At 46.7% G+C, this 238,350-nt stretch overlaps 4 protein-coding genes and 1 long non-coding RNA gene across 10 annotated transcripts; 4 read left to right on the top strand and 1 right to left on the bottom strand.

Moving 5' to 3' along the window:
* The first annotated feature begins 30,569 nt into the window (after positions 1 to 30,569).
* Positions 30,570 to 45,147, top strand: EIF3D (eukaryotic translation initiation factor 3 subunit D). 2 transcript variants are annotated; one of them, XM_075008528.1, is made up of 15 exons: positions 30,570 to 30,688; positions 32,001 to 32,134; positions 32,727 to 32,772; positions 34,018 to 34,154; positions 34,257 to 34,342; positions 34,812 to 34,884; positions 35,062 to 35,174; positions 35,397 to 35,529; positions 36,766 to 36,913; positions 37,147 to 37,277; positions 38,572 to 38,657; positions 38,974 to 39,103; positions 39,947 to 40,089; positions 41,563 to 41,843; positions 44,988 to 45,147. In XM_075008528.1, exons 2-15 carry the CDS (start codon positions 32,012 to 32,014, stop codon positions 44,999 to 45,001), a joined length of 1,644 nt encoding a protein of 547 aa, XP_074864629.1. In that variant the 5' UTR covers positions 30,570 to 30,688; positions 32,001 to 32,011; the 3' UTR covers positions 45,002 to 45,147. The 2 variants fall into 2 exon arrangements, with proteins under 2 accessions (XP_074864629.1, XP_074864621.1); XM_075008520.1 differs by having other exon boundaries at positions 35,059 to 35,174.
* A 2,566-nt stretch (positions 45,148 to 47,713) lies between these two features.
* FOXRED2 (FAD dependent oxidoreductase domain containing 2) lies at positions 47,714 to 60,801 on the top strand. 3 transcript variants are annotated; one of them, XM_075008452.1, is made up of 10 exons: positions 47,714 to 48,925; positions 49,508 to 50,065; positions 50,323 to 50,382; positions 51,147 to 51,398; positions 52,284 to 52,553; positions 53,198 to 53,364; positions 54,094 to 54,259; positions 54,795 to 55,036; positions 56,251 to 56,421; positions 57,151 to 60,801. In XM_075008452.1, exons 2-10 carry the CDS (start codon positions 49,530 to 49,532, stop codon positions 57,411 to 57,413), a joined length of 2,127 nt encoding a protein of 708 aa, XP_074864553.1. In that variant the 5' UTR covers positions 47,714 to 48,925; positions 49,508 to 49,529; the 3' UTR covers positions 57,414 to 60,801. The 3 variants fall into 3 exon arrangements, with proteins under 3 accessions (XP_074864553.1, XP_074864570.1, XP_074864562.1); XM_075008469.1 differs by lacking the exon at positions 50,323 to 50,382; XM_075008461.1 differs by lacking the exon at positions 47,714 to 48,925 and having other exon boundaries at positions 49,208 to 50,065.
* A 6,817-nt stretch (positions 60,802 to 67,618) lies between these two features.
* Positions 67,619 to 83,759, top strand: TXN2 (thioredoxin 2). Of its 3 annotated transcripts, none has more exons than XM_075008489.1 (4): positions 67,619 to 67,727; positions 68,581 to 68,849; positions 75,741 to 75,864; positions 83,152 to 83,754. In XM_075008489.1, the coding sequence occupies exons 2-4, from the start codon at positions 68,581 to 68,583 to the stop codon at positions 83,266 to 83,268; spliced, it is 510 nt and encodes a 169-aa protein (XP_074864590.1). In that variant the 5' UTR covers positions 67,619 to 67,727; the 3' UTR covers positions 83,269 to 83,754. The 3 variants fall into 3 exon arrangements, with proteins under 3 accessions (XP_074864590.1, XP_074864581.1, XP_074864598.1); XM_075008480.1 differs by lacking the exon at positions 67,619 to 67,727 and adding an exon at positions 67,779 to 67,835 and having other exon boundaries at positions 83,152 to 83,759; XM_075008497.1 differs by lacking the exon at positions 67,619 to 67,727 and adding an exon at positions 67,862 to 67,961 and having other exon boundaries at positions 83,152 to 83,755.
* On the bottom strand, positions 83,644 to 102,402 carry LOC142020550 (uncharacterized). Its single transcript, XR_012647439.1, has 4 exons — positions 102,006 to 102,402; positions 98,762 to 98,839; positions 88,688 to 88,789; positions 83,644 to 83,776 (listed from the first exon to the last, which is right to left on the bottom strand). It is a non-coding gene; the product is annotated as an uncharacterized LOC142020550 (long non-coding RNA).
* Positions 102,403 to 119,129: 16,727 nt separating this feature from the next.
* MYH9 (myosin heavy chain 9) lies at positions 119,130 to 222,462 on the top strand. Its single transcript, XM_075008439.1, has 41 exons — positions 119,130 to 119,268; positions 141,583 to 141,935; positions 150,008 to 150,164; positions 161,997 to 162,024; positions 162,853 to 162,946; positions 170,833 to 170,925; positions 171,625 to 171,688; positions 172,319 to 172,417; positions 174,018 to 174,161; positions 175,936 to 176,031; positions 178,630 to 178,748; positions 183,562 to 183,714; positions 186,591 to 186,764; positions 193,677 to 193,850; positions 196,458 to 196,572; positions 199,310 to 199,503; positions 199,918 to 200,039; positions 200,517 to 200,586; positions 201,841 to 202,001; positions 202,823 to 202,931; positions 203,369 to 203,500; positions 204,129 to 204,335; positions 204,911 to 205,048; positions 205,968 to 206,091; positions 207,276 to 207,447; positions 208,060 to 208,272; positions 208,726 to 208,870; positions 209,467 to 209,673; positions 210,752 to 210,856; positions 212,810 to 212,962; positions 213,346 to 213,594; positions 214,052 to 214,264; positions 215,156 to 215,368; positions 215,704 to 215,865; positions 216,180 to 216,308; positions 216,610 to 216,698; positions 217,213 to 217,336; positions 218,964 to 219,172; positions 219,631 to 219,739; positions 220,597 to 220,769; positions 220,970 to 222,462. The coding sequence occupies exons 2-41, from the start codon at positions 141,603 to 141,605 to the stop codon at positions 221,085 to 221,087; spliced, it is 5,883 nt and encodes a 1,960-aa protein (XP_074864540.1). The 5' UTR covers positions 119,130 to 119,268; positions 141,583 to 141,602; the 3' UTR covers positions 221,088 to 222,462.
* The last annotated feature ends 15,888 nt before the right edge of the window (positions 222,463 to 238,350 follow it).

Here is a 238,350-nt window from a genome sequence, read left to right as displayed (position 1 = left end):
CTGGCATAGACAGAGTCTGGTATTTTGGTTTAGATCCAAAGCTGCTTTCAAGAATTTCATGCCCACAGAGTTCTTGGGCATTCACAGAACAAACGGCGAAGATGAGTGAGTGCCTAGGTGTGAGAGTGAATGTGTCAGACAGGGAGAGAGAAGGAGGGACTAGGACTGGCGGGGAAGCTTTTCCTAGGATATTGCTCATGTCTGGCTCAAACCAGTTCACAAAACCAACCTCCATTTTCTTTAAGTTGTGGGTTTTTTTCAGACTGTTAAAAAATTTTAAAAACAGAAACTTACAAAAAAAAATCCTGGTACATGAAATAAAGGTTTTCTTTTTTTTATAACTTGGTCCTTGTTTATTTGGCTTTTTGGAGAACTCTCAAAGAAAAGAATCCTTGGCCTGCCAGAGGAGTCCCTTGAGGGAACAGAAAGTAGATTGGAGGGAAGCGGTGGTTTGGTTAGGAGTTCTGGCTGATGTTGCTCCTTCATCTGTTCTTCCCACATATCTGTAACCCAAGAAGAAAGGACAACACAGGGGCCTTAGGGAGTATGGGTTTTGCCAGCCTTATGTTTGAAGTAAATGCATTTAAACTGGAGTTGTTGGTGTGTTTGTGTTCTGAAATAATAGAAATGGGCTTTTCCTGCCCTCTTCTGAAGCACCCTTCTAACAAGCCAGATGTTCGGCAGTGTTGCCAGCTTGCAATGTTTGTTAACTTATCTTAAAGCCCCAGCTCCAGCAGTCCAGTGATTACCTGAAAATCTCCACTTTAATTTCAAAATAAAAGTTTCTAGCCTGCATAGCTATGGAGAAAAGCCTGCAAATGTGAAGCTAGTGCAGACACAAATCCAGAAGGCAATTTTTAAAAAAAATTAAATCTCATGTATGTAAGCTACTCATTGTTTTGAGAAGTTTGACTCATAATCTTTGAATGCTTAAAATTCATTATACTGGAGAGGCAATTGTGTTGAAGCTTCTGCAAGCAGGCTCAAGGAATTAGGACCAAACTACAAGGGGACCCCCCTCAAAAATATACCCTTTGTATTAATAGCTTGGACCTATTACATCCCAGCATCTTTGGATGTCCAATGCATGGCTCCAAAATACGGGGCAGAGAAGGCGATAGATATCTGTAGGCAATTTGGCGGCGGGGGGCCAGGGGGAGGGATCCCGGGGTGGCTGGAATCAGGTGTTCTTGGCAGTCAGTGTCTATACAGAGGACACTCCAAGGATGGGGAAAACTGGCACACCAGAAATTTAACTGAGTTACCATGTCTTTGCCCAAAACGCAAACTCACCCTGGCCCCACTCCCTGATGTGCAGCTAGAACGCAAACCAGATCCTCCAACTTTTGCCTTAAATCCAAAAGAACCCCCAATATCATCAACATCGGCCCACCACCTCCCCACCGCACAGTGTTGATGGAGTTGTCATTTTGTTTTCAGTTTCACTTGGTGCAGGCTGTTGGCTTCCTGGTTCCAGCCAGAAGCAACAGTGCTAAAAACCTACACGGAAAAGTTGTAGTCTATGGAACGCGGGCCTGACTGGAACCAGGAAGTTCTAGAGAACGGAGATAGCCTGACAAGAGGGCTCTGGCCTTGACACAGTTAGGAAGAAGGTGCCCTGAGTGACCGAACCGCCAGTCCTTCTGGAGCTTTGGCTGACACTGGAGGGTAATGAGGTGACACACAGGAAGGAAACCTCTCTGCAATAAGCAAGCAGAGAACAGCTCAATGGAAGCAAAAAGTAGCGGGGAAAGTGCTCCTGATTATACCAGCACCGGGATGAAAACCCAGTAAAGGGCAGGGACCCCTGAGTTGGGCCAGAGAAATGAAACAGTGATGAGAAGTGTGGGGAGATACCGGGCTCCTGTCCCTTCCCACACAAAGGAAAGAGTGAGTAAAGCAAAATCAGCAGAGAGCAGATCCAGCACACCTGTCAGCAAGGAAAAGGGACTGTCATATGCAAAGGAGAAACCATGTTGGGGCAGGCTTGGGAGCCCAGGCAGACTGGAGCACACCCACATCCCTGGGGTTTGCTGTTCAAGGGGTAAGGATGAGGCTGGTTGCTCTGAAGGAGCAGCAGTGAACATCCCTCAGGTACATGAAACATGCTTGTAGGTAGAGGAGGGAGTGTGGGTCCAGAACCCTGCTAATATTAAACTCACGGTGATGGATAAGAACACTGCATTTCTCTGGCCCCTCTACCTGGGGACACTACCACTTCACGAGCACGAAATCCAGCAGGCTCCCAGCCTCCCTATGCTGTAATCTCTGTAGATCCCTGCCTCAGGAGAGAAATTAGGCACATGATGAAAGAGACATGCTCAAGGTCACATAATGAATCAGTGGCAGGCCCTGACACAGAGCTCTCTGGTCTCCAGTACTTACCACAGCATAGAAGAGTCCAGTTGGGAGGAGGGGAACTGAACCCCTGCCTCATAAATACAGGGTGACTGGCACGTGAACAAAGGGGAGCCCTTTGCAGGGGGTTCAGAACCTCACAGGGAGGGTGGAGGTCTGAAATGTGCTTGAGGAGCAGCCAGGGCAAGCAAAGGGAGTGGGAGGCTGTAGACCCCTGGCGAGGGAGAGGTGAGGAACAGCCCTCTGGCATACAGCTCCTGACAGCTGTGAGGGTGAGCTGTGGGGGAAGGGTGTCATGGCAGACAGGGGAAATGGCAGAGCAAGAGGCAATAAGCAAAGCTCAGAGAGGATCTCAGAGCGGTAGGGGATATTAGAATTGCTCCTAGCCTTCACTTTGATGCTAGGCTTGGCCTGCCTCGAGGGTCATGGATTACAGGGCTGGATGGCCATGACGTGCAGAGCTTCAGTGCCTGCACCCTACAACCTAACAGTGCAGGAGCTGGCAGTCTGGAGTCTTCTATCTTGTCCCTGCACTGGGACTGACAGGACGGGTACCATCAGGGTGAGTAATTCCTGGGTACACCTCCGCCCAGCCCTGATCGCCTTGTTGGAATTCCGGTTCCCGCCCTACAGCACAGACACTTGCTGCCCCAGCACTTCTGTTCTATAGCTGCCACATTCTGGACGGAAAGGGGAGAGGTAACAAGCAGCCTTAGAGTCTGGTAAAAAGATCGCAGCAGAGCAGCAAAATCCATTCTCCTGGGACTGGCCAAGCAGCCTCAGGAGCTAACCCAGCACAGAGGAGACAGATTGGGATCTGGCTGCCAGGTCTCCCACACTGCCAGCACAGAGCACAGCCCTCTGGCACTCCTCACCCACCTGGTGCCACAGGCCAGCAGTCCAGTCAGGAAAACCTGGCTGGCTTGCCTGGCAGCATTCACCAGAAGGCCGGCATGGAACCTTCCACTTCAGCTTGGTAAGAATCCCGCCCCCTCCTCTGCAGATGGAGATTGGGGTTTGGACTGATGCGTAAGGCCAGTGGGGTTAATTCTGCTGCGCGACTGGGGCAAAGGCTGGACGGTTCTCTGGGAAGGAAGGGGGTGAAGCAGCAGGTTGGCTCTCCCGGGGCTGACACTGATGGATTACAGTTTGTCCTCTGTATTAATAGCACTGCAGTTCTCGCCTCTGACTCTCACAGCAGCGCCTGCTGCATCTTGTGCTGATCAATACCAGGGCCTTGCATTAAAATTCCACTGCTACCTCCTCCGGTCACTTGTAAACACTCCCTCGGCCCCAGCGCGCTCTTCTCTTCTCCCTTTCGCTAGCTATCCGTCTCCCTCCTCCCCATCCTCTGACACTCCTAGTCTTCCCTCCTCCCCAGGCTTCTTAATTAGTCTCCTTTTCCCATGCCCGGAGACACATGGTCCCCGACCCTGCTGCATATCAGTGACTTACTCCCATAGGCTACAAAGGGCAGGGTTTGTTTTACCCCAGGGAGCACCCCATGCACAAAGCCAGGACGTGACACGGCATGGCTGGGTTAGCAAGAATACAGCACCTCAACCCCTTCCTCTCCCAAGTTGCCGCCTTGGGGTGCTGGGAGACCAGGATATAGAATACAGCAACTCTGAGTCACAGCTTTGTGTGAAGCTGAGACTGGTGGGTTCTGTTGCCATTTCTCTCGTTTGCCCTCTCTGGATTCACTGCAAGGGCAGTGAGATCTGCCCCCCCCCCCCCCCCCGTATTCTTCTCCCTTTAAGTCTTTACGCTTTCCCTTCCGCTCTGGGCATCACTCCATCCACACCTATCAGTTTCCCTAGTCCCACAGTCTAAGTTGTAAGCCTAGCTCCTCCCACTTGTCCAGTCCTTTCATCCCAGCAAGGATCCTTCTGCTCCCTAGCCTCCAGATTGCTGGGGCCTGGCTCGCCCTTGCCTTGCATCTGAAGCAGTCATTTCTGTGTAAGGTGCTACCAAGTCCGAACGGGATTTACCTCACCACAGGTGGAAATGGCAGCCAGCGGCACAGGGCTGTGGAGAAAGAGGCTGCTGGAGTTTGGGGAGCATGGCAGAGTGCTGTTTCTCACCCCCAAGCCCTGAGCAGAGGACATGGCTGGAACTGCAGAGAGATTACCCCTTGGTTCCCATGCCTGGGACAGAGCCAGCAGATGCAGCTGTCTAGAGGAGTCGAGGCTGTCTGCTCCTTAGTCAGCAATGGAAGATGGGTGCTCACTTCCTTCCATGCTCCTTGCTGTCTCCGTAGCATCCTGAGCCACCAACAGCCCTGAGAGTAATAGTCTGAGCTTGGAGTTCCTAACCTGCATCTCCCACAGGGCAGGAGCACTAATTTACAATGCAGTCAGCTCTTAATGGACCCTGGCAACAGGCAAGGGCTCTGAAACGGCCTGACGGTACAGTGAGCTGGTTGCTGGGCGCTAGGACTTCGTCGTTCTTTTCCTTTTTCTCCCTCATCCTCTCAGCTGCTGCCTTCTCCCTGCTCTGCTCCATGCTGGCTTGGTACCCAGCAGGCACTGCTGCCTTCTGCAGGCTGGTATCAAAGCTCAGAGGAAGCCTCCGCTGGCCCTTTGATCTGAGTGTTTCAAGCTGCCAGAACAAGCCAGTGGGACACCTTGTCCCAGCGATAATTACAGACGCCTGGTGTTCCATTTCCATTCCTCCTCTGGGGACCCTTCCATAAGCAGCAGCACTGGGCCTGCCTGGAGAATGAGGGCACAAGGAAAGGATGGAGCTTCACAGCAGGCCAGGAGCCCATTCAGCAGAGAACAGGCTCAGAGATGAGAGCCCTGTTGCTACCGTGGGAATCACACACCCACATAGAATCATAGAACACTAGGACTGGAAGGGACCTCAAGAGGCCATCGAGTCCAGTCCCCTGCCCCAATGGCAGGACCAAGTACTGTCTAGACCATCCCTGACAGACATCTTTCTAACCTGTTCTTAAATATCTCCAGCTATGGAGATGCCACAACCTCCCTAGGCAATTTATTCCACTGTTTGACCACCCTGACGGTTAGAAACTTTTTCCTAATGTCCAACCTAAGCCTCCCTTGCTGCAGTTTAAGCCCATTGCCTCTTGTTCTATCCTCAGAGGCCAAAAAGAACAATTTTTCTCCCTCCTCCTTATAACACCCTTTTAGATACCTGAAAACCGCTATCATGTCCCCCCTCAGTCTTCTCTTTTCCAAACTAAACAAGCTCAGTTCTTTCAGCCTTTCTTCATAGGTCTCATTCTCTAGACCTTTAATCATTCTAGTCTTTCTTTTCTGGACCCTCTCTGGGGGAATGGTATAAGGTATGTCTGAACATAGGCATATTCCTCTGGTGCATTACCATCCTCCCATTCTACTCTCCCCACTACCTGCTTCTCTTCTAGGGTGAGATATTGTCCCCCACCCCTCCTGGTTCCTGCCAGCCTTGGCATGTCCCTCACCAGGATGGAGAGACCCGAGTTGCCCACAACTGAAGAATGGAGCTGGGAGATGCCAATGGAGACAGTGGCCTCACCATCCCCATTGCATTCTTGCCCTATCCCTCGGCGGGTCCTGGAAGTTGCTAACCTCTCCTTAGTGGCTGTGAAGAACAAGACCTGAGATAAACTGGGAGAAGGATGGGGTGAACTCTCCTCGGCTGAAAAAGCAATCTGCTGAGCTAGGGACTTAGCCAGAGTAGTGGGGTGCCTTGCAACACTCCTGGGGCAAGAGAACAGGATTATGCAAAGTGCTACTACACAGGAGCAAGGTATTAAAAGTAGTGTCATACAAAAGAAGAGTCAGGCATGAAAGAGTCCCTGGACCAGCTCTCAGTAGGGACAATCATGGCAAGGATGAATCAGTGAATAGGGCTCTGGATGGGGACCTGAGAGACTGGCCTTCAGTTCCTGGCTCAGCCACAGACTCTGTGGGAAGGCCAATTCACCCTGTGCCTCAGTTCCCTTCTATACAGTGGGGATAATCCTTCCCTACCTCCTAATGCAGATTGGGATCCAGCCCCCAGGTCTCCTAAGCCGTGTCTACACATGCACGCTACTTCGAAGTAGCGGCACTAACTTCAAAATAGCGCCCGTCACGGCTACACACGTCAGGCGCTATTTTGAAGTTAACTTCAACGTTAGGCGGCGAGACGTCGAAGTTGCTATCCTCATCAGGAGATGGGGATAGCACCCTACTTCGACGTTGAACATCGAAGTAGGGACCGTGTAGTCATTGCGCGTCCCGCAACTTCGAAATAGCGGGGTCCGCCATGGTGGCCATCAGCTGAGGGGTTGAGAGACGCCCTCTCTCCAGCCCCTGCGGGGCTCTATGGTCACCGTGTGCAGCAGCCCTTAGCCCAGGGCTTCTGGCTGCTGCTGCGGCAGCTGGGGATCCATGCTGCAGGCACAGGGTCTGCAACCAGTTGTCGGCTCTGTGGATCTTGTGTTGTTTAGTGCAACTGTGTCTGGGAGGGGCCCTTTAAGGGACCGGCTTGCTGTTGAGTCTGCCCTGTGACCCTGTCTGCAGCTGTGCCTGGCACCCTTATTTCGATGTGTGCTACTTTGGCGTGTAGACGTTCCCTCGCAGCGCCTATTTCGATGTGGTGCTGCCCAACGTCAACGTTGAACATCGACATTGCCAGCCCTGGAGGACGTGTAGACGTTATTCATCGAAATAGCCTATTTCGATGTTGCTACATCGAAATAAGCTATTTCGATGTAGGCTTCACGTGTAGACGTAGCCCTACACTGCCAGGGCAGAGCACTGCCTTCTGGCACTCCTCACCCACCTGGTGCCACAGGCCAGCAGCCTGGGCAGGAAAACCTAGCTGGCTTGCTGGCACCATTTGCCAGAAGGCTGGCCTGGAACCTTCCAATTCAGATGGGTGGGAATCCCACCCCCCTCTGCAGATGGAGCTTGGGGTTTGGACTAATGTGTGAGGCCAGCAGGGTTAATTCTGCTGTGCAACTGGGCCAAAGGCTGAACGGTTCTCTGGAAATGAATGGGTTGAAGCAGCTCTCTCTGGGTGTGATGTACTCATGTTGGGTTGTTGGGGGGTATCATTACCAAACTGTGGAGAACATGATTCCTCCGTGGGATGTGGCCCATCCTACAGGGATACATGATTGCGGTGGAGAGATCTTTCTGCATGGGGTCCATGGATCAGTGGTTCCCGCCTAGGACTGTAGAGTGGGATGTTCGTTGTACCCGTATCCCAGGGGTGTTTTTTAAGGTACAAGGGACTGAGTGAGAGAGAGCGGGAAGGGGAAAGGTCCTCAGGTCAAATGTGTGGATTTAGTTCAGGCCTCCAGGGGTACAGACGGGGGCAGGCTCTATATAAGTACCCAAGTACTTACACTGCATTGTTCACATTCAAAGCGCTTTCCAGGCATTACAGAATCTAGCAAGGAACATTTTAAAGGAGCAGAGCTGAAAGCAAATGGATCATGGGTGGGCATGAGCCACAGCTGGATCAAGACTACATATCTGACCTACTCTCTCAAAGCCACCCTACCCAGCACCCCATTCCCACACTTCCCATCACATCCCTAGGTCCCTGGCCCTGTGTGCTACCCTTGCTACCCTAATCAGAGTCACACTTCCCAGACCCTGCCTGTCTGCCCCAGCGGTCCTTCAGGTGGCATTATGAAGCGCTCTGAGGGGTGGGAGAGGGAGGCACTGTGAATTGAGAATGCATGTCCTCACTACGTCCTGTGCCACCAGCAAGATGTCCAGCTGTCAGCAATCAGCTGTGTTTTGCCCTGTTTGGGGCTCCTTGACTCACTTCTGTGTCAGGAATCCTGGCACTTGCAGGGTCCTGATTCTGCAGCCTGTGTTGGAGGGTTAAGGGTGCCAAGGCTGTGGGACCAGCCCTGCCCTGTGTGAAATGACCCATGACTGCTCATGTGCTGCCAGAAGTCCTCAACTTTACCCTTCCTCTTTATTTTTCAATCTGAGCATTGGCCTCTCTCTCTCACCTCTTCCTGGGAGATCATCCATCTTCAGGCCGTGTGCAGTCCCCTCTGGAGAAACATGGCCTAGCAGGGCAGTGGTTAATCTGCTTGGCTCCTTACTAGGAGACCAATGAATAAAGTATTATCTGGCAAGCATGGCAGATCTCCAGGCTGTCGCCCACAGGAGGCTAGAAAATAGGGTTGGCTGGCAGATGGTTCGTAGCACAGGATTGGAGCTGTGAGGTGCTTAACCTGACCCCACGGGAGCACCATAGTCAGGAGGCGCTCCCATGCCCACAGCACTGCCGTCAGAAAGATTTGTGCCGGGGGATGAGAGGAAGGGATTGCTTTCCCTCAGCTTTAGGTGCCATGAGGCATACATGTCCTTTAACTTGATGAACTCTGGGAAACTCCCGAGGACACCCAGGGCACACTTACCTGGAGGAAATAGGAAGGGATGTTGAAATGGGGAAGGGCAGAAGAGCTGGAACTCTGCCACTGGGACACCACCATAGCAAAAGGCACGTCAAACAAATGTGCTCTCATCCCAGGGCTGTGCACCATACCCGTCGGCTAAAGGACTCACATAAAGGCACTAGCCCAGTGCTTGAAGTTATATAGGGCAAGCTCCAGTAAGGGTTGCAAACGGAAGCAACAGCACCAGCAAAGCCTTCCCTGAATATCCAGGCAGCTGAGGATTGAGGGTCATTTTCAATATGAACAAGCACAACTAAGGCAAGTTAGCATGAGCTGCTGTAGAACAGCCCCTGGGTGGTGCCTGAGTTTGCTTCTGCCTACAAAAGGGCTGATGTTAATGTGAACTCTCCTTATCCTCAGGTATCTGTGAATGCTCCACAGAGAGGTCCTGTTACCTTGGAGCACGGTTTGTTCTCCTTTCTGTGTGATCTACACTAACGGCCAGGCATGTGGGAAACCTAGGGACTTTGATATTAAAATATCCCAGGGCATTAGACACCCCTGTGCTGCGTATGTCTGATGTTAGATCACAGAGAGAGGGAACTCATTCTCACAGAGGTGAGCAACAAAGGCCAACCCCACCGCTACTGCGGCAGTAGTTCTTAAATCCTGTTTTGATGCTGCTTCAGGCAGTGCATTTCAGAGCTACTGACTAAACATGGGGCCATGTTGCCCTCTAGTGACTGACTCACATCGCACTGTAAGAGCTCCACCGCTGTTGTCCATGAATGGGGATTCTCTTGTACTGTGAGACAATGAACTTGGGATCTGAAGTAGAATGATGGGTCTGGAATCTCACCCCATGTCTGCAGCATGTGCTTTTGGGGCAAGCTCAAAGTCAAGGGGGCTAACTCTGCCTGTGAAGTTGGACTCATAACAGCTCAAGCTGAGGTGTTTTCGTCATGGGCCAGTGCTCTCGCCAAGCCGGTACTTTAGAGTGGAGTCCAGCTATGTCCTGGCATTAGCAGAGTTCATACTAATGTTTTGCAGAGACCTGTCATCCTGCCAGTAGGACTGACTCTCACACCACTGGAAGGAGCTGGTCATCTTCTTGGGGGCCAAAGGGTGGTGACCCTACACTGAGCCTACTGCTCTTTATTATATCATTTGTTGTGCCCAACAATGCTGGGGCGGGGGGATAGGGGAAAACAGTAGAGTAAGAAGCCTTCAGCCTCTAAGTCCCCAGTCCCAGTGAGGCTGGAGGACTCAATGTAGTGCCCATGTTGTATCACTGGGAGAGCTGTCATGTAAAATAAGGACAGAGAGCAGTGTTCCTTGCAGGCTCAGTGCTTGGGCAGCCACCCAGGAGAGATTCAGGTGCCACCCAGCTGATCAGCAGAGCACCCGCAGCCAACAGCGTGCGTTTCTATTGGTGGTGCCCCTCTGCACAAGCCTTGGTGCACAAAGCAAAATTTATTCCACCCCTGGATGGAAAACATTAGAGGAACACTGGTGGAGCGGTGTCAGCATAGTCTGTTTTGGTGACGTGGAAAGTCCTATAGCTACTGGCACTAACTAGCCCTAGCACTGGCAGTCACAGGACAGAGGCCAAGAATTTAGGTGGCCATGGAGATGAGCTCACCCCTAGGGGTGGATTGTAAAGGACAGTAGCAGAGGAGACAGCGTATAGGAAGTTTGCACTGAGGCTTGTCCTGCCTTTTCAGTTTTGGAAATAAAGCGCAGGATTTCACTCACATGTTGCCACCATTTCATGCTCTTAGTTCTCTTTTAATTCTCCACATGCATTTATTGATCGACTTGAAGAGCAAGGGGTCTTTTCGTTCCTTAGGCGGCAGTGCCATCCAGTGGAATAATCTCAGCATAGCAGGAAGAGGCTCCCCTTTTTCAACCCGTCTCTTATAGGAATGAGAGTAACACCTAGTGCTTACAGCATGCCAACTGTGGATCTCAAAGCACTTTACTAAGGAGGGCAGTTTCATCATCCCTGGTTTACAGGTGGAGAAACTGCGGCATGGAGAAGGGATTTGTCTTACCCAAGGTCACCCACCAGGCCTGTGGCAGTTCTGTGAATAGAATCCAGGCTCCTGATTCCCATCCCAATATTCTAGTACCACCCACCATCAGCAAGGTGCATCGTAGATGACTCTCATAACAGTAAGAGGAGAAGCTACATTAACTGAAATACACGAAAGCATTATTGAAATTATTATAACAAGTAGCACCTAGCGGCACTGAGTTCAGTGCTCCCATCATGCCAGGCACGATAGAAACACTGTAAGAGTCGGTCTCTGCCTCCAATAGTTTATAATCTAAACAGACAAGAAGGAAAGAAAAGGAAGGCAAATTGAGGCACATAGAAGGGAAGCGGCTTGTCCAGTGTCACAAAGGAGGTTGGTGGCAGAGCTGGAAATCAAGCCAGATCTCCTGATTCCCAGGCCAGTGCCTGTCCCCTGACAAGACCATGTTCCTTCACGGGAAGAAGGGAAGCCTGAATTTGCCATCAGATTAGCGAAGAACATTTTCCAGGTCAGCCTGGCTCCTAGCTCTCCCTTCCAGCTTCTCTCTGTGGAGCTGCTCACTGAGGGGATTCTCCCTTCCTTTCAGCAAGAGGTCTCACTGTGGACAGAATTAACGCTGAAGTATGTGTTGTGCTCACTGCTGTACCAGCCACAGTGCAGGCAGCCCATGAGCGTGTGCAGCATTAACCATGGAGGCCAGGTGTTTAGCAAGGGGTGCTCTGGTGAGTAATTTACATGTGCTGCCTTGCCAGCAGTGTGGCACGCACAAAATTGTCACGCTAATACTAGGGTGACCACATGGCAAATATGGAACACCGGCCGGTAGGGTGGTCACACGGGGTGACCCTATGGCAAATACGGGACACCAGCCTCCGGGGATGAGGGGCTGCTTTTCCGTGTCAGGGCTCCTCAGCGATGGGAACGGCTGCCCCACAGTCAGGCACTGGGGATGGGGGTGCTGCAGCCTCCTGCTGAGGGGGAGTGGAGAATGGGAGCTCCATAATCTCCTAGCAGGGGTTGGGAAAACAGGGAATGAAGAGGCTGCCCCATGGCAGAACTCACCAGCAACGGGGGCTGCTGCCTCGGTGGGGTGCCAGCAAATGGGGCAGTCACCCAGCAGAGGAGCTCCCTGGCAGCGAGGGCTGCTGCCTCCAGACACCGGGTGCCAGGGTACAGGATCCCCACAAAATATGGGACAATTTGCCTGTTTTCTGAAAAAAGTTGGGACTCCTAGGAGACAACTTAAATAATGGACTCTCCCGGGGAAAATGGGGCAGATGGTTACCTCATGTAACAGTCAGTGGAGGAATTGTTGGGCGCCAGCTGTGTCCCAAGACACAGAGTCGAGCACTACAGCAGCCAGCCTTCTCTCTGCTAAGGGCTACCACTGCTCCAGCCCTCAGCAGATGTTGAGCTTGTTAGGCCAAAGGAGGTGGCTAAGAGGGAGGGGTGTGTTCAGGAGGCACGCCCGCTTGCCAGTTCTGCTGTTAAGAAGCTAAGCAGGATCACATGTCTTTCCCCCTCCCTACCACTCTCTGACAATGGCTGTGTGCCTCTGTAGTCATAGGCGAGTTCAGGGTACCTCCCTTTCCATTACCCAAACCAATTTCTCCCCTCCATGTTAAAGCCCATCAAACACCTCCTCTGCTCTCTCCTGCATGGTGTTGCCTTGTGCAGGCCTGATCAGCTGTTGTCCCAATTTAACGGCAAAGCTCAGCTCTGGCCTCTAGTATCAGCTACGACCTTGGGAAGTGTGTTTGTCCAGATGGGGGCCATGTCCTGAGCTGCTGCTGTGCGAGCTCCTTGGAGCAAGACTGAAACGGTGCCTCCTCCTTTCCTGCTACCTCAGGGTGAGTGAGGCCTGATGGAGGACATATGTAGTCAGCATTTGCCAGAAGAGACAAAAGCACATGGGCAATTCCTCCAAAGACAGAACGGAACAGATGGTGCTGAAATCTGCTCAAGAGGAGGGAAGGGACCCGGAAGCTCAGAACGCTGTAGGCCCTGAGAACCACACGCATTGAAGCCTCAGTACAGCCCAAGCTGTAAAGCAGCAGGCTACCCCTTCCTTTAACATCTTGGCATGGGGTTCAGGGCCCCATTGGCTGGTGTGGGTCTATGCACGTCTCTCACTCAGGCCAACCACCTTGCTGCACCTCCAGCTGAGGTGAGTAATGGTGGGCAGAGTTAAACAGAGGAACTCTTCCTCCTCAGACAGACTCCTGATACGTCCTCTGGCTTAGTCAATGCTGCAGCCACTGGGTATTCTGAGGAGAATGATGACAGAGGACAGGGAAGGTATTCAGCGAGTGGGAGGGGTAGCGGTGGATGGAACCACTGCTGAAACAACTGGGAATACACAGAAGAAGATAAGCGTTGCTACTAATGTTGCCTGCACCTGTTTGTGTAACTGTCCAAAGGACAGATCTGTGCAGAAAGCAGGTGACAAAAAATGGCCTTGTAGTTTGTGCACTAGCCTGGGACCCAGGCAATGTGGATTCAATTCCTGGCTTTGCCACGCACTGCCTCTGTGACCTGAGGGAAATAATTTCATCTCCTGCTGCCTCAGTTTCCAGTCTTCTGCTTGGAGGTTGTTCTCTTTATGCCCCCCTTTTCCTGTCTCATCAATTTAATGAAGAAGCTCTTTGTGGCAGGGGCTGCGTCACGCCATGTGTTTGTACTGCACCTAGCACAAGGGGATTCTGCTTTTGACTGGAGCCTCTAAGCTCTACCATTAATAGTGCTGAGCTTGATGCTGAAGTATCAAGGAATAAAAGTGTGTTGTCAGTCGAGTGCTTCTGTGATGGCTGGTGTTTCATTCAGAAAAGCATGTGCCTTATATGTATTGCCTGATATTTAGGCACCTAATGCCTACTGAAATCAACTTACCAAAGGTCATGCAGGAACTCTGTGACAAAGCAGGGAATTAAACCTGGGTCTGTGTTCAGAGCTAGGGCCAGATCACTGCGCTGTCCCTCCTCTCTTCTCAGAGCCTGCAGGCACCTGGGCTCGCATCCACAAAGGTACGGGGATGCCTAAATCCCAGTTTTGGCTCCACTGCAATCCACAAAACTGTGGACAGCAGCCCTTCCTATCTCACTAGAAGTAATTAGCTCTGGGGAAGTACCTGAGGCCCCAAATCAATTGAAGATAAGTAAAGCCACATGGCTTACACTAGCACCCCGCTTTTGAAAGGGGGATGGCTAATGACTGACTTCGACAGACGCTAATGAGGTGCTGCCATGCATATGCAGCGCCTCATTAGCATAATGGCAGCCATGCATGTTTGGAAAGTGCTGCTTTCTACATGCACACCACCGGTGTAGACAGGGGCCTTTCGAAAGGACCCCCAGACTTTGAAAGCCCCTTCTTCCCGTTTGGTTGGCTGATAGGAATAAGGAGACTTTGACTTTGGCAGGGTCCTTTTGAAAAGGACCCCCATGTAGACAAGCTGCGGGTGAATAAACCATGGCACTTTCAAAGTGCTGCGGCTGGCAGCATGCTAATGAGGCACTGAATATTCATTTCAGCACCTCATTGGCATTCTTCAATTTGGCCATTAGCATGGCCATTTTGAAGTTTTTTGTAAGTGTAGAACACGGCCCAGCATATTTGAGTTAACTAGAGAGGGAGTCATTCCTGTCTGTACCTAGAAAAATGGTCTGCATTGTCATTGTGAATAGGATGAAAATTGCTGTTGATAAAGTACTCAGGGAAGAACAAGCTGGATTTTGTTCAGGTCATCCTGAGACCAGATTTTAACCTTGAGAAGACTTACTGAGAAAGACGCAGAATTCCAGGAGACTATAGCTTTGAACTTCCTTAATTTTATGAAAGTATTTGATGACCTAGGCACCAATTCCAGAGATCAGTTGTTCACTGGTATGCAGGAGGCACTGGGAAGGAGAAGGAGAGGAGCAAGGGTGGTGTGCACTCAGGGGAGGGGGCGAAGTATTGGGAAGATGTGAGACAGAGCAGAGCAGGGGTGGGAAGAGGCAGGGGTAGGGGTGGGTCTTGGGAGAATGGCTGAAGTGGGGATAGCATCTGGGGCAGAGTAGGGTTTGATCATTCCCTGGGGAAAGTGGAAAATTGGTGCCTGTGTTTGATGGGATCCTCCAGAGGGTTCCTCTGTGAATGCAAAGACACTATGCAGTTTCAGCAAAGACTTTTAATTTGATAAAAGCTGTGTGTGACTGTGCGTACTGCATCAAGACAAGAAGTGGAGACACAATGATTGGGACTATTATTGGCACAAGGCAAAGTTGTGTACTATTCTCCACCTCTCTTCCACAGTGTCACAGACTTTGTGATGAGATAAGTGGGAGCTGCTGAGGACACTGGTATTCGCTGGGCAAGAGAGAAGCTGCTAGACTTAGATTTTGCAGATGATATAGACATAATGAATAACCAACCTGGACTGAACAAAAAGGCTCTTTATGACAGTAAAACAGAAGCTGCTAAAGTATGTAGTATATAGAAAATCAAGATAACAGAGACAGGAGTCAGTGCTGTTAACACTGACATATGTATGATGGAAATGAGTACAAAAGAACTGATGACTTCATCCACCTTGAAAATAAAGTTTTCACTAATGGCCAGCTCTCTAAAGAAGCAAAGGCAAGAATAAAGCAGTGGATTATTATCCCCTCTGTCAAATATCTAAAAAAGTAAAACACATCTACACAGTTAAATGATACTGTACAGTGCTATGTTCCTTACACAGTGGTGTATACACCTCAGAAACATGGCAGATGGTGGAAATACCCAGGAGAAAGCTGGATGAACCACTAGTGGTTGAGAAGACTTATTGGAATTCAGTGGAGAGATTGTGTAACCAATGTGAAAAATGCTATGCCAGATGGGTCAGCTAAGCACAGACTCCATCAGCAGACAGAGACAGCTATGTGGTTTGGCCATGTCATCAGGTTGCCCAAAAGCAGAACTGCAACGGTTGTCTTAGATTAAATTCTACCTGAAAGGAAAAGAAATCATGGGGCGGGGGGGGGGGGGGCAAAAAGGAGGCTCCCATCTTGGAGACAACTTACAATGAGATCAGACATGGTGCTCTGGGCAGATAGCAGTGCAGAAATTACTTGCTTGTGATGGTCCGTGCAGGAGATAGTAAGTAAGTCTGGGATGTGAGGGGCTTGGGTTCAATTCTCTGCCCGCCCACCACAGTGGGAGAAACAATTTGAATGGGGTTTTCCTACCTCTCTGAAGAGTGCTGTAAAGCCAGGCTGGGACAAGGCAATTGTTTAGGGCCCCAAGCAGCTCAAGATGGTCCCAATTCCTCTTTGTTGTGTGGGGTGCCCCAAAATTATTCTTGCAATAGGGCCCCCAACGAGCTGGCACAAACTCTGGCTCTAACAACTGGGCTAAGGGATAATTGATGTACAACTCCCTCAGTTAGTCCTGTTGAAGCTGTTCCTCTGTGGCTAACTAAGGAAAGAGTGAACCAGGGGAACAAGCTGCTACACCATCTCCTACCTGCCAGGTGGGCACCCTACCCATGGAACCACAAAGTTATTGCCACTCTCCATCTTGCACTGGCCTCTCCCACCTCACAGGTGACAGCTCTAACCACGGGGCTACAAGGGGACACCTGCTCCTCCTGCTGTTTATGGGGAGGGAGGCAGGCATCTAACTCATTTCCTCAGGCATCTAAGCTGCCTGGCTGCCATTGGTGGATTGCTAAGCAGAGATAGGGCAACTTATCTTCAAGAGAGGGGCCAGGCCCAGCACACAACCCTGATGTTGGTGTCTCCCGTTGGGTAATTTAGGTGGCTAAAGATGCCTTTTTTCCCAATTCATCATATAGGAGCCTAAGGGGGTGACATGTGGGAGGCACAAAGGGTCACGTGTTCCCCCAAATGCCATGGGGGGAGGGGGGAGGGGCCAGCAGCAAGCTGTCCCAGTTATTGAACAGGTCAGGGCAACTGGCCCTGGCCCTGTGCTTTCGCGAGCCCTGTGGTGCCTGAGGTGGCCTGGGGGACTAGCAGGAGGCAAGGCACTAGCAGCAGGAGTTGAGTCCACTTCTGCACTCGCTGCCATTGGGAACCAGAGCAACACAGCTGGGAGGTGAAGGAGCAAAGCAGGCTGGGGCCTGGCCATCCCCCTCCCGGCTGCTGCCAGTGAGTGTAGGGTCAGGCCTGACCCCTGCCCCAGTACAGGCCCTCACGAGCCTTTTGAGTCACATCACTCAGGGTAGGAGCTTGGGAGAAGGGGTGGATTGGTGTTGGGGCAGGAGTAGGGAGAGGTGGGGCCTGGGAAAGAGTGGGGGATCTCCTGGACCCCTCCTAGGGACAGCTCTCCCCCAGGCGAGGGTACCATGGGAAGGAGATGGGAGGGTGGTCACATGACTAGTGCCATGCCTGTTTCCCTCCCTAGCAGTCGCCACTGGGATTCTGGATGCCTAACTCAGGCTTTTGGGGGGGTCACAATGTTTTCCCTGTGGTTTTTCTAGATGTCTAAAAGTCAGGCACCATGATGCTCAGCCTCTCTCCCCCAAGTCACTTCCTGGGTTCCTGTTTTGGTTGTCTAATTTAACCGTGTGCTGTAAACTTGGGTAATTAGCCTGCTGCGTGCTGAAATAAAACGCAGTGCACAGTACTGACTGAAAGTAATGATCCTCTTTACAGCTAGCAAGGAGTCTGTAGTCAGGGAGTTGTGAATTATTCCTGAACCTGTTCTTTTATGAGGGCTCTGGAAGTCCTCTGGGGAGTTCAGCAGCTAAGAAATAAAGGAGCCTTGATAACTTGTGTCTGAATAATGTACATTGTCTGGACTCTTACCTCTTAGGTTGCAGGTCCCTGTGAGAGATCTGACAGTGGTGCCGAAAAGACGGGCAGGGGGAAGGGAACTGCAGAGCACTAAGCCTGGGGGAGAAAAGTTTTTGTTGGGCTGACCACGCATCTGGTCCATGTCGGGCCTGGACCTTTCTCCCTGCCCCTAGCGAGGTAGCACAGGCCAAGGTGAGGAAGACACTTCAAGCTTAGGATGGCAGAAGGAACTCAGGTCTGTGAGCTACGCAGCAGGTGAAACCTGCCTTTGCTGTGCTTCTGTACATAGAATCATAGAACACGAGGACTGGAAGGGGCCTAGAGAGGCCATTGAGTCCAGCCCCCTGCCCAATGGCAGGACCAAGTACTGTCTAAACCATCCCTGATAGACATCTATCCCTGACAGACATGGCACAGGCTGTACTGTACATCCTGGGGAGGGGTGACCCCTTGTTCTAGCAGCACTGGAAAGGCAGCCAGAAGAGCTAAACCCTGGAAGCAGAAGGCTGGAGAAGCTGGAGGATGATCAGCAGCCTTGCAGGCAGCTCCAGAATGGTGTAGGAAAAGGTGGCCCATGCAGCAGTGGTGATCAGAGTGCAGTGAAAGCATGTAGCACTGAAAGGACATACTGAGTGACCAGTGAGGCGCTGCAACCAGAGGTTGTGCCAGAGACAGAGCCCTGCCGTGGGAGAAGGGTACACTTAACTTGGGTGCAGAGGCCTTGTGGGGGCTCAGCACAGGCTTCAAATGGTATGGGAGGGGGCCCGTGATACAAGTTTGCACTGAGCCCAAAAACTATGCTTGCGCCCTGGGCACAGAAGACACCAGTTGGGGAAGTTGGTGGAGGGGAGCTTTGGCTCATTCAGAGCAGAGTGAACAGGCATTAGATGCAGACCTATTTGGGGGGGATAATAATGGTTGTGGACAGCTGAACAGCCAGAGGATTAGTAGCCTGTGGCATGAGAGCATATTGCAGAGAGGGGCTGGAGTGGGAGCATGGGAGGTAGGTATTTTGTTTTTAAGAGAGCTGGGAGAAAGTAGGACCTGGTTAGCTTTGTACTTATGATTATTGGACTTGGGGGAGGTTGCGGTGAGGTGAGAAGATATTTTTTCTTGTTTTCCGGGCCTTGGAGACGGGCACAGAAGAACGAGAGGTTGGACATGAGTACCATTATATACCTAAGAGTGGAAAATGATCAGCAGGAGGAAAAGAGGGTTGTCTACTTTTTTAAAAAATCAGCTCTTGAGGTCGTTCTTAAAATAAGTAGGAAAGGACTTGCTGGAACACAGCTGTGTAACGTGATGGCCAGGCTTCCAATTTCATCCTATCTGTCAGATCAGCACTCCCTAGGAGGAAACAGAGGACATGGAGAACTAGCAAGCCTCCAGGCTGAAAGAGTCCTCACCCCCAAAATATTTCAGGCTGTCGCCGGTCATGTCAAGGGAAATGAATGATTCTTCCCTAAAAGGGCCCTACAGGGTAAGCATGATTTGCCCGGGTGGATTCTGTTCAAGCCTAATTCCACAATGCGATGAGAAATGGTACAAAGGAAAGAGCCTTCCTTTGAGAGCTGGGATGTAGCTGCTCATGCATTTACACTGTAGTTGTCAGCCATGGAACTTTAAGGGAAAGGACAAGGGAAAAAATAACATGTTGTAATTATATCAGGGGCCCTGTTTTGTAGATGATGAATCCCAGTGGTTTTTCTGCTGTGATTGATCTAGCATTGGCCGCATCCTAGGAGGTGAACTCTGGACAGCTGTAATTTGCTTCCCCACAGAGGTGATCTGGTGACCTTGAAAAGATGTAAGGGAACAGGTGGGTAAGATCAGAGATTGCCTACGACTTCAAGAGACAGGTTACAAAATCAAAGTAACCTTCTGATGGTTTCTAGTTTATTCTGCTTAGCTCAACAAGACTATCGGCCCTGGACCTGGGAGTGTATGCCCTCTTAGTGTACATCCAGTTTGACAGAACAGTTACTTTTGTACAAACATTGGTATTGTTGTGGAGAACCAAGAGCCTTTCAGAGAGAATAAGAGGTTATGGCACAAGGATATTGTTATGGCTAATTCCCCACCCTGGCGATTCGAGTGCAGGTAATGGAAGCCAGCTAACCCCTTCCCTGCAGTTCCCAGAGAAGAGAAAGTTTTCCTGATTTAGTTTTTCCCAAAATCAGTCAGTTGCTGCCATCACCAAGTGTACAAAATCCCCTTTCCAGGAAAGAAATCACTTGGAATATCTTCCCTGAAGGCAAAACCCTCAAATTCCTTTTCACAAGGAGTTGGAAAGAAATACAAAAGCACTGCACAAACCATGCAGGGAGCTGTGAGCTCTCTGGAAATGCAGCCAGGCATGTAGTTTCAAGCCCCTGTAGGACACAAAGATCAGCCAGTACTTGTTAGCAAGGGAAAAAAAAACACTTTTATTATTAAAACAAGACTATGTTTGCAAGCATTGTACATGGCTTAAAAAACAAAACAAAACATAAATTAGAGCAAAACACAGGGATTTTTTTCTGGGTCAGATTCTTCATTACAGAAGAGAACAAAAGGAACAAATAACCAGCTCAGACATAATTTCCATACCCCCAGACAGTGAAAATAATAAACCTTACACAACTACCTAAACTTCTTCCTGCTGAGACTTTCTGATGAGTCCAGAGGATCTGCTCTGGAAGAGTTGATTTCTTCCCTTCTTTTTGCTATATCTGTTTTCTAACAAAGGAGGGCTGCTGCTGTGATTCAGTTTCAGGTCTGAAATTTTCCTTAGCTCCTATTGGCTCTTTGTCACTTTTCCCCAAGCCCCCTCCCACAGAGGCAGGTTAGCTTAATGCTTTCATAGTTCTCCAGGTAACTTTAGACTCTCCTTTGCAGCTCCCATTTATAACAGATATCACTGGTCAGGAGTGTCCAGAGGGCTGGAATAAATACCTTTTATTTTCACTGACTTTGCCAGTACTATTATAGCCCCTACCCCCCAAAAAAAAAGAGCCAGAGAAGTATAAATTGAATCCTACAAAGAAGCAAACAAAACCTGGAGTAATCTAATCTTGCTGAATTCATAAGCATCTTCTAGGAAGAACAATGGGGCCATACTTGAAGCTAAAGGTCAAATGATGTTAGCTTTTCTCACCAGTGCTGTGGTGTGGGTTGCAAGTTACTCTGCATTTTCAATAATCCTGAGAGGTCATTGACCTTGTCCTAATGACAGGGCCTGAATGAGAAGGATGATGATCAGGAGTTCCCAAGTCATTTGTAGAAATGGAATGCCAGGTAAAAAGATTACCAAATGTAGTGATGGAGTCATATCCTCTACAACAACAGATAAGGCTGTAGATTTCTTTGTATTTCAAGATATGTAACCACAATGGTTTGGCAGTAGGAAATACACAGGCTGTAGCAGAGCCAAAGCTATGTTCATTATGTACAAAGGATTCTTTCAGTTCCATGTTCTCTCATTTGGGTTGTATTATTACTGCCGGGAGAATTCTGGGTCACTGTGTGAGCCTGGAATACATGTCCCCAGTAGATTTCTTTGCTCCTTCTCAGAAAAATTACCTTCTGACAGGGAAGAAAAGGCAAGATGCAAGAGTAGTCACTTGTCCCTCTGCAGCAGTGTGATCACATCCTTCTGAGAACCTGGAACAGCCAATGGGAAGTCAAATCACTGTGGGGCAGCTGGGGATGCACTGACTAGTGCTGAGTCAGACCCATCTGGGACCAGGTCACACCCCCTCTTCATCTAGACCTCCCCATACCCAGACCATCTTCCAAGCCTCACCTCTTGCAATCAGAACCTCCCCATACCCTTACCCTGCCAAGTCCTACCCTCTCTGCACCTGGACCCCCACCCCACTGAGCCCTAACCAGCTGCAGCCAGACCCCCTCCACTGACCCCCACTCCCACAGCACCGAGACCTTCCCTGCTAAGTCTTCCACACCCAGACCCTCCCTGCAGAGCCCCAACCACCTTCACCTGGGCCCTCCACAGAGTTCCACTGCACATGTGCCTTGAGCCACTGCCAATGAGCCCCTGTGCATCCAGAGCCCCCTGTATCTCCCAATGAGCTTTCTGAACACAGACTGTCCCCCACAGAACCCTCTCATCCCAGAGCTGGATCCCCCAACACTATGTCCCTCCACACTTGGCTCCTGCTAGGCTGAGCCTGCCCACATATGGTACACCTGGTATGAAGGGACAAACCCCTGGGGTGTTTCTGATGCAGGCCTGGCTGGCCTTTTTACTGTGTGAGGGTTGGGTGCAGTCTCACTGCTGAATCCATGTCCTGGGAAGGAGGAGGGAGCAGAGCTCCAAGATTATGACACACATTCAGGCAGCCAGTGGCCTGTGCGCCCCACTGCCATGCCGGAGTTTCCACATTTATTGACAAGTAGAATGTGGATAATGTTGCAGAATTTAAAATATTGTGCACAGAATTTCTTTTTTATCCAAAATTAAAATTTTGGCTCTGAATTCCCCCAGAAGCAAATTAGGCACCCATTCTGTTCCACATACATCCTCTGAAAACACAGAAGAGCTGCTCTGAAAAATTCAGCAGTGTTGGTAGTGGGAAGAATAAACAGAAAGTTACGGAAAACCCAGATACGCCAGGAAGTTTTGTGGACATTGGAGGAAAGATCATTAAAAATAAACTCACCATGATGAAAAGTGCTCAGCAAATCACAAAGCTCTTTAAAAATGAGGTAAATATCCACTAACTGTGGAATGTAACCAATTGTTTAAATCAGCCTCTGTAGTAATGACTGGAAGATTAACTTTTGTAATAAGACTTCAGAGGCAATCCTGACTATTGCAGATGAATAAGCCTAACTTCCATATCAAGCCAACTGGTTGCACCCATAGTAAAGAACAGAACCATCAGACTCAGAGATAAATACAGTAAGTTGGGAAAGCATCCACCTGCCTTTTGTAAAGAGGAAGCATGCCTCACCCATCTATTGATATTTTTTGAGGATATCTACACACTTGTGGACTAGGGATGGTTCAGTGGTTTGTGCATTAGCGTGCTAAACCTAGGCTTGTGAGCTCAATCCTTGAAGTGGCCATTTAGGGACTGCAGCAAATAGAAGTCAGGGAGAGTGCTTGGTCCTGCTAAGAGGGCAAGGATTGGACTAGCTGACCTCCAAAGATCCCTTCCAGTCCTAGGAGATGTGCATCTCCATTAATATTTATGGAATAGGACTCCAGTTCTATTTTGTTGGTTTTCAGAACTGGGGCCATGATTAAGAGGGATGGCCAGGGGCATTCATATTGTGCCACTAGAGGTGAAATTCTTGGACCGGTGCAAGATGACCAAAGCGAAAGCATTTGCCAAGAATGTTTTCATTAATCAAGATCAAAAGTCAGAGGCAGCTAGCAATAAAATTCTCTGTCACTTCCACACTATAGAGACACACACACCTTTACCCAATTTCTAAGACTCAAGGTGTAACTCTTCATTTAAATACCCACCCTTACTCAGCTCCTAGGGCTTAGGGCATAACTTTCTGCAGGTTTGCAGAACCTTTTACCAGTGACAAAGCCTTACAGAGTAATATTCTTACTCTATTTATTGACAATTACCAAGCAAGCAAAATATGCATGCTAAGCATACAGCTCACCAATCCTGATCAAGGCAGGCAAACTTTCCCTGTCAGCCAGGTAAGGTCAGTCTCACCTGGATTCTAGTTGAGGCACTGCTTGTCAGTCATGCAGAGGATTTTGGCAGCTCTGGTCTTAGGCTGCGTCTTGGAGATGCATTCTTCTTCCAGGTCTTCCTTTCTTTCTTTTCCTGTATTTTTCCCCCTGCTGGTCCCCTTCTTGGACTCCTGTTTATATTGTGAAACTGGAGTCCTGCTTAGCTATACCGTAACCAATTATTTTACTATTCTTTCACTAACCCATCCTAATATACTATGACAGCTTTAATAACTAATCATACCTCACCACCTTAATTGATTTACACCTAGAAAAGGTTATTATATGGGAGACAGAAACAATTAAAAACCAGAGAGAGATCATACGAACAAACAATAGGAAAGTGAGGACTATAATGATAGAATGAGGATTCCACAACCGCTACTTATATATGAGGCACTTCTTGCCTGACAAAATGCTGTGAAACTATGTTTTCTGTAATCATTTTCAGAACTGTTTCTTTATCTGGTGATAGTGGGTGGTGTTAGGACAAGGCCTCCTTCTTAACAGCCTGGTACTACATTATTTTTTAATGCCATTTAGGCTGAATGTGAGGATGTACCTCCTTGCTTTACAGCTAATGGCTGCTGCTCCTGCAGTCTGGCTGTAGACAAAAGTCTTAGGCCTTCCAATATGGCTAAAGTCCTTTCCATATGGCTACAGAAAAAAGGCCATATCCTTACAAATGCACTTTCAGAAAGACTTTGACAAGGCCTCTCACCAAGACTATTAAACAATCTAAGCAGTTATGAGATAAAAGGGAAGGTACTCTCATGGATCAGTAAATGGTTAAAAGACAGGAAACAAAGGGTAGGAATAAATGATCAGTTTTCAGAAGGGACAGAGCTAAACAGCAGGGTCCTCCAAGGATCTGTACTGGGACCAGTGCTGTTCAACTTAACCATAATCTGGAAAAGCAAGTGAAAAATGAAGTGGCAAAATTTGCAGCTATACAATTACTCAGGATAGTTAAGTCCAAAGGTGATTGCGAAGCATTACAAAGGGATTTCACTAAACTGGGCAGCAAAATGGCAGATGAAATTCAGTTAAATGCAAAGTAATACACATTAGAAAAAGAATTTCTACCATACATACAGAATGATGGGGTCTAAATTACCCCTCAAAAAAGAGATCCTGGAGTCATTGTGGATTGTTCTCTGAAAATATCAGCTCAGTGGCAGTCAAAAAAGCTAACAATGTTAGGAACTATTATGAAAGGGATTGGAGATTCTATAATGCTGCTATATAAATCCATGATTCGTCCATACCTGGACGCATCTTAAAAGAGACGTATTAGAACTGAAAAAGGTACAGAGAAAAGTATTAGAAATATGAAACAGTTTCCATATGAGAGATCTAAAGAACAGGAACTGTTTAGCTGAGAGAGGGCAACTAGAGGTGAGAAATGATATAGGTCAATACAATCATGAGTGGGGAAAATTCAGTGAGGAAGTGTTATTAACCCTTCACATAACACAACTAAGGTCTCAAATTAACAGGCATCAGATTTAAAACAAACATAGGAAAGTACTTCACACAGTGCAAACAACGTGTGAAACAGGATGTTGTGAAGGCCAAAAGTACATAAGAATGGCCATAATGGGACAGACCAAAGGTCCACCTAGCTCAGTATCCTGTCTTGTGATAGTGGCCCATGCCTAAGGTGACCACATTGCCCTACGGCAACTATGGGACACTCACCTCTGGAGATGCTCTCCCATGTCAGGGCTTCTTGGCGATGGAGGCTGCTTCCACACAGTGAGAAACTGGGGATGGGGACTCCACAGCTTCCCGATAAGGGGGAGCAGAGGATTGAGGCTCAGCAACCTCTTGGTGGGGTGTATGTGCTGAGAATAGGAGCTTCACAGTCTCCCAGCAGGGGGGCCAGGGAACACGGCAGCCACTCCACAAAGGAGCTTCCCTGCAGGAGAAGCTGCCTCACCAAGGCAGAGGGTGCCAGGGAATGAGGCAGCTACCCCATGGTAGAGCTTGCTGGCTGTGGGATCTGACAGATGGGATGCCAGGGAATGGGGCAGCTTCCCTGTTGAGGAGCTCCCCTGCAGCAGGAGCTGATGCCCAAGGTACAGGGCACCAGGTAACACAGCAACCTCCCCACAGAGAAGCTCCCTGGCAGTAAGGTGTTGCTGCCATCCAGAGGGATCCAGAGGGTGACAGGGAACTGGGTAGCTGCCCTGCAGTGGGGCTCCCTGGCAGTAGAGACTGGATGCTGGGCAAAAAAACTCCACAAAATACAGGACAATTTGCCTATTTTCTTTGAAAGTCAGGACACCTATGGAACAGCTTAAATAAGGGACTGTCCCAGGAAAAACAGGATGGATGGTCACCCTACCAATGCCATGTGTCCCAGAGGGAATGAAGAGAAGTAATCACCAAGTGATTCCCTCCTCTGACACCTATTTCCAGCTTCTGACAAACAGAGGCTAAGGACACCATTCCCACCAATCCTGGCTAATAGCCACTGATGGACCTAACCTCCATGAATTTATCTAGTGCTTTTTTGAATCCTGTTCAAGTCCTGATCTTCACAACATCCTCTGGCAGGGAGTTCTGCAGGTTGACTGTGCAATGGGTAAAAAAAAACCTTCTGTTTTAAACCTGCTACCCATTAATTTCATTTATTGACCCTTAGTTCTTGCATTCTGGGAACAAGTACATAAGTTTTCCTTATTCACTTTCTCCACACCAGTCATGATTTTATTGATCTCCATCAAATCCCCCCTCAGTCTCCTTTTTTCTAAGATGAAAAGTTCCAGTCTTTCTAATCTCGCCTTATGTGGCACTCATTCCAAACACCTAATCATTTTTGTTACTCTTTTTCTGAACTTTTTCCAATTCCAAGTGTCTTCAAAAACAACAAGAAGTCCTGTGGCACCTTATAGACTAACACATATTTTGGAGCATAAGTTTTCGTGGAAGCAGGTGTTTGCCCATGAAGGCTTATGCTCCAAAATATCTGTTAATCTATAAGGTGCCACAGAACTTCTTGTTGTTTTCCAATTCCAAGCTATCTTTTTGAGATGAGGTGGCCACATCTACACACACTATTCAAGATGTGGGTGTACCATGGATTTATACAGAGGAAACAAAATTTTCTCTGTCTTATTCTCTATCCCTTTCTAGCAATTTCTAGCATTCTATATGCTTTTTTGACTGCTGCTGCACATTCTGTGGATGTTTTCAGAAAACTATACAACTCCAAGATCGCTCTTGAGCGGCGATCACTAATCTGTTCCCCATCATTTTGTATGTTATTTGCAATTATGTTTTCCAATATGCATTACTTTGCATTTATCAAAGTTAAAATACATCTTCAATTTTGTTGCCCAGTCACCCAGTTTTGTGAGATCCCTTTGAAGCACATCACAATCAGCTTTGGACTTAAACGATATTGAGCAGTTTAATATCTTCTGCAAATATTGCCATTTCACTCTTAATCCCTTCCTCCAGGCTATTTATGAATATGTTAAATAGAATTAGTCCCAGTATGAACCCATGCAAGACACTACTAGCCACCCTTCTCCATGCTGAACACCTACCATTTATTACTACCCTTTGTTTCCTTTCTTTTAGTCAGTTATCAGTCCATGAGTGGGCCTTTCCTCTTATCCCAGGACAGCTTACTTTACTTAAGAGCATTTGGTGAGGCACCCTGTCAAAACCTTTTCGGAAATCTAAGTAACCTACAGCCACTGGATTTCCCCTTGCCCACATGCCTGTTGATCCCCTCCAAGAATTCTAGTAGCTTAGTAAGGCATGATTTACCTTTACAGAAGCCATGTTGACTTTTTCCCAATAAATTATGTTCATCCAATATGTCTGACAATTTTATTATTTACTATAGTTTAAACTAATTTACCTGGTACTGATGTTAGACTTAGTGGTCTGTAATTGCCAGAATCACCTCTAGAGCTCTTTTCAAAGATTGGCGTAACATTAAGAATCTTGTAGTCATTTGATACAGAAGATAATTTATAAGATATAAACCACAATTAGTAGTTTCACAATTTTACATTTGTGTTCTTTCAGAATCTTGGGTGAATGCCATCTGGTCCTGGTGACTTATTACTGTTTAGTCTATCAATTTATTCCAAAACTTCCTCTAATTATAACTCAATATGGAATAATTCCTCAGATTTGTCACCTAAATATGTCTGTTTTGGGAATCTCCCTAACATCCTCAGCAATGAAGACCAATGCATTCGTTTAGTTTCTCCACAATTAATTTAGCATCCTAGAATGTTCCTTTAGCATCATGATCATCCACGGACCACAGTGGTTGTTTAGCATGCTTCCTGATTCTGATGTAAACATTTTTTCCTTTTCTTTTTTGCATTTTTGGCTAAGCTGTTCTTTACATTCCTTTTTGACCTTTCTATTTTTCTCAATAAAATTTAACTTTGTTTTTTTAAACAATGCCTTTTTAATCTCTCACTGCTTCTTTTGCTTGGCTGTTAAGACATGGGAGTACTCTTTTCGTTCTCTGAGTTTTTAATTTTGAGGTACTAAGTTGTGCCTATCTTAGTGTCTTTGAAATGTTTTCATGCAGCTCACAGGGATTTTACTTTTGTCACTGTATCTTTAAATTTCTAACCTCATTCCTATTTAGCTTGCCTTTCTGAGATTAAATGCCACAGTGTTGGGCTGCTATGGTGCTTTACCCACCACAGGGATGTTGCATTTAATTACATTATGGTCACTAATTCTGAGAAGTCAGCTATAGTCTCTTCTTGGACCAGATCTTGTGCTCCACTAAGGACCAAATGAAGAACTCCCTCTCCCCTTATGGGTTCCAGAACCAGTTGGTCCAAGAAACAGTCATCTAAGATGTCAAGAAACTTTTTTCTCTGCATCCCATCCTGAGGTGATGTACACTGAGCTAATATGGGGATAGCTGAAATCCCCATTCTTGAGTTTCATTTTTATAGCCTCTCATCTTCCTTAGCATTTTGCAAACAATATCAAGGTCAGGTGGTCGGTAATCTAATCCTACTACTATATTCTTATTATTAGAGGATGCAATTACCACCCATAGAGGATTCTATGGTACAGTTTGGTTCATTTACTATTTTTAGCTTGTTTGAGTCTGTGTTTTCTGTCACATAAGGAACAAGTCCCTCACCAGCACAATTTGTGTTCAACTCCAACATGCTTAAAACTGGGCTCAAAATAAGAACCAGATAAGTGAATAGAGGATAGGTCCATCAATGGCTAATAGCAAAGATGGTCCAGATAACCTTGAACATCCAACTGCAAGAAGGTGGGACTGGCAACAGGTGATGGAGTGCTGGAGATTGCCATCTTCTGTTCATTCCTTCTCAAGCACCTTGTAATGGGTACTGACAGAAGACAGGTTGTTGGGCAACAGTGATCACTGGTCTGACTCAGCATGACCACTGTTGAGCCATAAAGGTGAAGCGAGTTGCCCAGTCTCACCCAGCCCAAAAGCTTCTGTGGCAACTCATGTCCCACAAGGCACCAGCAGACCTGCAAGTTAAGGTTTACATTTAGTATGCAAGATCCTCCACCCCGCACCTCTTCCTTTACACACATACACATTTCATAGAATTAGAAGGAATCACAGGAGGTCAGCAAGTCCAGTCTGTTCTTCAGGGCTGTGTCTACACGTGCCCCAAACTTCGAAATGGCCATGCAAATAGCCATTTCGAAGTTTACTAATAAAGCGCTGATATGCATATTCAGCGCTTCATTAGCATGCGGGCGGCAGCGGCGCTTCGAAATTGACGAGCCTTGCCGCCGCGCGGCGCGTCCAGACGCGGCTCCTTTTCGAAAGGACGCCACCTTCTTCGAAGTCCCCTTATTCCCATAAGCTCACGGGAATAAGGGGACTTCGAAGTAGGTGGCGTGCTTTCGAAAAGGAGCCCCGTCTGGACGCGCCGCGCGGCTGCAAGGCTCGTCAATTTCGAAGCGCCGCTGCCGCCCGCATGCTAATGAAGCGCTGAATATGCATGTCAGCGCTTCATTAGTAAACTTCGAAATGGCCATTTGCATGGCCATTTCGAAGTTTGGGGCACGTGTAGACGTAGCCCAGGGCTGCGTCTACACGTGCACGCTACTTCGAAGTAGCGGCAGTAACTTCGAAATAGCGCCCGTCACGTCTACACGTGTTGGGCGCTATTTCGAAGTTGAAATCGACGTTAGGCGGCGAGACGTCGAAGTCGCTAACCCCATGAGCGGATGGGAATAGCGCCCTACTTCGACGTTCAACATCGAAGTAGGGACGTGTAGACGATCCGCGTCCCGCAACATCGAAATAGCGGGGTCCTCCATGGCGGCCATCAGCTGGGAGGTTGAGAGATACTCTCTCTCCAGCCCTTGCGGGGCTCTGTGGTCACCGTGGGCAGCAGCCCTTAGCCCAGGGCTTCTGGCTGCTGCTGCTGCAGCTGCGGGTCCGTGCTGCATATACAGGGTCTGCAACTAGTTGTTGGCTCTGTGTATCTTGCACTGTTTAATGAAAGTGTGTCTGGGAGGGGCCCTTTAAGGGAGCGACTTGCTGTTGAGTCCGCCCCGTGACCCTGTCTGCAGCTGTGCCTGGCTCCCTTATTTCGATGTGTGCTACTTTGGCGTGTAGACGTTCCCTCGCTGTGCCTATTTCGATGTTGGGCTGAGCAACGTCGAAGTTGAACATCGACGTTGCCGGCCCTGAGAGGACGTGTAGACGTTATTCATCGAAATAGCCTATTTCGATGTCACAACATCGAAATAAGCTATTTCGAAGTTGGGTGCACGTGTAGACGTAGCCCTAAGGAGCCCGCAGCCCAGGGCACACAGGGCAGGAAGACAGTGGCAGGGCCTGGCTCTCAGGGACAAGGATGTGGCGGCTCCATATTTATGGTCCCATCACGGGGCCTTACATCAAGCCCTCAACCAACAACCTTGGTTCTCCGTTAACATCAAGGCGGAGTAAGGCCCAGCCTCATCCCCTGGCTTCACTGCGCAGCGGAGCTCAGGCTGAAGGCCCTAAAGCAGGGTACTGCAGCCCCAGGAGACTGAGGCAGACGCGGGGCAAGGCCTGGCTCGATGCGTTGGGTGATGGGGTGGGGACGCGCAGTGCACTCGGGGATACTGGAGGGCTGACTGGCTCGCGCTCATTCCAGCCCCTTTGACTCAGTCTCCAGAGTAGGAGGAGTGTCTTTCCAGCCCGGCTCGCAACGAGCTCCCGGCGCGCTTTGACGACGTAGAATAATGTGCGCTCTGTTTCGCTTGCGACAGCTTGGGCGCGGGCTTCGGCACTTTACGGCAAATCGGTGTCCCCACAGGATGGAATGGCCCTGTCTGGTTTTACGACAGTTCATTCGGGGGCGACGCGGGGTGATGACGAGGCCGGTAGTGTATGCTCACAGCTTAGACTCTCCGGGAGCCGGCACTCCTGATCTGTATCCGCCTCCATCGGGACCCAGCCGGGCCCGTGCAGGTGAGGGGGGCGCGCAGGGGTTCGGCCAGCAGAGGCCTGAGTCGGGGTCGGAGTCTGTCAGGCCCGGGTCCGCCCTGTATACGGCACCCCCGGACCGGACACCGCCACCCGCAGGGACCCAGGCCTCGCTAGGCCTCAGCTGGTGGGGCGGCACGCGCGGCTCCTTCCTGGCTGGGACAGGCCCTGCCGCCCCTCGACCCACGCGGAGTCGGTCCTGCCCCTCGGCTGAGCCGAGTGCCCATGTGTGGTGCGGCGCTGCTGACTCGCTGCTTGTCACTAACCTGCGGGACTTGCTGCTGCGGGATCTACCCACGGCTGAACACATAGGCCCAGGTCCTCAAAGGGCTTCAGGTGTTCAGCGTATGCTGGTTTGTGTAAGAGGTACCGGAATGCCTCTGAGGATCTGGGTCATAGTGACACAGGATTAAATATTTCTCTGAATAAGAATAGCTATTAGCTATAAATAGCCAAGATACTAGCTAAGACAATAAAGATGTAGCAGAGTCCTGAGCATAAAGGCACAACATTTCCAGCTGTAGCCTGAAAGAAGCATCTTTCAGGGAAAGTAATTGTGCTGTTATGCACAGTAAAGACAAATGCAATAAACTCTTTCACATCTGGCATTCTATTATCAGAATTCTCAGATAACTGGCATTTTAAACTTATGTAAATTTTAGTTAAGTTTTCCATAAGTACAGTATAGTGAAAATAAATATAAAATACAGAAAATACAGTATAGATTCACAGTGTATGCTACTACTGTTGTTGGTAAATAAAGTACTCTGCATACATTTGTTTGCTTCTTAATATCTAGTCTTGTTTTTCTTTAGCGTTATGCATTGCTAGATGTACTTCTCTATTATCCAGCACATTTGAATATTCAGCAGTCTCCCACTTCCAGGGCTGCCAGATATGAAAAAGTTTACTGTATTAAACCTTTTTTCTGGGGCTTTTTATATTTGCCATTGTCAAGTAAACTATCTCTGCCTGGATTCCTTTTGTATAATAGTACGGTTCAGTAAACAAGATTCTTACACAGAAAAGTAATTATCACATCATGTAGTGACAGTGCTGTTAGAAGTCTTGAGGCCTTCACTTTTTCCTTGACTCAAGAAGTTCTGGTAAATGACCCTAGCTCTAGGAACTTCTCTGGGTGTATGGTCTCATTAAAAGTGGTAGCCCCTACTCTTGTCTTTTAAATGGGCCTCATTACCCAGTTGGTGTTAGATAAGTTTCCCAAAAACTTTATCTTCAGTCTTGAAGAATTAAAATGTTTTTAACACTTGACCACTCCCTGCCCCATTTTTTAAAGGATTTTAGAAGATGGCTAAATTCATGACACCTGTGATCCAGGACAATCCATCAGGGTGGGGTCCATGTGCTGTTCCAGAGCAGTTCAAAGATATGCCATATCAGCCCTTCAGCAAAGGAGATCGTCTGGGAAAGGTACCTGTGCTAATGCAGCTAAAAGAATCACAGAAATAATCAGTTAACGCCCACACATTGGTTTACGAGGTACTTCTTGTTAGCTCTTCTTGTCATATTTGGTATCTGAGTTCTGTTCTATTCCTAGTAGCGTCCCTACACACCGGCGTTCCCTGTAAGTTGAGTGCTTGAACAACTGCCCCAGGAGAGACTCAGGTGTCACACAGTTAATTAGCAAAGTGCCCAGAGCTGGTAGGATGTGTTTCTATTGGTGGTGAATCTGCACGTGCCTTGGTGCACACCAAAATATTTATTCCATATGTGGATAGAAAAAATTGGAGGAATCAGTGCTTACATACACGCTGGGGCCCTGCTCCTTTGTAGTTTCCTTATCCCCTATTGGAGGTGCTGCAAGAAGTGTTATGAACCTTCTTGACAGTGTGCGTAGCAGGAGGTTTGAAAGAATATAGAATGATGGTAAGGTAAGCTCCAGAACATAAAGTAGTATTTGCTCTCACTGAGTGGCATCTAAATTAGGAGATTGTGGAGAGAGAGTATAAGATGTTGATTGGCACACACTCACCAAGTTTGTTTGTTTGTTTGTTTTAATCAGGTTGCAGACTGGACAGGAGCCACTTACCAGGACAAGAGGTACACAAGTAAGTGCTGTTTTGGTAACTGTTCTTGTCTCTGATACTTTATATGAGGTTTCTTCAGCCATCATTAAGTTTTGTGTAAGCTGTGCAGCTCAGCAGTGATGCATCTCCCTTCTTAGTACTGTGCAGAGCAGGGAGAGGGCCACCCCACCTTGGCCCTCAACCTAGCCACACGCCAACCTCCTGGGACCTTCTTGTCCCAACTCAGTCCCAATTCCGGTGCGGCCTGCTCCAGCATCTGTCCTGCTGCAGCTAGTCCCTTTCCTCACCCACCCATCCCAGATGCTACCACAAGAAGTAGCTGAGGAAGTCCTCTCTTCTTGCATTAGCCCTGGGGACCCTCCACCTCAAATCCACCCCATAGCATGTACAGACAGAGCCCTCACCACTCCTCATCCTAGCTTTCTGCTCCAGCCCTACACTGCCTTCATGGAGCTCACACCTCCAGCCAGAGCCTTTGAACTAATCCCTCTGTCCCAGCCCTAAGCTGCTCATTCCCACACCCACCCCACGGCCTTCACAGCCTTGCATCCTAATCCTCTGCCCCCTGTCTGTTCCGCCTCCCACACTAGGGACCCCTTGACTTCATACCCACCATATGAATTTTATGTGCACCAATATGAAGGTTATGTGTTACATATCACATCCATATTGGTGCACATAACAAAATTCATTCCATTCAGGGTTGGGAAAAATTAGAAGGAACACTAGTTTTTATCACTGTTTCCCTCCCTCATTGCTGTTTCTAGTGGTGCGTGTGAAACCTCTGTCCTACATATCTCCCCAAATGAGGGAAGCTTCTTGAACTCAGAGCGTATCTTACACATGAAGAAAAAAGCAGTCAGGTAGCACTTTAAAGACTTCATAAAATAATTTATTAGATGATGAGCTTTTGTGGGACAGACTCACTTCTTCAGACCCATAGCATTTCCAGAACAGATTCAATATATAAAGCACAGAGGTCCAACAATTATTATCAGGGTTGACAAATCAAAAAAATTATCAAGGCTGGCAACATTCTCCATAATTATACGTTGCTCCTGGTTTTCAGCTTCCTTGTGACATGGCACTTGTCTGGGAGGATGGGATGGCCAGCCCACAATGGGCTGCTCTGAGGGAAAAGCCTGAGCTCTGGTTTCAGGCTGGGGTGAGCCAAGTGACAGGGTGGGAGGGCTAACTCTGAGCTCTTTCCATGAGGCAGGGGTTTGCAGACCGGCAGCAGGGTAATTTGGGTAATTGTGTCCTCAGATAAGTACTCATCGCAGTTCGGTGGGGGGAGCCAGTATGCGTATTTTCATGAGGAGGATGAGAGTAGCTTCCAGCTTGTGGACACAGCACGTACGCAGAAGACAGCATACCAAAGGAATCGTATGAGATTTGCACAGGTATCTTGCATGTTTTCTGAAACCTTTCTGAAGCAGTGAAATTGATGTAAAGATTGTGTTTATAACTAGAACATCCCTTTTTTTTCTCTTTCTCATTTTCAGAGGAACCTTAGGCGTGATAAGGATCGCCGGAACATGCTTCAGTTCAACATGCAAACCTTGCCTAAGAGCGCCAAGCAGAAAGAGAGGTGGGGGACCCAAATCTGAATTCTTTGCTGATTTTTTTAAGTCAATGATACAGTGTCTAGGTATGCCAACTAGCTTCTGCAGTTGAGTCGTAACAAGAACCCAAGACTTCAACACAGGTGTTTTGCTGGGCTTTCTTCTAGTTGGAAGTGATGATTGTGGAACCAAGGGGATTTTCTAAGCCAAACCCAGGAAAGGAAATTAGCATTTTAAAAGTAGTGTGTGTACCTTCTGAAAGCATAGCACAATCTTCAAAGGCTAGATTGTCCCACAGAAATTGCTCTCACTGACTCTTTAAAAATGGCAGAGTGCCTTGTTTCCCTGCCTCAGATAGCTGTGGGGCCCAGTAGTTTAGCAGCTGATTTCATTGACTTAGCACCTGATAGCCCAATGGTTTCAGCATGACTTGGGGGTGCTCGGGACATGCTGTTGGGACTATTTCTCATGAGATGGTCACATTCTTCTCTTTAGAGACCGTCTACGTTTACAGAAGAAATTTCAGAAGCAGTTTGGGGTGAGGCAAAAATGGGACCAAAAATCACAGGTAAAGTAACTGATTTTTCAACCATACTGTTTGATCACTTACATTAGCTGTTCTTATTATACAGATCTCTGTGTAACTTGTTTCCTGCGGGAGCATTCTTCTAACCCGCTCCTGATGTGCTGTTTCTGTGTTTCTTTCTTCCTTTCTCCATCTGCACTCCCTCTGGCCGCACAGCAGAAGCCTCGTGACTCTTCTGTTGAAGTTCGCAGTGACTGGGAGGTGAAGGAGGAGATGGATTTCCCTCGGCTGATGAAGATGCGCTACCTGGAGGTGTCAGAGCCACAGGACATGTGAGTTCAAGACAGCTAGTGTCCTTGTTGGTATTTATTTTGATATAATCAATGTGTGGAAAGAGGTGGGTGCTGACTAGTGATCCAGTTTTATGAAGTTCTTTTTGCAAGAGGTGCACAAAGTCAGTGGAAACACTTGTGACAGTCACTGTTGTCCCCTGGCACTCTGAGATGTGGTTGTTTGAGCTGGTGGTTTTAACTCTTCTCTCCTTATGTCTGCAGAGAGTGCTGTGGTGCTTTGGAATATTACGATAAAGCCTTTGACCGCATTACCACAAGGAATGAGAAGCCCTTGCGGAGCATTAAGCGTATCTTTCACACTGTCACCACTACTGATGACCCAGTCATTCGCAAGGTATGATAGTGCTTGCTGCCCATTGGCTCACAAAATACACTAGTATGTATTTATTGTGTGATATTCTTGGGAGGCTGTAGTTCCCAGTCTGCCCTAAGGCAAGGGGTTCAAGATGGTCCTGCTTCCTGAAGTAAGAATGATATTAACAAAATATCCCAGGGCCTGTCTCTTCAGAGGGCAGAGATTTGTGATCTCCATAGCAAATGGGATGGTAGTGACCAAGGCAAGAACTGCTTAACATGTGAGTTGGTGTCACCTAAAGGAAACTCTGTACTGAAAAGGCAATTAGGCAGACTTACAGGCAAAAAGGAAGAAGAGAAATGTCAGGGTCACAGTTCTGATTCCCAAGAATTCTGGTCTTGAGAGGAAAGGTCTTAATGAAGTCAGGGATTGTGGATGAAGAACATTCTCTTTCTTGCCAATGCAGGAATCCCTTTTGCTCTGTTACAAGTTCAATTTTTTTTCCCCCAACTTGCTGGGGCATTTGCAGGGCTGGGTTTTCTAGGCAGCATTTTTCTGCCAACTTGTTGGATGAGATGTGAGAGGATCAGTACAGGCCAAACCTTTCTCCAGCAATATCGGTAATGCAGCATCATTTTAGTTAGCTGGATGACCACTGTCTGTGCCTGTGGCCAAGTTTCCCGTCATCCCATAAAGATTCTTCAGAGCCATCAGTTCTGAGTCTCAGTGTTCTGTGCTGCTGTGTAGCTGTAATTTGTCCCTAGGTGTCTTCTAATACCCTAGTAAGCAGTGGAAATGTTGGTAATGCCGCTAGACAGTATTGACCTTCCGTGGTCCAGAAAACTCTTTCGTCCAGCACTGGTCAGGTCCCGAGGGTGCCAGATTAGAGAGGTTCAACCTGTAGCATTTAACGCATTTGTTTCCATGTGTCAGTGTTTCCCACACTTAAAGCATTCAGGTAGCCCTTTCAGGACTTCACCTTATCGGCATACCTCATCTTCCAGTGCCATCCCAGTCCTTATCTCCTGATTTTTAATAATTTATTTTCTTCCACGTACCCCTTGAAATCCTTTTGCGTACCACCCGTGGCACATGTACCACCCTTTGAGAAACAGCACCATGTGTCATTGATATGTGTCAGTGTATTGTATCAGCCCAGCCTCCAGAGCTAGAAGAAGGGACTCAGTGTCTGATTTGCTAAGGCTGCAGTTGACTTTTGGGTGGTAGGAGAAGAACGTAAGCTGTCTTCACTCACATTTTTCCTACTCTCTGCAGCTGGCAAAGACCCAGGGCAACGTGTTTGCCACTGACGCCATCCTGGCCACACTGATGAGCTGTACTCGATCTGTGTATTCCTGGGACATCATTGTCCAAAGAGTTGGATCCAAGCTCTTCTTTGACAAGAGGGACAATTCTGATTTTGGTAAGGAGGTTGCCAGAATTAAAGTTGGGCAAGGGGTCAAGTTACAGCTTTTTGCACTTAATGCTGCTTATATCTCAAGATGTATCACAATTATATCTTAATTGTCCACACTGTCTGGAGCAACACCTTCACTACCTGGGTGTGCTTTGAACAGATCTGATGCACAGTAGAGGGGTTGAGTGTCCTTTTAAAAGAGGTGACTGTCCTGATTAGGAACCTGGCTCTTTCCCCAGACTTGCTGACAGTGAGTGAAACTGCCAATGAACCACCACAGGATGAGGGCAACTCCTTTAATTCACCCCGGAACCTGGCCATGGAAGCAACTTACATCAACCACAACTTCTCCCAGCAGTGTCTAAGAATGGTAAGAGACTTAGCAAGGCCTTACACACAGACAGTTCTGTGGAACACTGAGTCTGCAGGTCTGGAGCTTACAATTAACCTCTGTGCTAGAGCTGCCTGTTGTTAGAGCTTTTTTGGCAGGGACATTGGGATTTCTTTATATAGCCATCACTTTGATTCTGAATGTGTGGATCAACTTTTTGGAGGTGGGGAGCAGGAGGCTCAGAGAGAGAATACCCCTCTTCCGCTTCGTCTTGGAGCATTGCATGAAAAGGAAATCCCACCCTTTCACTGAATTGGTTAGGATTATTACAGCATTGAGCCAAATTAAAACACTGTGAAATGCTTGAGCTGATTGGCTGAGGGACGAGTCATTAGTTCCAAGAAGAAGATGGAAGGTGGCTGGCTGGTGCAGAGCAGTAGTTTTTAACCAGTGTCCCATGATGCATTGGTGGACCATGAGAGCTTTTCAGGTGTGCCAAATCTTCGCCAATTTCCCCTCCCTGACAGCTACCACAGCGGGAAATGTCAGCTGGGGCTCCAGCAACAAGGCTGCCAGCTCTCTACCGTGGGAAGGGGTCAAGAAGGGACGGCAGGAGCCTGTTGGAGCTGGGACATGGTTTAAAGGCCACGTCCCAGCGCCAACACACTGGCATGGCGGGGTAATGTTTATGAGCAATTGATTCAGCTGAAAAAAAGTGCGTGTGCCACGGAAGTGTTTGTCTTGTTGAAGTGTGCTGTGTTACTGCAAAGGTTGAAAACCACTGCTGTGGAGGGTAACAAGGATAAATTGAAGAAACTCCAGCGAAGGTCCACAAAAATGATTAATAGTCTGAAAAATGGCCTGCAAGGGAAAAATGGAGTGAGAAAATAGGGTTGCTTAGTGTGGAAAAGACGACTAACAAGGGACATAAATTTTCCAGTATATAGGAGGGTGATAAATTGTACTCTTTAGCCATAGAAGCCAGGACAGGAAATAGTGGCTTTAAATGGCAGCAAGAAAGATTTAGGTTAGACATAAAGAATAACTTCCTATTGAGATAGTTAAGCATGCCAGCAAATTACTTGAGGATATTGTGAAATCTCAATGATTGGAAGTTTTCAAAAAACAGGTTAGACAAACACCTGTCAGGGATGGTCTATAATACTTACTACTACCTCAGAGCTGAGGACCGGATTAGATGACCTGTTGATGGGCAGGTCCAATCCTACATTTCTGTAAGTTTTTGGTTCATATGTCATACGATTAATTTGTGATCAGCTGCCTTAATTATCTCAAGTTGTTTGGCTTCATCTGATCTTGGTTGTATCTGCAGGGGAAGGAAAAATACACGTTTCCCAACCCAAACCCGTTTGTGGAGGATGACATGGATAAGAACGAAGTGGCCTCTGTTGCATACCGGTGTGTTGTTTACTTCAAGCATGTGCCTAGGTTTTGGGGGAGGAGCAGGGGTGGAGTGTGACTTCTATGAAAAGCTTGCTGGTGGTGGTGTGAATGCCACTTTATTTCCCATGGGTATTGCCACAGTCTGTGATGAGATTGATGCTGTGACTTATATTTCAAACCAGTTTATCTGTCAACTTCATACTGGGTTTGAAAGAAGAGGGGTGAAATCTGTACTTTGAGCTAAAGGGGAGAAAGGGAATGGTTTCTGTGAGTGTTTAAATGAACCGAGGCATGAGGGTGAAGAATAAAACAGCAGATTTTTTGCTTGCAGGTACCGAAGGTGGAAGCTAGGAGATGACATAGACTTGATTGTCCGCTGTGAGCATGATGGAGTGATGACAGGAGCAGGGGGAGAAGTGTCATTCATCAACATCAAAACACTGAATGAATGGGATTCCAGGGTGAGGGAGAACCAAATACCAAACCTTCTAGCTCCTCCATTGCTGTCTGATGTACCAGGTACAGCAGGCAGAATGTCAGACAAGCCTCTTGCATTACCCCATGTATCCATTATGTCATTACATTCCATCAGAGAAGAACGACTGTGGAGGACCAGCTGTGCCAACTAACATGACTCCACATCCCCTCCAAGTTCTCAAGAGTCTTCAGAGTTCCTTCATTTCATGTGATAGCCAGTCCTGTGGAACTCTTCCTGTTTTCCCCAGCCAACAACGCTGTGTGCTGGCCAATACGTATCAGTCCCTCCAGAATCAGGGAGTCCTTTAAAACCTCCCATCTCTTCTCTGCATGATATCATAGGGTAGACCACACGATGTGGATGTGCTGGAGCAGGTTCAGCTTATTTAGTTTACAGAAGAGAAGACTGAGGGGTGATTTAATAGCGGCCTTCAAGTTCCTGAAGGGAGAGCGCTAAAGAGAATAGAAATTGTTCTCAGTGATGACAGTAGCAGAACAAGGAGCAATGGTCTGAAGTTACATAATGAAAAGAGTAGGTTGGATATCAGGAAAAATTGCTTCACCAAGAGGATGGTGAAATACTGGAATATGTTACCTAGAGAGGTGGTGGATTCTCCATCCCTAGAGGTTTTTCAGTCCCAGCTTGACAAGGTCCTGGCTGGGATGACTTAGATGGAGTTCATCCTTTCTGAAGCAGGGGGCTGGACAAGATGACCTCCCAGAGTCCCTTCCAGCCCTATGATTCTGTGATCCCTGTGTGTTTTCATCTCAGTTGTAAGGGTAACTACACCCATGGTTTGGTGACTAGGTTTGATTTCTCTTTTCAGCATTGCAATGGAGTAGACTGGCGTCAGAAGCTAGATTCTCAGAGAGGAGCTGTGATTGCCACTGAGTTGAAAAACAACAGTTACAAATTAGCCCGCTGGACATGTTGTGCCCTGCTGGCTGGATCAGAGTACCTTAAACTTGGGTGAGACCTATATAGAATTTGACTTAGAAGTATGTGTGTGAGAACCGTATTTAGGAGTGGTACAGTCACAGAATACCCTTCCGTTTTTATTCTCTTTGGGAAACCAAAATCATCTTTTTAATATATTTTAGAATTGGTGATAGGGAAAGAATGGGGCACAAGACAGCTTGTGGTTGGGGGAAAAGCTGCTTCCCCACCATGTCCTGATGACTTACCTGGAAAAATCCCCTGTACGTGTGACTGTTCGGTCTCCATGGCTCATTCAGCTCTTGATTTCTCTGCCGAACATGGGAGATAATTATTGGGGTTAATGTGGTACATATTTAGATCTTGACTGAGACTGTAGCACATGCTCCAGAGATGCATTGGTGAGGGTCCGTAATACGAACATGGCAGCATGAAAGTGAATGGCCCCAGGTTCCATTCCTGATGTTAGAGTCTCCTCCCAGTCCTCAGAGGTCCTTAGCCAAGTGCCCTTTTCTTTGCTTACTTCACAATGTTGGTGCAGAGCTGGTGCAGTCTTGTTAATTAGAACCTTCTTTGCTGGCCAGCTGACCTGATTGCACAACAGAAGCTGTGTGGGAGCTAGTTTGTACCGTTTATGTTTCACTTTCTTTGACATTTTAAATCAACTTTATTGCTGTAACACACTTTCTTTTGACATTTTTTAAAAATCTTTGGTGCCTGGGATTTTAAAATAAGATACTTGATATATCAAATCTAGCTTCTGTGCAGTGTCTCTGGATTCTGTCCAGGTGTCATACGGCTGCCTCAGACTCATCTGGTGATTGAATCAGAACTCCCTGCTAATGACTCTGTTGTTAAAACTTTCTTTCTTGTTGTGGTGCTGAGGAATCATCTTCTTTATGAACTCTTTTGTCTTGGAAGATGGAAGCATGGTTCTTGTTCTCTTTAGCTTAGTGACCCAATCTGTTTCACTCTGCCTGGTCTACATTACAGAGTTAGGGGATGTAAGCCATTTTACATTGACCTAATTCTGTAAGCATCTGTGCTACAATGTAGCTCCCACTGATGAAAATCACCCATTACATGGACTTAATGAATCTACCTCCACAACAGATGATGTACTTAGGCTGGTGTAGTTAGGGTGACACACATTGTCCATGTAGATACTACATTACTTACATTGCCTGTTGCAGGCTCCTGGTTAGGCCTTCTGGCAACAGAAGGACCATAGTATGGATGTGAAATGTGGCTTTAATTACTGCAGTGGCTGTACATTGCCTTGGCTTAATTCTGTGGTGGAGACAAACCCTCAGTTACTGCCTGAGGCACGGGTGTGGTTTCCCAACAGGCATCCTGTTCATTTTCTTCTTTGAAGTGGGGGGATTGATTCTTGCAGTTCAGCCTCAGAGTTAAAATTAAGGTGATGACTTCATTTTGGTGGTACTCTCCTGTGGAGCCTGGGTTGGATCATTGACTTTCTTGACCTTTTTTGCCTTTCCTTCCCAGGTATGTGTCCCGTTACCATGTAAAGGACTCTGCACGCCACGTGATCTTGGGCACACAGCAGTTCAAGCCCAATGAGTTTGCCAGCCAGATTAACCTGAGCATGGAGAACGCATGGGGCATCCTGCGTTGTGTCATTGATGTCTGCATGAAACTGGATGAGGGCAAATACCTTATCCTCAAAGACCCCAACAAGCAAGTGATCCGTGTTTACAGTCTTCCTGATGGCACCTTCAGCTCTGATGAGGAGGAGGATGAGGAGGAGGAAGAGGAGGAGGAGGAAGGTCTGTAGAATGCTCGGTGATTTAAGTCTTGAGAGAAAGGGGTGGTGTAGCAGCGGGATTAGATCTCAGAATTTCCAAGCCACCTATCAAGGTGAGAGGTGATGTTTGGAGAATACACAATCACTGTAGGTCTTTCGGTCAGTGGTGAAAACAAAGCAAATGGGTTAAGTATTGCCAGAGACAGGAAGGATAATGATATAAATAAAGAAGAACCTAGAAAGAGATAAAAAGATGAGTAGAGAGTTACAGCATGAGTCTCACCATTCTGTGGTGGGGTTGAGAGACACGAGCTCATATCAGAGGGCAACACAATCTGAAGCACTAAATGGAAGCGGGGAGTAGCTTGGAGGAAACAGCTCAGCTCAGCAATGCTGCAACAGGGGAGGTGGTAATGACTGGTTTCAGCATGAATGGCAGGCGCTCAGTGCTACTGAGGATCAACCCACTATCATGACATTTTAGATAAAGAGGAAATCCAAAGTCAGATGTTCAAAATGAAGGGCTTGACCAGGGGTGGGGAGCCTTTCTTGGGCTGGGGCCACTGACCCACAGAAAAATCAGTTGGTGGCCACATGCATGTGAGAAGCAAAAATGAAATCTCACTGGCCTGGTGCCCCCTTGAGAAGCAGGGGAAAACAGACACACACTGCACTGACACAACTTGGGGGCAGGCAGTGTTCCCTCTATTCTGTTTCATCCATGTGCAGAATAAATTGTATGTACATTGAGGCATTTGTGGATGTGCATTACCACTAGAAACACAAAACCTGGCAACGGGTGCCCTGCTAATCAGCTAGACAGCATCTGAGTCCCTCCTGAGGGTTAATCTGTACTCACACGAAGATCAGTGCGCTGCAGTTGATCTTCCGGAGTTGGATTTTGCTGCTTCTGGTTAAGATGTGTAAAACAGACCTCTCTGAGCTCAGCCATCAACCCCTGTACTCCACGCTATCAGATGGAGTAAGGGACATCAACGCCAGACTTCCAAGCCTCTGACTACACTAGGGAAGAAAGTTGATTGTGATACATCGTGTCTAGCTACATAATGGCATAGCTGGAATTGCGTATCTGAAATAAACTTTCTTCCCTTTTGCGGATTTGCCCTGAGTGTCTGCACATGCACACAGCTTACGGGGAACACCATCACCAGGATTCCCCTCACATTCCAGTATTTGGGGTGGAGTGGCCAGGCTCACAGCTTACCCCCAGGACTGGATTAACTCTGCTGAGGATTTGCAGCTATAAGATTTTGCGGGCCCCCATGGGCCAAAAATGAGACGCTGTGTGTGCAGGAGGGGAGAGGTCTGCTGCGAAGTGGAGTAGAAGTGTGGTGTCTGGACAGGAATTAGGGTGCAGGAGCTGGGTGGGGCTAGAGGGCCTGGGTGGAAGGGAGGAGGGTGCAGGAACAGGCTGGGGAGAGTGCAGGAGGGGGCAGAGGATTGGGGTGCTTACCTGGTGCTGCTCCCGTTTGGCAGAAGGGACATAGGTGACTCCACACTGCCCCCATGCTTGCAGGCACCACCTGCTCCTGTTGGTTACAATTCCCAACCAATTGGAGCAACAGGGTGGGCCCTGCAAGCCAGTGCTTCTCCGTGCTGCTGCGCCCCCCAGCTCACATTACATCCACCTGGGAGAACACCGAGGCTCAGAGACTTGATGTGGGGCTGGAGCACTAGTTCACCCCACTGCAGGGCAGGGAAGGCCCAAGCTCTAGGGACTGGATCAAGGCAAGCCTGGAACTGGGTCTGGCCCAGGGGTCTCTGGCCCTGGGCTAGGCTGGTTTAAACAAATGAGTCCATTTCAGATGGATGACCCTGGAAAACAAGTGCTTGGGGTTTTGTGGAGGCACTAGTTAAACAATGTGGGAGCCTTTCTACAAGGAAGGAAGATCTAGATCCTTGCCTGGGGCAAGTGCTGGTTACTTCCCTGATACCTGAAACAGTCTCTGATCCCTGGTGTGTGTCCCTCATGTTGGCTTGAAGCTTATGTTCATGAGGTGTTTAAAAAATGGTAATGCTGTTTCAAGTCATTTGGACTTGGCTCTATCTTACTTTCTGAAGGTTTTCTGGACAGTCAAAATGGCTAGAGACATCAAGTGAATCATGCAGCAACATTAAAATAACCTGTAGCGGGGTGGGCAAGACAGCCTGCAGGCTGGATGCCTCCTGCCAAGCAGCAGCATCCAGCTAATGAACTGGCTCAGGCACAGAGCAGCCAGCCCTGCCACTTTAAGTGGCTTCCTGCTCCCTGTAGCTTTCTGCCTTGGCTGCTAGGAGCCAGGAGGCTTTATGTGCTGTTCCCGCTCCCTTGCAAAATATCTCAGTTCCCATTGGTCAGTTTATGGATTTTGGCCTATAGGAGCTGAGAGATTGTGTTGGGGAGTGGAAGTAGCACACAAAGCCTCCCTCTAGAGCAAAGAACTGCAGGGAGCAGCTTAAGAGTTTTCTGGGGCAGCAGTGGGGCTGCCAGCCCGGAGTCACCCCGGTAAGTCTTCCAGCCAAAGCTTACCTCTGGCACCCCAACCCATTCCTCCTCCCAGTCCTTCACCCCTCACCCCATATAGCCCTAACCACAGGTCACAGCCCAAACCCCTGCAACCACTCCTGCTCCCCACCCCTGTCCTCTGCCCTGGGTCACAACCCTCTGCTACCCTAAGTCACAGCCCAAACCCTGGTATACCAGTTGTCTGCCCTATGTCACAACTCAAACCTCTGCACCCCAGTCTCCTGACCCAGGTCGCAACCATCTCCAGCCCTAGGTCAGAACCCAAACCCCTGCATCCCAACCTCCCATCTGCACCCAGCCTCCATCTCAGACCCCTCATGTTCTCCATTAGTATCATGGAAGAGTGTGGCCCTTGACCACTTTCCGAATTCTTGGAGTGACAGCCCCCCATCAAAAATTATTGCCCACCCGATCTGTAGCAATGTATGTAGTCATGTGATTTTGTTGTGCATGGGGCCCTAATGAACAGTCTTGCACTAGGTGAAAAGAAAAGGCAGGCAAGATTGTGACATCTGGAGGAAAAGATGTTATGTCCTTTTTCCTTTCTATTATTTTTATTTTTGTGGCATTATCTCAAGGGAGAGAATGTCTGCTGCCACACATTGTTCCACTGCAGTCTCTTTTCTTTCTTTCTTTCAGAGGAAGAGAGCTAAATCCTGAGGTCAGGAAGCAGGGGCTTCAGTGACCAAATCCTCATCTCACCTTTGGTTGTTGATGGATGGAATCTTAGCTGAAACTTTGCACCATGCTCATTTACAAGTGTAACAAACAGAATAAAGTGTTTTGTTCTGTTTAACAAGTCTCTTGTTCGGTGTTTTATGGATAAATGTACTATACCAGAAACCCAGCTTGGGGGGGTGGTGTGAAAAGAAATCCTGGGATGAAAGCAGCCTTTGAAGTGACAGGTGAGCTACTGTAATAAAGCATGCTGTTTTTACATTTCCAATTATTTTTGTATATTCTCTGCCACTATTTTGTGCTGATGCTGTTCTGCTTCGTGCAGTTGGGAAGAGATGTGTATTCTCTATTGCGATAAAGGAAATAGGTTAAACAGTTTTTCCTCTTTTGAAACACGAGTGTAGTTGAAATGTGTAACTATTGGTATCCCTTAATGACTAAGGCTGTGTCAACTCTAGACATAGAAGTCAACCACCGATATGCATTTTTAGCTCTGCCAGTTGTGTAGCTAAAATTGACTTAGCAGCAGGCAACTTCAGTGACTGTCTACATCAAGGAAGGTTGCCAGGAGCGTTTCATCAACCTTTACTCCTCGCCTCTCAAGGTGTTCTGAAGTTGCCTTTGACCCTGGAAAGTGCTGCTTTGTGCGTGTGCAAAAGGAAATCCCAGAAGATCAATCCTGAGCAGGTTGACCTTCTGCGGTAGTGTTGCTGTAGGCTAAGAGTGTACTGGGATACACCCCAATGACAGCCTATAGTTTGGCACAGCAAAAAGTTGGGGTTTCTCCCATGAAACCCAATCAAGCTAATGTACATGGCTCAGTTCTGCAGAGGGAACTGGTACTTTCCAAACCTCTGTGTCCTGCTTACTAATAGTTTTGGCAGGCTGAACTGGTTGGATGAGGGTACTATAGGGTTCTCTTTCCCACCAGTTCCTGTGTAGCCTTGGGTGTGTCTACACTAGCCGGCTACTTCGAAGTAGCTGGCACAAGGTCGAAATAGTGCACGTCGTGTCTACACGTGCTGTGAGATATTACGATATTGAAATCAACATTAGGCGGCAAAGCAGCAATTGCTGTTCCTATCCAAAGATGGGAATAGCGCCCTACTTCGACATTCAACGTCGAAGTAGGGCGTGTGTAGACGATCCACATCCTGCGACATCGAAATAGTGGGGTCCTCCATGGCGACCATCAGCTGAGGGGTTGAGAGACGCTCTGTCCAGCCCCTGCGGGGCTCTATGGTCACCGCATGCAGCAGCCCTTAGCTCGGCTTCTGGCTGCTGCTGCTGCTGCGGCTACACCTAGGGGTCCGTGCTATATGCACAGGGTCTGCAACCGGTTGTCAGCTCTGTGGATCTCGTGCTGTGCAAGCTGTGTGTGTCTGGGAGGGGCCCTTTAAGGGAGTGGCTTGGGGCTTTGCTGGCCCCTTATTTCGACAGGGAGCGCTTGTGTGTGTGGATGCTACACATTTCCTTCCAGGACAGCTCCTTTTGATGTTCTCCGTTGCTACTTCAATGTTGAACGTCGATGGCACCAGCCCTGGAGGATGTGTAGACGATACGCATCGAAGAAGCCTATTTCGATATTCTTACATCGAAATAGGCTACTTTGGCGTAGTGTGCTAGTGTAGACGTAGCCCTTATGTCTTATCTGTTGCAGGGAAAATAATGTTAATCTTCAGCTTGTAAGTGTAGAAAAAGGAAATTTAATTCCAGGCTCCTATCTATAGGTTGCTATTGCCCTCCCTGCCAGTGTATTAGGGGAAGGAGGTAGTAAACAATTCCATTTCATTAGCACTTTTGATCCCAAAGTGCTTTTCAATTTAATACATAGCATTAACTTCACCTGTCACAGACAGCTAACTGCTTCTGCTGTTCAATAGTGCCACCTTTTTAAGGCAATGTAACAGTTCTGCTCTGGTCGGCGTGAATTTGCTATGTGAACATACAGAACTTTGCTGTCATTAGTCTCATGCACATGGAATGCTAATCTGCTCTTTTCTCCTTGCATCAGTCTCTTCCAGCAAGAGCTGCTACTTAGCATCCTGCAAACAGATTTCACGCAGGCCTGGAATTCAGCAGCTTTCCAGATGTGTTGGGTTATGACCTCTTCCCATGTTACCCTCTGAGCTCTCTTACTCCTGGAAATAAGAATTTGCCAACTTAGTCTTATTGGTTGGGGGGCAGTGCTATGCAATGGCCTGAACTGTCAGTTGTCCAAAGTAACAAATGCCTTACTCTCCATAACATAGAATTGTTTACAAGTCAGCAAAGTTGGACACAAATAGATTGGTACAACCTGGATCGTTTACATTGAAAGATCTGTGATAAAAGATCAGTTTGGGATAATTTGACAAAGTGCAAAGTAGAAATTAGAAGAAGCCTGTATAATCACTAAAATGCATTTTGATTTGGTAACGTTAAAGGAAGGCAATTTTAGCCCTGTGACTAAGCAACCAAAAAGCCAAACGCACCATTCCTGATGATACTGTGTGCTGTGCCTGTGGTGCTGCAGCAGTAAGATTGAAAGTGAAAGCTGGCATCATAGACAAACTACCATAAACACTTTCATATCCAACAGCCCTGGGACCAGGAGATTGCTGGATATTCAAATATACTGAGTAATAGAGAGGCATACTTAGCAGTGCATAACAAAAGAAAAACAAGATATTAAACAAAAATGTATGCAGATTACTTTATTTACCAACAGTAGTATTGTAAACTTATACTGTATTTATTTGTATTTACTTTCACTATGCTCTACTTATGGAAAAAAAGTTTACTTATGGTTAAAATGCCAGGTGTTTGACAGTTCCAGATAATAGAATGTGGGATATGAGAGTTTACTGTACATTCTTTCTGTGCCACAAGTTTCCCCATTTGCATGCTTGTCTTATCGCACAGGAAGGAGGCTCAGACTTCAGCAACAGCTCCAGCCTCTCTCAGCAATTTCCCCTTTTCTCAAATAAGATGCTACTGTGTTTAACACAAGCTCTGTCCACACCAACAATGGCATGTACAGATATAAAGAGCAGTGTGGACAGCAGATCATGGCTTAGGAAAGTACCTGAGCCCCAGAGCATAGACTCTGGAAGGCTCTGTATACACCTATGCTGTGCCTCCCCAGGATACACTGCTCTTTTTCATAGCCTAGGAGTCATTCTCCTGCCCAGTGCATGGTTGCTGCATAGTCCCCCACCGCAGCCTGCTTTTCTCTGCGCAGATAGCTGCAGGAGTCCGCACACCACTGCATCAGCCTGTCAGAATTCTCATCGCAACGCTGTGCAGCAACGGCGAGAGGTGGTGGCAAGAAGACCTTGGGGCCTGTAGTTATGACTCCCAGATTTGCTGTGGACGTGCAGGGAAGGGCCTCGGGGACCCCTTTTTGCCAGCTTTCTCGACCGGACATCATGTACAGCAATAGCGTCCGGTCCGGGAGCGTTGGCAGCCCTAGGGACAGTGCCCATGTGACAAAGTATCAGTGATCCAGGCCGGAGCTCACATGGGCACCCCCTCCTCTCAAGGCGCCGCGCGCATAACTCCCCGCTCTCCAAGCCAGGGTCGGAATTCCCGTGCTTGCCCCTTTAAGGATGCTGATGGGCGGCTTCATCTCCGGCACGTGACACCAGAGTGGGAGCGCGGCTACCAGAGGCAGCGCGACGCCTGCATCACGTGACGTGAAAGATTTGGGGGGGCGCTCCGAGGCTCGCACCTAGCAGAGGCCATCTTATTCCACTCCCGCGCGAGGAATAGCCGCTCTTGCTCCTGCTCTCGGTGGGGTATAGCTTATCCGCCGCTGGAGGACCGCAGACGCCCTGACTCCATGGTCCGACAGCTGCGTTTACCGGGCAGCCGGACAGGACCTCCCCGAATCCGTTCGCTGCGGCCTGACGTCTCAGGTGCGTCAAGACGTTGTATGCCGCGCGTCACCGAACGAACGCTGGTCACGTCCCTTTTCTTATTGGACGGGAGTGGAGAAGGGCAGTGTGAAGTCGCGTCCATTGGCCACGGGGAAAGGGGCGGGCACTTGTCCCTACTGGGGGACCGTAGCTGAGCAGTGGCACCCCGTTTCCCTATTGGCTGGCTCAGGGATGGGGTGACTCGCGCCATTGGCTGGAGGGGGCGGGGGTCACATCCCTTTTCCCCATTGGCTAGAAAGAGCGGGGTAGTGTGTGCGGCAGTGTGTGCAGGGAATGCGTGACACCTTTTTCCCTTGGGGGGCAGTGTAGTTAGGGGGTGGTGGTCCCAGTAATGTGGGAGCCTGCCAAGATGAACCGGCACCCAAGAGAGGAGAGGGTTTAGCATCACAGACTGGGCCAGGAGGGGGCAGAGGTGGACTAGGTGCATCCATAGCAGTGCTTGAATTGCTACACCAAGATGGAGCCATACCGGATCCATCCCAAAGCTGAGTGCTGGAGTGTTTTACCTGTAGTCTTGCTGGGTTCCTGAAAGCTCTTGTGACTGGGTTTTGTTTTGAACAGAGCTGGCCTTGCTGTTACCACGATGGCCCTACCTATTGCTCAGCGTGCATGGGGCCTGCTCCTAATCTTTGCCTTCTGCGTGGGCTCTTCCTGCACTGACAGCACGTCCACGCTTCCGTACCACAACTATTGCATCATTGGTGCCGGCCCCTCAGGCTTACAGATGGCCTATTTCCTCCAACGTGCACGTCGTGACTATGTGGTCTTTGAGCGTAGTCATGCACCTGGCAGCTTCTTTGCTCTTTATCCACGCCATCGCAAGCTCATCAGCATCAACAAACGACACACTGGCAAGTCCAACAGTGAGTTCAATCTTCGTCATGACTGGAATTCCCTTCTCAGCCATGACAATCGATTGCTCTTCCGACACTACTCTCGTGACTTCTTCCCTGATGCTGACACCATGGTGCGTTACCTTGAAGATTTTGCTTCCATGTTGGAGCTCCGGGTTCAATACAACACTACCATTATTCATGTGAGACTGGAGAAGGACTCACAGACCTGGAATGGTCATTACTTCATTCTCACAGACTATAACAGCCAGAACTACAGATGCAGGTAACTAGCAAAATGGGCCTGGCCATCTGTGCAACTTTTTATGAGCTTGGAATATAGCAACCTGTTGGGTTATAGGTGATATGACATAATTCTTGGGAAAGTGAGCATCATCATCTTGCAGAAATATGCAGTGCTGTCAGGGGTGTGATTTCTATTTTCATGGTAAAGTTGTTTCTGTAAACAACCATTTTGGCATTAAACCATGAAATTTTTAAATCTGAGATGGTTGTATTGTAAGCTCTGTGACATTTTTCCAGATGCTGTTTTGGAGCCCAGAGCTGGACTAGCAACTCACCACTGAGGTGCATTGTCTGGAGGTTGGTTGTGGGACAGAACTGGAGTAATAGGGTGCTACATATTAAGGAGAGGCTGTTGGGGAGTTGTTTGGACAGCTCAGAAGTGGAATAGTGAAATAGACAGTGCTGCTGGTTGGGATTACCTAATATCCCTTTCCACTTCCTAGATGTTGCCATAAAATTAATTAACAGGTGGAACAGCAGGTCTGTGAGATGATTGTTTATTTTATTATCTAGTTTATTTTTAACTGAGGTTTTTTTCTGCCCCATAGAGAACTGACAGGGTGCATACCATTATCATGTATTAAAAGGCAACACATTTAAAATGGGTACAAGGCAATGCCTTTTCATGCACCATATAATTAATCTGTGAAACTCCCAGCATTGGGGGGTTTAAATACAAACCGCTTAGGGAGACTTGGAAAAAAGGTCAGGCATTTATTTATATATATATATATATATATATATATATATATATATATATATATATATATATAAAATTTGCAATGGTCTTACTGGGCTAAAATTATAAGATTTATTGACCATCGTGGTATGAAGAATAAGCTGATCATTAACTGAACTTGGGAAGATGCTTCCACCCAGGCCATGTAGTACTGAGCAATGAACATGCTTTGAACAGCTTGTTCAGTGTGGGAGGCTGCAGAACATTAAACAGTAATAGGTAGCAATAGTATAATTTTGTACCATAGGAGATTGGAAGGCAGATGAAGTCTTATGTTGCAGTTCCTGTGTTCTCTACTGTTGACAATGCTTTCTCTTTGCAGCCTGTTGTTGGTAGCCACCGGGACATGGGTTCCCAATGAGGTAAACTTCCCTGGCTCAGAATATGTTGAAGGCTATGAATCTGTGTCCATCAACCCAGACGACTTTGCTGGCCAGACTATATTGATCTTGGGCCGGGGGAACTCGGCCTTTGAGACAGCAGAGAATATTCTGGGTGTCACCAATTTCATACACATGGTGAGCCGCTCCCGCGTTCGCCTCTCTTGGGCTACCCACTATGTTGGCGATTTAAGGTATGAGGCTGCTCTCTTTCCTGGCTGTAAGGTGAATTGCATATTAACAAAGTGAAATTGCCATCAGCTGATGCGACTGGCCAGAGTTGTGCAGCAGACTCAGTGGCTTGGGGCATTAATAATGAGCTATGGGTCTTTCACTTTTAGGCCAATGATTTAATTCAGCCCAGATCTGTAGTTACTAAAAGTGGCCCTGTATAGTGGCTTTTGTGAAATGAGTTGGTACAGGGAGTCATCATCAGTTCTTAATGGAAACAGTCATAAAAACTATCATCATTCCAGTCCCTAATTGCCACTTTGCTTGCTGTATCAGAAGGGAGGCCCAGAACTGACTGGACCATAGAAGGATAGTCCACTGGTTAAAAGATTACATTTGGTGCTGGTAAGACATGCCAGGTTGACAGTGCTTGAAGCAGGTGTCTTTCTATGTGCCACTCAAGCAGAGACAACACAGACAGTGGCAGTGCAGGCTTCCTCCATACTGCCTCACCTACACATCTCACAGTAATAGAAGGAAAACTACGTTTCTATTCTCTGGTCCCCCATTCCCACAGGATCTGAGTGTTTCATGGTCATCAACGTGTTCATCTTCCCAACAGCCCATGAAATAGGGCAGTACTATTATCCCCATTTTGCAGGTGGGGAAGTGAGGCACAGAAAGACTAAATAACTTGCCCTAGGTCACACAGGACATCTGGGGCAGAGCGAGGAATTGTACCTGGGTCTCCTGCGCTAAATTCCCCCAGCCACAAAAGGCAGTGATTGCGGGATAGCTGTAGTGTGCTTCAGGACAGAATCGTAGGATGTGTAATAAACTTGTCATGTTTCCAGTAGCAGGTTTTGAAACCCAGATCCCTCCTTTTTCTTATTGTCCCTCTTCCTCAGAGCCATTAACAATGGCCTCCTAGATACATACCAGCTGAAGTCTTTGGATGGGCTCCTGGAGGGTGACTTGGAAGATCTGGCTATTGTCAAAGATAAGAAAGGGAAGCTGCACATCACTCTCAAATTCTATCTTCAGAACAGCAACAGCAGTGCCAGTGCAGAATCCATCACTCTCCCACAGGATGAGCTGGACAATTTTGCCACCCGGGCACCCTATGACCGTGTCATCCGCTGCTTGGGTTGGAAATTTGACTTCTCCATATACAACAGGTGAGAATGAACCAGGCCCTGGGAGGAGGCAGGAACAGATAAAGCGGGATTCTATATGTGGGCATATGAGAAAGTATGTACCATTGTCCTCTAACAGATGGGCTGTCACACCTGAGTGAAGGAAGTTGTTTGAACTTACAGACCTGATTCATTGGTTCCATGGAAGCAGGTGTATGTCTCTGGAGTTGAAGTCCCTGAGTCCCTGATGTTACATGGGTATATTCAGCTGGTGATGCATCATTGATATACAGAAAAAGATTTATATAACAATGCTTTTTTTTCTCTTTTTCACCCCCCAATACATTCTCTTCCTTGGTTTGTTTCATAATACAGGTAGAAAAAACTGGTATCAGTAATTCTGGTTTCCTCTTAAATGAGTGGTTACTCTCTCAAGTGGCTCAGGGCCAAACATGTCCCCATCCAAAATCACCTTAAAATGGATATGCTTGATTTCTAATAAAATTCCCTCTGCATGCTCCTAGCTGGAGAAAGGAATGAATGGTTCTGATGGTAGTAGGGAGCAGGAAGCAAGATCTTTCAAAATGACCACATAACACAATGTATTCACATGGGTGACTCGCTCAACCACCCACCCTCAAATTTCCCCTTCTTGGCTGGCTTAATCTGCTCTTTTGCGCACCTAGATCTCTTAGACTGATGCCAGGGAAAGGGACTAAGAAGAAGTATCCTCTGATCAAACCCAGTTATGAATCTAGAGGCACCCGGGGGCTCTTTGTTCTGGGCACTGCTAGCCACTCTGTTGACTTCAGGAAATCTGCTGGGGGCTTTATCCATGGATTCCGATATACAAGTGAGTATGGGATGTACAGAACGGGCACAAGTTGGGAAAGAAGGGCTGAGGTGGGAAGGAACAGTTCACAGGTTAGTAGTGGACTGATGAAGGGCAAATGGTAGCAGATCACTTTCTATGCTTATTGTGAAAATGTGATATGTCCAGTTTGTGGTTGTATCACAAGATACAGGGTGTAGAACAGGCTGTGGAACAGATTTTGGCCCATATCTATTGTATTCAGTTATGTATGTCTGTCTGTCCGTCTGTTTTTTTGTCATTGTGCGTTTTGTCTTTCTATCTCCAGCCTTCTTTCTCTTATTTATATGACACAGCATGCAAGTTCTTGCCATTAGGTTTCTTGTCTTGTGAGTCATTGTGGGTGAGAGGTTGGCTTTGTGGAGCAAAACATTGCCAGGTTTTGGACAGAGGACTTAATATTTTTTGCACATTCTTATACTTGAGAGAGACTGTCACCCTGGTGAAATGATTCATTGAGGGAGCTCCTCTGTTTTACAACACACAGGGTCACCCCAGCTTTCTGAGTGCTGCCTGTTCAGTGTCAGTAACCCTGGGGAGAACTCTTAGTGCTCATTGGCTGAAGCGGAGATCATATGACTTGCTATAGTCTAGTATCTATCTTTTCTCTCCAGATGCTGTTTGTATGTGTCCTTGTTGTGTAACTTATATCTTAAAAGGTTTGAGCTGTACTTTAAAATGAACCTTTTCTTTCTTGACGTGCTGTCTTAGCTCGTGCTGTCCATCGCATGTTGGAACATCGTCATCATGGAATCCCCTGGCCATCATCCATTTACCCTATTACACAGCTGACAAACGCCATCATCAAACGGGTGAATGAGGCATCTGGACTCTACCAGATGTTCAGTGTCCTGGGTGACATCATTCTGCTGAGAGAGTGAGTGAGTGAGTAAATATTCCCTGCACTCTGCTCCATCAATAGGTTCCTTCTCTTTAGGGTCTGAAACAAACCAAAACTTCCTGCTTCAGTCAAAATTGTGTTCCTGGATTCCCCTTTGAATGTCCCTGGTGAAAAGCATTTAATGGGAGATGTTATCTCTGTTTTGGATGGTGAGAAGCATGGCTTACATTCTCCCCAAATATATCCCAGAGCAAGGCTTGGGACTCCAGCAGAATTGCACTGGGGCTCTGCCCCAGATGGGTCCAGCTGAATTTAAACCCCACGGAGAAAGGTCCCTTGGTCTGAAAATAATGGAGACTTGTAATATCTTATTGAGCTTTATAAATCCCTCAACCCTTAGGTCTGGTCCATAGCAGAGGAATAATGACTGAAAGTCATTGCCATCTGATAACTGTTCACTGGCCTCAATCTATGAGGATATATTGGGTGCTGTGTACATGCCTTGCTCCCTTATTGGCTGATGAGCTCTTTCTATGAGGAGAAATCTAACTAATGTGATTGTGGCTCCTAGAAATGCCACAACTTTTGAATACCTGGAGGAATATCCAGTTGGGATTCTGGCAGAGCTGGAATTGCACACAGGGAGAAAGACCCATAATGGGCTCTTTGTAATCATCATGGAGTATGGGAAGAACTTCTCTGGGGCTGACAAGGATGTCTTCTACTACAATCGAGCAGTGGGAGAGGCACAGCATGCCTGGCAGTCTAACTTCCTGCACCCTGTAATTTATTACTACAAACAACTCCCCACAGGTAAGATACTACGATCCCTCCTCACCTTCTACCTTGATTATCCCGTATGTACAAGATGGGATATGTTAGGAATGGGTCAGGATAAGAGGGAATTTTGGTACCACAGTGGAGCCTGGTCTATGACTAGGGCCCTCTAGATCAGACTAATGGTAAGAATACAAAATAAAAAACTGGAAGAGGGAAGAGAAGTTCCTTTGGAACTCATGAGTGCTGCTTTTCAGTCATCCAAAAGACATCGTTGATGTGGTGTTGGATATGGCAACTTCCTGCAATATCTTTGGGAGACTAGAGTGTATTAAGTGCTTTATATGTCATTTTGAGTCAAGGACTGCAAACACTCCATAAGAAGGTGTGATACGGAAGGGTGCCCTCAGTTCCTCCAGTGGAAGATGATTTAAGGAAATCACTCAGATTATAACACCTCCCGAGAAGTACCACTTCCTGGGAAGGCTCAAACATTCTGGTTCAGTGCTTCAGACAAATAAAGTACTTTTGGATAAAGAGTCCAAACTTAAACTGATTCAGAGCCTTCATTCTGGTTCCTTATCTAAAGACCAATATAAACTGGGAACCACAGGAAAAACCCAGTTGTGGGTTTAAGGAACTGACATCTACCAGAGTCCATTATTGGAGTTGATGGGAAGGTGACCTCTGGTACGCTCCGAACCATGCGTGTAGGTGCTTTTATTCTCTGTTTATCTGCTTTCTTTGTAATGCTTTTACTTTAGGAATAAATGTGCTTACTTGGAAGGCACCGTGTAGTGACTTACAACTCGTAGCAATACATTGGTAATAGTCCTCAGGGAGAAATTAAAGTGCAGGTCCTAAGTTTTTAGGCAGACTGGCTTGGTGAGAATATTGCAGTGGAGATCAAGTTCCTTTGCAGCCTTAAAACTCCAGTCAGAACTGAGTGACCTTGCCCTGGGAGTGTGGCAGCTGGGAGCCAGACATCTGTAAGAGGGAACCACAGAGAGGGAAATGTGTGTTTACCCTGAAACTATGACAAGTGTGCTGAGGAAGTGTTTGTAACCTCAAGCTTGGGAGCAAACAAGGGGTTTTTGAGAACATTTCTATTGTCCAAAATAATCTAGTGTCTTATGGAACTGATAGACATAGTTTCTCTTTGTCTGGTGCCATGTGACTCCTGAGTTGTGATTCTGGAAGAAGAGGACAAAAGCACATTAATATGTTTATATGATCTGTTCTGTCAATAGAGCGTGAGATGAGGCTCTGTCCTCCAGATTGGCCTCTCCCCCGCCCAGACGCCATCCATCACATTGTGGAGGATTTCCTGACAGACTGGACTGCCCCAAATGCCCATATCCTCCCACTTCGACGCTTCCTGGAGAACTGCCTGGACACTGATCTGCGTGGCTTCTTTGCAGGTAACCTGAACGCTAGCTGGCGGTGGAAGATGGGAGACGTAGCTGAGTGAGAGAGGACTGTTATCAGGCCAACAGTTCAGTTAACATGAAAGATCCCTCTGGCTACTGAGCAGCTGGCAAATCTTACTACTAGTCCTCCTCTCTTTGGTACACACTCCAGGAAACAGGAAGACATGTTGGGTCATATCAGGAGCTCACCCATTCAAAAATAGCCTATGATCTTAATATCCCAAAGAGGTGGAGGGAAAGCAGGTCCTGTTGGCTGGGAATGTTTGCTTCGTCTTGATTCAAGAACTCACATGCTGCAGCTTCCCCACACCTCCATCTGAAATGAGCTTTGTGCTGACCAGTATCACAGCTAGCCTGTGAAATGAGAGGTGGAAAGTCTGTGACAAGAAGCCTGGAAAACAAGTCTCTCACCTCCTGAGATGGAGAATGGGTTGGGAAACCTATATTTGAATTTCACAGGACCAGAGAGCATCTCTGAGCTACCAAGTAGAAGAACCAGGTTTTGATCTCCAGTGCAGTTCCTCCCTCTCTGAAATTACAAATTCTGGCAGAGACAGAGCTAATTACTCTGGATTAATCAAGCCAGGATGCTTGTTGGAGAAGTGATGTCACTGTCCCTGACCTTTTTGTCATTTTGTTTCTGACTGCTTGTTGGGAGCCTGAATGATTAAGCATGTGTAGAGCATCTTTACGTAATCACTTTTCTCGTTTTATTTGCAGAGTCCTGTTTCCTGTTTGCTCTGACTCGCCAGAAGCTGCCCCCTTTTTGTCAGCAGGGATACATGCAAATGCAAGGGCTGGTGGGTAATGAAAAACTTAGGCGCCATGCAATAGAAGCTGGCCTGCTAGAGGACTATAGGGTTAAGCACTCTACAGATGAACTACTTGGTGGTGAGAGGAATTCATTTGACCAGTTACTGAAGGATCATGTGACACCTGATAGTCCCTTACATCATCTTGTGAACACCAAGGATGAACTTTAACCTTTCTCAGTTCATATTGAAACTCATGGGGACTTTAGTGACAATATTGTAAAACACATCTGCAACAGGATTCCAACCTCCTTCATGTGCCACTGGCTCTGTGCCCATCCCTCCTGTTGTCCTAGTATTGCCAAAGACTTGCTCAGATCTGTTGTGACTGATGTTGTGAAGGCTAACCTATAAAACGGTTCAAAAAAGAACTAGATAAACTGATGGAGGATAGGTCCCTCAATGGCTATTAGCCAAGATAGGTAGTCCTCTCTCTCTCTCTTTGCCAGGAGCTGGACGTGAGTTACAGGAATGGATCACTTGATGAGCATCTGTTCTGTTCATTCACTTTGGGGCAGCTGGCCCTGGCCATGGTCAAGAGATAGAATACTGGGCTAGATGGACCTTTGGTCTGAGGCACTGTGGCTGTTCTTATGGGACCAATGTGCTCTGGAGGTTAAAAGAGAAGCTGAGATTCAATGAGGAAGAGGCTTCCCGTTTTCCCTGCAGAGCCCACAGTGCCTGAAGACAGTGTTGCATTTATCCTATGAACCAATGTCTGGGGCAACATCTGGGGATCACAGGTATGGAAAGAGAAAGAAAGAAGAGATGCAATTATTTTTGGGTCGCATGGCTTGAGGGCAAGTTGCAAAGTCATCATTGAATGCTGTGTCCAGCACACTTTTGTGTATACTTGAAGATTTGTATGTTCACTGAATTCAGAAGCAGTACCTTCAGAAGCAAATTTTTTTCTGCACTTTGGTGAAGGTAGTGAGGTGCCTACCAGTACGTTTAGTGTTAGTGCAGTGCAATATAATGTCACTGCCTGGGTGGGGTCCCTTACGAATGGTGAGCAGCTAACCTAGGAAGCCTATACCTGGTATGAGCTGTCACTAGATGGGTCCTGTTACCCCTTCCGTTACGTCAGTGGGTGGAGTTGGTATTCTGTGCCTGCTACTCCTATTTGGAAGAGAGTCCCTGTATTTTAGCAAAATATCTGTCCTGATTGCACTAAATCCTTCCTAAAAGCTTCCAGTGCATTACACTCTAATTAAATGTGTAGTCCTAGTTTTCTTCCTAGCTGTTCCTGTTTATAGCTTTCAGATGTTGTATGGTGACTTGTCTTAACTGTATTGATATGCACAGATGTCTGTCATTTCCTGGGAGCCACTAATCGGGACACTGGAAATGCAAAATGGAAGGAGTTTAAACTCAATCCTCCTGTATCGCATGATTTCTGTGAGGTAGAGGAGGGGGCAGATAGCAACATGCTCTACCTATATCCATAAGAGTACCTTGCATTTGTGCTTCCCAGCAAGATGGATGGAAGAAAGGGGGTGGACCTCAATAATCCCTCCCCATCAGCTGAGTCATCAGTTGCCTTTCCCAGGGACCTCTTAAACTCTCTTGCTGTCTTTATAAATATCCTGTTCCAATAGCTTTCTGCTCCTGGAGTATTGGGGAGAAGTTGAAATGAGTGAGATACCAGAAGGTGTGTTACTCTTAACTGGGAACACTGGTGAAAATGCTGCTGCTTCTATCAAAGGAGGCTTTTAGTAGCTGCTATCAGTTGATCGGGAGAAATAGGGTTGGCTTCTCAGCTGGTGTAAATTGGTATTGCTCTGGTCTCTTTAATGGAACTACAGCCATTTGCACCAGATGTGAATCTGGCCCAGAGGAAAGTCATTGAAAAAGTCTGTGTTCACTAAGCAACCCTCACAGCTCACAGGAGCTTCCTACTTATGGTCTGTCCAAAGAAGGTGGCATGAGGAGTGCTAATGACGACATTGACTGACCTGTCTGACATAAAGGCTCAATTTTGTTGCCTATGAAATACTAAACCCAAGAACAAATCAAATGTACATACACGTATGCATGGCATTCATACACAAAGCACTCTCTTATTCTCTCTCTTCCACTCTAGTATTCCTATACAAAATCCTAAAACTGTAAAATCCTAATATGTGGGTTTCCCTAAAGTGTCAGTTCTACTCTGAAAAGTGACTGAAAATGGCACCTTCTTCTCTACTAGCATGCTGCTGTTTGTGTGTCAGAATCAGATATGTTAACTTCAGTGTGAGAAGATATTACTTTACCTCTGCTAAGCATGCAGATCCAGCAGCTGAGAGAATGAGCACAATTACATGAGTCAAAATGAATGAATAACATTTAAGTTCCAATTTCATCTTTGATGACACTTGAATCAAGCAATGTCCATTGTCCCTCCTGGGGTTCCAAGCAGCGATGGTAGGTAGGAAAAACATTCTATTTGTAGATAGGTTGGCTCTGGCTGTGACAAAGGAGCAATAAATACAAACTCCCATGGTGTCATTTTTGTGATGACTTTTCATAGTTGAATTGCACTGTAATACTGATGCCCAATTTCATTATATTGAATCTCTGGTTGAAGTAAGTGAATTACTGCCAGTTGTAATTGGTTGTATATGTTTTGTATGGTTATTCTTCCAATGCAATTTAAAAGAAACGTTTACATTGCTCTCATTGTTGGCTTTTTAACACTTTGGGCAGGGGAGACCAGATGTCCCGTTTTTATAAGGCTGGTGCTGATATTCGGGGCTTTGTATTAGGTAAAAAACAAAACAGTAGTCATGTAGCACTTTAAAGACTAACAATTTATTCAGTGATGAGCTTTCATGGGACAGACCCACTTCTTCAGATCTATAGAATTTCCAGTCCAGACCCAAATATATAGCACAGAGGTCTGAGGGAAAAAAAAAAACAATAAAAGCTGACCAATCAAATAGGTGAACTGAAGGAGTGAGGTGAGGGGTGTTCCGGGTCTTGCATGAGATAATTATGATCATCAAAGAAAGGGGAGCAGCCCTTGTAATGTGTAAGGTAATTGCTGTCTTTGTTTGTACCAAGTATTAATGTGTGGAATTTTGAGTATGAACCCCAGTTCACAAATCTCTCTCTGTAATCTGTTTTTAAAGTCTCGTTGTTGTAAGACACATTCTCAGGTGTTTAGCAGAGTGGCCCACTCCACTGAAATGCTCTCTGACCAGCTTATGTGTATTGAGATTCCTGATGTCTGCTCTGTGTCCACTCATTCTTCTTCGAGTGTCCCCGTGGGTGCTCCACATTAGGTGTCGGGCTCGCCCGGCGCCGCAGATCAGATCTTCCAAGCAGTTTCTGCCGGACCGCGCATGCACCAGTGCACGCCACTCCCCCGCGCGCTCCCGGCCACGTGCGCGATCCGGTCCCCGCCAGTTCCTCTTAACCGCCGTCGGCTGCAGACGGAATCCGAACTAGGCTAAGGCCAAGTAGCGTATTCAATGACTTTAACTGTTTTTCTTTAAAGTTTTTCAAGTACTCAGGCTACTGCAAGTTAGCGGGTTGTTATTTTAAAAAAAAAAAAAAAAAAAAAAAACCAAAACAACAAACAAACTACAAGCGGGACAGCTTCAATCCAGTCCCAGTAACAAGCGCCGGAGGCCAGGAGCATCGGGCCGTCAGCCCTCCTGCTGAGGCAGGCCATCGGACGGGGAAAACAGCACAGGGAAGGTGCTAAGTACCCGCTTAACAACTGAAAGACTCACCAACAATGTCCTCTTCAGGATTTAAAAAAATGTGAGTCCTGCCGAGAGGCGATTAAGGAGAGACAGGGAGATGCGGCTTAAAATGCTGCTTTGGATAAGGCCCTCCAGCCAGACGTGCCAGAGCGGCCGCAGCAGGAGGGACCCTCCGGGGCCCATAAAAGGAAAGCTGCCTCCCTCACTCCATCAGCGCAAAAACGGAGGAAAGTCTCCCCAACCCGATCCCTGCCGGCAGCAACAGCGAGCGGGACGGGAGGAGCAAGCAGCCCCCAGCCGCAGCAACAGCTGATCGGCGGCGGCACGGAGAGCCACGTGGAAGCGGCTCAGCCTCCGATAATCAGCCAGCCGCCCGGCACCGCAGGCAGGGCGGCGGCTTAAAACTGCTTTTCATAAGGCCCTCCAGCCAGAGGTGCCGGAGCGGCCGCAGCAGGAGGGACCCTCCAGGGCCCATAAAAGGAAAGCTGCCTCCCTCACCCCATCAGCGCAAAAACAGAGGAAAGTCTCCCCAGCCCGATCCCTGCCGGCAACAATAGCGAGCGGGATGGGAGGAGCGAGCAGCCCCCAGCCGCAGCAACAGCTGATCGGCGGCGGCACGGAGAGCCACGTGGAAGCGGCTCAGCCTCCGATAATCAGCCAGCCGCCCCGCACCGCAGGCAGGGCGGCGGCTAAACAAGCGCCAGTACCGGCGGCACCGCAGGCAGTGGCACCGACCCCCGGGGAACCAGCGGTGCAGAGCGCGCAGGCACGCAGCCTGCAGGCACCGGAGGACACTGCACCTGCGGCACCGCCCTCGAGCGTGCTGAGCTCGGTGCGGACGGGGCCGGGATCCCCTGTATGTCAGGGGGCGGAGTTACCTCCTCAAGGGAGGGGGAAGGCTGCACACAAGAGGAGGCATTGCAGCCCCTCTCCGGACAGGGCTGTGGAGTTGCTTTCTCACAGCCCTCCGCTTATGTTGCAGACTCCAACCAGAAGGCAGGGGTCCCCCCTAGCCTACCCGGAGCCCCCTTCTCCATTTTTTGCAACCAGCCTCACCCTGGCTGGGACCACCTTCACCCTTCCTGGGGTTTGAACCGCTGGACTATTATGCAAAATCGCTCTCTCCAGCCCTCCCCCAGACGCAGAGGGTATGCACCTTCCCAAGAACAGTGCCTATACTGCCATGGTCGCCCCTACCACGCGGGGCATAGACACCATCGGCTATCTACTAGGGAAAGATCCCCACAAACGATCTCGTACCCCCGAGGGCAATTGCAACTGGGGACAGAGACTCAAGCATCTCAGGGGGGACTGGTTATGGAACCCCGAGATTTTCCCTCGCAAACCTCTAGTGAGAGGGTGTACCATCACCAGCAGGAACCGGAAGGGTCCAGAGAGACGTACCCCAGCGGTTCCTCGCTCTCCTCCCTGGATGAGGCTACGGCCCCGGGGGACGTCCATCCTCCGGACGATCTCAAACAGTTCCAAGAGCTGTTTTACGAGGGTGGCCTTCACGCAAGGCATCCAGACAGCTAAGGTGCAAGAGAAACACAATAAGCTCCTCAAAAATCTGAGACCTCCGGCCTCCTCCAAAATAGCAATACCGCTTGATGACGCAATCTTGGAGTCTGCCACTATGATATGGCAGACTCCTGCGACTATTCCGCCTGTCCACAAGAGAGCGGAGAAAAAAAAAAACAAAAAAAACTTCGTGCCGACAAAGGGCACGGAGTTCCTGTTCAGCCACCCACAACCAAATTCCTTGGTGGTGGAGTCGTCGCAATGTGGGGGAACAGACAAACATGCCAAAAAGCTAGAGCTGTTGGGCAGAAAGGTCTACTCCTCCACTCTACTGTTGCCAATGGCAAATTACGCAGCGCATCTAGCGAACCGTAATTTCGATAATCACATTAGGTTAACCTCCCTCATGGACTCGCTTCCAGAGGGCAAGAAACCAGTGCTCAAGGCCATCATGCAAGAAGGCTACGCGGCCTCGAGGACGGGAGTTCAGATCGCCCTGGATGTTGCGCACTCAGCAACAGCGTCCCCAGTACCACAGGGGTTACGAGCAAGGGCGACATCAACAGCACCAGCAGTACAGAACTCCCAGGCGTCGTTCCCAACACAGCCGTGCGTCCTCGGGGCAGGGCCAAAGGCCACAAGTTTGACACACAGATCCAGGGCTGCGCCATCACTACCATCGCAAGGTCATCCGAAGCGGTTATTCCACCATCGCCTCCGACCATTCTATAACCAGTGGCAAAGGATCACCACAGACAAATGGGTGCTGGAGATCATAGCCACGGGGTACGCCATCCCCTTCCAGTCGCTCCCACCGCCATGACCTCCACCCAGGCCCCACCTCCAGGAGGCCTCCCACGTAGCGAGGCTCAAGCAGGAGGTAGACCATCTCATGCTCATAGGAGCAGTGGAAAGAGTGCCGGAGCAACTGCAAGGGAGAGGGTTCTACTCGAGGTATTTCCGCACGGGGAAAAAGACAGGAGGCGGGAGGTCCATCTTAGATTTTCGAGGCCTCAACCGGTACCTGCGCAAGCAACGCTTTCGGATGATCACAATCGCCTCCATCCTTACGGCACTAGACGATGGAGATTGGTTCGCAGCCCTCGACTTATAAGACGCGTATTTTCACATAACTATTCATCCGGCTCACCTATGATTCCTCTGGTTTTTCATGGTAAGCAAAGAACATTTTCAATACAAGGTCCTACCGTTTGGCCTCTCCTCGGCCCCCAGAGTCTTCACCAAGACCTTGGCAGTGGTGTCAGCCTACCTGCACAGACGGGGTATTTATATTCCAGTATCCGGATGACTGCCTACTCAAAGGGGCCTCGAAGGACGAGGTACTACGCATGATATGCGTCACAGCAGGCACGTTCTCTTCGCTCGGCCTGGTTATCAATCTTACAAAATCACAGATAGACCCCACGCAGGACATAGAGTTCGTAGGGGCACGCATAAATTCTATTACAGCAAGGGCGTATCTACCAGAGACTCGCTTTCGGGCCGTCGGCTCCCTCGTGCAAGTCTTCACCTTCAGCCCTACGGTGCTGGTTCTGATGTGCTTACAGCTGCGGAGCCACATGGCAGCAGCGACGTTCGTAGAACAGAACGCCAGGTTACACATGCGCAGCATGCAGCACTGGCTGGCGAGCGTATACAACCCGGCAGCACACACTGTTCACAGGGTGGCGTCGCCCACAACAGAGGTGCGCAAATCCCTGCAATGGTGGGTAAACCCCAAGAACCTGCTAACAGGGGTACCCTTCCACCAACCACACATATTGTTTTTTCTTACTACAGATGCCTCCCTCATAGGGTGGGGAGCACACATGGGCGAAGAGGTGACGCAAGGGCTGTGGTCCTCCACGGAGCAGTCACTGCACACAAATATACTGGAGCTCAGAGCAGTGTTCAACGCCTGCAGACACTTTCGAGACCATATAAAAGGCAAAGTAGTCGGGATCAGTATAGACAATACCTCCACCATGTTTTATATAAATCGGCAAGGAGGAGCTCGGTCCCGTGCCTTATGTGCGGAAGCAGTCCAGTCGTGAAACTGCTGCATCGCCAACAATATAACCTTGAAAGCCTCGTACTTCCCAGGCGCTCACAATGTGAAGGCAGACCAGCTGAGCACGCGTTTCGCACTCACGCACGAGTGGCAGATCCGTCCCGATCTGCTGCAACCGATTTTTCATGCATGGGGTTTTTCCCCAGATAGACCTGTTTGCTACTTAGCACAACAAGAAGTGCCCGCGATTCTGCTCCAGGGCAGGACTGGGACGGGGGTCCCTGAGGGACGCCTTCGCGATCTCATGGAGGGGCCCCCTGCTTTACGCTTTCCCTCCCACAGTGCTCATCCACAAAGTGTTGCAGAAAGCCAGGAGGGAAGGAGCCTGAATGATCCCGATAGTCCCAACGTGGGATCGACAGCAATGGTTCCCCCTACTCCTGCGCATGTCGGACCGGCCACCGATGCCCCTTCCGGTGGCGCCGGATCTGCTCACGCAAGCCCAGGGGTCTATAGTGCATCCGCACCCCCAAGGCCTGCGACTACAAACGTGGTTAATCCATGGCTCAGCTCCCTAGAGAGCACATGTACGGAGGAAGTGCAGCAAGTCCTAGAAAGTAGCAGGAGGACTTCCACCAGGAAGACCTACAAGCAGAAATGGACTCGCTTTACGGCATGGTGTTCTACCAAACAGCTAGCCCCCCTTTTCGGTGCCTATGGCTGTGATATTAGAGTATTTACTGGACCTCAAGAGAGGAGGACTCTCGCTATCCTCGTTTAAGGTTCACCTTGCCGCCTTTTTGGCATTCAGACACGGAGAGACAGGGCACATGGTGTTCGCCCATCCCATGGTTACCAGGTTCCTTAAAGGGCTGGTAAACCTATACCCCCCTCGGAAACCGCTTCCACTTTCGTGGAACTTGGACCTGGTGCTTAATGCGAAAAGGGGACCACCGTTCGAGCCTTTGGCCACGGTTTCCCTCTGCCTCCTTATGATAAAGACGATCTTTCTTCTCGCAATCACGTCAGCTTGCGGGGTGAGCGAGCTTGCGGCAGTTATGGCAATGCCACCCTGTGCTGTTTTTTCCAAGGAGGCGGTAACCATACGGCTGCATCCAGCCTTTGTTCCTAAAGTTTCTTTCTGAGTTTCATACTAACGAACCTATTGTTTACCCTCGTTTTATCCAAAGCCTCATAACTCTAACAAAGAGGCGCGCCTACACCTCCTGGACGTGAGGAGGCGCTAGCTTTCTATATAGACAGGACCAAGTCCTTCCAGAGAACGGATAGACTCCTAGTCTCTATCGCTCCCAAATCAAAAGGAGAATGTCTCTCTTCGCAGAGAATCTCAAAGCACATCGTATCTTGCATAAAAATGTGCTACAAACTCAAACAGACTCCTTTCCTGGCCATGCCCAGGGCTCATTCCACTAGGGCGGTGGCAGCATCAACAGCCCTTTTTCAAGGGCGTTGCGCTAAAAGACATTTGCAGAGTGGCGACCTGGTCATCCTGTGACACCTTCGCCAAACATTACGCCCTTCACAGGGTATTCCAAGAGGATACCCGTCTCTCGACAGCGGTCCTCTCGGGGACAAGCTGCACATAATCCGATTACCCACCTCCTATCTTGGGTTACTGCTGGGTAGTCACCTAATGTGGAGCACCCACGGGGACACTCGAAGAAGAAAGAAAGGTTACTCACCGTAGTAACGGTGGTTCTTCGAGATGTGTCCCCGTGGGTGCTCCACTACCCGCCCATCCTACCCGCTCCGGATCTCTGTTTAGTGTTTTGCAGGAGCATCTGAGGCGGTTGGTCAAGGAACTGGCGGGGACCGGATCGCGCACGTGGCTGGGAGCGTGCGGGGGAGTGGCGCGCACTGGCGTATGCGCAGTCCGGCAGAAACTGCTTGGAAGATCCGATCTGCGGCGCCGGGCGAGCCCGACACCTAATTTGGAGCACCCACGGGGACACATCTCGAAGAACCACCATTACTAGGGTGAGTAACCTTTCTTTCTTTGGCAAAGTGTTTGCCCAGTTTGTCCAATGTACATTATGTGCCAGCAGTGCCCCTCTATAATGTACATTGGACAAACTGGGCAAACACTTTGCCAAAGAACGAGTGGACACAGAGCAGACATCAGGAATCTCAATACACATAAGCTGGTCAGAGAGCATTTCAGTAGAGTGGGCCACTCTGCTAAACACCTGAGAATGTGTCTTACAACAACGAGACTTTAAAAACAGATTACAGAGAGAGATTTGTGAACGGAGTTCGTACTCGAATTTGACACTAACACTTGGTATGAACAAAGATAGCAATTATCTTACACATTACAAGGGCTGCTTCCCTTCCTTTGATATACATAATTATCTTTAGATAAAACAGGCACCATCCCCCCCCGCCTTAAAAATTGGAGGGGACCTCAGGAGGTCATCTCCTCCAATCCACTGCCCTCTGGGCAGGACTAAGCACCATCCCTGCCATCTATTTGCCCCAATCCCTAAATGGCTTCCTCATGTATTGAGCTCACAACCCTGGGTTTAGCAGGCTGATGCTCAAATCACTGAGCTGTCCCTCCCTCAGTTCACATATTTGATTTTTCAATTTTTGTTGCAATGTTTTTGGACTGCTGTGCTACATACTTGAGCTTGGACTGGAAATTTTATAGATGTGAAGAAGTGGGTCTGTCCCATGAAAGCTCATCACCTAATAAATCATTTTGTTAGACTTTAAAGCGCTCCATGCCTGGTAGCGTTGTTAAAATACAGATTACAGGGCTGCCTCTCTGTTACCTGGCGTAGGTAGGCGTCTCTTGCCTCCCACCTGCTGCTTTTTCACGCTTGTCTGGGCACCCTAGCGAGGTGTCACGGGGCTGGCCTACGGCCGAGCAAAGGACGCAAGCCGCCGGCGAGTCCGTGCTCACGTGTCTTGGAATACGCTCAGCTGCTGGTGGAGAGCGGAGCAGCTTCTCTTAGCAGCCAATCAGAACCCAGGAGCCCACCCCGCCTTCTGAAAATAGCCAACCAAAGCCTAGACCGACCTGCGGCGTCCTAAGGGACGTGGCCGCCAGCCAATCAGCTCCCAGAGTTAGAAGGCAGGCGGCAGGGAGTCGCTGTTCACGGGCCGAGGAGAGAGAAAAGCTCGGAGAGACTCGCTTCTTTAACCAATCCGCCTCCCCGCAACCACAGCCAATCAGCTGCCCGCCAGCTCGGGCAGCGTGACTCCGGCGGTGTGTGCGTCACCTCCACCCTCGCGAAGGTGAGTGGAGGGAGCCCTGGGGCGGTGCTGTTCTGTCGGGACCCCGCGTGCGGGGGCAGGGCTCGGATGGCGGGGCGGGGAGGAGCACAGAGCATGCGGGGAGGGCTGGTACGGGCAGGTTTGGCATGGGGCGGGGGAGCACAGGGCATGGGCGACAGGGCTGCACGTGGCAGGGGAGTATGGGGGCAGGGGCAGGGTCGGCACTGGGATGGAAGGGGTGGCACAGACTAAGAGGTGAGTACAAGCCATGGGGATCACAGCGCTGTTACATCAGGCCGAGGGGCTGGGGGCGGTGTTAGTGCGGCAGGAACAAGAGTTAAAGGGCCGGGTGGCATTTCAGGGGAAACACTTAGTATTGCATAGGAGAGGGGCGCTAAAATGGAAGGAGTGAGATGCTCAGGGTGGCTCGTCTGGGCTGCTGGTGAGGAGTACTGGAGGGTTAGGCTGGCATAGAAGAAGAAGGAGATGAGTATCCCAGGGACTGGGGCTGACATGGCAAGGAGTGGGTTGTGGGGCAGGAATGAGGAGCACTGAAGGATGGGGCTGGCATGGAGGGGGCTGTGGGGCAGAAATGAAGGTCATTGGTTGGGGCTGTGGGATGAGAGGGAGGTGCCTTGGGAGGCTAGCATGGCAGAGAGATGTGTGATAGCACATGGGGAAGGAACCTAGGCAGGGCTCATATAGCAGAGAAAGGGGCTTGGCTGAGCTGTAGGAAGTGGGAGGAAGGTAGGAGTGGTGTACCTGTAACTGGAGAGCTGTTCAGCAGTGTAATGCTCAAAAATCTCCTTCCCTGCTCTTTTCTCCATGTCTAAGGCCAATCCAAAGTAGTCTTATTTTTCCTTTTGTTATACAGATGGCCCAGAGGCTCATGCTTAGGAGAGTTCTCTCCATCTCCCCTCAAAAGCTCTCTGTACCGCCTGTGTCGATTCTTTCCAAGGTGTCTGTAGCACCATGCTACCCGAGATCGCTTATCCCTCGTACCCAGGTCACTGTTCCTGCTTCCATTAGGACGTTTTCTACTACACCTGTCTGGAGGACCACATTTAATGTCCAGGATGAGTCTGACTTCCAGGATAGAGTTGTGAACAGTCAGATGCCGGTGGTGGTAGATTTTCATGCTCAGTGAGTATTGATGTGGACCCATGAGCACCTTTTGGAGCTCTCCTCCTTTTCTCTTTATATCCTGAAAGCAATATGCTGCCATTTATGGCTTTGGAAGCACTGCTTGCTTTTTCTGTGCTTCAGTAAATAAGGATAAGAATGCCTTCCGACCTTTCTGAAGTGCTTTGCGATCTATGTGAGAAGAGACCTGGCCTCATATAGCAATACACTTAGGAAAGTTTGTTGGTATAGCTGTACTGCCAAACCCTTCTAGTGGAGAGGTAGCATCCACACACGCAAAAGCACTTCTCTTGATAGAGCATATACTGGTCCCTAGAACAGAATAAGCTATATCAACAAAAGTTTTCTGTTTGCTTTTCATTCCCAGCTCTGTCCCCCACTGCTGCCCATACCAGCAGCTCTCAGTGTACCTCTGTTCCTGTTTCTCTCCATGGCAGAGGCACCGTGTGACACTCTTTTCTTTATGTCCTCCATTATCCCCTCTGCCCATTCTAAAGTATTCCCCAACCTCCCTCTCAGCAGGAGTTCTGTGTGGTCCCCGTTTCTTTGACCTATCCTGCAGTATCCCTCATCACCCACCTCCATGCAGGAATGCTAAGTGCACCCTCATTATCTTGCACCTTCCTGTCCTGCATTCCTTCCCGTACTAGGGGTTCTGTATGACTCAGTGTCTCCCTCACCACATGCCAGGATCCCTTAGTTTCCCTTCACCACCATGGGTTCTGTATCCCCCTATTTCACTCTCTCTCTGCCCGTCGCTATGGGCACATCCCTATTTCCCCTGTGGCTGTTTCTCTTTCTGGGAAAGAAGTCATTTAGGGTGTCAATGTGGTAAATTCTATTGAGAGAATGATATGGGGGGTGTTATTCTGGTAGGCATTAATGGCTGCCATCAACCAGTGTTTTGGAGCTGTGGACAACTTCGGAAGTGCTTGTAACTGTGCTAATAAGCTGGCAGGTCTTCATGTATCCCTCTTTTTGCCCCTTCTGGTTTTTCAATTTTTTTTGGAAGGGTGGGGGGCTGCTGAGCACCCCACTCCGCTCCCAAATATTCAAGGGGGTTCTGGCCATGGATGCCTAGAAGGCTCCCTGGAGTTTTGGAATTGATCGAGTGCAGTGTTCAGAAACTATGGCATGACACAGAGTTAAACTTCATCAGTGCTTCCGAGTTATAGCAGCATAGTTACATTGCTCATAGGAGCGGAAGAACCACTCCCCTGACTGATAGAGCGAAGGTGACAAACACTCCCGCCTCCCCCTCTAAAGGCAGCCACGTTGAAGGAATTGTTGACATAGCTGCTGTTGACATAGCTGTTGTCAGTCAGGGAGGGGATGTTCCTAAACCAACAGAAAATCTTCTCTCTCTTGGAGGCTGCTTCTGCACTAGGGAACTGTGCTGGTGGAGGCAGTGTAGTGCGGCTGTAGCCGCAGACACAGAGAAATGCTTGTGAGTTTAGAGTAAGGTTATAGCAAGTTTGGCAGTACAGAAACTCCCAATACCGCTGTATAAAACAATGCTTATGGTGTGTCACCAAGATGCTAATGTAGGTTGTGTAACTCTTGGGATCTGTAGAGCCTGTGCCCAGGTTTTAAATGGTAACTTGCAGGCAGAGATGACCTGTACCTGTGGATTTCCGGGAGAAGGGGCCCACTAAAGGTTTGGGCACCCGCAGAACAGCTCGTTATGGCACCCCCAACAGGGAGGGCCCCCACTAACCCTCAACTTCCTCTTCTGGAGAGCAGCAGTTCCTCCCCTACAGCTCCCAGCTCTTGCTCTTTCATCTCGCCACAGGGCGCAGCCAGGTGCCTCTTCAGGCAGCAGCCATGCAGGGTGGGGGCCCAGCACCGTTGGCAGACCCAGGCAGAAATCTGGAGGAGAGGAGGGGCATGACGCTTTGTTTCCACCCTCCCCACACACCCTCATGCGCGTATATCATGCCTCTGCTGGAAGGAGTCTTGTCGGTGTGCCAGATCCCTAAGGGGGCCCACTTTTTCTTAAGGGTATTGCCACAAGGTTTCAGTACCTCCAAAACTGAGCCTCTGGGCTTCAGGGCGCCTGTTTCACTTTGTGAGCTCTGCCTAGTGCAGGGCTCTGCAGCCAAAATATCAAGAAGAGCCGTTGTCTTCAAATTCAGTTACAAAGTCAGTCCCTCAAGAGCTGCAATGCACGTGAGTATGAGGCAGTCCTTAATAAATAACATCAAATGGTAATTTTTGTCACCCACATTTTAAGAACAGTGCACACAATTATTTGTTAGTTTGAAAGTTGTTGTCCCCATCTCCAGGCTGTACTCGCCTCAGCCCCCAAATCCACTCTTCTATCCCCAAACTTTGCCCCCGCATTCCGCAGACTGCCCCCTGCCCCCAGGTTTAATCCCTCTGAGCCTCAAACCACCATCCCAAGTCCAGGTTTAACCCCTTCAGCCTCAGAATTTACCTGCCTCAGTTGATGAGCTCCACATGCAGCCGTTGCACCTCCATAGCCCCCTCCTTCCCTCTGCTGCTCCCCCCGCCACGTCCTGCTGTGCAGCCCTGGCAGGGCAGGCTCAGCCACCCCTACCCCCAGCTCTTCTGCAGGCTGACTTCCCCCACGTGGAGCAGCTCCCTGCTCTGCCAGCTTCCTCTTCCTGGGCTCCCTACCCTGCCGGGTCTCCCCGCTGCAGCTGAGTGTTCAGCGGCTCCAGAGGCTGCTGCCGCTTAAACAAAAAAACTAAATTCTGTTTAAGCTGCAGCAGCCTCCACCTCTGCACGGGAGGTTGGCAGAGGTAGCACTTAGAGCCGCGTGCGGCTCCAGAACCGCAGGTTGCCGACCCCTGGCCTTGTGAGTCCAACTTAGATAACTGCTCATCAGTGGTCTTTCCTGTCTTCCAGACCTAATACACCTCAGCAAGTATTTGTAGTGACCCCAGGCAGCCTTTTCCAAACAGATGGAGGTTTATTAGTCAGCTGCAATGCAGCATTGGAAGGTCCTTAGTTAGCACAGAGACTTAAAGGCTAAGACATAATCTGCTTTGTTTTGTTCTGTATGATCAGCTAGCAAAGGTGCTGTGGAATCTGTTTCCATTTGCTCTCCATGTTCTTGTCTCTTTGTCAGTCCCATGTCTTTCCAAACACTAGCTTGTTTCCAGGGCTGGTCCCAACTAATAGGGGTCCCTGGGCAAATGGGGGCTGCCAGGTCAGGGAGACTAGGCCCTGCTGCACCCCTGGCCACCCTCAACGTGCCTTGTCTGCAGGGCTGTCGGGCAGCGGAGACCGGGCCTGCTGCACCCTGATCACCTACAATGTGCCTCATCCGCCATGCCACTCAGCTGCAGCCCTGCCCATCCCCACATGGCAAGTGCCAGTCCATTTTGGCAGCCCTGGACAGCAGCCCAGCTCACCCACCCCTCAGACTGACTCTGCTTGTAAGCTAGTCTCCCGTCATCTCTTGTCCTCCGCTAATACGGGTTCAGTATCAGCCGGTCTTTCAAGGACCTGTTAATAGTGCCCCAGACAGGTGATCCAACTCCTCATGTCTCCTGCTCTGCATCTATGCAGTAGCAATCCCTAGTCAGGTAGGTCACTGCTATGCATATCATTCAGAAGAATATTACACAAGATTCCCACTTAGTCACAGTAACTGAACGAACAGGCATAACAACTGGGGTCTTAATGTTATTTTGGCTTCCACCTATTTCAACCAACAGTCTGACAACAGAAAACACCAGAGTCTATTGTATTGCTACATTTTATGGCACCACAATTCGGCTCACTCCCATTACTGTGGCATAAGTGTTCTTCCTAGCGTGAAATGTCATGCACAAGCTCATTGTTTTCTTTATTGACAGTTAGGCCTAAACAGACAGCTGGTATGAGTTACTGCACGAAAGCTGTGTGTTACAAGTGATCTGTGTCCTCCAAATTAATCTCCATGCAATTCTTAAGTCATTCAGAAATATTTATCTTGTTAGCTTCATGTTTTGTTTAGCTGCAGGTACTTCCTAGGTGACCAGAAATAGATGCTTATTTCATAGGTTCATCTATAATCAAGTTAGATAAGTGTCTCTCCCATTTTTTTTTAATTCTGATTACACTGAGGCCAGGTCTACTCTACTGTCGAAGGCTGAATTAAAGTATGCAATTCCAGCTATGTTAATTACATAGCTAAAGTTGAGGTACCTTAATCCGGGCTTCTGCTTGGCCTCCACTAAGCGGGGTCGACAGAAGCCTGCGCTCTCGTCGAATTCCCTTACTCCTACTAAGGAGCAGAAGTACCACACTCTACGGGCACCCTGTAAGTTCAGTTTAGTGCATCCCCACTAGATGCTCTAAATCAAACTCTGGATGATGGACCGCGGCAAGGTTGATCTTCCCTGTAGTGTAGATGTACCCTTAGACTTTTGCTTGGACCAATGAGTGAGTATTGGCAAAGGCTTTTTCTAACATCAGCAGTTGGCATTAATGGCAAAATCTTGTATCAACAATTAAAATATTCCAAGATGATGTTTGCTAAATTACAGTAATATTAAATTTCTTGTTTCTGTCTTGGGGTGCCTAGTGCCCCCCAAGCAACGTGCGCCCTCTTTGTGCTTGGTTCTTTATAAATACGGAGCATAGAGTCTGAGAAAACTGTCTAAATGGACGCGGCCAACGTACTGAAATGGAAACTAGGTATGACTAGGGCCATGAGAAGATGCATTAATTTGTATGTCCACAGGTAGAGCGACCAAGAGGAATTGAGAGGAGTAGCATAGGGAACAAAGCCAGTTGTGGTTTCAATCTAAAATATGTTGTAAGGGTGTGGGCATTGTTTTTTTTCTTTGTAAAGGTTGATGGGGCTGAGATCAATGCAAGTGCATCAGTGTGACTCCAAGTGCAGTTAGAGGGACAGTGCAACACTTTGATTAGCACTTGTAACCTCCATTCAAACCAGGGGTCTCAAAATCAGTGTTCTTTAGGGCCAGTGCCTGTCCTCAAATGCACCTGATGGGCCTGTCTCCCTGGCAGGGCTCCAAGGGGTGCTTGGGATCTCTTGCATTGTCCCCTCGTGTCTTCCCCAACACTCCCATGTCTGCCAGCCTGAATTCTTCTCCCCCCTCACCCGCCCGCCCCCAGGGAGGTGACCAGTGGCACTCCTGGTAGCGTAGCAGGGACTAGAGCACCCTGTGGCCTAGGAGGGGGGTGTGCTGAGCTGTCCCGTCCAGCACAGCTCCTCTGGGTCACACATTTTGGGGGCCCTGCAGTGGCTGCCCCAAATATCCTGTGCACAGGAAGGTCCCCCATACTCAGGTTAGCCTGTGGGGCCCTGGGCAGGCTGGAGGCACCAGCAGGGGTTGGGGCCCTTCTGCACTCGCCACAGCATTTGGAGCCACACAGCAGCCTGTTCCGCTCCACCTTCACCTCCCGAGTCTGCCTGGGCTGGGACTGGGGCGCTATGCTGGCCACAGGGAGGCCGAGCAACTGGGCTGAGCTGGGAGATGTTGGCAGAGCAGAGGCCAGCTCTGCTTCCTGGCAGCTCCTACCACTGTCATAATGGGGGGGGCCCAATCCCTGCTTCTAGCCCACGCCAGCTCCCAGTAATCCCCAAGGCCACGTCCCTCAGGGGAGTGGGCTTGCGGGAAGAGGTGCAGTGGTGGGGAGAGAGCGGAGCAGGGGCTAGACCTGAGGGAAAGGTACAGACACTCCTCAGGGCTGCAGGGAGTCACTTGCCAACAGCCATGTGTGAGCCAGGTTATGGCAGTGCGAGGGCAGGAGATGGCCCATGGGCCATGAGTTTGAGACCCCGGATTCAAATTCTTGCTAATGCCAGAGTTTGGCACAGGTGGTGTCTGTTGGGTTTTTACCTTTTTAAACAGACAGCCTTTCCATGGCGGTGATTTTGCTGACAGTGATTTTGCTTAGGTAAACACCCCTTGGAGACTGAGGTATTCCCAGAGTAATGGACTATCCATGTATAGCAACCTCTTCCCACCCTCTTTAATTTAATAATGCCTCTCTCTAAGCTGTGTTGCAATCTCAGGTTGGTCTAGGCTTAAAAGTTATGTTGCTTGGGGTGTCAAAAACTCACCCCCACGCACCCACCCCAACTGGCATAGCTTTGCTGGCGAAATTCCCTTGTAGCTGCAGCTCTGTCAACAGACGTAGACTGTTGTTGGCATAGCTGATGTCACTCAGCGATGGTGTTCCTATGCTGACAAAATAAATGCTTTTGTTGGGCCTGAGCTACAACTGAAACTTGGGTTGGCCTAGTTACATCACTCAGGGCTGTGAAAAATGTCATCCCAAGCAACATAGTTAAGTCAATCTAACCCCTCATGCATCTGATGAAGCGGGTCTTTGCCCACGAAAGCTTATGCTCCAAAATATGTGTTAGTCTATAAGGTGCCACAGGACTTCTTGTTCTCGAAGGTACAGACTAACACGGCTACCTCTCTGGTACTAACCCCCGCTGTAGAAACAACAAGTTTGGAAGGATTTGTCTGTTAACCTAGATACTGCCTCTGAAAGATGGATTCCCTACGCCAGTAGAAAACCTCTTCTGTCCACGTTGGAGCATCTACCCTACAGCAGCAGCTCTACACCAGGGTCGTCCATCTGCTGTAGTGTAGATGTACACTCAGTGTTGGCTGTGTCTACAGTAAGGAGCTGTGCCGGCACAGCCACTGTAGTGTAGACGATCTCAGGCCTTGTATAACTTTCTGATGGTGATTCTCTAACATTCATGAAAGCGGTTGGTTAATGTTCACACTCAGTGTTTGTTGTGCTAATCTCCCATAGTATAAAGGTCAGTATAGGGAGAAGGAGTTAGGCAGTGGTCAAGTTGCCTGTGAATTATCGTGGACGCTGTTTATCCACACCGTGGTTACTATGGCAATTCCCTGTGTAACGCCTGCTCTTTTCCTTCTCTGTGAGGTGGTGTGGCCCCTGCAAGATCCTGGGCCCCAGGTTAGAGAAGATGGTGGCCAAGCAGCAGGGGAAGGTGCTGATGGCGAAGGTGGACATTGATGATCACACAGATCTGGCTATTGAATATGAGGTACGGGCCAGGCGCACGAGGGCTGTGTTGCAGCAGTGGCTCAGTGGGGTCATGAGGGTGTCCTTGCAAGAAGGAAGGGCTTCTCATGGTGGCAGCATGTTGGGGTGGGAGGTAGGCAATTGCTTAGGGACTCCTGTTTTATGTGTCTGAGTAGATTCACACCGCAAGTGTTCAGTCGCTTCTGGTTGTAGTTCTCAGACCAGACCCTTCTTGTGTGCTGCTAGCGTTGGCGTTGGGGGGAGTGCCTGGAGTTCTCACAACAAATTTTTGGTTGCCTCCGAGTGGGGCTCCGAATTCTTCCTGGTGGCCACTATTACAGGTTTTCCCTCAAATACTTCAGGAAAAACAAAAAAGTGCGTGTCCAAGTCCTAGTAATTTATTTCTCCAGGAGTGTTTTTCAGAATTAGTAGTAAAAAAAAAAAATTGTAAAGTTTCTTCATTCTTTACTGGAGCTAAAGAGGAATGGCTTTACACAGGCTTGTGTTTGTTGTTGTTTTTATGGTTCCTTTTTTTTTTTTTTTTTGGACTTGGTAGCTATCACACCTGCAGATATCACTTTGCACATCAGCAGACTTGTTAGCTAAGTGGGAGGCAGGGAAGAGTAATTTTCACAAACAGATAATACCATTTTTACAGCAGGCTTGCTCAGCCCTTGCAAGCCAGGAGACCTATCAAGCCCTAGGTGGGGAGATGGATAGGGAGGAAGAAGGGGATGGTGAGCCTGGGACTGGAACTGAAGGATGGCTCTCTGTGACCGGTGAAGGAGCCTGCCAGCACCTGCAGCATGGGCATAGGCACAGCTGAAGCCGCATGGACGGAGCCTGTGGCCGGAGCCTGCTGCCTGCTATCCCCAGGACTGAAGCTGGAAGCTTGAGCACCGCTGCCTCCAGGAATGGGTGGAACTCAATGGCTATCTGGTCTCTGGCATCTGTGGCTCCAGAGAGGGACAGGACCCCAGGGAGGGACTGCTGCTTTGTGCCGCTCCCCCCAGATCACTGCCTCGGAGGCTGTGGGCACAGGGAAAGCCCCTGGTGGCCACATGCAGCTATGACTGCATTTGAGAGACACTGGCCTAGCAGCTCTGAGCCTGCGCTCTGAGTAGAATGCTGGCTTGCTGGTCACTTCAGATGCAAGGCAGCTAGGGGAGTGACAGGCCAAACATTCAGCCCAGGGTACTCTTAAAAACTCCTCATGTGATCAGCATCATTTGCGCTAGGGAATCAGAGTAGGCCGAATCCCTCCCCAACCCCTCTCGTTCACTGGCCCTCCCTCCCAGGCTGTAAGGGGATTCCTTGGCTGCCAGTGTCTTATCCTCAAGCAATACCCCTGGTTTTGATTTTGTGGGGAGTGAGTGTGGCGGGAGGAATAAACACATCCATTTTCTGGCGGGTTGGGTCCTCAGCACTTTTGTGAATGCATCCCTCCACTGACAGTCATGTGAACTTCCTGCTCTTCATGTTGCCCCCTGGGTGCTTTGAGAGGAGACAACTGAACACAGCGAAGGATTCAGCCATATTTTAGCTGATTGGAGAAATCTAAAAACTCCCCAATGCTGCTCTGGGGCTTGGTGTCTGCCCTTCCCAGTTCCTAGTGGGCAAAGCATGCAGCTGCCATATTCTACAGTAAGACCCTTCAACAAAAGTGGTACTGTTCACTCTCCTTGTGGGTGAGGTGAGCCCTGCTCCTTCCCCGTGGGGATTAAAGCCTCTCATCTTTGTGCTTGACTGAAGCTAAGACAAGGAGCTCAAAAAATCTGCCAGCCAGCTGTGAACCAGCCTCGGGGCATGTCATCTCTCCAAGTGTGGGAGGAAGGGTGCCGCGTGTTATTCCCAGGTTGCAGTGGGTAAGGCTTTGGAAGGAAGGGGAGCCAGACCTTTCCCTGCCGCTCCCTTTAAAGGGACAGAATTGTGTGTGGAGGGTCTGCGTAGCTTACACTCTCTGCTAATGTAAGCAATGGAGCCCCTGGGGCCTTGCTCTGGAGCAGTGCCCTGACATACACAGTCCAGACCAAGGCTGAGGAATGTTACCGTTATCCGTTAGAGGTGTGATGTAATACAAGCATGGAGACTGCTTGAGGGTGCTAATGAGGACAAACCGGAGAAGATTGACACAACAAACAAGCAGTCCTGCAGCACTTTAAAGACTAGCAAAATAATTTATTAGGGGATGAGCTTTTGTGTGACAGACCCACTTCCTCAGGTCTGAAGAAGGTCACAAAAGTTCATCATCTAGTGTATCATTTTGTTAGTCTTTGAAGTGCTACAGGATGCTTATTTGTTTTGTGAAGATACAGACTAACACGGCTGCCTCTCTGAAAGAGCTTGAGATTGCTTAAGTATTTGAAGTCAGCAGACACTGGTGACATGGGGGGAGCAAGGAGCTGTGGGCAGGAGGGGCAAGGGGCCAGAGCCTCCAGGTGGCCTGAGAGACTAGTGTTTTTGTCATGTACTGAAACTGAGGGTCCATCTCTGAGCTCACTTGGAACAAGGGCTGATCACTGTCAGGATGTGGGGGTGAACCAATTCACCATTGACTTGCTCATTGCCATTGGGGGAGGAGGCTGGTACCTTTGCCGGGCGGGGAGTGGGGGGCAGGCCGCCCACACTCCCTGGTGGAAGCAGAGCAATGCCACTACGCTCCCCACAGTTTCTGGGCACATCCCTCATAGGAGAGGTGGGACCGGCAGGAAGGTGAGTGATGCAGACAGGGGAGCAGACCAAGCCAGTGCATGTCCTTCCACTTTCCCTTGCTGCTACTTGTGAGTGTGGGGGGCCAGACCCTCCTGCCAGCACCAGAAACCCTTGCCAGTCCCCTGTGCCACCTCAGTTGGGGAAGGGGGCTGGAAGAAGAGGCAGAGCAGAAGTGGGGAGGGGGCATCTGGAGTCGAGCTGGCATTGTCCCGGCCCTGCCCTAGAGGAACTGGAAGGAGTCATGCTGGAAGGGGTGGTCTTCCCCACTCCCCCCAGTATCCTTCCTCACCCAGGGATCTTGCCAGTAGACATACACAAAGAACTGAGTAAGCATTGTTCTGGTCATAGATTGCTTAAATTATATTGTTCCAAGCCTTGCTATTGAGCGTAGATAGCTCTTCTTGTTGCTATTCTACCAGGGCAGTCAGAAAACTACATCTGGAATAGTGGTATTAAAGGCACTAGGAAAAGGATCGAGAATTACAACCCTGTCAACGTTGCTCCTCTAGGGGAGGCTGGAGAGATGAGAACTGTTACATTTCGCAGGGACTTGTCCCTGGGGAAATCTCCTCAAACCAAGTGGATGGCTGAAATGATCATTCTAGATGAGTAAATAAGGCTGTTGGGGAGTAGCAGGTAAGCCGTGTTTGTGCTGCAGTCAAGGGCTGGATTACAGGGCCTGTTCCTGAGCTGTAAATGCACACACAGGCAAACTCTCTGTTAAATTCCCATTCTGTAAAAAGTTCTGGGGATCCCAGGTGGACCTGCACCTTGGGCTGTCCAGGTGATACACCTTTAGTTTTGTAAGTGTTTCATACTCCTCACTGGGTAGGTAGTTTGAGTGGGACCATGATAGAATGGAAATGGTAGGGGGGAGTTTTGTTCTGAGCTTTACAATTTCTGGCTTGATTTTTAAGGAGGATGTTTTGTTGCTGGTTTGTATTGTCCCAAGCTCAAGGTTAGATGAGCCTCACTTTGCTCTTCCCTCGGAAGAGTCGCTAGCCGAAGCGGTGAGAACGCAAAGGGGTGGTCAGTGTGACTCCAGGCTGTTGTAGGTCAACACAAAAGCAAAGAAGGATGTGGGGTTCTGGGTAGGGGTCAGAAAGCCACCTGTGCTGAGGCAGGAACTGCCCCTGTTAGCAGCATCCTCATCCTCTTCTGGCAACAGGGACTGAGGGCCATTCCCCTTGGGATCCTGGACTCTCAGATTGTTCTCTGCTTACGTCCTGAGATTTTCAAGGCCCTTTTCTCACCCCCAGAATTCCCTTGCCAGCTGCCAGGAAACCAGCTTCCTCCCACAGTTCTCCCGCCCCTCCACGTGCAGACCCTGGCCAGCTGCCCAGCCTGAGATTGCACAACTTCCTCTCTGCAGCAGATTCTTTGGGGGGGAAGAGTGTTGGGTGTGGGAGGGGGACGGATTGGAGAGAGACCCCCTCCGAGAACTTTGGAATGCCTGAGCATTCCTTCACATGGGTCTCTGCCTGCCCTTGGCTCCAGGCTGTCCCAGCAGAGCACGCCTTGTTTCCTGCTGCTAGAGACCTTGCAGATCCAGTTCTGCACAAGACAAGCCTCCATTCTCCTGAGATCCAATCCCTTCTCCTCATCGAACACTCTCTTTTCAGGACACCTCAGAACATGGCTTTTCCCTCACTTTGCTCCCCTTCTCGACCCAGAAGGGCAAAGACAGCAAAGTACTTTTGGCTTTGATCTGCTGCTCTGTGTGGGATTCTGTCTCACGTTCAGTTGGGTTGGTTTTTTGCCAGCGTGCATTTTGATCCCAGATGGAAAAGCACAGTCCCTTCTCCCACGCTGCTGCTCCTGGCAGCTGGTGTGCTGGTTGCAGAAAGCTAGCAGTGGGACTTGTTTGCCTGGAGACATCTCAGTGTAGCTGGTTTCCTGCATTGTTCCTAAATTTACTAGTGAATCCTCAGTTCTTCTGTGGTCTCTGTGCTGCATAAATGGGCTCTAACAGCCTTGGTTCTGACTGCAAGAGATTTTCCCTGGTGCAGACAGTGCAGAACATGAAAGCTTCCTGATAAACCCTGACATAGGGGCTGCCCATAAGACACCCTGGGATGCTGCTGGAGGTTGGACAAACCCCAAGCACTTTTTAATGCTATGCTGGGGGCCATTCCCTAACCCAAGCTGTTCAGCAGCTGGAAGCACAGAGTAGCTGGAAGTCACAATAGTTTTCTCTTACCCCACAACCACCAAAAAAAAAAAAAAAAGCCATGAGTTGTGTGTGTGTGTCCCTCAGGGAATGTGCACACTGCCGTGGGGAGGCGATATTCCCAGCAAAAGGAGAGGAAAACTTGCTAGCAGTGTTAGAGTAGGAGCTGTGGCTAGTAGCCACCTAGGCACAACCCTGCCTGAGCCCCTGGGTAGGAATTTTGGTCAGGGAACTGAGCTGCTGCAGCCACATAATTTTTTTCAGTGCTAGCTTGGGCCCATGTGCCCAAGCTGGGAATCCCATCTCCCAGCTGCTGTGTGGATCTACCATTAGAGGCACAGCCTGGAACTAGCATGTCTAATATGGAGACCAGTGCTGGGGCTGCCCCCATAAGGATGGTCTGGGGAAGAGAAACTCTTCACTCCCTTCTTGTTGGCAGTCCTGTATTACTTGGGCTGATATTTTGTGTGGGGGTCACACATCTTGTAGAGCTGTAAGGGACCTCACAAGGTCATCAAGTCCAGGCCCCCACTCTCTTGGCAGGACTAAGCACCATCTCCCCCTGCTCTTTTAGCATATTTGCCACAGACCCCAAAATGGTCTCCTCAAGGATTGAGCTCAGAACTCTGGGTTTAAGCAGCCCAGCACTCAAACCACTGAGCTATCCCTCCTCAGGGCCCTGCCAGCCCACACACAAAGGGCTGAAACTCAGTGTGACTGACAGCTCCTCCTCAGCTCTGGAGGCTGCTGCTGCCTCTCACTGGTACCAGGGCTTGCTTTCATCATGTGACCTTAGCTACCACCTGAGGCTATTCTGTAGGTGTTGGGGTAATTCCACTGGCTGTTTAACCTACACTAGAGACAAGAGAGAGGCTCCCTGGAGCACAACAGCCCCAAGAGGGCAGAATTCAGGGCAAGCTCAGAGCTTCCCCATAATACTGTTTCTTCCAGGGCAAAAAAGACATTCTCACACAGGCACCTCAGCTGCACCACTAGTGCTGTGCCTGGTGAACCACTTCCCAGGGGCACGCTGCACTTCCGCAACTAGTCACGAGGGGGTGTTAAAGCACGCAGATTAAACAGGCACTGAGCACGGCAGGAGAAGCTCCAATGCCTGAATTATCTTAAACGGGTTTGCACAAAGCCCTGGAGGAGAGATGTAGGGAACCGTTCTGTTTGGGGGAAGGGGAGGGGCAGGGTGAACAAAACCTCTTTCATGTCAGACTGCTGGCGAGAGAAGCGCCAGATCTCGGTGGGATTTCCTGGGGGGAGGATTTGTGTGGGTGGCAGGTCCCTGAGGGGAGCAAGAGACCGCGCAGCTGGGAACGTACTTGCTGAGAGGATGCATTCCCAGGGCGGATAGCCTACTATGAGATAAGGGTGGGACACGTTCCAGGAGATAAGCGCCAGATGGATAAGGGCTGCGGAGGAGCAGCCCGTGTGTGGCTGGCTGTTCTGAAATGCTAGCCAGTTCTTCCCCTTGCTGGTCTGAGCCGCAATGCGCTTTCCCCAAAAGGTGTCCGTGAGGTTTTTTGCCCCAATCCCAAAGCCCGTGCTTTGACCCTGAGTGCCATCCTTTGCACTGTTACTTCCTTTCTTTCCAGCAAAGCTTGCAAGGGCTCAACACCCAAAACACTGTAGCTGGCCGCCAGCTCAGTTTGGGGTCTTTCCTTCCCTACCTAATCAAGCCTCTGCCCCTGACAGTACGGGCGGGTTGTTATCCATGAAGCCAGAAGCTGGGAGAGCAGGGAGAAGGATAGTTGGGGGGCCCACAGTCAACAACAAATACCAGAATGCTTCTCCCAGGATGGAGGAGGACAGGGAGTCCTTTCCTGTGGGAAAAGGGGCAATTACGCTCTGGCCCACACTGAATTCTGGGGAAGAATTGCCCACTGTAAAGTATCTTTTAAAAGTGCCCTATCAGGTGTTCCTAAAACATCGTGCTTGTTCCTTCCTGCACATCCTTGTGATGAGATAAAGTGGGGAGGGAGAGGTAACTATTTTTATTTGGGGGAGGGGAAGGGAATTTTGTCTGCATTTTTAATCTTAGGCCTAGTCTGAACTACAGAAACTGCACAGATGGATTTTTATTTAAATCAAGGCAGTGGCGAGGCCCAAAAATGAGCAGTATTGATGTTTTCGGTGGTTTTGTCAGAGGAAGTCCCAAGGAATGTTTGTTGTTAGCTCTTGTACCTCCATTAAGGGGCGGAGCAGTGAGGCCCTATATTTCTAGTGTCAAAAGCAAGCCGGACAAATAAACCCCTAAAACTTGGCAGTCCTTTGTAAACTCTCCAGAAGGGCCCAAGTCTTTTTCTTTGCAGGGGTGGGGTTTGTTTGCTTTGCAGCTCATCCTTGAAAGGCATCGTGCAGCTGGGCTCCTGCCAGCATAGCTTATTCTGTATCTTTTGCATCCTCTCTGCCTTCTAGGTCTCAGCTGTGCCTACTGTTCTGGCTATGAAAAATGGAGACGTTGTGGATAAGTTTGTGGGGATAAAGGATGAGGATCAGCTGGAGGCTTTCCTCAAGAAACTCATTGGAGCCTGAGCAAGAGAGGACAACTGTGAAACCTGCACCCAGGCCCCTGCATTTGGCCATGTTGCACATTCTCTTGCCTGGGGAGGCGTGAAGCAAAACCGAACTGCCTTGTAGAGCGTGTGTCCTTTTTGGTGCAGCCCCACCTTCTCCCCTGGGACAGCAGTAGTCCTGAGCAGTTGTGAGGGATGGTGAGAAGTGAGGCCCCTGGCCCTCAAAGTTGTGGGGGGCGAAACTTGAATTGGGTCTCCATCTGTTGGCCAAGAACTGGCAGTGGGGGCGAAGGGGGCAACTGCTGAATTAGAGTTGTCTATCACCTGCATCTGTACTAGCAAGAGACATAGGTTGTTGCAGGATGTAGACACGTTTTCTCTGGGTGGGTTTGTTAAAATAGGGGATTGCTCTGCTTGGCCATGATAGCTGCATCCTTGTCCCTCATGAATCCATTGTGGCTTCTGGAGCCCACACCACGCTCTCCTCTGCTGCTGACTGAAGAAGAGAAACTTCTTTTTTCGTAGGTCTATAATAAAGAGAACTTTATTAACCACATCTGTGTAGTTCTGTGGGGGAGGAGGGAAGTCTCTGAAATGGCGAAACTCTTGAAATACAGTAGAGGTGCTGTGAAAGCTGAGCATAAATAAAGGGGTTCTCCAAATGGGAACAGTGAAGAGAGGGTGTCTCACCCATATTAAAACTCAATAGTATTTAAAAAAGCAAGTGCATTTTTTCTGTGCAGCTCCCAGCACAATGTCACTGGTTCTGTGGACTGGTGTGACTTGTTTTCAGAGGCTGCTGGATGCTGAGATTCATGAAGTTTATGCTTCTGATTGAGGAGGAATATTGGATCCTGCTAATAAACCACAGCTTGTTCACACCCTTCCCATCTTCACTGCCTTGTGAGCAGCCTGCAAGAGCTTCCCCTCTCCTGTTTGTCTAATCGAATCTGTTCTTAATGGTGAATGCTGATGCAGAACCTTCATAAGAGGCTGCAGGGATTAGGTGCTGAGGGAAAAGTTGTGGGTGTGGAGGGAAGCTATAAGGAGTGGTGCCTTGTTGCTAAAAGCCAGGCTACTTAAAGTCCAAAGGTAAACAACAGTAGTGAGTTTATAGAGTGATAGCACTGGTTGAGTGCAGTCCCTCCCGGCTGCCTCTCCCCGTGCTGCCCGACCTTTCTGCTTGTTCCTTCCACCTCCCTCCCTCCTGCTTAGTGGTTGCTACTGCCTTCACTGACTTCTCGCTCAGCTACTCCCATCCAACATGCCTTGCAACAACTGCAAATGAGTTTTCTCAGGATGCAGCCTGACTTGCCCTCGCTCTCCCTTGTTTTGGCTCGGCACGGCATCTTCTCCTATAACACACGTTATTGCAGCCAGACAAGGGATTTCCCTCCAGCTGGGTCGTTATGCTTTATAATCAGCAGTGATCAAAGTCTGTCTGGGCTGGGCAGTAGTTACACTATCTGCTGGCAGTTTTGTTGTCAAAGCTAGGCAAGGCTGGCTCATCCACTGCAGGAAGTGGTATCGGGCTCAGTAGGAGGCACTCTTTGTTTTGGGCCAAAGTTAAACTAATGCCCTCCTGTGTTGCTATAGCACTCTGCTGCTGGAACTGACCCCTGTTGCCTGAGCTTTAAAACAATTCCTGGTCATGTATGCTTATTAGAGAGCCCCGGCTGCCTTTGTGAAGTGGAAGGGTTTTAATCCTGGCATTAGTGCCCTGCCTCCTTAAATTTTCCTGGCAATACTAATTTACAATAGTAGTCTCACTTCTGATAAAGACTGTCCCTTTTCCAGCATATGCAGGAAAAATGGGGGAGCAACATAATGCATTTTTACAATAGTTAACTTTCAGGCCTTGCCATCACCCTAGAACAGGAAAAAACAGACTTGAACAAAGTGTGACTTTGCATTGTGTGTACAGAAGACAGTATAAATTAGCTATTTTATCACTTCCTTCCAAGGGAAAAGACTAGTTTGGGGTTTGTGTGGCATTCCAGTATCAAAGCTCAGAGTTACTGGCAAACTTTAACATGCGGGTATGTACAACCACTTCTGTCACTCGAATATGGAGTACCCAAGTGGTTGACATGCTCAGGGATTTCCCTCATTATCCATCCCCAAGAAACCCCACTTTCAGTGGTGAGAAGAGGATAGTGTTTTTTGTGCATCTGGTTCCCCCTTGATGCCTTCAAATGCCAGGGTACACATCTGAGACAGCAGAGCAGGAGTGGCCCGCCTGTGGTTCTCAAGCGGCATGTGGGTCTTTGATCAATGAAATAGGGCTCCTGCTCAGAGCCATGTGCTTGGACTGCTCGCTGCTGCTCTGCACACACACCACAGTGCCTGGAGGGAGAAGCATGTGGCTGCATAGGTAGCTCCGGTGAGATGCAGATATAATGGGCATTGGGTTAGAGCTGAAGGGGAAGCTAGGGGGTGCCTGGCTTTGGGGGAAGGGGGACGATTGGGTTAGATCTGGGGCTGGGAGTGCCTGGTTCTGGCAGAGGTGGAGAGCACAGAGCCACATATATATTTATTTATCTCTAGATAGAAAATAACAAATGTCCCTCTGCGCTCTATTCACAGCTATTTCATCTCTTAGACTATGTTTGCACTAGAGGGTTTTGTCAACAAAACCTGGGGAGCATCCAGATTCCCAAGGCATTCTGTTGACATTAAATCAACAGGATGCAGCATTTTTGGCCACAGCTGTACCCTGCTCCCCACGAGGCATAACACCTCTGTCGACGGAAAGCCAGTCGGCACATTCTGAGGGGCCCTCTGTCGACAGACAGGGCTTCCAGGACCCCAGGCAGTCCTGTCTGCTGTGCTTCCAGTTGGCCATTCTGTCGAGAGAGTGGCTAGGCAGTCTGGCCGCTCTCTGGCGACAGAGCAGGTCACTCTTGCAATCCACCTGACAATTTGGTCACGATCTGTTGACAGAAGTTTTGTCGGAAGGTATCTTCTGACAAAAAGTTCTGTTGACGAATTGCTGTAATCTAGACATAATCGTAGTCTCTAATTGACTGGCCACCCCTGCATTAGAGAAATGTAAAAGGAAGAGAAATGCAAGAATGTTTTAGGCAGCAGGGCCAGATCCTCAAAAGTATCTAGCTTGCACTGAAGCTGATGCAAGTTAGAAGCCTAAATACCTTGCAACATCTGGGTCCAGGAGTTCAATTTTAATCCCTTTTTTATTGCCTGGTGGGAGGCTGTTCTGTGCTAATGACAGCAGCTAATAAAAATCTCACATGAGTGTAAGCAGGAAGGTTTGCACATCGTCTGATTCAGGTCTAATGTGGCTTTTTTCACACACACTAAACATGATGGGCTGTTGTGAAGGGGCTTGTGCAAAAGGCTGTCCCACAGCACTAACAGCTTTCTCCATATCAGGGGCTAAAATGCTTCCCTTTGTTGCTATTACAGCAGAGCTGCATTCTTCACTTCCTGTTTTGAAACCTGCATGGTGTTGCTCTGTTCTGTTAAGCTTTTGCTGTGCTGTGTCTTCCCAGTGGCTCTCTTAGGCAGTGGTGTGCATATTTACTATAACTATGCAGCTCTATTTAAAAAGCAAGTCATGGACTTGAAATTAAACCCTACATGAGTGTCTGTCTTTACATGCATCTGATGAAGCGGGTCTTTGCCCACAAAAGCTCATGCTCCAAAATACGTTAGTCTATAAGGTGCCATAGGACTTCCTGTCTTTACACAAAATGTGTCCTTTCCTTCTTCCCCATCCTTTGGGCTCTGTCCCCTGGTAATCTTCCAGCCCCTCTGGGGTATGAGGGAGGATGCAGGTGCAGAGCTAGGTTACAGGTAGATGTTTATCCTCTCAGCATTCTTGCCACCCAGTAATAACACTTACTGCTCTGTTTACAAAGCAAAGGATGTATGAGAGAGACCACCACACTGCAAAACTCTCTGTGTGATATGTCCTGTGATAAAAGTAAATAAATATTATCCCCATTTTAAAGATTGGAAAACAGCTACTGTTTTCCCAATCAGGCCAGGACCTCAGCCTTTTACAAACCTGTCCTGGAAATTACAGTTCTAGCCTGTGGCCTGGAGCCTCCCAAAAGCTCCCTTGCAGTTACAGCACCCTACCACAAGGGGCTGCTGTGCCTGGGCATGTGGCTGCAGTTACAGCACCCTGCCACAAGGGGCTCTTGTGCCTGGGCATGTGGCTGTTGCCTCCATCCTCTGCTGCTCCCTTGTGAGAGCAAAGGAGACCAATCAGAGTATGTAGTGGGTAGTTGCTTCTTGTCCCTCAGGGCAGCATCTGCAATCAGGGTCATGCTCCCCAGGCAAGTGGGGATAGGAGGAGGGAAAGACAGGTGGAATGGCAACACCAAAGAGGAAAGTCCCCAGCCCTCTCCTACGCTAGGGGAAAGGAATGGTGGAAACCAGACAAACGATGAGGCTGAGAATTTTGCTTCTGTTCTCACCTCCCGCCTGCTCATGGAGAGCAAGGGTGCTGGCGAGAGGCTGCCTTCATCCCTCTGTCTTACCTCGTTCTCGGTGAAAAATGCCCCTTAAGGATACTAGAGAGTGAGCCAGGCCTGCCCATATTCCCCTGGAGGTGCTGGACTAAGGGCGTAGCCCAAGCAGCCCACGGGGCAGCTGCTTCCTAGCTACAGGCAGGAGGGTGTTTTGTGCATTTGACATGGAAGATTATGGTGCTGCTACAGCTTCAGATGAGCCTGTGAATTTCTAATTGCTGATCTAAGCCTTCTGAGACCCTGATGATTAAGTTATTTGTAATAAAACTAAATTACAATGTGCAAAGTTCTGCCTGCCGCCCTGTGGCAGCTCATGGCCCTCTGCTTTGATGGAGGAGTATCCCTGGAGCTCTCTTTTCAAACATTGAGGACTCTGGGGAAACACACAGCCATTTCTAGAAGTGGGCAGAGCAGCCGCAGCTGATGAGGAAAGAAGAGGTGAGCCAGTCCTACTTGCCTCTCTGGCTGTGTCTACACCTTGCATTCCTCTTCCGAAAGAGGGATGCAAATGAGGTCAATTGAAAATGCAAACGAGGTGTCAGATATGCAAAGCTGTACCTCATTTGCATGTTCAATTTACCTCATTTGCATATATCTTTCGAAAGAGGAATGCAAGTGTGTAGACACAACCTTTGTGTGGGAAGATGTCCTGCCAGCTCCTCTTCTGTGGGAGACCCTTACATCCATCCTACACCAGCTTTGTCTTCCTCCAGCCAGAAGGACAGATAAGGAAGACACAAAACAGGAGGTTTTTGCATAAAACATTTGTTTTTAAATCAACTTAAAATTGTCTAAAATGCACCAGCACTTTCTATGGGAGATGCCCCAGAATTCCTAGGCTTATTTGAGTAACAGTGCCACAGCCCCAGTATCCTGCTGGACCCTGAGATGGGAGCACTGCAGATGTGCCCAGATGAGTTCTGCACATAGAGTACTCACAGGCTCTGGGGAGCAGGGATCAGGAACTTCTTTTGGCTACATTTTTTCTCTTTTCCTGGCTGCAAGGTGGGTGGCTGCTGCTTCACCATTTCATGCCCAGACCTGTGGTGACAGTCAGCAAAGAGGGTGAGCTCCTGTTTGATCAGCTTTAACCACTGGTTCAGAATGCATGGGCCTGCTCAAGTAACTGGCTTCACTAGCCTGGCTAGCAGATCAGATTCAGTGTTAATGGAGTGTTATACAGCACACATGCTGAGACATGTTGTCTAATATTTATATAACTGTGTTGTTTCTTTTATCTGAATTTTTAAGCAAATTGCCAGAGTCTTTTCTACTCATTAGAGATGCTTCTTATGCCAAGTTTAATCTTCCAGCATTTAGCCAGTGCTGAGTGATGCTGGAAAAGAAACAGTTGCAGCACTCCAATTTATTTTTGTTGCGTGGAGGGGCATGTTTTATATATTTGTTGTGCAAAAACGGCTTTTTTTTCACCCTGCTGTGAAACTTTTGTAACTCAGAAATGATTGAATAGTTTTGGCCCAAACTTTCCAGCAACATTCATCTGTGAGGAGAAAGCAAATGGCAAATTTTAGCCCATAAGATGCTCTGTGTGTGTGTGTGTGTGTGTGAGAGAGAGAGAGAGAGAGAGAATGCAAACTACTTTGCAACTTTATTACCTGTGTGATCAATGGCTCTGGAGTATATTTGCACTGTGGTTTGAGTGCCTTTGTGCTGTATTGGGCTATTACCAGTGCTCTTTTTGTGCCCGTACTTGCTGGTACTGAGTACTGGCACCTCTGCAGCCCCAGCCATGTGATTGGCTGGAGGTAAATGGCACTGGCTACTACACATGAAATCATTTACTGGCTAGGCAATCTGTCCTGCAGCAGTGTTGTAACTTGGGTGTAGGGCGAGTTCTCCCAGCAGGGCAATGACAAATATGAGTGAAACATTCTCTGCAGGAGCCTGAGAGTGACTCAGGATTCCTAAAGGAAAGCACATGCTGCTGGTGGGAGCAGCATGCCTGAAAGATGAGAACACGCTGCATAAGGGGCTGGCCGGGGTTCGCACAGCCTCCTGTCTGAGGACAAGAACACAGCTCTGCAGGGGTCAGAGGGGATGATGCACAATGTAAATTGGGCAGATAAAAAAAACACCTAAAGTCCTTGTTCTTGTTCAACTCACTGATTGCCGGAAATTCCTCAGGTGGCTGGTTAAGCAGCTGCTGAGACATGGGGGCTTATTGTTCTGTGTTATGATTTGATACAGGCTGGCCAGTGGCAGGAAACAACCCAACACGTTAGTTCCTCTTTCTGCTTAGCAGGGTGTAACAAGTCTCAGGTCTAGCTGCAGTAAGAGCAGTATCATGAAGGAGACCTAGGTTTATGTGCTAGGCCTGGCCTCTTTCTCACAAGGCCCGCAGGGGCTGGGCCAGCTGCAGTGGGAAGGCCCACTGCAGTGGGTGATAGCTTGGGGTTAAGGCTCAGCATGGCTAGGCCAGGCCATTCAGGTTTGATTCCCAGTCCAGCTCTCGGTGGCAGGAGGTGGGAGTGCTGCCCAGATTGTATCCTGAGGAGAGGTGGCTTTTCTCCAGCTGCTGTGGTTGTAGCTGCAGTTGATGAGGTCTTTGGACAGGCAGGTGCAGCCCTTTGGAGGCTAGGGGTAAAATCAGGGGACTGCTGAGCTCCATTAAGAGGCAGGGTATTACATGAGTGGTGGCCTGTATCTGGGTGACCTGGAAACTTTGATGCCAACTGGCAGAGGACATGCGATATATAGAGTTTCACCGTGAACCCCTGAGTCATTTATCTGTGAGGTCCCTGCTGAGAGCCTGTAACACACTGGGCATCAAACTCACTGCAGAATGTATGTAAGGATACTATTAGGAGTCATGTACCTCTACCAGAAATTATCTTATTAAGGTAAGAGAATGAAATCAGATCACCAGGAGGCCACAGTCTCTGCCCTGTCTGAAAGGAACACATCTGGCTAGTTATTTTCAAACTGGCCCTACTTCACAATGGATACCTATTTCCAGAGAGAGCTGGAGCTACCATAATTACAAAAATTAAGTAATTAACAAGCAACAGCAAAATCTACAGGAAGAAACACACAGCAGTAGGGTGCCAGTTTATGGATAAAAGAGCATAGCACTGTTTTGTCATATCTAGGGTTGCAATACATGGTCACCCTGGTGTGCTTCTGAGACGAGCTGCCAGCTGGCTTGTTTTATACAAGGTGAATCACACTGGTCTGGCTGTTTGAGACTGAGAGAACTTTGGGTGAGTTAACTTTATGTCAGAGGGGTACATCTTGTTAGTTAACTTTGGGTTCTAGTATACATGTTATTCTTTTTTGTTAAATAGCAATAGAGAGGTAGGTATGTTAGTCTGTACTCCAACAAAACAAAGCAGCAGAAATGTAGCACTTTAAAGACTAACAAAGTGATTTATTCGGTAATGAGCTTTCATGGGACAGACCCACTTTTTCAGATCAATTTCATTTCCAGTCAAGACTGACATTTATAAATCCAGAGGACCAAAAAGAAAAAAAAATTGCAATAAAATCTGATGAGAGGTGGGGGGATGTTAATTGTCCTGTCTGAGATAATTATGATCATCAAAGGAAGGGAAGCAGTACTTGTAATGCGTGAGGCAGTTGATGTCTCTGTTCATACCACATGTTAATGTGTCAAATTTGAATATGTACTCTAACTCACAAATCTCTTGCTCTAATCTGTTGTTAAATTCTCTGTGTTCCAGGACACAAATTCTCAGGTCTTTAACAGAATGGCCTACTCCACTGAAGTGTTCACTGGCCAACTCACATGTATTGAGTTTCTTGATGTCTGCTCTGTGTCCGTTTATTCTTCGGCGAAAGTTTTGCCCAGTCTGTCCAATGTACGTAATGTCAGGACATTGTTGGCATATAATGGCATGTATAATGTTTCTGGAAGTGCACAAGAATGTGCCTTTGATCTTGTAAGTACCATGGTTAGGTCCAGTGATGGTATCCCCAGAATAAATATGTGCACAAAGATGGCAGCAGGGTTTGTTGCAAGGAAAAGTTCCAGGATTCGTATCACTGTGGTGTAGCCTGTGATTGCTGGTGAGAATCTGTCTCAGGTTAGGAGGTTGTCTGTAGGAAAGGACAGGCCTGTCACCTAGAGCCTTCTGGACCGTAGCATCCTGATACAGAATAGGCTTCAGGTTTTTATTGATGCATTACAGAGGTTTGAGTTGGAGGCTACAGGTGATGACAAGTGGTGTTCTGTTGTTGATCTTCTTGGGCCTATCTTGAAGTAGCTGGTATCTGGGTATTTGCTTTCTTTCCAGTATTTCTGCTTGCTATCATTTAAGTCTGTTCTTTGTTCAGTAAACGTAGACTTGTTTTTGCTATAAACAATTCACTGTGCTGTGTGTTAAGTGGAACTCTGTGGTGGAACTGGTAAGCTGGGGTGTAATATTCTTCCTCTGGGAGTAGCAGATTTGTGGAGTCTCTGAGGGTATGTCTACACTACAGAGTTATTCCAGAATAGTTTATTCTGGGTTATTATTCCAAAATAAACTATTCCAGAAGAACATGTCTGCACATGCACAGGGTCCCTAGAAACACTGCTTCCAGGGGCTTTAATCCAAAATACTATGTCTATACAGCAGCTTTGTTTTGAAATAAGCTATTCTGGAAGGCTGTGTCTACACATGCCCCCTCCTTTTGGAGGGGGCATGTTAATGAGGCAGTTTGGAAGATGCTAATGAGGCACTGACATGACAATGCAGTGCCTCTTTAATATAATGGCGGCCGCAAGCTATTGGAAAGTGCCGCTTTTGGAATGCACACCGCCCGTGTAGACAGAGGCCTTTCGGAAGGACCCCTCTGACTTTGAAAGTTTATTCTGGGTTATTATTCCAAGCGTTTCGGATTAGAGTCCCTGCACTACAGGAAAGCCCCAAAATAAGCAAAACTTGGATTGCCACAGGCTGGAGATGCTGGGAAACAGACCCACAGACATAGATTCTTCACAGGAAGGGCTGGGACAGATGATAGCAAGATTCTTCAAAGCCAAGGGTGAAAGTAACAGCATTTTTAAAGGTAGTTTTCTACTGCAGCTCAGATCCCTGCCGGCTCTTTACAGAGCTCCTTGCTGGCTTTTGCTGCAGCTCAGCCAGCTCTTGGGAGAGTTGCACACCCAAGCACACTCACTTACTTCCACCTCTGCTCAGAGACCAGGATCTCCCTAGGAAGTGGCACAAAATATGCTATAAGCAGATACACCCACATACCCGGAGCTACACACCTCACAGAGCTGGAAGGGACATCAGGTCATTGAGTCCAGTCCCCTGCCCTCTTGGCAGGAACAAGCACCATCCCTTTTTGGATCTATTTGCCCCAGATCCCTAACTGGCCCCCTCAAGGATTGAGCTCACAACCCGGTATTTAGCAGGCCAGTGCTCTTCCATCATTCTCCCTTCCCAGTATCTCTTCTCTCTTGACTCTTGGCTTTTGCTGCTATCTCCCAGCTGATGTTTTCCACACCAATCTGCCTACTGCTCCCTGGTTATGGGTGGCAGCGAAAGACAGTTAATCCAACAGCACAACTTCCAACTCCGTTCTTCCTAGTGCAGCCAGTGCCCCTTAGGGATGGGAGAAGGGGGAGAATCTTGATGGAAAAAAAAGCAGTCCCTGCAGCCATCAGTATTCCCTCCTGAATCTCTTTCTGTGCCTCCTTTTCCACTCCCCTGTTGAGGAACTGGTGTGTTTACACCCAAGGACAGGAATGTAGGTCACTTCCCTTCCAAGGAATGGCCAGTCAGTTTTGTTTCCTGTGGTACAGAGGCAGTGGTGGCTGTTGCGAAGGGCGTCTGCCTCAGCCCATCGGTGGAACCCAGCACGCACAGGATTGGGGGTGATGGGCATGGCTAGATGTGTCAACCGGCTGGCTTGCTACGTTGTACATGTAGCAGGGAGCAGGCTGTTGCAATCTCCCACAAAAATCCCTGGCTCAAATTCAGCATCCTGGGGCTGGCTGCTCCCAACTCTCCTTGGGCTGTGATCTCATTGGGTTTTGTAATCCCAGGCTGAGCCTAGCCAATACTAGGTGGAAGATTTGAAGGGAAAACTCAGAAGCTGCAGGAAATGTGGTTGATTCAGCAGGAGTGTCTCTTCCTATTGAGTCAGGACTTGACTCCCTGCACGACACTGATGCGCGTTACGCTGCATAGGGTCCTCTGCTTCAGATGAGTCATAGAAACAGGGCGCTGTGACCACCTGCAGTGGTTACAGCTCCTGTGGCACTTTTTTGGAAAGAAGTGGATGTGTTAGAGCAGTGTTCTGGCTAAATTTCAGTGTAGCCATTTAGATCCTGCCTACCTAAAGGCAAGGGCATGTGGTCCTTCCCTGTGCGTAGTGTTACTGTCCATAGTTAAACAGCTGCTTTGTCCTCCCCCACTGGGGTCTGTACTGCACTAGTCAGTGGAGTCATTCCCCCTGGTGTGTCTCGGTGGTCGCTAACGTACATTGCATAGGGCTGGATGATGACATGTTAACTGTGATCTCTAAGGGGAGTAGATGAGAGTGAAGGAGGAAGAGCGGATGGCACACAGTCTCTTGGGTACAGCCTATTGAGATCAGCCTAGCCCTGGGAGTGATTTTCTTGTATGGCCTGTATCAAAGAGCTAGCAGAGTTAGTCTGTATCTTCAAAAACAGCAAGAAGTTCTGTGGCACCTTGTAGACTAACAGGTATTTTGTAGCATAAGCTTCCAAGCAGGTCTTTGCCCACGAAAGCTTATGCTACAAAATATTTGTTAGTCTATAAGGTGCCACAGGACTTCTTGTTGGTTTTGTATGGCCTGAGACACTTAAAATCGGTGGCCACACATTTAAAAATGCGCACCCTAGGACTTGATTTTCAGAGGTGTTGAGCAGCAGCTGGAGTCAGTGGGAGTTGCAGAGGCTCAGTAATGTGGAAAAGCGGGCCTTTATATCTTATGTACGCGAGAAAAATGTATCAAAACAAAAAAAGCAGTCATATAGCACTTTAAAGACTAGCCAAATAATTTATTAGGTGATGAGCTTCCATGGGATAGACCCACTTCTGTCCCATGAAAGCTCATCACCTAATACATTATTTTGTTAGTCTTTAAAGTGCCACATGACAGCTGTTTTGTTTTCATAGATTACAGACTAACACGGCTATCTCTCTGGTACTAGAAAAATGTGTCCTAATCCAGGGATGAGGCAACTACAGCTCTGCTAGCAGATTTTTGTGCCTTGATTGTGCCCTGTCTCAACCAGAGCTTCATACCCATTACTGTGCCATTACTGGAATAGATTGGCAAAGGTTTCTATTTCATATACCCCCTAAGGTCAGAATTGTCCAAACACCTCATCTCCTTTGTAGTAACAGAGAGGTAGCCATGTTACTCTGTACTCTAACAAAACAAAGAAGCAGAAATGTAGCACTTTAAAGGCTAACAACATGATTTATTTGGTGATGAGCTTCCGTGGGACAGACCCACTTCGAAGTCGGTCTGTTCCATGCGAAGTGGGTCTGTCCCACGAAAGCTCATCGCTGAATAAATAATTTTGTTAGTCTTTGAAGTGCTACATTTCTGCTGCTTTATCTCCTTTTTAGGCACCCAAACACACGGCCAAGATTCCAGAAAAGAGCAGCATGCTGAGAGCTGAGTGCTTGAAACTGTGGCCCTTATTTTGGTTCCTTAAAAGGATGCGACCTCTTTTAAAAATCTGACCCTCCTTGTGGGTACTGAGCATTTGAGAAGTTAAGTCACAGCTGGTGACGAGTGGGGCTGGAGATCTTATCTGTGACGCAGCCAGTTGGAAGCTCTTCCACTCTATTATTTGCCCTCAGGCCTGAATGCATTTCTACAATTGCCTCACCCTGCCTATGGGAATCAAGAGACCCTGGGCTAGTAAAATTCCACGTTGTGCTATTGGCTGCTAGAGTGCCTCCAGCACCAGTGAATAAATGTCCATCTCTTTCCCTCTGCCCCTTGTCTGAGATGGCTCTGCCCTCCTGCGTTGGGGGGATGGGACAGGAAGGCCCTCTCTGCTGGCAGCCGGCTAATTAGATAGGAATGTCATCTCCAGCACAGATGTTGACTCTGAACTCCCTCTAACCTCTCTGAAAATCAAAACTGAAGCAATGGAGCTTGTTTTTTAAACAATAACAACAACAGGAATTTGAGAGAAGGGGGAAATCTGGCTCTCAGATGGTGGTGGATGGGCTGTACAGCTCCCATTGTTGCTGCCTGAGCGTCCCATTTGGAAGAGGTTGGTGATAGCTTCTGACTCCCTCCCCAGAACATGGAATGAGCACCATCAAACACTGGCAATGGCTTCTGAGGCCTGGTTTTGATAGCTGGGTGGGTGGTCACACGGGTCAGAGCCTTCTCATTCACATGCATCTGCTGAAGCGGGTCTTTGCCCACGAAAGCTTATGCTCCAAAATATCTGTTAGTCTATAAGGTGCCTCAGGACTTCTTCTTGTTTTTGAAGATACAGACTAACTCCACTACCTCTCTGATACTTGTCATCCTGTGCTGTCACTCTCTGCAAGAGGTTCCTGTGGTTTGTGGCTATTGTGCAAGAACGTTGGCTCCTGCAGGCCATTTTCTACAATGGACATTGCCCAAGGCAGCTCACTGTGGCTTGAAGTCTAGCATGTGATCCTCCTCTCCACCAAATACTGCGGCCCTGGTTTATCTGAGACATGGGACAGTGTGGGAGTTTGGAGATAGGCATCCCCTCTGTGCCTTTGACAGTGTCGCACGTTAGAGGTTCTTGGTGTGAGCCAGGTGGCCACTCTCCCATGGGTCACGTTTGGCATTTCACAGCTGAACTGTTTTATTACCTCACCCTCTCTACCCCAGCTGAGCTGCCACAGATTCAGTGGCCAGTGTTTCTCATAAGTCTGGATCAGACTAAAATGAAGCTGTTCGCCTGCACTGTGAAGAACTTCGCTGAGTCACTTGTAAAACCCGTAAAGCCATGTGACTTAGCTTCATTGCACTATTTTCTTCTACAGAAGCTTCCTATCAGTTATCTGGTACTTTACCAGGTCTCAACTGACCAAGAGTGTGATGTGTACCATCTTGTGCTCCCTAGGGCTACGTCTACACGTGAAGCCAACATCGAAATAGCTTATTTCGATGTAGCAACATCGAAATAGGCTATTTCGATGAATAACGTCTACACGTCCTCCAGGGCTGGCAACGTCGATGTTCAACTTCGACGTTGTGCGGCACCACATCGAAATAGGTGCTGCGAGGGTACGTCTACACGCCAAAGTAGCACACATCGAAATAAGGGTGCCAGGCACAGCTGCAGACAGGGTCACAGGGCGGACTCAACAGCAAGCCGCTCCCTTAAAGGGCCCCTCCCAGACACAGTTGCACTAAACAACACAAGATACACAGAGCTGACAACTGGTTGCAGACCCTGCGCCTGTAGCATGGATCCCCAGCTGCCACAGAAGCAGCCAGAAGCCCTGGGCTAAGGGTTGCTGCCCACGGTGACCATAGAGCCCCGCAGGGGCTGGAGAGAGAGCATCTCTCAACCCCCCAGCTGATGGCCGCCATGGAGGACCCAGCAATTTCGACGTTGCGGGACGCGGATCGTCTACACGGTCCCTACTTCGACGTTGAACGTCGAAGTAAGGCACTATTCCGATCCCCTCATGAGGTTAGCGACTTCGACGTCTCGCCACCTAACGTCGAAGTTAACTTCGAAATAGCGCCCGATGCGTGTAGCCGCGACGGGCGCTATTTCGAAGTTAGTGCCACTACTTCGAAGTAGCGTGCACGCGTAGACACAGCTTAGAACTGCAACCCTGCTCCTTTACAGAGGCCAGTTCAGTCTGGTTCCCATTTCAAAACAGTCCCCAGCTTCTGGTAGGCTCTGTGCTGCAGGAAGCCTCTCTACACCAGGGCTCTGGTACCAGTTTGCTCTGACTCCAAACTCCACCGATTCTGAGACCTATATGTTCCTAGCCTGAGATCTCCCTGCCCCCCTGCCCGTATGGAGGGACTGTCTGTGCCACCTATGTAGTTCTATACCATGTTCATCCCTAGCATTTAACACCCTACAGTCCCCACTCAGCACTACCTCTGTCCTCCTCCTGTGCTCCCCCTGACCTGCACTCCTGTTCAGAGCTTTTCTCAGCCTTTGTACTCTTGCCCAGAACCTTGACCAAGCCTTTCTTCACCGATTCCACAACCTTCTTGTCCCCATGAGCTTCTTTCTCTAACCCCAAGTCCCTGCCATCCTTAACTTCCTTGGGGTTAATTTGCCTGGGATTCTGCTAGGGAAATGGGAGAGAAACCTTTACGATGACGTTTTTAGTGGTTGCTTTTCAGACTGTGATCAGTAGTTTATTCTCTGTGCTGCTTGGACCAGAACATCACAGGAAGCAGAATTGTTTTACATTCATTTATCCCACAGCCTCTCTACCCTATGGGTGGGAACATGGGACAAGGTCAGGGTACTTTCTCTTATTGGTTATGCAGTGAATCGGTTGTGTGTTTTCTATGACAGTGGTTCCCAACCTTTTCAGTACCATGGCACACTCCAATGAGACAAATAGTTCCGTGGCACACCCACTTTTTTAGCTGAATCGTTTGCTCATAAATGTTGCCCCACCCTGCCAGCCCATTAGGGCCAGGATGTGGCATTTATACAGTGTCCCAGCTCCAGAAGGCTCCTGCCCTCTCTCACTTCCCCCTTCCCACAGTAGGGAGCAGGTAGCCTTTCTTCTCGAGCCTCAGCTGTCGTGGGGTTGTTAATTTCACCCTGTGGTGGCTCTGCAAAGAGGCATGGTGAGGGGAAATTGATGAAATTCGTGGCACACTTGGACAGTTCTCTCGGCATACCAATGTGCCATGGCACACCAGCTGAAAACCACTGTTCTATGACATCACAGTGGTGATGTGTCACTCTTGTTGACACCACCAGAGAAGTCTGTTCTTCCCCTAGTGTTATGGCCTGCTCTGTCTTTCTGAGCTTCAGGGTTGTTGGAGCATAACTGACAGGTGAGTAATGAATTGAGAAATTACCTGATTAGATCCAAATTCACATGCAGACCTCTCCACAGGTAACAAAACTGGATTTCTGTCTGTTAAGCCGCAGAACAGCTTCAAAAGAAATAACATGCACAGAGACTCATATGTGCAAATACTGAAACACCGAACACATTCACACAGGATACGAACACCAAGGCCTCAGCTGGTATAAATCAATACACCTCCCCTGATGTCAATGGAGCTGGGCCCTTTTACAGCCGGTGAAGATCAGACCCAAGATTTAGAGTACATCCACAAGCACAGGCTCCTACTATATCTAGACCAGAACACAGGTAATGTATGCACGTAAAGAACCGAGTACATACACATTCACAATTGCTAACAGAGAGAAAGCCGTCCTAGTCTATATACTATCAAAACTGGGATGGGAATCTTCTGGGTCATTATAGGGGCTCGTTTGCATACTTGGCTTAATCTAATTCTTGACTCCCCCTCGCTTCTGTCCCTCTGCTCTCTGATTTGCTCACCTTTATAATAATTTTTTTTCTGATTTGTCCACCTTGATTACTGTTTTTGGTTCTCTGTGCCTTAAATATTGAGTCTGTTCTGCTATGGCTATGGTCTGAAGAAGTGGATCTGTCCCACGAAAGCTCATCGCCTAATAAATTATTTTGTTTATCTTTAAAGCGCTACTTGACTGCTTTTTTGTATTCACAATTACTGAGTATGCACACACACAAAGGAATTAACAAAGGCACAGTCGTGCATATATGCAGACACATGCACTTCTGCAAGAGGGGCTGAATACCAACAATTATTTATGCCACTTCTCTCCTTTTATCTTCTCTTAGAATGGTTCCTTATAGCTCTCTAGCGTCATCTATTTGACCTTCCTTAATTCAGATGTAGGTCTCAACCTATTCCAGTGCTTCCATGGACAGCTAGGGGGGCTGACACCCACACTTCCACCAGCAGAATTGGATGTTTTGTCTGGGCTTGGTTGCTGCACGGTTTGAGGGAATTCATGCATGATGCTTCTGGAAGGCCTGCTGCCATAGTACATCCACTGCCAGCACATCTCAGCCTTCATTTGTTAGACTATGCAAGGGAACATTTGAAGCACAGATCCATTTTTTCCAATTTAAACTAATCCAGGGTATCTGGGACAGTGGGGTCTAACCCTGTGCATCCATTAAAGGCTCCAGCCTGTGTCGTAAGAGCAAGCCTGAATAGATGTAAGGTTGAGGTAGCTAGAAGTCTGGGATAGCCCTCTTATAATACACTTCTTCCACTTCCTGCTTCAGTTGCCCCAGCTTCAGCTTCTGTAACATGGGGCTAACTACCTCACAGAGGATCACTTTGTATGGCTCTTTGACTGGAACTTTAACTCTGTCCTCCTCTAGGCTCTTTTCCAAACATACTAGACCAAGGGTGGTCAACCTGAGGCTCTTTGAGCCATTAAATGCAGCTCCTCCTCGGAGCCGTGGCCTGGGATTGCCATCCACCGCTCTTAGATACGCTCCAGCACTTGATGGGAGAAGCACATGGCAGCTGCGGCTGTGGTGGCGGTGGCTCTGGTGAGTTACCAGCATTGAGTGAAAGCAGGGAGGGAGGCTGCTGGGGTGCCTGGCTCTGGTGGGAAGCAAGGGTGTGGAGTGAGAGTGTGTGGGGGGAGGGCTGAGGGTGCCTGGCTCTGGGGGGTGAGGGAGGGCATTGAGTTAGAGCAGGGGAGGGCTGGGGGTGCCTGGCTCTGGGGGGAGGGGAGGGGAACTGGGTTAGAGTAGGGGTCTGGGGGTGCCTGGCTCTGCGGGAGGGGAAGGGAACTGGGTTAGAGTAGGGGTCTGGGGGTGCCTGGCTCTGGGGGAGGGGGAGGGCATTAAGCCACATAGTATATATTTATTTTTATCTGTCTGTATGTAGATATGTATTATAGCTGTATGGGTAGATAAAAATAAATATATAATACTTGGCTCTTGGCACTGTATCCGTGGCTCTTTGTCCCTGACTGGTTGGCCACCCCTGTCCTAGACCACCTTCAGATTCCCCTTCCCCTTTCTGTCACCATTCTCCCCTTGCCTCCAGCATTTATTTGTGGGTATTTGGTGTACTAGTGTCTTATGCTGGGAGAGTGTTTGGTATAGGAAGTGCTAAGTGCCTGAGTTGAGGCTGCCATGTGTGGTTTATAGCATACAGTAATTATGGTAGGTGTGTGCTGTGGGCAGAGGGTTAGAAAGTATGTAGTGTTGAGAGGATTTAACATTTCAAGTCTTTGCTTTTATGGGTGTGTGCCAGACATAGGGTTGCCAACGTTGTATTTAAAAAATGAGGGACTGTTTTCTTAGCATCCTCACTCCACCTCTCCTTCTGATATTCTATTATTAATAATCATGGACAGTGTGTAAAGAATTTCCAGATCTGAAGAAGTGGGTCTGTTCCACAAAAGCTCATCACCTAACAAATCATTTTATTAGTCTGTAAAGTGCTACAAAACTGCTTTTTTGTGGTGTGTAAAGCAATTAGCTTCCCTTAACCTCTCAGTGAAGGAGGGGGTTGGTATATTATCACATTGGCCACAGCCAGTGGGCCCTCAGAAAAATCTGCCCCCCCACCACAGCCCCAGTCTGGGTGAGCTCTCACACAGAGTTTTTCCAGTCCCCAGGAATCAGCGGGGGGGGAGGGGGGTCTGGGGGCTACCCCCATGGGGAGGAGGCTGAGTGGGGGAGGAATGAGGCGAGGCCATGGGAAGAATGTGGGTGGGGCCGGAGGCAATGAGGCAGAACAGGGGAGGTGCTCCAGGGTCAGAGCACAGCCCCTGGCTAAGGGAAGGGGCTCTGCACTCAGAGTTCTGGTCATGGCTGAGAGCTTCATTGTAATCCTGGCCAGCTCTGAGCTCTGAGCCCTGCTGTCCCTGAGTGCTAGAACTAAGAGTGCCATAGGGGCGTGCTGCAGCACCCCTGTCTCTAAGAGGTTTCCATCACATACAGAGATTAAGGCTTGGTTCAATGGCTCTCAGCACCCCCACTGAACAAATTGTCCCAACTTCCCTGCTGCCACTTCATTGCGGTCCTGATGGACTGACTCCTCAGCCCTCCTCCCCCACCTCGGCCAGGGCTCTGGGGTGGCTAAGAGCAGACAATGGGGCGTGGCTTTCATCAGAAAAAACGGCGTCCGCTGGAAGAGACAGGGCAAAAGGCTAGTCTCCCCATGGGAAAGCTTCACCTACCACCCCAATAGCAATGATAATAATAACTAATAACTAATAACAAGTCATACTCACATTTACCAAGGGTGTGTCTTGCTGCTGTTTGCAGCACTCAGCAACTCCTGGTCTTGTTGGACAGAGATGAAAAATAAAGGATGTCGGGCATGTCATGTGTGTAGCAGTGGTTCCTGCTTCACGAAGACTTCTGTCTTTGGTGTTTTATTTGTAGCTAGTCTCTAACAGTTTAGTCAGACAGCGGGAACAGGGTCAAAGTGTGCATAATGGCAGAGCTGCCCCAGGAGGTCATGAGAACCTTGGTGGCTTGTACCAGGAGGGGTGGATCAACTAGGCTGCAGGGGTATGTGCTGACTGCCGGCTGCAGAGCTGTACACAGTTGCTACTGTGTGTAGAGTAAAGCGTTCCTTCCGATTGTTAACCCAGTATCACAACCCGAGGGGAATTGGTTTCTGATCTCTGAGGCTGCTCACTTCCTCACATACTGTGCAGGTCACAGATGAGGTCATTGTGCTGCTATGTGGCTACAGTCTGTAGGAGGCGGGGATGGAGGGGAGGAGTATGGGTGGGTGGTTTCTTTGTACTTTCAGTGAGGTTTTCCAGGGCTTGTCCCAGCGAAGAGGTTAGTGGGCTTCTCCAGCACAGAGCAGGGGAGCAAATGTACCAATAGTGGCCCTCCAAGCTCTGCCTCTCTGACCTCTGTGAAGGCCTCCCTTGCCTACATAAGGCTACAGTTGTCACAAAGAACCATAAATAGTATTGTTGTCATTACCTGCCTCCTCATGAGTATGTACTGACTAGGGCACCTTTCCAAGTCTAGGTCCTCCTTCCTGTCTGGAGCAACCTACTCTCTCTCCCCACCCTTACTCCAGGAATATCGTCTTTCCAAAACAGCAGGTCTATATATGCATACGCACAGACACACTGAATCGCTGTGCCCTTTGCGTTGTGCAGTCATTTACAACAGAGCAGAGCAGACTGAAAATGGTACCAAATCAGCATGCACACTAGGATCAATACGTTGACAAGGTGTGGGCCTGTGGAGAGTCATGTGCCCGGTCTCTCACAGGATGATGTGTTTTTATTCAGTGGCTGCAGTGCCTGCTGCCTATACTCCGCTGGCAAGGAAAGCGCTTTTGTTCTCTAAGTGAGCTTTTATACTTGTGGGGGAGGGGACAGGAAGAGAAAGGAAAAACTCGGCAGGCACAACATTGGACAGCAGAGAAGAAAGAGAAAATAACAAGCCCTTACATCCCACAGAGGAAAATATGCTCCCCAATGGCTTAGCCCTCTTTCAGAGATGCAGTGGATTGCCCAAGTACAGAAGAGACCTTCCCTGTGAATGGAAGGACACACTCTCTACTAAGGAAGGATGGTCCAGTGGGAAATGCAATAACCTGTGTTTGAATCCCTGCTGTGCCACAGCTGTCCTGTGTAACTTTGGACAAGTCACTTATCCTCAGCTGTCCATTTGTAAAAAGAGCTAACAGCAGTGCCCTAACTTACAGGGCTACTGTGAGGAGACAAGCATTAAAGACTGTGAGGCACTTAGCTGCTATGGTAGCAGTGGCCAGGTCAGTACCAGATCTAGATAACAGAAAGGTGGTGTATGCTGAAAATCAGTATGGTCTATTGGACATGGCACTGGACTGGGAGTCAGGAGACCTGGTGGACCAATTCACTGGCCAGTATGTCAGATAGAGTTCCCAAGAGGAGCAGAACTCCAGTCCTCTTCTTTGGAGTTTCTTTATGTAACAAAACAGTGTCAGCACCTCCCCCCGCCCCGAAATCTTTCCTCAACATTATAATTCTTTCCTAAAAGCCAGGGCCTTCTGACAGATCTTTCCAAAAGCCTTTCCTGGATCCTTACCCCAGCCCTGCCTCTCCCTTTCTGATTATGTTGGCTGCCTTTCATAGAAGGTGCTATTGCCAAACTGTAGTGTGACCGTTTTTCCTGGGACAGCCCCTATTTAAGCTGTCTCACAGCTGTCCTGGCTTTTTTAAGAAAACGGTCTGATTGCCCTGTATTTTGTGGGGTTCCTGTTCCCTGGGGTCTCCTGCTGCCAGGGAGCTCCTCTGCTGGGTGGCTGCCCCATTCCCTGGTACCACATGGAGGCAGCCCCCACTACTGGTAAGCTCTGCCAAGGGGCAGCCTCTTCATTCCCTGGTGCCCTCTGGCTGGGAGATTGTGAAGCTCCCATATCCCACTCCCCCTCATCAGGAAGCTACAGATCCCCCCATCCCTGGTGCTTCACTGTGGGGCAGCTGCCCCCATCGCTGAGGAGCCCTGACATGGAACAGCAGCCCCCATCCCTGGAGGCCAGTGTCCCATATTTCCCATAGGTCAATGTGGTCACCTTAGAAGTTGTCACGTGACTCTTGGTTATGTCGCTCAGCCAGTCCTTCAGCGCCTTAAAACAACCACTGGGTCACCAGCAAGTGTCCCAACACTAGGGCCCTGTTACACTTGAGTGCTATTCCCAGCTCTACTTTGTCTTACTGTGTGACAAGTCACTGCTACTCTTTGTGCCTCTGTTTCTCCTCACACCCTTTATTACCTGTCTTGTCTATTCAGACTTAGACTCTCTGGTGAAGGACTGCTCCCTTATGTTTGTACAGCACTCAACACAATGGGACCCTGATCTTTGTCTGAGGATCTCTAGATCCTAGTGTAATACCTACAATAATACAAGCAGGGACAGAAGTGCTTCTGTCAGATGGGCCGTAACAAAGGAGGATGTGACTGCTCCTGACAGGGGAGAAGTGCTGTGTTGACCTTCTGCTCAGGGAAAGCCAGGAATGTTCAGGATGGGAAACACCCCAAACAGAGGGAAGGATAATAAGGATGTGCCCACCTGGAAGATGTAATGTTGTCGATGCTGGCCTGGATTTGACACTAACCTTAAATAATAACCGTTTTCATAGCCTCTTGCAGTCCAATAGCCATAGACCCGATCATGACCCAGTTGCCTTAACTAGGTGGCAGGCATTATTGTGTGAAATGTGATGTCTACGCTCCCACTCATTCATTCACACACACACACATGCTTCCCCCCGCCCCGCTTCCTGGGCAGCTGCAGGGATGCAAAGGGAACTTTTCAAGCCCAGAAGTGGGTTCACTGCATCTGCTCGTGCTGTTTAGGGCACTCACATACAGCGGTCTTTGGAAACGTGTCCTTAGAGGAGTTGAGAAGCAGGGCGTGGCGCTCCACTTCCTCTTCCTGACTGAATCATGAAACGGCTCCCTCCTGATTCTGGGTCAAAGAACATCGCTCTGCCTTACCCTGCACACCAAGACAGGAGAGAGCAAGATGGGGCAGCGGTGGGGAGCCCAGGCTAACATAGGGTTGGGAACACATTGAGCATTAGGACCTGGCTGCTTTCGCTAGGGTTTTTCCTCACTGCTTTCAGGTGAGGGCGGGGAAAAATTCCCTTTGAGCCCGGAGGCAGCTCCACCCTCTCTCTACAGGCACCACTGGGAGCCAGTTCCTGAGTTGGAGGGAGGGGGGTGCTAAAGTGTGTGTGCCAGGCACTTCTCTCCTTGGTAAATCTGGTGCCAAAGGTGAGGTCATCCTTACAGGGATTAAGCATTAATTCAGTTTGCGGGGTGAAGGCAGAGGTCACTCCTCTCCCTGCTGGAGCTCTGTGCTGCTGCTGTGCCTGAAGGCATGCTGAGCAGCCACTCAGAGAGACAGGAAGATAAAAGGCATACTGGGAGCCAAGCAGGGCACTTTGCCTTACAAGCCAAATTAACGCAGAGGGATGGGAGGGCTCATAGCTCTCAGCCACTCTTGGTTTTCTTCGTTCTCTGAGAGGGTTGTACCCAGAGTTCATCCCAGACACACTGGAATCCAGTTCAGGCTCTTTCCTTCCTTTGAGAGCATCCATGCCAGGAAACATATTATAACCAGGATTCTCTTTTTAAAGGTGGCCTGCAAAAAGTCTGCCTCCTTTTGCAGTTCTTTATGTTGCAAAAAGGACATTTGAAGTGCGGCTGTCATTTCTTTTTCTGCTTGATATTGACGTTACGCATTCCAGTCTTGTCTGCCCTTGGAAACTCTGTGGTGACTTGAGTGGAGGACTAATGACATCCCAAGAGAGTGAAAGTTAAGCTATTAAATAGGGTTACCATTTTTAAACTTTCCAAAAAGAGGACACCCCTGAGAGGGAGTGTATCTGTATCAGTGTCTACCAACTCAGGTTGTGTTAATGTGTTATAGGGTATCTAATACACTAACACCAACATGAATTGGTAGATACTGACAGTTACACTACTTCTCAGGTGGTGTTCTCTTTTTTGAAAGTTCAAATATGGTAACCCTATATGTAAAAGTAAAAGGATACTCTTTAGGAGTCTGGGTATTTGTTAATTCTGATCCTTAATTAGCCTTCCACGAGGAAGCCTTAGTTAGGGGTTTCAACCTGCTCTCCCGCACACACACCACCACTTTCAATTAAGATGTAAGAGAGCTCTCAATGAACATGCACTGAAATAGCTGAGTCCCTCTCACACAATGGTTTCAATTATTGGGGGGTAGCCGTGTTACTCTGGATCTGTAACAGAAACAAAGGGTCCTGTGGCACCTTATAGACTTTTCTGCTAGTCTATAGGGTGCCACAGGACCCTTCGTTGCTGTTAATGGTTTCAATCTGTGGTTTGTGGACCCCCAGGGAGACGCAGACTATGGCTATGATTTCCAAAGGGGTATACACTTCCATCTGAAATTTTTGGGGATCTGTAAATGAAAAAAAAAAGACTGAAAACCGATCACAAAAGCCATAGCACTGGCAGGTAGGTAACAGCACTGGCATTCCTAAGACTGAAAAAGAGGCAGAACCCTCTCACTTTTTTTCAGAGAAGAACCTTTTTATGCCTTTCTTACAAGACATAAGCATAAAAAGTGGCACAACCCCAGTGTCTGAAACATTTCTTGAAGGTCCCTTTAGCACTGGGCTCATATTCTGTGATGTGTGGGAACCCACAACACATGGGGACAGGACTGTGGAAGTTTTTGTGGATTGTGATGTTGGTTAAGAGAATCTCTGCAGGAAAGTTGACTCGTTTATTTTCATTTTTCTGCTTCTTCCCTCCCAAATAAAAAGAGGTAGTTTTTTTGAAATTCAAAAGCCGTGCAGCAAGACAATAGGTCTTTGTACATCTACATTCATGTATAAAGACTCAAAGAGCAGTATGTGAAATTAACAAACCAAGCAGGTACTTATACTTCATAGTTAAACCACATCTATAAGAAGAAGAGCAGCAGAATAACAAGTGGTTTCAGCAAGCTAACATTAAAGTTACGAATAAAGAGACAATGGAAAGAGGGAGTGGACAAGAATATTTCTTGACTTAGGTTTATTGATTCACTGTGTGTGGCGGGAGGGGTGGGATTGGCTCATCTTTTTGTTTCTTGTTTTGGAACTTCACCACATTTTCCTCAGCTCCAAGACCAACCTTCCAAAATACTCCCTTTCTAATAAACCAGAGTAGAAAGCAGCAGACCTTGATGCAGGCAGGAGTCCCTTCCCCTACTTACCCACTTCAAGTTGTAGAATGTTCCAAGATCAACAAAAGGTCCCTGAGTCCATCTTTTCTGCAGCCTTGGTTCATCCAACACCCTCGTTATTCCTGTTACCTGAGAAATACATGTGGAATTGGTGCCAGCCCAAGGCTCTGTGAGCCCAGGGACTAAAGGGTACCTCACTAATTTTTACAGGGGCAGATACGTATTAAAGCACTCGAGATGCTTTCTTCATTCCAGGCAATGGAAGCTGCAGGTGCTTTGCTAAATGGAATGAAAAGGTCAAGAGGTTTAATATGCACATCTGTCAGCATTTCTGCTGAAAGATAACTTCCTGCAGGGAGCACACCTCAATGTATCTCCATCAATATCACCCACCAGTGATAACTCCTCAGTTTGTCTTTAGAGCTTTCTTTCCATCACTCACAAAGCTAATGCCTCTGCTTTGCTGGCAGTCACCAGGCTGCCCCTGCACAACTGACAGCAGGTTAAAGACAGCAAGGAACAGTTGCTTCAGCTCAGCTGTACTCAGCTTCCCATTCCGGCCATGTGTTTCAGAGGGAAGGGAGGGACAGTAACACAAGACTGAGCAGTACAGAATGGTCCAGGCATGCAGGCAGGCAGGCAGAAGCTAGCTATCTGTTAGGATAGTAAAGATAACTTCATAGAATCATAGAAGAGTAGGAGTGGAAGGGACCTCGAGAGGCCATCGAGTCCAGCCCCCTGCCCTCATGGCAGGACCAAGCACTTTCTAGACCATCCCTGAAAGCCATCTATCTAACCTCTTCTTAAATATCTCCAGTGGTGGAGATTCTACCACCTCCCTTGGCAATTCGTTCCAGCGTTTGATCACCCTGACAGTTAGGAACTTTTTCCTAATGTCCAACCTGAACCTCCCCTGCTGCAATTTAAGTCCATTGCCTCTTGTTCTATCCTCAGAGGCAAGGAAGAACAAGTTCCCTCCCTCTGCCTTATGACACCCTTTTAGATACCTGAAAACTGCTATCATGTCCCCCCTCAATCTTCTCTTTTCCAAACTAAACAAGCCCAATTCTTTCAGCCTTTCTTCATAGGTCATGTTCTCTAGACCTTTGATCATTCTCGTTGCTCTCCTCTGGACCCTCTCCAATTTCTCCACATCCTTCCTGAACTGCGGTGCCCAGAAATGGACACAATACTCCAGCTGAGGCCTAACCAGTGCAGAGTAGAGCAGGAGAATGACTTCTTGTGTCTTGTTCACAACACACCTGTTAATGCATCCTAGAATCATGTTTGCCTTTTTCACAACAGCATCACACTGTTGACTCATATTTAGCTTGGGAGCAGGAGAAAAGTCCCAAATGTGGGAGTGAGTCTTAGCAGAGAAGCAGGTGGGATGCTTGAACAAAGCCTGCCGTGGCTCCAGATGCACAAAGCTTGGAATTTGTATTTACAAGACCTTCAGCCTAGGCAGTTGAGCTGCATGGAAATAATGATAATCAAGAATGCAACCTAAACTAATAAGCTGATGAACGAAGAATGCAGCTTAAATAAATCCCACAGATGAAGGTGCCTGCTACTGGAAGTATAGAACCAAACCACATCTCCACGTGCAGATGCTCATTGGTTACCAGAGCTGTAGCTCCACCTTGTCAGTACCAAAACAAAGAAAGCATGGCTTTGATTGGGCCAATTTGATTGTTGGTTGCCAGATGCAGTCTCTTTAATAGAGGATAGCTATAAAGTACCCAGGCTGTGATGCCCAGCATAATAGCAAAGTCATGATGAGATTCAGCCTGACTCCTCCCATAGTGGAAAATGCCCTACTCCTGGGACCTCTAGGGTACACCAGAATATTTCTGGCTAGCCTCATTTTATCCTCTGTCAATAGGGTAGAATGAAAACCACAAAGCCATTTAATAGGAGCAAATATTTGGCTTTAATTACCACTGAAGGTGAAGCCGCAGGCAAACACCAAACCTAATGTTAACTGGGGGTAGTGTCAACAGAACAAATGGCAGTATAGTAACCTAAGAAAGTAGGGCTGCTACATCAAATTGTGGGGCACTCTTCTTTTCACTGACTGAACCCTGGGACTAACTCGTTGGCTCCTGCTCCTACCACTTAAACCATGGGCAATTTAAAAAACCCACTCCCCAGTTAGATTCCTATTCAGTCAAAAGCCCATAGAAAGTGAGTGAGACTAAAAAGCATGAGAACAATGTCAGAAATAAAACAAAACAACAGTAATGTAGCACTTTAAAGACTAACACAATTATTTATTTGGAGATGAGCTTTCCTGGGGCAGACCCACTTCATCAGATCAATAGCTTTTCTAGTACAGGCTGACATCTATAAGTATGGAGGTCCAAAAAATTGCAATAAAAACTAACAAATCAAGTAAATAGGACTAACACCTTCTCTCTCCTGCAGTCCTATGTACTTGATTTGTCAGTTTCTATTGCCTTTTTTTTTTTGGACCTCTGTACTTACAGATGTTGCTCTGTACTGGAAGTGAAATTGATCTGATGAAGTGGGTCTGTCCCACGAAAGCTCATCACCGAATAAATCATTCTGTAAGTCTTTAAAGTGCTACATTATTTTTGTTTTGTTTTGTTAGAATACAGACTAACATGGCTACCTCTCTGTTAATGCCAGAAATAATAAACACCACTTGTGTTACTGAGTTGTTGGACTAGAAAGAGCACACCAAGAAGTCCTGTGGCACCTTATAGACTAACAGATCTTTTGGACCATAAGCTTTTGTGGGCAAAGACCTGCTTCTTCAGATGCGTGAGTGTGGGGGGTATAGTTCAGAGGAGTATTTAAAGAGCGGAGTCCCAGTCAAAGGGAGGGCCAGAGCTGACAAGATCTATTCAGTCAGGGTGGAAATGGCCCATTATCAGCTCTTACCCTCCTTTTTACTGGGACTCCTCTCTTTATATACTCCTCTGAACCCCCCCAGCTCATGCATCTGATGAAGCGGGTCTTTGCCCACAAAAGCTTATGTTCCAAAATATCTGTTAGTCTATAAGGTGCCACAGGACTTCTTGTTGTTCTTGAAGATACAGACTAACACGGCTACCTCTCTGATACTAGAAAGAGCATACTTATATCTGCCAAGTGGCACATCTTAGCCAATTCTCTGAGCCCCCTCTCTCGTGACTGGATTCATTGTGCTATATTTTAACACCTCAAAGACTCAGGCAAGATCTGTAAGAAGGAAGGTAGCAGCTCTGAGAGCAGAAATCTCTACATAGCCCAGCCAGGCTGAAGAGAGAGAACCAGTACTGAGCTGAATTTTACAATTACTTTAGAGTCTAACATTCTCCATCACTGGAGATATTTAAGAGCAGGCTAGACAGACATTTCGGAGGTCTAGAGGGTGCTTGGTTCTGCCATGAGGGCAGGGGATTGGACTCAATGACCCCTTGAAGTCTCTGCCAGTTGTAGTGTTCTGTGCGTCTATGATTTTTCTCAATTTCCTGTCTAGATAGGCAAGTTTGTTTGCCATCCCAGTTCCATAAATATGATGGCTGAAAGAGGGCTTGGGAAGTGATGTGATTCTGCTCTTCACAGATTTATCCCTTTGCTGAGTAAGAATGCCTCCACATCCTTCTCAACTAAGGAAGCTTAGGCATTCTTACCCCCTCCCAGAGAGGGGAAGAGTAAGAGCAGGTGTCTGAGATGCTGAGAAAAGTCGTGAAACAATTGTAAAGCCACAGAGCTGTGAGACAACAGTGGTGAGATGAGGATATGACATAGAGGCTTAAAATTAGAATGTTTCTCTGATCAATTTGCTAGTAAAATTGGCATTAAAGAAACAAACAGCCACTATTCTTATCTTACATAGGCAACACCGGATGTATCCTAGATATCTTCTGGAACGGTGTGGGAGAACCAAGCACCAGTGTCTCACAGTCCAGATCTGGTCATTGGCTCACAGTTACCTTTGCTGGGTGATCCTCACCTCTGTTGGCCCTTTTATGGAGTGGCACTGGATGACAGCCTGGCAGGAGATTGAAAGCCAGATAGCAAATACTGAACAGGAAGAAAATGGGACAAGAGGAGCTGGAATGAGGTTGAGGGGACAAACTGAGATACAAAACAAGCACTATGCTTGCTCTTAGAGACTACAATAATGGGCCCAATAGAAATTTGTAGAGAAGACTATGAACATGCTCTGAGATGTTCTTGTTAATTAGGAACGTGGTCCTCCCAACTTTATGTCATGTGGTTATAATCCCAACACAGCATTTGTAGGAAATCATAAACTCCAAGAACACAGCTCAGGGCTCCAGACCTGACAACATTGCCCTCTGCCTGAGCTGGGAATACAGCCTTCACTTAGATCAGGGTGGCAAACTCGTGACTCTTGTGCCTCATGCGTCTCTTTGAGCCATTAAATGCAACTCCTCCTCAGAGCTGTGTGCTGGGAGTGCTGCCAGCTGCTCTGCGCACGCACACCAGTGCTTGCTTGGAGAAGCAAGTGGTGGTGGAGGCGGCTCTGGTGAGTTGCTGGTATCAAGTTTGAGTGAGGGGCTGGAGGTGCCTGGCTCTGGGTAGGGCATTGAGTTAGAGAGGGAGAGTCTGGGGATGCCTGGGTCTGGGGGAGGGGTGGAGGATTAGATTACAGCGAGGAGCTGTGGGTGCCTCCTTCTGGAGGAGGGGAGGGGGACTGGGTTAGAGCAGGGACTGGGGGGTGCCTGGCTCTGGGGGAAGGCACTGAGCCATGTATTATATATTTATTTTTATTTATTTATGGATATCTATTATATGTATATATAGACAGCTTGATAAAAATAAATATATAATATGCAGCTCTTTGTGCTCTAGCTACGTGGCTCTTAATCCCTAACTGGCTGGCCACCCCTGACTTAGAAGGCCTTCTGGAGAAGACAAAGCCATGTTTCAGTTGTGGCAGGTTACAACTGTGTTCTAATGTGGTCCCTCAAAATGGTCATAATGTAGTGCCTGTGCCAGTCTGCTGGGGAGCAGAGGAACCACTCTGGACATGCTGAGAAAAAACAGAAATTCTCCTGCTAATTGCCTCCCATTCAACTGAGGCCAAAGATGGTGGAGGCGTGTGCTGTTCTGCTGCAGATTTTGCTACTGGTGTATTAAGAAAGCAATCACAGTTTTCTTCTTTGTTAAATCAGAAGCAAGAACCATGGGGACAGAGTAGGAGTTTAGCAGGTTATAACTAATCTGTCTATTCATTGATCTAGCACAAGAGTGGACAGTGAGGGCACATTTGATAGGATTTTATTATAGATTGGCATAGAGCAACTGCATTTTATAGGGTGTGTGCTGTGATAGAGCTACCGGGCATCATGCCCATTCACTCTGGCCTTGGGAACGACATACTAAATAGGACAAGCAACTGAACCCTCAGCGAGCATGCATCTGACAAAGCAGGTCTTTGCCCATGAAGGCTTATGTTCTAATAAATGTTAGTCTATTAGGTGCCACAGCACTTCTCATTGTTTTTGCAGATACAGACTAACACAGCTACTCCCTCTCATACTCCTCAACCTCTGTAGGGCTTTGCAGATTGCTTCCGCGCCACCCGCTCCTCCCGGTTCCCTGCCAGAACTGAAGTGAGCAGAACCAAAACTCAAGTTCAGGTGACCAGAAATCAAACCTAGACCATCTAAAGCTCTACCCACTAGGACAGTGAACCAGTTTTATTTCTTGATTTTAAATTCACAGTTCCCCTCCACCAATGATTGAAAACTGAAATGTGTTTCTTGTACTGGAGAGGCACTGAGAGGCACGGGCACATATAGGAAAAGAAATTGTGTGGTTTCTAACAATTGAGGACTATTTCTCGAAAAGATTTGGCATGGAAGAGCTGTAGTTCAGAGCAAGAGAAAAAGAGGGAGTAAACAAATAGCCCATAAGGCAGACATCTGCCTTCAAAGTGCTGTCTCTGTTTGCTATGGTGTGTGATCTCAAGCTATAACCTGTACTGAAAGCCACCAGCATTTGCTAGAGTTTTATAAAGCCAATATTGGACATTCTTGAGGGAGCTTACATTTTGCACTTTCAGTGAAGCACACTTTGTTGGTATTTCAGCCTCCACAGAGCTTTTACCAACACTATGTTGTGACATTCTGCAGATCTGTACATGTGTGGTTTCTTTACAAAGTCTCTGTGGTTAGCATTTAGTAATACGCCTTCTCTGATGTAAACAACTTTGCTCCCCTTCTCTCTCTTCTTATTTTATTTAATCCAATTTTGGCTAGGAACACTGCAAAATAAAAGCAGAGGTTTTATCTGCAAAACCTTAGGAAAATATTTTCATTACTAAAGTGTACTTCGAGTCTGGCCAAAGGTGCTGACCTGTTTGACAGGCTTGGAGATGGAATCCTCTGTTTATCTCAGCAACAGGACAGCATGGGCAAGAGAAGTGCAAGTTTCCAGACACACACTGCTTTGCCAATGAGTCTCAGAAAAAAAGATTCTACTTAAAATACTTGGCCCAGTGCTTTATATGTCTAGTGGAGCCCATTAAATCCATTGAAGTATCTGGCTTAGTGCAATACATACACAGAGCATGTCTGGCCTGGCTCAATACACACACTGAGCACACCTGTTCCAGCACATAGTCACAAACTTCCAGAGAACAATGAAATGTTTGCAGAACAAAATACTCCCAGAACAATGCGCTCCTAGGGCTGCATCAGTCACCACGGTGCCGAAACCATTTAAGCAAAATGAAGGGCAAGCTTAAAGAGAAATAGGCAAGGTCTGTGTACGTAAGGGAAGGAGGAAGTGTATTTCTTTTGAGTGATTGCTTGTGTCCATTCCATTTAGGTGTGCGCCTGCCACATGCACTATTGTTAAAAGGTTTTCCTGCTATCACAGGGTTGGCAAGATATGGCCCATGGGCTGCATCTAGCCCACCAAGCCACAGGATCTGGCCTGCGTACTGCCTCAGGCACAGGGCAACCAGCTGCTGCTTTAAGTGTCTTCCTGCTCCTCTTAGCTCTCTGCTTGGAACACCAAGGGGAGGCTTTGTGAGCTGCTCCTACTGCCTTGAAAACTATGTCAGCTCCCATTGGCCAGTTTCCAGCTAATAGGAGTTGAAAAATTTTGCTGGAGGGAGGGGGCAGCACATAAAGCCTCCACTGCCCCTTGGCATCCAGAGCAAGCAGCAGTTTTGAGCTGTCTGGAGCTGAGCAGGCAGAGATCCTGCCTCAGTGGGTTTCTGGCCAGGAGTCACTCAGGTAAGTTTCCCATCCAGAGCCTGCCTCCAGCCCCCCATTTCCCCCACAACAAAACACTAACTCACTGCCCCTTCTCCTCCATTCATATCCCACATAACCCAAACCCTCTGCCCCTCATCATGTACCCATACCCCCCTCCCAGATCCTGCCTCCCAATCCTTGGCCCTAGGTCACATCCCAATCCCTGCCACCCCCTCCCATACCCCATTCCCCTGTCCCAGGTCACAACCTTCTCTACTTTAGGTCACAGCACAAACCCATGCACCCCAGTTTCCTGTCCTGGGTCAAAACCACCTCCTGCCCAAGGTCACAACCCAAACCCCCCACATTCCTCATGAATCTCAGACCCCTGCCCCAGGTCACAACCACTTCCTTCAACCAAACTCTCTCCCAGATATCACAACCCCTCCTTCACCCCAGTTTTCTGCCCTTGGTTAAAACCCCCCTCCTACCCTAGGTCACAACCCAACCCCTTGCATCTCTCCTGCATCCCAGACCCCAGCTCCAGGTAACAACCATTTCCTTCACCCAATCTCCCTCCCAGACCCCACACCCCCTCCTGCACCCCAAGCCATTACCCCAAGCTCCCTTCTGAAGCCAGCCTCCTTCCCAGACCCTGCACCTTCTCCATTAATATTGTGGAAGAGTGTGGCCCTTGACCCCTTTCTAAATGTTTGGAGTGGCCCCCATAAAAATGTTGCCCACCCCTGCTCTAGCAGTACCCGTTGGGTTAGCCATGGACCTCAATGGAGGGGCACCTTCATGTCAGGGCATATAACTCCCTGCCAACCAGCTGCTGCCTTGTTTCCTTCTTACTACCTGTGACGATTGTTTTGGAGATCAGTCTTGCTTTCTGCAAGTGCTTTCCTAATGACTTTTCCCAATAGCTTCTGTGCTTACTTTTTGCTACTGATGCTAGACTTAGCTTGTTGAACTTTATTGTTTGGGGGACTTTCCCCATCCCTCTTTCCCCCAGACTGGGGCATGCCTCAGTCCAAGGGCATTAAGCCTTGTGAGAAATGGATGAAGCCTATGGCATGTGGTGATCCGCACAACCCCTATCTTAGTGCCCCTGGAAGGGTCATCAGGCAGATCTGTAGAAGCTTCAGTCGTGGAACAAAGGGACTCACTGTTGAAGCTCCTACTAATAGAGGCAGCACTTCACCCACAGGTGGCTACAAAGTTGACTGCAGCAGCCTTGGTGCAGCATTGGTACAGAATCCCTCAGCACTGAAAAAGGATGCTACAGGGATCACCAGCACTGATCCCCAGCCCCAAAGCCCAGTACCAGCATGCTCTACTGCTCAGCAGTTGCCAAAGCCAAAGAAGAAAAGGGTGAACAGGAGCCACTCACCAGCATGGCACACCAGTGGAGTGCATCCTCAGTTAGGACACACTAAACTTGCCTTACATCCCCTGTAGCCATCGACTCCAGCCATTCCCAGAGGGCCATCAAGTCTGTGAGTGGACTCCCAGGTGCTGGATGAAGACGGGACAAAAGACCTGGACCTCCCTTCCAAGCTGGACACATTTGAGGTGGTTTGGAACATGAGTGAGATGATACAGTTTCTGAGCCCGATGCCCTTGCCTTGGCATTGCACCCCTCTGAGCCAATGGTACATGACTTGGCACTTAGTGCAGCATTGGCTATCATGGCGCCGATGTTGGCACCAACTGCTATGGCACCATTTTCAATGTCTACAATGGCACCAACATGCCTGGCCTCTCTGGCACCAATGGCGGCATGTCTACCCTTTAGTAATCATGGGAAAACAACAATGATGAGTCATCACTCCTCACCATAGTGCCAATCCCCAGCACCATCAGTTTCTATCCCACCTTGGTCTTCTTCAGAACATTAATTGAATCAAAGGCTGAATCCTGTACCTCCAGGGGGAGCAGACATCACTCCAGATCTTGGCACTGATCCTGGAGCAACACACCACAGACGATGCTGCAGGTGTCATGGCTTTCCCAGTGGCAGGGGCATATGCAATGACCATTCTGGAGGCTACTAGGCACAGGGTCCAAGCTCTAAGGTGGCCTTTGTGGCATCAGTACCTAAGGGACTCCATCAGCTGTTTTGGTCTCCAGACACTCTGGGGTAAGGGTCACATCTAGGGAAGCATCTAGCCCTCACATGCCTGTGGTGGTAGTGCCAGCCGCAGAGCAGGATGAGACACCAACAGTGACAACTCAATATACTGCCCTGCTGGCCCCCAAAGAATTAGAGGGACAGGAGCATCTGGTCCCACCTCGGGCAGCCTCTTCTTCTTCACTGAGTAAGATGGTCTATAAAATCATGAATGGTTTGGAGCAAATAAATAAGGAAATTTATTTACACCTTTGTATAGTACAAGGACTGGTGGTCACCAAATGAAATTAACAGGCATCAGGTTTAAACCAAAAAAAAGGGTGTATTGTTTCAGACAACACACAGTCAACCCGTGGAATGTGTTACCAGAGGGTGATGTGAAGGCCAAGTCTCTAACAAGTTTTAACAAAAAAGAGCTGTGCAGTTTATCAGTGGCTATTAGCCAAAAGGAGCAGGGCTGATGTCCTCAGCCTCCCTTTGTCAGAAGCTGCGAATGGGTGATGGAGGGTAGATCTCTTAATGACTACCTGTTCTGGACATGGTCTCTGGGACATCTGGCATTGGCCACTGTCAGAACACAAGACACTGGTCCTAGAGGGACCTTTGGTTTGACCCAGGGTAGCTGTTCGTATGTTAACCATTCTACACTCATAAACAGCCTTTTTATATGATGCCATTTATGGCTTTCTCTTTCCTAAATGTATCTTTGGACATAATGGGCCATTCCATCATCTTGGGCTATTATCAATGCTGTTGATGATGCAAGTGTCCCTGGTTTCTTCTTGTCCTGCCTCCCTTGAATTCTCTGTCTTTGGTGGTAGCTCTTTTTCAACATCAAGACCTGTCTTATGTGGAGTCTCACACAGTTAAATTATCAGCCTTCCTGTTTTTTTCCACCAGCATTCTTTTCACTCACCTGTATCTTTAACAACACCACTTTTGTATCCCTGTCACTTAGCCATAGGTATCTTTCATCACCTAGAGTGACTTCTCACACTCCACCATTTTGTGTCTTGATCACATAAAACTTGTAGCTTCGTTCCAACTTCCTTAGGCTGAATTTAAGACAGGAGTGCTTCCCTTGGGCAAGAAATGATTGCTCAAACACCTTTTCATTTCTCAGAATTTTTTCAGTTGAAGATTCTCTCATTCACCTCTTCTGTCCATAAGCTTAGCATTACGCTTGATGCTGACCTTTGTTTTATTGTGTGTACCAGTCAATATGTCAGCCTCAGAGGGCTGTTGTGGGGCTTCCCGTGGGTGGTATCTTGTATCTGTATTTACCCCTTCTAGCCCCCTGCAGTCCCTCAGTGACTCCCCTAGCCCCCTGCAACCTCTGAGTGTGACTCTCCTAGCCCCTGTGTCTCCTCTAGCCCCCTTCTACCACTGAATGACTCCTAGCTCGAGTGTGACTCTTCTAGCCCCCTCCAGCCTCTGAGTGTGACTCTTCTAGACCCCTCCAGCCCGTGACTCTCCTAGCCCCCTGCAGCCAGTGACTCCTAGCTCGAGTGTGACTCCTCTAGCCCCCTCCAGCCCGAGTGTGATTTATATAGTAACCCCTGATACTTATATAGTAAACATAACCCAAATAACTAATAGCTAAAGCTTCCTATCAACACTTATACATTGCTCACATTTCACTACCACTGACTTCTGAAAGTCATCTTTCTCTCCTCTCGTCTTGGCTGTTACCTTGTCCTCTTCTGTGGCCACCCTGTATCTCAGATCTAACTTCAGCAAGTGAAGAATGTAGTTGCATGTAGAAGAAAGCAAAGGTGACACCAGGCTGGGGCCAGTGGCTCCTGACCCAGGGATCTGCTGGCTGACCGTGGTGGAAGAGATTGCAGAGTGGTGCAATTCCTGTGGGGTGAAGGACCTTGGGACCCCTTCCACCCAACTGTTGTGTTATGTGGCTGTGTCTCACTCGAGCTGTGAGAAATATGGGACATGCAGGGGACGCTGCTGCCCCGCTCAGTTGCCCTTGTCCTTTCCCTCCCACGCCTCCTCGCTCATATGGCTCTCCCACCACCGGCCGGACAAATTCAGCTGCCGTATTCTAGCCCTCATTGGATGGCTACCTTGTCAATCTATCCACTTCCTGACTCAGCGCCTGTTGCCTGGGCTCTTCACTTTGGAGGCGGGCCTGAGGGAGGGGGCGGGGTGATGCTCGTTCTCGAGCGTTAGCGGCGGGGCTTAGAACGCCACGCCCTCTTCCTAGCGACACTGTCCCTCCCCTCGGCCGCGGGTGGTTCCAATCCAAGTCCATCAGGACCGAGCCGTGTTTTTATTGGTGGATGTTATGGAAACGGGGAGGAGCGATGATTTGGCCGCGGCCGCTTCCCCCCGGCTTGAAACCTCGCAGTGCCGGAGAGTTCAGAGGCGTTAAAGCCGGAGCAGCACGGCGGGCGGGTGGTGAATCTGTGCAAGGAGCCGGGCCCGAGGACCAGTTTCTCATCTCGCCGCCGCGGCTTTTCGCTGGCTGTGGGCGGACTCAGGTGTGGGGCCGAGGGCGGCGCGAGCGGGGACGAAGCACACAGGGTTCGCGCCGGGGTTCTTGGCGTGGCGTTGCGCTGCCAGCGGGTCGGGTCGGGCGCGCGGGTCTGCTGCGGTGCCTGAGAGCCGCCGGTCTCGCACCTGTGCCCAGCCTGCCGCTTCCCCCTGCGCCCGCGAGCCGATAGGGGAGGGCCGCGGAGCTCCTCCGCCCCGGGCAGGGCGAGACCAGGGGCAGCGAAGCACGTGCCCGCGCCTCTCTGCCGCGGTGGCGCTGCGCCGCGGGCGTTCCCTGCCCGCCCGTGGCGCGGGGGTGGGGGTGGGGTGGGGTGGGGTGGGCGGTTGCCGCTCCCTGCTCCCTGGCCTCGCGCGGGTTAAGATTCTTTTTCGCCCTCTACGCGCGCGAGCAACGGGCGGGCGGACGGACGCGCGCACGCGCAGGGACAGTTGGGCAGCTGTCAGGCCGCCCGCCTGAGTCACGGGCTGACAGTCCCGCGGCGGCGCTTCCGCGCTGCCACCCAGACTTCCGCATTCGCTCTGCCCGGGCGGGCCCCGCCGCGGGGAGGGCGTGCCAGGGCGCCATGCAGCTGGCGGCGAGCGCGGCCCTTCCCTGCCCTGTGCCGGCACACGGCCCGGGGAAACCCTTCCTAGTTGTTATAGCCCGTCTCTGCCGGGGGCAGCCAGCTCCCCGGCAGGGTTATGGGCGCTGCGGGCCCGAGCTGCCTCGGCGCACTGTGACCCAAGCCTTCCGGTGGGATCTTGTGCTGGGCGAGGCGCTGTAGTGTGAGGGTGGCTGTTTGCGCTGCTCGGGGTAAGGCGGCAGCTCTCACGAGGGCTTCTCATGCCCTCTCTTCCAGCCCTGTCTTGCTGCTGAATCACCTTGGTGCTTATCCGCATTGCTTTCTTCCTGCCAGCGAGCTAGTCTTCCGCCCTGGCTGCAGCCAGCGTGGGCTAACCTTCTAGACTCGGATGGAAACAAGCCAGCATTCATGTAGCACTTTAAAGACTAACAAAATAATTAATTAGGTGATGAGCTTTCGTGGGACAGACCCACTTACCAGAGACGATTTAACAGCTCTGTCTTATCTAAACTGATGTGCCAAGTACAGTAGCCATAGGATAGGTTTGAGCTTGGAAGCTGAATGGATGTTATCGTAGAAGGAATCCAAACCAGCAAGCCATGACACCCTGTCTTTTTCTGTAGACATGTGTAGACTAATTTGCATAAAAGGGGTGAGATTTATGAACTATGGTCCTAAGAGTAAAACACACACCCTTAATTCTTCTTAAAATACAACTTCCTTTCTTAAGCATAGGTGTGATGACTTCTGAGTTACTTTTTTAAAGAGCTAAAGCCCTGTCAGTTATCAATAGTGTTAAGTTGGATAGTATCTTTATCACCAGGTAACATTAGGACTAAACTGATTTATTTGTGCCATGCCAGTGAAAGCAGCAAACCTTGGTGTAGCTTGGTATTGACATATATGCTTGCTTTCTGGAGTTGTGGTACTCAGATTTTCAGCTTACCTGAGATAAGCAAATGACTATGTAGCTTGCTGAGAGAGGTAACATTTGGAAGAAAAGAGAATACATATAAGTGGGGTTACTTTAGTAATTCAATATTTTAGCATTATCCTGTACTAATCTAACAGCCAAATAAGCACATGATAACACTAGGCTGGGTATGTTGGCCGTATGAAATTGCTCCTGGGGTCACATCTGCAGTAAACTGTGTGGTTTCCCTTTAGTCTAGAAATTTCACACTGGTAGAGGCTAGTGGGGTAGACTGTTTCTCCTGAGCACTACTTCAACAGCTATTTATAGTCTGCAAGCAGACACTACAGAAAAATCTCTTATCTAATATTTTGAGTAGTTTTGGTGGAATTGGTGTAGAATCATGAATGGTGCCCCATACATAACTACGAAATGTCTGCACCCTTCAAACCGGATATGATTAACACAAGGTTGAATTCCTTATGTAGTGTCCCCTCTCATTGTTTAGCATGTCTTGGGAAGAGCTGATATTGTAACAACAAGTCTTGCGGCACCTTATAGACTATCAGGTATTTTGGAGCATAAGCTTTCGTGGGCAAAGACCCGCTTCATCAGATGAAGCGGGTCTTTGCCCACAAAAGCTTATGCTCCAAAATATCTGGTAGTCTATAAGGTGCCGCAAGACTTGTTGTTCTCGAAGCTACAGACTAACACGGCTACCTCTCTGATACTGATATTGTCAGTTTTTAGGAGAAGGTGAGTTACACTATTCTCAAGTTTGCATGGCCACATAGTGCAGATCTGTCCTTATATAAATACTAGGCTGACTAGTACTTGTGTTCGTCTTTTGGGTTTTTTTCTGCTGATTACTCTTATTCCCGATGAATAAATCCAGGCCTTGCTGTGTTTCTGTCAAAGCAGTCTTCTCTCACTTTCCAGGTTATTAAGACTAGGAGTATGGTTCTGTTTACTTGATGTCAGTTTTCAACTGACCCTTGTCAGCTTGATCTTTTTATTCTTGGAGAGGAGGGTGTGGCTATTGAGAATGTACAGTTTTTCTTCTCTTCTAGATAGGCTGCCTTAAAATGGGCCAAAGAAAACTTGGGTATTGTCACAACTAAGCCTATGTTATAAAGTGGCTCTCAAATGGCCAGGAAACGTTTTATCCACGTTGTAGCACTAGGGAAGGCACTGTGTATACTTTCCCTGTGAAGACTTCAGTCATCTTTGGGTATGTCTACAAGTGCAATTAAAAACCTGATCTCTGGGAGGTGGGATGATTAGTGTCTGGGATGCATCCTAGTGTCTGCCTTGCACTTAAATGTTAGACCCTCAACCCGGTGAGCCTGAGTTTCTAATTACAGTGTAAACATGCCCTCTATGTCCTAAGCATTTGCATCCCTGAAGGTGTTGCATTAAAACTTTGTCAACTAGTTAAACTTAAACTGGCAACTAGTACTTCTAAAGTGAAAGTTTGTCTAATGTTCTTTTAGGTAGGCCAAAGTTTCAAGTGTTGAAAGCTTTTGGGCATATTGATAATTCAAATGTTCATAATTTGCAACTGTAAGTGGCAATTTGAAAGCTTGAAGCATTGTTTTATTGGCCTTGTTTAAAAAAAAAAAAAGCCTTATTAAATGATGCAATAAACCCTGTTTCATCGGATAAATCTCTTTTAAAACTATCTTCATATGAGAACATGAATGTACATGCCTGCATGGCTAGCTGTTTGAAAATGTGATATAAAGCTGCTATGGTGTCTAAAATATTTCAGGCACTGTTTGGACACCACTCTGTGGGAGGTGTCTGTCTCATGACTTTCTCAATACGCTGAGTTGCTGGGAGATGAACAGTGTGGTTAGTTTGTTACCTCTAACCTTCAGATTAGACTGGAATGACTTTAGACTGTTGGCTCATATGCAAAGCTCTTGCATATGAGTAGCCTTCTGCATCTTTCTCTTGCCCAGGTTTATGTAACTTCTAGGAATCTGTATGTGGGAAGGTGAGATCCTAACATGGACCTGCTGGAGGTATAAGCACATTCTTACGGTTAATTTAGGACTGATTTAAGGAAGAATTAAGAGTTATGATGCAAAATTCTTCTGTAGTAGGTCTGCATTCTTAAAGGGCAGCTTTGGGTTGTCTTAGAGAAGAGTCTGTCCAACAGCTAAACCTCAAGGTCCAGAAACTAGTGTGAACATCTTCTGAAAGACATCTGAAGTCTCCAGACTGAGTGTGAAATTGAACCTTGTCTTGTTAATTGTAAATACAGTACTTAATCTGAATGGATGCTAGATGGCACTGAAGGTCGTTCCTGGCTTCTATGGATATCTTGTTGAGAAACGTGATTGATGTTTGTTTGCATTTTAAAGCATATTTGCAAACAGCTGCATTGTATAATAAGTGTCTATCAAACTTTTTTCTTTGTTTTTCATTTTCAGTGTCTCCCGTGGGCTGGGATAAAATTGTAATAGTATTGTTTTTGCTGGCAATCAATCTAGCTGTGTGCTGACTTGAGGTAACCTTGCATCTTCAGTTTCTTTTTGATTTGAGCATGCTATCCAGTAGGATAAATTGAGTTTCCTGGCGCAAAAGGAAGCGGAAACTTGCACATCACTCCAAGACATTGTAATACAACAAGCTGTATGTAGTCACATGAAATTGCAGTGTCTAACCTGGAAGTTATCATCAATGGGTGTGTGGTAATCTTAAATTATTAGATTGACTACAGGTTTGTGTTAATCTGTCTTATTTTGGGTTTTTCCCTTTCATGCACACTTTCCCTTTTAAGTCACGTGTTGACTGTGGCAACTTGTATTCGAGTTCCCAAAATGCTGATCATTTCAACACTGACTTCCATTACCAAACAGTACTGCAGAGGCATAGCACTATCTGGTCTGACACTTAAATAAGTTTCCTTTATTGCACACACCATGTTCCTGTTGTCAGTCATTGTCACTTGAGTTCCATTACTGTCTCAGGCATCATGCTCTTGCCGATAGCTTCCTAAAGAACACCAAAGAAGTAGTGGAATTTGCAATTTTCTCTTTATCGAACTCTGAGCTATATCATTGCTAGATACTTGAGAAACTAATTTTTTTTTTTTGCTGTTGAATCATGTATTACTTACATCAATGTCACCTTTGAGTCTAAGCACAAAAAATTGTAACTATAAAACTCCCTAGTGCATTTACCTGATACAGCAGTTCCTCCCACCTGAGAGGAAGAGCTGTGTACAGTTGAGAGCTCTACAGTTGAAAAGCTTGTACTTTCCACAAACTAATTTTGGGCCAATAACGAAATAGTGTCTCACCTACGTTGTGTCTCGTGTATATAGGCTACAACACTGAATACAGTAGCAGGCAATATATATGCATTCATGTTGGATGAGGAAAGGTATTATGAATAGGGTAAGCAAAGGCATGTTTCATAACTCCTGTGGGATTTGTGCTGCTGGAACTCTGTGCATGGGGTTGAAGTGTCATCTTCCTTCAAAAGAAAACTCTAGTTTCTAGTTATAATATACACAAGGTATTACTTAGGCAGTTTATTAAGGGCTAGTCTAGAGCCATGTGAATGGGTGACTTCAGCATTCTGTAACAAATGCACAGTAACAGATGGTGAGAGAAACTTAACAGCTGAGAAATAGTTTTCATGATCAAGAGCATCATGAAATCTGCTCCTCCTCAAAAGCTCCAGTTTTACTCTTCAATCACTGTGGTGCAGGTTAAGACAAAGGAACACAGTTCTCATTTGAATGTATGTGAAACAGATATTCAAAATTAAGACAGGTTATTTTTTTTTAAATTGTTGTAGGCAAAGCTCACAGCACTAGTGGCTTCTTGCGTTCAGATAGGAGCTGTGTCTTGTCACATCGTCAAGATTGCCGTTTCCTGTTTATTCTTAAGTAAAATGTATTCTTGTAGTTTACTTCTCTGTATTTGGATTTGTTGACACAACACAAGAAGTATTTAACTTGAATGCATCTTGAGTCTTCACCTGTTTGGTTTTATGCTGTCTTGACCAAACTTGACGTGCAGAAACAATAAGAAATCCCGTGGCATCTTAGAGTAACAGGTATTTTGGAGCATAAGTTTTCATGGGCAAAGACCTGCTGCATCAGATGCATGAGGTTGGGGGTGGCATTTGAGGGGTATTTAAAGAGTGGAGTCCTAGTAAAAGGGTGGGCCAGAGCTGATCAAGTCTATTCAGTCAAGGTGGATGTGGCCCATTATCGGCAGTTAAGGTGGAGTTCTAAACATTGAGAGGAGAAATCAAGTCAGTTCAGTTGGGGGGGGGGGGGGGGGGCGGAGATGTGACCCATTGTCAGTTGCTAATGTGGAGGTATGCAGGAGGCTTTACTGTTAGAGTGCTGGCTCTTTTTTGTTTTAGGAGGTCTGCTTTTGCCAGTTGGAGTGATTTTAGTGGCATACTTGGTGCTGTTTTGAGCAGGTGTGAACTGGAGTAATGGATCTGATTTTTACAGCAACACTGTTGTAGTTGCGGCAGTTGAATCAAGCTCTCTGAAACATAACTAAAACAGTTACTTGTTAAAACATACAGTAAACCCTAGATTTAATGGACTAATGTGGGGGGGCATCTGTTAAATACAAGGGTTTACTGCCCCTGACCCCGCCAGGCTCCCCCAGCCCACCCCCAATGCCAGCGACTCACCGCAGCCTGCTGCTGTGTGGGGTCGAAGCTCACCGCAGCCTGTTCTGATCTGGCTGGAGTGGCACTGCGCAGGACTGGAGTGGCTGGCCTGCCGTGCCACCAGAGGAACCACCACGTGCTCCTCCTACTGGGGTGGGGCCTATATGCAAGTGCTGTCTGCTCACATATGCTCCCGACCCCGGTGGGAGGAGTGGGCGACCACTCCAGGGGCGGTGGTCCAGGTCACATTGGAGGATTCAGCAGTGGCAGCTTGGGTAAGTCACCTTACTTTTTGGGGGGCCAGGAGGGTGGGATTTAGGATTTTATGGACCCCAGTTAAGCAGACTTGAGGAACAACAGGGGGGCTAGGAGACATCCGTTTTTCCGTAAAAGCAAGGGTTTACTGCAGATACGTACACCCATGTAGCTGTCTACGAAATAGTTTCTTGGGTGAACTTTAGGATGGAACAGTGAGGACTTCTTGGCTGTAAATTCTTTGAGCAGGGACTGTCACACTGTCTGCATGCCTTGCAAATTAAGGTGCTAACTGGCTGTCATTGCCTTTAGGTGCTGTTGCAATAAGAATGTTAATACTTGCACATCATAAAAGTTTTAGCTTTCTATTGCATGCCTGACTGGTCTTAATTGGCTTCATTTAACTTCCTGATTCAAAATTCTTGTGCAGAACAACTTGAGCTAACAGTTTAAAATAGTGTGCGGGAGGCAATATGAAATGCCTGTGCATGTATAATATTAAGTCATGTGTATAATATAATTATGATTCAGCCATCTAAAAGTGGAATTCCCAAATATCTTCATTGACTTATTATTTAAAAACCCTATATTTAAATCTGGATTTGTGGTTAATGAACAACTTAGCTTTGTGGGGTCTTCTGTGGTATAGGGCATGAGTCAGTTGACATGTTGGCCCTGCACTTGTGGCAAACCCCACCCCCACACCTGTACTTTGACCCCAGGAGGGTTGCAACCACAATTGAAGCGGGGGGGAAAAAAAAAAACTGATCTAGATAATTTGAGTACCTCCTGAAAGAGTTCTGCATCCCCCACCCCACGGTACAGTAAGCCATCGATTATAGTATACCCTGTTTTACTGGACATCCTGTAATAATACATGTCTGCTATCTTTCCCCAGTGAAAGTGTGGAGTACAGGACTGGGCTGTACAGTGCTGTAAATGGTGACTCACCAGAGATGCTATCATCTGCCCTCCCCCATGGCTGGGACCACCGCAGCTGTGGGGTCCCTGGCCCTGGCTGGGACCACCATAACTGTGCCCCTCTACCTCCTGCCACCGCAGGCAGCTGGGAGCTAGAGGAGCTGCCGCACTCAGGTCAGAGTACAGGCAGCTCAGATCCATATCCGAGCTGGAGGAGCCACTAAGCTGTGCTGGAGCTGGGAGGAGTTGTGAAGGTCAGTGGGGAAACCCTTGGATGTACCGGATTTCTGTTTTAATAGACACCCCTCCCCCAGTTAGTCCATTATATCAAGGGTTTACTTTATGTGCATCCCTGGTGGAGACCCTGTGCTGTGGAAGCAAGGGGTAGCTGTGGGAGGGCATGTTGTAAACCAGTAAAGGATTGGGAGGCTTGCAGTTCCTTATTGAAAAAGAATAATTTCCTCTTTAAAAAGAGGACAGACAGAGGTAGAAGTCAGGACTGGCAGACTCACCAAAAGAAGCAAGTTGGCTTAAGCTCATGGCTGATAGGGCAGAGCGAAGCCCAGCATAGCAAAAACAAGTGGAAACAGCAAAGTGTGAGGTGCCCACAGGATTCAACCAATAAGTGTGCAGGGTAGAACAGGGCAAAGCCTTGGAGCTGTTAAATAGGTCTTCAGTCTGAGGGCATGTCTATACTACATATTAAGTTGACCTAAGTTAATTTGACAAACAGCTACTGTAGTAAATGAATTGGTTTTACTTGTCTACACTGCACACCTTGTGTCAGACTCACTAGGAGTGCATGCATGGATTTTTAACTGCCTGTGAAGGGCATCACAGACCTGTTTCTGAGGGCACATTTATACTTGAAGATTGACACTCCAGAGGTTGGTCTTCTGGCTTTTGATTTAACGTGTTCTGTAAAGACACATTAAATTGAACATTGAGTGCTTCCATTAACTCAGGCACACCTTACAGTTTCAAGGAAGAAGGGAAGTTGATGGGGGAGTTTCTCCTATCAACTTCATGCAGTGAGGTTGTGCGGCAAATTCTGCTTAAGGTACATTGACTCCAGCTGCTCAAGTCTCATAGCTGGAATTGCATATCTTAAATTGTCTCTTGTAGTGTAGACCTTGAGAGGCAGCAACAGTCAATGTAAGTACATACCCTAACTGTCAGTTGACACGCTACACCTGTCAGAATGGTGGAGCTGAGTCAGTGTAATGGGTGAGTAACATCAGCGGGAGCAACATTTTAGTGTAGATGCTTGCAGAGCAGGTGGACATAAATTGTCTTGCATCAACTCAACTCTTTGTAGATTGGGCCTCGGTATTTATAAGTGATGGTGTTTTCAGTTGTCCCATGCATACTACTAAGTACAAGTCTGCTTGGTACTTTGTATTGGAAGTGCTTTTCTGTTTTCCTAGCCAGAAGGGACTTGTTCTCTTTGGGGTTCATCTCTGCTTCCCAGGGAGGGGGTCTCCCTGCCTGCACAAGGAGTGGTGTTGAGAGTCAAAATTGGATACACAAGCAGTCCAGGAAACTCCTGGAGAATGTTGGGGATCACTTCTTGGCACAAGTGCTGAAGGACCTGACCAGAGGTCATGTGCAGCTCGACCTGCTGCTTACAAACATGGAGGAACTAATAGGGAAGGTAGAGGTGGGTGACAACCTGGGAAGCACTTGTGCCTGGAAAGCAGTGATCATGATGGTAGATGTCAGGATGCTGACAAAAGGAAGGAAAGAGAGCAGTAAGTTACACGCCTTGGACTTCGGAAAAGCAGACTTTGACTCTTTCAGGAACCGGATGGGCAGAATCCCCTGGGATGCTACCATGAAGGGAAAAGGAGCCCAGGAAAACTGGCAGTATTTTAAGGAAGCCCTATTGAAGGCGCAGAAAATTGGTCCCAATGAGCAGTAAGAGAAGTAAATATGGTAGGAGACCAGACTGGCTTACTGGGGAAATCCTTGGAAAACTTAGACACAAAAAGGAGCTTACAAAAAGTGGAAACTGGGACAGATGTCTAGGGAGGGACATAAATATATAGCTCAAGAATGTAGGGCAGTTATCAGGAAGGCAAAAGTGCAACAGGAATTGCGACTCACAAGGAATGTGAAGGATAAGAAGAAAAGTTTCTACAGGCATGTTAGCAAGAAGGTGGTGATCAGAGAGGGTGTGGGGCCCCTACTCAGTGAGGGAGGTAACCCAGTGACAGATGATGTAGGGAAAGCTGAAGTACTTAATGCTTTCTTTGCCTCTGTCTTTACGGACAAGGACAGCTCCCAGACCAGTGCGATAAGTGATGCACTGTGGGATGAAGGTGGACAGCATTTGGAGGGAAAAGATCATATTAGGAGCTATCTAAAAAAGCTAAACCTACGTAAATCCATGGGCCCGGACCTAATTCATCTGAGGGAGTTGGCATATGTCATTGATGAGCCCTTGGGCATTATCTTGAAAAGTCATGGCAATCAGGAGAGATCCTGGGTGACTGGAAAAAGGCAAATGTAGTGCCCATCTTTTAAAAAAAAAAAAAAAAAGGGAAGAAGGATGTTCCAGGGAACTATAGACTGGTCAGTCTTACATCAGTCCCTGGAAAAATCATGGAGAGGCTCCTCACAGAAGTCATTTTGAGGCACTTGGAGGCGGGGAAGTCATCAGAATAGTCAGCGTGGATTCATGAAGGACAAGTCATGCTTGACCAATCTGATTAGTTTCTATGATGAGATAAGTGGCTCTGTGGATAGGGGAAAATCAATGGATGTGATTTATCTTGACTTTTTAGCAAAGCTTTTGATACGGTCTCCCACAATATTCATGTCAGCAAGTTAAAGGAGTGTGGATTGGATAAATGGACGGTAAGCTGGATAGACAGCTGGCTAGAAGGTCGGGCCCAGCGGGTAGTGATCAACGGCTCGATGTTGGGATGGCGGTTGGTTTCTAGTGGAGTGCCCCAAGGTTCGGTTCTGGGTCCTGTTCTGTTCAACATATTTATCAATGACCTGGATGAGGGGTTGGATTGCACCTTCAGCAAGTCTGAGGATGACACTAAGCTAGGGGGAGAGGTAGAGATGCTGGAGGGTGGGGATAGGGTCCAGAGTGACTTAGACAAATTGGGAGACTGGGCCACAAGAAATCTAAAGAGGTTCAATAAGGACAAGTGCAGAGTCCTGCACTTGGGCCAGAAGAATCCCAAGCATTGTTACAGGCTGGGGTCCTACTGGCTCAGTAGTAGTTCTGCAGAAAAGGACCTGGAAGTTGTAGTGGACGAGAAGCTGAACATGAGTCAACAGTGTGCCGTTGTAGCCAAGAAGGCTAATGGCGTATTAGGTTGCATCAAGAGGAGCATTGCCAGTAGATCCAGAGAACTGATTATTCCTTTTTATTTGGCTTTGGTGAGGCCTCATCTGGAGTACTGTCCAGTTCTGGGCCCCCAATTATAGGATGGATGTGCATACACTGGAGAGGGCCCAACAGAGGGCAACCAAAATAATTAGGGGGCTGGAGCGTATGACCTATGGAGAAAGGTTGAGGGAACTGGGACTGTTTAGTCTGCAGAGGAGAAGACGGGGGACTTAATAACAGCCTTCAACTTACTGAAGGGAGGTTGCAAAGAGGCTGGAGAGAAGCTATTCACAGTGGTCACGGATGGCAGAACACGGAACAATGGTCTCAAGTTGCGGTTGGAAAGGTCCATGTTGAACATCAGGAAAAACTTTTTTTTACTCAGAGGGTGGTGGAACATTGGAATTGTCTACCCAGGGGAGTAGTAGAGTCTTCATCCCTGGAGGTGTTTAAGTCTTGTCTCGACAAAGCCCTGGCTGGGCTGACCTGATAGGTTTGGTCCTGCCTTGGGATCTTGTGAGCCTTATCTATTACTACACTGGGCTTTTTTTAATCTAAGATTTTCAGAGTTGCTATTAGTAGTGGAGCTGAACCATTTGAAACACAGGGGGGCAATATCTGGCCTAGTATAGAGACTGTCATACTGTAGCAGAACCCTCTAGCAAGTGAGCTGTCATGTTTCTGATGAGGCATTGGTCACTTTTCCATTGTAGAAATAAGTACATTTGTACATGGCTGCCAAACAACTTTTTTCTATCTGTGTGGACAGAGGAGAATATTAGATATTTGAAGTATTATTGGCATGGAAGACAAAAACAAGTTCCCTGTCATGCTGTTGCATTCCATTTTTGTACCTACAGGCAAGGGTCATATAGCTGTAACACTGATTTCCTTGGTAAGGCCTTGTGCTTGATAGCTCCACAAAAAGATGACCAACCTAATTTTTCTTCCCTGTCTTCAACAGATGTAATTAACTTAATCCCTTTCCCTTACTGTTACAAGCAAAGTGTATATTTACAGTGATGTGAGCAGCTGCAGAGTTTTTATACTTAAAACATCTGACTAAAAATTTTGAGCACCCCAAAGAGAGCTTGTCCACACTGGGGTGGGAGAGGGTTCAGAATAAAATCCTTTTTCCAAAAAAAAAAACCCAGAGCAATCACACAGCCAAGCATGATAATTTGAGGACTTTTCCCTCAAAATCATTACTCCTGCTCTGCAAATGACTTTTGCTGGCCACCACCCCTTCAAGGTGGAAAAGGTATGCATTTGAATAAAGCACAGCTATTATCTGCTCAAGTGAAGGCTCCTTTTGCAATTTGGTGGCTGTGAACTGTGGCTGTAAATGAGTGCTCCATTTCGCAATGCTGTGGCTATGTGAATGCAATTTTTCAGCATTACTTATCTGAACGTTCAAATGTCTAAATAAGTAATGTCAAAAAAAACCCTGCAGTGTAGACCTAGCCAGAGTCTCTCATTATGTATGAGAAGTAACATGAGTATTAGGGTTAAAACTGTCTGAAATCCTTACATACTTACGCAGTGTTTTTGAGGAATTTGACATGTCTGATCAAAGTTCTTGCTGGTTGGTCTGACTCTTGAGGCAACAATCCCTCAGCAAAACAGTTTAGCTAACTGCAGCCCATCCCTGCTGTTTAAACTGCTGCTGTCCACTTAAGTGGGATTACTCTGTCCAATGGTCATGAAGTATGTGCTCTCCCTCTGGAATGTTTTTTCCTTGTGGGCATATTTGTCTCTGGGAGAAGGATTCTCTCTACTGCTGAGATGGCACGTTGGATATCACTAATAAGAAACAACAGTTGCAGGAAGCATATAATGCAGGATAGTGATTTAGGGAATATTTATTTCAAGCAAACAGTATTAGGTAGCAGCCAGCCTAGATTTGCTGGATTTGAGGCTAATCTTGAAGTTAAAACAGGGCATCTCCCTGTGAGCAACTGTTGATATGTTCAAACTCCAGCATGTATGCTTTTTTAGCCTAGGTAAGTTTATGGGCTCAACTATAAAGAGTAATATGATTTAGTTTGAAGAGGGTTATTGTGTGGGGTAGGAAACGTGACTGATCACTGTGAGTTGTGATGGCAGTGTCTTATTATTGTCTGGTTTGGGGCCTTTGGCAGTTCCCACTTAAAACCTCCTGCGTCCAAACCAAGCCTGTTGTGAAAAGGACTATACTAGACTAGAGTTTCAGGACTTCCCAGCTGGCATTTGAGATAAAATTAAAATTTCTAAAGGTGGCCATCCAAAAGTATGTATCCCATATTCACTTCACCATTCTGAAAATGCCAGTTGGAGACATTTCAGGGGAACGCGTAAGACACCAAGTCCCTTCTAACTCTCTTTCTATCTCAATCTGACCTTGACAGTAGACTAATTCGGATTTATGTATTGATGTTCCTTGTGTGGTACAGAGAGGAAAGGTAGAAGGAAATCTTTTGGTGGACCTGACTATCTGCTTCCAGAATCCAGTTTCCTATTCGCTGCCAAACATTAGGGTAGGGTAGGAGTGGTTCAGTGTCTCAGTTACCATGTTGAGACTCTAGAACTTAAATTTCTCTGTTCTTCAGTGAGCCCAACTATCTTTGACCTGTTCTAAGGTTGTTGATACCCAGGACACTTATTGCCTCATCCTTCTGTATTCTATCCAGCTGAATACCTGATGCCAAAATAACCCCTCAAATAACACAGCTGAAGTCAACAAATTTATGTATCTTTTGTGCGATTAGGTCAGTGGGGACAGTTCTTGTGTCAATGCCAGCTACTCTTCTCCTGGTGGAATATGAGCGTCAATGGGAGAAGAGTAGTGTGGTTTGTTTCCATTTAAATTGCATCTAAGCAGATGTGATAAATCAGTTGCTGCAGCATCAATCCCCCAGCATAGGGAATACAAGTTCTTAATTTCTGGATTGATTTGTTTCTCGGGCTCAGGAGTACACCAATACTGTACTTCGCACTTAGTGTATAATAGTATGAATATTTCTGCTAGTAAGTCTGAGCAGCCCTAATATCAATGAATTTTTAAAAAAATCACCAAATATCTGTGTTGCGATTATGAAACAATTGATCCAAGATGTTTAATGTGACTAGAAAGGAAAGCAGTGAAATACTTTGGAGGAAATTTGGTGCCAAAAATTCTGCACGCATGTTTAGAATTTTGCAAAATTCTGTCTACTTTTGTCAATAACTATTGAAGCTTCAGCATGACAGTGAGGAGCCCAGGTCACTGACTGCACAGAGGTGGGAGATCACCCCTCAGCTCCCCCGTCACCTGGACATGGGCTTGACAGTGAGACTGCACCCAACCCTGACGCACTGCCTGGATTGGGCCTGCCCTTGAACTCTTTGGGATGTTGGCCTCCATGCTAGATGCACCAAGATAGTGAGTGAGAGGGACTGAAATACACATGCCCAGACCTGGCCCCCACTCCAGATGTAGAGCAAGCTGGCTCAGTCTGGCAGGATCTTAGCAGGTGGAGAGGAGGGGGAGATGTAGGTGTGGAGTGGGGCAGGAAGCAGGGGGTTTAACTTCCTGGAGCTGAAGGTGTTTTCTATGGGTGGGGTCTGACACAGCACAAGCCACTTCTGCAGAGAACGAGAAAGTCCTGTTCTCCTCTGTCCCAGCCCAGCCAGGACTAATAGCTGACCCCAGTGCAGACTAGGAGCCCCCAGGGTACCTGCAGCTCTGTCCCCCTTCTGCTCCCTTGTGGTGGTTTACCTCTATGCTGGCTGCTTTGGTTGCCTAGAAGTGTGCCCATACTGTTGGTGAGGAGTGCATGACTGTTCTTGCCACATCCTTCTTACAACATCGTTTTTCTGTGAGGAAAAACATGTGTGGCACATGAATTCTCCATGTGTTCAGTGGTGCAGATTTCTCTTGGGAGTAACTATAGTAAATCTAGTAATGACTGCTGTGAGTCTTAAGTAAAAGCTTCAATAAAAAGATGCTATGTTGCAACACAATGTCCTGAAGAAAGTGAAGATGAGCATAAGGGAGCTGAATGGAATTCCTGCTTCTATCCCCACTGCAGTATACAGCATTAGTTGGCTGAGTGCACTGACTTTTGGCTTTGTCTATAAAGCCCATTGCTGTATACGTTCTAGAGCATACTGGCTTTGATGGGTCAGTAGTTAAATCCAGAACTAAAAACTGTTCTTGTAAGAACAGACCTCAATATTAAACTTTGAAGCTTCAGTTATCACTGAAGAAACTAAGCTACAGTCCTCTCCACAAACGAGTGTGTGAACTTGTTTTTACTCCTTTCTGGTTCATCTTCCACCTCCCTTGGCCACCAGGTCCTCTCACCTTTACTAATCAGCCCTAAGGAGCTAAGGCCAAACAGTTCCTCAGCATGTTCATAGGAAAAATAACATTGAGGCTACACTATTGCAAGAAGTTAATTTCAGTTCATAGTCACCGAGGCATTTTAGCAATCTCACCAGTTGCTTAACCTACGTACTGCATGTTCCAGTTAGGTAGCATCTGCTATATAATTAGATATCTTAAATATGGTTCTTTTTGATAAACTATGCTCAGATGGCTGGGGAAGGGTGAATAGTTCTATCAACAGAATCAAGGCAAGAACAGACTGCTCTGATCATATGTTTGAACTGGAGTAAGTGGTTCTTCATTATGCTCATCTTCACTTTGTCCAGGATGTTGTGTTGCAACATAGCACCTTCTGCAATAGCAAAGACAGTCCAGGTTCTCCCATTGAAGAGATTCTAAGCTGTGGTTGAATTGTACCTTAATCAACCAGTAATACTAGTTGTCATGGCAAGCTTCTGTCAGAGAAAGTTCTGTCAGTAGAAGGTCCTAAGCTGGTGTATTTAGTGGGTTGTAACTGCATTGTTGAATTATGCCACAGACTACTAAAGAACTGATGACTTGCATTTGTAAACTTTCAAATATGTGAAAAACTTAAACATGCGAATTACACAGGGTGAGTCTGTTTTATCTAGACAGTGCCACTTACCTAAACCAAGCTAACCTTCATTTTCTCTTTTCTTTTTTTCCTAAACTTGTCTCTGCAATGCTGGCATAAAGGTCAGTCAACACACGTCAGAATAATTTCCCATGGAAATTAAAGGTGAAATTTTCTTAGTCACTTAGACACATTTATCAAAAGGTAACAGTAGGCTTCTAGACAAATCATTCATGCATGTAGAAAAGGAAGTACAAACTCCAAGTGTCAGTATATACATTTATGTTCTGTTACAGTGAGCTGCTTCAGACAGTACACTACTTCTAAATAGGCACTCCATGGCTTCATTACAAGAGCACTTCATGAACATCAGTGAAGTTATGTTTCCTCACAAAACTCAAGTAGTATTCCCATTTGATAGTAATAGAACTGATTTTCATATGACCTTCCCAAGGCCATGCAGGAGTCTGTCAAATCCAGGATCTGGTCCCCCATCGAAGACTGGCACTGCAAGACCAATATTTTTCCCTTATTTCTTATTCTCGGATAACAAAGGAGACACATCCACTGCCACACAGTAACTCCTTTTTCCCCCAGAAATTCTATTTTTTTGGTGCCTATGGGATTGGTTTGTGAATCTCTATTGAAAGCTTTGGAAGACTCAAGCCAGAGCCCTCTTGGTTTTAATACTAGCTGTCTGTCTAGCCCTCATCCAAGTACTGCAGTAAATTTGTTGCAAAACACCTGATGGTGCTCTGTGATTATTTGCAGTCTAAGTCTAGTTTTTACCTAGTTTAGTGTAGTCCAACCCCATTTTACTGAGAAGTGGCTCAGTCCTCAAAATAACAATGCTGATAAAGTAAATGCGGCAGGGGTGGGAGTAATGCAAGTAATTCTGGAAGACTAAATTACAAACAGATAATTCTGGATTATTTTAAGGTCTTAAAACAGCTCTTAGCTCTGAAACTTAGAGGGAATGGCTTTCAGTAAGGGGGCAACTTTTAGATTTTTCTCAGGTTGGTCAAGGTGAGTTTGAATTAGTAGAACTGTTATCTAGGACTACCAGGTGCCAACTGGAATAGAGGCACGGGAGGAGGGGGTATTGGGCTTCCTTAACTCATAAATCCCAAAGATGGAAATCTGCAGCAAGACTAACTCTATGGCTACTCTTCAGAGTTTACTGTGCTACTGTAGCACTACTAATACGGACACTCTAAGCCAACTGGGGAGCAGCACTCTTTCGCCAGCTTGTTTACTCTAGCTGCTGTGGATGACATAGCTCTAAGGCCAACATAGTGTTGTCCACTGTAGTACTTATTTATGCCCCCGAATCATCTAAGTTAACCTTACTAGCAGTGTTCCCTCTAATTTTTTCCAGCCTTAGGAAGAATAAATTTTATGTGCACTGATGCATGTGCAGATGTGCGCCAGTAGAAACATGCTGCCCACTGTGGGCACTCTGCTAATCAGTTGGGAGGCACCTGAATCTCTACTGGGTGACACCCCCCCCCCCCCCCCCCCCAATCATTCAGCTTCCAGGGAACTCTCTTTAGTAGCCTAAAGCAAACTTTGGTCTGATTCCCTTGCCTGTTTCCACCAAGTTAAGGGAATACGTACTGTCTTAACTAAAAAAACTAAAGGCTTATTTCAGTCAGGTCAGAGGAATCTGAAAGGAAATACCTAAATATGGGATTTCTCATACTTTTATTTCATAGTGTGGACTATCTCAATATCTTGTGAGTACCTCTCATCCCTTTTGAGACTGTGAAGACCATTTCTCCTCCACCTGAATTGCACACCACCTTTATGATGCTCACACAACTACTTACACGGAAAAGAATGTTATAGCTTCCTCTCAGTGAGATTGGCACTTGACTAGTCAGCTCTTTGCACTACTGTGGAATGCTGTATGGCAGCTACTGTGTTAATAGATCTTTAACATTCCCTTGTACAATTTCTGAAAACCACATTAAGAAGGAGGCGAGGAGGGAAAATAACCTTGGCACTCTTATCTGCTCATCTGAACTGTAACCCGTTGTGTGTGTGTGTGTGTGGTAAATGTTCATGTCCTGCACAATTGTGTCTGCATGCAAAACAACCTACAGGTTGAAACTATCTGGTCTGGCAATATCCCTGTTCCAGTAGGGTCACCAGTGTTGCTGGTCCAGAGTGTCACAACACGCCCGCCGCCCCTGCAGACAATGGGAAGCATAGCTAATCATCCCCCCTGCCCCCACACCAATCAGCCCTGTGGTTGGGAGCCCCAGGAGCAGAGTCCCCACAGGAAGTCTGGGAGCATGCAACAGGTGGCAGTCCCTCAGGGGAGCCACAAGGCCTAACTTCCCCGATCTGGCAAATTCTGTTGGTTGGGATCACTGAGGTCCTGAGGGTGCCAGACCAGGGACGTACAACTTGTACTGAGCAAACAAACCATTTTTCAGAGCAACTTTAGCAGCTGATGTCTTTCCCATGAAGACTGGCTATCTGCTCAGCATAGCCATAAATAGTTTGACTTTTTAGCATGATTGCCTGTGGTCATGCTCTATCTAATTAGCAGATCAGCTTTGTAGCAAACGGGATTCAGCATGTGAAAAATCAGCCTATAGTCACAGCATAGAGCTGTGATAGCCACGCTTATGAGTATATAAAGTTTCACAACTCTCATACTCAGCCATATATAGGATTTCTTAATGTGATAGTACACAGCTGACTTCAGAACTTATCTGGATAATTGCATCCTTCACTGAATTAGGTTGTTGTGGTGTTACTCTTGCAGCCCTTTGAGTAACTCATTTTTTTGGGGTGGGAGAGGGAGGGGGGGTTGGGGGAGACATGGCCTCACCACTGTAAAGGATGTGGGAGCTTAAGGCTCCGAAGTAGTAATACTGGCACAAGGGGCATCTGCCTTATTGAAGAATTTCTGGGTGTAGGAGGTACAGAGGAGCTTGTGAGAAGTTGTTGGATCAGTGAAGGAATGGATTGGGGACATAAAGTGATGTGACTAAGGCAGTGCTCTATTTAGGCAGTTCTTTCCTACTGTTAGCCTTATGGTTGTGGTGGAAAGCACAAGCTAGGGCAGTGCTACAGAGTGTCTTGGAATTAGGTGCAAACAATCTCTTAATCCTGGCACTAGTGTTAACACCTTAACAAGAATATTTTTAGTTTGATTAATTTCCACATTGCACAAATGATGGTTCCAAGAGACCTAATTTTTGTATGTGCCCTCCTGCACAATGAATAACCTGGAATGATTCCAGCACTATGATTCTTCAAGCTCATGGAGGCATAAAGTGTTTCACAGCCCATGACTTCAGCATCTAGGAGGGCTAGTTAACAAACTGCATTGTGCACTCTAACCATCTCGCTGCTGAAGAGGGCTGTGGCTACACTAGCCCCCACCTTTTGCAAGGGGCATGGTCATGAGCCACTTCAGCAGATGCTAATGAGGTGCTGTCATGAATATGCAGTGCCTCATTAGTATGACAGCCATGCACATTCCAAAAGTGCCACTTTCAGAATGCAGGCTGTCTTTGTAGACAGGGGCCTTTTGAAAGGACCCCTTAGAACTTGAAAGCCTCTTCTTCCCAAAACCAAATAGGAAGAAGGGGCTTTTGAAGTTGAGGGGACCTTTTGAAAGGCCCCTGTCTACATGGGCAGCATGCATTTCGAAAGCAGCACTTTCGAAATGTGCATGGCTGCCATTATGCTAATGAGGCACTGCATATTCATGACAGCACCTAATCATCTGTTGAAATGGCTCATTACAATGCCCCTTCCAAAAGGCGGGGACTAGTGTAGCCACAGCTGAGAAGTCTTGCTATGTGTGAGATGCAAGAGGAGGAGAAACCCTGAAAGAAGGATTTTGACTGGTCGTTACGTGGCTGTCCTTTCCATTGATTGGGAGAGGGTCCATATCTGGGGGTGTGTGTGTATAGATATATAATTATTTTTTAAACCTGCTGACTGTGGTTTCATTTCTACCCGAAATGTGGGGGGGAAGAATTTCCAGACTGTAACAAGTGTACACTCTTGAGTAGAAAGGGAGTCAAGAATATGTGTTTTGGGCTGAAAGTAGAGCTCTTCAGATTTAATCATTTCCTGAGGAATCCTGATTTAGCTGAAGCACTCAGCCTCTGTGTTCTGCTTGATTATAGCCAAAAAAGGCAACCAGTTAAATTCTTGGGAGTTGCATTAGCAGGAAGCTGTGTAATGGAGGTTAGAATACAACTGTTGCCTTGCCAAATGTGATACTATCATGAATACAACATTTTAGTTCCTTTTCCTCTCCTCCGCCCTCCCTTAACCTCTTGTCTGTAGTAGATACACATGCAAGACCACCTGAGATTTGCAAGATCTCATCCTGAATTAGCAACCCATTCTTCCAAGATGCTGAACTACTTTTTCAGCTTTCTGGAGTGTGCTGGTAGTGTTAGAGTGGTTTGGCTTGACAGCTGGCTTTCATTTTAATTACATCATTTATACAGGTGTGTGCTATACAAGCAGTGTAGAATTGCAGAGTTAGGCTATCTCTTGCTCCTGCTGCTATGCATCCAACAGTGGATGTAATGGGTGGTTTCCTCACTGCCTCTGCTGCAGGTTGTACTTCTCGTATTGTAAAATTAGGCCTAAAATTCTAGGAAATCACAAGGGCCTTGCTTGTGTCTATTCAGACTTCTAGACTCAATTGTATTCTTAAAAACAAGCATGTTTAATTCCTTGCATTCCTGGTCCAAGATGTAGATTTTAAAATTTGAATCCATTTGATATTGCTGTATGTAGACTGCTTGTTTGTTGTTGATGGCTACAAACTTGTAAAGCAGGAGAAAGTACAGCATTCAGGACAAAGCTGGAGTATGTTATTCCTTTTATAAAATAGATATTCCCTGCATTTGTGCATGTTGCTGGATTGGGCCTTGACACCTGTCTGTATCATAGCTGGCATTTTTCCAGCCTTCTCTTGCTGCTGCATTTGCCTAATGCTGGGATGCTAGGCTTTAAGTTGATCTCAAGGCATGTTGGAGCCAGATTGCTTCAGCATTGAAACTTTCTTTCTGGAAGCTCTGTGCCAGAATTCTGCCCAGTTGGCTTTGCAGGCTTTATGTATATATCTTACATGGCTACATTCGGAAGCTACCTGAAGAGGAAGAATTATAACAATATGTCAGCCCCCTGTCATGCAGACAGACCATTCTGCCTTTTCTCCTTTTTTCTGGCTAACTGCAAATTCTGACAAAGTTGTTCAACACTTGAATGAATTAAGTGGCTGATAAGTAAGTGAACACATCTTAAGGGGTAAGGCCTTTTGGTGGTTTTGTGAAGCATCTGGCTTTCTCTGCTTTAACAAGCCCCAGTGCACATAGTACCCTGGAACCTTGATTAGCCAATTAAACTGTATCTTTTTATAAATCCCATTTTATGAACCAGAGAGAAGTGTTTTTGCCAAGGTCTGATGATTCTGGTTTTGGTGAAAGATGAAATCCATTGTCTGTCCCCAGAGTCCTCTCCGATGCAGTGTTGATCTCTCTCTATTATTAGACCTTATTTCTGTAACCGCTACAGAAACTTGATCTTTAATCAAGATAGTGACCATAATATGCCTTAACCCAGAAGGGTTCTGTACCCAGGTGCTGTTAAAGGTGTTGGTTATTTTCCTGTAAAGATGACCTGCACAGTCCAAACTGAATAAGCATTTACTGGGTGTTTGCCATCATCTGGCTAGACTTAAGATTGCACTAAACCAGCCTTTTATAATTTATCTTGGGACACTTTGGGATATCTTTAAGGAATAAAATCCATGGCATTTGTAAATGCTGAAATACATCAAATATCGCACTTTGAGTGAACCAAGAAATACCAAAAGGACTTCAAATGCAGAGGGTGGGAGGAGAGAGCTAAAAAGTTTAATTAAAACTATTCTGTGGTGAATTCTGTCACAGCGTAGCTAGTGGTGATGTTAGTCCAGAAATTTGATTTTTTTACTGCTATTCAAAACAAGTACAGGTTGTGCCTCCCTGGTCTGGCGTGGTCACAACCTGACTGGTCCTGAATGAGAATTTGCTGGACCTGGGGAGGTCCTCCTGTCAGGAGCCCCCAAGCCTGTTGCCTATCACTCCAGTAGGCACCCTGCCACCTCCAACCTACTCCCCAGCCTTCCCCATATGCTGGGGCTGTTGGCTCAACTGCTGTGGGGACAGAAGGACTCTGGCTTCTGCCTCTGGGTAGCCCTGCACTCCCAGGGTCTGCTGTAGCCCCCGTCTTGTGCTGCCCTCAACCAGGCTGCTGGGGGGTTCCTGGGTTCTCTAGTGCAGGAGCATCCTAGTCTTGCCAGACTAGAAAGTGCTTGTTTTAGGAGGAGACTGTAGTTATTTAGGTCTTTGTCAGTAAATTGCTATAGAGGATTAGCGTTTTAGAATTAACTGACATGGTTTGTAAAAAGACAACTTGTATTTTCTAATTACTAGCAAAACACAATTTTCAGATGTTAAATACTCAATGTTCCAGCTCTGTTTTCTCTCCCTGTCATTTTAGGAGAAGAAACACTGACTTTGTAATTCCAGCAAGCCACACGTGATTGCTGAAATAAACTTAAGGTGGAGGAGGCACTGATAGCAAGGCTCTTAAGCCAGTGTAGCATTCATGTGTGTCTAAAAGTTCAGAATGCTGCTTGAGATGTAAAAAGTTTTTGTTTTTTTTTTTTTTTGTATTTGCAGGTCCCTAGTTATAAAGCACCATGGCTCAAAGAGATGTTGACAAATACCTTTATGTGGACAAAAACCTCATCAACAACCCTCTGGCTCAGGCTGACTGGGCAGCCAAGAAGCTGGTTTGGGTCCCTTCAGAGAAGAATGGGTTTGAGGCGGCCAGCTTGAAGGAGGAAGTGGGAGATGAGGCCATAGTGGAGCTAGCAGAGAATGGAAAGAAAGTGAAAATAAACAAAGATGACATCCAGAAGATGAATCCACCCAAATTCTCTAAAGTAGAAGATATGGCAGAGCTGACCTGCCTGAATGAGGCCTCTGTGCTGCACAACTTGAAGGAGAGATACTACTCAGGGCTCATCTATGTAAGTAACAAGCTGTGTTGTTTTGTTTGTTTGCTTGCTTTGTTTTTTGGGGGAGGAGGGGGGAAATTCCATCTAGACTTCCTGCAACCATCTTCTCCCAAACATGCATAGGTAGTGTTATACTGCATCATATGAAATTGTGTGTGACACTGGTACATCCTGAATTCCCCCTGGGATAGAATGGAGCCCCCAGCGAATGCTGTGGTGAAATAGTTGGACTTTGGCATTCTGAGTATCACTGTTTGGTGTATGTTTTGAATATCATTTAACTTGCTTTTGGCTAGAAAAAGAGTTCTAAATGTAGTAAACAGGAAGCCTGACTAAAACAGTTCTAAATAACAAAGTCCCATTTGGGATGTATACCTAACATCTGGGTTGCTTTTTGCCACATCTGGGACCTCCATCAGAGGGAATGCTAATGTCAGTCTGGCTGTCTCTTCTTCTGAGATTCAAGATTTTAGCATATGGGCCCTCTCAGTAATCAACATACTGTGCCCCAGAACAGTGTGTCTGTTGAAGCTATGAGAGAGAGCTATCTGAACTGGCAGGTTTTCTTCTCTTCCCACTTGCAAACATGTACAAGAGCAGCATAATCCTTCCGCTGGGTGGTTGTCATGGAAATGACAGATATCTAGTTGATTATGCCAGTCATGTACAATCACAAGGAATAAGGGATGAGCCAGGCTCACTGATATACTTGTGTGTGCCCAAAGAGGGTGTGATAGAAGATAAAAATTTGGAATCTTAATTGATTCTCTAGTTCCTGTTCAAATGTCACTGTCAATGTGACTTGCATCAGACAGCTCACAAAAGTATATCCCCTAAGTCTTTGGTAAGGCAAAGACTCTCAAGGCATACAGGATGAACTAGGCTAAGTGGTAATGCAGTGCTTTCTTAATGCACTGGCTACTTATGTGGAGATAGTTTGTTCAATTTTGTTCCATAGCACAAGGATAAAAGACGAAATTGCAGATGGTTACTCGTAAGTCCTGATTTTTCAGTGTTTCTAGGCACTGAGAAGTAGATTCTTCAGTGGTGTGTGTTTGGTTTTTTTTTTTTTTGTTTGTCTGCTGCTGACCTATTGAGTATGCTAATGTTACTATAGAAACATTAGCATAAAGAAAATCTTGATTACAGATTTTCTTGTTTGAATGGCAGCACTGAAACCTCTCATTGTACTTTGTCTGACCTCTCCAAACGTCAACAGCATGTATGTAAGAAAACATCTCCCATAGTCTCTGATACCTGCTACTTAATCATCCAAAGAGGCCTAGTCCTCTTCCTTGCCACTTCTGTAGCAAGACAGACTGGCAGTTAGCAGTCTAATCTGGGGCAGCAAATGGCATGCATTCACTCCTGCCATGTATCTCTCTATGAAACCCTTTGAACTGCCAACTTCTAGGTCAGCGATTTTTCAACCTGTGGTCCTTGAGCCTGGGCATCTACAGACTGCCCGATTTTTCATGGGGCTCCAAGTCTCCATTTGAAACTTAAGGATCAGCAAATGAAGAAAGGTGGAAAACGACTGTTCTGGGTAATACCTAGTCTTTGACTCCAGTTCTGGCTGATGCTCTGACCACTTTTATGCCACCCCACAGGCACTGTGGACATAAGCAGCTGCTACAGAATACATTGTTAGAGTGGGAGTTCTCCAAGGTATAGAACTGGTAGAAAAGCTTCATGATGGCCTTCTCCCTGTCTCATGTTGTGGGGCATGAGAAAGGAAGTATTCTTGGCTGCTGTATAGAACAGCTGTTCTCACCTCCCCAAGATGTGACTTTGAGTTGCACAGCTCTGAATCAAAGCAGTATTTGTGCCTTGCCTCACTGAGAAATGGGTACATTTCCACTTCCTAATAAGTGTGCATAGATTATGTGTATCCTAGGTATTTCCCCTCCTAAATGGAATTCATGACCAAGTCCTGAAATAGCAATAGGTAGTACATTTTAAGAGACTTAAATATTTTACTTTTCTAGCAAGGCCGCCATTTCACAGGTGCTGAGACATTCCCCATAGTGATGTGCTAGAGGTGGCAATGTGATTGCTAGGTGTAACAAATTGAAACTTAATGGCCGTGTGTACGCCAGCCAAAAACTTTGAAATGGCCATGCAAATGGCCATTTCGAAGTTTACTAATGAAGCGCTGAAATACATATTCAGCGCCTCATTAGCATGCAGGCGGCCGCGACACTTTGACGCGGCTCGTCCAGGTGGGGCTCCTTTTTGAAAGGATCCCGGCTACTTCGAAGTCCCCTTATTCCTATGAGCAGATGGGAATAAGGGGACTTCGAAGTAGCTGGGATCCTTTCAAAAAGGAGCCCTGTCTGGGCGAGCCGCGTCAATTTTGAAGTGCCGCAGCTGCCCACATGCTAATGAGGCGCTGAATATATATTTCAGCGCTTCATTAGTAAACTTCGAAATGGCCATTTCGAAGTCTTTGGCTGGTGTAGACACAGCCAATGAGTTTTATAGAGGCTATTTTGTGGAAGTTAGATTTCCTTCTTAAACCTAACTACTAATGTGTTACACTAGAGGAAAAACTTGGTTCTACAAAGCCATCCAAAAATGCTAGTCTGATCATCTCACTTCACTAATGGGCAGATTGGCCAACACTAAGTAAGGAGATTAAGGTGAAGGGCTAAAATGCTTCCACTGGACAGCATCTGGGCACTAATCTTCTTGACAGGAAGACAGCAAGCACAAGCTATCTCTGGCATAAAGATCTCTGTAAAGGTCATAAACACAACACAGCTTTGTTCTTGGGATCTCTCTCTTCCTGTGGGTGGGGGCTCTGTTTCTGAGAAATACACGTTTTGGGGGGTGGTAGTTTCCCTAGCTGCCCTGTGAACGGGGATGGGAAGATTTGAGGCTAAGATTACAGAGGGAACTCTGCAATGTTTGATCAAGGAGTGGCAAACGTTTCAGGAACTTGGAAATAGCAAATCATTATCATAGACTGAAGATATGTTTCTACAGTGCTGATTGGTTTTAGACAAAGATGATTTTGCTGATTATTGCAATTATATTTGTTCAGTCTCTGAACAGAGTGTGACTTACCCTTTCTGTATGAAGCGTGTTCTCTAGCTTATTTTGGTAACTTGTTTTCCCTACTGCTCACCTCAAGTGTGCCTTCTGGATCCAGAGTGGAATGTAAACTTAGAATCTTGCAAATATTTCACTCTAGCAACCACATCAGCAGAGGATAGATCCTGGAGAAAGCTTTTTTCCTGCCCAGCTGGTCTTGTCTCATGAGTGAAACATGCTTAATCTACATCTGTGACCCTTGCAGAGCTAGTGTAACTGCTAAAGATTAAGATTCTTTGCTCTGTCTCAACTGAAACACAAGCGAGGCTTAATTCCAGAACTGTAATATTATAAAGTGATGTCTGAAGCAAAGCACAGTGCAGATGACTTGGCTCTAGAAACTTTTGGGTTCTGTTCCTGGACTGGGGCACAAATGAGAATAAGGCATGCACAGAGACTGGTGACTTTTGCGCTTCTTGAGAAGGCTGTCTGAGTCCATAGCATAGATGAGTGGCATAACGAAGTGAGTGAGATCACTGTGCTAGGGCTTGATGTATAATAAGTAATTCCCTTGTGAACCCCAAATACTTTTGGGATAAAATTAACTATTGCCTTAGAGAATTAGTGCCTTTAGATGTTCAGGGTCTTGATTGGTGGTGGTGATACCTGAAGGAGACTACCACCTTTTTTGTATGGCTTCACTGGTCTGATAAGCATTAATGTTCATTTTTGTTCCTAGCTGCTTCTCTTCCCATGTTGCAAACAGATTTCCTCCAGTTTCAGGCCTCCAGGCTATTCTTGCTTGGAATATAGACAGCTCCTCCATCAGCTTTCACTCCCCTATAGAAAGCTGTATTAATGCAGGCACAAGCAGACTCAGTCAGTGGTGGGAATAATTTTTGATGGGAGAAGCTGCTCTGAGAATTAGGAAAGTGGTTGAGGACTGCACTCTTCCATGATATTATGGAGGTGCAGGGTCTGGGATGGAGATTGTTTGAAGGATTGGGTTGTGACCTAGGGAAGAAGACAGGGGTGCAGGGCTTTGGGTTGTGACTAGGGGCCAAGGCCTGGGTTGTAGGAGGAGGTATGGTTGAGAAAGTGGGGCAAAGGGTTTGGATTATGTGGGATCTGGCTGGAGAAGGGGTGGGAGAGGGTTAAGGTTATATAGTGTGGGGTCAGAGGAGTGGGAATAGGGAGGGTCTGTGGTGCCAGAGGCAGGCTCTGACTGGGAGACTTACTTGGGCAACCCTTGGCCAGGAGTCCAGCTTGCAGGAAGACTGCCTGCCTGCCCAGCCATGATCGGGATCATTTGCATCTGAGAGTCAGGTGGTGCATACGTGCAAGCATGCGTGTGCTTCAAACAGAAAACTCCCATTGGCTAGAAACTAGCCAATGGGATTGTGCAGGGGGGTGAGGGCAGTGCTTGAATCTCTTATCCCTATCCCTCTGTGCTCACAGCTGTTGAAAGACAAGGTTCTGCAGCCACTGTTCTGAGTGGTGTGGGGGGAGGGGCAGACAGGGACCTTGCGTGAGACTCTTCCTGTTTCTGTGGACTGGATCTGGCAGCTTGAAGGCTGGATTTGGCCTATGGGCCATATATTGCCCAGCTCTGCTCTAAATCCAGAGCTGGCCAAACTGGGTCAGACCAAAGGTCCATCTAGCTCAGTGTCCTGTCTTCTGACAAAGGCCAATCCCAGGTACCCTGAGGTTGTCACCAGCGTGATCCATCTCCTGTCATCCAATTCCAGGCTCTGACAAACTGAGTCTAGAGACATAATTCCTACCATTCTGGCTAACGGCCATTGTTGGACCTAACCTCTATTAATTTCTTGAACCTGTCGAAGTCCTGGTCAAAATCTTTGGTCTTCACAACATCAAACATTACTTCATTTTTTTCTTTACTCTTGTCTTCCTGGCCCCCAGACCACAACAAAACCCCCATATTAAATTGTTGCCTCCCTAAACTTTATTAGCACCTCTTCCAAACATTCTGGAAAGTCTTTCTCCAGTCTAAAATATGTTAGTTCCTTATCAAGAGAGATTTAACAGTACAATCTATTCTAACCTATTTCTATTTACAAGGTCCTTAAATCTCCTGTAGTGTGTGTAAGAAACAATGGATATTTACAGGAAAAGTAGTAGCGTAGTTTACAGTAACCATCTCTTTGAACTCTTGGTAGACTATACTTTGCCCATTGCATAACACCTGATATTAAGGCAAGGAAAAACGTGTCAGGATTCTGTGGGCTGGTGAGGAAGGAGCTTCATTGTATCTGATCCACCTTTTGATGTAAGGCATGCAACAGACCATACTATTAACTTTCAGCTTGTGTGATCAGAGATCTGGGAATCGTGCCAAATCTGTCAAAGCACTGTTTTGGACATCATGAATCAGGGTCAGTGTTTGCTGTGGCAGAGCAAGCCACTTGCAAGTGACCTTATCTAAGCATCAGTTATTTCTTATTTATGACAGTTTTCTCTTGATCTTCCCTTAAATGCCTATTGGTATTGGGCTGTGACCACATTGGGTAGCTAGATTTATCTAACTGTAACAATTTTATTATAAGCTTTTGTGAATTGCAATTCATGAAACCTTATGCCATAATAAAAGTGTTAGCCTTTAAGGTGCCACTAGACTCCTTAGTGCATATGCCCTTTGAGTATAAGCCGCAGAAGTAAAGTTGGTATTCCTACAGTATCTTTTTTTCTGTTCAAAATACTTTCCAATTAAACTAACACACCTTTAATACTTTCTCTTTTTTTTTAGTGCCTTTTTTTTTAGGGTTAGTGTCTTAAAGTGTCTGAATCTGTCTTCCCTCAAAACTCTCATTAAAACCAGTGAAACTAAGTTCCAAAATGTGGGTTTGTTGCAGTAGTCTAGTGGTGGCTGTAGCAAATATTATATTACCTTTTATTTTTAAAATGGGGACTTCAAAACAGTTTTGCATGATGGTCAACTCCAACCTACATTAGATTTCTGACCCTCTAGTTTTAAAAGCAGCTCCATGCAAGTTTTTGTTTCTTGTATGTGAAATGAAGTACACTCATCCCTCATTAAATGAATACTTTTACTTATGAGTACTTGCTTAAATCAGGGACACATCTGCTTACCTTAGTTCACTAGACAAATGAACTCCCCCACTAATATGAGCCTAACCCCCTCCCCGTGGCTCTGCCCTAGTCTGACACAACCCCTCCCAGTCCCCAGACCCAACCTGTGGCAGCCAGATGCCCACTCCCCCCGTTGGCCCCATGGCACCTGGACCCCCCTCCGCTGGCCCTGTGGCAACCTTATCCCCTGCCAGCCCTGCAGACCTAAGACACAGCAGCCTGGTGCCCTGCAGCTCCAACCCACGGCAGCCTGACTCCTCCTCCCTGGCCTTACCCCCGCCAGCCCTTCAGAGCTAACCCGCTGCATCCTGACTCCCCCTGCAGGTCCGCACACCCAACCTGTAGCGGCCTTAATCCCCTCACCCACCCCAGGGACCCAACCTGCAGCAGCCAGAACCCCACCCCTTGCTTCCCCAACAACCCAACCCACCACCAGATTTTAATCCTCCCTCCCACGGCCCCAAACTGCCCCCATCTTTTAACCCTCTTCCCGCCCCAGCCCCGAGGTTCACTTACCTTTCAAAAGCAACCCACATGTTCCCACTCCTTCCCCGAGCACTAGGAACCAATCAGAGACTATTTTAATAATAATTTAGTATCCCTCTTACGAGTTTTGTCTACAAGCAGGAAGTTGAGAACCAATTGTGCTCATATAGTGATGGATGAATGTACAGTGGTGCCTCATAAAATATCGTCGAACCCTGGCCTGACCTTCTGAATGAAGGGGTCGGGAAGAAGTACCTACTTTCAAACAATTTAAAAAAAAAAAAAAAAATCTTCCTGGCTGCTTTTTCAAGGAGTCAGTATAGAGGCATTCTGCCACCTTCTACCCCTTTCCTCCGTATCATACGGACAGGTAATATACTTCCCTATTTTTACAGTAACATTAATAGGGGAAACATCTGAAAGTAAATTCTTAGGGACTCCCATATAGGCAATTCTGTTGGAAATGAGCAGCTTTGTAGGATCCTAATTCAGCAGTGGCCATAAATCCTAAAGCCAGAAGGGTCCATTGTGATAAACAAGTAGTCTAACCTCTTGTATAATACAGGCCATAGAACACTCCTCAAAATTCCTAGAGCAGATTTTCTTTAGAAATAGATCTAATCTCTCTTTAAAATTATTAGTGATGGATCGATCTAGTTCCAGTGGTTAATTACTCAGTGTTTAAAAATTCCGTCTTTCCTTCCTTCCTTTCCAGCTGGGCACTCACTTGAACATAATTCCTGTACTTCACACTGCTTGCAAAGGATAGCTCTTATTAAGAACCGATGCATTTGAACAGTAGACCCACATGCATGTTAATGGGTGTCCTGTGATATATTAAGGAGAAAATGCATACTTCCCTGCCCATGGTGCTTAATGGAACATGTTACTTCCCCCAGTATCAGCTTAGATTACTTCATAAAAACATAACTCTCTTGTTCCCTTGTGTGGCTTATCATGGGGGAATCTGTCATACTCTGAACAGCTATAGTAAGCAGGCTTTACAGATATGAACTAGCCCATAATAAAATGTGTTCCCAAGCTTCTGGCAGAAGAGCGTGTGTTTATTTGTGGGGTGGGTTAGGGTTAACTTTAAAGCGTATATTTGGTTTAAACTTCAGATCTCTGAAAGCAGGGTGAAATAGTTTTGATGGATCCTGCATTAACTGTGTAATGAGCTAGTCAGTATAGATGTATGTTGTTCGATGGCATCCTGGTAGCACAGAGTACCTAGCAGGGTAGCTTGAAGGAGGTGGTGTGTGATACAGGTAAACTGTCTTAGCTGTTGCCCAGTGTCTAGTGATGACTTGTGCCTTCCTGTATTTTTTTTTTTTTTCTCTCCACTGCCCCGTTACAAGATACCAAAGAGGAGCTAACTCCAAGCAAGAAACCTGAGAAGAACTTGGATTTTCTGACTAACTACTGTGTTAACTGGTGTCTTTTCTCTGCAGACCTACTCAGGCCTGTTCTGTGTGGTTATAAATCCCTACAAGAACCTGCCTATATACTCTGAGGAGATTGTGGAGATGTACAAAGGCAAAAAGAGGCATGAGATGCCCCCTCACATATATGCAATCACAGACACTGCCTACAGGAGTATGATGCAAGGTGAGTGCTAATTATGGGACAGTGACTGACTTAGTGAAATCTTGAAGTCAAAATGATATTCATGGCATAATGGGAAGACACATTTTTAGAAGAAAGTAAACATCTGATGAAGTGTGAAGGAGTCTATGGGCAGTGTAACTTCCTGGCCCCTTCTATGAAGGTAGATGTACATGAGAGTAGGATGTGTGTATGTTTATAATAAAGCCATTGAAATTCCATGAAGACAAATGTGGAGTTGTGTTTGGTGCTAGGACCCTAGTGTGGTCTGAAACCTTTAAGTAAGAGTGCTGATCAACACTAGCTTTTTGTAGAATGAAAAATCAAGTAAGTTCTCATTTGGTAGTTTCACACAGTGTTTTGGCTTTTCAGAAATTAAAAAGCCAATAAATTGACCAGGTTAGTTTCCTGAATATACTCTAGCAGAATGCATATATAAGTGTAATCAGAAATAGAGAATTAATGCAAAACTAGGTATTGTTTAAGAATTTCTTGGTTTCACATGGGGATCCCTGATAGAGAGCTCTGAAGACCCTGTATGTGTCCCATCTCTCAGTGGATTGATCTCCTTAGAGCAGTGGTCCCCAACCTAGGGTCTGCAGACGCCAGGGGTCCATGAGGGTATTTCAGGAGTCTGTGAAAAAGATAATCACTTTAAACCAACTGCAAAGTTTAAATCCATTATTATTTTAAAATTAAATATCTTCCAATAATTGCTGTCCAAAAATCTGTGGCTTCTTTTTATCATGTAACAAAGTGTACGTAGTGACTAGGACTGGCTTTGATCGGGACCTGTGAACAGCTTGGGGGTGGTCGTTGAGGGTCCACACTTGTAAACAGGCTAGTGAATCAAAGCCTGCAGTTGGAGAATCCTATGGCATATGCCCAGCTGTGTGTAGAGTTGGTTGTTTCATCTTTTCCTGTCTTGTTGTCTGGGTTATGGAGGCAGAAGTAGCAAAAACTACAGGGAGTGCCTAAGGGACATGATACTGGACAATCTAAAATAGTGACACTTTGGGGCAAGATAGCATGGGAGGATTGAGGGTGAAACTCCCCATCTCTTAAGCAATTGTTCACAAGTTTAAAACAAACAAACGTAGATTTCCATCACTTCTCTCAGAGGGGGTGGAACTTGTATCGCCTGTTTTGAAGAAAATTCCATTTGGTCAGTTTCCAGCTATCTGCTCTTATGTATAGGTCTTTAGCAAACTAATGGTCCATTTCCGATCAATGTCACAATAAGATTTTGAAAATTGCAAACTTCATTATTTCAGATGATAAAATTTCAGTTCTAAATGTGTTGTTACTCTAGGGGCCATGGCCCAAAAAAGTTGTGGGGGGGAATGGAAAATTGCAAGGTTACTGTAAAGGGGTCTTAATATTTCCACCCTTACCTCTGTTCTGCTGGTGGTGGCACTGTCTTCAATGCTGACTGGTTGGAAAGTGGAGACTGCTGTCTAAAAGCCTATCTCCTGAAGACAATGTCACCTCCAGCATCAGCGCAGAAGTAAGGATGGCATAATATGGTATTGCCACCCTCACATCTGTGCTGGTATCTGGGTGGCACAGCTTTCAGAGCTGAGCACCTGGCCAGCACCTGATACTTGGCCCTCCAGCTCTGAAGGCAGGGCAGAAGTAAAGGTAACAATACCACAGTATCATATGTTATCGTTGTGAACCCTAGTTTGAGAGAGACTGGTGTATCCCCTGTGTAATCTGTCTAGTGTAAAAGTACAAAAGACAAGGTTTCATGGCAGAACATGTTTTTTCAAGGCTGTGAATTTGGTAGGGCCTTACTTCTGTAGCTTGATGCAGAACAGCCTCTCAAACTCCCTGGTATCAAGATACTATGACTGTAGGATAGTGTGGTGGGAAAGGGAACAGGAAAATGGCTGCTTTTCCCATTGCTCAGATCCAGGGCCATCCTTAGGATTTATGGGGCCTTATACAATACTGTTCAACCAGTACCTCTATCGCTGACTGCAGCCTGGAGGGATGATGATTTTTAGAGATGTAATTTCTTAATCTTCAGGAACACACTAATGACTTATTTTAAAATAAGGTCCCATATACAACTGAGTAAATTCAGAAGTTGGCAGTATGTGCTCATTAAATGGCTTTATTACCATGTGAATGTATTTTTCACAGATTCAGTGTTCTGCTAGTAGGCCTGCTAGAAGCTTATTTCACTTTCGGCTCTTCCTCCCTGTATGAAGACTCATTATGTTGCAGAAGTCATCAAACAGGGATAGGAAGAGTCTGATAAGTGGGCATTAAGACCCAGTGGTACCCTAAACTTTTAGATGTCCTGTCAGCTGCATATTCTGCATATGAGTAAGGATGGTCCTGCCCAGATTGGAAATCCAATAAAACTTAAGGGTGGAGGGAGGAATGCAAACAAAGATGGCTGTTGACCAGCACCACAGAAGTCTTGGCATGACACATATCTCAAGATGAAATGGAAAAGCTGCTTTCTGTAATAGTGTGAGCAAGTCATAGAGTAGTGGAAACAAGGTGGCAGTGACTTCCAGGAGTGGGGAGGCAGTGCTGCTTTAAGGACATGAGTTCTTGCTGAGAAATACAAATACCCTCCCCAGCTATCACTCTGAATCCACTCTGTTGCATCCAGAAAACTTTGTACTTTGAGGAACCTCATTTCCCCTTTAAACAAAGGAATTTCTAATGTCTTTTCCTCCATATGACAGGACAAATGTTCCTTCTGTTCACTACATGGTTGCATGACTGTCTGTAAACCTCATATCTCCAGTTCGCTTCCTCTATTACTTCCTTCTCTTCTCTGTCTACTCTTTGTCAGCAGGAGGCCCAGCAGTTTTCTTTTAAACTACTGACTTGTCCAAGGAAGGCTTCTTGTTTGCACTTGTGCACAACAATGGAGTCAATTCCTCTGATGCTATTATAACAGGATTCTGGAAGACAAGGCATCCTTGGTTTAGAACTAACAGCAAGACCATTTGAAGCCTCTAGAGCAAGCGTCCTGTGTGTAATCTCTGCTAGTTACACAAGCTGATTTATGTGGACAGCTGCACAGTTACGGCTTAGAAGTGATAAGTGAAATTTCCTTACATGTGGTGGTCTGTAGCCAGATGGTCACTACTATCTCGCTTCATCGTTCTTCCTGACTTTGCAGTGTTAACCCAGAAACCCCAGATTTAACGATGTTAATTCAATGCATAAAGGTATAACTTCTGAACTCTTAGTGTTATGGTGGCAGCGAGAGGGGAGTTACCTTTAAAGGATTGGCTACAGTTCTGCTCCCAGCTGTTATGCCTTTCCCACAATCCATATGGCGAATGTGACAGTCTTGTTCAACTGGCTAACTGCTCCAGGTCGTCTTTATTTAGTCCAGAATAACTTCTGTGCACTTGCTGTGCTTGGAAATAATTACTAGCTGACCGTTGTGACCACACTATTTAAAAAGATTTTAGTGGGCTCGGTGTCCTGTAAAGTATGTATTGGCAGCGAAGTCATTAAAAGCCTCCTTTTTAAGGATACCAATTGGCAAAAACCCTAAACTGTAGGGTGACATTAGGGTTTTGCAACTGGAACGAGGGTGGAGGGCTGCTGTAAAGTTCCTGGTCCTAGCCAGCATTCTTGGCAATGGAAAGCAACATTGCTATTTGGCTTTCGCCCATTTTGCTTAGCCTGTGGGGGAGGCTTGATGCAGCAGCCAGTGGTATGGGAGGAATCTGCTCTGAGAACAGAAGATGAAAGAGAGCCCAGTGCTCTGTAAAGACAGGAGGCATTTTGGGTTAATTGTTGTGCACCATTCTTCTTTCAGAGCCCAATATGCAGGGGGCTCTTCATGGTATGATTACTTTCAGAGAAAGATAGTAAGCTGTGATTCTGACCTCCACCAGCATGGAGTTCAGTTATCTCTTGAGCTGGTAAAGCAGAAAACCCTGTGTTAATTAGTTTGGATTCTGGTTTTTATGTAATTTCATTGTGGTGTATGGTATCTTAATAAACCCGCCTATTCAGGGTTAGAAGTAGGGCTAGAAAGTCTGCTGTTTGGATTTTAAACTAATCCAGGTATTGTTTAACCCTTTTTTTTTTTTTTTTTTTTTTTTTTATATTCAGGCTAATGCACTACCTTCAGAACTGGGCAGTCTGGGACACCAGTGCCTATGTGTTCAGTAGGATGAAGTCATTTGTAGAAACTTAATCCAAGGCACTACCGTGAGCTAGAGGCATTGTAGAAAATGTGTCCATGTTTAAATTGGTGCTGTTCTACTCCCCAGCCCACTCTACTGTGTGGGGCATTGGAGGGGCCTCAGAATTCTGTTCTTATGGTTTAAACTTTGGAAATATTCACGTGTAAATAGTAACAGAGAGGGAGCCGTACTAGTCTATATACTATCAAAACAAAAAAGCAGTCAAGTAGCACTTTAAAGACTAACATAAATTATTTTGTTAGCCTTTCAAGTGCTACCTGACTGCTTTTTGGTTTTCATGTGTAAATAGTTCTTATTTGTTGGAGTGAAGTATCTACTCTGCCAAAGCACTGCACTTTTCTCTGTGGCTAACAGATTGATTACCTTACGGTTTGAATGCTTTCAGAGGAATTGGCTTTAGGGCAGTAAAGAGTTGAAGGATAAATTGAGTTCATACCGAATTACTTCACTGCACCAAAAAGCTTGTGGGTAAATTTTTACCTGCTCAAAATTTCTGAACAGTTGTGTAGCATTTTCAGTAGATCTATTCAGAAAAGGCATTTCAGAGCTATTGGAATGAAGTCTGTTCAAACTCGCTGGTGAAGATGCTGGTCTGTTCAAGATGTTGCTGAAGAATCTTCTCTGTGAAATAGTGTCAGATGTGACATAACTATCTAAAGAACCACACAATGTCTGAAATGTCACACTCAACCTCGGCGTCAACAGGGAGTACAGTTAGTCCTTAATGGCTTTTTCAAAGCTTCTCCCAAGAAAATTGCACTCTTCTTGCTCCTAGTGGACCTCTCGGGTCTGGCTGTGTCTATTCCCTCACATCAGCAGGCAGACCAAGCACCACGGAGAGACTGTTTTCCATGTGTCACACCAGTCAATTGTGTTGTGTTGTGTTTTTTTTTTTTTTTTTTTTAGCAGTGGTTTGGACAAGTATCTTAAATGAGTATTAAATACCACATTCTCTGTAAATTGGCCCCCAGTGATTCTTCAGAAGCCAGTTTTTTGCTGGTGATCAGTTGGGAGCTAGCCAGTCTAAGGGCTAAAGAGACTGGAACATCCAAGGGTATATCTGCATTGCACAAAATCCCCAGGCATGAGTGTCAGAGCCTGGATCAGCTGGCTCAGGCTCAGGCTATGGAGAGAAAAATAGCAGTGTAGGTGTTTGTGCAGTCTCTGAGAGTCATCACCTTCCCTGGGTCTCAGAGCCCAAGCAGGAACATTTACATTGCTCTTGTTGCCCCATAGTTTGAATAGTCAACCTGGGATCTGACATTTACTGCTGTGGAGGTGTGTTTTGCAATGTAAATGTACCCTAAGTACTGAAGCTTCAAATACAAATTCTTATGGGGAGGAGTGCCCGTAGATATTCTAAGCTAGAACCTAAAATTGTCCTAGTGCAGAATTATATGTAAACTCTGCATATGGAGACCCTTAACAATTTGGAAGTCTTATTTTGCTTTGAAATACCATTATTAAATTTGCTTATTAAGGCAAAGAACATCTCTTACCCAGTTTTGTGCTGCTTACTGCATGCCTTTTGGTTGGTTCTTATAAACTAAACCAGAAATGTTTTAGCCAGTTTATGGCACTTTAGCCAAGACTGTCAGCAGTGTTGGCACCCTGAGCATAGGAGCATGCCTACTAATTTCTTTCCAGTCAGACTCCTCAAACGTCTGTGTAACCTCCTATTGCAGGTAGACTCGCTTATTTTCCTGTCTCCAGATTCATGTGTAGAAAGCTGGAGGGAGGGAGTCTGGGACTTAAGAAGTAAGCTTGGATGTTTGTTTTCATCAGTAGGTGGAAAAAGTTGGATATGTGTTAACCTTTTTGTACAACTGTTTTCAGCTTCAGATAGCAAGAACCTGAGACTTAGCTTTAACTGATTCTCCCCTTGTTCATCCCTAAAAATTCTGTTGCTCTCCTGCTCCAAGATCATCTTCATGTTACTTCTGGCTTTGATGCTTATATTTTGACTCGCTATACTTCTTCCTAGTTGGAGTGCTAAGAGAGACTAGTATTTAATTATGGCACTTCCAGACATGCTTGCAGCATGTCTAGATGAAATACCCCTGGACCTTTGGTGCTGCTGGCATCCCTACCATTGGAATGGCTGGGGAGAAATTTTAATATACAGGTGTAGATAAGGCCACTGCTTAGGGCTCTTAAGGATCCTGCTCTATGTGGGAACAAAGGCTGTAATAACACTACATGGTAAGGTCAGAGGTAAAGGACGGATTTCATGGATTAAAACGTTTTTCTTTTAAGGCTAAATCGGTCCAGTTCTCACTTCAACTTAATCCTCTCATTTGGTCAGCTAGTCAGTTGCTTAAATTAGGCTGCATGCACTAGCAGCAATGTCAGAGGAACACTTAGTAACGGAAATAGAGAGGGCTAGGCAGTTTCTCTGGCTTCTGTTCTGCCAGACGTTAAGCTCCGTGGTTAAGAGGTAGGCGGTACCATCTAGCAATGGTTAAGCTATTTTGCTTTAATGAGTCAGCTATAGGCTGGAGATTGCAAGCCAAGCCTTTGCCTTTCAGATACACTTCCTCTTAGCTGGAAAGATGATGTCACCATTGTGTGAATGCTATATTACTTCTCCTTTTATGGAGATTTACAGGCTCAAAATCCAAATCGCTCATGCAGAGGAAGTGGGTGATCAAGGCCTTTTAGGATGTTCTGCAACTAAGATGCTTCACATAAACTGAATGTTGTGTTCTAACCTTCTAACTTATTTCTTCCTCCCCAGCCCTAAATTCCACCCCCCCCACCCCACCGGACCCAAACAAAATTACCTGAGTTGTGATTGTAGCTATTTACATGTTATACTAACCTGTAAAAGCAGCCCCAGAATGCCTACAATTCGTTTGCTGTCTCCTAGAACAGTGTTTCATTGAGGATTCTTTACGTACATCTCTTTTTTTAAAAAAAAAAATAAAAAAATCAGCTTTTGACTTAATGTATTTTTGTGCGGATGCTTTCAGATCCTGGAACCAACCTAAATGAACTGTCATTTGGGGACTACAGAGGTTAGGAGTGGTTCTCTTCTCCCCGCCCCCCCCCATATAAAAAAAAAAAGTACAGAATATGCCGTTGAAGTGCAACTTGAACTTAAAGGGTGCATTACTTTCTGGATCCTTGATTACTACTTGTTTGTAAGAACTCTGATACTATGGTAATAAGAACTAAATAAAGCTTAGATGGAAAGGTTTCTTTGTCAGCTGGCCTGAAGTACAGAATTATTGCTGCAATTAGACTAATGGCTTACTTATTAAATAGGTAATTCAGAGGATTGTCAGTGTCTGCAAACCAATTCTGAGGGGTAGCTGTGGTTTGTTGTGTGGGGGGTTGTTTTTTTGTCTGTATCTGTGACAACAAGGAGTCCTGTGGCACCTTAAAGACTAACAGATGGCATAGTTATTTTCAGTGTAGTAAGTTGTTGATGTTGTGGCACCTAGTATGAGTAACTTGTCACTGGTTTTTGGAGATGTTGGGAGGTGGACCTCTGAGGGCATGTCTGCACTTAGCAAGGGATCAGCCCTGCAGCTGTTGACTCTTTTTGGGGTTAATTTTAGTGGATCTAGTGGAGACGCATTAATTCAGCCACAGATTCTTTCATACACTCCAGTTTTCCACTGGCATTAGAATAAGGGAAGTTGATAGGAGTTTGTCCTGTCATCTGCCCTGCATTGGAGACCCCATGGCAACTCAACATCAGGTACATCAAACAACTCCAACTATCAAAACACAAAGCAGTCAAGTAGCACTTTAAAGACTAGCAAAATAGTTTATTAGGTGAGCTTTCGTGGGACAGACCCACTTCTTCAGACCATAGCCAGACCAGGACAGCCAGAACATCTGTTCTGGTCTGGCTATGGTCTGAAGAAGTGGGTCTGTCCCACGAAAGCTCACCTAATAAACTATTTTGCTAGTCTTTAAAGTGCTACTTGACTGCTTTGTGTTTTGATACTGTATAGACTAGCACGGTTTCCTCTCTGTTACAACTCCAACTATGGTATGCATATAACTGGAGTTGTGTAAATTAGGTCAACATTGCCCCATAGTGGAAGACCTGCCCTGAGAAAATGGATGCCTCGATTTTTGGAAACTGATCTTTGATTCTGGCCATGGTTATACAAGAAAAATCAGAGGGTCATATGGAATATGTAACATCCTGGAATTTAGAGTGCCTCTTAAAGTGGAACACCTTGTAAGACCTGCTGCTTTTGTAGCAGTTTAACAACAATTTGGTTGCCTTTAGGATTTTGCTTCCTGTGGCTCAATGCAGCATTCGAGTCTGTCTGTACACAACTGGAAGAATTCTAGCTATCCCAGTGATGGCTGTTTTGCACTGATGGTAAAGAATTTCCACTTAGATACCAAACTGGAATGTTTCCTTATATGGTAGTTTCTTTATACTGCTGAGACTTGCCGGCACTTGCAGGTACATTCCTGCTGGCTTAAAGGGAGGTGACTCACAGCTGCAGCTGACCATGGGGAAAGCAAATGGGAGGGGGTGACATAGCACTGAAAGGGCCCAACTGTATTGTCTAGGGCTTTTCCTGCTTGCTCACCAATTTGTGTCTTTAATTCTGCAGTAAGGTGTGACGAGGAAAAGCTCTATTTACTCTCTCTCTACCTGTGAAAGATATATTAACTAGACTGACTGCTGCTCACCACCTCCTTCCTCCCTCATGAGATTCTGAAACATTCTGCTCTTGATCAGCATTTTTTTTCCAAACTTCATTTCAATACCTTCTGATAATAAATAAATAAATAAAAAATTACATGCCTGGAAGGGTGGGGCAGAGTTCAGCCCCACAGCCCAGAGCTGTAGAAATCAGGCTTTGGCTTCAGCCCTGCATCCCAGTGAATTTAATGCTGGCCTTGGCAACCCCATTAAAATGGGATTATGACCTACTTTGGGGTCACAGATCAGTCTGAGACTTGCTGCTTTGGGCAAAGTGTTTGCCAGGGCATTTGACCATAGTGTCCATCTCTGTTCTATTTGACATCTCCCTCACGTGGCTGTTTGGCAGTGTTTTATCACAAAGGATAGGGATGTTACCTTTTGCTCAACAGGAGCCCCTGAGTACCTAAATAAGTGTAAGGTCTTCTGGCAGATGAACTGCTCATCATTAATCAAGTTTTCAGAAGGCCATAACTATGTGTAAATGTGCTACAAAATCGGCCAGGTGTCTGTACTGAATACAACACCCAGGGCTATGTGCGGGTGCGTCATTAGTTACTCCCCAGTGCACCTTCCAAGCGTCCAGTCATGCAGAATCCTTCTGGCACATTCCTTGCTGATCCATTGACTGACTGGAGACCTTAATGGGTGTGGGATTCTGAACTGCTTTGAGGCCTGTCCTTATACCTGTCATTCAACAGTGGATTTCTTAAAGAACTATATTGAACGTACCTTCAATGACGGTCACTTCATTATGCAATTATACCCATAGTTAAGGTTGCCAGAAATTTCATTTAGAATTTTTTGCTTATTTTTCAAATCTTACATAATTTAGGATAAGATGTTCCGTGACCAGTGTCTCTTGCACTAAATATTTTTTGTAAATTTCAGTAAAATTGTTCAGTCACTAATTAGGAGATCAAGACAAAAGAGATTTTTTTCCCACTAGTTTTTAAAAATTATCGAAACAGTTTTACAAAAGTCCTACCCCTTCCAGATCTTAGAGCAGGGACCTGAAATTTGTGTGAGGTGGCTGCCCTGGAATATATGCTCCTGGGTGAATTTTTTACAGGTAAGACGATATATAAATAGAAGTAGGACAATGATTTTATTTTGTTTTTTAAACTTCTGTGTATGGCATTTGTGAGACTGGTGCTGAATACTCGCAAATCTTTTTAAAATTATCTTGTGGGGGGGAAATATTGGAAAGGGTGCAGTACAGAGACAAACTATTAAAGGGCTGGAGAAAATACCTTACAGTAAAACCTGCCTCAATCTTATCTTTTTTTTTTAAAAACTCCACACCATGAGGGGATGGGGGAGGTGGTGGTGTCCTTATGAGAAATTGGTCAAAGATACAATGTAAGAAACAATAGGCACTGTAGAGCAGTGCATTTCAACTAGTGTGCCATGAGAACTGTCCAAGTGTGCTGTGAAATTTCATTAATTTCCCCTTGCTGCAGCTATTTTGAGAGCCACTGAGGAGAGCTGTTGACCCCTCAGGAGCCAGTTCATGCCAGGAGGCAGCTGAAATGCTGCTTCTCCCCATGAATGGCCTGTCTGGGAGCCTGCCGTGGTCCCTGCTGTGGCAAGAGGGGAGGGAGCATGCTCTCTGGAGCCATTTGTACACACTCTAGTAACCTCTGAGAATTTCAGCATTTACTTGATTACTCAACATCCCTCACATAGCATGCATTCACTTGCCTGCTTTTTGACCTGTTACATGTGTCATAGAACTGGAAGGGACCGTGAGAGGTCATGGAGTCCAGTCCCCTCTGCTCGCAGCAGGACCTGTGTCTGACAGACTTTTTTTTTTTTAAATCTAACCTGCCACAGAACCTTGAAAGGCCCCCTCAAGGATTGAATTCACTACCCTGGATTTACAAGAGCAATGTTATAACCACTCAGTTATCCCCACCCTACCCCATGTCTTTTAGAGACTGTATTCTGCGATGGATTTGAAACATTAATGCATTTGATCTTTGTTTAGCTTGTTGTGTGCACTGTTGCAAACCTCTATATAGTGAGACCCTAACTGTAGTCAAGGTAAGTAAATGTGATGTCTTCGAGCACTTTTTCAGCTAAAAAAAGTGGGTGTGCTCTGGAATTGTCTGACTGAAATGTGCTGTGTTACTGAAAAGATTGGGAACCACTGCTTGTAGAGCACTTCTATTTGTTTGAGTGGCATAACCAAACCAAGAGCAAATGGCATGCTGCTGAAGCCAGACAAATAAGAAATAAAGGCACAAATTTAACAGGTAGTTTAACCATTGGGACAAATAGCAGGGGAATCTGTGGATTCCCCATTTCTTGATGTCCTTCAAATAAAGATTGGATGTCTTTCTGGGATTTTTTAGTTTAAAAAAAAAAAAAATTGTTTGGCTAAAATGTATGGGTATCAGGATGTTTACAGGGTATACAGCATCACCATGTGTGTTGCATACCATTCTTAACTCCCAACCCTGCTACCTCCCCGACAGTCATGCATATGACGCCTGCCTGCCTCATTCAGTGCTAGATTTGGATGTTGTGCAGTAAGGAATATGTGGGGCCACACTGAAATGTTAAGTTACCCATTCTGTGAGCAGCATCCATTCCGCGCTGAATGAGGTGGGATCAGCAAGAACAACTTGACGTGGATGGTGGTGTGGTGGTTTCTTTTCATACCTTGGAAAAAGCAACATAATTACTTCCTTTTTTTTTTTTTTTTTTTTTGGTGCTGAACAGAAGATCCATCTGGACACGTGTAACTAAAAATGATGATGTCCCCTTTAGGATTTGGGGAGAGGGGAGGAACTGTTAGAGGGACTGGTCACACTTCTGAAGACACTTGCATGTGGATGCTTAGTGACTTCTGCTCTCACTTCTTTGGGGAGTGCCAGCATACCCTCTGGATTTTAATAGCCTTTGCAGAGGAGGCTGAAGTAAACTTTGGCTTGTCTGATCCTGTTTCTTTTATTTCAGACCGAGAAGATCAATCCATTTTGTGCACGTGAGTATTTACATTCCTTAGCTTGTCTTGCTGTCAGCTCTTGTTAAAATCCTGAGAGAGGGCCTTTAATTTGAGGGTTTAGTGGAGTCTGCATGTCACATGATACTATAAAGGCATTGGCCTTTTTAAATCTGACCAATAACATCCATCCTCTGCCTACCTCTCACCTCTTTTTGCAAAAAGATGTTTTCTGGCATGAAGGAGTAGGAAAGAGGTGATCTTAAGCATATTCTCGAGTGGAGATGTTGGGTTATTAGTACTTTGGAAGAATTGGGGTCGCAGTGTGTCTGTGAAATATATCAGCAAAGCTACTAGGAAGGGAGTATCCAACACTGCAGTTTCCCTGCAGAGCCTAAAATTAAGACTGATCCCCAAATCTGGTGCTGAAGGAGTTAATTACAGATCTTTTGCTTAGGAGAATTCCTTTTAAGGAATTCACTTAATTGCCTTGGTGTCCTGCCCGCTCTCCCCCCACCACTTCCAGATAATTCTCAACCACTTGTATGTGAAGATTGCCAAGTAACTAGAAAGCAAAATATCCTTTGTTCTTTCCATCTCTCCTCCCTATATTCCCCCTTCTTTGTGGCATGCAGCCCCCTCCCCTTCCAAAAAGTTGGCTCAGTAATAGGACTATAGCACAGTAACGTACTGTTCCTTTAACGTGCTCAAGTTTTCTTGTAGGCTAAGTATCTCAAAAAGCAATGCTTAATGGCAAGAATACACCGAAGTCCTGTGGTCGGCTGAAAAGCATATTGGCTTTAAAAATGTGAAAGCATTTCCCCACCCCATCTTGTTCTTGAATGAATCCCAGACTCTCTGTCTTTGCAGAGGTGAATCGGGAGCTGGTAAGACAGAGAACACCAAGAAGGTCATTCAGTATCTGGCTCATGTTGCTTCCTCACACAAAAGTAAAAAAGACCAGGTAAGTGCCTGTGTTCGATACAAGGATCTTGCAATGTCATGCTCAATACCTAATAAGCTATGGTATACTAGGACAGGGATGGGCAAACTGCAGGGGAGAACACTTTGTAAGGGATACGCAGTGTGATCAGTACCCCTGTCTCCTCTCCCCGCCCCCACCCTCAGCTTCTGCTGTCGCCAGCCCTCTGCAGCCATGTCAGATGGCTGTCAAGTGGAGAGGGAGCTGATTGCCGATTTGCGCTGGGCCAGTTGAGGAGAGGGGGCAGGTGCACCTGTGGTGCCTACCCTGCTGCCGGGCTGAGGTGACTAGTTCCCAGCAGCGGAGGCCAGGCTGGCTGGTGGGTGTCCAGCACTCTGGTTCCCCATGTGACACTGCAGCTGGCCCAGCCCCATAGCACTCCCCCGCCCCCCCGGAGGAGCTGTTGCTCACCCAGCCCCTGGACAGCCTGCGCTTCCACCTGCATCCCTTCCTGTAGTCCTCCCACAGTCTGGAGGGACACAGCTAATTGCAGGGCCAAAAAGAGGGGAGCAGCCTAAAAAGTTTGTTCACCCCTACGCTAGGAGATAATGTTTTATTCAGCCAGTATAAAACAAAGTAGGAGCTAACTTGTACATAGTGGAGTAAGGAGAGAGCGAGCTATGAAGCCATGGCAGTTTAATGTGTGGCTTAAACACCACACAAGTCAGGGGCCATTCTCTCTCATAATTCCATTGACTTTAGTGGTGGTACACAAGGGATAAGTGTTGGTTTTTTGTTTTTGTTTTTTTTTTTGTTTTGTTTTTTTTTCCCCCAGATTGTCTTGGTTTCATATGTGGATGTATTTAGGAATACAGTTTAGAAACCATCACAGATCAGTCTGACTCATTCATATAATTTGTGACAAATCCCAAGCAACTTAAGTGACCCACTCCCTGGAGATGTGGGCTCCTTTACTACTCCCCTGTGTTTTGGGGCTGGCTGTTAAATGGTTTTTTGTAGGCACAGTATCCAATTTGGAGAGATCATAGATACGAGCTGAAGATCTGAGTGAAATTGTGACAGTTTTATATAAGTGAAAAGCATCTAAGTGCAATAGAACAAGGGGTCTTTGAAGTTGTCTCACTTATATTTTTTTCCCCTCCCTCTCCCTTTGATGGATTATGGCCGAACTCATCAGTTGTATCCTCTTAGGTGAGCTGCACGTTTACTGCACGTTCTGCACAAGGAATGCATTTTGTTCCAGTGTGTGATTTGAGCACCTTTTCACTTCACACTAGCATCACTTTCCTGCAGCTAGAACAGTCCTGTAGGCAGCTCACAGTTCCATTTTTGAATGCACAACAAACATTTGTGAGATGCTGTCAATGAGACATTGATCTAGTGTGCTGTCAAGGTCTCTCTAGTAGAACTTACCAAGTACACTATAGAGAAACTGTTCCTGCATAGTAAACTAACCAAGGGGAGTTTAACTGAACCTGGCTTTCCTAGCACTGCACGCAGAACCTCTGGTGTTTCTAGCTAGATGTTTTCCTGTCTCTTTAGCTTTTCACCACAGCAAGTTAGCTGAGAGTGCAGTTCCTAGGAAAGGTCAATAAGCTGCTGCCCCGAGTGGACTGGATGTTCCAACACAATGAGCTTGTTAGCCAGAGTGTCTGACATGGGGAAAATGCCATTAACTTCTAAGCTTGATAATGAAACCCAAATCCCAAACACATCTTTGGGGTGGGTGGGTGGGTGGGTGGGGTATATGAAAAGGATACCCTCTGCATGTAGACATGTATGTGTAATCAAAATAAAAACATATCCTTCCGTGTACCAGGCTTGGAGAGATACACAAGCTTTTGCTATGGGCTGTTAGTAGCTGTATGTTTAGAAACAGTTTTGCTTTTATATTTTTTCTTTGCGTATGTGTGATAGAAAAAGGTTTATGGGACTGGGAACTGAGATTAAGTAGCAGCAGAATGATTAAGTGAAATTTCAGTCTTCTAAGCAGACCAAGAATTTGGTTATGGTACAAACCAGCCTTTAGACAATTTGGCCCATTACTTCTTTGAGTTCAAGGTCCATTTTGAAAGGTTCTCTTTTGGAATCCTTGCAACTCACTTTGTTCTACTCTGATGGCCCCACGTTGGTTACCAGCTTTACCAAAGAGAACTAGAACTATGCATAATAAGTGGTAATGACCCTCTTTTGCAGCCTTGCTATGCCTGAGTCCAGATACCATCTCTGGGTGTCTGTGGATTCATATAGTACCTCTTGAGACAGTTGTTCACTACTTAAAGGCACAAGTCTGCAGACTGTTTGTGCTAACCCCCAAGTTCACTATCCCACCCCTGGCAATATCAGCTTGAGAGTGAATCGTGAAGCTAGAATACGATAGTTGTGTAAGGCTGTAGGACAGTGGTTCCAAACCTGTACAGTAACATGTCTCAGTTCGATGAGACGAACAATTCCATGGCACACCACTTTTTCAGTTGAATTGATTGCTCATAAATGTTACATTTACTTTAATTAGTCTTACTAGAGAGTTTTGCAACATATTAGTGCAGACGACAAACTGCACAAGGATCACGTGCATTAATGTTTCAAAGCCACCAGAAAATAGTCTTTAGACTGCCAGCACATTTTCAAAATCTGCTTAACATCATGCTACAGGTGTTGTCAATGAATTACCTGAAAGCAGCCCTCTAGAGCCAGGATGTGTTGTTTAAATCTCATCCCAGCTCCAACAAGCTTCTGTTTTCCCTCCTGCTTGCTATAGCAAGGGAGGTGGGGGGCTCCGTGCCAGCATTTTAGGAGCCTTCCATTGTGAATGGGGTCCCTTGTAGGGTTGGCATTTTCCCTCACAGTAGTGCTGCAAAGAGCCACAGCGAAGGGAGACTGACAATTTCACTGCACACTTAAACAGTTCTCACATCATACCAGTGTGCCATGGCACACAGGTTGAAAACCACTGCTATTGGCTACCAGGCCTGGTATCTTTTGGTTAAGAGGTTAAATTCACAAATCAAATCTTTCTTTCTTTTTCAAATAAAAACATCTCTTCTAAAACCAGACTTTCAGCTGTATTGGGGGCACCTCTTTCACCATGCTTGTTTCTCTTGAATTGCAAGGATTAAAATAGGTCAATAGCTCTGTGTGTGTGTGTGGGGGGGGGCGTATTTTAAATCACTGTGTATGGTGATAAATGCTGCTAGGCACGATGAGGCTGAATTTGATATACAGCATTAAAATCTCATTTCATTTAATTAAATTGTGTATGGGGGAATGGGGCAGATGAATTTTGGTTGAAGTTTTCCATAGAATCACAGAACACTAGAGCTGGAAGGGACCTCAAGAGGTCATCAAGTCCAGTTCCTTGCCCCCTTGGCAGGACCAAGCACTGTTTGACCATCTCCAATAGGTATCTTTCTAACCTGCTCTTAAATCTCCAGTGGTGGAGATTCTACAACCTCCCTAGGTAACTTATTCCAGTGTTTAACCACCGTGACAGTAAGGAAGTTTTTCCTAGTGTCCAGCCTAAGCCTCCCTTGCTGCAGTTTAAGCCCATTGCTCTTTGTCCTATCCTCAGAGGCCCAGGAGAACAATTTTTCTCCTTCCTCCTTGTAACCCTCTTTATGGTACTTGAAAACCCGTTATGTCCCGTTAAAGTCTTCTCTTTTCTAAGCTGAACAAGCCCAGTTCTTTCAGTCTTCCCTCATAACTACATAGAGAACATAAGTTAATCACTCTTGTTGCTCTTCTCTGGACCTCCAGTTTCTCCACATCTTTCTTGAAATGTGGTGCTCAGAATTGGACACCGTGCTCCAGTTGAAGCCTAATCAGCACAGGGTAGAGCGGAAGAATGACCTGTGTCTTGCTCACTACACTCCTGCTAAGGCATCCCAGAATCTCATTTGCTTTTTTGCAACAGCATCACACTGACTCATATTTAGCTTGTTTGCTCTTAGCAGAAGTGAGGCAATCTTGAATCTTGGGAGACTAGAGAACTACTTTTAAAACTGAATTTCTAATTGGAAAAAATATCTTTTTAAATTTAAATTCCATGTTAGAAGTCTTATTATAATAACTGATGTGGTGCCATGTGCTCTTTTCTCTTAAATTTCCAACTGCTGGAATAAAGTTTCTTAAATTTCTGCTTTCCATATTTTTGGAGGAAGCTTGTATTTCTCATGGCTGTAGAGAAGTGTTTGTAGTTGTGAACCATAAACTCTCAAAACAGAAAGGAAAATACAAACTTTTTTCTTAAATGGAATGATTTTTTTAAGTTACTTTTTCTGACTCTTTTGGGACTTGACTCATGATTTTTATTTTTAAACATGGGGCTGGCAAGGTTCCTGTTTTGGCATATGGCTTTTCTAAAAGATTGTTTCCAGAAGTTGCAAGCTTATGGGTAGAATGGAGTTTTCACTGGGCACCAAAGACCTCAGCAACTTAAACTGATAGAAAATTATGGAGAGAGGAGGTGCTAAGGGACCAGGTGCACATGCCTGTTGTGCATAAGCAGACCTAGACTTGGTACTGCAAAGAGTGGGGGATGTTGCACCCATCTCAAATATTAAACAATTTTGTATATAATTGGGTCAGGGTCCTGCAGGTACAAGTGCAGAAACATTGGTACATTAATTACAGGACAGTGGTTCCTGTTGAATTCTGTGATTTGTAAGGTTTCATAGCTCCCTGCAAAAATTGTTTCTCTGTCTATTGGAAAGAATTCTCAGTCTGCTGCTGCCACTACTACCTTGCTAATGAGCCTTGCAAAAACAGTCTTCAGCCTAACTATGGCTACAAGAATTTTTCCCCTCCTATGAGAGATGAACTGAAAGTCTACCTGGGCTATTGAAATACTAACATCAAAAGCATGCTTTGCTGAAAGCTAACACTAAGGCAGTGTTCATGTTTCTTACATAAACATGGTGAAGAAAGGAGCTACTGCTTTCATGGTAATATTAGCCTCTTAATCAGATGCAGCATTATAGTAGCATATTAAGGATTTGATATTCCTGCTACATTGCAACACGCTAAGCCTCATTCCCATGCTTGGTCTCTAATTTGAATAGCTTTATCTCTTCTCTCCTTTTTCTCCTCATCCCCCACCCCCCCCGCCCCTCACCCCACTTGCCATTATGTCCTATTTCCAGACAGCTGTCCTGCTATAGGTCTACTGTTGTGAATTGCCTTTACCTCTAGATTCCACTATCCTAGTCTTCTCTCTGTGCTCCACCAACTTCCATGTGTCACTAATTGCACCCTTCATTCCTGAGGTTAAAAAAACCATGAAGGGATTAACTTGCCTCCAATGCACACATCGCTGCAAGACTCTTAACTGTCTATTTCCTGTTCGTGTAGCTAAATATGGTCTTGACAGCTTTATTTTTTTTTTAAGCTGAATAATTAAATATATTTAATGGTGGTTTTCTTCTAAATAGTGTCTTTCAATTTTTCCCTTGGTCCTCCAGTGAGTTGTAATGTTAAATTTGTGACATCACTCACTTCCATAGCAACAGACTGCCGTCACAAACAGGATTAGGGCTTTGCTGCAGATCACTCAGACAGGATGGGAACTGTTGAAGAGTCAGGATGGGCGTTACAGCTCACACGTGTGCCAGAATAGCAAGAGAAATGCAGAATTACTGACTTTTTCTAGCATGTTTGGGGCTTTCTTCCCAGCACTGCCCAAGTGTGACCTTTATGGAATGGGTGGCTGTTGTTGCAGCATCATCCCTTCCTGTATGTAAGCCATTTTGTATGCACTTGTGGCAAAGCAAATAAAAACTGTGCTGTGGCTCTTTTCTGTGTGTAACTCCTGCAAATCATGACCTGAACAAAGCAATAAGAATTAGAAAAGGCAGTGTTCTAATTCCAAGTTTTAACTTTGTGTAAGTAACTTCATATCTCTGCTGCATTTTTACTGTCATTAATGGGGCTAATATTTATTTTATCCACCTCTAGAGGCAATGTGAGGATTGACTAATGTTTATAAGTACAGTTTGAGAATAAAGGAGCCCAAAAAGTACTTTGTTTGTCTTGTAAACACACCCTCTGCAATCTGAATTCTGAGGCTCAGCGTTATGGGCTAAAAATGGTGAACACTTTTACCATTCAGCAGGAAGTTCTGAAGGTTTGCTTTCCACTACTAAAAGGAGAAGCCTTAACTCATTTATCAGTTTCAGTATATGGGAACATAAGTGCTGACTCTGGGGGTGCTCTGAAGCTGGAGCACCCAGAGGGAAAAATTTTAGTGGGTGCTGAGCATCTACTTGTGCCAAGCTTCCCCTACTCTCTTCCCCCACCCCCTGCCGCCACTCAATTACTGGTGACTGCTGACCAACTCTTCCTCTGCCTTCCTAGTGCTTGGGAGTGCCGCCAACGGCTGATTTGCATGCTTGGGGAAACTCCAGGAGGAGAAGGGAAAGAAGGTGGGGAAGAGGCAGAGAAGGAAGGAATGGGAGTTGGGCCTGGTGGTTAAGCCTACCCCTTGATTCAAGAGGAAGTTTAGTGCCTATGTCATGGAGGGAGTATGTTTTGCATATGGTAATTTGGAAGCACATGGAGCTCCCTATTTCCACCATAGAAAATGGACCAATAGTTCAAATTACCACCCACACACACTTACGAAAAAACATGTACGTGATCCAGAGAGCGAACTTAACAGGGACCACAATTCTGGCTGGTCTCTTTTCCCCTGATCTCTACTGCCCATGAGGAGGAGTGCATGGCCTGGCAGATTAGCAGATAACATACTTGGGTGCTGCTGCCAATAGTTACTTTTTGTTGCATTCCCACAAGAGGTTTTTGCTGGTCTGTGTAGAGATGAGATCGGGGGTGATGTGCAGGGTGGGGGCACAAGGGGTCATGCCCTCAAATGCTGTGGGTGTGGGGACTAGCAGGAGGGCAGCAGAGGAAGAATCCAGTATGTGTTCTAGCAGGTGCCTGCAGAAGGGATCCACACCACCTCTCCACATGGTCAGTGGCAGGAGAAGCAGAGCAAGGCAGCCCTGCTGCTTTGCTCATTTGGCCATGCTACTCTGGCAAAGGGGCTGTTTTCATCCCTGCACACCTCAGTGGGAAGTAGAGCCATGTGGTGGCTGGGGGAGCAAAGCAGAGGGGTCATCTTGCTCTGCTTATGTCACTGCCGCTAGGGAGTGCAAAGGGGGTTGAGGTGGTTGACCTCTCCTGCTGGGGGCAGCCTCAGTTGCGGGGAAAAGAGAAGCTGGGGGAGAAGGCAGAGCAAGGGTGAGCAGGAGTGTAGGAGGAGGGCCGGGGGTGTGTGGTCTCCCTCCCCCTGCTTCCCTGGACTAGGATGGGGGAAGGGAGTTGTCATATGGTCTGGTGACACTTGGATTACTCCCGACCAGTTGTTTCTGTGTGAGAGCCCCAGTACAAGCAGAGTCTTTTGTCCCAAACCCAGAAGATGGTTTGTCCTGATCACTTATTACTGGTGAGCTCATCCTCTGTGAAATCCAGGGCTCCCTCCCGCTGAAGACCAGATTTATTTTATTCTTCCATCTGGAAGACATAATGCTGCCTGGGATGTGGACATGATCTGGGGGAATGATGTTTCTTTCTCATTGCCCCTTCAAAGTCTCTGGCATATGCCTTAGGGAAGAAACTTAGAGCCCTGCTTATCAGTAACTGGAAATGCAGCACTAAAAGCGTATTGCAGTGATGCTGACTGGTTGGGGGAAAAGGTGTGGGGTTTTTTGGTACAAGAACAAACTCGTCTTGTCAAAAAAAAAATCGTGGTTCTCTGAAATGTTTGTTTAGGGCAATATTGCTAAATATCTCATGTGGCTTCTCTACATTGATGCCAAGCTGATGTGAGATGAAATCTTGACTCTCTGGGTTAAGGTGTTTAAAAACTGTTGTCTTCATCCGCTTCTGTTTTTTTTTTTTTTTTTCTCTAGGGAGAGCTTGAGAGGCAGTTGCTGCAGGCTAACCCTATCTTGGAAGCCTTTGGAAATGCCAAGACAGTGAAGAATGACAACTCCTCAAGATTTGTGAGTATTGTCCTGTGGAAGTGGCGATGTCCCCAACAGTCCAAAGAGAAAAGCTATTAGTTGAAGGAGTTGTGGGAGTCTTGCTTTACTTGGGTATCTGGTAGGCAGTCCTGGGATGTTCTCTTCTGTAACTGGTTTTACCCTGAGTGAAGCTGAGACAGTTGTCACTTGTCAGTGAATCATCCATAAAGTGCCGATGGGATTGTGTGTACTATTCAAGATGTTAAACCTTTGACCCTTAGCGTAGTAATTCTGGAGCTCAATGGCATGCCTCAGAGAGAGAGAGAGAGAGAGAGAGAGAGAGAGAGAGAAGCTATGTTTGAAACCAAACTGAAGTATAAGTAGTTTGAGGAACTGTGGTGGTGATGGTCAGTCTAGAATTCCATCTCTACTTACGGCCGTTAGAATGAGGAGGTGGAGGAGATCCCCTTAAGAATGAAACTAAATGTTTTCTGATGCTTAGGCAGTCTGAAAGCCATGAAATTTGATACCCCCTTGTCTGTCATAAATTACTCCTGATTCCAAAGCTATGAAATTGCTCTATGATGATTGTTATGAGCTGGCTGGGCTTGTGTTCTGCTTTAAAACTTGCCTTAGGTAGTAACTGCATTCTGCAGGGCTTTCTCCTCCATACTGGGTCCCTTTCCATTTTGCTGTAGCTGTGATAACATAAAACTAATTTCTGCTAATCTTTCTCAGGGCAAGTTCATAAGAATCAACTTTGATGTCAATGGTTACATTGTGGGAGCCAATATTGAGACTTGTATCCTTTTCTGTGGTGCCACTTAAAGTAAATTACAGTGTGTGTGGAGTGGAAACAGCAATATCTACTTGCCTATGTACAAACAAATAGTGTCTGCCAGCTCAACAGCAATGAAATCAGAGGGTTCTCCAGTCTTTTATCAACACCTGTCATTGTAGGCTAGAGAAGATCCTTAGTTTTAACTGCACAAAAACAAAATCTCCTTATTTAAATGGTACAGCATTTCAGAATCTAAGGTTATAACAAGAATTCCTGGATGAAATTATTCTGATGTTATGGGATAGAAGTAGCATTTTCAGCTGTGGCATGCTGAGTAGACATAGGATTCCATGACTCATCTTTTAACCATGGGAAATGAGGACTGTGGCATGTCTTTCCTTCCTTTTATTCACAAGTTAATCTTGCATCTTTGTTCTACCCTTGGAATGAGGATTAATTCAGGAGTCAAGAAGCATAGCTTACACTTAATCTGCCAATCAGGTTGTCGAAGGTTGGGTTACTGTAGACCTATGGCACAATCGAAATATTTGAAAGGACAATATAGACCACTCAACTGAGAATCTCTTTCCTCAGATGAGATTAGAATGGGAAATTATTTGTTAGTCTCTGCTGTTCCTTTACTCTCTAAAGATCTCTTGGAGAAATCACGTGCCATCCGTCAAGCCAAAGACGAGAGAACTTTCCATATTTTCTACTACCTATTGTCTGGAGCAGGGGAGCACTTAAAGAGTGAGTATCTTGTGCTGTAACGAGGGTCCCTGTCTCCTAACTGCCAAATGGTTCCAAACATTTGCAGTCTAAGTCTTAATAGTTCCCTCTTCCAAAGCCTGAAACTCCTTCCCACTGATTAAGCAAGACCTTTCCTTTCAACTGTTTCCTTAAATCTATTTTCCTTCGTGCACTCACACCCCCTACAATTGATGTCTCCACACCCTTCCTTATCTAAACTATATTGTCCTAAGTCTTTAGTCTTGTCTAATACAGTGCAATTTCTAAAGAATAGGAAAGGCTTTATAGTGAACTTGACAATTAATAAAATAAAGAATAACATTTGGCACCTATACCGCACTAGGTGTGCCTGTGTTCTGCCAGCATAATACTTCCAAGTTCTCAGTCTAACCTTGCTGTTAAGTAAGCAATCACACCATAGGAGAGGGCAGACAGATGGGAGAGGTGGGGGACGAGGTGAGAACCTACTTCATAGCCATTTGCAAAGCATTAATGTCAGAGCATGCTGTTCCTAGAGCTGCATAGTGACCTTCATAACTGATTCAAAGTGAGGTACCTGAAAGTGGATGCACTTGTCAGGCAGTCTCTGCTTCTAATGGAAGTAGGATTCAAGAATCACTGAGGCTGCCTTGGCAGTATGCTGAGGGATGGGCTGGAGGAAATAAAAAGTAGTCTGGACAGAGGAGGGTACTGATCTGTAACGACAGAAATGGTGCTACAGCTTGAACCTCTCTCATCCTGCACCCTTTTGGACCTGACCTGGTACATGATGAGATGACAGGAGGTCAGTATTTTTTAAGCAGATTACCAGCACTTGAACTGCTTACTTGGGTCTTAGAGGACATTTAGGGGTAAATTACAGCTAAATAACAGCACAGAACACCAAGAGCCAGGACTATTGGCTGTACACAAACTTTGTGGGACCACGGGAAACTTGGCCACACACATGAGAAGTGGTTGCCCAGCTAACTAAAGTCGTGATGGACAGTGGAGTTTGCTAGATGAGAGTTCTGGATTAGAGAGGTTTAACCTATGCAAGAAAAGCTGAAACTGATCTTACCTTAAACCCTAGTTAACACAGCAAGATTGTTCCCACTTGTTGGGGACAAAGAACTGAAGGACACGCCTTGAAAGATAATTAGGTAGCCATCTTGCTTAGATGCTTTTTAAAATCTGACAGGCACCTATCTGCATCTTCAGGCTCCTGAATCCTGCTGTGAGTTTTCAGGGTGGATGTCCCCAGCATGGCTCTGCTCCTAACCCTGTACCAGCTCCAGTCACCAGGTGTGGCTCCACTTCTGGCCCAGGGAGGAGACCAAGGGCAAAGCCAGGAGTGGAGCTACCTAGCACTGGGTCCAGCTGCCAGTCCCCCCACCACAGCCCATCTGTGGCTTTGTTCTCACCCTGTCTTGTCTCTGTCTCTGCTAGTTATTCTTGCCTTCTCTGTTAATGGCTTGGTGGGAGAGGGAATGTTTGTTCAAAGGAGGTAATTAATTTGGTAGATCTGGGAAAGCATACATCCTCAGCTACCTCAAAAAATGCTAGCTTGTTACCTGTAATGAAGGCTACAATAATTCCCTGTATTTTTCTCCCCTTTAAGCTGATCTGCTGTTGGAGCCTTACAACAAGTACAGATTCCTTTCAAATGGGCACGTTACAATCCCAGGCCAGCAAGACAAAGACATGTTTCAAGAGACCATGGAGGCAATGAAAATTATGGGCATTCCAGATGAGGAGCAGATAGGTATGGAGCATATGAAGGGTTTGGAAAAGCATGTGAAAGGACTGAAAAGAATGGAACAGTCTGGTCATATTCGAAACAAATGAGGACAGCAGCATCTAGTATAGCAAACTGTACAAGTTGTTTAAAGGTACCAGAGAAGCAAGCTATTTGCTGATGGTGTGAGATTGGCCCATCTTAAAATTGACCACCAAGGCTATAGCTAATGCAGCAGGTCACTGTGCACAAACTGCCATGCCCTGTGCATATGACCCATCTGGAGTGCTATATGTAGTGCTTAATCTCTAAAGGCCTTTTGGGTTTTTTCATGCAGGTGTCTTTCATGGTATTACCTTTAGAATTCCTTTCTCTGCAGTCTGCCAGAGCTGAGACTTGGTCTTCTATGGGATGTACTGCAAAGTATTTGTTCACTCTAGATTTCTTAACTTGGGCCTGTAGCAATTGAGGTTCCTACTACACCAGTGGTTCAGGTTGCTTAGTTGTGAACAGGAGCACAAAGAAATGGACCTCTCCAGCTTACTGCACAGGTTGCTAACCGGAAATTAATAATATCCAACATCTAGATACCATAGTGACAGGTTTTTTCTAAAGTGTATTCTGAAAGAGCTCCATTTCCTCCATCTACTTTTTAGTACTGGCCAAAACTCATTTATTTTGCCTTCTCAGCATTCAGATGTCTCAATTTAGTATCCTTTGTCTTAGATTAAATCTTTTTCCAGGTCCTGCATCCATCAAGGGGGCCGGAACCAGGGTGGGTGAAAAGATGCCTCTGCACTGATGTCCAGTTAGGGATTTGGCAACCTAATGTATGGTCAAAGAAACCTCTTGTCCCCTTTTTAATTCTGCCCAGGGTACCTCTCTTTTTATTGGCAAGTGGAAGTGATTCAAATAGTTCATTTGCAGAGGTGCATGGAATGCCTTCACCTCTCTGAACAGAGTGTGAAATAAACCTAAAAGAACATGTAACGTATGAGAGGCATATATGTGGCAGCCGGTTGAACAGTATGTTGTTCGGTTTGGATGCTAATTTTAAACACTCTAACCATCTTTTTAGATGAGACAATACAACAGTAAACTTACTGACTCCGTGCACGGTCAGATTTCATGTCATGCCATTGGGCACATGCATGCTTCTTTCCTGCCAGTCCTGAAATATCTGTGGAGGCTTTGTTCACTGTGGACATATGGGCTGGAGATGCTGTAAACCAGCTAGTGGTATAGTAGGTAGAAGGAGAGACTAGTGGAAGAGGGAGTAGCTTAACCTTTTAGTACTAAATAGTTAGCTACTACTAAAACTTGCTGCTCAATGAGATTTGAAGTGAAGATGTCAGATCAACATTTTTTTTTCCCTCAGTAATCAATATTGAAAATTCCCCGTTTTTAGGATCTAATGCTGACTCTTGGGTGCTTCAGTATGTTGTCCACAGTGGTACAGGTAGTTCACGGGACATGTTAATACCTCTGTCTGCTTCACTACATATGTTCTCTCAAATGAAACTTGTAACCCTAGTCCAGGGTGGTGACAGTGGGCTGGAGGAAAAGAGCAAAGATCTGTCCAGCCTTAACTGGTTCACATTCTAATATTGATGTGGCTTTGGCTTTTCAGTTATTGTTACACAGTGGAAACTTTCATGCTCTTAATCTGATGCCTGAAGTGAACAGGAAGAAAGTCAGTAGCTGCTGCTCATGCCTGTCTTACACATGTTGCTAATAGGCAGCTTTAGTTCTTTCTAAATCTCACCTTTTAGTGACCTGACCTTTCTTTGCTCTGTAAAAGGTCTGCTGAGAGTTGTCTCGGGTGTTCTACAGCTTGGTAACATAGTCTTCAAGAAAGAGCGCAACACAGACCAAGCCTCTATGCCAGATAATACAGGTAACCATGCTCACAGAAACAATCACGAGCTGCTTATATATTCAGGGGATAGGGAATTGTATTTTATAAAGCTTCATGCCTTCCAAAGAAGCCCAAATGCTTTAGCAAAACATTTTATTCAGTGCTTAACTGCAGCCATCTTTGAGCAGGAATGTCAGTGTTCTTGTACTAGTGTTGTACAGGAAGTGAATATGGCAACTACAGTAGGACATACCCTGTCCCCCCACTTAAGCAGAGGTTATGTTCCTGAGCAACCATGTGTAAGTCAAATTTTGCACAAGTCAGGACTGGGTGTGGGAGGGGCCCTACCACCTTCTGTCCCGTAGTCCTAGCTGCACCTAGTTCCCTGCTCCCATGAGCCACAGGGAGTCAGGAACCAGGCAGCCTCCTGCCTCCCCTCCACTTTGCAGGAGCCAGGAAACTGACCAGCACAGCAGCAGCTCTTGTCAGTTTCCTGGCTCCCACAAGCAGAAGGTAGCCAGCAGCCTGGCTCCCAGCTACCTGCCACTCAATTTTGACTTGTGTTATTGCAAGAAGCGCAAGTCGAAATCATGTAAGTCGGGGTCTGCTGTAGTTGAAAGTGGATTATAGGGCTGTCATGTGAATGGAGTGTGTTCAGCTGTGATGAGAGGTATGAGAGTACCTGTACAACCTGTTCTCAGCCTAAATTGTGTACCTTGCTCAAAGGATTTAAGGAAATATTGCTACAGTAATCGAGTAAAATTCTTTTTAAGGCTTGAATGAGCCAGTCAGTGATGGGTTAATGAAATGCGCAGTGTTTGCCCTGTTATTAGCATCCTGTTGGTGTGTGATTGGGAGACTTTTTTTTTTTTTGTTGCCTTCATTGAAAAAGGGTAAATGGGATGACCCTGGATAAATTATAAGCCTATCAGCTTGACATCAGTCCTGGGCAAGATAATAGGGTGGCTTGATTTTAAAAAAAAAAAAAAAAAAAAAAAAAAATTGCATTAATTATGTTACTCTCTGTCAATATGGGCTTATGGAAGAAAGTTGAACACAATTCAACTTTATCTGTATTTTTGAGACTACAAAGATTTGGTGATAGTGTAGGTGTAATATCGGTAGATTTCTGGAAGGTATTTGACTTGGTAGTGCATGACATTTTAATTATTAGAACTATATAGAATTAACCTGGTATTCGTTAAACGGATTAAAAACTGGCTAGCTAGTGGGTCTGCATTGAACTTGTAGAAAAAGAATCCTCAACTGGGTAGTAACAGAGGAAGCCATGCTAGTCTATACACTATCAAAACAAAAAGCAGTCAAGTAGCACTTTAAAGACTAGCAAAATAGTTTATTAGGGGAGCTTTCATGGGACAGACCCACTCCTTCAGACCATAGCCAGACCAGAACAGACTCAATATTTAAGGCACAGAGAACCAAAAACAGGTGTGTTTCTAGTGATGTTTCACAGGCCTCCATTGTGATCTACAGTATTAAATGCTTGTGTCAGTGACCTTTTATAATTTTCTGTGTTCTTCTCTGATAGTTTGCATGTGAAGAGAAGAGCCATGAGAATAATTAAGATTAGAAAACATTCAGTATAGTGATGCTCAATCTATTTAGCTTAATAAGGAGAAGGTTTAGAGGTGACTTGATCAGTCTAACTTCTTGGTAAACAAGTACTTAACAGGTTCTTCAAACTAGCAAGAATAGTGTAACATAACCCAGCGGCTGAAGGTTTGAAGCTAGACAAATTCAGACTGCAGATAAAACATTAGTAAGAGTAATCAACCATTGGAACAACTTAGCAAGGGTTATGACGAAGCTTTTAAATCAAGATGGGGTGGTTTTTTAAAAATTCTAGGAATTTGAAGAAGTTCTATGGCTTGTGTTACGTAGGATGTCAGACTAAACGATCACAATGGTAATGAATTATAAGGGGCCAGGAGGTGTCTGAGGATCTTAAAAATGGCCTTTGAATTATTATACTTTCTGCCATAATATCGCTATTTAGCAAATCTGTTTCAACTGGTTTCTCTTCAGGGAGGAAAGACTATTTCATACCAGATGAAACAATTCCTACACCTAAAAAGTTTGAGTGATAGCAGTGTTAGTCTATACCTGTAAAAATGATGACTCCTGTAGCACTTTAGAGGCCAATGGATTTATTAAGGTATAAGCTTATGCCCTAATCAATCTGTTTAGTCTAAGGTGCTACAGGACTCATTATTCCTATTCTAGTTAGTTCCCTGAAGGGACTATTCAGCTGGTGCATCTATGTTAAGAGGAATCGCACCTAAAGCAGTCCATTTTGACAACTTGGGTCTGTTGTCAGATTGGATGCAGGCCGTTAACTTGCTGCTCATGTGCCATGAGTCCAGTTGGTCTATAATATTACCTAAAATTTAGTCTTACGTTTTCTGAAACAATGTAACTCACGCTCCATTGTTTTTTCATCTGTCTCCCTTCATTATCTCATTAATTTGTTGTTCAGTCAAGAACTATTTAAACCTAGTATTTGACTCTCTGAGCATTAGATTGCTGGCAACATCTTTCTTTTTTGTCTCTTCCCTGTGAAGAAAAAGGAGTATTAATTTTGAAGTGAAAATCATTTTTGTTGCTTCTCCTGTCTAGCGGCTCAGAAAGTATCCCACCTTTTGGGTATCAATGTGACAGACTTCACCAGGGGAATCCTCACCCCTCGTATCAAGGTGGGACGAGACTATGTCCAAAAAGCTCAGACGAAAGAACAGGTATGTGCTCTGCAGGAGTGAGCAAGCCCTCAAGACAGTAGCAACATGGCACTAAGACAGTGGTTCCCAAGCTGGGGTCTGCGAGAGTATTGCAGGGTGTCCATGGAAAAAATAAAATTATCATAGAACATAGAGTTTGCCTTGATGGGGGTCTACGAATGGTTTGGGCTGGGGGTGATTGGGAGTCCCAATTAGTGAAAAGGTTGGGACCCACTGCACCAAAATTGACAAATGTAGTAAAGATTTCCATAGCCTTAGATATATCTATGTCAGTTAAGATGCTAAGTGCAATCAAATGTGTGAACAATGTAACATGGAAATTGCTTTAGTACTTGTCCCTGAGATCTATACAAAAGGTGGTGGTGGTGGTGCTGCAGAGTGAGGTAGCTCTTACTTCCCGTGTATATTGGCATGACAGCCTTTGATAAGGAAATGTGAATATGGCAGCTGGCTGTCTTGCTATACAGAGTGAATCTAAAGCTGTTGTGTGGCAATAGGCCACTGTGGTAATGCCTTGTGGCCTGCCGTGGCACTGGTCATCCTGCCTCAGTTTTCCCCAGGAAAATCCCAAGCAATGGTGTCTAAGCATCAGCTCGCAAGACCACAGGAACCCATTTAGGTGAAAGTCTCATGTGCAACATTAATAAAAACGATAATCTTCCCTCCTGGGCTCAGCTCTTTCCAATTCGGAGGCAGAGCTCTGAGTCTCAGGGCTTATTTGCTCTTCCAGGGACAGACATAGGAGCAAGCCAGTTTCCCTCTTGGATCTATCCTCAGTCCTCCTCCTCCAGGCTGAGAGGTTATCTTCTTCCAGGGCCTTCTACAGAAGTCCGCTATCCTTCTGCAGCTAACTCTCCCAGCTGAGTTCTCACAGCCCTTTATACAGTAGATCCTCAAGTTATGCAAGAGATGCGCCCCTGTGTGCCCTCGCATAACTCAAATTTTGTGCAAATTGGGGGCGGGGGGGGCGGGAAGCCAGGAAACAGGTGGCAGCCTGGCTTTTGGCTCCCTTGGGCTTGTGGGAGCCAGACATGGCTTCTTCCTAGCTTGCCCCAGCTGGGGGAGCCAGGTGGGCAGACAGCTGCAGCAGCACAGCTTCCCTGAGCTGGGGGAGGCCTGGGAGAAGCTGTGCTGCCGCAGCTCTCTGACTGGCTTCATCCACAAGAAGCCAGGGAGAAGTCACGTTGGTACAGGTGTCTGTACCTCTGCTCCCCCAGCTGGGCATTGTGGCTTCTCCCAGTTGGGGGAACCTGGGGGAGGAGCTGCGATCCTGCCAGCCCCTGGGAATCCCAGGATTTCAACTTGCGCTTAGCTTGTGTTAAGATGAGTTTAAGTGCAAGTCGAAATTGGACATATCGGGAGTTTACTGTATAGATGCGCCCAGCTGGGAATGGGCCAAGAGAACAATTAAGAGGGATTGTCTGTTCCCTTGTTCCACGAAGGGACATTCAGCCTGTAACAGGGCACTTCTTGCGCACTAGGTGCAAAGATAGCGATGTTCACGCTCATCTTCAGTATTGACAAATGCTGTGTGGCATCCCCGAGTCTGCAGCTATTTAGTTGTAAAATAGTCTAGCATGGCCTGCTCCATCTTGGCTGTAAGTGTTAACTGGCCTAAAATGGGCTGCTTCCTGCCAAAGGGTTTTCAGTTGCACTTGGTGTAGGATCACTTCCAGCTCAGCTGCAGGAGTTGCTGGGACAGTGCCAGAAGTTGACACCGAACTGCCTTCGGACTCCACTCCGGAGTTTGTCAGGGTTTACTCCCTTAGCCTTGCTCCTTCCCAGGATAACCCACAAGGCAGTGGGGTGTGGAAAATGTGGTTAAGGATCCCGCTACTTCATACCTCTCTGTCACCACGAGTCACCATAGCTCCCTGCAGAGCGATGACCTCATATCCCCAGGACCCTCCTCCCCACCTTTCACCGCCCCTTCCCCCCAGCTACCATCACCATAGGACCCTCCCCAACCCACTACCCCCATCTGCTCCCATGTCCGCCCTCCTTACTGCACTGGCCTCTCTCCCCCCCCCAGCTGCTCTCAGTGCCCCCAGGTCCACCTTCCCCCATCGCTCTTCAGGCTCTTCTCTTCAGAGTCTCCTTTTCCTGGTAGTGCTGCCTTGCAGGGCACAGGTGGAACACCATACCCCTTGTTCGCTGGGAGCTCCCAGAGGCCAGAAGAACAGTACAGCAGACAGCCAGGTGCTGTGCCAACAACCACTGGCTCCAGCTATGTAGCACCATCCAGACCTGTGCCGACTTCGGTAATCTCAGAGGAATGTACAAGGGTATGAGGAAGGCATTAGGACCCACCCAGAACAAGATGGCACCTCTGAAATCCAAATCTGAAGTCATTGCTGACAAAGCCAAACAGATGGAGTGCTGGGTTGAGCACTACTCCAAGCTGTACTCACGCGAGAACGTTGTGGTTGACGCAGCCCTCAATGCTGTCGAGCTCCTACCAGTAATGGACGAACTGGATCAAGAACCGACTGTGGATGACCTGAAGAGAGCCATTGACAGCATTGCAGCAGGAAAGACCACTGGTCAGGATGGTATACCACGAGCGGTAATCAAATGTGCCGCAGACACACTCCTGGAAACCCGACATGAGCTACTGTCCCTGTGCTGGAAAGGTGGGTGAGGTTCCACAGGATATGCGCGACGCTAACATTGTAATGTTGTATAAGAACAAAGGAGACAGAAGCGACTGCAACTACTACCGTGGAATCTCCCTCCTAAGCATCACTGGTAAACTGTTCGCTCGTGTCATCCTTGGCAGACTCCAGAAGATTGCTGAGAAAGGTGTACCCTGAATTGCAGTGTGGATTCCGCGCAGAGAGGTCTACCGTTGACATGGTCTTCTCTCTAAGGCAGCTGCAGGAGAAGTGTAGGGAGCAGAGAGAGCCACTCTAGATAGCCTTCATCGACCTGACCAAGGCCTTTGACTTGGTCAGCAAGGATGGTCTGTTCAAACTGCTCCACAAGATAGGCTGTCCTCCACGGTTACTCAAGATGATCCAGTCGTTCCACGAAGACATGACAGGAACCATCCAATATGATGGCGCATTATCGGATGCTTTCAGAATCAGGAGCGGCGTCAAACAAGGATGCGTGCTGGCTCCGACATTGTTCGGGATCTTCTTCGCACTCCTCCTGAAGCATGCCTTTGGATCTTCAACAGAGGGCATCTTGCTGCACACAAGATCTGATGGGAAACTGTTTAACCTTGCAAGGCTGAAAGCTAAGTCTAAGGTGCGAGAAGTCCTCATCAGAGACATGCTGTGTGCAGACGATGCTGCTGTAGTGTCTCACACAGAAGACCAGCTTCAAAAACTGCTGGATCAGTTCTCCAAAGCATGCAAGGACTTTGGGCTTGACATCAGCCTAAAGAAGACAAACGTACTCGGTCAGGATGTTGCTGAATCCCCATCAATCAGCATTGACAACTATACGTTAGAGGTCGTCCACGAGTTCATTTACCTCGGGTCCACCATCACTGACACCCTGTCCTTGGACACTGAGCTAAATAGGAGGATCAGAAAAACAGCCACAACTCTGTCCAGACTCAGCAAGAGAGTGTGGAATAACAACAAGCTGTACACTCACACCAAAATGCAAGTCTACAGAGCCTGCATCCTCAGCACCCTCCTTTATGGCAGCGAGACTTGGACCCTGTATGCCCGCCAGGAAAAGAGGCTGAACGTCTTCCACTTGCGCTGCCTCAGGCGCATCCTTGGAATAGCATGGAAGGACAGAGTGACCAACACCGCCGTCCTCGAGCAAGCTGGAATCCCAGCCATGCACACCCTCCTCAGGCAGCGTCGACTCCGCTGGCTTGGCCACGTCCACAGGATGAATGATGGAAGGATTCCAAAAGACATCCTGTATGGTGAGCTAGCCTCTGGCAAAAGACCTCCCGGACGCCCCCAGTTGCGCTGCAAAGATGTCTGCAAGAGAGACCTCAGAGGTAGACATTGAGCTGGACAACTGGGAAGAACTAGCAGACGACCGCAGCAGAGGGAGGCAGGGGTTACACAAGGGCCTTCAGAAGGGCGAGATGAAGATCAGACAGCTAGCAGAGGAGAAGCGAGCACACACAAAGCACACTAAGGAGTTGCCAGACACCCACCACATCTGCAAGAGATGCAGCAAGGACTGTCACTCTCGTGTGGGTCTTCATAGTCACAATAGACGCTGTAAATGAAGTCCTCAATTGAAACTTTAAAGAGCGTGATCCATAGTCTATGCAGACTGAAGGATGCCTACTACTAGGATCACTTCCCAACTTGCCCTCTGATGAAGACTTATTTCATGGTGGTCTCTGGCTGCTATAACAATGACCCATTTAGATAGAAGTGGGGAGGTGAGAAGGAAAAGTACCAGTGAGATTCCAGAAACAGTCCTTGACTGCCCTCCCATTTGGTCTGATGGGAGAACTTGACCTTCCAGGAATTGGGGCATTCAGAAAACACAGGCCTCGGACTCATAAGTATCAACTTATTATAGATTGGTTTCATGAAACCCTCAAAGGTCACCATGGTACAACCATTCTCCTTTACGGGAGCACTAGACAGAATTTCCCCTTTGGAACACTTGGTAATGGCTCTTGCCACAGACAAGATGCTGGAGCTGGAATTTGTTAGATTCTGGTTCTGTTCCTTATTAGAGTCCCTCCTCTTTCCTGGAAAAGTCTGAAATGACTGACTTTCACTGAGCTAGTCAGACTACCAATTTAAATGTGTGTGTCCAATGTACCAGGTTTGAGATGTTTTGGTTTGGATTACAGTTTATTTCTGTTTTTCTTCCTACTCAGGCTGACTTTGCCATTGAGGCACTGGCCAAAGCCACTTACGAACGTATGTTCCGTTGGTTGGTGATGCGCATCAATAAGGCTCTGGATAAGACCAAAAGGCAGGGGGCATCCTTCATAGGAATCCTTGACATTGCCGGCTTTGAGATTTTTGAAGTAAGTAGTATTCCTGCATACAACACAGCATGTTCCTGTGCTCACCCTCTCTGGCAGAATACCACTGAGGTCTAGGGAAGAACAGATTACCCCCTTTAAACTATACTTTCTTAGTGGAGCATTGGGTATGCCACTAAGTGAGCAGTGTCTAGATGTTACTTCAAAAGATATTCAGTTTCAGAAAGGGGAACTACACCAAGATGGAGGAAGTTTAATTATACAAAAATTAAGTTAGTGTCCAGAGAAATCCTTTCAAATTACATGTAAACTTTTTTAAAGACAGTATAACAGAGGCTCAATTTAAATGTATATCCCAAGTTAAAGTTCCAAAAGTGCCACTGTGGCTAAATGACAGTAAAAGAAGCAGTTGAAAGCAAAAATTCATCCTTTAAAAAGTAAATGTTAAATCCTATTGAGCAAAATAGCAAGAAGCCAAAACTCTGGCAAGTGTAAAGTAAAAATATATAATTAGGAAGGCCAAAAAAAAAAAAAATTCCAAGAACAGCTAGCCAAAGACTTAAAAGTTAGAATCCGCAAAAACAACTACATCAGAAGTGGGAAACCTGGTGAGCTATCATGGAGGCCACAGGATAATTGATGTTAAAGGAGCACTCCAGGATGAGAAGGCCTCTGCAGAGAAACTAAATGAATTCTTTGCATCAGTCTTCACTGAAGGTGTGAGGGAGATTCCCATACCTGAGCTGTTCTCTTTGACTGACATATTTGAGGAACTGCCCTAGACTGAGGTGTCAGAAGAGATTTTGGAACAAATTGGTAAATTTAAACACTGTAGGTCACAAGTATGATATGGTATTCACCCTAGAGTTCTTAAGGAACTTGAATGTGAAACTGCAGAACTGCTATTTGTGGTATAGCACATTTACATCAGCTTCTGTATCGGATGGCTGGAGGGTAGCTAATGTGACACTATTTTTTTTTTAAAAAGGCTCCAGAAGCAACCCTGGTAGGTAAGGCCATATTCTGTACCAGGCATACTTGTTGAAATAGTAGTAAAGAACCAAATTATTGGCCACATATGTGATCAGAATTTGTTGGGAAAGAGTCAACATGGTTTTTAAGGGGAAATTGTGCCTCACTAATCTACTAGAATTTGAGTGAGTTGTCAAGCCTTGTGGACAAATGTGGTGCAGTGGATTCAATGTACTTAAACTTTCAGAAAGCCTTTGATTGATGACCCTCACCAAAATTCTTAAGCAAAGTAAGCTGTCATGGGGTAAGAGCAAAGGTTCTCGCATGGATTAGTAATTGGATAAAAAGTAGGAAACAAATGGTAGGAATAAACGGTCCATTTTCAGAATAGACAAAGATTATAGTGGTATTGTTCAGGATTCAACATATTTATAAATGATCTAGAAAGAGTGAGGTTTCCAAATTTGCAGATGATACAAAACTTCCTGAGATAGTAAGTCCACAGCAGGCTTAGAAAAGTTACAAGTGGATCTTACGGAACTGGATGACTGGCAACAAAAAGACAAGACATGAAATTCAATATTGATAAATTCAGAGAGCTCTTAAGATCATTGTGGGTAGCTTGCTGAAAACATCTGCTCATGTGTAGTGGCCATCAAAAAAGCTAACATTGGGAATCATTAGGAAAGGAGTAGATAATAAAGCAGAAGATATCATGTTACCTGTGTATAAATCCCCTGGTTTGTCTACTTCCTGAATATTTAATGCAGGTCTGGTTGTCTCCTCTCATCAAGTATACGTTAGAATTGGGAAAGGTACAGAAAATGGCAACAAAAATAACTAGGGGTATGGATCAGCTTTCATACAAAGACAGATTAATAAAACTGGGGCTTCTCATCTTTGGAAAAGAGATGATAGTGTGGTATGAAGTGGGAGAGGAGAAAAGGAGAGTTCTATAACATCATGACAGGTATAGAGAAGACACATGAAGTGGTTAGTCATACAACTAGGAGTCATCAAATGAAAATAATCAACTGGCTTAAAACAAAAGGAAGTTTTTTTTGCACCTAGTGAACCATCAGTCTGTGGAACTCTTTGCCAGAGGATGTTATAAAGACCAAGACTATTAACAGAGTTTAAAAAAGAACCCGCTAAATTCATGGAGCATAGGTCCATCAATGGCTTTAGCCAGGATGGGCAAGAATGGTGTCCCTAGCTTCTGTTTGCCAGAAGCTGGGAATAGGCAACAGAGGATGGTTTGCTTAATGATTTGTTGTTCTGTTTGACACATCTGACACTGGCCACTATCAGACAGGATACTGGGTTAGATAATTCTGACTCAGAATGATCCATCTTATGTTCTTTCCTGTCCTTCCTGGCATTGTGCCTCTCTTAGAAGTAAGGGAGAGTGGGTCACATGTCAAAAATCTGACATGTGTCCCATTTTTGTGGCTCATGCATTCCTACCGATCAGAAGCATACTGATGTAAGGGATCCCGATTCCAGAACTTCTTCATGAGGACATGTAGGGGCCTTTAGTGGGTGAAGAATATGCTCCCATATCACCACATGCTCCCCCAGACTTCCAGTGTTCCTTTGTCTACTTGGTGGGGAGGGTAAAGAAAGGAGGGGAGGTCTAATAAATCTGGGAGGCAATAGAAACCTAAAGGATCTCCACAGCTTTGAGGTAATAGGAAAAGTGGAGACCTTCCTGGGCTCAGGTTGTTGCTGTTTTTTCAAGCTCTTCTTCTGTATTGCAGAGTATATAAGTAGTTTGCTTGTATAATTGAAAGTGATAGATGTGGTGCTACCAAGATATAAAGAGTGCAGAACATTATCGAATTTGTTTATAGAAGTGATCTGAAGTGTTTAATTGAAAAAATAGTAAGTAAATTTTTTTTAATAAATGTAACCTTTCAAGTTGTTTTCCTTTTTTTCCATGTTAGCTGAACTCATTTGAACAGCTGTGCATTAACTACACAAATGAGAAGTTGCAGCAGCTTTTCAATCACACCATGTTCATTCTGGAACAAGAGGAGTACCAGCGGGAGGGCATAGAATGGAACTTCATTGACTTTGGCCTGGACCTACAGCCTTGCATTGAGCTCATTGAGAAGCCGGTAAAAAAATGAACAATTTGTACATCTTTTCTGATCACCAAGGAGAGGCTGCAATGCATGCGTTTTGCCTTCTGTGCTATCCTGCCTATAGCCTCTTAAGACAGGTTAGGGAGTGGCCTTCAGGTTCCTGCAGTCCTTTATCCAAGCAAGTGATTTTTCTTAGATGTGAATATGGATGATTTTTTTTAAAATCTTACTTCTAAATAATATAGCACTGGTCAAACATAATGATACTGACTCCTAAATTAATGTTCACACGAATACGTCGCTTCTTCTTCGAGTGTCCCCGTGGGTGCTCCACAATAGGTGTCGGGCTCGCCCGGCGCCGCAGATCGGATCTTCCAAGCAGTTTCTGCCGGACCGCACATGCGCCGGCGCGCGCCGCTCCCTTGCGCGCTCCTGGCCACGTGCGCGATCCGGTCCCCGCCAGTTCCTCTTAACCGCCGTCGGCTGCAGACGGAATCCAAACTAGGCTAAGGCCAAGTTAGCGTATTCAATGGTTTTAACTGTTTTTTCTTTAAAGTTTTCAAGTTCTTAGGCTACTGCAAGTTAGTCAGTTTTTTTTTTTTTTTTTCAAAAAAAAAAAAACAACAAGCGGGACGGCATTCAGTCCAGTCCCAGTAACAAGCGGAACACCGGAGGCCAGGAGCCTAGGGCCATCAGCCCTCCTGCCGTGGCAGGCCATCGGAGAAGGGAAAAAACAGCACAGAGAAGGTGCTAAGTACCCGTTAACAACTGAAAGACTCACCAACAATGTCCTCTTCAGGATTTAAGAAATGTGAGTCCTGCCGAGAGGCAATGCCAGCGTCTGATGGGCACAGTCTCTGCATAAGGTGCCTGGGGGAGTCCCATGTCACGCAGAAATGCTCCTTCTGTGCAAACCTAACAGCCAGAGCAAGGAAGGACAGGGAGATGCGGCTTAAAATGCTGCTCTTCGACAAGGCCCTCCAGCCAGACGTGCCGGAGTGGCCGCAGCAGGAGGGACCCTCCGGGGCCCATAAAAGGAAAGCCGCTTCCCTCACCCCATCAGCGCAAAAACGGAGGAAAGCCTCCCCAGCCCGTTCCCTGCCGGCAGCAACAGCAAGCGGGACGGGAGGAGTGCGCAGCCCCCAGCCGCAGCAACAGCTGATCGGCAGCGGCACGGAGAGCCACGTGGAGGCGGCTCAGCCTCCGATAATCAAACAGCCGCCCTGCACCGCAGGCAGGGTGGCGGCTAAACAAGCGCCAGTACCGGCGGCACCGCAAGCAGCGGCACCGACCCCCGGGGAACCTGCAGGCACCGGAGGACACCGCCCGTGCGGCACCGCCCATGAGCGTGCCGAGCACGGCGCAGACGGGGCAGAGATCCCCTACATGCCAGGGGGTGGAGTTACCTCCTCAAGGGAGGGGGAAGGCTGCACACAAAACGAGGCACCGCAGCCCCTCTCCAGACAGGGCTGCGGAGTTGCTTTCTTTCAGCCCTCCGCTTATGCTGCAGACTCCAACCAGAAGGCAGGGGTCCCCCCTAGCCTACCCGGAGCCCCCGTCTCCATTTTTACAACCAGCCTCGCCCTGGCTGGGACCACCTTCACCCTTCCTGGGGTTTGAGCCGCTAGAATACTATCCAAAATCGCTCTCTCCAGTGTCCCACATCTCTCGACGATCTCGCTCCCCCAGATGCAGAGGGTATGCACCAAGGGAGTGGTCTAGGTCACCTTCCCAAGAGCAGTGCCCATGCTGCCACGGTTGCCCCTATCACGCGGGGCATAGACACCACCGGCAATCTACCAGGGAAAGATCCCCACAGACGATCTCGTATCCCCGAGGGCAATCGCGAACGGGGACAGAGACTCAAGTATCTCAGGGGGGACTGGTTATGGAACCCCGAGATTTTTCCCTCGCAAGCCTCTAGCGAGAGGGTGTACCATCACCAACAGAAACCGGAAGGGTCCAGAGAGGCGTACCCCAGTGGTTCCTCGCTCTCCTCCCCGGACGAGGCTACGGCCCCGGGGGACGTCCATCCTCTGGACGATCTCAAACAGTTTCAAGAGCTGTTTAAGAGGGTGGCCTTCACGCAAGGCATCCAGACAGCAGAGGTGCAAGAGAAACACCATAAGCTCCTCAAAAATCTGAGACCTCCGGCCTCCTCCAAAATAGCAATACCGCTTGATGAAGCAATCTTGGAGTCCGCCACTATGATATGGCAGACCCCTGCGATTATTCCGCCTGTCCACAAGAGAGCGGATAAGAAATACTTCGTGCCGGCGAAGGGCATGGAGTTCCTGTTCAGCCACCCACAACCAAATTCCTTGGTGGTGGAGTCGTCGCAACAAAGATCAAAGACATCTCAGTTCAGGACAGGGGGAACAGACAAAGATGCCAAGAAGCTAGAGCTGTTCGGCAGAAAGGTCTACTCCTCCTCCACTCTACTGTTGCGAATGGCAAATTATGCAGCGCATTTAGCGAACCATAATTTCAACAACTACACTAGGTTAACCTCCCTCATGGACTCGCTTCCAGAGGACAAGAAACCTGTGCTCAAGGCCATTGTGCAAGAAGGCTACGCGGCCTCGAGGACGGGAGTTCAGATCGCCCTGGATGTTGCGGACACAGCAGCACGTTCCACAGCTATGGCAGTGGTGATGCGAAGGGAGTCCTGGCTCCAGACTTCGGGTATACTGAGGGATCTGCAGGCAAAGATAGTCGATCTTCCCTTCGACTCGCAGAAGCTGTTTGCTGAATCAACTGACTCGGTCCTTCATTCCAGTAAAGATTCAAGAGCCACACTTAGGACCCTGGGGATTTACACCCCTCCATACAGAAAGAAAAAGTACTACCCTCAACAAAGATGGTACCAGTACCAGTACCAGTACCAGCAACAGCGTCCCCAGTACCACAGGGGTTACGAGCAAGGGCGACATCAACAGCACCAGCAGTACAGAACTCCCAGGCGACGTTCACAACAGAGCCGTGCGTCCTCAGGGCAGGGCCACAAGTTTAACACACAGATCCAGGGCTGCGCCATCACTACCATCGCACAAGGTCATCCGAAGCGGCTATTCCACCATCGCCTCCGACCATTCTACGACCAGTGGCAAAGGATCACCACAGACAAATGGGTGCTGGAGATCATAGCCACGGGGTACGCCATCCCCTTCCAGTCGCTCCCACCGCCACAACCTCCACCCAGGCCCCACCTCCAGGAGGCCTCCCATGTAGCGAGGCTCAAGCAGGAGGTAGACCATCTCATGCTCATAGGAGCAGTGGAAAGAGTGCCGGAGCAACTGCAAGGGAGAGGGTTCTACTCGAGGTACTTCCTCACGGAGAAAAAGACAGGAGGCTGGAGGCCCATCTTAGATCTTCGAGGCCTCAATCGGTACCTGCGCAAGCAATGCTTTCGGATGATCACAATCGCCTCCATCCTTACGGCACTGGATGATGGAGATTGGTTCGCAGCCCTCGATTTTACAAGACGCGTATTTTCACATAACTATCCATCCGGCTCACCGGCGATTCCTCCGGTTCATGGTAGGCAAAGAACATTTTCAATACAAGGTCCTACCGTTTGGCCTCTCCTCGGCCCCCAGAGTCTTCACCAAGACCTTGGCAGTGGTGTCAGCCTACCTGCACAGACAGGGGGTATTTATATTCCCGTATCTGGACGACTGCCTACTCAAAGGGGCCTCGAAGGAGGAGGTACTACGCATGATACGTGTCACAGCAGGCACGTTCTCTTCGCTCGGCCTGGTTATCAATCTGGCAAAATCAAAGATAGACCCCACACAGGACATAGAGTTCATAGGGGAACGCATAAATTCTATTACAGCGAGAGTATATCTACCAGAGACTCGCTTTCGGGCCATCGGCTCCCTCGTGCAGGTCATCACCTTCAGCCCTACGGTGCCGGTCCTGACGTGCTTACAGCTGCTGGGCCACATGGCAGCGGCGACGTTCGTAGTACAGAATGCCAGGTTACACATGCGCAGCATGCAGCACTGGCTGGCAAGCGTATACAAACCAGCAGCACACACCGTTCACAGGGTGGTGTCGCCCACAGCAGAGGTGCGCAAATCCCTGCAATGGTGGGTAAAACCCAAGAAGCTGCTAACTGGGGTACCCTTCCACCAACCACAAATATCGGTTTTTCTTACTACAGATGCCTCCCTCATAAGGTGGGGAGCACACATGGGCAAAGAGGTGACTCAAGGGCTGTGGTCCTCCACAGAGCAGTCACTGCACATAAATATACTGGAGCTCAGAGCAGTGTTCAACGCCTGCAGACACTTTCGAGACCATATACAAGGCAAAGTTGTCGGGATCAGTACAGACGATACCTCCACCATGTTTTATATAAACCGGCAAGGAGGAGCTTGGTCCCGTGCCTTATGTGCGGAAGCAGTCCGGTTATGGAACTGGTGCATCGCCAACAATATAATCTTGAAAGCCTCATACTTACCAGGCGCTCACAATGTGAAGGCAGACCAGCTGAGCAGGCGTTTTGCACTCACGCACGAGTGGCAGATCCGTCCCGATCTGCTACGACCGATTTTCCACGCATGGGGTTTTCCCCAGATAGACCTGTTTGCCACTCAACACAACAAGAAGTGCCCACGATTCTGCTCCAGGGCAGGACTGGGATGGGGGTCCCTGGGAGACGCGTTCGTGATCTCGTGGAGGGGCCCCCTGCTTTACGCTTTTCCTCCCACAGTGCTGATCCACAAAGTCTTGCAGAAAGCCAGGAGGGAAGGAGCCCGAATGATCCTGCTAGTCCCAACGTGGGATCGACAGCAATGGTTCCCCCCACTCCTGCGCATGTCGGACTGTCCACCGATGCCTCTTCCAGTGGCGCGGGATCTGCTCACGCAAGCCCAGGGGTCCATAGTGCATCCACACCCCCAAGGCCTGCGACTACAAGCGTGGTTAATCCATGGCTCAGCTCCCTAGAGAGCGCATGCACAGAGGAAGTGCAGCAAGTTCTAGAAAGTAGCAGGAGGACTTCCACCAGGAAGACCTACAAGCAGAAATGGACTCACTTCACGGCTTGGTGTGCTACCAAACAGCTGGCCCCCCTTTCAGTGCCTATACCTGTAATATTAGAGTATTTACTGGACCTCAAGAGAGGAGGACTCTCACTATCCTCGTTAAAGGTCCACCTTGCCGCCATTTCGGCGTTCAGACACGAGGAGGAAGGGCACACGGTGTTCGCCCATCCCATGGTTACCAGGTTCCTCAAAGGGTTGGTAAACCTATACCCCCCTCGGAAACCGCTTCCACCTTCGTGGAACTTGGACCTGGTGCGTAACGCGCTAATGGGACCACCGTTGGAGCCCTTGGCCACGGTTTCCCTCCGCCTCCTTACGATAAAGACGACCTTTCTTCTCGCAATTACGTCAGCTCGCAGGGTGAGCGAGCTTGCGGCAGTTATGGCAACACCACCCTGCACCGTTTTTTCCAAGGAGGCGGTAACCATACGGCTGCATCCAGCCTTTGTTCCCAAGGTTTCTTCTGAGTTTCACGTTAATGAACCTATTGTTTTACCCTCGTTTTATCCAAAGCCTCATAACTCTAACAAAGAGGCGCGCCTACACCTCCTGGACGTGAGGAGGGCGCTAGCCTTCTATGTAGACAGGACCAAGTCCTTCCGGAAAACGGATAGACTCCTAGTCTCTCTCGCTCCCAAATCGAAAGGAGAAGGTCTCTCTTTGCAGAGAATCTTGAAGCACATCGTATCCTGCATAAAAATGTGCTACGAACTCAAAAAGACTCCTTTTTTGGCCACTCCCAGGGCTCATTCCACTAGGGCGGTGGCGGCATCAACAGCCTTTTTCAAGGGCGTTGCGCTAAAAGACATTTGCAGAGCGGCGACCTGGTCATCCTATGGCACCTTCGCCAAACATTACGCCCTTCACAGGGTATTCCAAGAGGATACCCGTCTCTCGACAGCGGTCCTCTCGGGGACAAGCTGCACATAATCCGATTACCCACCTCCTATCTTGGGTTACTGCTGGGTAGTCACCTATTGTGGAGCACCCACGGGGACACTCGAAGAAGAAAGAAAGGTTACTCACCGTAGTAACGGTGGTTCTTCGAGATGTGTCCCCGTGGGTGCTCCACCACCCGCCCATCCTCCCCGCTTCGGATCTCTGTTTAGTGTTTTGTAGGAGCATCCGAGGCGGTTGGTCAAGGAACTGGCGGGGACCGGATCGCGCACGTGGCCAGGAGTGTGCAAGGGAGCGGTGCGCGCCAGCGCATGCGCGGTCCGGCAGAAACTGCTTGGAAGATCCGATCTGCGGTGCCGGGCAAGCCCGACACCTATTGTGGAGCACCCACGGGGACACATCTCGAAGAACCACCGTTACTATGGTGAGTAACCTTTCTTTATCTAACCACATGTGTTCATTAATTTGGCTTGGTATATAATAAATTGTATGGTGCTATATGCAGTAATGGGCTGCTTCCTAGCTGATATCTATCTTATTCATCTGAAATGAATAGGAAACAACATCCCTCTATTTGGGTTTCTTTGTAGCTAACCATGATAGAAGATGAGTAAACTCCCTAGTTATTGCGACAGTAAGGATTGTTTTGTGAAATCCCTTGCAATGACTCTCTGTTCTTTAGTGCCATTTTTCTACACTTGTAAGGAGTGTGGCCTTGTAGCTTTCCTTCCATTTAAAAAGCATCCGGTCACCTAAGGCACCCTGGACAATCCTATTGCCTCATTAGAAAGACCCATATGCAAGCGACACTCCATAATCCAGCTGGGGAGATACCGGTAATATTCTGCATTTAGCCATTTTTGTATTATTGGGAAATCTGGTTTCAATACAGCTGCTATTTGGTGGTTAGGCATCTCTCTCAAAAGTGTTTAAATGTTAGCGGTAGGGCTGGTTGTGTCTTCACTGAATTATTCTGGTATCTCACTTGTTTTAGGCGGGCCCACCAGGCATATTGGCACTGCTGGACGAAGAGTGCTGGTTCCCAAAAGCGACTGACAAAAGCTTTGTGGAAAAGGTGGTGCAGGAACAAGGCAACCACCCCAAATTCCAGAAGCCAAAACAGCTGAAAGACAAAGCCGACTTCTGCATTATACATTATGCTGGCAAGGTAAGACTCTCAATTGTTGTGTGGAGTGAAATCAGAACTTGCTGATAGATTTTTCCACACAGCTAACAAGGTGTTCTTTCATTGGTGTGTGATGCTCTGGAATGCTAATAAGTTGCCATAATTACTCAGGTATGTGACCCTACCACAACCTCTTGTGGCCTAGGACGTCTTGCCTACAAAAATAGTTGGACTCCCGATGCCAGACTTGAGATTATGATGATCTAACTTGAATATTTTTGTTCCAAAAGAGCCATCAAGTTTTTGCTTTTGAGTGACTTGATGTATATTAGCATTGCAGCTTGACTGCTAACTCTAACAGCATATATTACAGCAGTTGTTCAATTGAATTCTGCAGGTGTGCTCACTAGATACTTCAGAGCAGAGAGAGTGGAGGGAAGAGAGTTAAATATAAGAACTAATTACTTCCTTAATGTAGTAGTGTAGACATAGCCTGAGGGTTTCCAAGACAGCAGGCTCTGATAGGACTCTACTCTAGGATTTGTATAGAGTCCTATCAGATCCTGCTGTCTTGGAAACCCTCAGGCTATGTCTACCTTACTAAATAAATTTGAATTATTCAATAGTTTTATAACACTGGGTTTTATACATTCATATTTGAAAATCCTCACCTTCCCACAGGTTCTCCACAAATTCAACTTCTTGGTGCTACACTCAATTGCCAAACATCGACCATTGCAGCAGTGTATTGTGGGAACTTATCTCACAGTTCCCTCAGCCTTGTAGCATTCTGTATATTTTTGCAGGTGCAGTATGGGAGAGGGGGAAGTCCCACAAATGGTTGTGGGTATGTGATGTCTTTCCCCCATTTCATTGCCCTCATTCCCCTTGCATGGAAAGCAAATGGCCACTTTTCCAGAAGGAAGGAAAAGTAGAGTATGGCATCAGCAAAGATCTCCAAATTAACTAAAATCTCTCGCTTCTATAAGTGAATTGCTTTTTATAACTGGCAGGGAAGCATAGCTCAGTGGTTTAAGCATTGACCTGCTAAAACCTGGGTTGTGAGTTACATCCTGGAGAGTTTGAATCAGAGGAGAATAGATGTTAAAAAAAAGTCTGTCCGGGGTGGTGCTACATCCTGCTGTGAGTGCAAGGGACCGTGCTCAGTGACCTCTTGAGGTCCCCTCCTGTGTCATAGAACTTGTACATCTCCTTATAAAATTGCTGCTTTGTCTTTCCAAAACATGATGGCAGTGAAATCTCTTAAGCTGAACTTATAATGGAAGTAGGAGTCTCAATGGGCCCTCCGCTCACTGTTCCTAGGGGGCCGAACCATGAAGAAAGAGAAGAGGAATGCTTAGAAAAAAGATTTTGCAATTGAAATATCATAGATTTTGCAAAAAAGCAGCAGCTGTCTGCAATGGGCAGCAATTTCCCGAAAATATTTTGCAGGGGAGGCGATGGTTGTCTGTGGCTGCAAAGCCTGTTGAAATGTTCCCCTGTTTCTGAAAATCTTAGCTGCCAGGGTAGACCTCCCTCTCCTGGCAGCAAGCCCCCAAATGTGTATTTAGGGTGGGTGGCAGGGAGTGGAGGGGGTTCTGTCTGGTGTGCGGCATCGGAGCCAGTTGAAGAGGTCCCCCAGGCAGTAGCAAGCCCCTGAATAACTTAGCTGCCGAGGGAGACTTCCTTCCTGCTCCCTCCGCCCCTGTGGCAGCAAGCCCCTGAATGTATATGGAGGGTTGGGGGAGTGTGCGGTCTGTGGCTGCAGAGCCAGTTCCTGCAGTGTCTACCAGGCCCTGCAAGTCTTGGTGGCCAGGGGAGACTGCCCTCAGGCAGCAGCAAGCCCCTGAAAATCTTTCCTTGGGGCCCTCATTGTGCACAAGCCAGGATGTGTGCCTGGCAGCATGGTCTGCACTGAGCAGCAGGCATGTCCTTTTATAGGGTTGGGGGCTAGCCACGTGATGTGGTTGTGTGTGGGAAAGACCCTGACTGTGTGGTGCCTGTGGGAGGTGGGCCCCCTGCACAAATGTAAAACACAGAAGTTTCTCAGCCTCTCATACAAGCATGACCCCTCTTTCCACCGCCCCCCCACCCCCCCACCTCAAAACAGCCTAGCTGTCATGTGGTGCAGAGGATTAGGGCCTGGCGCCAGCACAGGATTTAAGAAAAGCACTTAGTTTGCAGAGGTAGAGACAGAACCAGAGCTCAAGTAACAGCAAAGAAAGAAAAGTTTCTTGGCCTCTCCCACCAGCATGACCCCACAGGTACAGGCTTTCTGGTGTGGAACTCAAATTCACAGGCTTCCTGTCACCTGGCTCCTGCGTATCTGGAGAGCAGTGGAGATAAAAGCAGGCAGAATGGAGCACTGTGGGGCATTGTGGGATACATATGGGACACCTCTGGAGATTAATGAATCCAATTCAAAGATGGGCGTTTCTACACTGTCCTTCATTCGAACTTTTAGAGTCGAGCTTGATGCTACATTCAGTTGGTTCCAACTATATTATGGTATCAATATTAGTGCTAATGGTATTTACCATGAAGCCAGTGACGTTTTAATATTGAGCTAACTACAAGAAATTTGAATTTAAGGCAGTGTAGACATAGCCTCAGTCTATTTCTTTGTGGCTAACATGATTCATTTCCTAGGTGGATTACAAAGCAGATGAGTGGCTGATGAAGAACATGGATCCTCTGAACGATAACATTGCTACTCTTCTCCACCAATCCTCAGACAAGTTTGTATCTGAGCTGTGGAAGGATGGTATGTGATAACTCTTTCCTACTGATGGTTTTTACTAGAAGAATTGACATTTAAAATCATCTGGTATCTAACAAGATGTGCAGCTTCTCCCCTAGAATGAGAACAGAGATCAGCATGATCTGGAATAGAGCCCTGCTTGGGACTGTTCTTTTTAAATTCTGACCTGCAATATCTTCTCCCACCAGCAGTGTTTCTTGCATTTATGTCCTGCTCCTGCGTGCTAAAACCTTTATATCCTGCAAATCATGGAGGAGGGACAGATTTTTCCCCATGCTATTAAAAACAAAACCAAAATGTCAGTTAACCAATATTGTATATATTATGCAATTCAAACACCAGTTTTACTCTTAGTGGCAATAAAATCTTGCTTAAACCATGTAAGAATGTTTTAATTCCTCTTTAGATGACCATTATCTCTCACCTAAGTACTAAATTTAAAAAAAAAAACTGGCTTTACATTGCTGATTCTATTTGAGACACTGCAGTCTTCTTCCATTTTTGTTTGGATTTTATTTTCGACTGTCTCTGGCCTATCCCGTCCCACCTATAACAAAATGTTTTATCTGTTCCCACTGTTATGGCAGCAGATTCTGCAGGACCCGAGGGATCGCACTCCCATTACAAGGCTCTAACCTGGAACTTGCTCTTTGCTTAAGCAACAATATTGCAGAAGAGAAATATCTCCTCTAGCTGAAATGTGGGGTTCATATTCATTGGCCTATAACATGCATTGCAGCTACTTTTCTAACCAAGAAATCCAGTATAAAACCTGACTCTATTAGTACATAGCCTGTACCTACAACATCCAAACAGGAGGTCTTTGGGGGCAAAATTGTGTTCTTGCGGCAGTGTCATTCGGTGTTTTACTCTTTTTCCTCTTTGGATGTGCGTGTTGCTTTTGATTCTTACTATCACTTTTTTTTCTTTGGGTTTTTTTGACGTCTCTGTCTGTTGCAGAGATGCAGAACGTTCAGAGAGCCTATTTCTATCAACACTTTCCTATTCTTCATCTAGAACCAGGTGACTGAGAAACCCGGCTGTCGTGTCATGTGTATCGCATCTTAGAGCCATGCAAGAAATGCTTCCATTAATTCTTCTGTCCCTTTGCCATTCCTGCTTCTATCTTTGTTCAGTCCCTTTGCTTCTTGCTAGTAGCCTCTCTTGGATTTGAAAAACAAAAGTAAAACTTAAACTTCACAGCAAGGTGCTTGAAAATGCAGATACAGTTACATGCTGTCTATGCGCTCATAAGACCCATCTAGTAATATCCAAAAAGTGAATACTTCCATTATTTATGTGAATGCAGGTCTGGTGATGCTGCATTTCAGTGCAGGAGCCTGAGGGATGGTTTCTGAGATGGTACCTGCAAAAATAAAGCTTCAGCTGAATAATGCTCAAGTGGAATGTGTTTTGACTTCAGTTGCTAACTATTTGAGAATGACTTGGAGCTGTTGCCTTGCTTGTTGTGCATGGAAAATGGGCTACCTAGTGATCACTGTGCTGCATCAGGCTTGAAGTCATTCAAAAATGACAGAATGCAACTGAACAGTCCCCATGTACTGTTCCTACCTGAAGCTTCTGTCTGAAATTATTGTAATTTTTGCTGTTTAATGTACACTGTAAGGATCAAATTTTTTAGGATTGTTCCAGCCATAATCTGCAATACTTCTGCGGATTTCCTTGTAATATCATTCAGCACCATAGCCTTTTCTCCCTAATTAGAAAGACCTGACTATTTTAGCAGCTATTATAGGGGTGGCAAATTGCCTTAGCTGAATAGCAGCACCTTCCTTTTTGTAGGGTGTCTCATCTTACTAATAGGTTTTTTACACCCCCCAAAGCAAGGTTGTGCTCAAGTTAAATATATCCTCTTGGAGTGATTTCCTCCTCCCATGTATGTGGCAACAACTGTTACCTGACATCTAAACCTGGGCTTCTAAGATCAGAGAAGCAATGGTGCTACCAAGCCAATGTGATTGGGAGTTTTGGAAATTTCTGCCTTTGTGTTGCAGGCTGTTAAGAAGGTAAGTGCTATAGCTTCTTCTGGTCTCTTTCCCTAAAATTTGGCCAGTGTCTATTGATAAAATAGTTCCAGTTCAAAGATGGAGATCCAATTCAAAGCTCAGTTCATTGTGTCTAGTAGTTTCCTCAGTTCTTCAGAGCACAGTATTTGTGGTACAGAAGACAGCTGTTAGAACTTCTAACAACTTTTTCCACTAAGGTGGTTGGAACTGTAACACTTTCATGTCTAACTTAGTGTACTTGTCCTCTGAGAGATGACCCAAATAATGGCATTATGGTGTTCCAAGTTAGTGATGATTCCATTCCATGTTTGTTCAATTTGATGATTGTGTAGGTAGGAATGAAACCCAGGCTGAATTTGTTAGAAATGTCACTTTTTACTTGGAAACTGAGCCTGGTGTGGAATCTGAGGTGGTAGACACAAAATCGATTATGCCACTTATTTGCTTTTCAGAAAACTGCTCTTTTTAATGTGCAAATTGGTTCCATCTCATACAACAGTTCATCACTCAGATCTGGTAGTGAGCTTCTGCTTTCTTTCCTTCCTGCCTTATTCCTGCACAAATGCTGACCAGGACTTCTACATCTGTATAGAGAAGAAGCAAAAAGGATCCTGCAATTCCTCTCTTATCCTGCTCTGCCCAAGTATTCTTCGCACACACTTGCCTGTCAAACTAGGGGAAGTTCTAACAGTTTCTCCTTGTGTTCTCTTTAGTTGATCGTATAGTTGGACTGGATCAGGTGGCTGGTATGTCAGATACAGCGTTGCCTGGAGCCTTTAAAACCAGGAAGGGTATGTTCCGAACAGTGGGACAGCTCTACAAGGAACAGCTATCCAAGCTGATGGCTACGTTGAGGAACACCAACCCCAACTTTGTCCGCTGCATCATTCCCAACCATGAGAAAAAGGTAAAGGATAATCTCTGGCTGGGCTACGTCTGTCTTGGAAGTGAGAGGATGAGTGGTAAAACTGCTTGTTGTGAGGGACAGAGCTATGGTCTTCAATCTCTTGTAAAGCTTTGTCGGGAGGTATGAAGAGCATCCTTCTGTAGTGACTGCATGTGTTGCACAGCAGAAATAGCACCTTCTTTTCTGTTACTCTCAAATCTGTCAGTTTGTTAGTCAATTTCTGATACCTGCCTGAAGCTCTTCAGATGTGTAACACTGAACATCAACCATGCTGTTTTAGGGCACCAAGAATGAATCCTATAACTCCCTTAACTTTGGAGACAGATCTGTTGGCCTCTATTGTAAGAAGGCATAAGGGTGTTCTTTACAGCGCTTGTAAGTCTTATAACATTGCTAAATGTCTTCCCTTATTAGGCTGGCAAATTGGACCCTCATTTAGTCCTGGATCAGCTCCGCTGTAATGGAGTTCTGGAGGGAATCCGTATCTGCCGACAGGGTTTCCCCAACAGAGTCGTCTTCCAGGAGTTCAGGCAAAGGTAAAGTTCTGATCGGAGCATAAAAGTTGCTCCTTAATCAGACTAGTTTAAATGCATGCTCAGTATATACAAGTTGCTTTGTTTTAATCGTAATTTGATTATTCCTGCTTTTAAATTGCAGAGGACTTAAATATCAAAGGCAGTGATGTAGGAGTTTGCCACTTGTTACGGGGAGTGAGGCTTCCTGTAAGATCTGTTTAAATTTGAGCTGCTTTACTTCTCTCAACAGTAGCTGTCTCTATGATAAACCTGTAGCAGTTGTGGTTGGTAGAAAACATCAGCCAAGATTGTGACTTGGTCATCTGTTACCAAAGGGCATAAACACTGTATTTTATAAAAGTTAAAAACTATACAAATTCCTAGTAACATGGAAATACGTTACTGCCATTGTTCTCTCCCAGGTTTCTTCATCTGAGTTTCTAATGCAACATGTATAAGATCTGTTAAATTGGTCTAATACATAGATTATCCCTGCAGATATGAGATCCTGACTCCAAATGCAATTCCCAAGGGATTTATGGATGGAAAGCAGGCCTGCGTGCTGATGGTAAGTCACATCCTAAGCCCTGCTTGTGTGTATTGGGACTGGAGAAGAGGCTGAGGAAGGTCAAATTAGACCTTTCTTATCCAGGTGTTTTGCAGAATACATCCCATGTGCTCAGACCTGGATTGTCTGGTCTATTACAGGAAAAGCAGCAGCAGACTATTGAAAGTAATAGCCCCTATGCCTGATGCTGCTGGACCATCTGCTAGCCAAATGACATACTGGGATTTTTTTCATGCTAGTGAGCTGAAACTCAGACAGATGGCACTCTAAGATGGCAGTGGTTCTGGTTTTAGTGTCCTTGATGCATATTTGAAAGTGTACTTTGAGACAAATTTCTTTGACTGGCCTGTGATGATCACTGCTTTTAGTACGGTCTCCAAGTGACCAGCACAGGGAATGCCTGTTGCAAAGTGGCTGTCTAGCATTCAGACCAAAACTGAACTAATTTAGTGTAGTGGATGCTGCATCCAGTCAGTCACATGCAGAGTGTAGCTGATTTCCTTCCCCCCCTCCGCCCCACACTGTTAAATGCTTAATTCTAGCCAACTCTTAGAAGAGGAAACTGGGTGGAGCGCATGCAGCAAGGGCAGAGAAGCTAGAATTGCTCTGTCATTTATGGGAGGGATCAGCAGATGTGTGCTATTTAGGTGGGGAAGGATTAGGCACAGTATATAGTTTTGGTTAAACCTAAGCCTTGCTACAATCACTAGCGGAGGATGGGAGCACAAAACTATCGTTGTAACTTCTTAAACTGTTTAGTAAGATGTCCTGGGGTTTTTTGTGCACAGGTGGTCACATTTCACATTCGTATTCCCCCAAAGAACCCTTTAGGGTTGCACAACACACTAGACTAGAGCATTCGAAATGTGATCACGTATTTCTTCTCTCTCCATCCCGCCTTTGCTTGACAGAGCTTGTAAGAATCCTCCAGCTGAGGATAAGACTCCCTTTAGAGCACTGACTTTGAACTTTTTTCATTTGCAGACCCACTGAAATTTTCTAGGGAAGTATATGGGGCCCTCTGGAAATCTTAAACGTATTCTGTGGATCCCCAGGGATCCACAGACCACAATCGAAAACCTCTGCTCTAGAGTGACCTGTCAACTGGCCAAATGGTCTCATTGCAGGGAAAGAATGTTTTCAAGCACTCCACATAGTTGTTTCTTATGCCGCATCACTTGGAGCAGTCCCAGTACAATTGTAATAAGATATTGTCCTATTTATAATGAGTATATCCCCCATCTCTCCCTTTAGATCAAAGCATTGGAGCTAGATCCAAACTTATTCAGAATTGGACAGAGTAAAGTTTTTTTCAGAGCTGGGGTCCTTGCTCACCTTGAGGAAGAAAGAGACCTGAAGATAACAGATGTCATTATTGAGTTCCAAGCGTGCTGCAGAGGATACCTAGCCAGGAAGTAAGGACCATACTCATCTGTGTTGGGTCAAGCTTATATAAAGCCAACTAAAAATGGTTGATTCCTTTCAGAAGGGTTTCTCTCTGTCCAAGGATTCAGTCTCAAAAGGCAGCAGCTGATGTTAAAGGCATTTACAGAATACAACTATAACTTATGAAAACTTAACATCAGCATTAATTGCAGTGTGTTGACTAAATCCTGGTAAAGACTTGTGCAAGGAAGTATTGGAGCTGGTATCTTATCCTTTGTTTTTTTTGTAGGTTGTAATGTCCATTTTTCTCTATAGGTACTTCTAGCAATAAGGGGGAGCCTCTTGCCAGAGCAGTCAAACTGAAAAAGGCAGAAGTGAGAATGTGAAAACGGTTTCTACATAAACATAGAGATGGTGTAATGCAATACAAATGTTTTTGTATACATTTACCTCTTAACTCTTGAATTGGAGATTTGGGGAGAAGAGTATACATCACAGAACACTTCTATAAGTGTATCAGTGATATGGTGAGCAAACACATCAAATCAATAATGAAGGGAAATTTGGGCAACAAAGATCTCTTGAGTAGTGAGTCACAGAGGTAGGGAGGATTATCCCTCGTGGCAGAAGTTGGAGAAAAGGCTCTTCCAAGCTAGTAAGGTAAATCAATGAAGGGACAAGCAGCCCATGTATACAGAGCAGTAGAGTCAATACCTGAAGTAAATTAAAGCAAGCTCCTGGAAGATTTAGAAAGGACAATCTGGAAATCACAGTTGGAAGTGGCTGAGGATTAACTTGATGTAGTCTCTGTGTGGAACCTGTGGTTTTTCTGACTGTTCTTATATTTTAGGGCCTTTGCTAAACGTCAACAGCAACTAACTGCAATGAAGGTGCTTCAGAGAAACTGTGCTGCCTACTTGAAGCTGCGTAACTGGCAGTGGTGGAGGCTGTTCACCAAGGTACATCTTCTCACTTGGCTATTTGACAAAGAGTTAATTAACAGCGATAACTGGAGCTTTTCCTGTTTAACATACAGAGGCTCTCTGCTCCGTGTTGTAGTCCTTCATTCACCTAGACACTAGCGTCCTCTTTCACGGCTATACTTTGAAGAAAAGGGCATGTGGGCATTAAGAGTTTTTGTGGCAGGATAGATTATACCGAGTCTCCAGTGATACTACTTCTCAGCAGCATCTCTCCTGCCATGGCATTCTCTAGTATTGCCAACAAAACCCTGGCAATTGACCAGTCTGTTTGATATCAAACAACCCTTATCTAAGCTTGTGTTAGAACTGGCCTATTTTCTAGTGAATTTACTGAATATGGGGACCTCTCCAGGTTTTAAGGGTCTTTTTTTGCCATTGATTCTCTATGCATACCATTAATTTTCCCCTTGCAGGTGAAACCCCTGCTGCAGGTAAGCAGGCAGGAAGAGGAGATGATGGCCAAGGAAGAAGAGCTGATGAAGGTCAAGGAGAGGCAGTTAGCTGCAGAAAGCAGATTGACAGAGATGGAAACCCTCCAAACGCAGGTAAATCTCTCCAACAAAACTTCAGATAGTAAAACTACTAGATGCCTATCCATAGCTAGTCCGTGATGCACAAACTGTAGGATTCCTGTTTGAGTGTAGATCAGTGTTCTGGTGTACACATCCCAGCTCTTTTCTCTTAGTGGATCAGTATAGTACAGTGAACAGCTGTTGCTCCAGTACAGCCATTATTAGGATTAAAATCTACATTGGCAGAGTATTGTGGAGAGTCATTCAAACAGTATGGTCACTAATTGTCTCTGGTTTCGAGCAGAGAAGGATTTTTTGTGTGTTTTTGTTTTAGGAATAACATCTGTGGAAGTTTTTTTTTATCATGAAGATCTCCCTCACTCAAGCAGGGCGGTCCCCAGACATGCCTTCAGGGTTTATGTAACACATGGTTACACCATACAAGTTTATGCAAGGGGATTAAAACTTAAAACATGACATGCCTACTTTGGTTTGTGACTAGCAGCAGGAGATTTCTGTTCCTGCACTGAGAAGAGTTCATGCAAAAGGAAGGCCCTAGCTGCAAAATATAGGAAAGAGTACCTGAGTTTTAGAAGAAAATAAAGTCTCCAAAAGTTTAAGTAATTTGGAACTTCTAGATCTGGGTGTCTCTCTTATGTAGCTAGTGGCAGAGAAGATGCAGTTGCAAGAGCAGCTGCAGGCAGAGACTGAGCTCTGTGCCGAAGCTGAGGAGATACGGGCCCGTCTAACGGCAAAGAAACAAGAGCTGGAGGAAATCTGTCATGACCTGGAGGCAAGGGTGGAGGAAGAGGAGGAACGCTGTCATCATCTGCAGGCAGAGAAGAAGAAAATGCAGCAAAACATTCAGGTAATGTCTGGAATGGTATGGGTATTTTGTGAATTAAGTGGCACTGTTTCAGTGGGAAGATAGCAGACTAGGAGGTGGAAAACAGGGATATGGAAGGTGGGGTCTAAATTTCACACTAACTTGTTATGGTCTTATCTCACTCATGCATTCAGGAAGTTGGCAGAGACTGCAGTCTGAAACAGCAATGGGACAGTTCTAGTTCTGGGGTTGGGTAGGCCTCATATGCACATAACTATGGAGGAAAAAAACTATATCAGACAGTTAAGTGATGGTTGAATTTGTGGTTTCTCTTAGGTGATTGGGTGAATCATTAATTACAGTGAGTTGGAAGACTACATGCTCTTTCTAGCAGAAGCAACTGTACCACTTTGTGTAGAAATGTGTATAGCTAGGAATGCAGTGTACTACATCAGCATAAGGATTACAGAATTAGATTCCTTTTTAATACATTTGTGATTGCTTGGTGGATGGGGAGACTCTGATTTTGAGGGTCAATTTGTAATGCTCGTTTTAACATCACAGCACATGAGCAGTATGAGTAGCATGCCATGCTTTGTTTTCTGGGCCTTCCTCAGGAACTAGAGGAGCAGTTGGAAGAAGAGGAAAGTGCAAGGCAGAAGCTGCAGCTGGAGAAGGTCACCACAGAAGCCAAGCTGAAGAAGCTGGAGGAAGATCTGATAGTTCTAGAAGACCAGAATCTTAAACTGGCCAAGGTAAAGAGCACAAACAGTTTCTTACACAAGAGCACTGGGGTGCCCAGGTGGTCTGGTGGGTGCAGGAAGTCAGACTCCTGGTATGTTGTATCAGGGGAGGGCCTAAACTGGGTCTTCAGTGACTTTGACTTACTGAGGTGAACACATTCCAGAAATTAATTACCAGCTAACAGGTCAATATGCAGAGATTGGCACTGCTCAGGCAATTTTGAGTGCACCTGCTCTTTCTTGCTTAAGGTAAGCAGCATGTAGCCTAACGGGCAATCAAATACTAGTCAGCTATTTTTAAAGTAGTCAGTATTTGTAGTATACACTGCATCATGAAGCTTCCTTCTTTCATCGCCCTTTGGTCAGTGTCAAATTCCTTCCAGGGATAGATCCTGTAAACCTGGAGGTGAGTTTCCACTCCCTCTGTGTCAGCAAAACTCCTTTTGAAGCCAGTGAGCACCCGTTCGTTGTGTCCTTCAGAAATGTGGTTGCTATTTCCAGCCCATAGGGTTGGAGTGCAGCTTGGTATGCACAAGAGGGTTGGACCCGATGCTGTCATTCAAACATTGTCAACCTTGAATGAATTGTCCAGCCCAGTGAAAGAGCCATGGAACATACTTAGCCTAAATAAACAGTATCCTAATTCTTAATCCAGTACACTAAAGTGGAAGAGTGAATTGTCTCTGTATTCAACCCATTGTGCTGTAGCCTCAGGAGGTTGTTCGTTAAAGGATTATCCTGTACATGGGAATTTGGAAAACCAGGATGTCTAGGTCAGACACCACTCTAGCCAAATCTGAGACTGGGTTTGGGGCTTGTTTCTGTGGCAGAAGTCAACAGGCATGAATGCATTGTAAGCTATTTCAAACTATAAAAATGAACCTTTCCAAATTCCTGCACCAGATTTGATGCCGGCCTTTAAATCTTTCAGGAGAAGAAACTGTTGGAAGACAGAATATCTGAGTTCACAACCAATCTGACTGAGGAAGAGGAGAAGTCTAAGAGTCTGGCTAAACTCAAGAACAAACATGAAGCCATGATCACAGATCTGGAAGGTAGAGTGTGCGCCTGGGAAGTACTTGCATATTTGGTATTCATGTTTCTAATCAGTCAGGATTTCCTAAACCTTAACTGGATTCATTCTAGGACAGCAGTAGACCCCGACTTACATGATTTTGACTTACATGTTTCTTGCAATAATGCAAGTTGAAATTGTGAGTGGCAGGGAGGAGGGAACCAGGCAGCAGCTGGCTCCCCGCTGCTTGTGGAAGCTGGGCAGTTTCCTGGCTCCTGTGAATGGCAGGAGCCCAGAGACAGGTGCAGCGGTGCTGGTCAGTTTCCCAGCTCCTGTAGGTGGAGGGGAGCGAGGAACCCTGCAGTAGCCTGTAGCCTGGTTCCTGGTTCCCCACTGCTCCCAGGAGCTGGGAAACTGACTAGCACCGCGCACTTGGCTCTGGGCTCCCTGCTGCTCACGGGAGCAAGGATCCAGGTGCAGCCAGGACTGGGGGACCCAAAGGTGGCAGGGCCCCTCCCCCACCTTGTCCCAGTTTGTGAAATTTGACTTATTGCCCTGGAACGTAACCTACGCATCAATTAGCGGTCTACTGTATAGCCTCAGTGGGATTCCAGCTACCAAAGGGTTAATGCACTGGGGCTGTAGTGTTGATGCTATTGATCAGTCTGATAGAACCATTCAGTGGCTGGCTGGCTGAAGGTTATATGCCTTGTCAGCTGAGCTTTGGTCTAATAAAACTCTCTAAACTGGTAGACTAATGGCAAAGAGAGACTGGTTGAATTTTTTTTCTTGTTGTGGGGGTGTCTCTGCTCTTCTGCTTCCAGCAGTACCTGTACAAAGGGGTTAGTGCTGTTGCTGATCCAAAGTTGTCTTATTAGCACAGATTTAAAGATTTTATTCACTTCTGGTCTCTGTGGGGAGAAAAATGCTGGGAGAAACCGCCTGAAGCAGCCCGTTCCCTTTCTGTGTAGGGAGGGGAGCGACAGTAGCTACAAAGTGATGTTTAGCATCTGCAGCAGGATGCAGGTTGGCAAAAGCGTGGCACTGTCTTCCCTGAAAAAGGCTTCCTTAGGATGGAGCGAGAATAAGGGCAGCTGGCTGTAAAGAACATACAGTACCCACTAGAGGGGTGGCTGGATGTCCTGTTGGAGAAGTGGCACTCAGTTTGGTGTCCTGAAGATATTTATTTTTTATGCTACTGTATTTTCCTTCTTTCTCGTTCAGAACGTCTGCGTCGTGAAGAAAAGCAGCGGCAGGAGTTGGAGAAGACTCGCAGGAAGCTTGAAGGAGACTCCACTGATCTGCATGACCAGATTGCTGAGCTGCAGGCTCAGATAGCAGAACTCAAAATACAGCTGGCCAAGAAGGAAGAAGAATTACAGGCAGCCTTAGCTAGGTGAGGCCATACCACCGTGACTGCAGACAAAGAACTGGTTCTTGTCCGGTGTTGCGTATCAGAATAAGAGTTGAATGGAACAAGCATATCTTGTAAACAGTCTTACTTGACTATAAGATCAATGCATGTAACTAACTGCTTTTTAACTGCTGATTCCTGCTGAAGAATTGTGTGCAGTAGATGAATATGAATATTGTGTGATATGCCCATGATTCCCAGGGACAGCAGTACATCAAAGCGTTGACATGGGTGGAAGCAGCTTAGTTTACTGAATAGATTTAAAAAAAAAAAGACCCTTTAAAACTCAATGAGTAATCTCTAATATAGAATGTAACTTAACATATGTGGCCTCTTCTCTGTCTTGTCTCACCTTTACAATATTCCTGTCCTCCAGTTTGAACTAGGTAAGCTCACCTTTCAATTGGTGGCATACAAAACTAGTTCCTCAGTTATGGAAGGAGTAAGACCAGAAACGAGGACATTGGCCTTCAGACTGATACCGAGAACTAAATTCTCTCATATTCACTCTTTAATGATCTTCTTTCTGGTCACTCAAACATCATGTGGCTAGAACTGCTAGTACTGCTGTGACCAAAGATATGTTTTATGCAGAATGGAAGAGGAGGCAGCCCAGAAGAACATGGCTTTGAAAAAGATACGGGAGCTGGAATCTCAGATCACTGAATTGCAGGAAGACTTGGAATCTGAGCGGGCAGCTAGGAACAAAGCAGAGAAACAGAAGCGGGATCTGGGAGAGGAGCTGGAGGCACTAAAAACTGAGCTAGAGGATACACTAGATTCAACTGCTGCACAGCAGGAACTCAGGTAACTGCAATACTCAAGCAGTGAAGCTTGGTGAGGTCAACCAGGTGCTAGCATCCTTCCAATGGGAGTAGACCAGAGTACTTCCTCAGCTAAGGAGACTTAGCGAGGCTAAAGTGAAATGTCTGGTCAAGCTGCAGTCTCTGACAAGGATGGTACCTTTTCTGGTTTGTGAAAGCTGGTATTTGTCCTAATCACTAATGGTAAGGCCCCAGAAGAGTTCTTGCAGCCAGTGGGCAAAACACTGAGTCTGGAGGACAGTTTTCCAAGCTTTGATCTGAGCTTAGATTTACAAAATATAGAGATGAGGAAGGCTGGACTCTAATCACTCAATAAATGTTATTTCATAGCTTGAGTTACTTAAACGGTATCTTCGTACCTCTGTCCAAGGTGCAAAGCTACAAGGGGATGCATATTCCTTGTTCTTGTCCACTAAAAACGTGTGTCGTTTTGCAGGTCAAAACGGGAGCAGGAAGTGACTCTTCTGAAGAAGACCCTGGATGATGAAGCAAAGACCCATGAGGCACAAATCCAGGAGATGAGGCAGAAACATTCACAGGCATTGGAGGAGTTGGCAGAGCAACTGGAACAAACCAAGCGGGTATGTAAAAGAAAGGAGTCCCACTGCCACAGCAGAGTATCCTTCTGGAATAGTAGGTGATGTACAACAGGGACAAATATTTACCACTTCAGAGGAATGTGGAAATACGAGGAATATGCCTGGTTAGTTATAGAATGGTGATAAATTTAAGGCTTTTTTTTTTTTTTCTTTCATTCTTTCCTTTGCCCCCAGTAGATAAGCTTATACCTCGAATACTTTGTTACCCTTAAAAGCAGACAGCGCTTTTCCCCCACCTCATAACCACTGCACAGCTGTAACATTATTTAATTCCTTTCCCGGATAGTACTTGCTAACCTCTACTCCCTGCTCTTACAGTGATTTTTAATTGGGTAATCAATTGCAAAACTGTTTGTTCTGTCTTCTCTCCATGACTGTTACTACTTGGAGTAGGTAGGTATCTGTAACTCTTCAGTGGCTGGGTGCTGAATTCTAACTATGAGATCAGCTTTCCTGAGTAAGCAGCCAGGAATTAACTGTGAAACATTTTTTTTTTTTTTATTGGCTGTCAGAATAAACACTTCACTGAGACTAAAAATCCCCTACATATAAAATCTGACATGGGTTTTCTCTGTCAGGTGAAAGCAAATCTTGAGAAGGCAAAGCAGGCTCTGGAGAGCGAGCGTGCTGAGCTGTCCAATGAGGTGAAGGTGCTTCTGCAAGGCAAAGGAGACTCTGAGCACAAGCGAAAGAAAGTAGAGGCCCAGCTTCAAGAGCTACAGGTGAAATTTACAGATGGCGAGAGAGTGCGGACAGAGCTAGCGGAGAAAGTTACCAAACTCCAGGTAAGGGTCCATGAATTTCACTTTGCTCCTATCTCTACACAAAGATGGGGCAGGTAGGAGGATAGTGGAGTGGCACTTTTGTCTATATGGGGAAGTGGGTTTTTTGCATCTGCTTTTTCTAGCTGACGGCTGGATAATGTCTTACAGGAGATGCCTCTTCCTGGGCTGTGCAAACTCTCCAGCCACTGGAAGGGAGGGGTACAAGGAGCAGATATATATCCATTTGGCTGATGTGACACAATTCAATCATCTGAGGGCTTGAAAAGTCTGGACTACATATGTCAATTACACCCCCTAATATAAAGCCTTTTTTTTTTTTTTAAATCCTGGGGCTCCATTATTTATGCCTGTGAACCTGGGTGTAGCTGGGGGAGTCACAGCTCCCTTTCTGTTTTGTTTGGCTAATTAGGAGAGAGTGGGCCCAAAACTGCTTAATATGGGAACGTATGGCATGGGAAAGGCAGAAAACCACTTAAATGATTATTGATGCCTCTATGAAGGAAGAATAAACCTTTTTTTTCCTTCCTCCCCTCAAACTGGATGCTGGACTCATGGTGCCCTCATCATGTAAGGCTATGGTGTCCAACCAGTTCTGAAGCACTTGTCACTGTAGTGGCTACTGCTATAGCAAACTAGCTACATTATTGTTCAAGCCAACTGGCTAAATAGCCACATGTGGCTAGCATGTTGGAAACCAGAGATGTAGGGGATACCTAGTAAAAACGTGTGGTGAATGGGATGCATACTGTGATCCAGGAAGGAGCAGAGCAATGGCACTGAGGAACTATTGCATATCTAGGGGCAGGTGTAGATAAAAAGACAAAATATCAACTTCTCTTCCCTGTAACAGTGAACAGATTATGCGGAATCTCTTGTGGGCCGATGGCTAGTGCAGGCCATTACAGATGGGGCAATCTGAATTGAGGTTCCATTTAGTCTCCTCTTTGAGGATTCCATCTTTGGCACTATTAGCAAAGAAGGCATGTAGAGTTGCGGGAGCAGGGTTGGCCAAAAGCTGCATGTCTACCCCGAGTGTGTTTGCTGTTCCTTTTGATAATCTGCACACTTTAACTTTCAGGTTGAGCTGGACAACATCACGGGCCTTTTGAATCAGTCTGACAGCAAGTCAATCAAATTAGCGAAAGATTTCTCTGCTCTGGAGTCGCAGCTTCAGGATACTCAGGTGAGGAGGTGTGGGAGTTGTGGCATTCTTATGTATTGTATTCATAATGGTTGCTCCAATCAGAGCGCTAAAGATATTCATTGACTTCTGTGCATCTGGTGTCTGACTGATATATGCTGAGTGGGTACCACAGCAGTGATGCTCCTGCTCTATCAGTACATGGAACAAACTTAATTTCCCTTGCCCCCCCCGAATTGGAACTATTCAAACCACCTTTCTGCTTGAGTGCTGTGTGCTGCCCATGGAATGTTCTTGGTTAAGATCACCAGTGGTCTTGATGAGCGCCATTGGTCAACTACTTCTCATTTGTAGTTTTTTTTTTGTTTGTTTTTTTTTGTCTATTGCAACTGACACAAAGTAGCCTTATTTGGTAATGAAGAAGAAGGCCCTAAACAACAGGGAGATGCACCATAATCTAGAAAGGATTAATTGGGAAGAAGCAGCTTAGAAAAATAGTCTCCTAGCACTTGTTGCTTCTTATCTGAAGCTGTAAATTCTTAAGTGATTCTCTTTCTATTTGTATAGAACAGTGATCCCAATCCTGCCTAGGATCCAGGTGCTACTATAATGTAAATAATATCTTATTCCAAGTTACAGTTGTAATTGTTAATAGTGGACCTCTGAGAACAGACTGCATGGCAGCAAAAGGCCAGTGCAGTTTTGGGCTTTGTATGCTGAAACAGCATATCTTTATCTCCCTGATCTACAATATGGCTCCAATGCAGCCAACCTTTAGGCTTGGTCTATACTAGGTAGGCAAGTTGATTGCAGATATGCAATTCCAGCTACAGAAATTGCATCGATTAAAAATGACTTATCTGCAGTCAACTTACTCGGATGCTCACACAGAGGGAGGTCGACAAGAGAAACTCTATTGCAAGGAGTATAGGGGTTTGCTGCTGCCCTGAGTTTGATTTCACGTATCATCACCAGACACATGAAATTGAACTCTGGAAGATCAACCCTGAACAGGTCGATCTTTCCTGTACTGTAGACAAGCCCATCATTGCATTTGCTTCTGGGTATCTGTTTACCAGAAAGAATCTACTTAACAAAACACTGCTCAAAAGAGCAACTGATTAAGGGGGTCTGGGTGAAATCTCTTTTGTATTACTTAGCTAAATGGAGAATATGAAGAGCCTACAAATTTGGGAGCGAAAATGCCAAAGAGGAGAACTATTTAGTGGTACATGGGTATAACTAGGTTGAATGTGAGGATAGATGCCTAGGCTGAATATTTGAGGCTGACTGTAAGGCTTGTCAGTCTGTTGGATAAACGCCATTTCTTACTGACACCTGTGTTCTTGGAACGCTTAAGTAAACTAAACCAAATATTAATGCACCACAACAGTTGTGCATTGGCAGGGAGATTGAAGAGATCAATATCGTGAGGTCATCTAGTACAAGTAATGGCAGCATGATTCAATCAATGGGTGCTGCCCAAGGACAGCTTGTAGTTCACAATTGCTTAGCAGAGCAGGAATGTGAAAGGCACCAGGTGTTTAAGAGTGAATTACTCTTAACATTGTGATTTACAGTATTAGAGTTCTTCATGAAACAGGAATGGCAGAAATACAGCTAGCTGCCAGCATGAACTGTTGGAAGGAGTTTAAAAGCTTTTTGTGTGCTGTTTGTAGAGAACCCTGGAAAGGATTATGGAGGGCAGAGCTGGGGGAGAGATGTGTGTGTCAGCTGTATATAAAAAAGGAGTTTCCTTTTAATGGCTAAAATAGAACTAGAAATAGGAGTTGGTGGTGTTCTCCCAGGTTCTACACTGATTTGCTGACTGAAGTGGAGCAGTCATTTTAAACATTCTCTTACTTTCCAAAAGGAAAACACCACTTTTTAAATTGAATCTCATGAATTGACATCCCCGTTGGGTGGCTGGGCTTGTAAAGTTCCTTGTCTTCCTTAAATGAGTCTCTAAATTTCATTATCTTTTGTATTGTATAGGAGTTGCTGCAGGAGGAGACTCGCCAGAAACTGAGCCTCAGCACAAAACTGAAACAGGTGGAGGATGAGAAGAACAGCTTCAAAGAGCAACTGGAGGAGGAAGAGGAGGCAAAGAGGAATCTGGAGAAACAGATCTCTGCCCTTCATCAGCAGGTACAGAACCTGCAACTCCTAGAACAAACCTTCCTGTTTGGAGGAAATGACGAGCCCAAAGCTGACTAAGGAATTCTAGTTCAGATGGCGAATGCTGGAGTGAGCTGGACTTGTTAGCAAAAGAAACTATCCTGAGGAAGCAGTGGCCTTGAAGGGCTTGGGCAGCTGGAACTCCTGATACAATGCTTAAGAACTTTCCTTGAAACTCCTGTTCAACAATTTGACAAGAAAAGGCTGGGGGGGAATGGGCAGTTCATTTTCCCACTGCCTCCGAAGTCTGACTAACACAATCAGTTCAATTCTAAGGGAATAATTTATCTTCCCTCCCTTCCCTACCCACACTGGAGGTATCTGTAGTTTGGCTTAATTTCTTCCCTCCCCAGGTAGCAGACACAAAGAAGAAAATGGATGATGGCCTGGGCTGCCTGGAGGCAATGGAGGAAGCCAAGAAGAAGCTGCAGAAGGACTTGGAGGCCATGAGTCAGCGTTATGAAGAGAAGGCAGCGGCTTATGACAAGTTGGAAAAAACGAAGACCCGCCTGCAGCAAGAGCTGGATGACCTTACAGTGGACCTTGATCACCAACGCCAGATAGTCTCCAACCTGGAGAAGAAGCAGAAGAAGTTTGATCAGGTAATGTCAGTTGTGCAGTTATACAGTGGGAGGATCTTCTTTCCCAATACTGCCAACCACAGTGTAAACATCTGTTTCATAATAGCGTTGGTAAGGAGAAACCTGGAACGGGTGGAACTTCATGTTCCTTGTATATGGGTTGTAATGTTACCTCTTCTCCAGGAGGATTGAAAATTTGAGCTTATGTAATTTGTATGTTGCTTGAGAGCAGACCCATGCCGTGGGCAGTTTGTATCAGTCTTTGAACGGGCACAAATACAATGGCTGTGGCACTGGGAACCAGAGGTCTCTGTCAATTGTGTTCTAGTCCCAGCCTTGCCAGTCAAGTTTGAACCATATGCTTGGCTCTCAAGAGCCATGTTTTCTGCTTTTACCCTTTCCACCCAAATCCAGGATGCTGGCTGGAAAGGTACTAACAGGAAATAAGCTTCATAGCCATCATTCTCTTGTTCTTCAGCTTTTGGCAGAGGAGAAGAACATCTCTGCCAAGTATGCAGAGGAAAGGGACCGAGCTGAGGCAGAAGCCCGTGAGAAGGAGACCAAAGCCCTTTCCATGGCTAGAGCCCTGGAAGAAGCCATGGAGCAGAAGGCAGAGCTCGAGAGGCTCAATAAACAGTTCCGCACAGAGATGGAGGACTTGATGAGTTCCAAGGATGATGTTGGCAAGAGTGTAAATATACTGTTGAAATTTCTTCCTGTCCATGTGTCACCTATGTCCCAGCCTGTTAAGCAGATTCATTGGGCAACTGTAAAGGAATCCATCTGGGAGAAGTGAACACATGCCATGGGCTTAAGAATAAGCAGGGCTTTTTTTTTTTTTTTCTGGCAATGAGTACCAACACCTCTGCATCAATGTTCCCCTGTGTCAGGGTTCCCATAGCTGGGGCTGCCGGCAGGGCTCCTAGCCCCAGCTAGCTCCCATCTGCAGGGTCATGTTGCTGCCCCCACCCCCCTGCCAGGGGTGAGTACTGGCACATTTAAGAAAAAAGCACTGGGAATAAGAATAATTTGGGAGGTGGGGTCTGAATGAAAAGCAGGAGGGAGAGGTGGCATTTAAAGTATAGGCTTGGCATTAGCTAAGTGAAACCCACTTCCCACTATGGAGAAATGAGAGGGTGCTATGTGAGCCTGGCATTTGAAATATAGGGAGCCAGCCTGAGAAGGAGAGACCATGACCCAAATACGAAGATACTAAAGATTAGTGAAAAGGCAGAGGAGTTCGAAGCACTTCCACATCTCTGGCAATATGACACAAGTATTTCAGGCCTCAATGAGCCTAACGCATACCTGATCAAAGGGAACTGGAAAATACAATAGCTGAAGTCAAGGTTTAGATTAAAGGCTCTCAAGTATGTGAGCACCTTTTCCTAGCCTAATGCTTGGTTTGAGGGGGTATTGTGCTAGTACAAGACAACTGATGTGGCAACAGGGTCTTTTACAGACCTTCCTCAATGACCTGTTGCCCTATGAATAGGCACATCAGGCTGCTTCTCTACTCCTGAGGTAGGTGAAGTTGATGGCTGTGTTGATTGGCTGATCTGATGTGTTTTTCATGCTGCAGGTTCATGAGCTGGAGAAATCTAAGCGAGCCCTGGAGCAGCAGGTGGAGGAGATGAAAACACAGCTGGAAGAGCTAGAGGATGAGTTGCAGGCTACAGAGGATGCTAAGCTGCGGCTGGAAGTGAACCAGCAAGCCATGAAGGCACAGTTTGAGCGTGACCTCCAGGGCCGGGATGAGCAGAGTGAGGAGAAGAAGAAGCAGCTGATCAGACAGGTCAGTATCACTCAACAAATCCTGGAAGTTGTGGGCTCAAAGGAAACTGCTTCTCATCTTCCCTTGGACAGCTGGATGCAGCCCTTGCAGATCCAGTCTGTACCACTCAAGGAGTTCCTGTTACTATGCAGAGGCATTGCTAGTGGAACAAGTCATTCAGTGGCATGTGGTTGCATATACTGTTATCACAACACCTGCACCATCTGTCCAATGCACAAAGATAGGGTGAATGCTGTATTCCCATGAGAGGGAGTGAACTCTGATTATCTTTGTGGGAGTTGAATGGCTCTTGGTTGCTTGTTTGGTTCCCACTGATGCCTTCTTTTTCCTGCCAGGTACGAGAGATGGAGGTGGAGCTGGAGGATGAGAGGAAGCAGCGCTCCATGGCTGTGGCTGCTAGAAAGAAGTTGGAGATGGACCTGAAGGATCTGGAAGTCCAGATAGACTCTGCCAACAAGAATCGCGAGGAAGCCATCAAACAGCTCCGCAAACTGCAGGTGGGGGTTTCAGTCCTGTGCTAGCTCCTTATGTTGGGGGCGTGGATTGGAAATCTGCTTTTCCCTGTCAGTCATACACTCTCATCACCAGCGTTGTGTGGCACAGTATTCAAACCTTAATCTATGCAGCAGTTCTGTTGGCAAGGTTTAGCAGCAATGCAAATGTGTCTAATTCCCAGTCTGTCCACTAATTGCTGCCCTATTGTAACTATGAAACCAAGCAAGCTTTTCTTTCTTTGTGTACCATGGCTTGTGTAATTCAGTGGTAGGAATGAAGGATGCTCTCTGAAGTCTCTCTTTTATTGTCTCTGCAGGCCCAAATGAAGGATTACATGCGGGAGCTGGATGATGCACGTACCTCCAGAGAGGAGATCTTGGCACAGGCCAAAGAGAATGAGAAGAAGATGAAGAGTATGGAGGCTGAGATGATACAAATGCAGGAGGTAATGGAGCCTGCATCCACGCAGGAGGGCCTATTCACTTGATTTAGCTAAGGAATGAGATGCTGTGTGGCTCCATAAATTCTCAGAGCACAGCAGTAATTCTCACACTACTAGGTCCAGTTTCTGCTGCATACTTGACCCCTTCTTGCCAGCTGAGACTGACTCAAACCCTGGGAGTTCATGTGCAAGTACTGAACACTAGTCCTTCAGTTGGAATCCACCAACTATCAGTTGCTGTCCTCTGATGTGTGTTAATTGCTAACTTCACATTGCATCACTGACAACCTTGTTTGCATTCCAGGAACTTGCTGCTGCTGAACGGGCCAAGCGTCAAGCCCAGCAAGAGAGGGATGAGTTGGCTGATGAGATTGCCAACAGCAGTGGCAAAGGGTGAGTGGTGACACCCTTTGCTGGGGCGGAGGGGATGGCCTGTGGAGGTACCCTAAGTGCTTTAGCCCAGGGGCCAGCAACCTTTCTGATTTGGAGTGCCAAAATTTGATCTTTTGACCTCTTTATGGTCAAAATGCTGGTGATACCTTTCAAAGTTCCTAATAGTCCTACTTACAAAAGCTGAATTAATAAGTGAAGATGCAGAGCTTTACCATTTAGGTGGTTGGTGGCATTAGCTGCCTTTTCTTAAGCCACAGGTGGTGTGGCTTTGAGCAAGCTCCCCCCGGCTCCATGGGGGAGAAGGGGTGGTGCTGAGCTCCCACATTGTGTGCTAATGAAAATCGGCTTGCATGCCACTCTTGGCACCTGTGCTGGGGGTTGCTGACCCCTGCTGTAGTCTTATTATAATGCTCTAGTTGGCTACTGATTTTGTAAAGCTATAACTGGTAGACTTTCTCCAGGGAGTTCACTTCATTTCTATCAACCAGCACTTAATTTTTATTGTCATTGTTAGAGCCCTGGCCTTGGAGGAAAAGCGACGTCTAGAGGCCCGGATAGCGCAGCTGGAGGAGGAACTGGAGGAGGAGCAGAGCAACACAGAGATGATCAATGACCGGCTTAAGAAAGCAAACCTTCAGGTTAGCTGCTCAGGATCTCCCCCACCAGCAGGCTCTGCAAACTCCCAGTCAGAGTTCCAGATGAACTACCTCCTGTCTTCCAAACAGTGCAGATTCTCAAAGTGCTTTACACAGCAGTGTCAATGCAGTGCCACTGATAAAATGCGATGGCCGTTCAGTGTGCATGGATGGCTCGTACCGACATTGGAATGTTAAAACCTCTTTGTAAGGGAGAGTCCACTGGGACTGTCCCCCAAACTCTTAGTCCTGACCAATCATCCTTTTTTATTAAGGGATGATTTATCTATCTGCATTAAATATTTGGCTTCTTATCTCAGTCTATTGGCACAGTCTCACTTTCACTGCATCTTCCAGAAGGATTAACCTTGCCAAGCGCATTAGTCCACTGTAGTGTCTTTCAGATTAAGATTTTGATTTGATGTTCTTAGGATGTATTTCATCTCTGACCCAAAGAGCTAGGTGGTGTTCTGATTGTACAGTACCGAGCACAACAGGGTCTTGGCTCTTGACTATGACTGCTGGTTGCCGCTGCAAAACAGAGAGGATCATATACTGTCCTTCTCACCTAGAGAGTTAAAAACTGCCTGATCGCAAAAGTGAGCGAGATTAGTGGTTTCCCTAGAGACCAGAGAGAAGTCTCCAACCTGTAGTCTCCAGAGTTGATCTCTAACTGGGAGGGATGAGAGATGCCAGCAATGAGAAGGGAGAACTGGCTGAGTCATAGGAGGAAGGGAAATTACAGGGGGGTAATCTCTACTGAGATTGAAGGATGATAACTGGGGTACTCCTGGAGTCAGAGGTCTTGTCCCGAGATAGAATGAAGAGGAGAAGACTTGTAGGTGACCTGTGCTCCACTCAGAGTACAGGGGTTTAAGTCAAGTAAGTTATATGCCAAGGCATGCTTAGAAGTAAACGGGAGTAGCTGAGCAGATCATTGTGGGTACTGTGGGAAGGGGACAGCCATGTTTCCTAGCTGCTCATCTTCTAGTGCGTAAGGAGGGGGAGGGAAGAGAAGTTACAGAAGTCAATTATTAGCATTGTCTTGGCCCAGTAGTTAATCAAAGCTGAATTTTGGTACATCTTTACGAGGAGATTTTTTCACTTCAGTGGACTGATGACGTAATGCAGAGCTTTGGGCCTTTAAGGGCAAAGTCCTGAGCTGGAGGTGGATTCAGTTTCTGCTCCTATTCCCAGGTGGCAGAAATGAGGCTATCCCAAGCATGTGGCTGTGGCACATGATTTCAGGCAGATCTTTCTTATGGGGGCAGTTGGATGCTACGTTGTAGGGCTGACAGTCACTGTGGTGGCATATGACTGAGTGTGGCTGGCAAAACCAGCCTCAGAGAAGAGGCTTTAGCAATCTTAACTCTCAGTTCATTCACCCATAGGCATTTCTTGGATGAAGACTTTTGAGTAAACTGAAACAGGCTCCTAGGAGTCTGTCCTTTTGTGATTACAAAGAATGCTACAATGCATGGTACAATATTAGTTAAGCTTGACTTGTTCAAAACAAGGTTTTTTTCCTCATGCTGGAGGTTCTTCCTGATAAGCATCCATTATCAAGTAGAAATAAATCAGTCTTCCAGCCCAGAACCCTGTTAGTATGCTGACTCTGTTCTCTCCTCAGATCGATCAGATAAATACCGACTTGAATGCTGAGCGCAGCAATGCTCAGAAGAACGAAAATGCCCGCCAGCAGATGGAGCGTCAGAACAAGGAGCTTAAGGCCAAACTGCAGGAGATGGAGAGTGCAGTAAAGTCCAAGTACAAGGCTTCCATTACGGCTTTGGAAGCAAAGATCACACAGCTGGAAGAGCAACTGGACTCAGAGACCAAGTATGTTCTAGCAGAACTTCTTGTCATGCTAAAGGCTTTCAGCCCCTCAGATGTATTAGCACAGAGCAAAATCCTAATCTTGATTGCTGCGTACCAGCCTTCTGGAACGAGTGTTCCATCTCTTTATGAAGCTACACTGATCTCCCCTGTTCTCACAAAGGCCCTAATTATAGGAACAGTTGCTCTAATTCAGTGACCTCTTAGCTTTTCCCTCATGTGCTGACAAAGGAGTGAAACTGACTTGTGTCTTCTGGGCATCTCCAGGAACCCTGACTCTTGGCTCCTCTGCTCTGCCAGCTCTGAGCAGAGCTCTTACCCCCTTGCATTTTCATAAGGTACAGTGGCTAGCAATAAAAACTTCACTAATCTGCATACACCAGTACATTGCATCAGAGACTGTGTCCACGGGGTCACCAGAGATAATCTGCTAACTGAGCTGACTGTGTATTTTTGCACAGGGAGCGCCAGGCTGCAGGCAAGCAGGTACGCCGTGCTGAGAAGAAGCTGAAGGAAGTCTTGCTGCAGGTGGATGACGAGAGACGCAATGCTGAGCAATACAAAGATCAGGTATGTGTGTATTACACGCTGTTGCCACTTCTCCTACCCACAGCCACACGTTTCATCAGTTACAGAACAGTGGCCTTTATTTTCTTTGTAGCCTTTGTACTGACCAGTCAGCAGGATAGCTGTATTAGTCTATATCTGAAAATACAAGGAGTTCTATAGCACCTTTATAGACCCACAGATGTATTTAGGCATAAGGTTTCATGGGTAAAAACCACTTTGTCAGATGCACACACATGCCCAAATAAATCTGTGTTCATTTGTAAAGTGCCATAGAGGTCAATTTTTCTGCTGACAATTACACTAAGGATATGGCTTCCATAGTCTTAACTCTGTCCTGTTTAATGGCTAGTACAGTTGAAAGGGTGCTCCTAAGAACCTCCTCTCTTTGAAACTTCTGCACTTCATCTGTGCAGTATAAGTTGGAACAGTGTTCTGTAACTGAGTCACCTCAGCCTGGCATCTAAAAGTCAAAGTTCTGTTCCTCCGCTTAACATCCCCAGGGCAGATTCTTGTATGGACTCATGTATGTATTAGTACAGGGAAGAGCGTGTTCATAGGGTGTAGGCTGTCGTCTTCTGAATGAGCCCAGGCTGTAAAATCTCAGACCCTGTTGTACAAGCGCGTGCTCTCATACACCGTTTCCTGTATTAGCAAGCTGAATGGGGAACAGGAGAAGCAGAAGGAAGAGCTTAAAACTAAAATAAATCATAAGTTCAGGGAACTAACCTCAAGGAAAGCTAGAGTAGGTGCCGTTAAGGATTCAGATCCCTTCTGGTGTAACTCTGCAGAGCTGGAACCCCCACAGAGGGCTAGGAGCCAGCATTGTAAAAGGCTGACTACTTCTTTCTGCTCTGCAGGTGGATAAGGCAAACGTGCGCTTGAAGCAGCTGAAACGTCAGCTTGAGGAGGCAGAAGAAGAGGCCCAGCGAGCCAATGCATCCCGTAGAAAGCTGCAGCGTGAGCTGGAAGATGTCACTGAAACGGCTGATGCAATGAATAGAGAAGTCAGCTCTCTCAAGAGCAAACTCAGGTAAGGGCAATCAGTCATGCACAGGAAGTCTGCTTCCTGCCCCCACCCCCAGCATCTGTCCCAGCTTAAAGCAGAGACTTCAGCTGATCAAGGAGCAGCGGCCAGACCTTCCTTTGCCCTCCCTCTCTCCTCTACAGCATACCTCATATGATTGATGGTAAAATAATTGTTACCTTGATGTGCTATTCATCACTTTCTAGGCGTGGGGACCTGCCATTTGTCACGCCACGCCGGATGGCCAGGAAGGGCACAGGAGAATGCTCAGATGAAGAATCCGACAGCAAGGCGGATGCTGGCAATGCCAAAGCTACTGAATAAGTCTTCTCATCTGACCTAGGTTACACCTGACTGAGTGACCTACTTACCCCTTCTCCAGTGGACTTCCTACAAACCACCTCTTGGAGAACAGAGTCCATCCAGCAAGTGTTTTGTGCATTTGAAGCCCCTGGGCACCCATGTTCCTCATTTCTTCCTCTTCCCAGCTTCCAAGTTCTCTTTGTATTTGATACCAAAGAGTTGGGACTCTAAAATGTGACCAGCAGTTTGACTACAAGTATCTGTAGAACTGTTCATGCTGTGGCTGCTGGCAAATCTTCACTCTTGGAAGGAGAAGGATTAGGGAAAGATTTTTATTGAAATTTGCTGTAAATCTACTTTGTCTTCAGATCCTAGTTTATGACCGATGCAGAGAAAGCCCCTTCTTGTCTTTCCTCCTCCTCCTCCTTTTGGTTTGCTTTTTGGCAATCATGTTCAGTGACCTCAGACTTCTGCCTCTTTAATCTGCCCACCTTAGTGGTTTGGAAGCAGTTTCAGGAATAATGAGGGTGCTTTGGCTATGGCAGTTCACCCTTTCTTCTTTCTAGAGTTAACATGTTGACAGGTAGGGTGAAGAAGGGAAGCTTCTTTCAGCATCACCCACCTGGGGGACTTGCCAAAGACCTTTTTCTTCTTGCTGTCTGGCCAGATCTCGGAAGTGCAATGATGTCCTGTTAGTGTGTCTGCTTCTATCTCATTGGCTTTTTATCTAAGGTAGTGTGGACAAGTAGCTGGTGACAGGGACAGAGAAAACACAATCTCCGTGTGCTTGTCTGTGAATCTCTTGAGGACCAAATATTTTGAATAGTAATGGACTGACTGTAGTGGAACTTAATGTGTTTTTGGTGGGATGGGGAGGAGACTTTCATCTTTTTTTATTGACAAGTCCCAAGCCTCTCATGTATCTACTCTGTACCCAGGGGATGGAGTTAGTTATTCTGCACCATTGGCTAGGAGTATATTAAAGACCCTTAATCTGCACAGATATACGTAAAAGGCCTTTGTCTCTTGTAATAAGTAATTAAGGAAAAAATAAAGGTCTTTATCACTGCCTTTCTAACGGGACCTTGGTTATATAGAGATAGTCTTTACTTTTCTACACTGTACACTGGTTGCTGGATTTACCTGTATTCTTAACCATATTGTATATGCTGCATTTAGACTTGAGTAAAGAAAAATAAATATGAAGCTCCATACTGTATGCCTGAACGCGCTGAAAATTCAGGCACCTGTGTCCCCGTCGCTGTCACAAAGGATTTAAAACCTTTTTTATATAAAAGTGCCTTAGCATGTGCCTCAGCTGTGTCACCACTACAGTCAGTAATGGTTTACTGGTGCTCCACTGATCTTACCAATAAAGATTATCCATGTGCTGCAATCCGTGTGCTTGTGATGCTGTTCTACCTTTGCTGAACACAGAGGAGGCCTGTGGAACCGCCAAAGAAAGCAGTCCTGTGGAATCAAATCGTTAGTCCATCCAGTCAGTATTGCCTTAGGAGCACATAGGTACCAGGTAACTCTTCAGGTGTGTCTACACTTGCATTCCTCTTTCGAAAGAGGTATGCAAATCAAAAATTCCAATAAGGCACAAATTTGCATATTAAGCACCTCATTTGCATATTCTAATTTCAAAAGAAGAAAGCCAGTGTAGATGCTTTTTCGAAAGTAAACCCCTACACTGGCTTTCTGCTTTTAAAAGAAGCTCTTTTGAAATTAGAATATGTAAATGAGATGATGAATATGCAAAAGTTGTCACTTGCATTTTTATTTGCATATCTCTTTTGAAAGAGGAAGGCAAGTGTAGACACACCCTTTGTGACCCAACTTCCTATAAAGTATGAATCGGCGTTACAATACCCCCAAGAGACTTCTGGTCTGGGAGCCTTTCTCCAGCCATGGCTAGGGGAGGTAACGCATTTAACAAGACTAGAACCCCACTGGGGCGGTTGTAAAATTGTCTGACCCAGCTAGCTCTGTTCATGACCTGCAGAATGAGGATATAATTGCTCTATTTGTAGGAAAGTTAAAGCTAAACTTTGAAGTAAGGTATGTATTTTACATAGCTCTCCACTTTTCCCACTGGGCTGCTAGGTAAGAGAGAGGTCAATTCAGCAGAAGAGTACCAGAGAGGGCTCGAACAGGTTTGCTCTGCACTATCCCACTGCTTCCCTTCCATGGTGCCTCCAAGAACCTATTCCTAATAGCTGTTCCAAAGGAGTTACACCTTTACATCCCTTTCCCAGGGAAGGTTTCAAGCCATAGCTTTCATGCTCATCCAAAGTCATCCCCATTGTCCTGGCTATTGGGATACTAATGGAAGGATGTGATACCAGAATTTGGAGCATGGAGCCAGTGCTAATGTTACAGCAGACTGCTTTCTTTGGGTTGCACTGAAGGCTGAATACTTCTGCAGGTGGAGGGTGTCATTACTGATGGTTCAGATGTACTGATGGAAAAGCAACCCTGCAATATGGCACAATGGTGCAAAATACCAAAGATGACAGGTCTACATGCAGGTAGGTATTGTCTAGTTTATTCCAGGCATGCTGTCTGAAGGAGGTCCTCTTAAAGCTGCTCTTCAGTGCGAAAGCAACTTAAATTTCTTATGGTACCACTGTATCATGAACTCCTTTTCTACCTCCCCTCCTGCATATAACTTCATGGATTACTTTGCAGAAAGCTTGTCTATACTGCCACTTTACAAGGCTGAAACTTTTCTTGCTCAGTGTGTGAGGGGGGGCGGGAAAAACACACCCCGGGACAAAGCAAGTTTCAGCGCTGTAAAGTGGCACTACAGACAGTGTTTACAGCTCTGGGAGCCGTTTACCTCATGGAGGTGGCTTTATTGTAGCTGCAGCAATATTTTATCGTCACCTGTGTAGGCATACCCTTACTGGTAGTATCTTTACCATAGAATACGATTTTCATATCGGAATAAAAACCTGAACTAACCCTACAGAAACTCCCACATTGGCCAATACAGCCAATCTTGCCGCCCTCCCTGTTCTTGGTGTGCCATATGCTGTACTGAATGCTTAGGTACTTTTTGACTGGTATGCCATGCCAACTCGTATCAGCTTACTATCACCGCTGTTGTTAGTACACTTGGCACTCTAGAATTCTGACCATCCTAACTGCTGCTGTGTTGTCCTACAGAATTCCTAGATAAAAGGGAAATCTACAGTTGAATGCTGTACCTAAGAGATGGGCTTATGGTCAGAACCAGGCTTGCTAACAGTGGGAGGTGGGGGGCAAAGAGGACAGTTGCCCCCTCCCCGCCCCGGGAGCCCAGCATTTCACCACAGCCAAAGCTCCAGGCCCCTCTGAAATGCTGTAGAGTGCTGTGTGCCATTCTGCAGACAGCTCAGAGAGTGTGGTGGGAAGGGAGGCCCAGAGCTGACTGCTCCAAGCTCTGTCCTTTCCACCCTTGACCCTACCCCTTCTGGGAGTAGAGAGACTGATCCCACTCCTCTCTTGCCCCCCAGCCTGCAGTGCCTCTGTGCTGCTGCTCAGAACTGAAGGATGCAGTGGCTGCTGCAAAATCCAGGGGAAGTGCCTTATGTTTGCCAGCAGATGGCGTTTTGAAACTGCCAGCTGCCACAGCAGAGAGAGAGGGAAGTGAGGTTAGGACAGACAGCCAGGAGGAAGCAGCTTAAGGGAGTGTTGGACAAAAGTCCAAAGGCAGAAGCAGGGATTCTTGTCTACACAAGTGCTGAGAAGGACAGGGGTGAGCCTCCTGCCATAAAGAGCAGAGACAACCACCGCTGGAAGAAGTAGCAGGTCTTGAAAGCACCTCATTCGCCACTTCAGAAGTAGGCACAATCCCCCAAAGAAATCAATAATACTTGTAAAACTGCTTTCTGTGCTGTTCAATGGGGAATTGCAAACTTTCTTAAACTTCAAAGTAAAACTTGTAAGGCTTGAATTTTGGATCAGAATTTCCTTTGTGAAACCTCCTTAAAAGCATCCTTCACACTTGCATTAGTGGTGTCTGGTGTGAGGGTGGTGGAGTCCTGTTGGAGAGCTCTTGTGTCTACTGCTCCAGGATTGCTCAAGCACATGGCTAATCAGATTTTACACATACAATGAGTATTTACTGTGTGGGAACAGGAATTCAAGATGAAAGCGCCTAGAGCGAACAGCACAATAGTGCTAGCATTGAATGAAATGCAAGCTTTGCCCTGTGTGAAAGCCATGCTGATCTGCTAATATCTTAAGGGCATTCTGTTTAAAATCAAGATTTTTTTTCGAGTAGTGTCCCTGAGGGTGCTTCAGTCTGGGTATTTGGTGCATCCTGATGCTGGCACTCTGAGATTCTTCCATAGTCGTGGTTTCCTGCAACATGCCTGTGCAGCAGTGCCTCCTTGTGCTATCTGGCATGCATGCGGCATCCATGCCTTTACCATCCTCTGCTGTAGACGGCGCTTTGACCTCTCTTTGCAAATCAACGCTATCAGATAGTGTTAGTTAGCCATTACCTAGTTTCCTTTGTTCCAAGTTCTTCTCTCTACAGTAGTGTTTTCTTCACTGTTTTGTGGGGTGTTTTGTATTTTTGGTTTAAGTTGCTGTGTCACTGCCATGCAGGCTTCCTGGGTTTTAAGCAGTGTGAGACTTGCAGAGAAGCAATGCTGGTCTCTGGCCATGCTTCCTGTGTCAAGTGCTTCTGCAGGGGTCATCAGACTCAGTCCTGCATGCATTGTTCCAGCCTGACATTGCAGGCTCAAGAAGACTGAGCTAATAGATTTAAAATGTATCCTCTGTGAAACATCTCTCCAGCCAGCAGCCTCAGAGCAACCACCCACTAAAGACTCGGTGCAGATGACTAAAGGCGCAGACTCTAAGCATCCCTCTGCCTCAGCCCATACCCCTCCTGCAGTGGTAGACCTGTCCCCGGTGTGCTGCTGGCCTCTGGTGCTGTCTTCACAGGCTGCACCTGTAGAAAAATCTTCAGAGGCCTCACTAGCAGTCTTTGCTGGAACTGCCAAAAAGAGTGTTCTCAGAGCAGACCTGCAAACATTTGGCAGCCCCGGTGCCGTCAGCTCCAACTGCACCAACATCAGGGCACAGTCATCTGCAGCTATAACCCTGCCCTGGATTCGGAGCACAAAGGGCACTGCTGTAGGTCACTGCACAGCTTGCACCAGCGGCAGGCTTCAGCACAGAAAAACCAGGGCAGAGGCACTATCTCACTCCTGAGTAGAGTTGGTCACTGTACCAAGGTGGCACCGCAGCGTTGCCCCTTTGGAGCCCTCCACGCTGGGGCACTCCACTGGGTTCAAGAGGAAAAAGACCACTGCGTCAGCAGACAGGTCTAGTGCTGCCAGGCTCTTGGCACTGATCTTTCCCGGTGCCACCTATCTCTCCATGCATTTCTCAACAGTGTGGGTCGTTGCATACATCGGGAGCTAGACCACTCACCGCAGGGATAGGTGGTTCCGACTGTCCAAGCATGTTTTGCTCTCAATGCCTGAGCCCAGTGCACTCCATGTGGCAATATGTACTGCCTATTATAGCATATCTGCCTCCACCTCCACCATGGTTTGTGCAACACCATGACTAGGTACCGCAGTGGTCCTCATGGCAGGCACAGTCGCCCCATTCTTACGCCCAGTCAGCACCATCCAGAGTATCGGGAGATCGTCCCGTCACCATGGCCGTCGACTTCAGTACTGTATCAACTGTGCCAGGCACCAAAGACTCCCTTTTTGGAAGGCGGAAAGGACTCTCGTCCTCACCTGATGATGAGGCACTTTGGGTAACACCTCCCCTCACAGATGATGCTAGAGCCTTTCAGGACCTTTTCTGAAGTGGCCCAGGAGAAGGACTTGCAGGAGGTGCCTGTCAAACAATACCAGCAACTTCATACTTTGCAACCCCTCCTCCTCCGGAGTGGCACTGCCAATGGATGAAGCAATAAAGGATCCTGCCAATGTCATCTGACAAATGTGAGCCTCCATTTCCCCTACAAATAAGGTCGATTAAAAAGTATTTTGTAACCTCCAAGGATGCTCAGTTTTTTGTTCACGCACCTGCACCCAAATTCGCTGGTGGCATACACGGCCTGGAATAGAACCAAATCTTCCCACTCTACATCCCATTTGTTGCTGGCTTTGTCTTGGGTAATAATGGGCCATAAGGTGGACTTGTCTGGCACATTCCTGTTGCAGGTGGCCAACGATACAGCCATGCTGGCTGATTATGACCACCAAAATTACTTCAAATTTCAGAAGCTGGTCCTGGCTCTGTCAGAACACCAGTGCCAGGCCCTTGTCACCTGAGAGGGGTACACCATCGCCAGTACTGCTGCACAGTCTGCAATGGACAGTGTGGACAAGGCAGCCTGGGTTACGGAGTCCGCTATAGTCATGCGACACACCTCCTGGCTTCCGTCTTCAGGGATCCCACAGAAAGTGGAGGTTCTCTCCTTTGTCAGGCAGCATCTCTTTTCCAAGAAGACTGATGAGGTCCTTTCACTCCATGAAGGATTCCTGGATCACACTGCCCATGCTTGGCATGTGCACCCCTCCGGTCAAGCAAGCTCCCTATTCACCTTACCAGTGTCCACAGAAGTACTTTAAAGAGCTACACTGGCAGCTGTGCCTCAACAGAGAGACAGGCCCCAGGGATGATGATCCAGGAGACAGTATCACCAACAACTCTCAGCGTCACACCCTCAGCCACCCGAACAGTTCTGAGGGTGTGAGTGTCTGAGAAATCGTTTTGGTCAAATACACCGTTTACAAGCCAACCCTTTCATCATTACTTCTGCCCTTTTCTACACTGCTGGAGGGACATTACCATGGACAAGTGTGTTCTGGAACTGGTGTCCCAGGGGTTTTCCATCCCTTTCACCTCCATACTCCCCACTACCCTGTCAATCTTCAGAGACCCCTCTCCTCAGCATCTGCTTGGGGGCCTTCAAACTGGTCTCCATGGAGCTTTGGGGCAGGGGGTTTTACTCCACCTACTTTCTAACTCAGAAGAAGAACGGAGGATGGAGACCTGTTCTAGACCTCAGGAGGCTCAACAAGTACATCCTTCATTGACACTTCAGGATGGTGACCCTTGCTACCATTATTCTGGCCGTGGACAGAAACAACTGGCTCTCAGCTCTCGACCTACGGGATGCTTACTTTCATATCACCATTCATCCTGCGCACTGACATTTCCTTCGATTCATGGTGGAGCCCCACCATGACCGGTATCAGGTCCTTCCATTTGGCCTTTACACTGCATCCAGGGTATTCTCCAAGACACTGGCCACCGTGGCCACTCACTTATGGCGACAAGGAGTCATTATTTTCCTCTAACTGCACGATTGCCATCTGAAAGGCCCGTCGTTTACTGAAGCTCAGCGCACGTCACCATGGACCTTTTACTCGGTCTCAACTTCCACACTAAGTGAAGTCCATGCTCCAACCCAGAGTCGCTGGTGTTCATAGGAGCACACAGTCACTGCCACGCTGCCCATCCAGCAGTTCCTGACCCTGTGCAACCTAATTCAGGCAGTGTACCTATCACGCACCACCCACTCCACATGCACTGCCTCCAGTCTTTGGCTAATACCTCAGTTGACCCTTCCATGCAGCCCAAATAGAGGCCCAGAGCTCCGTCAGGCTGGCTTACCATAGCCAGTCCAACTCTGGCTTCTCACCTGGTCAAGGGAGTGGGGCCTCACTAGGGCAGAGGAGGCATGAGGGAGAGCCACAGACGTTCAAAGAATGATCAAGAGCTTGGAACCTCTTGTGAAGCAAGATTTTAAAACACTTGAGCCTGTTACCTTAGAAGCTGTGTAAGATGCATACATGATTTTATGAAATAATGACAAGCCATGCAAGATGGATCAGCCGCTTCTGTTCTCCCTGACTCAGAATCCAAGGAAAAGGGGCCATTCAATTAAATTAAAGGTGGAAAATTTAACATGATTCAAAGCAAATGTTTTTAATACAGCATGTAACTAGACTGTAGAACTCCTTGCCTTAGAGGTGACTGAAGCCAGGAATTTAGCAAGAGCCAAAAAAGGATTGGCTGCTTACATAAACAATAGGCAGAGCTGTTATAACCTGTTAATCTTGGCAGAGGTAGAAAAACTCCCTGCCTCAGGGCTTAAACTACTAGGAGTTCACAATCTGACCTAATGGAGGTGGTAGATTAATCCACACCTGCCTACTCTGAGGGGTTCTTACACCTTTCACTGGAGCATCTTGTCCTTGTCCCTGTCAGAGACTTGATACTAGTTGAGAAGGGCCTTGGGTCTGATCCACCATGCTAGTTCCTGGAACCATCCCTGATTATATTTCTGTGGGAAAAACAATATGTGACTTAGATGTGCACAAAATCAGAACGAGAAAAGGGAGCTTCCTACCCCTGCCAACAAACAAATTGTGGGCAATAGCACCAGCATGTTTCTCAGATTTTGGCATCCATAAAATGGAAAAAAAAACCTGCTTGACAACCTGGCTTTTGCTGCAGTGGACGTTCCTTTTTGGTGTAGAGTTTGACCAGAAGGGACCAGCTCAGTAGTTTTCAACCTTTTCAGACTGCTGTATACCCGAAGCCTAAGCTTTGTTACCTGGGCATAAAGCACGTAGTTGGACCAGCTACCTCATGGTCAGACTAGCTGTGCTAATGACTACACGTGTAGGAAAAATTTTGATTAATCATTCCTTCATCAGAATCATACCTGTAGAACCAGTCAAAATGTTCTGTGGGACCATACTGGAACAAATGCAAATTTGGTACTCTGTCTGCTGCAAAACAGAATTAGCTAGTGGAGATAGCAAGAAAACTATTTGCTTAGCTCTTTCTTTGGGATTCACCTTTTGGTCTGTACATATGTTGCCTAGCACAATGGACTTTTAGGAGCGGGCCTCCTGGTTCTATAGTTTTATACATAAATGCTAACTAATCATATATATTGTTCCTTGCCCCTAAATGCTTGCAAAGGCAAACATAGGGCTTGTCTCCACCACAAGGTGGATCAATGCTGCAGCTATTAATACACTGCTGGTCAATTTATTACATGTGCTTAGACATAAGTCAATCTCTGAGCAACTCCCATTGATTCTACCAGGATGAGAAGAGTAGGCGGAGGTGACCAGAGAGCATTAGCCACCAACTCTACCTCATGGAAGATACTGCAGTAAAAAAGGCTGTTAATGGACTTCAGCTATGCTTTTTGTGTAGCTCAAGTTGTGAATCTTAGATTGGCTGGGGCAAAGGGTGAATGTAGACTAAGCATTATGCTCTCACAAACCGGACTCTAGTCGCTGGGGGAAAAAAAAAATTATAGAAGAAATATTGTGAATCTGGAAACAAATGGAGCAACTTTAAAAGAGGTCCCCCAAAGCGGGTCCTTTTTTGCGAGAGTCAAGCTCTGCATACCACCAGGATTGTTTCTGGTCGGAGCAACTGGGGCCTGGACCTCTTTTTTCCCCATTTACAAAGAAAGGCTCGCATTAAAATAGGTAGGAGAGAGTAAATAGCCCTTAGCAAATGCATTTATGATTTTCTGGAAATGTTTGTGTTTTGTTCCTGGGGCGTGGGGTGGAATGGCTACAGGGTTAGAGCTGAGTGCCCTGCTGGCATTAGTTGAAGGGAGTGGGTAATGGAGCCATGTTTAGAAAATCTCTTCTGTTTGGTGCAATCTAGGCCTTCTGAAGACTAGAAACTGCTCCCTTCTTTGGCCATATGTGTTCACATTGGAAGGAGAAATCTGTGGCTGGATCACAGAATCAGTCTCCTGATGGGGTGCATCAGATCCAGCCCTAGACTATAGCAACTCTTGTTGACTGCACCAGCTACCCCCCTACCCCCCATGTCATCACTTCTGCCTAACACTCCACCCTCCCCTAGGAACATCTCTGTGGTGCATGTACATCAGAGGTACAGAAGTTGTCATAATAGCTGTACTGGCTCAGGCCAATGGTCCATGTAGCCCAGGAGCTTCTCTTCCAACAGTAGCCTATGTCAGGTGCTTCAGAGGGAATGAACAGAATGGGGCAATTATTGAGTGATGCATCCCCTGCAGGCCATATCCCAGCCCCCTCTGGCATGCAGTTTGGGGGGGGTCCAATGGGCCTGTGTGTGTCCCAGGTGGTGAGCTGCCTTTCCAACCCCTTTGAAGGCAGCTTCCAGGAGCTTTTGAGAGCCCTTCCACTACCTCACTGGCTACCTCAACAGCTACAGCTTTTTTAAAGCACTTGATGGTTTGCAAATGTCCATGTATTAAACCATTAAATAATGTGATAACCACTGCCATCTTGAGCCCTCTTGTTGTAACTGCACACAAAGGACAGAACTGCAGAAGTCTTAGCCTCTGGAACAAAGGCATAAGGCCTTGTCTATACTTGGGACTGGACCTCAAATAAAGCTGTCCAGTTCGACCACCAGTGTGAATGACTGCTTCCCTGGTGTATGCTATTGGGGGTTTGCAATGGTGTAGCGCTGTGCCAGTGGCTGAAATTGGGGCCAATTCCCAGTGCGCTGGGAGGGCCTCACAGCTGTGGTTAAAACAGGCAGCAGGGCCAAACACTGTCCCTTCAACTGAAAAATATCATGCATTTTTAAACTGGGGGGAGGGGTGATCCTGCTATTGAGGGGAACTTTCCTGGCTCCTACACAACTCTGAGGAAATGGGCTAGTGAAAGGGTTTGAGTCCCTGCTCCCTCTTTCTGTACTCAGAGGCAGGGTTCTCTCCATCTTTTCCAGCCCTGGGAGGAATAAATTTTTTTAGGTGCACCAAGGGATGTGCATCACCAATAGAAACAGGCTGCCAGCTGTGGGTGCGCTGCTCTTAGCTACGCAGCACCTGAAGAATCTCTCCTGGGCTGCTGCTGAAGTGCTCAGCAGGCAACAATGCCCAGAGGCCTCCCTGATCTTAAGTGCACAGCTTCCACACTTCTGTGCGGTAGAGTCCTTCAAACCCCAACAAGGCTGGGCCCAGGATTCCTGGCTCTTGACCCCCACCTTGTTGTGGTCACTTAGGGCAGGGCAGGGTGTGTCCATTCAAGGGTGCTCTCTCCACACTGGATGGCTGTTTCTCTTGCCCACAGATTAGTACACAGAGTTCAAAGGAAATACACTTTATTTAACCACAATCCATTTAAAAAAGAATAAGGAAAAAATAGGAAAGATTAAAGGAAAACACATACCCACACTCTGTGGCACAGGGACATCACAAACAGTGGGGCTGGTATATAAGGCCAGATCATAGCGTAGCAAGAAGTCCTGTGGCACCTTAGAGACTAACAAATTCAGTAGTTTGTCCCTCACATGTCCCAGGCTTCCTTCCCAGGTCCTGGCTATGCTGCAGGGATGCTGGGGGTTGAACACATGCTCTATCAGTTGCCACACGCCTGCTGGGTCTAGGCTGCAGGCCTCTTCTCCCCTGTGTCAGCCCCTCCAATCTCCCCTCCAGTCTAGGATGCAAGCCTCTTAGCTAGTGGCAGATCACTGCACAGGGCCTCTGCCCAGGGTCCCCCTTATTCTCCCCATCTGCTCACTGCATTCTGCTCTGGAGCTGTCTCCAGCTCCCTGGCCCTTCTCGCACTCTGGCTGTAGCTCTGCACCCAGCATAGATCTGCTATCTGGGCAGTGTCTCTGGCTCTCTCTAGCCGGCAGGGCTCTGCTGCTCAACTTGGGCTCCTACTCTTGTCTCATCCAGGCAATTCCAACTCACACAGAGGATGGGACCACCTGGTCTTCTGACTCCCTCATTAGCTTGCCTGCCCTGTCACTTAAGCTGATAGTGGAGGGGTGGCCTCTTCCTGTTGCCCATGGGGACTGTCAGTCTCAGAGGCCTGCTTGCTCATTGAGGGTTCCCCTTCCTTTTGTTAATGGGAGCTAACCAACTAGCCCCTCCCCCCACTTTGTTTTAGTAAGGGGCTAACAATCCCCTTACACATTTTTCAGTCTGGCTGCCATCAGCGTGCTCTCTTCTTTTTTAGTCTGGACAGAACATGTTTGGGCCCTATCTCTGCAGATTGTACCAGACTGGGTTGTGATCTAGTTTGGCCCCAAGGGTGGGTAATGACCATTGTCTTCACTGAGAGGTGAGTATATAATGGATAGTCAATTTAACTGTGTTAGCAACACCTAAAAGCGATCAGGGTGATACATAAGAATGACCATACTGGGGCAACTGGCTAGCCCTGTAGCCCAGCTGTAACCAGAATAGGGTGAACAGAGCAGCTGCCCAGGGCACAATGCCACCAGGGCAGAAAAATGGGGTGAGGGATATGTGCATCCCCCAGATTTCATAGAATCCCAGGGCTGGAAGGGACCTCAGGAGGTCATCAAGTCCAGCCCCCTGCCCAGAGCAGGATCAACCCCAACTAAGTCATCCCAGCCAGGACCTTGTCAAGCTGGGACTTAAAAACCTCAAGGGACAGAGATTCCACCACCTCTCTAGACAACACATTCCAGTGCTTCACCACCCTCCTGGTGAAGTAGTTTTTCCTAATATCCAACCTACACCTCTCCCTCTTTAGCTTCAGACCATCACTCCTTGTTCTGCCATCTGACACCATTGAGAACAGTTTCTCACCTCAGTGTTCCCATCAGCTGTCCTCCAGTCATCTGGTACAGAGGCAGATTTAAAATCAGACTTTAAGACCACTCAACTCTGAAAGGCAAATTTAATTCTGAGTTTCAGAGGATGAAAACAGTGATTCTGGCAATTACTGGCACCTAATTCTAAATTCTATCACATATAAAATAATGGAATAACTATTAGGAAGAAAAGTGAGACTAAATATGTAAAAAAGTACCATTATCTGTCTTTGGGTTATAAAAACTTGCCATAGGGACACAGACAACATTTTTATTTGGGGAGGCTAGGGATAAAATAAATACAATAGTAGTTGTTGACTATTACTTTAATGAGTAGTTTTGTACTATGACTAAATTTGTCCAGGCTTAATACAGTGAGATGAAGGTACTTCTGTTAGAAACTCAGTATTTCCATTAGTTAATGAGGAAATCCATAATATTTTTTGCAGAAGTGGAGGGAAAGAGCATACAGCCCCTCCCAGATGTCTACATCCAAATGTCTCACAATGTTTTGTTTGATAAATTACAGATTTTGCCAATAAAGTTGTAGACGGATTATTTGGATTTGAGTAGAGAATGTTAGTGTTGTTCAAAACTTTAAATTGACTTACAGTTGGTTCTAACAGCAACATTGTCCTGTGGATTGAAAACTGGCTGAAGGGGATAAATGTCTATCGATAAATAGCTATGTATAAAGATGGGAGGAACCATGTGGTCTAATAAAATATGGCATATTTGGGGCCACGCTCAAGGCACAACCTTACCAATGACTATGGCTAGATGCTCTGGTAATATGCATGTGTTAGCTGCATGGGGAAAGCTAGGGGGTTGGAGCTAAGGCTAAGTGATGGTCTCTGATGAAGATGAATATGATTATGCATTACGTTGGATGTGCAAGGAAGCTTGTTGTGCATATGAAAAACCTGTAAGTGGTTTTGGTTAAGTACTGTTAAGGTGTGCCAATGAAGGTTGCCTTTGCTACTGATGTCCTTGCTTTTCAGTGATTGTCATGTGGGATTTGCACTCAGCCTACCCTAAGCCCAAGATAGCTGTCTTTTTTTGTTTTGCTGTGTCTAGACTGTGAAGAGAGAGCCTCTTAAACCTTGAATCTGTATTTGAGCATTGGCTCAGGAAAGATGGCACATGTGCTCCTCTTCTTCTGGCAGTGTGCTCAGCCCCAGGAAGTATGCCCTGAAACGGACTATTCTTGCCTACAAGATGGATTGAAAACTCCTTGCAGCAAGAAATGCTCAAGTCAAATGATACTGCAGTAGCCTCACTTCATGGTCCATCATTTCTAATGTCAGTATTTCAGAGCCCTGCAAGAGTGATCCTGCAGGAGCTGTGTGGGCTGAAGGCAAGAACGGTTAAAGGAAAAGATCTCTTTCCCGCCGAGAGGGAAGTAGGGGTCAGGATGTGTATTTATGAACAGCCTGACTTGCTGCCACAGTGAGTCATGACTGGTGGTTTGAGCTGGCAGTGGAAGGCGGGAGAGTTTTTGCTTTGTAACAATCCCTTTTGTGGAAGGTGAGGGTCAATCCCTCCAAGGGATTGCTTGACAGGACAGAACCTGGGCAGGGAGCCCCAGGTGGCTCCTGGTGGTTCTGAATGGTTCTAGAAGGTATTGGCAGGTGAGGAGCAAATCAGTGTCCTGGTGGCTCTTACTGCTGTGAGCGTTTGGCCTCTCATTCCTCCTCTGCCCCATCCTTAGGGGCCCGGCAGTGCCTCCCCCACCAAGCAAAACTGATCGCAGTATGGATAGGGGCATGCAGGAAATAATGATAAAGTGACAATGAGTTCAATGCTTCAGGAGGGCCATGCCTGGCTTTCAGCTGCTGCCATCCCATCTCCACTTCCTGAAGCAGGCTGCCCAGGAGCCGGGACTGAAGTTCACGGGGCAGAGGAGATTGCATGTGGCGGGTCAGGGAGCCAGAGAATGGCGATGATGCAGGAAGCTGAGGAGGGAGTGTGCCAGCAAAGAAGCTGCCAAGCTAACCACAAAACCACAGAGGACCTCCCAACAACCAGACTCTGACAAGCCCCTTAGGAACAGAGCAAGGCTCTGGGTCATGGCAGCTTGTGGGGAAGGACAAGCTCTTGTGGCAGAGGTGCCTAGAGACCAGGAAAACAATTCTCCTTTTGTTCTGGGGATGAGGAACAGGGGCTGTGGTGGAGTTGGCCCCAGCCAGAGAGAAGAATCTTTGGGAGAGGGGAGCAGCCAGAAACCACCAGGAGCAGAGAGGAGCTGCAATGAGTGAGGCGAGCAGGTCTCTAACTTACTTTTGCGTCTTGATTTATCTGGGACCTTAGGGGCTAAAGTCATGTGCTTCTACTGCATGAGCTAAAAGCTCTCAGGTAAGTCTGTAGAGCAGACTTCACTCTCCCCTTCTCAGTGCCTCTGAGTTACATGTGAGTTTGTTATATATGAAACTGACACAATCTTGAGGAAAATGCATTGTAGGAATGTTGTCATCATATCCCAAACCAAGCATTAAAATCCCAAGAAATTCAGTGTTTCATTCAATTTATAAGAAACCTAACCCTTGTAAAGTAAGAAATGTCAAATAACCTTAACTCTGACCTGTAGTGATACCATGACAGGCAGCCATTTAAAATTTGGAAAAAAAATCACAATTTTAAATATTACTTTAATTGAGTCTGACAACATAAATCCTAAAATGCCCTAGTCATAATCACATGGTTATTGCATCAGATCACTCTAGGACAGAGTTATTTTCATTGCTTAATCACGTTTAGATTTCTTTCAAGTTTACTCTTCACTCTGAATTTCCTGGGGTTGTCATCCTTGTTTGAGGGATTATTGCAACATCCCTAAAACATATTTTATCGTAAATTACTGATATATCATCTTCGCTTTAACTTAATTTTAATACAGCTCATGTCTTAGACTAAAAGAAATAATGTATGAGGCCTCTTGGCTGGACTCAGGTGTATATAGCAGTAATAATTATGAATCAGAGAAAAGAGATCTGGTACATTTTGGCCCATACCACCAGAAGGCATGTCCCCCAAGTCAGTGTGAGCCAGTCAGAGATTCCCCTACAGTTTTGTTGCAGCTCCACAGACCTGTAATAATCCCCTTTTGATTTTGTTAGGGCTGGTAAAGAGCTGACTATGGTTTGGACTTGTAGTCATGGTCTGCTTCCAAATGGCACTCAGCATGATAAAACAAGAGGCCAAGGGGCTGGAAAACATGACTAAATATGACTGGGTTTCCGATTGCTACAGACGGTTAGTTTAGCTGCCCCTCCCTGCCAGCAGTCACAGCTGGGAGATGCTACGGTTTGGATGGAGAATGACAAAGTGTTGCAGTCCAGTCCCTGCCTTCCCCCGCCTTTTTTTTTTCTCCTGCTATGGGGAAACCTGCAACCCATTATTGGGGTGAGAAAGACTGGCATGTTTGAATAATCTTTAACATTTCATTAAGCTTTTATTTTTCCTTTCGGGGATTCTGCAGTGTTTAGCATTCCAGTAAAATCAGGGAGAGGGGTAGGTACAGACTTTTGTGGTGAGGACTGTAAATTGCATTTGAAATAATCTCATTCTCTTGGAGATAAGAGAGCACTGATGAGCAGCAGAGAGGACCACATATCCCAAAACAGATGTGCACAATTTTGAATGCCTGCTTGCTAAATGCAAATACCACAACCATGCACACAATTCACAGCCCGGAGTCAAAGTGCTCAAACACATGCCTAACTTTAAGAGCTGAATAATCCCTTGACTTCAGTTAAACTACTCATGTGCTTAAACTTAGGCAAATGCTTAAGTGCCTTGACAAATTGGTGGCTAAAGGATTTCTACATACACTTTGCCAGCTACATCGTTAGCCGGCAGCATATTCACGAAAATGCCCAAATTTCACATGCCTTCATAGTATTTATGTAGATAAATTAGGCATATGCAATTGCATGCTATAATAGGGTGTAGTAACTCACCACCGCAGCCCTTCCTGCTGGTTGCTTGGGAATTAGCTCAATCTAGCCCCTTGGAGTGCCCTCTTTCAGCAAGTGCCTCGCCTGCTGTTACCTGTTCTCTATCACCCATAATGAATCTGCATCCCTCCCAGTCCACAGCATCCTGACCTCCGGGTGCTGCCCCAGAGCAGTGCCTGGGGTCCTTTGCTCCCAGGGAATCCCAACCTCCTTTGCTCACTCTGCCTCAGTAACCAACTTCCAGTCATCATCTAGCCCCCTTACTTCAGGGGCAAATTGTAGTTTGAAATGGCCACTCATCATCGGCAAGGGTGCGTGGACCTGCTACTTTCTGATGCCCAGGCTGCCACCTTGCAGCATTAGTACCCTCAGGTCTTGCCTTAGGCCCTGCAGCCTAGGAGCAGGGTCAGGCCAGAGTACCCCAGCTCTGGCTGCCTTTCCCCAGCACTACTTTGTCACAGAAAGCTTCTGTAGCTTCTCTGGCACACAGGTCCCTCCTGTCCCACAGCCGGAAGAAGCATCTTCTCTTCTGTCTCCCAGAATCCCTATTTGTAAGGTCCCAGCTGGGCCCTAATTGGCAGCTAATTGCCTCAGCTGCTGGCACCACACTCAGTCCTTTCCCAGACCTAGGTTTAATCCTTGTTCCTCCTGGAGGAGGATCTCTGACCCGCTACGCACACACAGAGTTTTCACATTTTGAAAACCATACCAAGTATATCTTCCTGACATGTACATGGATTGTTGTTGGGGTTTTGCTC

This window comes from Carettochelys insculpta, chromosome 1, assembly GCF_033958435.1.
Source record: "Carettochelys insculpta isolate YL-2023 chromosome 1, ASM3395843v1, whole genome shotgun sequence".
Classification (NCBI taxonomy): Eukaryota; Metazoa; Chordata; order Testudines; family Carettochelyidae; genus Carettochelys; species Carettochelys insculpta.
The sequence above is the reverse complement of the archived record's forward strand: the minus strand, read 5'-3'. Positions and strand labels throughout refer to the sequence as shown.

What these genes read in the sequence shown, in the direction of transcription:
- TXN2 (XM_075008480.1), top strand. Translation starts at nt 67,794, where the DNA reads ATGGCGGGGCGGGGAGGAGCACAGAGCATGCGGGGAGGGCTG. An exon ending in AGAGCATGCGGGGAGGGCTG is followed by an intron (nt 67,836 to 68,580) that starts GTACGGGCAGGT and finishes TTTGTTATACAG; the next exon opens with ATGGCCCAGAGGCTCATGCT. An exon ending in GTGGTAGATTTTCATGCTCA is followed by an intron (nt 68,850 to 75,740) that starts GTGAGTATTGAT and finishes CTTCTCTGTGAG; the next exon opens with GTGGTGTGGCCCCTGCAAGA.
- FOXRED2 (XM_075008452.1), top strand. Translation starts at nt 49,530, where the DNA reads ATGGCCCTACCTATTGCTCAGCGTGCATGGGGCCTGCTCCTAATCTTT. An exon ending in AGCCAGAACTACAGATGCAG is followed by an intron (nt 50,066 to 50,322) that starts GTAACTAGCAAA and finishes ACATTTTTCCAG; the next exon opens with ATGCTGTTTTGGAGCCCAGA. An exon ending in CTACAAACAACTCCCCACAG is followed by an intron (nt 55,037 to 56,250) that starts GTAAGATACTAC and finishes TTCTGTCAATAG; the next exon opens with AGCGTGAGATGAGGCTCTGT.
- EIF3D (XM_075008520.1), top strand. Translation starts at nt 32,012, where the DNA reads ATGGCTAAATTCATGACACCTGTGATCCAGGACAATCCATCAGGGTGG. An exon ending in GTGTCAGAGCCACAGGACAT is followed by an intron (nt 35,175 to 35,396) that starts GTGAGTTCAAGA and finishes TTATGTCTGCAG; the next exon opens with AGAGTGCTGTGGTGCTTTGG. An exon ending in GTGGCCTCTGTTGCATACCG is followed by an intron (nt 38,658 to 38,973) that starts GTGTGTTGTTTA and finishes TTTTGCTTGCAG; the next exon opens with GTACCGAAGGTGGAAGCTAG.
- MYH9 (XM_075008439.1), top strand. Translation starts at nt 141,603, where the DNA reads ATGGCTCAAAGAGATGTTGACAAATACCTTTATGTGGACAAAAACCTC. An exon ending in GATCAATCCATTTTGTGCAC is followed by an intron (nt 162,025 to 162,852) that starts GTGAGTATTTAC and finishes CTGTCTTTGCAG; the next exon opens with AGGTGAATCGGGAGCTGGTA. An exon ending in AGCAGGGGAGCACTTAAAGA is followed by an intron (nt 172,418 to 174,017) that starts GTGAGTATCTTG and finishes CTCCCCTTTAAG; the next exon opens with CTGATCTGCTGTTGGAGCCT.